General features: G+C 35.2%; 1 protein-coding gene across 12 annotated transcripts; it reads right to left on the reverse strand.

Moving 5' to 3' along the window:
* Nucleotides 1–40,296: 40,296 nt before the first annotated feature.
* Nucleotides 40,297–240,285, reverse strand: KCNC2 (potassium voltage-gated channel subfamily C member 2). Of its 12 annotated transcripts, none has more exons than XM_081060866.1 (6): nucleotides 239,615–240,285; nucleotides 237,740–238,448; nucleotides 50,076–51,000; nucleotides 49,571–49,674; nucleotides 47,852–48,016; nucleotides 40,297–41,390 (listed from the first exon to the last, which is right to left on the reverse strand). In XM_081060866.1, exons 2-5 carry the CDS (start codon nucleotides 238,427–238,429, stop codon nucleotides 47,897–47,899), a joined length of 1,839 nt encoding a protein of 612 aa, XP_080916992.1. In that variant the 5' UTR covers nucleotides 238,430–238,448; nucleotides 239,615–240,285; the 3' UTR covers nucleotides 40,297–41,390; nucleotides 47,852–47,896. The 12 variants fall into 12 exon arrangements, with proteins under 12 accessions (XP_080916992.1, XP_080916990.1, XP_080916984.1 ...); XM_081060864.1 differs by having other exon boundaries at nucleotides 40,297–41,676; XM_081060865.1 differs by lacking the exon at nucleotides 40,297–41,390 and adding an exon at nucleotides 43,354–43,489.
* Nucleotides 240,286–288,358: the final 48,073 nt, after the last annotated feature.

Here is a 288,358-nt window from a genome sequence, read left to right on the forward strand (position 1 = left end):
ATACATCTCTCATTTGAAATTACTTATCTTTCCATCTTAGAAACCTATTAATTGATTTCTTGTTATACACACAAAGGTTGTTTCCAACTACTTACTATCCCAAATAATGTTATGATGGCTATTTGAACACAAATCTTTGAATGCTAGGGATAATTATTAGAAGTAAAATGTATTGGACTAATATTTTGAGGTATTTTTATACAACTTTGGATCAGTATGGGATATTTTTAATTTTGCCATTTTGATATGCAATAAGAATAATTCAATGTTTTTAAATTTATATTTATTTGTTTAAGAGTTTAGATTTAATATGTTTATTTGCCATTTTCATTCCTTTGTTTGAAGATTTATTCTTCCAACCAATATTTATCATTGTCCACTTGTGCCAGAAACATCAGTGTGTCCAAAGAAACACAAAATTGCTGTCCTCTAGGAGCTTAACTTGTGGTTTGTGTGTCTGTCAATTGCTTGGTAAATCTTCTCTGAAGGTCTTCAAAGCACTGAGTATAAAGTAAGGAACATTACAGGAAAGGTCTTAGCCCTGAGAAGAGAATGATATTAAACACAGAGAGTTAATGTTTTTGTTTTTTTTAAATAATTATATGAGGAAATACAGTAATATGGTAGACGACAATCAAGGACAGTGAGGTTTGGAGGGGGACGGCCTCCTTCATTTAGAGGCACCCGACAAGGCAGCATTTAATTTGAGACTTCGGTGAGAAAAGGAAAGTAGTCATGTTAAAATCTTACTGGAGGCTCTTCTAGCTTAATGGAAAAACAATTACAAAAGGTTTTGAGATAGGAATTAATTTTCTGTCCTAAAGGGTTAGAAACACAACCAATGAGACTAGAATATGAAGAACAAGATGGTAGACAGAGGGGAATGAAATAGGAAAGTTGGGAAGTGACTGTATCATGCAGGATCTTCTGGGCCAATATAAGAAATTAGACTTTTGTTCTAAACATAATAGGAAGCTATTGGACAATTTTGAGAAGGGAAGTGATAACATAGGGGGCTGATAAATTGTTAGAAAATGGAGTAAAGTGATTGTGGCTTGATGGAGTAGCAGATCTGGTGAACAGAATAAATACGTAAAATTTAAGATACAAGATTACTTTAAATACTTTGACAGGTCATGTATTTACAGCGTGTCCATGGTATGGTTGCTTAGTAAAGTCAAGGTGGGATTCACTGTTTTTGAGGCAGTCAAGGAACTTCGATGGGACATACAAAATGACATTGAAGTAAGATATGTTATTAGGCTTAGTAGAGGAGAAAGGATAGAGGTAGGTGTGACTCATGTGATAACAGTGGATGGTAATCAAAGGGGGTAATAAAGTGTGTCATAGATAATTATAATAAGGGTTCATTAAATGATGATGGTGAAGATGGGTAAGTGATCAATTGGAAATAGAAAATGTTAGTGAGGAGAATACCACCTTACTTGCCATTTCTTTATTGAGTGGGTGTTAGTAGAGCAAGCAGCCTCGACTTCATATGGCTAGGGGTTATGTACTCTGGGAACCAGCACATTTTATTTATAGCAAGAAGCAGTGGTATGTTCTGTGATGAGACTGAAGTATGAAGAGAACACATTTCACTAGGAACAGAAGTGCCCAGGGCACTTTAAGAGGGTTTGGAATGAATGAGAGTAGAGGAGGAGGTTCAAGAGATGTAAAAGAATGAGTTGATGAAAATGGAATACAATCATCCTTGATCAAGTTCCAAACAGAAGTTATTATGGAACCTTCAGATAAAGCATAAAAACAAATACTATCTTACAATGATCCCAGGACTCTCATGTCATAGTGAAAACAGCCACAGTTCTTAGTACTAAAAGGATTCAGCTTTTCGTCATGTATTATTTATTTATAAAAAAAATATTCTTGAAGCATTTGACAGACACTGCTGGGTACTAGAATTATAAAACAAGTAAGAAATGAACTTTTTCCTCAAGAGGCTTACTGTCTAGTACAAAGAGGCAGAATGTACTTTTTAAAGGTGTATGTAGAGTAACTATAATTACGTTTAAAGTCATAAAATATTAATCACTATTGTTTGCTTTAAGATCAAATTTCTCATTTTTAATAATGTTTCAAGAACTCTATACTGAAATAATTTTTGATAAGTAGTGCAGAATTCTAGGCTGAATTCCACGCTGGCTAAAGCATAGAGAGGCCAATGAAGTATGTATTAATAAAAGGTCATAAGCAAGGGAACTTTGTATAAAGGGAATGCTAAAAAAATCTTAAATATGCCTAGATCAGGGTCCAAGTCTTTCTTGCTCATCTCTGACTCTTACAATGCAATATTCCATTATCTTATTTAAGCATGCTTTGGTCTCTATTCAGAGCAAACTGGGATAGGTTGGTTGCTTAAAATGTATGCTGGACGTGTCAGAAGTAGTCAGATTTTGTCAGGCACTCATTTTATGACAGATCCAGGCCATAGACACAATGCTTAGCAAGTGCCTTATAAATTATAGCTGTGCTAAGCCTACAGTAATGGCTCTTAACTCAGGCCCACCTTCCAAATATTCTTGCAAAAATAAAAACGGTACTATTTCCTAACGCAGGGATGCAAAAAGCAATTCCTCTAAACTAAATTGGACAAAACTAATTGTCAACCAGCAGTAATAGTCTTAGATTTTTTTATGAATCAGTTTTATTTTCTTTCCCAACAAACCTAAAACTGTCACTACTAATAGAAAACCATGCTATATTATGTAATGCTTTTCTTTAAAGCTTAACCAGGCTTAATTCTAAAGTTCTGGTATAATTTTATTCAATAAAATCCCACCCTAAACAGATGTGACAATAATGTCACTTTTTGTTGCACATTGAGTTTTGATTTACTAATCTTAGATTCTAAATGGAAATGCTCTATATTATGTGTATACTATTTTGTGAGAGAGTGGGAAGAAAAAAGCTATCATTACTTGGAAGAACAACCTGTATCTCTTTACTCACTAATTTAGAATCATTGTTCTTTATTAAATGTTTAGACCAAACAAGAGATACTTCTTAGATGTTTGATTATAGTGGCAATAAAGATCCCATTATAAATTCAATATTTCAAACTAGAAAAAAAATCTTTAATAAATCAATGAAGGAATTCAGGTTTCATCTCACTCTGACACAAGAACCTGTGTGTTTAACTAGTAGATTAAACTTCTACCATTAGATAAAAGTTTACATTAACTTATTATGGCATCATTTAAAAGTTCTTTATAATTTGTGCAAGGTGTAAAATAAAAATCCACAAAAAAATAGAAATTTCCGAAAGAATTTTTATTAGATAATTTTGAAATTTACCAACATTTTCTCCACTTTTGTATAATTAATTATTATAGATTTATTATACATTCTAATTGACTTTCACAATTTTTATACCCTTTCTAGGAAATAGATGCCAACACATGATTCCCCTCAGACTACAACAAAAGATGAATTTCTCTTTTCTTCACCTAGTGTTGTGGAATTTTATAGGAAACTTGAAGATTTGTAATCATCCAATTCCAAAATGTTTTAGTAAAGCATGTATCAGTCAAAATAAACCATCTTTAAAAATGGTACTTAAAGTATAGGTATTTAATGTGTCATTGTAATGAATGAAATAATAGAAATAGTTCTGGTATTTTCAGTACTGTTATCCTAGCTTTTTCCATTCTTCAACTCTTAGCTTCAAGATAATGACTTTCATATAGGTAGTATCCTTTGTGAGGGAAATAGTTCCTTACATAAATCCTATCCTTAGTCAGGGGAACAATTTCAAGGGGTACAGCAGTTTTCTCACTAACAGTGTGGAAGAAAGCAAATTACATCTTGATTCCGAAATATTTATACCAAAACAATAGTATGAACTTAGTTCTGATCTGCTTTAAAATTAAGAACTGTCCAAAGATAAATACTTCCATAAAGCTTCACCTTTTTTATCCAACCACATAGATAAAGACACTAATATGGAAAATAAATAAAAAATATAAAACAAGGATATTGCAATTCTGGTCACGATGGGAAAACTGCCCTCACCTGTGATAAAAAAAAGAACCTGGACAAAATATATGAACAACTCTTCAGACATTGGACAAAATGCAGACTTATCCTTGAGATAAGAAAATCAAGTGAGATGACCATGATGGTGACCCTGTCTTTCTGCCCAGAACCACACTCCAGACCACAATGAAGGCAGAAGGCATCCAAACACAGCCTCACTGAATTTAGGAGATAGAGAATCAAGTTTGGGAAGGCTGAGGCAACTGTTATACTAAAAAAGTAATGGAGGAGAGGGAAATACACAGAGAAAGAGCTTCAGAAATTTGAACAAGAGTTGCCAAAGTCTTTGGATGCATACTAAGCTGTGCATTCCCAAGGATGAACTCACCAAAGCTCAGCAAAGAAGGACCATGAAGTTGTAAACTGAACAATTCCCAAAGCTCCCAAAAATAAGAGATACTCAAATTCCAACCAGCCAAAGTAGTAGCCAAGTGTTCATTATAGAACCCAAAAGGCCATGATTTAATGAAAGGCCTAAAGCAGTGGTAGGAGTGTTAGTTATTCTATATGTATACTAACAGAGGTTAAAATCTTCAAGTAACTTAAATTATTGTAAAACAAAACAAAAGAAAATGAAATGCCCAAAATCTTTAAAGAAAAACAATCAAATCCAGACATTGGACAACATAATATTTACAGTATCCAGCATCTAATAGAACCTTACTAGACATGCCCTTAAGCAGGGAAATGATCAATCACCAGGAGAACAACCAATGAATAAAAACAAACTCAGAAGTGACAAAGATGGTAGAAATAACAGAAGAGTACAAAAAATAAAAAATAAAAAAACAATTATAAATATTCTTAAGGACTTAAAGAAAAAATGTGAATATAAGGAGAGGCAGAATATATTAAGAAGAACCAAATGGAACATCTAAAGATAAGAACTGTAATATCTGGAATAAAATTTGCTGGATGAGTTTAATATCAGATTAGACATTGCAGAAAAAACAAAAGACTATCCAAACTTAACCATAGAGAAAAATGCTTAAAAATTTGACAAGCCTAAGTGACATATAGAACAATATTAAGCAGTTTAAAATACATATGGTTGGAATAACAGAAAGGGGCGAATGTGAAAATACTTGAAACAATAATGAAAATTTTATATTCAGAGAAACAAAGATTAGAATGTTATTGACTTATTTTCCGAAACAATGCAAAGCAGAAGAAATGAAATATATTTATACCGCTGAAAGAAAACAACCTGTTAAATTAAAATTTAATATCCAGCAAAAATATACGTAAGAAATGAAAGTGATATAAAGAAATTTTCAGGAAAACAAAAGAGAGAATTCTTTTGCTAGCACATTTACACTACAAAATATGCTAAAGAAGGTCTTCTGGCTGAAGGAAAATAATTCCACATAGAAAATCAGATCTATACAAAAGAATTAAGAGTGCCAAAAACGGTAAATATGCAAGTAGGTAAGAAAATTAAAATTTTGTTTCTTGCTTCATAATTTATTTAAAAGATAATGAAACACTTTACATTTTGCCTATTCACCACAAAAGTTTCTAATTATATGGAAATTCGAAAGAGTGTTTAGGTTGCAATATACAAGCTTCAGTAACCAGAAGCATCAAGCAAATCTGACTTCATGGACTGCATCAGACATTTTTTTTTATTAGTTTCAGGTGTACAAAACAATATAATGGTTAGACATTTATACCTGTCACAAAGTGATAACCCCCCACCCCCAATCTACTACCCCTCTGACATTGTATATAGCTGTTACAGTTCCACTGACTCTATTCCATATGATGTACTCTACATCCTGTGACTATATATATATAGTCACAGATATAGATAGATAGATAGATAGATAGATAGATAGATAGATAGATAGATAGATAGATAGATAGATAGATATAGATATATATGTTAAATTACAGTTGACATTCATTATTATTCAGCTTCAGCTTCAGGTGTACATTACAAGTGGTCAGGCACCTACACTGTCCATGAAATCATCTCCCTAATAAGACAAGTGTCCATCGAATACCCCATAAAATCTTTACATGTTATTGATTATATTCAGGGATATTTCAATTGGAAAAAAGTAAAAGGTAATTAAGACACAAGAATCAATTTGCAAGTTTTGAAAAACAAAATTCAAAATGTTCCACAAAATGACCTCAAACTAACTTTCTAGAGTTATTTCTCACTATTTCCCAACATGTTATAGAAAATTCAACAAAGCTGGACTGCCTTCTGTATTGTTTTGTATTGATTATACATTCTCTTGAACTTCTTGATGCTATCACTACCTAGAATAAAATCTTCACCAAATCAACATCTTTTAATTATCTCTGCTCAGCCCAACCCTACCCATTATTTGAGGTCTGTCTCAAAAGTGACTTCCTCCATGGAGCCTTTCCTAATTGTCTTTGACAAAAATAATAGCTGCTTTCTTTGACTCCCATGATACATTGTAAGAAACTCTACAACACATGATCTATGTTTATATTACTTATGTGCTTAGCTCATCTTCATTGGTTAGCTGAAGCAAAGACTGTACCTTACTTACTATGGTATGACCTATCTCATGCAAAATAAAAGGAAGGGAATTAACATTTACTGAGCACCTATTATATATCTTTACGGAACTAATCATTTCAAAAATGCTGATCCTCACCACAACCCAAGAAACAGGCACTAATATTCCTGTTTAACACATAATGAAATAAAACCTGTGTAACTTGTTCGAGATCACGTACATGCTAAGGACAAAGCTAGAAGAGTAACCCATTATTCTGACAAGAAAGCAAACACTTGTTTCACTAAATATTGTATAAAACTAATTAGTAAAAATAAATATAAATAAATATAAACTGAACAGTTTATACTTGAAAGGAAAGAGAGAGAGAGAGAGAGAGAGAGAGAGAGAGAGAGAGAGAGAGAGAGAGAGAGAGAGAGAGAGAGATTGAGAGAAAGGGAAAGAGGGAGGAAGAAAAATGGTAGAAGTGGGGGAAGATTCTAACAAGTATTTGAAGCAGAAATTCCAAGCATTTTGGTTTAGAAGATTTCAAATAGAACACCCAAGAGAGTACAAAAGCATAAATCAAAGTGACTTTCAGCTCAATACAAGAAGCTATCATTTAGGGCAAAAAGCATAGCTACTACCAAAAATGATTCTCTTAAAGGGACAAAACTGCTATTGATTTGAATTTCTTAGAGTTAACCCGAATAAACCATGCCTGGATTTACTGTCAGCAAATCCAAAAGCAATGTTATGAATGCCTGAACAATGAAATATATTTTTTCAAGTAAATCAAATTTCTTCAACATGTATTTTGTATGTATATAATTAAAGAAGTCTATATCCTAGGAATTAAAATGATGATAAGACAGCTTTTATTTTTCATATCAAAGCCAGGAAACACATTAATTAATGCCTCAGTTATTCCAAAAGTGTCATGAACACTTTTGTGTTATGAAGCCTCAAAGAATACTGGGCAATCTTCCTCAGTGACAATGATTTTTGATATAAAAAGGCCATGACCTCTATCTATCTCATTCTTTAAACATATGGTTTGGAGCAAGTGTCACATTAGTTGTTAAAAATTCACAAGTATCATTTGTGTGTGTGTATATATATATATATATATGTATATATATATATATACATATATATATGTATATATATGTATATATATATATATTTGTTTATATGTATATACACACATACAAATACATATATACATATATAAATGTAGAATAAATCTAATTACAAATATGTGTGTTGTGACAGAACAATAAAAAATATTGGGGATTACCTAAATATATGTTAATATATATGTTATTCTGATGAATACAGCATGGCCAAATAAAGAGTCATATAATTTATTAACGTAATTCAAACAGTAGAATAGGCAGATGTTTCTAACTTCCATTTGGTCACCTTAAGTCACAAATGTATACTGTGACCACCACCCATGCTTTGTGAAAATGATGTGATAAGTGTTGACATGTGTGGAATTAATATCTAAAAGATGTGTACATCTTATGAAAATACACATTTAAATCTATTCCTAAAAGATAGCAACAGAATTTCCCCAATATGCAATTGTAGGATATTGCACCATTTCTAAAGAATGTATTTACTAAGACTCTCTCCTTAACATACATTCAAAAGTTGTTCATAATGACAATAATTACAGTTTAAAATAATGATGATCTTCAATCATCGGAAGCAATTATTGTGGTAATAATCTGTGGAAGAAAACTTCAAACAGCTAATAGCAAAGGCAAAATTATAGGGACTGAGTAATGGTGGTAATCAAATGAACAATTTCCCTAAGAAAAATGCTTATTTCCTAGCAACCTGGTTAATGAATATTGTCAGTTGCAAATCAATTAAAAAACAAACAAATATATTAGCTAAAATAAATAAGCTGAACACCTTTCAATAAAATTGAGAAAAATATTTCTAAGTATCACAAAAGATCCAATCAGGTAACTACATAAAAGATATAGATGCAGTATTGAATTATGAATCATAATGCTAATTGATAGAGTGTGCATCATGTCACAATATAACCTAATGTCTTCCAAGGACATTTTCCAAGGTAGAAGGGCAAAAGGATCACTAAATTGTTAATAAGGTGTATAGAAGATCTTTTTTTTTTTTTTTTTGCATCATTTTATTGAACAACATGTGGCCCAGAGGGAACTGGAAAGCTCAACACATGGGTCAAAATGTTCCTTTTGATGTTTCATTGTCACACTGGACAGTAAAGTTTTATAGGTTCCAGGAAAACAAATAAAAACAGTAATTCAGGCTCTAGTCTAACTATCTCTATAACCTTAATTTTTGTTCTCACTTATAGCATTGCTGTCTTGGGAATTCTTCACAAAATTAAAATTCCTGAATCAACAGAGCAATTCAAAAGCAAAGCTGTTCAACAGATCAAAAAGCTTTGTGTTGCAAAAGGTGGTAGAAGGGCAAAAACCTCTTCCAATTCATTCTTGCAGCCTTTGGAATAGACACTTTCTGACTGGTATCATTAAATCTCTTACACTAGAGCCCACAGAGTTCTTACACTACAACAGTTCCTATCAGTCCGTAGCCCCAGCCCTAGTATATACGCTCAAGGTTTCATGAAAAATTAGTTATCAATGCTACCACCTCCTTGAATATAATAAATAAGCAGAGATGAATATTATCAATGATTATGGAACTAAAAGTATTCTCTATAAAGAGTATACGAAAGGTCTTAGAAAGGAGGACCTTGTCCTAAAAAAAAAAAAAAAGAAAAAGAAAAAAAGAAAGAAACTCAAATTAAGATAAATGAGTGAAGATATTTCATTATTGAGGATGAGAAGTTAAGCTATTGAGGATGAGAAATGACCACAGATGAGGAGGAGAGACTGGAATAAAATTACAAAGGAAACCTTTTGATTTGGTATATTGAAATTAGCTAGCTCTAGCTTATATGTGTAAAAACAATATGGTAAAGCCTGGGATTAATGTGGTCTGTGAAGCTTGGGTGCAAAACTTCAAAATTCTTCAGTATTTTTAATACTTCAATTACATGTGAAAGTACTACAAGTGGTATAAAAGGTGTCAGGATTGCATCAATGAATTAATATTAAAAATACCACCCAGGACACAAAAAGCTACTTGAGATTCCTTTTTCTTTTTAAATCAGTATTCCAGGTCGTGTGAAATAAAACTACTGGGATAGACTTCAGTTGGCATTCTGGTTTTCTGTTCCTGAATTGGAAATGTCAGGGCTACGTGTGGAATTTTGTCTGCTTCTCCCTATGAATACGGGAATAGTATAAAGAACACAGCTTTCATAAACTCACTGGAAAGGAAGAATAATTAAAGAAAGTAACCCAGGAAAGAGCAACCCAGTTTCCTCAGATCTAGCCAGGGAAGAGTTAACAATCAAGGTGTCACTATCTCCAGTTACAGGAAGTGCAGCTTATCGCCAAAGTTTCCAAGATGATTCCAATCCTCTGGGTGATTTAAGTCTTTGCGTAAGAAAATATAACCTTCCCATCAGTCAGACGTTTTCCTTGCTCCATCATTTGAGTTATTTGATACATATAATCCCAGGTACAGAGACATGGTTACAGCAGCCACATAAATAATCCTAGATTTTCTGAGTCAGTGCCAAATTAAAAATTTTCAGTCCTGTTGTTGCTGTGTGTGCCCTAGATTCAGACCCAGGAGATAAAATTCTCTGGAACGTGATATCACTGGGTATTAAAATATCCCTACCTTAACTTAATGGGAGCAAGGGAAGCAAGAGGAGGTTTTCTTAAAGTTTTTCATTTTCACACCGATTTTCAGCTTCTTAAAAGAAAGGATTCTGGCTTTGAAATATCAAAAAGAGCAGGATAATGAAGAGGTTAGCATAAAATATGCATTATTTTTAGATAAAGGATATATGAAGATCATAGATTAAGTTTAGACACATCTGTTAGATTTCTGGGGGGAGAATGGTGTAACTATCCATCTATATTACTAGAATTATTTTATTTATCATCATTGGAGCACTTAGAAAAGACCTGAAAATGACCATAGGAATTGAGGGTAGACATAACTAGGTGTACCTGTTCTTGTCTCTTACATTCACTTGTTATACATTTTGTGCGTGTGTGTGTGTGTGTGTGTGTGTGTGTGCTTTCTCACCATCTCCCCACTATCTTGTGAGCTTCCTTAAGGTAGGGGTGTATTTTTAAATATTTTTTTTGTTATATCTTAAAAAACGCATGTTTGTTGCATCTATGCATGCATACTTGAATGAATCAGTGTTATTCCCAAGACAAGAAAGTAAATAAAGCTGCAGTTACATGAATTTTAGCTAACAGGCTGAAATACCTTGATGAAGAAGATAAGATCTTATCTTTTAAAGTGCAAGGTAATTCATTTCTCTAGCTTGTATTTAGAAAGCAGTAGGGGCATAGACTTGGGATGGTTGCCTAGCAACTGCTTACCACTAATAGGGAAAGGTCTTAGAGACAGACCAGAAGAAAGGATCCTAAACTACTGCAGCACATAATTTATTTTCTAGCTCAAGTGTTAGTTCTTGATTATTTAATTCAATTTCGTAATATGCTTTATGACTAGTATAGACTACTTGATGTTCCTCCTAGGATATTCCCCAGTTGTCATATTCCGTCAAGCCTTTGCATTGCTCTCTGCCACACTCAATGCTGAAGAGATAAAACTCAGTCAGAGTTCCCAAGCAACAGGTGGACAGAAAGACATATGGAAAACATGGAGCCAAAGAATCTGCTTGTCTGGAACCAGGTCAAGCTATGGGAAAAAGCCACATGGTGCTAAGATGGCCATACCCGAAGATGCTCGGAGCTAATTGCACCCATCACAACTAATTGTATCACTCACTTCTCAGCTTAAAATCTGGAGAAGCTTGTCTTTCATACCAATTCATGGTCTTCAGACTGGATATATCTGACTGACATGTTTTCTGAGGTCTATTCACTATCGGCACCCATAGTATTTTAACGGTTGATTTATGAACAATTTCAAGTAGGGATATTTCACAACAAAATATAATTGTATACTTCTTGAAAAATTGGAAATTTTGTCAACACTGGATGATTATAGCTGGGACTTCTTAGTAGCCACTTCCTTTACACAAAGGAACTCATAACTCTTCAGGGATACAAAAAGGGATACAAAAGGTCATGATGGAATTGAGGGATACAAAAGGTCATGATGGAATTGAGGCAGTGCTGTGCTGGAGCCGGTTGGTACTGGCTCAAGAGCAATAGTATGCACACCTCCTCCCAATTTCAAGCTCTGTGATATCACCCTGGTAGCTTGAATTTGGCAATGGTAGGAATATTTACACAACAGAAACCAGCAAATGTTATCAGTCAGATTCTCCAGCCAGCCTCAGAGACCATTGTTAAATACTTACCAGGGCGCCACTGGACTGAGGTGAAATGAAGAGCAGCTGCAATTCACAAAGCCACTTCAGATACCTATGTTACCTACCTCATATCATAAAATCACAGCCCACAATCAAAATACACTGAGACTATCATTGACCCTTCCATTTATTTTTTAAACATAATAGCAAATAGTGCATTTTTTCCCTACTGAACTGTTTGCTATTTCTAAGGTGGGACACTTTTTCTCTTTGTTTCTTGGTAAATATTTTGTTCTCTTTTCCTGGAATAACCTTTCTATCTTGCCCATTTGACCAACGCCTGCCTGTCCTCTAAGGTTCAACTTAGGTATCCTATCTGCTGCTGAGTTATCTCTTTAACAGGCCTCAAGGCATATTTCTGTGCTCCACTTCTTTGCATCTGAACATGAAGCACCTTCCTCTAACAGTTGTCCAGTGTTTGGCAATTGTCTGTTTGATTGTCGTTTTCCCCTACGGGACTTTGTGCTACTTGAGAATATAGCTTTGCTTTTTCCCCCCCTTTTTTTTAATATTCTTCCAGAATGATACATTGCCTGTTACCCAATAAGTAAGTGTTCAATAAAAATTTCTTCATTTTACCGGTAATAAATATTTAGGATCCAGGAACATTAAGTTCTTTGTATCTTGAGACATTTCAAATGTGCTTGTATAGTCATGAATATTTTCTGTCTCTTGATGGAAATGTACCTACCAAGCCTGAAACATCAGAGATAAAATATGGTGATGGAGAGGAAGAGCAGATAAGAGAAACAGCGTGGCTTACCAAGACCACCAGGCTCTGGGTAAGTGATTGAATCAGGACTCTAGTCCAAGGCTACTAACAATACAGTCATCTTTCCACTGGGTCTCAGCTGCTTCCCTTATCGTTTATTCTCTTTATTCCAATTTTCTTCCCTACTGCTAAAAATTCCTTTACAGGTATTACCTTCTTAAAGATACAGGGATTCAGTAAATATCGTAGATATCTACTTTTATTATTTAACACCTTAAATCTCTACTTCCGGTGTGAGTCCATTACTATTTTTTTCCTGGAGTTCCTCAGAGATATCTCCTATCATCACCTGATCATTGAGATTTATAGATCTCATTCCATTTACCAACTGCCCTTTTCATTTTATATCAGAGGCAGATGTTCAATCTGGCACTTCCCCATCTGCAATCAATGTACGTAATGTCACAGCTCTTTGATTGGCTTCAAAACATTTTCCTGTTTACAAATAGGAAAATTGTTTGAGGTTTCTGATGGCACATTTCAAGTGATGCTGCTAAATTCATCCATAATTCCCAATATCATGATTCTTTCATAATGATGTTTAAAAATAGACTCAAGCTAAAAAGCAATCCTAAAGAAAAGATTAAAACCATAATGATGCAATATGGATACCAGACATTCTATTTCACTATAGGTATAAAAATGAATATGTTAAAGGAAAACTTAGATGTGTTTGCCATGAGCAGTTAGATAACCCACACTAGGTGATAAGGTTTACTGTGCTTGTGTTTGCTTTCCTGTTTAGTTTCTTTTTTTTAACTGCTCTTAAGTAGAAAAAATTTTTTTCTTCACAGTATTTACATACAATTTTCATGATCTATAAGAAAATTATCACTTAAAGAAGAATGTTTTCAGAGTAATTCTCATAGAAATCCTCTTATGCTAAATTAATACAAATTGCTCCAAATAAATTTAATATAATAAATGTCATTTATTCAAGGTCTTTATCAACTTCTCAAGTAGTGTTTTTAAATGATTTTTACTTATAACAAAATACACAATATGTCTTCACTAAAATATTTTCCTTAATTTTGTTTTTATATGATTGCTTTCATTGTTGTCCTTTTTATCATTTATTTAGTATCCATTAAACAAATTAATACAACAAAGTTCAGTTTTTTGTCATTCTCCACTGCATTTGGGTCTGCGTTGAGTATTGCTGACTCCCCAACTTCTGAGACATTAAAACCATGACCACCTAAAAACTATAGTTGTACTTGGTGAATTCTAAACATGATGTGACTTTTAAAGGATCTTTCTTACAAAAATCATAATAGGAAACACATACGTGAAATGATTTTAAAAAATCCTCCAGTTTCTAGAGCTGTGTTCACTTTGTTCCTTTGTTATGAATTTGTGTTGTTGTAGGTAGATTTACACAACCTGATATTTGGAAAACCAAATAGAATGGCCTTTAGGTGTATACTATTCCATTTAAAGATATTTTAAAGAATGTTTAGCAGTATTCATACCCCAGGGTGTCCAGGATGTATCAGAAAGGTGGAATGAGGTGTTTTGCAAAGTGACAGTTATAAGTGAGTCAGACATAGGAGATGAATCACTTGGTCATCATACTGATCTGAATTCTTGGAGGACACAGATCATAAATTTGAAAGAGAAAGGCAGTGCATTTCTGCAAATGGATAGTGCATAAGTCCTTAAAATGCTCCTTGAAATAAATGGGGCACAAAAAAGGTTGCTTCACCCTAAAACACTCTTACTTCCATTCTTGACAGACTTCTGAATTCTTGAGACTTTGTGACTCTCCTCTTAGATCAGTGTGTCTTTAAAGAACAAGGCAATGGGGTTTTCACTGCATGTAGCATCGGAAGATTCAGGTTTGAAAATAAGCCGTGTCTCTTGCAAATTTATTGGCCTTAAGCAAATCACTCTAAACAAGCAAGTCACCCTAAATATTAGTTATCTCATCTGTAAAACAGAGTTTGTTGAAAGAAACATTCACAGATCTCAAAAATCACAAGATGTACCCTAGTGCAATGCAGCCTCTAAACAGAAGCCATTCCATTTTCTCTACAGAGCTCTATTTCAGTTTCAGGGGTTGGTAGAAAGTATTCCAGAAAACATCTAGTAATTTCTTAAAATTCTGGTGCTGTATATTACATTACGTTGTTGTATGATAAGGCACTAAATACGTAATTCAAGTTTCACTAAAATCTATAATTGATTATTGCCAGAAGAAATTGACAAGCTACTCTTTGCAGATGACATGATGCTACATATAGAAAACCCTAAAGACTCCACCAAAAAGCTATTAGAAATAATCAACGAATACAGTAAAGTTGCTGGCTACAAAATCAACGTACAAAAGTCCATTGCATTCCTATATACTAACAATGAAATCTCAGAAAAAGAAATTAAAAAAACAATTCCTTTTACAATTGCAGCAAAAAGAATAAAATATCTAGGAATAAATAAACTTAACCAAGGATGTGAAAGACCTATGTGCTGAAAACTATAAGATATTTTAAAAAGAAATCGAAGAAGACATAAAGAAATGGAAAGACATTCTGTGCTCATGGATTGGAAGAATCAACATAGTTAAAATGGTCATATTACCCAAAGCAATATACAGATTTAATGCAATCCCCATCAAAATCTCAATGGCATTTTTAAAAGAAATAGAACAAAAAAATCATCAGATTTGTTTGGAACCACAAAAGGCCCCGAATAGCCAAAGTAATCTTAAGAAAAAAAAACAATACTGGAGGTATCACACTCCCTGACTTTAGCTTGTACTACAGGGCAACAATAATCAAAACAGCCTGGTACTGGCAGAAAAACAGACACGTAAACCAATTAAATAGAATTCAGAACTCAGAAATAAAACCACATAAATATGGACAGATGATTTTTGACAAAGAAGCAAAAAACATACAATGGAGAAAAGACAGCCTCTTCAATAAATGGTGCTGGCAGAATTGGAAAGCCACGTGTGAAAGAATGAAACTGGATTGCTATCTGTCACCATGTACCAAAATTAATTCAAAATGGATCAAAGACTTAAGCATAAGACCTGACACAATAAACTGCATAGAAGAAAACATAGGTAGTAAACTTATGGAGCTTGGGTTCAAAGAACATTTTATGAATTTGACTCCAAAGGCAAGGGAAATAAAAGCTGAAATAAATGAATGGGACTATATCAAACTTAAAAGCAAAAGAAACGATCGACAAAATAAAGAGGACACCAACTGAATGGGAGAAGGTTTTTGCAAACAGCACCTCCAATATGGGGCTAATATCAAAAATATACAAGGAACTCATGCAACTCATGCAACTCAACAACTGAAAAACAACCCAATTGAAAAATGGGCAGAGGACCTGAAGAGACATTTCTCCAAAGAGGACATACAAATGGCAAATAGACATATGAAACAATGTTCAACATCACTAATCATCAGAGAAATGCAAATAAAAACCACAATGAGATGTCACCTCACCCCAGTCAGAATGGCTATCATCAACAAGACAAATAGTGACAAGTGTTGGAGAGGCTGTGGAGAAAAAGGAACCCTCACACACTGTTGGTGGGAATGCAGACTGGTGCAGCCGCTATGCAAGGCAGTGTGGAGGTTCCTCAAAAAATTACGAATAGAATTACCATATAACCCCAGCAATCCCTCTCCTGGGTATCTACCAAAAAAATCTGAAAACATTTACACATAAAGACACGTGTGCTACAATGTTCATTGCAACTTTATTTACGGTGGCCAAAACATGAAAACAACCAAAATGCCCTTTGATAGATGAATGGATAAAGAAGTTGTGATATATATACACCATGGAATACTATTCCGCGGTAAGAAAAGATGAAATAGGACCATTTGTGACAACATGGGTGGATCTTGAGAGAATAATGCTAAGCGAAATAAGTCAGACAGAAAAAGCAGAGAACCATATAATTTTACTGATATGTGGTATATAAACTAAAAACAACAAAAGAACAAGACAAACAAATGAGAAACAAAAACTCATAGACACGGACAATAGTTTAGTGGTTACCAGAGGGTAAGGGGGTGGGGGGTGGGAGATGAGGGTAAAGGGGATCAAATATATGGTGATGGAAGGAGAACTGACTCTGGGTGGTGAACACACAATGGGATTTATAGATGATGTAATACAGAATTGTACACCTGAAATCTATATAACTTTACTAACAATTGTCACCTCAATAAACTTTAATTTTAAAAAAAAGTTGACAATTATACACATAAATACACAGAATTTTGAATTTCATCTTTGCTACTTTATTTTATTTTAATTTATTTATGTGTTAGTTTCAGGTGTACAAGGCAAGGTAATACTTAGACGTTCATCATTTATATCCCTCACACTGTGAACCCCCCTCCCCCATCCACTATCCCTCCGACCTCGCACCAAGCCATCACATTATATATATAAAATTATAGTTGGCATTCATTATTGTTTAGCTTCTGGTGTACGGTGCCATGATCAGGCATCTACATTATCCCTGAGGTGGTCTCCCAAATGGGACACGTGTCCATCAGATACCCTACAAAATCTTTACAACATTATTGATTACATTCCCAAAATTAATTTTCAAAAACCCAGAGTCCCTCTTGTGGTTACCAACTGTTTCCTAATCCCCTCACCTTTCCCCTTATCCCCCCCCTCCGCCCATCTAACACCTCTCAGTTTTTCCTCTTTGTCCCCAAAACTGTTTCTAATTAGTTCATTCACTTATTCTTTTCTTTAGATTCCTCATATAAGTGAGATCATATGGTATTTGTCTTTCTCTGTCTGACTTCTTTCACTTAACATAATGTTCTCTAGATCCATCCATGTTGTTGCAAATGGTAAGATTTCTTTCTTCTTTATGGCTGCGTAATGCTCCATTGTATAAATGTACCACAGTTTCTTAATCTAGTCGTCTATCGATGGGCATTTCGGTTGTTTCCATGTCTTGGCTATTGTGTATAGTGCTGCAATAAACATAGGAGTGCATAAAGATTTTTGAATTGGAGTTTTGGATTTCTCCGGATAGATGCCTAGGATCCAGTAATTTGCTACTTAATTTAAGATTTTCGCCTTAGCAACTGAATAACCTTGGCCATCTCACTTAACTCCTCTGAGCTTCATTTTTTTTTCTATAAAATGGAGAGAATAATCCCAATAATCCCAATTTTTCATAATCATAGGGTTATGAAAAAGTAAATTAAATATGTAAAAATTAGCAATTATGTAACTTGGGAATGCCCTGTGTATATGAGTAAAAGCCAAGAGTCTCTCTGAAGCAATGAATTGCTTTACTGTCATGCTGGGAAGAGAGGCTGAATATTAGGTGAGATTCATTTGTTCTTTCAACCCACACTGATATATTCAAAAATTGTACCAAGGTGGAGGACACTAACATACATAAAATACAGCCCCTAATTTCAAAATATGCATAGTCCAGACAAGCTATAAACTCAGTTCACCGTAGCCCAGAATATATTTTATTTGCTAGCATAGTTTATTTGAAGTTTGAATTAGAAGGCCTTTTATATACTCTCTAGTTAGCCACATGCTCAACCTCTCCCTTTCTTCTTATATGAACCCATTTTAATCATACGTGATATGTGTACATGTCTCCCAAAGTCCATGCAATATAGGTACTCCTTCCCTTATCCAAATGAATACCACAGTATATGTGCCTTACTGATGTTACAGTTTGACTCTAAGGCTATTTTCAATAATGCTTCTTGCCATGCAAACTATTGGAATAACATTCAGAGCATCCATGCATATTTACATATTTGTCCCAAAAGCCTTTTTCTTTTTCATTTTTCCTGTGAACCATGCATGTATCTAAATATTTATTGTATTTGCTGTATTTCATTATAGTTTTGTCAAAATACAGCCCTGCCGTACAGGGTACACTTCTCTTACATCCTTCTGAGGCCTGTGCTTCTCTCAAATTCACAAAATAATTGAGATTTTTACTACTAGACTATTCCAGTCTTCTCTGATTGCTCCCTTTTCTGAACTCCTATAGCTTTCCTAATGTGCATGTCATAAATTTGGGGGTGTGAAAACACTTCCATATTTCATATATTTCTAAACCTGCATTATTTTTTGAGAGCAGGAATTGGGTCTTACATTCTCTTTTTCCTAGGCCTTCTCCCAGTGAAATCTGGGTGAATTAAATGGACAAATAAGCAGTGACAGCTAACACACGTGTCCAGAATTCAGGGAGTCACTCCAAGTAGAAATGGAGCAAGTAATCAGCGAAGAGCTAAGAGGTAATGCAATTGGTAGCATGTAACGCAAACAGATGGACAGCTGGCATTCATAGAACGTCACAGTAAAATTTCAACCTAGTCATTGTAACATGACAATTAGATATCACAATTACAATACAAAAATGTTAAAATAACATTGAGAGTTGACTGAAAATTTCAATTATTAGAATAATTGGTTAATCAATGAAGAAGAAAATAAAAAAGGAGTGGTCTTTGTTTTATTTTGTTTTTTTAAGCAATAAACTGCAGTGGTTAAAGAATATAACCAAAATCTCTATTGGACAAACCATAAGGCAGATTTAATAATTGGTCATGTAGCAATGTCCAAAAGAATCTTTTTACTCCTATCAGCCACACTCTCAAAATTTAGGCTGGTACTTGCATAAGTACATATATTGCAGGATGAGACCAAAGATGGCATTAATAAGCTAACCTACTAGTATTAGTGGGATTTAATTCAACTCCATTATATTTCTTGTTTTTAGTGAGCTTACATGTATTAAGTGAGAAATTAATCTAAGAAGCATACAAGGCTGTAAAAGTAAAACTGTGATAAGCACTGTATCAAAAAGCTGGTGATACTATTATGCTTTTAAATTGGGCATGTACTTACTTGAGTATGTCAGGGAAATTTCCCTGAGAAAGTAATAATTGAATTGAAATATGAGAAAGAAGGAGGTTGAGTAGTAAGGAAGATTAAATAGGAAGAAAGCATTCAGGCAGAGGAAGAGTATAGCCTCATTCAAAGGTTGGTAAGGCTGGAGTACCGAGAGCAAAGGGAAGAATGGGGAAAAATGAAGTTGCAAAGGCAAGGTAAGGTCATAAAGGTCTTGTTTGTAGGTCCTGCCACATATTTTGGCCCTATAAGTAACGGAAACATTAAAGGTGTTGAAGTGAGAGGTCCATGTCTAAATTTACACGTCACAGAACGTGGTAACTTCAGGGTCGAGAAGGAATTCAATGCTACAACATTAGATATGGGGAGAAGAGATGGGGACTATTGCAGTCAAAAGGAAACGATAGTATATAGACTAGGCCAATGGCTATGAAGATGGACAGAAGATCGATTTGAGAAATATTAAGATATAAAATCTACTCATAATGTTCAAGTGTATGTTGGAAAAAGGGAGAGGGCAATGGATACTGATTCTGGGAACACTGGAAACACTGGGCGGGAGACAATAATAAGTTCACAGATGCTGACTTGTAGATGCCTTTCAGACACCCACACAGGGGAATTGGAACCCAAGTTGGGAACATATTTCTGGAGTCTAGAAATTTCAGGACTGTAAATATAAATTTGCAAGTGACTTTCATATGTTTGATAGAATTATAGAAAGGCATTCAGATCTACTTTAATTTGGTGATCGTTTTGCTGTATTGTAAGAATTTTCTCAACAATGCGTGGCTGGTCAAATTCATTCACAGAGCTAGCAAGGGTTTGGACTTATTTACAGTTGGGGCTTTCCTGGATGGATGAGACAAATAGAAAAAGAAGCCAGAGAATTGAGAGTGTTATTGAGAATGGGTTGAAATTGGACTCTGATGAAATTGAAAATATTTGAAGGCAGGAAAGTAGGAAAGGTGATCAGTGGACGTGAGATGTCAATGAAGTTATAGATAAAAGCAGCTGGAATAGGAGAAGTTTCAGATCAGAGTGGGTGTGCTTTAATTCTGATTGAAGAAGAAAGAGTTACAGGGGGTAGCAACATACGCCATCAGAATAAACGGTGTGGGAGAGTAGAAAAGAGACCTGTGCGCAGAGAGAGGTCAAGAAGCTGAAGAACTGCATGTTGAATATCCCATGTGCCCAAAGCAATGATGAAGAGAAAAAGTGAAAGGTTATGGAAGCAAAATCACAAAGGTCCACATATTATTTCCTTGTTTAAGAATATCAAAGAAACACGAACATAATGCTGTTTCAGAAGCTTTAAAGAGGTTATCACAATAAACCCTTTGGGGTCTTTCAGTTTTGGATTTCAGTGCCAAATATTTGTACGTCAGAACCTAGTGCTTTTGGATATTTTATATTCCAGCATCTGATATTACACCCATGTCTCTCATTTTCTCAGAAAGATTTCTCCTTTGACAGTTTTGATCATTAGGAAGCAGTGAAGACAGTCACAAGTTATTTCCTAGTAGGCTCTTGGACAAAGAAAGGAAATGCAATTAAGATGTTGAATAATTTAATGATGTACACTCTCCAGAGCATATAAACTTTTACTGCTATTGCTATTTCCAGATCCTTTTTTCCAGCCAGCATTTTTTTTGTTTTGTTTTCTGAGTTCTGATATTCACTTGGACCCTTAATCGTTCTCAGAGATCCAGCTCTAAAACGGAAACTAGGTCTTTCCCTTCCACCTGAAACTCACTTGAAAGAACTACAGCTGCTCTGTCAACTGCTTTCAAGAATCATGGAGGGCAAGCCAAGGGAAATGCTTAAGAATAATGTAATTGATTTTTTTAAGACACCAGTTACCCAGACTTTTCTTGTGAAAACTTCAAAGCTTAATTTTCAGGTCCCAGATTAAAATATTGGTTAGATGCAAAATATAATCTAGGTAAAAATCTCTAATAAAGACTATGTCACCATAAAATGAACCAGTTGTCACCTTAAATAATGTAACTACAAAACATGTGAGAATCAAAATTTTCATATACAAAACTAATTTGAAAGTTCCATTGATTAACTTTTTCAATTTGCCTTTAGTGGTATTTCAATGAATTTATTTGCCAAAGTTTATCATTTTTACGTAATACTATATATACACTTTTACCCTTGCCTCTAGCTTTAAAACATAATCCTCATTCAATCCCAGATTGTTTGCGTCCTCAGCTTTGTCTCTATTGGTCTCCTGGCTATGTCATCGCCCCCATGCAGTCTTCACCTCCTCATATTCTACAAAGTGCCTCCTCAATTTTGCAAATGTTTATCTTCCCCAAGTGAAGTAAAATACAATGATTGATCTCATCTCACCATTGATTTCCAAGTTTTGGCAGGCAGAATAATGTCCGTCCCAAATATATCTATGTGATAATCCCAAGAACCTATGAATATGTTATGTTACATGGCTAAAGGGAATTAAGGCTGCAAATGGAATTACAAGTACATTGTTTATTAGCTAACCTTAAAATACAGAGAGTATTCTGGATTGTCCCAACATAATTTCAGAAGTCCTTAGAAATGAAAAAAGGATACAGAAGAGGGGCCAGAGTCAGAGATATTTGATGATGCTACACTGCTTGCTTTGAGGATTGAAGAAGGGGCTTTGAGTCAAGGAATGGAAGTGGCTTCTAAAAGCTAAAAAAGGCAAAGAAACAGATTCTCTCCTAGACACCCTGGAAAGAACACAGCCCTGCCAAAACCTTGATTTCAGCCCTGCAAGACTGAATTTCTGACCTAAAGAACTGTAATATAAATTTGTATTGTGTTAAGGCACTACATTTATGAAAATGTATTATGGCACAATAGAAAACTCATACACAGTGTTTTATTTGCGTGTCTGTCAGCAATTTTATGCTCTGAATTCTCATTTTCACCAAGAACTTGCACCGATTCTCTACCCACATCAGTGATTAACACTGTTATCCAATCCACTCCCGTTAGTTTACTGCACTGTAGTTAGGGTTTTCCATTACTCCGTGGAAAAATCATACTTTAAAAGAAATAAAGTGCTCTCATTAAGGAAACATTGGAAAACTCAGCATTAGAGATGATGGAGGCTTGCAGTAACACTGGAGAGAAGGATCATTTTCCTCAGTCTCTATACATGCCATTCACCAGGTTATTTCATTTGTGGGGCTGTTTTTCCTCTATTCCCAAGTTCTCTTCTCTCATTGCTTACCAGGTTCAGAGCCAGATCTATTTGAATGTTCTGTATTTGTGCCCCTAAGTCTGTACCTAGGGTACATCCTAGGATTAGTACTACCCCTTATTGTTGTTGTTTATTAAAACAGCTTGTGAAGTATCTCTTCTTCCACATGCAATTGGAAGAGACATGTTGCTCATTAATTTGTCTACATAAATAATTTTTAAATGCATTAATTTCTAATAATTTCTAATAATAATAATAATATTTGTCATAAAATCTTCCTAATTAGTATTAAGTGATAAAAAGATGGAGAAGACACATCTGAAGAAAAGAAAATAGAAATTATTAGATATAAAGCAAAAAGTTTTAAATTTATATAATTTGACCTACTATAACTTAACAATTGTCAAGCGTTGAGCTATTTTTCTTGAGATAATATGAAGGTTATGAGTAGCCTATCAATGTTTATATGCTTAGAGATGCTTTCAGAGTATGAAAAAATTGCTTGTCCTCCTTTAAAAGGTATAGATCCCTTTAGAATGTTACTCAATTTTCTCATTTTTTGTCCTCCTGAGAAAGGAGAAAACTGTGTTCATATGCCAAGAGATGCTAATTTCTTTGTTAATGAGCAACCAGTTGATTGGGTTATTATTTATGAACCTGGTGTATATTTGTCCACATCTATAGTTTTTACACTAGGTTATAGTATCTACAGGCAGAACTCTTGCATTTGGGAACAGGAATAAATGTTTGATAGATGCATCCTTTTCAAATTAGCAATGATGATGATTCTAGTTATCATTTTTTTTTCATCTTTGAACTCACAAGCCCTAAATTCTCAGGCATAATGTTTCAACTAGAAAGCCAGGATATAATAAACAGATTATCTTGAAGGACTATCATGAAAGCCATTATCCCAATAATTACAAAACTCTAATTGGAAGAATTAACATATTGATGATTCAGTTAAAAAACAGATATTTTTGGAATGTGTTTTCTGTGAAAAAGAAATGTATGCTATAGTTTACAGGAAACATGCAGAATGGAGAAACCAACACCCAAATAATAATAATAATTCATTAATTAACCCCCATTACCAAGTATGGAATATATTTCATAGATTGATATTAATCAGAAAAGCTTAAAAAAAGAAGTCTTCCGAGATAAACACAATATCACTATATTTTAAGGGATATATTCTCTTGAGCTGGTAGCCTTTGAAAGAATCTAACTTGTCGGCAAGTCAGCATGAAATAAACTCAGATCAAACAAAAAGAACAACAAAGCCTAGCAAAAATATTCTGAATCTCCTCTTCTTACCCTTCCTTCTGGAAAGTTCAAACAAATTATTTTAGATCTACTTGTGGAAAACAGCTATTCACTTACAATATTTAGACATTGAAAATATTAAAAAATAAAATGATTTATTTTTTAATTACTTTAAGTAAATATTATGCTAGTGTACTAATAGCCTTAACACCACTATGGACAAACTTGAGAGAGGGAGAAAAAGAGAGAAAGAGAGAGAGAGAGAGAGAGAGAGAGAGAGAGAGAGAGAGAGAGAGAGAGAGAGAAACACATGTAAATTCTGTGACCGAATGGAAGTGGGGTATGACAGAATTTGATGATTAAAGTAAAAATGCCCCAAAGTCAGACATTTTAACCTATATATAGATATCCTCATTGTGCCTTATTAAACTTTTTAACACGAATACTTGATGCCCAATTACCTCATCTGAACTGCCACAGAAAACAAATTTCATTATAATCTGTTTAGAAATATGGAGCTCATTTAAGGCTCACAGTTTTGCAATTGTGAATCATTAAATAATCTATATCACTTGAAATAAAGAGTTTTTGAAAACAAGCATGTTATCTGTCTTTATACCATATTATTTCAGTAGTCAAGATTCCTTAATTTTTTTCATGAGGCTTCCTATATGCCACACAACATAAGTGATGTTTCATTATTATCCAAAGTGTCCTGCTGCAATTTGGATTGTCATAGAAATAAAATTATTTGTATCCACCTTAAAGATAAATGCAACTTTTTACATTTTCATTTACAGAACTAACTGACTCCCAAATCCTTTGAAGTTTAAATAACTTCAATACCTAGAATATTAATTTCATCTTTTAGAACTCATACCCTTGAAGAAAAAGACTACTGGTGCCAAATATAATATATTGCCCACAAGGTATAAAACATATTTGCTTCTGGGTGACATAATCAACTATAAATTTGGGAAATTTTCCTTTTTGTCTAGTAGTATACACTTCCGTAGTCTCCAAACCAGAGAAGGTTTAAGGGGAAAAAAAAAAAAACACAGTAAAAATCTCTTTGCTAAATCATGGAATATAAGAGATCCTATTTTTGTTCTATTATGCTCCCACAATATAAAACTACTTATAGTGAACAACAGCCTAGACTATGATCTTTAAATATTTCATTATAATCTTTGGCTGAACAGGCTAGAATATTAGCTGTTATTTTGATTATTTTGTCAACTAATTGTAAAACAAGAATCAGTGTATAGGAGAGGATCGAGAAGTTGTTGATTTTTGTTGATATTTTAATAGAGCCAATTTGAGAATTTTTAAATTATTTAACAATCAGTAAAGTAAATTACTGAAGGACCCAGTCTCCTGCTTCCTGAGTCTCAATACTTTCCTGGGCACGAGAGAGAGCAGTGTTAACTCTGAGTATAATTAGTAATACAAGTTAGCCACTTTCCTCTTTATTTGCGATGCCCTTATTCTGATTCCTAGCTGCCCAGGGATACCTTTTCAGTACAGCTTCCATGAAAATGACATGTTCACAAACTTGGACATTCACAGTCTTGTGAAACCTCCCTTCTGTCCCATTACCACAGGGTCTTAGTAGGTGACTGCCCAGCCCAATGGATCTGGATTTTGTTTTTGTTTTTATTTATTTTTTTATACTACTAAATCAGATTGAATTTTGACTGCATAAGGGATTTAGCTATTTAAAGGAAATCTGGTGAATTTTTTTGTGTGATGAAAAAAAATCACCTTCTAATTTATCTGTTTAGTAAGTTGAGCTTCTCATGTGTAAGATTTTCTTTTTAAGGGGATTTTTTAATAGACAATGGATTGATTTGTCTCCCTCTCAAAGGGTATTTAGATAATTATTAGCAACCTCCAGTGCCTTGATTTGAGGGAATGAATAATGTGTTAATTTCCAGCCATGCAGCAGTGCTAGTAAGAGAAACGTTTTTGAACCGTGAGGTGTAGGTGTAGCAAGAATTGGGCTTGACATGAGCTGAATCACCATGTGTAGGCAGCTGCACCAACACTACCCACACAACAGGTTAGCACACTCTCTGAGCAGTCAACCTAGTAGTCAAGTGAGCAGTCAACTACTCCCTGAGTAGTCAAGGCTCAAGATTCAGCTTCAAAAGATGAAAAAGTCAACATGTTTAGAATCATTGAAAAACAGGTACATTTCATTATGTGCATGTTATTTATACAGCATATTACTATGAAATTTAATTTTATCCAAGGTATATTATAAAAGCATGCTAACATGTTTTGTTCTATACTATGTGCTCATATCACCTGGAAAGAATTAGGTCAACAAATTCGATGAGTTAAAGTCATAATGCTGAGTTTTTGTTTATGTTTTCAATGAAGTTCTTACCACAGTATACATGCCATTTTGTGCTCTATGCCCCGGCTCAGGCACCACATTTCTTTCACTTGTTCACTCTGTTCTGGCCAGCGTGGCTCCTTGCTGCTCCATGATCACACTAATTAAACTTCTGTATTTCTGTCCTTTCATCCAGATATGGTCTTTTTCCAAATTTCTACCAGGGCCAGGCCTTTCTTGACTACTCTATACATATGGCACCTATAACATCCATTCCCTTTCTCTACATATCATTTATTTTATACCTCTAACCATCATCTGGAATATAATAGATAGCATTCATTTATATATTCGTTGTCTTTCCCTACTAGCATGTAAATTCCATAAGAACGAAGACTTTGCCCATTTTGTTAAACCACTGTGCCTAAGAAAATGATTGGGGACTCAATAATTATTTGTTAGTGAATAAATCAAAAGAGAGTTTAACTGTGTTTATCACAGCATTAATCACAATAGCCAAGCTATGGAAACAACCCAAATGCCCATCAATAGATAAATGAGTAAAAAAGATGTAGTATGTATACGCAATGGAATATTATTCAGTGGGGAAAAAAATGTTCTTTATGCTAAGCAAGATAAGTGAGACAGAGAAAGACAAGTACTATATGATATAACTTATATAGGGAATCTAAAAGACCCAAACCTTAAAAAAAAAGTAGTGGTTACCAGGGGATGGGGGTGAGGGGATAATATTGATGGTATTTAAGGATACAAGCTTGTAATGAGTATTCAATCAGCCTTAGAGATTTACTGCACCATATATTGAATATAGACAGTCACATTGTACTATAAATATGTAACATGATAAATACAATTACAATGGCAACCATATTACAATATGTAACTATATCAAAGTGACACACTGTATATGTTAAATTTATACATGTTGTATATCAAATTTATCCAATTAAAAAAACCTTCAGAGATCCCAGGTACTGCAAAGGTTTGGGGGAGACCTTTATGAGATACAAAATAAAAATAAATTCTAATCTGTAAAATAAAAAATGCAAAAATTATAAAAAAGAGAATTTAATGCATTTGTAATGTATGTTCTAATAGGAATCATATAATTCTGAAGGAATGCCATATCAGTGAAAATGGTATAATGTTATTCCAAATACCTTAAAGTGCATAATAATGTATACAAATAAAAGACATTATTAAAATATTTTCTGGCCTCTGTCACTTCGTATAATTCTTAATTATTGGTTTTAACAGCCAACACTTGTGGAGGACTGAGTTTTTAATCATCTGAATCTTATTTAATTAAAAATATTTGGAAATAAAAGCCTACCAATAAATCAATGAATATCTAAGTACCTATGCACAGGTTTTTAGGTATTTTTAAAATTTCTATACTATCAATTAAAAGATCAATAATTGGTTATGTTTTGTGATTGAGATTTCAGGTTATCAGAGTCAGTATCAGAACTATATCATAAAACTGGAGAGCAGATGTGGTTTTAATTCCTTCATGTAAATTAGGCACAAGAAGCATGACATGACTATATTTTGGCGTCAGATTAAATCTCTCTCTACTCTGTTCTTTGCAACTGTGGCAAGATATTCACTGACCGTCATTATTGGGGCATTTCTCCTCTTTTGTTCCTAAGATTCTATGAAGATCCTAGAATTTTTGTTTTTTTTTGTTGTTGTTGTTCTCATTGATAGCTAAAGCCATGCTTGTATTTCGAGTTGGCATTTTCTCTTGGGGGAGGTAACACGCTATGTGCAACAGAAGCTATAGGCTGCCTGACTCATCTTCCATTTCCCACTTATCCTCTTTTGCCTTCCTTAAACATAAGAAACTATAAACAATAAGGACTCAATTTACCAGGCTCTGTGGCAGGTTGGGTTAGCTATGTGATACAGTCTGGGCAATATGTTAAAAGCAGAAGCTCACTGGTATTGCTTTTGCCAGGCTACTCCCCCATTCTGTTTCCTGGAACAGTGATATGATTCACTACAAATGGGCCTCTAGGCCCCCTAAATTGACATCTCTTTTTAAGGGTGAAATGCAGGAGGAAATGGAGTAGGGAAAGTAGATGTTGATACTAAGAACTTTTTTCCTATTAATTTGCCCAGTTACCCTATTACAACCTATCCTCTCTAAGGGATAAATATGTAGTTTGCTCATTCAAAAGACCAATTTTAAATTCCATAATCTGTCTTAGCTACCGATCAATCAACTGAGTGATAGACACACCTAATACATTATTGGTTAAGACACCAAAGAAATTCCCATATTTCAAATCTTAAGATCTCCTATAAAAGACCATCACAAACTACACCAAAGTTTAATTTTATCACTAGGGATAAAAGTCCTTTCTCATCTCTCTCTCTTAGCCACTTGAAATCACGTTTAATCCAGAGGCCATGTATTATGTACATGTTAAGTACAGTTTAAAAACATTTACTTTGTCTAGAAATAAGGGGAACTTATTTGCAACATAGTTTAAAATATTGCCTCATTTTTTCTGAATAAAGAGAAGTATGCTGTTGTTTCTTCCATCTTAGAAAATAAAAATCACTCAATTCCACTTTTCTCATCTGCAATTGCCCCATTTCTTTGTTCACTTTTGCAACAAATCTCCTCAAAAGAGCTTCTATATTTGTTGTCTTTAGTTCTTTTCCATTCCCTTAAACTTATCTTAATCAGATTTTCACTACCACAGCACCATCAAAGCTGATCTTGTCAAGGTTGCCCATGGTATTCTCATTGCTAAATGCAATGACCAGTTCTCACAATTGATTACCCTCTCCTCCTTCAATTCATTTTATGTCTAAGTTTCCAGTCCCCTACATTATCTTAGTTTTCTGCCTACCTCACTGTTTTCTCGTTCTTGATCTCATTTATTGGTCCTGAGAATCTCTCCTTACCTATCAACATGGAAGTGCCCTAGGAATCAGTCCTCAGATTTCTTCTCTTTCCTGTCTACACATGCCTACTCACCCATTCTAATGGCTTTAAATGCCATCTTATACTATCAACTCCCAAATGCAAATCGCTAGCCCAGACCTCTTCCCTGGTGTCCAGACTCATATACCCTCTACTTATTTGAAATAGGCATTTGGGTGTTCGATGGAAATTTCATTTTTACTAATACAGAACTAAAATAATTTAAAATCCATTTTTCCTAAGAATAAAAAATAAAGAGTTCATCAATTTATTTTCTAAGGAAGAAATCTACAAGCACATAAATATAATATCCACTTTTTGTGCCTAGCCAATTTCAGTAATTGAACCTTTCACAGATTAACATGTAGATTTTAGACAATGATATAGATTTTCTTAAATGTAATTTTTAAATTAGTAAATAATGTGTTTCAGAAGCATTAAAGTTTTCTCTTCTCCCAACTCTACTTTAGTCTAGAGTCTTCTCAATTCCAAGAAAAATATGCCAAGTTATATTCCTAAGAAGAGTTATCCTATCTTTGTTCATTTTAATCTCAGACAAAACTAATCCCAAAGTCTTTTGTTATTGTTTTTTTTTTAAACAACAGAGGCTACTGTTTTCCCCTTCTCAAACTAAATGAAGGCATGCTTTCCATTTTCATAAGATTTTGAGAAATAACAAATAATTTTGTGATCATAACTATCATTTTAACCAGTTCAAAATAGAAACTCCTTCTAATATGAAAGAAACAGACAAGGCACTTTTGTGAATTTGGTAATTTCCTAAAGAATGCTCAATAGACTGGTGATATAACAATGCCACACAGAAGATTATGTTTAATTTTGTGTGATCTTAATGTGATCCTAGGGTAATCTTGAAATCTCTTCAAGATTAAAATAGAATCTCGAATAAAATAAAATAAAATAAAATATAAATTATATAGATTATATTTTTATATTCTTCAAGAATTACACTAAGACTTTTCAATCTTATTGAATTTTAAAATTGCTAAAGATATTTTGCTAATTTCTACTTATTATTATTTAAAAAAGTTGGTTTCTGGAAATCCAGTCTGTAAACTATAAGAAAAGCCTTTGAAAGTGTTTTCATGTTGCTGTTAAGATGAATTTGAAAGAAAGATTTCATTATCTTTAAATTCAATTGGAATTGGGGTTAGAAACTGTTGTCAAAATTTTGTTCAAATTTCCAGTCAAGATTGGCACAGAAGGTAAATGCTGTGTTTATTTTCTCTCATGACTACATCAAAATTACACCTAAACTACAAACAATCATCACTGAGAATTGCCTGAAACCTTGATGAACTGAAGCCCTACAACTAAGGACAGCAGAAGCCACCTCAAGACTGGTAGGAGGGACAGAGACATGGAATGGGCTGGTCCCACACCCACATGTGACCATTAAAAATCAGGAGGGATATCTTGGCTGCAGAGGTCCCACCATCCAGGAGCAAGGGGTCCCAGGCCTTCGCCAGCCCAGGGTTCCATTGCCAGGGAGAGAAGTCCCCATAATTTCTGATTGTGAAAACCATTGGATATTGTGGCTGAGTGAGATGGAGTATGGTTGGAGTCCCAGGAGTTCCTCTTAAATGGACGGTGACAGACTTATTCACCAATGAAATCACTGGCTCTGAGCTCCAGGCAGCAGATGGAGATGGAGACATATGGTAGGGAACTGAGTTGTCTGGCTTCTACGGGGTCAGGGAGGGCAGCTCTCTCCCTGATGGAGAGGCTGGCAGAGGCCATTGTTTCTTTCTTGAGCCGTCCCCCTTCCCAGAATGCAGACACAGCTGCCATGTATGAGTCTCCATCAAGATAGCTAATGCCATTTGCCATGTGCTGGTGACTCTGAGACCCTGCCCAACTTTCAGGCATACCCAAGTCACTCCCAGTGGATTTTTTGTACAAACCGCCTGCATTGGCTCATGCTTCAGTCTTTCCTAGGGTCCCTCAAAGGTTTGCAGAACCCAGACAAGCAGCATCTGGCTTGAGCATGTCTCGTATCTCTGGCTGAGCAGCCCTAAGCCGGCACTAGTGTCAGCCAGCCTTGGCCTCTTGAGGCATTTCTAAGCACTGCACAAGCAGAGGCCATCTGCGAATTGCTTTGTGGCTCCTGCCAGGTGGTCCCAGGTGAAGTATGGGCTGCAGCTGAACTTGAACTGCAGTAGATTCCCCTCCCAGGTGGCCCTGGGGCTGGTGCCCCAAGTGGCCACCTTTGAAATGAGCTGGAGCATCACCCAGTAGCCTCCAAAAACAACATGCCCAAGAGGAAGATTGGGCAGGCACAAGCCCTGCTGAGGCAGACTCTGCTCTGTAGTGACAACCGGTCCTCACAACCAATGAGCCCAAGGGTTAATCCTTCCCAGTGGCATGCAAATAGCAACCAAGTCTCCTCTACAAGAGGAGAGCACACACAACGCACACAAGGGACACACCTGGAATTTGCGACTCAAGGGACCAGGGAGACAGCACCACTGAGTCCCCCAGCATACCTACTACCTAAGGCCACTCTATAACACCGGGAGACAAAGCAGCCCTACCTAATACATAGAAAAAACACAGCGAAGCAGCCAAAATGAGGAGAAAAACATGTCCCAAATAAAAGAACAGAACAAACCTCCAAGAAAAGAACTAAACAAAACGGAGATAAGCAATTTACTGGATGCAGAGTTCCAAACAATGGTTATAAGGATGCACAATGATCTTAGAGAAAATTTCAACAAAAAGATAGGAAAAATAAAAATGGAGATAGAAAACATAAAGAAGAACCAGTCAGAAATAAAGAATACAATAACTGAAATGAAGAATACATTACAGACAATCAACAATAGATTACATGATTTAGAAGATAAGGTAGAAGAAAATACCCAGTCAGAACAGCAAAAAGAAAAAAGAATCCAAAAAAATGAGGAGAGTTTAAGGGGCCTCTGGGACAACATCAAGTGTACCAATATTAGCATCGTAGAGATACCAGAAGAAATAAACAGAGAGCAAGGAATTGAAAACCTGTTTGAAGAAATAATGACAGAAAACTTCCCTAATCTGGTGAGGGAAACAGACATACAAGCCCCAGAAGCACAGAGAGACCCAAATGGGATGAATCCAAAGAGGCCAACACCAGGACACATCATAATAAAAATTCCAAAGGTTAAAGACAAAGAAAGAATTTTAAAAGAAGCAAGAGAAAACCATTAGTTACTAACAAGGAAACTCCCGCAAGACAATCAGCTGATTTCTCAACAGAAACTTTGCAGGCTGGAAGGGATTGGCACAAAATATTCAACGTGATGAAAAGCAAGAACCTACAACTAAGATTACTCTACCCTGCAATTTATAATTGAAGGACAGATAAAGAGCTTCCCAGACAAGAAAAAGCTGAAGTCCATCACCACTAAACAGTGTTACAAGAAATCTTAAACAGACTCCTTTAAGATGAAAACAATAAAAATAAAAATTATGAATAATACAATGGCAATAATTAATACCTATCAACAATTACTTTTGATGGAAATGGATTAAATATTCCAATCAAAAAATAGGGTGGCTGAAAGGATAAGAAAACAGGACCCTTACATATGCTGCCTACAAGAGACTCACAAAAGACACACAGAGACTGAAAGTAAAGAGATGAAAAAAGATATTTCATGAAAATGAAAACAAACTAAAAACATGGGGGTAGCAAAACTTATATCAGAAGAAATAGACTTTAAAACAAAGACTATAACAAGAGACAAAGAAGGACCAAATAATCCCACTTCTGGGTATTTTACCGAAGAAACTCAAAATGCTACTTCAAGGGGACATGTGCATCAATATGTTCATTGTAGCATTTTTTTATATAAGCCAAGATATAATGGCAACCTGGGTGTCCCTGGATAGATGAATGGATAAAGAAGAGGTGGTGCATATATATAATGGAATATTACTCATCCGTAAAAAATAATGAAATCTTGCCAGCTGTGACAACATATATGGACCTAGAGGGTATTGTGCTGAGTGTAGTAAATCAAAGACAAATGTTACATGATTTCACCAATAAGTAAAATGTAAAGAACAAAATAAATGAAACAAAACAAACTCATAAATACAGAGAACATTTTGACGGCTGCCAGATGTGTAGGAGTTTGGGGGTGGATAAAAAAAGGGAAGGGATTAAGAATTACAAATTGGTAGTTACAAAATGGTCATAGGGATATAAAGTATAAGGAATATAGTTAATAACATGGTAGTAAGTGTGCATAGTGTCAGGTGGGTACTAGAGTAATCAGGGTGATCACTTTGTAAATTATATAAATGTCTAACCACTATGCTGTTCACCTGAAACTAATATAAAATAATATGGAATGTCAACTCTAACTTAAAAATTTTAAAAGGAGGGAAAGATAAAAAAGAATAAGAGGTTCAAAGTTCCAGGTATAAAACAAATAAGTCTTCGGGATGTAATAAAAAGCATAGAAATATAATCAATAATATTGTGATAGCATGGTACAGTGTCAGATGGTTGCTGGGTTTAACATGGTGATCACTTCTTTAGCATAGGGAATATAATCAATAAAATGGTAATAACTCTGTATAGTGCCAGGTGGGTACTGTTGAATAACTATGATGTACACCTGAAGCTAATATAATATTGTATGTTAGCTACATTTTAATTAAAATCTTTAAATGTTTTTTGTTCAATATCTACCACAAAGAAAATCAATACTGAAGAAAAAAATAAGTTGCTACACTACAAAAATTCTTCGCAAAAGCATCAATAATGACATAAGTATAATCATAATAGCAGTTTATTTACATTTACTGAGTAGAATCTCTGTACGCAGTACTGTGCTACATATATTACATGTGTCTTTTCATTCATAACTCATGACAAAATTATAATGTAGGTACTATTATTCTCAACAGTTTATAAGTTTCTATAAAATTTATAGTTAAATTAAAACTTGCCAGAAGTCATATAGCTAGTTAAGGATGAGAACAAGATTCCAGCTCAAATTTACTTGACTCTAAATGCCATTTTCCTTATCATAAATTAAGTAGATTTATTTTCAAGGCACAATACTGGGACCTAACTACTTGAGCTAATTGGTGGGGTAGGGGTGGGGAAAAAGGGGTGGCAGCAGAGGAGATCTGTAAAATGAATTCTAGTCCTGGGAGTGAACTCTGGCTTTGCTGAGGGAGTCTGTGGAAAATTGAAGTTTAATTTAGACTGGTCTTACTGGCTGAGAAGTCCATTCCAAGGGGTGAGGCAGAACAACAAAGGACCCAGGGACAGTGATAAACACTGTGTCTACTATATCCCAGACACTTTGTGAAGCCCTAGAGATACTGAACACAAGAACCAAACAAAAAAATGAATAGTAGAAGGAGCAAAATGATAAAGTGTTTTGAATGGCAAGTTTAGACGTTTGTGCTTTATTCTGATGTTGATAAATGAACAACCGGGGAGAACATAGTGAGATGTGACTTTCAGAAAAATCAGTCTAAGTTCAATTTAACAAATGTGGATTCAGATTCATCTCTGAGCTGGGTAGTGTGCCAGGGCAGTGGACATCGAGTGATGAATGCCCGCCTGAAGACTCGAAGGAACAGTGCCCAGAAAAAGAACAAGCCTAACTAAGTCATTTTATCAAGTTCCTTGGCAGTCAAATGAGAAGAGATGAATGACAGCAAATTATCAGTTTACTTACAGCTCCCCATCCGTTTAGTCATCTAAGAAAGAGGAAACTTAACTCTTTCAAAAAAGAAAGCAAACCACTCATTGTTAATAATTTTCAAATAATATTTATAGTAATATTAAAATCTTCTAAAGATCTATTTCAAAATTAAAGTAGCAAAGTGGCTGGAATTCCTCCCCACTCCTACCCAATCATTTTAAGTCCTCAAAATTGTTTTGTTTGTGATGCACCACAAATTATAATATCAGGGAACTGTCAAAGACAGATTGCCAGAAATAGTCAAGGAAGATTTTATTCAAGATTATTGCAATAGGGGTCATTTTTATTACAATGGAAGAGAGAGATTAAACTCAACTCCCAGTGAAATAAAAGCAGGAAATTTTTTAAGTTCTGGGGTGACCCAGTGGAAAAGCACTAGGCATTAGGGAAGAGGTTGGTTTAATGTGATTCGGCTGACTGTGTTTGCTGATTGAAGTTAAGCGCCTACCCTCCCAAGAACGTGGTATCTTTCATGATTTTTACATTTCCAAGGAATGACTCCCAAGCTCTTGAGAAAGACATTCCTGGGTTGTAAAACTGGCAAGAGCTGGAAGAAGACTTATATTTCCAAGGGTGAATAAAAGAAGTTTACAATAGCAAGTTTTCTAAAGGAAATACTCTAAGAAAAGTGAAGTTAGGGGTCTACAGGCAGGAAGAAACGTGTCCAAAATTTAGTCAAGCTGAGGGAAATAGTAAGGCATCGTGGTGATAACTACCAATTGGTTAATTCAATGTTTTTTTAAAATAATATTTAACCTTGTACTTAATATGAGAAGCAGTCTCATATTTAACCTGGTATGGTTAAAGGATTATTTGATGGTGTGAGGCCACAAAATGTCTGCCTGTAACTCTCTGGTGGACTATATATGTCAAAGAATGCCTTTTAAGTATTAATTCTGTGTGTCTTTTTCCTATGTGTCCCAAAAAATGCATCAATACATGGACATTTAGTACCAAGAAAAGCTGCTGTTGATGGTATACATTCTTCTTCTACCTTCCTAATCTGAGACTAAATGTTATGATTATTATGCATAAAACTACCAGTCCTAGAACTATAAGAGATAGATCTCAATCATAAAAAAATGAATTTTGGAAAATAAACCTTGTAATGATATTTGTCCTAGGAATCTCATTTGTGACAGTAAGGAGTTTCACATTTAAAAGGCAGTATGTTCTCAGTAGTACTCTCTCATTAGTTGTGCTCTTATAATAAATAAGAGGCCAAAAACTTATGGAAATACATTTTATACACATCAAAATAAAACCAGTAATATTTTGTATATTGACACTCAGTTGATTCTGAAAGCATGTAACCATACTATTAATGTAAATGTAAAGAAAAGACATTTGTCAAATCTGAAAGAAGAAAATGAAAAAAGAGCATTTAGGATCAGGTTGTCTCAATTCATTCTTCAAATATGGATTAAGATTCTTCTCTGAGCTGAGTAATAGTGTGCCAGGCAGTGATGAATGCTAGGGAATATGGAAATAGGTGGTTTCTTCTCCGGCCCCCACTCCTCCTGTTATGCAATGGAAATCTTTCAAAGTCTCCAGTAAAAAGAATGTCTGGTCCTTTTGTGCAGAAATTATTCTAACCAAGTTTATGAAGCAGTTATAGATTTGACCTTTGACCTTATCTTTTTATTTATTTCATACTAAATTATTTTGCTTCAGGCAATACTCAGTTTTTGCTGCTTCATCTTACACATTTTCTTTGTCTCTGTGCATCCATATGTGTGTATGAGTGTGTTTTTCAGTCATTATTATCTTAGATTCTGAATCTTTCTGCCATCCATCCATCCATAACACTTGTAGCTTTTAAAGCTTATTGCCAGTGTCCAGTGTAATAAGGAACAGCTGCTACAACAGGAGAGAATGCTATGTAGACATTTAAACTACTGCTTTTGTTTTCCAGAGAGACTGAAATACTGATAAAATATGAGTTCTCAAAGGAGAAAAAAAAACAAGAAAAAGAAGGTAATAGACAGTCAATGCTTAGGTACTGACTTCTTGCTTAATCCTGTGCAATAAAGTTACAGGTTTGATTTGGTCTGGTTTTGGTTTGGTTTTCTTTTCTTTTCTTTCTGTTCAGCAAGTTAAGCTTGCCTTCAAAATAGCTTCTCTTGGCCAGTAAGAAAGAATTGGATTTATAAAACCAATTCTTTCAAAAGGATCTCAAAAGGAAATAAAAATACTGAGGCCATTGGTTAAAGAAAGGTTTCAGGAAATGCCACATTCAAATTACATTAAGAATCCTTTTCATATGGTAATATTTTTACCTGTTTCATGTCACTATTCACTACTCCTAAGAGAAATGTAAAATTTTCACTAATGCCAAAGTATTTTAATCATTTTGATGCAATGACATTTCTTTCTGGCTTATAAGAAAAATTCTAAATGTTTACCAGATTTCACAATGATTCAAAAAAAATGTGTTACAGAATTGTACACCTGAAATCTATGTAAATTTACTAACAATTGTCACCCCAATAAATTTAATAAAAAAAATGTGTTTCCCCCCACAATAAGTTACTTGATTTTGAGTTACATGAAATGTCCTTATCTCATTTTTTCTTTTTATTATGAGAAATACAAGTACACTGAAAATTGAAGATATAAACTCTATGGATTTATAATACATTCACACCATTTTACAAATAATGGTACATCAAATTTAATTCCAAATTTGAAATTTGATTCCAAAATAAAAAAAAGAATTTCCTAATAAAGATACTTGACCGGCATACTAGTAAATGACTAGCTGACCTTTGAGGTAAGAGCATGCTATTTATAAAATCTATAATGGTTCAATTCATGCTAATTTCTATATTTTGAAATGAATTAAAGACCATTCATAAATGATCATTGCCAAAATACATGACATTAATGTTTAATCATATGCATAAAATTTGCACATGAATTTTTATACCAACTTTATTCATGATTGCCAAAACTTGGAAGCAACCAAGATGTCTTTCAGTAGGTGACTAGATAAACTGTGGTACATCCAGACAATGGAATATTATTCAGCACCAAAAAGAAATGAGCTATCAGGCCATGAAAAGACATGAAGAAATCTTAAGTGCATATTACTCGGTGAAAGATCAATTTGAAAAGACTACATACTGTATGGTTCTAACTATATAATATTCTGAAAAAGACAAAACTGTGAAAATGGTAGAAAGAAGATTGGCTGCCAAGAATTAAGGGGAAGGGAGGGATGACCAGGTGAAACACAGGGATGTTTTAGGATAGTGAAACTATTGTGTATGATACGGCAGTTGGATACATGTTCTAATACATTTATCAAAATCCATAAAATATACAACAAGAGTGAGCCCTAATGTAAACTATAGACTTCTGGTAATAATGATGTGTCTTTGTAGGTTCATCAATATAAGAAATATATCACTCTGGTGTGGGATGGAGACAGTGGGGGAAGTTTGTGTGTGGATGGTCAGGGCTAGATGGGGACTCTGTACTTGCTGCTCAATTTTTCTGTGAACTTAAACTGCTCTGAAAGTATATTTAAGAAAAAAAAAATGAGTATTATAATAGGTTACCTGGGATTCTAGATAGAGATTGCCACAGTCTTTGAAGACCTTAGTGTTCAAAATGCACATTCAGAGGTCTATCACTTTGACATGACAGTGTGATAAACACAGAACAAAATCATGTAATACTAATGCTATTAAATTATTTAATTTTTAGATGATAATGAAAAATATCATATCCTCAGCACAGTTAGTTTAGGGGAGAACAGGAAATTATAAAATTTAGGATATTAATGACAAGGAGCCCATGTTAGAGAAAGTTACTATATATCTATAGTTTAATAATATTCAGGCATTTAAACAATTAATTGAATTTTGGCAGGGAAAATTGGAAGGAAAAAAGACAACTTTCTCAATAAGAAAAAAATTTAAACCACATTTCAATCTTCATAAGCTCCTAGAGATTTCACTATTTTTAATAGATCGATTTAGCTCTAAATGTCTCCAATCACGTTATAAATTCTTTAGAGTTCCTGCTGTTACATAGCCTTTTAACAAATTCATTGTCTCCTTCCAAGACAAGTTCACTATTACCATTCCATTAGTCTGTCTCGTGATTTATTTCAAAGATAAAATGAATAGCTTCACTTTTCATTCATGACTATGTAATTTTGATTTTCTAACCAAAATTTGATAGCAATTATCATTTATTAAAATGCATTCTTTCCCCTTCCTACATGTTTTTTTTTTCTTTTTACAGTAAATCCTATATAATCCTGACACTGTCATTAAAAACATATTGTAATTTTATTTAGACAGATTAATTTTTCTGAGCTCAGATTCTTAATATTTTGTTAATAAATAACAGTGAGCATTTTTAGACATAGAAAAGATTCTATTGATGCAAGACGGGAAAGTGTTGAATGCACCAACCTTATTTTTCTTTTTCAATTTACATTTTCCCTGATCTTGATGCTTTCAGAGAATGTTACAGGGTAAATTTTTATGTGACCCCAGAATATAAATGGGTTGCCAGCTATGTGTGGTGTGCTGTTGAAACTTTTGGGTCCATTACCCAAAAGTGAGACAGAAGATAAGGCATTTACAGCAAGAGGTTCAGGAAATATTTAAACCATGAGAAATTACGCCAGGAAAGATTTACCTTTGGCAAAAATATAAGCGAACAGTTCTGCCTCTCTGGTCTTTAACTCCACCACCAGTAAAATAAAAAGAAACGTTTACCATCAGAATTGCAGTGATGATTAAGTTGGAAAGTGTAAGTGAAAATTCATAAAATGCCATATATACTGGGGATGACAAAAAAACGTATACATGTGACTTGTATTCATCTTTTGTTATTGGTATATATTGAGTATTACAATTTTAATACAGTATTTTCCTTTCTTAAAATGTGTATACATTTTTTGGCACCCTCTGTATATATCAGACACCATAATAATACTTTTGCCATCTCAATTATAAGAAAATTTAGGCAGACAAAGCACTTAGAAGAGGAAAACACTGGCCACATGCCTGAGAGTTGAATGAAAGTGAGAGCTATGTATATTTATAAATCCTTTCATCCCAAATTCTTTATTATGTATGAGTGGCTGGTTTAACACCATGAAGCATAAAAATAGTAAAGCCTGTTGAAAACTCCAAAACCAAGAGAAAAGACAAGAAAAAAATATGAATAATTTAATCAGATAGGATTCAAGTTTATCCCCAGCTTATTTGCCTTTTATTCTTCATTTCAGTTCGTTACATTTCCATGGTTATCACCAAGGTTGTGCATGCACCTTGAAATGATCACAAAAGGTCCACAATACAGGGGTTCATAATTAGGTTATATGTTATATTCAGAATCCCAGGGGAACTATAGAGTCTAGAAATATTGATTAAGCAAGATGAAGAATACTTACACAGTTTTGACTACAACCGTTTTAAAAGACAAGTACAAGCTTCATTTGCCACAAAACTCACAAAAAAAGTAATTGATCGAAGAATATCTCTTTTATGCAAAATATACATTTTAAGATATAATTTGATTAATAATCTACTATATACTGACATTGCTCCTTGATCATTTAGTAAAAAAATACTCTCATTGCCAGAATTTTATTTTGTGTAATATTTGTAATTGAGGTAACAATGATAAAAGACAAATATGAATAATATTGGTGAGGTGTGTGTTTTTGTTTTCTCACAGCGATTTTTCAGAACTAAACAAACATGTGACTAAAAATAGGTCAGTTTTGATAAATAGGCACTGAAAATTTCACAACATAATGTGACAAGCTGATAACATAAGTGGTTGATAAGAAGATGACACAGTCACTACGCATGGATCCAACCAACAAAGAAGAAATAAGGGAAATTAAGACAGAGCTATACTACACCAGTATCACTGCCTTGTGGGATTCACAGCACAATCTACTGCAGGCCCACGAGGGGTAATTCACAGAGGTATGGGTCGTACTTGAAGCTTCAGACGTGTGGATCATGATTTGGCTTCTTTTGATGTGAGATGGCCCAAACTGTTGACCCATGCACACATGGTGGTATTTACAGTTGTTTCATGGACACTGGCCAGTCCACAGCAGACCACTCATATGGGGAGCACCACATGAGTTCCAGCCACAGTTCTTTGACGAGTTTTAAATGCCTCATGAAGACGTGGGAACTTCTTCCAAGCGCAACCTGGTCCCATCAGGGCACATTCAGCCGCAGAAACCTGTTTCCCGTACAGTCCTTGGTATGGCTAAATTCCACTGTCCCCTTGTCAGCAGTCAAAAAAAAATCTGTGATAAATTCTGTACAACACTGCAGTCAACAACAGCAGCACCAGACAGTATATTACTCCCTTTACTATACAGCTGTGCATAATGATAGCTTTCTATGTGTGGTGTTATAAGAGGATCACTGAATCTCTAAGTATCAGAAGTGCACGTCTGGGTAAACACATTGCTGTACAAGATCTCTGACATGCAGGTCATGCTCTAGGACTTGGGGATATAGAGTGATACAAGTTACGTGGCCAAGAATAAAAGTGACAATTGTCCGCCTAACAAAAAATAAACATGAGAATTAGAAGTTAGTCAACAATCTCAAGGATGCTGAATGCTTTAGAAATATTGTTTCCCCCTCAATATATATCATGGCGTTTTTCTTCCTGTACATGCCCCATATACCAGACACACTATTCCTATTGCATTCATAGGGCTGTGTAAACAGCATTTCTTCCACTTGCACTAAGACTCCCCAGGGGTTTCATTGGAGTGTGGTGATGATGAATGCTGGCTGGTAGGTAGTGGAAACTGACGCTGCAGCAGGCAACCTAATGCAACGGTGATGCCAACGCTGCTTAAATCTTGTTTATCAGAAGGGTTCACAGTACCCATTAACTAAGATAGTCTACAGGACATCTTTAATTTATACACAAAGCTGAGAAGCTGTTCAAAGTAACAAAGAAGGTAAGGGGTGGAGGAGAAGACCTAGTATTAAAATCATGAAAACCTTACCAAGGCATTTCTGTGCTTTATGGAGACACATGGTATATATAGTTAAGACAGGGAGCTAAGACAGACAGACAGACAGACAGAACAACATTCAGGACAAAGCACCTGATTAAACATTGACGGAAAATCTGATTATTCTTTTGAGTCAGATATTTAAGGCTGGTCAAGAAAGCCTCCTGTGAACAACAATGCTCTTTGATGTTGGCATAAAAATAAATAAATAAAAATAAAGGAAGGAGGTGAAAAAGACTCGAGAGCTTTGGGAGATATTTGGCACTCTGCCTCTGAAAATGATGGCAAATCCCAGGAATAATAATAATAGTAATAATAATAATAATAATAATAATAATAACAATAATAATAACTCTAGTACCAAGCAGCAATTCAAGCCCGGCTGGTATTAACCTTTCTCTCATGTTTTGTGCCTTCCCCAAAGCCACTAAGGAAGGGATTTGGCCTCGGCTTGCAACCAGTAGTGACAACCTCTTTGTAGTTTGTGTGCAAATAACCAGAGACATTCAGAACTCCAATACAGCATTTCTTGAAGAAAAGTAAATCAATCGAGAAATTAAACTATTGAGAACAAATACTTCTTTCAAAGAATAAGGGGGAAAAATTGTCAAAGAGAAACTCGCCCATCTTGCCCCACAATTCAACATGCAAAACAGTTGACCAGTGCTTTTCACATCAGAAGGATGGTTCGATGCAAGTACACATACCCGAGCCATCCACAGTGCCCGAATTCTGTGACAGTGCTTTCAGGTGGTGATGGAAACAAGATGGTCCACGCTAATGAGCTGACCAAAGTCATGTCGTGTGCAAGCAAGATAGGATCCCAGACATCTTCAGAATGGTTTAGAGTCACAGAAATGAAGATCCAAGAGAGTAGTTGGCATTTGTGAACACACTGTTTTAAATATGTCTCCCTGAAGATATGTTTATATATCAATATACTGGCCAATATCGGATGCTATCCATTATTTTATTGCGAAAGGACATCAGGGCAATCAATATGGAGAAGTGGTACCACTACTTGAGATAATCTTTAAAGCCAGGATAAGATTCATTAGCTACCCAAATGGCATTTCTGACTTCAAATAATAGTATCATGCAGATTTGTACTGTACTAATGGAGCGTGGAGTAGCTCTACATTTAATTATTTCCATTACGGGGTAAACAGTACTTGAATTAACACAATTTAGCCGGCTGATGAAGTTTGGTTTACAAGATAGATGGAATGGGAGACCGAGAGCGCCTCACAGGACAAGGAGAGTTGTAGGGTGATGTTACTGGAGAGAGCCTCAGGGCATTGCCTGCCAAGCCCGCTATGTTGTTTAAGCTTCGGGACTTTTCATATCCTTTCATGAAAAAAGGCACAGACATCAGGTGAATTCAACCAGAAAATAGACACAGACAAACAATACCATGCAGGATAATCAAAACTGCTATTTTTGAACCCAAAGAAGAAATTGTTTACAAAGAGTTCAATATTGAAACAATTTAGAACTCTTAAAAAAAAAAAAAAAAATGAAGCTGCTGTAGCTGTCATTCCCAAAAGAGTAAACCAGCTATCACAAGTTAGAGTTGCAATATTTCAAAATCTAATCTTTCCCAGATCATACTTTGTGTTGATATAATTTTGGCATCTACCATACCAGAAGTCTTAAGAATTAGGCAAAGCAACTTAAGTAAGATATACAATTGGCTGATATTTTTAAATTTCAGACTATGTCCCTGAGAAATATAAATAAATAAATGGGCTATTATTTTTTCTCTTCTCATTTTTTTTTAGTATTTACTAAGCTAATAAAGCACATTTAACTTTAAGTTGACAACTCTTCTTACAACATAGTTCGTCCTCCAGCTTTATGGAGTAAAAAGGATGATTCTCAAATAATGGCATTTGATGCCATTATCTAGATGATATAAAATGAATGCCCATTTCTAATCCTTTAAATTAAAAAAAGGAAAGAAAAAATATAATGAATGAAATATAAGTTGAGTCATAATGCCAGTGAATTAAAGTCTGAATTTGATTATATTATGTTTTCAGCGTACTCCCTCTGCCAGGAAATAAGAACAATTTAAATGAAATTCACTTTTTCTTCCTATTATTTTGTATTCTAATCTTTTGTTCATGATTGTCATGGACTTAGAGAATAAAACATCCTTCTTACAAGCTTTACCTAACTGGTTTACCTTAGCTGCTCAAGCAACACCCCATGAATGTCACTTTTGGAAGGATTCAAATATCAGAGTATTTTTCATTAGAAAAGATTAGAGGCAGTTAAATGAAGTAGGAAGCACCGAGTATAAAGTTCTAACTAACATATTCTGTTAGTATCCTGAGCTATAAAACATGGGAGGAGGTATATGTTGCATTGTACTCTGGTGGATGATGGAATAGCTAATGAAAGGATACCTTAAATAATTAAAAATAAATTCCAGGTAATTTATCCTTACACAGAGACCTTCACATACCTGGAGAGCTAGTTATTACTGCTCTTTGGTAAAGTGATTGGAAATATAACTGTGAATTGTAGAAAGAGTAATTTATCCTAGTTGACTGTAACCTAAAGATGTAAACTACACCATAAACATTGATTGGGTTTGACTAAAAGCAAACTGTGAATATGCATGAACCAAGGCGTTGTTAATACCTATAAAATCATTCATATAAAAGTTTACACCTGTCCTCCACAATTGTCATGATTCTTACAGCGCCTCCAAAAATATAAAATTCTGTTTGGCAGCTGTATATTAATCACACTATTGTATGTAAATCCTGGCTGCCATTCTAAATATTCAATTATTTTTCTGAATTATAGTTTTTAATATAAATATTATCCACTCTGTTCATAAATCCTTTTATTTTTTAATAACTATAATTTCAGTATTTATTTAAAAAGTCTTCCCTTCTAATTTAGTAACAATATTTAATTAGTAAAATTTTAAGTTATTTATATATATTTTTTTCTTTACTCTGCAGTTCATTTCTGATTAGAAAATTTGATAAAATTTTGCTTAATTAAACTTTTATTGAATGGAGTGGCTGAAAATATAACTCATGAAAATAATATTGAACCTAGTTTGAACCAATATATAAATACATGGTGGGCAATTTATATAATTCTTAAGAATGTGTGTTTATGTGGGGCAATATTAAAACTGTCTATCCTTGTACTATCAATGGGTATGTTTTTGTTTATGCAATGTGATTTCCTAAAAACTACTGCATAAATAAAATCATAAGTTCTAAGTATTGGGAATTTACTATTTTAGGGAATCTATAACTTTTCTTAATGTATGCACAACTATATTCATATTTGTTGATAAAAAAAGAATTCAGTGGGAACCCAGTAATTTTCTTCCATCTATATAGGGGAGAATTTTCCGAACTCTAAAATTAAATCAGTAGAGAGATCAACTTGAAAGATAAAAGAGGGATCATTTAGGAAATAAATGTCTGAGCAGGAGTAATAGGAGAAATCTATAATCTACATAAAAGAAAATCTATAATCCACATAAAAGGGAACAGAAGAAATGAATGAATTCCTGATAAACATGACAAGATAACACAAAGAAAATCAAGTGAAGTTAGCCAGAAATGTTACCAGATCTAGGAGAAAAAACACAAATCTGCAAAAGAAGCAAGCAAAAATGAAAACGGAAGTTGATTATGGTGAGAAATGACAAAGAATAAAAAGCTCATAGATTAATTTTCAAAGATGCTCTCATTGACAAAGAGAATTTATATTTGTGAAATAAGATTGTTTGTATAACTTTCCCATATAAACAAAATATCTTATTAATTGCTTTGCTCATGCAACTTTGCCATTTTACAGAAAAACTATATTTACATAGTGCTTTATAATTTGCAGTCTTTTTTCATATGTGATATTCTTTGAAAGTTTAAATTTCAAAATGTTGAATATGAAAGAAAAAAATTCTAGCTAAGTTCTTAAACATGTAACCTTAGTATAAATATTACATGTGATACTTTATAGAATAATGCTAAAAATGTATGTTATTTAACCACATATTACACATAAACATATATATATATGCTTATATACACATATGTACATACATACATATAATCAGTTAAGATACGTAATTCACTTAAAATATTATGTGTTACATAAAATATTACTAGATAGATATTATAATCATTATTTAATGTATGTACATATATTTTGCTCAAGTGCTATAAAAGGATATTAACTATCTTCATAAAATATTTAACAATTGTTCTGATACAAATTATTTAAATGTAAAATAGCAAACAATCACATAAACCCATTCAGTTAATTGAAATACATTTTGGTGAAAGGAACAGATGCAGAGAATAGAAATACTTGAAATGAAGAAACATTTAAAATATCACATACTGAAGAAACAAAAGAAGAGTCCTTTGTCTTGTGAGAGTCAAAGGTATGGATACAGAAAGGACAATACAAAGTGTTCAGAAAAAATGAAAGTACCACATGGCTAATGAGATATTTCAAAGAGAGAGGGCATCACAAAATAAATATTTGAGGCTTAAAATGATAACGTATTCAATAGGGAGAAACTGCAATGAATAGCAAAAAGCACAATATTTTTAAAAAGCAGTTGCACTAATATGAAAGTTTTGGAATGGCTTTTCATTCGAATTCAGTTCATTACATAAGAAATTATTGTAGATCTTTTTCTATTCTGTCAACAAATTGAAAAAAGTAACCACGGCAATAAAGCAACTGGAACCATCAAAGTAAGAGGTAATCAAAGAGCATACTGGCACTTCGACAAGAGTGGATAGTAAGTGTCACAGAACTATTTCTTAAGGAGGAGAAAACAGACTCAATTGTCCTGAGACCTGTAAAGTTTACTCGAAACAAAAACAAAACAAAAAAACAGCACCTAGGGAATGGTTATAGTGGCACCACCCTGGAGAACTGAACTGCGTTATGGACTGGAGTTTCAATATTCTCTTACATTCCTTAACCAAGGTGCCTGCTCAACAAAATTTATCCACTTAATGAATATTTATTGAGTATCTTGTATGCACCAGGCATAGTTCAGTGTGGGTTGAAAAACAGTAATAAATTTAAAATATTATTATTCATGCTCTGAAGAGAAATTCTATAAGCATATTTTATAAGTACCTAAGTAGCCTAGCAAGTGATTGGCTGTTCTGTACAGCCAAGGGTCTTGGACCTTTTCAATCTTCTGGCACTCAGAAAAAACACAGCCAAAAATGCCCACACACTAGATAAGAGACTTAATTACATTATGTTTAATGTTTTTCTTTGAAAAAAGCCTTATTGTTTTATAATAATCATCAATTACTTATCAAATATATTCAGAGAGCCAACTGGTGGGTTTTACTAGTTGTAGGAAAAAAGATAACTTTTAAAGACTACTGAATACATTATATATTAAAATAATTAAATGAGTGACTTGATACTCCATTACAGTTCTTCCCATAGACACGTGGGAAACCAAGAAGATAAATAAAGAAAGGTGAAATGCCTTTCAGATATGACAACCAACTAGACTGTTAATGATATATATTTCAAATGTTTATAATGAGAAAGATGGGATGAGGAATGGAAAAGAGCACTACGTGTAGTCTTTCCTAGAAAACAATAAAAGAGCATTTTGTATCACTCCATATACGAATTTGCAGCATATAATTTCTAAGTTACCTGTAATGATCTGATTAAATGCATGCCTACCTTTCCTGATCCCTCCATCAGAAGCACACGTGTAATCACTTGTCGTCAGTAGGAAACATGTTTCCCCTCTTCTGTTTTTGTCTCTGGTACTAGAACATCTGATGGGGAGCCTTTCTGGGGGTGATAATGGCGGCTCACTTCCTGTACTGTCGTCACCTGATAACACTGGTCACAGCACATGCCCATTGACAGACAGTGATGGATGAGGAAATGAGACAGTACAAAGAGTTTACACCAAATGTCCATAGTACAGTCACTCCGTATACAAAGCACAATAATCACATCATGATAAGAAAGAGATTTTTCATCACTCACCACAAAAATTTACATGGAGCAAAATGGAAATGTATTGAAAAGGAGAGAAATGTTCTTTGGGAAATTTTAATTCCATTTTGGATTCTATCTAATGGGAAATTGACTTTCACAAAACTAATATGAATTCAAATAAGTGTGATAATAAAGTAGCACACCAATTAATATCTTATAATTTTTAACATGTTATCTAGTTACTGTGAATAGGAATTTTTATTGTATTTTATTTTTTAAATGGAGCCTATTTAAGGAAAAACTCCTAAGTAAATATCATCTGCAGCTCTTTAAGACACATGCTTTCATTATTTTCTGAAAGCAATTTTCCTCAAACATCTTAATAAAAATAATCCCAAAAGCTCACAAACTTTGTGTCCAGGTTCTTCATTATAAAGTGACCAAGTATTTTTGAACATAACAATCGAACAAGGTCAACTTCTCCAAATGCCCTTGAAACGACTGTTCACTTCTATGTTTGCCAAAGACAGTCACAGCCTATCATCCTGGATACTAGCTTGTTATAATAATGTTTATCCAGGCTGAGAGTGTCCTCTTTTTCCATGCCCTTTATATGGGCTCTGCATAGGTACTCTGAGAACAGTCTGATGAGGCCAGCAATACCAGCTAAACTCATCTTTCATAAAGATATTCTTGGCCCAACAGTTTTCAGATATATTGACAGAATTCGCAGAACAATCTACTAAATGAACATAAGCACTGCGATCTTTAAAAAGTAGTTCTGTTCCATCCACAGTTTTTTTCCCCCATTTACTCCATTAAAACTTCTGCAAACTAAGGAGGAAACCTATGAAAATATCACCTGCCTTGCTTATCTGTTTGTTTACAAAATTATTCACATGGGATTAACACAAATCATTTTTATACAGGAAAAAGATTTTATATCTCCAAGTTACCGAAAATGCACATATCTTAAATTTGCATAGTAGGCTAAAAGATAATTAAGTTGTTTAATTTACAAACTATTTTATCTGTATCAGACATAATGATACTGGAAATGATACTACTGTTGGTCACTATAGCAAACTGAAGATCAATTTACAGTCAATCTAGTCAGTCTGTTTCAGATTATGGTAATAGAGAGGAATAGGGGTTCAGCTAATATCAAGCAGTAAATCATACAATATTCAATTCTGGGAGGGAACAGAGCCCAATTCATTTTGAATAAAATAGGAAATCCACAGAGCAATTCAACGTTGCCATTGATTATCCAAAACAGATCATCTATCCCCAAAATAATTGTCAGTTGGTTATGTTACATAGCACCTTGCCCTATCCAAAGGGATTATACGGAATACCTGGACTAATTTCAGAATAATGAAAATTTAATCAATTTTCCAGAATATTACTAGGGAAGACTTTTGTTATCAAAAGTGCTATCTTCCATATCACCTCTTTGATGTTTAAGCCTTTGAAATGTAAACACCCATTCTTCTTAAGTAACTGCTTCTTGTGAATTAGTTTGAGATGCATGGTCCCATGTGGCAGAGATAAAACTAAGACAAACACATCAAGCCAAATGATATGGAGATCAACATTTTGAGGATGAAGGATGGAAAATGGCCGATATTATACCATTACAGCATGCAGGGAAACAAAGAAACATTGGCACAGAAGCAACAAACAGGCAAAAGAAAATATTGGCACCATCAGCAAAGGGCATTGCCACCAAAGCAGGAGAACTCTATAGACCAGCTATGCAAAGTTCTACTTGGAATTCATTTAGAAAAAAACTACAATCTAGCTATCTACACGCCTGACACAAAGACATGTTTTGTGAAGGGGAAGAACTGAAAACTCATGAACATTTGCAGAAAATGAGAATGGTAGCCTTCTACCTAAGGGACATACTGGTCTATAAAGTATTTAATGGCATGCACTTGAAATTGTGCCTTACCTGATCTGTTATGCTCCAGAAGTAGATTATCTTTGCCCAGACATGTGTCACCCTCTGTGCTATTGCAGGCCATATTTAATTCTGTCTTGCAAAAAGTAGGTGAGCTTGCCTGAGGGGCAGGAGGGATGTGCTTCTTTCTTTTTCGTGGAAGTTTCTGCTTCGCCATTGCCAAGGAGTAGTACATTCCAAAATTGTTGACAATGACAGGCACCGGCATGGCTATTGTCAGCACTCCAGCCAGAGCACACAGGGCTCCTACCAGCATCCCTGACCACGTTTGGGGGTACATATCCCCGTAGCCCAATGTGGTCATGGTCACCACAGCCCACCAGAACCCAATCGGAATGTTTTTGAATTGCGTGTGCTCACTAGCGGAAGGGTCGTTAGGTTGAGCTCCTACTCTTTCCGCATAGTAGATCATAGTAGCAAATATCAAAACTCCCAGAGCCAGGAAGATTATCAGCAGCAAGAATTCATTAGTACTAGCTCGAAGAGTGTGTCCCAGCACCCTCAGACCTACAAAATGGCGCGTGAGCTTGAAGATTCTCAGGATCCTCACAAATCTTACCACCCTGAGGAAGCCGAGGACGTCTTTAGCAGCTTTGGATGAGAGCCCACTGAGCCCCACCTCTAAATAGAAGGGTAGGATGGCCACAAAGTCAATAATATTCAAAAGATTTTTGATGAATTCAAGTTTATTGGGAGAAAAAACAATGCGGACTAAAAATTCAAAAGTAAACCACACCACACACACTCCTTCTACATACGTCAAGGCAGGATCCGTTTCAATCTCATATTGTGGAACACTTGTGCCATTGATGACTGGTTCTGTCTTGTTTTTGACAACATTGAAAGCTTCATGTGTCTCCAGGCAAAAGGTTGTGATCGAAACCAGGATGAAGAATAAAGAAGCAAAAGCAATAAACTGTAGGGAAATAAAAAGAAATAAAGAGAAAGAGAGAGTGATCTGAACCATAATATACTTTTATCCAAATCTATCCCTGTAGATGGAAAACAATGAAATCATATTTGGAGATTTCACTTGGGAATTTACTCAAGTGAAAGAAGAGATGTGCAGGTAACATTAATTAGAGTTGCACATGTAATATGTTTCAAGTTCTGTTTTCAGTTCATATAGGTAAAAACTTTTTTGTCTTTTTTTTTTTTTGAAAATAATTGACTTTTTTGTACACCTGTGAAGAAAAGGTAAAAATTACTCCAAAAGAATGTTAAAGGGCAACAGAATGAAAATAATAATGAAGATAGACAATGACTCCAGATATTGTTTATGATCCTAGAAATCTTCATGTATCAGATCAAGGTTCACATCAATAAACACAAGATACAGTCCACTCTAAGGGAAAGTTGGAAGCCACCCACATTTAACTATAGGTTTCCATCTGTAAATTAAGTGTACAGGTTAGCATGCAGTATGAACATGAAAAAAAAATCTTTGAGTTATATTACCAATTTCAACTTAGGGTGGTGACTTATCCAAAAGAGAAAATCTAGAGAAAAGTTGGCAACTAGACTGAAGAAAGAGAATAGAGTTAAGGAACACATGAAAGATAATTTTCTTCCTCTCCTAAAAAAAAAAAAAAAATCCAAATGTTAAGAGTATCATGCTATAAAGTTGCAAGTGTTTTTTTTTTTATTTCTTCAGTCAATAATATATGAAGACGTACATCTACTAATAAAGAATAATAATAAAAGTTCTCACTTATATAGTTCTTAATAGTACCAGACACTCTTAAAAGCAATTTATGTAATTAACTCATATCAATACTTATAACATCACGACTCCTACTGTATTTTACAGTCCTGGATATTATACACAGAGTTTAAGTCACTTTTCCAAAGCCATAGGATATAAAGTGATAAGCCTGAGATACTAACCTGACAAGTTTCCCCCCAGACTCTGTTCTATTAACTACCAAACTTTCAAATGTAGAATAAATATAAGTCAAAGCATTTATTTATCTTGGGATCACATACTTAATATTAAAGATCTGAAAAACTGAAACCCAGTTGGTTGAGTGAACGGCACTGCTGCAGTCAGTACCAAAGGCTTTCAAAGAAGCTGGCAAGTTGCTACTGCAATGTGAGAATGCGCTCAGATTTAACATGCTCAATGAGCACTAAGAGACTGTTCCTTGAATGTCTAAACAAATGAATTACTCAGTTGCAGGAGATCATCTGTCAAGTGGAGGGAAGCCCTTATTCGAAAACAATAGGATATATCCAAAACTCAAAGCTGTCCCCTAACACCTACCCTTCAACCATGCCACCGAGAAGATCTAAGTTTCAAAAAGAGATTGAAACCACCTCCTTTTTTACCTAGTTGACTCTTAATGTATGTAAGAGATATACAAATCTCACTAAATATTTAAGAGATACAAAACGACCGAAAAAACATTCTTAGGACTGTGATTATCTGCCTTAAAGAACTACCCAAATTATGAAATTTTCTCTATGCAGTGCGCCACTTAGTATAGAGTTCACATAGTATTATAAGGCATGTCATTTTCATGGCTTAGACTTATTTTCCCATACACATCTTCCAACTTCCCTTGGTTTTCACATTATGATTTGACTATTATCTTTCCCAGACATATTGTGAGATATTAACATGTTTTTGTGTTTTTTTCTTTACTCAGCTTTCCCTTTGTATTAATGAATACACAGGTTTTTTTTTTGTTGTTGTTTTGTTTTTTGTTTTTTGTTTTTTTTTTTACACAGTTCTTTTTTAATCAACTACTTCTTATGACACTTAGTATCACTAAGACCCCCGGATACCTTAAAAGATGACATCTTTTGGAGGAAGAATCAATTATCTTTGATTTATATAAACACTTCTTAATCAAATCAAAATGTTATTCATAGATTTGAAAGTCATGTTTATTTCTCATTCCCCCTGAAATCTTCTTCTGTCACTAGAACCCTGCCAAGTATGTACAAATCGATGCCCCCACCACCTGCCACTCTCCACAGTCTCCATCATCCCCACCTAGTCTCAAACTTTACGGGCTAAATGTCAGAGTTGTAGTACACTAATTCTATCTATGGGGCAGTTAGAGAATGTAAGGCAGTTAAAGTAAACTGCAATTTTATTTTGTAATCTAGTGTTTCTCAATCAGCATTTTTTTTTTCCATCTAACTTTACAGTCTCAAACTCTCCCCACCTACATTTATGTAGTACATTGAATGGGACTTCCCAACATTGCTCTTTCAAAATCAGTCCTCTTTTGCCAGCCCACCTCCATGCAACAAAGTTTTCTAGTATACATTGATGCTTGGCAATATAAAACACTGGAACCTTTTCCAGTCAGACATTTTCTACTTTTCATTCATTCATTCAACAGAGTATGTATTAGGTGCCTCTCTATGCCAGTCCATAAGGCTAGAGTCTTGATTTAACAGTAGGCAACAAAAACACAATCCCTTCCTTTGAGGGACTTACAATCTACTAGGGATACAGTGTATATTAAATAATTAACCACACAAAAATTACATAATTACAATTGTAATAAATGCGACAAAAAAAGGATCTAAAAAGAAGTATTCATTTAAACTGAGGGGTCCTAGAAATCTCTGATAAAATATCAATAGACTGAAATTTGAAGTATGAGTGAAGGTTAACCTGATGGAAAGAGGAGACTTTTGTATCACACAGTAGGAATCTTTACCAAAAAAGTCTGGACTTTTTCAATGTCACTTTTACAAGAGATGCCTTGACAGGAACATCAGGTTTTCTAAATCTGCCTCTGTTGCACAAATTGTGATGAGTAAGTCCCAACCTAGCACAGAGACCCTGATTTTATAAAGGTTAATCTACTTTTTGTGAAGAGCTTTAAATCAACCAAAAACCAAATTACCTGGGTTTTAAAATGAGGCTGTAAGATGATTTTAGAGCAATCTGATTGCTGGTAGTGCTCTTTTTGACTTGCTGACCTCCTGGGAACACTACAAGATTCACTTGTCTTAAATTACTGTAGCAGCCTCATTATTTGGGATGATGAAAAAAATTATACAGATATACTGATAGATATAGATATACATATAGATATAGATCTACATAAGGTCTGACAATTAAGTTCATGAACTTGTTGCAATGCTGTTGCTAACCTTTTTTTTTGTTTTTGATATCAGAAGGATTATTCATTATGAATTTGTACCAACAGAACAAAGAGTGAACCAAGTTTACTATTTGGAAGTGCTGAAAAGGCTGCATGAAAAAGTTAGACAAACGGAGCTTTACACCAGCAATTCATGGCTCTTGCATCACGACAATGCACCAGCTCACAGGGCACTGTCTGGGAGGGAGTCTTTAGCCAGTAAACAAATCACTGTATTGGAACGCCCTCCCTACTCATCTGATCTGGCCCCCAGTGACTTCTTTCTTTACCTGAAGACAAAGTAAATATTGAAAGAAGACATTTTGATGACATTCAGGACATCAAGGGTAATATGACGACAGCTCTGATGGTCATTCCAGAAAAAAAGTTCAAAAGTTACAAGGATGGACTAAGCACTGGTGTCGGTGCATAGCTTCCCAAGGGAAGTACTTCAAAGGTGACCATAGTGATATTCAGCAATGAGGTGTGTAGCACTTTTTCTAAGATGAATTCACGAACTTAAATGTCTGACCTCATATATAAATCATATATATATTATATATTACACACATATAATATATATGTGTGTGTTTTAATTTAAAGCACTATGTAAATATTATAAATTATGTATATATGTATATATATATATATATATGTATACTTTAAAATATAATTATTACCTCAATAAGAACTACTAGAACCTGATGTTTATGTTTATTAAATGAGTTATGTTGTTAGGAAAAGGTCAACAGACTTGGTGGTTGGAATAACTAACATGAACAATCTTGCACTTGGATAGCATTTAAATTACCCCTATATTCCTAAAAAAGGTGTGAGGCCTTAAGATGAAATTCATTAGAATATACCTGGGGAGTTTACAAAAATGCAAATGCCTTATCTTCATATCAGATGTCAGACCCATATTCTCTGATGTGGGAAGAAGGAATTTGAATTTAACAAGATTTCTAGGTAATTGCCATGCATACTAAAGCTCAGAAAAACACCATTCCACTGTTGTTGTTTTTTTTCAATAGATTGATAACACAAGAATAATAAATCATTATCAAATGAATTGAAACATTTTTTTTAATTATAAGCATTTGTAGAATCTTAAAAGAATTTTCCTAAATCTTAATAAGAATAGTTTACTACCTTCTATGTAATGGGAAATTTGTGCATGCAAGAGTGTGTGTGTGTGTGTGTGTGTGTGTGTGTGTGTGTGTGTGTGTGGTGACATAATTCTGGCTTCAACACAATTACCTGTGAGCAAACAGAGCAACTGAGTAGTCTCTAAATATACACAATTCTGAGACACAAAACTTCACAAACCAAAAGTTATCTGGTTTTATAAATCATTTGAAACTTGCATTTATCAGTATTTTTATTAGCATTATTTAAATTACATAACTACCATTTTGTATTATTCTTCATTGTAATTTTTATAGCTCAGTATGTCTTCATCTTTTAAATACTTTGTAAATCTGCTGGAATATGATAATACTATAATAGGAAAATTAAAGAATATAAAAAGAAAACAACCTTTGTCATTCTGGAGATAATACTCATCTTAAAAGTAGGTGACTGTTTTGCTTTAAAAACCCATCTAGATGGCCATTGTTTTGTATTGTAACAACTAAGGACACTTGGTATGATCTAGAATGAAAGAGCTGTAACAGAATCAAAGTAATAATAACACGGTAGGAAATTGGAAGTTGGCTTTACTCTGGGGAAGTTGGAAAGAAGCTGAACTCCAAAGAGAAGAAAACGGGAAAGGTCTCTAAGGAGGATAAGGAAAGGCCCATAATGTGAACACAAACAATGGAGAAATCCCTCCACATGTACAGCTGCAGAACTTTGGAGGTACCAGTGTAGAGTATTAAATTTTAAGACGATGCTCTTTTATGCCTTCAGCAAAAGGTGGTTGTACAGGACAACTCAGTGTTGATGGTTGATGCTTTGATTAAGGAAGGTATTGGGCCCTAGGAGGACAAAAAGAGGGAAGCAGTCAACCAGGGGTGGCAAGGTACATATGAGGTTTAAAAACATAGGATGGTAACAAATAAGAGTAAAAGGTAACCAGGAGAAAATTAGCCCCATGAAAGTCCTTGGAGATATGGAGAGAGACAGAACTTCCAATGGAATGAAGACTAGGACCTCAGTTTATTAGAAACTTAGTTTGACTATCAAATGAATGGGTGACCCCTCAGAAGCCTTAAAACCTGGAATTATGCAGAAGCAACACTTAACTTACATTAGAAAGGAATTTGTGCACTTCTTCTGAACTTAATTCAAAGTGCCTTGGATGTAGAAAATGTGCTCTTTTGTTTCTGACTCACTGTGTTGATCTGAAATGGGTAAATACAAAGTTAGATTGAATAATATTAAGAAGAAAATTAGAAAGGAAAAGAAATGAGGGAAAACAGAAGGTTTTATTTATTTGTCTTTGTCCTTCACTGGGCTGGGAAATCTTATGGACTAGAATGATGTCATATTCATTTTAGTATCTCTTGCTTCTGGCACAGTAGTTAGTATTTAGTATGAATAGAAGAATTAAAAAAAGAATAAATAAATGAACAAAATAATAAGTTATAGCACATTCTAAGGGGAATAAAAATGATGCAAAAAAAGGAAATAACATACTGAAATAATAAAGCATGAATATTGAAGAAAAAATAGCCAAATTTATAGCAGAAGCAAATTTAACTGGTTTATTGGTCCAAATGTTGCCAAGAGTAGCTTCCATTCATTCTGTTAATGGAACTAGTGTCTGAGCAGGGAGTTGGGGAAGAAAATTGCATTGTCATCTCTCTTCCTTTTCCCTTATGATAAGACCACAAACTCCTACAGGCATTAAATGAAAATAAAAGGAGGCATATTAAATCATCAAAATCTTAGAAAGCTTTCCAGACAAGATATATCACGTTGACTGAATTCAAAGAACTGAGGCATCATTCCAGGCAATTTCAGAATGGAAACATCCAGCTAAAATATTGGTTTGTGGGTCCAGTGAGTAGCTACCTTTTCTCCATAAGCTCAGGGTCCATACTTAGCTGCACAGAGTGACCAATGCCCTTTTTCTTCTTCTGATTAGCAACTATGGGGAGAAAGTTCTGAGTCTAAGTTCTACATAGAAGGTATTGTGTCAATTTAACTCAACGCAAGCATTCAAGTTGATCCCTAGATCTCTAGGTATGCGTAATAGGTTGAGAGGAAGGGGGGAAAGTAGGGTATATTTTTGTTTCATAATTTTTTTCCTGTTAGTATTAAAACAAGTATAACTGGACTTGATAACTAGCAAAATAAGCATAAAGAGGACCAGACCCATTAAGTAATCCTTTTCTGTGCTCTTTGAGCCCAAGGATCACTGATACTGTAGCAATTTTCACACACTTTTGTCACTGATTCCACACATCCAGAAGTTGTTCAAAGAGAACGACTTAAAAATCTATCCCCAAAGTCAAGGACAAGGTCTGACCAAACGGAAGAAGTGTGCTCAGTTCTTGTGGAATTAGTAAAGGAATACTTTTTTAAAATACGCTTATTTGTATATAAAAATTCCTTTGGCCCCCAAAGCATAATTTGTCCTTTGATAGTCATTTTGTCCTCTTAATTCACAATTAGAAACCTCAATATATTTTGCAAACCTTAAAGGCAACTTAAAAAAAAAAAAAACTTGAAGAAAAATTAAACTCAGGTCTATTTTTTTTAATGAAAGTCAGTGAGATTATTTAATATTTGGAAATTAACATTACAGGGAGATTTTTAAGACAAGTTGCCTAAAACATAGGCTAAGGAATTTTAGTTTTTAAAATTCCACATGAGGTACCTCTATTTTTAGTATGTATTCCAAGGACATAATGTTTTCCAAATAGAAATACTCCATTTCTAGTATGCTTATTCTGCTTTTCTTTCTTAAATAATGAAATGAATACATGGAAAGAGCAGGGACTTCCAGTACTGAAGTATCTGAGCTCATGGGGACTCCTGATCTAAAATTGCCACTTTTGAGAAATTTATTCTGGTAAAATATTTGTATAAAAGTAAAAGGATAGATGTAGAAGGATATTCACTGAAGCACTCTTTGTACAAAACAAAACAAAACAAAACATAAATATCCATGAGTTGATTGTGTGTCCGTAATACAACATTTACAAAGCATTAGATAGCTCAAAACACAATGCTTAGGAATGATCTCTAAGGAAACATATTAAGCCAAAAAATAAAAAATGGCTGTGGCACAACAATATGTAGTCAAACCCCATTTCTTTATGTACAACTAATGCATTCAAATAAATAGAAACATTATATTCTTAGTAGTGTTATGTCTGCATGTAAGAGTAGCATTGGGTGAGTATATTGTTAATGGAGAATTCTGACTCTATAAAGGTTTATTTTTTTACAAAAAATTTAATCATGCATTATATGTTTAATTTTAAAACAAAGTTCAAAGACAATGACTCAGAGGATTAAATCTAGATCTTCATTCTCAGTGACCATTAAGCTGATCAAACTAGTCTGGAGAAATTATATGTTGGCAATTTGCCATTTTGCTTCTTTTTTACAGTACCTTAAACTTAGCAGACGCTCTTTACTATGTATGTATTCAAGTCCCATATACTAGCTTAGCCATAATTAACAAGCGTGTGGTGCTGTTCACAGAACTGTGGTCTCTAGAGAAAGAAAAAGACTCTTTCGTTGGTTAAGTCTATCCTCAAGGGGCAGCCAAACAGGGACAACTAGAGCTGGTGTTCCATGCAGAATTGACAACTCGGGTTCTTCTGAGGCTGGTAACATCAATTTTTATTCATCCACATTTTACCATTTTAAAACAGTTCCACAAACTTCACTGCATTTACGCTACTGAATTAGATTGAAGAAGACTCATCTTTCTTCACAGGGAACATCATACACATACATGATTACTGAATTCAGAAATCTGTGAAGAAGATGTAGATTAAGCTTCAGGTATCTCTATATAATTATGTGAGTGTTCATAACATGTTATATGTTTTACATCTATATCTACATATAAAATGCTTATATGTATGAATACATATGTATTATATATGTAGGTATAAATTATATATAGGCATGAATATATTATAATATATACATAGGGATAGAAATACATATTGAAAATATAACATTTAGATTCTTCAAATCAAGGAAACATACACAAATATTTTTTTGGCCACTGAGATATATGTGACCTGTGATAAATACTACGACATATGTTTTTAGATATCCTTATCCAATATAAATACACATCATTCTCTCCATCTTTTTTCTGGGCCACAGACTGATTTCACTGAAATTTTTATTGTTTACAGTCAAGGCCTATCCATTCACACTCAATTGTAATTTTCTGAGATACAGGAGAGGAGGTCTATACAGATATTAGTATTATCACAATGAACTACGGTGGTCAAAGTTAGGTGACTGGAATTAAAAGTCATCAAGTATGAATCTGCAGTACCAATTTGCTTCTCTAAGTCTCACAATAAAAAGTAAAGTGTTTGTGTAATTAATATATTTCATAAATATATTTAATGGTTTCATTAGACAAGATAAATTCAATACTTCTCAGTCATAAAAATAACAGACTACATAGTCATTTTACAATATAAACATGAATTGTAATTCCTAAATTTCAATTACTGAAAACTCTCCCCAAAATGTCCATCTTTAACACATACAAATTTGTTTTAAATTTATTTTTTAAATGATTCAATTTTTCTTGAAATTATATGACGTACACTGCCATGATCTAGGATTACTTAGAGGACCACATTTTTAAGCCCTATCTACCATGAGTCCCAGTCTATTTTTCTTGAGGCTAATGATCACTTCACAATAAGAATTATCCAGGAATCTTTGGTTTTACTTACTTGAAAATGAGGGTGGTGAAAGAAGGGTAAAGTTGAAGGTGAAGGAAGTGACTAGCTTACCAACAACTACTAGATCTGATATAGCTATTTATTTCAACACCATAGCAACTGTGGTTAAAACAAACCACATACAGTGCCATGTATAACCTACAGCACCGCTTTTGCTGGCCCAGGGACACCACAGGTTGTCACAAGCTTCAGTCTCAAATATGATTGTTCCCTTTTTTCATATCTACTTGCTCAGTAATCCTTTTTTTAAAACATGACATTATGCCCTGGTGATCGATCTCTGAGAGTTTTCCAGTCCCAACCACAGCTCCACAGAAGGCGGCCCCACCCCGCCACATCTTTACTTATTTAAGTTTGGCCTTTAGTACTCCCTCTTCCTCAAGATCATTTTGTTTAGCGGATATTTGCTCTTCCTTGCTACGCAGCTTAGGTCAAGACCTGTTGAGTGCACTCTTATCTACTTCAGCAGGCATCCCTGTGTGGACAGAGAACACTAGAGTTTCCCTTCCTCCTCTGTCTGAAGGTCTTGTGCACTCTTGAAAATAGTTGCAAATTCTTCCCAGATGACAGAGACAAAATATCTATATTCCACAAAACAAAAGTCCCTGTGTAACCTATAACTTCATTACAAGAAGTAGAAAAGCTATATGTATAATCTGGAGGGAATTGATTAGCTTTGTAATTGGAAATCTGGAAGGGTCGACATTAGTGTAGCTTGCCTTAGCAATGTAACTGTATTAACAGCTATCCAAGTATGGTCTGGGGACCTGTAATGATCCTGAGACATTTTCTTGGAATCCATAAAATCAAAATTAGTTTTTTAATAATACTATTTTTTTTGCCTTTTCACTCTCATTATCTCAATAATTTAAGTAGTTTTCCAGAGGCTACATCACATGTAACACATAACACATTGAATGTTCAGGCAGATATGAAAACGCAGTCATCCTGCATTAAGACAGACATGAAAGAGATTTACAAAAATGTAAAACAATGCCATTCTTCTCACTTTATTTTTTATTTTTTATAAAAATGTTTTAAATTATTTTTCATTCAATGTATGTTTGCTCATATCACTATGTTATATCTTAATCTGGGAAAATAGGTGTCCCCTAGCCCTCATTTATATAACTAATAGGACCAACCAGTGAGTGTGTACAAGATCACAAGATCTCCAAGGCAACCTTCAACACAATTAGCTGCCTTATTAGAGTATAAAATAAATAAATAGAACCATGCATTTATTATGCTAATAATTTTAAAACTGCCATGAATGAAGTGAGCACTAACCTAAGGAAGTCTCAGTATTCACAGAAATCTGAAATAATCAGAAATATCTGAGTCCACTGCTAAAATAATGGAAGATTTTGAAATCTAATAATCTCATCTACTTCTATGATTCCAATCATCATCAATGCATTAATGATAACTCAAATGTCATTCTTCATGTTATAACTTTCCTTTGTAATTCACAATCATAATTCTCAAAAACCACAAAGTTCTTTACTGTCAAATAACAAATAATATGAAGGCAATCAAAACAATAACTGTATTCGTCAGGGTTCTCCAGAGACACAGAACCAATAGGATATATATAGATGTACAGAAAGATTTATTATGAGGAATTGCGAATACGGAGGTTGAGAAATTCCACAATCTGTTGTCCATCATTTGGAGACCTAGTAGATCCAGTGGTGTAGTCCCAGTCCAACCTGAAAGCCTGAGAACTAGAGAAACCAATGGTGTAAATCCCAGTCTGAGTCAGAATGCCTGAGGACCAGGAATTACTATGTAAGAGACAATGGATTTCCCAGCTCAATCAGAGAGAGTAAATTCACTCTTCCTCCACCTTTGTTCTGTTTGGGCGCTCAGTGGATCAGATGGGGATCTTTGTTATTCAGTCTACCAACTTAAATGCTAATCTCCCCCAGAAACACCCTCACAGACCCACCCAGAAATAGTGTTTTACCAGCAATCTGGGCATCCCTTAGCCCAGTCAAGTTAATACATAAAATTAACCATCACAGTGACTATTATACATTTTATTATTGATGGTTTCAAAGGAACTTCAAACTTTACTTGTCCAATATATCATCAAATCTGATCTTCCTATTCCATTATATATTTCTGTTATTTTGAGCCATCATTTACCAATTAACCAACTTAGTATATAGACTTCTTTTTCTTCCCTAACACTTTCATCTGCTGAATCACTGAATCCTGTAGATTCTCAGACTTGAAATATCGCTAGTATTTTTCTCCCTTCTCTCCATTCCCAGTGCCTGCTGCTTAGCTTTTAATTTGCCTTTAATTAGCTTTTCCTAGAGTACTACAAATAAGCACTCCTCTAAGGGAACAAATGTGATTATGTCACTCATCTACTTAAGACAGTTTAATGGCTCTCAATTACAAAACAGCACACGATGTTCTTAATATGTCTTTCAAGAAATGTCTTTATGTGGACCTCACATACCTTTCTACTGTGACTATCACCGTCTTCTACGATGTGCAGGTACTCTAATCCTCATACTTCTGTACATGCAGTTCTTCCATCTGAAATACACCTCTTTCTTTTGTATGAAAGAACAACTTAGTATTCAAGACTTCAAGACTCAACTCAGAAATCATCTGGTCTTTGAAAAAAAAATTCCCTGAAATCTGAGACAAAATTAAGTGCTTTGTTGTGAATTTCCTATTCATAGCTCATACAGCACTAGCACTTACCTCATTTCTGTAACATTTTATTTTCTGCTCCTTTGGTAGAACACAAGCTTGTGCCAGCAGGAATTTTTCTTGTATTTCATGTCAATGGTGCTGAGATGGTACTTAATAAAAATATTGACAAGAAATAATAGCAAAAACTATGGCCACACCAAACAAAGGGTTGAACTCAATTTTGGTTCACTTATTTACACCCAACTTCTTCCCCCAGATGGACTGTTAAGAAGGTTTATGAAGACAACAAACAGAATAGGAAGAAAAGTATCAACTCTTACAGTAAAAAGTCTAGAGCACAAGATGAGTACAGGACTAATAAGGAAACAGATTGTCAGTTTGAGTGACAGGAGCAGGGCAATGTCAGACATGAAAAGAAAGGAGAATGTGTCAAGGAGGAGAGATTAATAATGTCAATTTCTGCAGCATTCAAAGAGGTAAAAATAAAGGGCTATTGGATGAGATAATTACTAGTTCATCATTAGTTTGATGAATCAGTTTTAGTACAGAAATAAAAGAGAATCCAGATTTCAAGGGATTAACAAGCCAGAAGGTGCTGAGACGTATGAGTTGCACACACACACACACACACACACACACACACACACACACACACATTTACTGCACTTACAAGGTTTTGAGTCAGTTTTTTCCATAGAGATCATTACAAATTTGAAAAAAAAAAATGGCCCTGCTCTAAGAATAAACAAAATGAGCTAATTCTAGAAAATATAAAAAGCTATTCAGCTATTACAGCACCAGGCCATACTTTTTTGATATCCAATATTATTTTATATAAGTTTCAAGTGTACAATGTAGTGGTTAGACATTTACATAATTTATGGAGTGACCCGCCCCCAATGAGTCTAGAACCCACTTGGCACTATACATAGTTATTACAATATTATTGACAATATTTCCTATGTTGTACTTTACATCTCTGTGACTATTTTGTAATTATCAATGTGTACTTCTTAATTTCTTCATGTTTTTTACCCTGCCTCTCAACCTCCCTCTCATTTGATAACCATCAGTTTGTTCTCTGTATCTGTAAGTCTTTCTGGTTTTGTTGTTGTTATTTTGTTTTTTAGATTCCACATATAAGTGAGATCATATGGTATTTGTCATTCGCTGTCTGACTTATTTCACTTATTTCACTTATTGGGTTTTAAGATGATTGTCACAGGGCGTGATATGAAATAGGTTTACCAAATTTTTGTATTTTTTTCCTCTCAAATTTGTTCTTTCCTTTATCTTCTTTACCTCAGTAAATGAACCACTGTTATTCAAGTCGAAACTGAGAGATCACCTTGCATGACTTCCTTTTCCTCCTCACTTCAATGTCTAATCCACTAACTCACCGGGATCCACATGACAATCATCTCTTTGAAAAATTGCCGTGGTTTTCTAATTAATCTCTTTGTCCCCATGATTCAGGACATTGTAGTTATCTCTTGCTCTGTAAATATCATCTCTAAAATATATCAACTTAAAACAACAAATATTTTTTAACTCTATTTCATATCAGTTAGGGCGGGTCTAAGTGGGTCTGGCTCATGAGATTGCAGGCAGGATTTTGACTAGCGGCTGTGGTCATCTGAAGGTTAAACTTGGGCTGGAAGATCTGCTTCCAAGGTTACTCACTCACAGGCTATTGGTAGGAGATCTCAAGTCTTTTCTGTCTATTGAGAGAAGGCCACCGTTTCTTACCATGGGGGCCTCTCTATTGAGTGTCTTCACACAACACCACATCACAACAAGCCAGCTGCCCTCCTCAGAGCGAGGGATCCAGGAGAGAGAGCATGAGGAAGAATTGTGATGCCTTTTCTGACCTAGTCTTGAAGTTACTGTATGCACCATCACTTTCTCCATATTCTATTTATTAGAAAGAAATCACTAAATCCAGCTCACATTCAAAGGTAGAAAATTAAATTCTACCGCTTGAAAGGAGAAATATGAAGAATTAGGAAAATATTTTAAAACCACCACAGCATTCCTTTTTCCGGAATGCAGGGCCTTTACATAAAATAACTCCAAGACCATTGTGACATGTAATAAAGTGGAATAACAACGTTAAGCAAATGGGTAAATTCAAGAATTATGAGCTTGTGTGGCTATTGAGGGAGACAATAGCATCTAAAAGAAGTCAGGTGAAAAAGTCTGATGTTAACAAGAAAGATTAGAGGCGATTCAGAAATTCTGTGGGTAACTTCAATGAGAAGGAATGGCTTAAATGCAAAAAGTACATGGAAAAACTTTACTTCAAATGAGGAAAAGATTCAGACAGTGATATGAACTTGTCATGAGAGAAGAAAGTGAAAAAGTATCTCTTTTCAAGGAATTGCACAAGGAGGAACCACTAATTGAAAGCATCCTCAGGAAAGGTTAGGCTTCACTTAGGCAAGGAGGTAAAAGAATGACAGGAAAGTGACCTGTAAGGTGGATGTGTTAGTCTGCTCAAACCTTGCCATAGCAAAGTACCACAGGCTAAGTAACATAAAGAGAACAACAGAAATGTACTCTCTCATAGTTCTAGAGGCTGGAATGTCAAGTTTAAGGTGCTGGCAGAGTGGGTTTCTGGGAAGACTCTTCCTGACCTGCAGATCGATACGTTTTCCCTGTGTCCTCAGATGGCCTTTCTCCTGTGTGTCTCAGTCCTGGCATCTCTTCCTTTTCTTATCAGGACATCAGTCCTAATGGACTGGGGCCTCTCCCTTATGGCCTCCTGTAACCTTAGTTACCCCCCCTAAAGGCCTTTTCTTCCAATACAGACACGTTGGCAGTTGGGGTAGGGAGTTGGTGGGGATGGGAGGGTGAGGAGGAGAAAGAATTCAGACCACGAATTAGTTCATTTGTAGTAAAAAATGGATTGTGAGTTTCATGGGACAAAGTTAAAGAAGAGAAGAGCATTGTGGCCCAGGTTGTTGTAGGCACCAGAAAGAGATAGAATAGAGCTGAAGAGGGTGGGAATACCTAAAAGGGAGGACACAGACTCAGACTCAGGAGTGAAGTAGCTGACAAACAATGGGGTGCTGGTCTCCAAGCAAGAGAAATTTGCAGGCAGTGCAATGAGATGGAGAAAACTCCATGTTGCATAAGTATTATGAGATGTTGGAAATTAGAAGTCATTAAATGCTCAATTCATATATTAAAAAACTTGATTTGAATTGGTGCCAAATTACTAGCCTTCCCAGAGCATCTGCCTGCCTTGTCTGACTCTGGAAGGCCAATTATTCTCCACACAAAAATTATTTTCAACACTAAGATAGAGAGAAGGCAGACAGTGTGACGGGCATGGGAGGCAACAGGCTGAGTGGGGAAGTGGGACCAGAGCTGAATAGAACGTAGGTTGTCATTTCATGAAACTCATGAACTAAATCACCTCAGATACTTCATTCAGTGAACAACCATTAACAATGTTGATGGTAAATTCAATAAAATGTTTGGGAATCCTTAACTTTCTTACTATATATTTTGGCAGCAGAACATGCATATGGACCAGAGACAGGACAAATCCTTTCACAATTTATGAATTTATGTTTGGGCAGGTGAGAAGCAGATGAGAAAAATAAGATGCAAGGGTAAGACTGGTCAAGTATGCCTACACTTCCTTACCAATGCGTTAATTTTCACAATCAATTACCATTTTTCCCTATAGATGATTCATAACAATTTGGACGAATTTTGAAACTTTACACAAACAATTTCATAATTTTCACTTTCTTGGTGTTAAAAAAATGATTTCTTAACTATAAATGCCTGACATAGGAATAAAAATAACTTTGTATATCTGAAAATTTTATTTTTTGTGTTTCTAAAATTAAATTGATTCCCAGACAGATATATACCGAGAAGCAAAACATTATACATGTCAATCTTATTAAATTGTATTTTGAAATAACCTCTTATTAGCTCCTTTATTCCATTACTACACTGTTTTATGATGCCATGAATTGAAATCTTTAATTAGATTCTAAAAGATTCTAAAGCCAAACCACATTAGATAGACAATATCACCTCCTCATAGTACATTTTATCTTTCATGATGCAGTGCCATGTTTTAAATGTGAATGTTTTAATGAGGTGTCCCAATCTTTCTTGAAATAATTATAACTTTTTACTTCCTGGGAGGGAAAGGTCTTGAATACGCTAAATTCTGCTTACCAAGAAGTATATTAAGTTCCATGTAATTGTAGTAGAAATACTGATTAAATATTTCTTTAAATTATATGGATTATAGAGAAGATACTGAGAAATTTCAGATATAGAGAAATTTCTTCCATTGAATTCTTGCTCTGCTATTGGAAGCAATGGTAACTATTTCAACCAAACGGATGCTTTCAAAAGTGGACTTTGAGATGACAATAGAAATGATGCTCAAAATGGCATTTCCAAGTTTATTTCTTGTAACAGGGTACATCACATTTTAACTTTGAATGTGACTTATCAGAAAATATTATCTGTCTCCTTTTTTTCAATTTTGAAGTTTCATGCTTGAATTTTATGGACTTAACTCTCCATTAAAGTATACCATTTACAAATTTACTCCAGGCAAACTTTTTAGCGTGCATTATTTAGATTGTGAATGTATACACTTCATTACATACATGTGTGTGTAACATAACACCAATAAGTATTATATAAAGACTTTGTAAAACTTATGAAACTGTGAGTGTATTTCCCCCTAACCTAAACAACTAGATAGGTGGAAACGATAAATGCCTATCAGTAAATTCTTTATTATATGAGCATGTAACAATCTTCATTCACTAATTTGATTTTCTTATAAGCTATCATTTATATTACAAAACAAACAGAAATACAAAATTAAATATAATTATCAGTCCTTGAAAAAAATGGATTTCAATGGTAACATAAGACGGAACCACTGGGAGTTAATGAATTCCTAGTGGGGATTTAAACAGGAAGTCAACAATTATTGTCTCAGTTTCTTCAAAAGTCAAAAGACCCCAACAGTAATGAGCATGTAGTAATTCACTGCATTGCGGTGCCTCAGATGAAATCCCAGTTTGATCTAACTCTAACAATACTTTTGAAATTGAGAGACATGATTTTACGTAAAGTTAAAATATTATAATTATAGCATTACATGTATGTATGATATTACCAGCTATTTTTAGTTTTCTCTACAATTTTAATCTTGTAAATGCTCAAAGACAGCATATGATATGATCAGGCTTCCTTTGACTTTTTAAAGTAAAATTACATTCATGTTTTCAATTTGCTACACATCCCTTTTGCACCAGTTAAAACAATGTGAAATATATTATCAAAACCTCATCTTGAAACACTTAATATTAAATATCTGCATGGTAAAAGTAAGATATTATCCTTCTTTTATAAAAATATAAGAATAATTCAAGAATACCTAACTATACGATAATAATATTTTCTTTTCAGTCTTCTTTATTATTTTTCTAATTTGTTCAAAATTTATTCAGCACTCTTTTTTTATGGCTTAAAGTGTCACTATAAAATTTATTCTTTGTATCAGTAAATTTTGCTACAAATGTTGTTGTTATATAATTTCTAATAGAGTTAAGATTAATATTTTCCCACAAAGATAAACCTTGATTTATAATGTGCTATTTACAGCATTGGAAGTAACACTATTTTTTTTTCAATAGAGCAGTTTCACTTACAAATTTGGATTATATGGATGTCATAACCTATGACTAAATTAAAATTGTCTAAGTTAAGCCTTTGGGCTACAATTGCTGCTCAGTTGAAACAATTCATTTGAATATAAAAATGAAAGATTTGGATAATAACTAAATCAAATAACTTACTTAACTTCAATTACTTTTACTGAAATGGATAGCACTTTGTTACTACTGGAATGATATAGTTATAGTACATGGATCTGACTTTAAACCATGTGTCCTTTCTCCTTATGTAATCATTCATAATTTAATAAATGACATTAAAATATTAATTTCAGTAAGTCCAATATATTTGGGACCTGGAATTGATCTATGTATCTTGTTTTTACTAGTTAATTATGAACAAAGATTTTCAAATTTAACAGGATGTGGTTTTAAAAGTGATATTGTTACCTTAAATATACCAAATTAATGTATCTCAATTGTTTTTTATCTATAATAAATAAATAGAAAAGGTAATTTTAAACCTGTAAAGAACTTTTAAATCATTTTATCTAAACTCTTCAATTTATGGATGCCAAAAAAATAGCCTAAGGAGTTAGATCACATATCCAGAGACACCTAGATAGATTGTAGCAAAGTCTCTAATCCACATGGTATTTAGATACAGTTCTAATTAAAATTTTACACATAAGTAAACAGATAAATTACAAAACATTATTCAAGGTATTCATTTTATGTGCATTCAACCAACACTTATTGAACACCTACAATATATAAGACCCATGATAGACCAGCAAATATGACAGATATACACAGAATCCTAAAGAAAAGGAGAGACAGAAAAGATCAATTCTTCCTGGGGGAACATGTAAAGACTTCACTGTGGAGGGGATTCTGTACTCCATCTATTCCTTTAAAAAGACTTTCCTGACTCTCTTCTTCATAGCTGTTGTATTAGAAGAAGAATCATATCCAAAATCTACTAAAGCAACACTGAAAATAGATTCCAACTACCTGTTCTAAGTATAAAGTTCTCAAAACTCATCAATAAGAGAATATGTTCAAGAGCAGTAGCTACTCTCTGTAACTCCCTGTTTGTGATTAGCTGCTCCTTTCTGAGTTCCCATAATATCTTACCAATTTGTCTGCATCTCCCACATCCTACCTGCCCCCACTTCCTATAGACCACGAGCTCTTTGGGAGCAGATAAAATTATTTATTTTTTATGTTCTCAGTCTTACACACATAGAGGGCCCCTAAAGTAAATAGGGTCCAATGGAATGAACATGGGGTTTACCTCTTAAGCAAAGAAGCTGGGGATATAACTTCATGGGGAAGGAAATAAACATAAAAGAGAGTTCTAAAAGACTTTAATGAGTCTAGGGTAGAGGTTAACAAAGTATGCGCACCTGGAGGGGAGGCCATGGTATGGAAAGCAGGGTCACATTGCTTGTAGAGTAAATGATGGGTGATGAGTTGGATCTGAGTTGGGAACAGCCTTAGGTGCCATAGTAACGACTATGCATTTTTATGTTTAACACAGGTTTGCAAAGGATGTTTTAAGCAGGGTAATGACATAATCAGCTTTCATTTTTGTATAAATTTTAATTAATGAGAAGGAAGTATTTGGGGGAGAAAAGAGTAAATAATATCCCAATCATCTGAGTAAGAGAAGATTAGGGCAAGGGTTAAAGCCATGGCAGCAGCCATCAAGATGAAGAGGGGAAACAGGTTCAAGGCATATGAGGTGTGATCAAAAACTAAATGTTTAAATTTAAAAAAATTATTACAGTAAAGACACATTTCTATTAATCCCCCTCAAAATACTCCCCGTCCCCCCCACTTCAAACATACTTATCCCATCATTCTTGCCACTTTCTGAAGCAGTTCTGGAAGTCCTCTTTCGTGAGTGTCTTTAGTTGCACTGTTGTGGCTGCCACTGATTGATTCAAAACATTTACCTTTCGTGGTCATTTTGACTTTGGGAAGAGCCAGAAGTCGCATGGTGCCAGATCTGGTGAGTAAGGTGGATCAGGACACACCATAATGTTTTTATTTGACAGAAATTGCTGTACCAGAAGCAATGTGTGACACAGAGCATTGTCATTATGGAGGATGAAGGAAAGGCAATCACAAAAGAGGACTTCCAGAACTGCTTCAGAAAGTCTCAAGAATAATGGGATAGGTATATTCAAAGTGAGGAGGAGTGCTTTGAGAAGGATTAATGGCAATGTGTTTTTTCACTGTAATAAGTTGTTTTAAATTTAAACATTCACCATATTTTTCTATCATACCTCATATCTCTTAGATAAAACAGGAAAAAAATGTGGATATATTTTGTTAAGAATTTTTTAATGAGGTCAATTATTTGTAGAAAGCAAAAGATAGACATGACAAGAAGTGCAGCTATACAGACACATTAAGGGTGCTTTATTCCTGTAGAAATTGTCTACTGACAAACAGATTATGTTTGCATTGGTAAGAAATTTGATTTACAAAGCCAAAGGAGGAAAGAGATTTGAGAAGTCAAGTATAATTAACTGTTACAAATATCAGGGAAAAATCAAAGTGAATTTAAAACTAGCCATTAGACTTGGATAATGGGAAGTAATCAAGAACCAGAATGAAAATTCTTCCATGGGATTGTTGAGTCCAGAGCAAAACTGTTATGGGTTCAGCAATGACTGGGATAGAGAACAGAAGAGTTCACTATTCTTTACAAAACTCCCCGTAACACGAAATAGATATTCAAGGCCAAGACTCAAAGGAGAGGAACAGTTAAAGGAAGGTCTGTGTTCACTTAGTTGTTGCTCTTCTTTTAGGAGAAGGCATTTTGAATATGTTCATGGGCAACAGAAAAGGAATCAGTGGAAAAGAAGAACTTGAATATATAGGAGTGGACACACTTAGCAGTGAAAATATCATAATAGAGAATCAAAATTAAAGAACTGAAACGTGTCAAAGAAACTAAAACATAGCTTCAATTTTATATAATCTAAAAATCAAAACAATTTCAACCTCAAGCTTAACATATTGTTTCCATTGAATGATACCAATGGGCTAAGATTTCACCATACAATATGGTTGCTGGAGAATGACTTCTGTGGACAAAGCTCAGTGCTTTACAGAGATCTCATTTCATTTCTTCCTATCTAAGCATAACCGGGCTCAATTAACTATTTTTTATTGCCAAACACTTAAAGGAGAAAAGTAAGTCCCTTAACTGAGTATATATCAAGAAAAGGAAAGCATGTGCTACCATACCTTCAGCCTCTGGATAGAGCTTCTTGCAAATCTGAGTGTATAAAACTTTAGGATAAATGAAGTTTCAATCTGATGAGATAAATATCTCCTCTTTGCCTCAGCTACACTTTCTGTATCTTTCCTATCCAGGGAGACCCAGGAGAGTGAGGTTGGGTCTCAGACTGCCAATTATTGAGGCTATAAAACTTCAGTAGCCCCATCTATACAAAACAAAGCAAAACAAAACAAAACATCAACAAACAGGATCTAATTGATTCTTCTGCAACAAATTTCATGAGAAGTGGGAGATTTCTTTCCGTGTCAGCTTTATTCATGCATAAAAATGTGTCTGTTAACAGTCATTAGATAAGCTATTTGAGCTAACTTAAAATGCATTTAATAAAGAATATAAGTAAGAACATTCTTCTGACTAGTACAAAGATATTTTTATGACACATTTTAAAGCAAAACATAGTCACTCTTTAAGTTGAATCATATTAAAAATTGCAAAGGCAAATTTTTTCACAGTTAATTAAATATTTTCAGAGGAAAACTTCCAGAGTCTAATACCTACGTTTCCATTTCATCTCAATCCTTAAGGTGAGATACTCACAAGTAGAACTTAAAAAAAAAATTATATATATATATATATAATTATATATATATATATATATCCTTAATTACAGTACTATAAATGATAATATGTAAATGTGTAAGTGCATTTATAATACATTTAATTTACATGCACCTTTTATAAGATTTATATTTACTAATTTAGGTTAAAAATAAATTCATAAATTGTAAATGTTGATCAAAACAGCATTTATGGGAAATAAATGAAGAGGAGAAATATTTTGCAAAACTTATCTTTCAGACTAAGGTGCTAAAATATACCCATAAGACATATACATGCTGAAACAGAAAATTACATATTAAAAATACATGCCTTAAAATTAATTGTCAATCTTCTTAGCTAAGAACATATTTTTCACATTAATTCTTCTTTAATTTGTTCAAATTTTTAATTTTCATCTTTCTCATGGTTTTCCTACACCTAATTACATTTCATGGTATAGCGGAAAGTAACTTTCATAGGATTGGAGGTGAATCATATCTTCACCATTTGTTATCTGTATAACTCTAGGCAATACACTAAAGTGTCCCACTTTAAGGAGAGAGTTAGTAAACCTCTTTATGTGTTTACTATTCGTTCCTCAAAATTATCTAAGCTGTGTAAAAGGCACTGCATAACATCAGAGTCTCTTATAGCATAAAAGTTGCCTTTATAGAGATCTAAATAAACATTTGCTCTGTGTAGACTAATTTGTAAAAATGCACCCATGCCTCCCCAAGTCTCATGGTTTAAGGAACTGAAAAAGGGGTTTTCAGATCCCCATTTTCACCCCAGGGCAGGAGCTGTTGCAGAGGGCACAACCTGCAAAACCTGTGTATCCTAGCCCTGCATACTGATTGTGGAAATAATAAAAATTATGTTGCATTTCATCTTCCTTTTAGACATATCAGGTTTATGAATAAAAGAGTATTCTAAAAATGCTCTTTTGGTACACATCTTCACAAATTTATAATGTTTATAATTTTCATAAACTTGTTTTTATATAAATAATTCAGATCTCACATTCTTCAGTATCTTAAATTAGATTCATAACTGATTCTTCTTTAGAACTATCCTATGTACCTTATGCATATTATATACATTTTCAAAGAATTAGGAAACAACGAACTATGCTTCCTACTAAAACTACCTAACCCAGTAAACCTCTTTTGTGATTCAGCAAACAATTCAAATACTCTAATTCCTCAGTGCCGTCACTATGAACAATTAGTCCTCCATCCAAGTGAGAGTTAGCTAAGGTTTTGCATAACAGAGCACCAAATACAGAGAATTTGTTTATATATTAAATCTCGCAATATGAAAACTCAAACAGGGGTATTCGTTAATATAACATCAATTTGATATATGTAACATTGCTGATACAGAATTTATACATCATGGAGCTAGTTGTAAAGTTACAAATAGCTCTCTCTGTATTGATTTCTGTCTTGCCTCACTATTTGTCGCTGTTACTAAACATCATGTAATCAGGAGGGAAAAGAATTAAAGTGACCTTGACATTTGTGAGCACTGTGACAAGACAGATATGACATCTAATTTGATTGCATTAAGGTTTTAAATTATGCTAATCACTGTTAAGTAGATCCAACATAGGTGATTCAAACTAATATTAAAGGAAATAAAAATATGTAATGGTAAAAGAAAAGGAATTTATTCTTCTGTAATCACAAAACAACGATAGTTCAGAAACCTGTCTGAGATCTTTCAGGAAGTCCTGTTATTTAAATGTGTGTTACAGAAATATTTAATCTCTCTACATAGCTGACTTCTTAAAAACAAATAATATCTGGGAGACCCCAAAATATGAAATTTAAAAATATTTAAGAGGTAAAACCGATAGAAAAATCAAGTTAAATACTGTATACAAAAGTTCATTTTTATGATTAGCTTTTCAGGAATTCTTCTATAATACTCAAAAATTTCTCTGGAACTTACTGAGTTACTGAGAACAACAACTGTAACTTGAAATTGTTTTCTTTTGTCAGTTTAAATCAGCCCTTTAATATTATTTCAGTAAAGCTTTCTGAACTAAAGATCTTGAAATGGCTTTGATCTGACATGATTTTAAGACACAAATCTGTCAAAATTGCCAAACAGATATAACTTGCAGACTACTATGAAATTTAGTATCTTTCAATAAGACAGTTTCCACTGAAGTGGGCAGAATGGTACCCATTCAAAGAAATAGAAATATATCTCTCATTACAAAAATTTATGTCAAAGAGAATAAATTTATGTCTATTTATGTCAAAGAGAAACAAGCATGATCTATCATAAAAAAGCTACTGCCATATTTTAGCTTATTCTAAGCATATAATGACTGTGTAACTTTAAGCTGCTCTGAAACAAATGCTGCCATACAGAAGTAACAATAATAACAATGTTATTTTTAAAATAAACATGATTCTAAAATAAGCTCTTGGCGGGCTACATTCTGTTGAAAAAATCGTTTGATTCTAAGTAGGAAATACATAAAAAAGCTTTCATAGTCAAAGCAGTATTTCTACACCAGTTTCTGAATCCCATTTGCTTTGTAATTTTGGTCTTCTCACTTCTTCAGATAGGCAAGATTTTCACAAAATTAAACTTAAGACAGAACTCAATGGAGGGGTGTCAACATGTTTAATGAAACTTCCTCCCCATACCTGGCAATATTACACTAGTTTCAGATAGATCCAGACGATCATATATTGAGCATTTTGTTTCCTTGCTGAAATATTCTGCACAATTAGAAAGGCAGCACCTAAATTTAGAAGACTGTGAATTATTCACATAAACGATGTACAATTAAGATATCTCTATAGAGGAAGAAGAATATAAAATTCCAAAAGTACAGACATAGACGAGTTTCAAATGCTTTTGTTGAATAAACCATGGAAATAATTTAAAATTCCAGAGAGCATATAAACTTAGGGGTTATCTAGACCTAGGTAGTAATTATCCTTAAGATATTGCTATGTTTTTTTATATATGTTTTTATGTAATTTTTAACTCAATGAATCCAAATAAAACTGAATATAATTCATGCAATAATAAATGTAATTAAAGTTACTGCTTTGTGCTGAAATTCTTCCTAAATATTCTGGACAAGTGACTTTTCCCTATGCCACTTTCATATATAGGAGCACGTTATCGTCCATTCTCTTTCATAGGTCTTCAATTTGTCTACCTATTGAAGATGTAAACATTTTGAGAAGAAAGATGGTGTTCTAAAAAAGCATTATCAACAGAAAGCAGACTTAGAGTTTTAAATGCTGGTTTTGTTTTAGGATTATCGTAAGAATCTTTTTAAATAAAAACGAAAACATCTGTTACAATAATAGTTATAAGAGAAATTAAGTAGGAAATCAGCAAGCTGAAAAGAGAGTCTAACCAAGGCTTGGCTCATGGATATTTTTTGGCCATTTGGGCAAAATTGCTGTTGAAATTGTCCAAAACTCATCAGTGGCCTGTTTCTAGGGTAGCAAAAGGAGTCCCTTAGCCTGTTCTGAGGTCAACACAGGGAGAGGGGAAGGGAGGGTCAGAGCCTATGTTCTCTCACCACTACGCTCTCTCTGATATCCAAATCTTTATGAAATATCTGCTCCTTGATCAATTCCACTATCCTTACTCTTCTGGAAATGTAGCATCCAATTAAGTCATTTCAAGTCAGGAACGCCATTGACCCTTATAGTTTCAGCCTCATTTAGAATTTTGGTCTCAGTCTGCCACTGAAGTCCAGGCCTTGTGGGTCAAGATTTGGATATGACCTTGGAGGCCACCTTCAAGCTTAAAAGTATAAGCCTGGCCTAAGAACTGAGCTTTGCTCAGCTCTTATTAATTTTACAAATACTAGTTATTCACCTATCATGTTCCTAACATTAGACATGAGATATTGATACCACAAAGATGTATATAATACATTTCCTGCCCTCAAAGAGACTGACGTGTTAAACAGGAGAGACCTGAATTAATACTTACTATAATTGTGTCATATAATAAATATTGTGTTAGAGAAACACAGTAGGCCTATGGAAGCACAAAAAGAGGTATATCTGACTCAGGAGGACAAGGGAGGGCTTACTTGAATCAAGTCCAGATTACTGAAGGAGGGAAAGGAAGGGATAGAAATGTTAAATATCAAGATGTGTTGTGTTGTTGGCGGAACGCTTCATATAAAGGAGCAGAAGAATGTGAGTCTAGAAAGACCGTGTTTCCCCGAAAATAAGACCTAGCCGGACCATCAGTTCTAATGCATCTTCTGGAGCAAAAATTAATATAAGACGCGGTTTTATATTATACTATATAAGACCGGGTCTTATATTAAAATAAGACTTGGCCCTATATAATGTTATATTATATATTACATAATATACATATTATATAATATACATAATATATATAATATTTATTATATTATATTATATTATATAATTATTATATCATATCATATCATATCATATCATATCATATTATATTATATTATATTAAAATAAGACCGATCTTACATTAATTTTTGCTACAAAAGACGCATTAGAGCTGATGGTCTGGCTAGGTCTTATTTTCAGGGAAACATGGGATTAGACAAAAAGAAATCATTTAGGGATATGAGTGTTAATCTACAGACTTTGAACTTCAATCCCAAGACAACATTGGGGGTCTATACAGAAAAGTGATAGAATTAGATCTATATTTTTGAACTCTATTAAAATAGCCATATGTCATGAATTGCATTTTTTTTTAAGTCTTGTTTTACCCATTTATCCCAACCCCCACCGGACCAAACCAATGTGGGTGGTTAAACTTTGCTGTTATTAAGACATGCTCTGATTCTTCATCTCATTATCCCTTCAGAAGAAAACACCTCTTCAGGATCTGAATAATCTCCTTAACTTCTTTGGGGAAAAGTTGAATGTCTTCAAACTTTAATTCTAATACTCAGGAGAGCAAAACACAAAGGTACCTCAGCATGTAAACATAACTTGAAGACTGAAAGGGAATCAGTAGAAGCTTTAGGAAAAAACCACATAGCTCGTCCTGAATTTGTTAGGGTTGGGTGGAGGGTAGACGACAGCTGTGACTGTATTATTAACATCTAAAATGTTAGAGTTTTTGACCTAAATGTTGAAACTTCTGACTTTATAGTTTTAGAAAACAAATGCAGTTATAGCTGTATTCATGCTCCAAATAAAAGAAATTATATACCATTACTCATGGTAGCTCCTCAGTAAGAACACCTGGGAAGAGGCAAAATATAGATCTTTATTTCAATATCCTTTTACAAGCCTCCTTTAGTATGGACCTGAATAAACTGCTTAATTCCTTCCTAGACATGTCTTAAATATATATATAACCTTTCTATACCATTTGTGAGTGACCTAATCTAACTGTAAAAAAAAACAGCGGCAATGTTTCCTTATCATGAAATTACTGGTTAAAAGACTTTTAGATGGACATGCTATATGAAGGTCTGATATACACTTAAACATGTTGACTCCCACTTGAGAATATCAAACTGTATAATAAATGCCAGAATCTGTTCTTCATACAGAGTTCCAAAACAGTGCCAGAATATCTTTATATGCCCAGAGTTTTAATCAACTTATCCTTCTGTATAATAGATGGTAGCATTATTATTAGATAGTATTAAGATTTTTTACTATGATTAACCTCCAGAATAGGAGACCCTTGATATTTATACATTCCAAAAACAGTAATGCATATTATTGTAGTTTCAGCAGGGAAGTTCTTGACTCGCTAAGTGTTTATTTTAGTATTTTGTTTTACAGTTAAATGTATCTATTTTTCTCAACCTATACAAATATATTACACTCATTATTAATTGGATTTTAATAAAGATTTAGAATAACGTTATTATGTGGGTGTGCTTGGAAATATTTTCAAATTTAATCTAGTCAATGGAAAAAAACATGAGCCAGTTGATAAAATTTTAGTGTAACTAACTTTTATTTATAGATTTATTATGTCAGTAATATGCTTTGTTATTGTCAGTTATTGCTACCCCGCTTTGTTATTGCTACTTTACTAGTTTTGCTGGGGGGAAAAGTCACCTTAAGCATCACTATTTAAGTAAAAATGTCACCATTTTTAGATGGCAAACACTATTAAAATGACAATTTTCTAAGAATTAATATATTCCTGTTTTTACGGACCTGAATGACTCATACACTAATTACTTTCCATATATGGTCCTATGTGGTCTGAGCAAATTTATTTGTTTACTATTGGGATATTCCATGGCTTCTAGTAGCTGTAATTGAGAAACTAAGGTAAGGTTTCTGATCAACTTCTTGGCATTACTCATTTTTTATTTTATTTTATTTTACTGTTTAGTCCATGACAATTTTGAAGGACAAAAATTTCCCCTCTTCTAAAGAATTCCAAGATACACCTTAATTTGTAATTATGGATCTGTCAACTATCTTAAACATAGTAAACATTAGAATCTTAGAAGGGAAGCTTAGGCAGCTTAGGTAATGTCCTTTGTTAGAATAGCTAAGTAATGATAGGATAAGACCTCTAAAGTATATTACATGAAGATGCAAGTAAAGGGGCAAATGAATTGAATCTTCACTTTCTCTGGTAATTCTGATAGGAAAGGAGGATGGAGAGTAAAACATTTAGGAGTAGAAATACATAGTATCCAGGCATCCCAATAAGAGACTGGTGTTGGAAAAGACAAAATATCACATGTTCAGTTAGTCTCTGAGTTATAAGAGGAGATCCCTAATTATCATTCTCCTCACATTCCACTTTCTACTGCAGGACTCAATCTCTTTGGCTGCATTATTTTTATAATTAGCTTTCATGTTCTGTGTTGTTACTCTCATACTTCTATTCTTGTGTGAACATGTTTAATAAAAGATAGTGAATTCAGCCCATCTTATTAGATACCATGTATATAATATCCATCAGAGAGAATGGTCAAGAGTAGGAAACCATTCATTTTCAAGATCCAATAATCTTTCAGGGATTAAATCAAGGACCAGTTCTACACTGACGTCTTCTTTGGCCCCTTTAGCACAGAAACTTTATCCTCGAACAGTGTACCAGTCGTGTAGTATATAGTCCTTTCTCTCTTACTCTCTAGCTCTCTCTCTCTCTCTCTCTCTCTCTCTCTCTCTCTCTCTCTCGCTCTCTCTTTCTCTCCCTCCCCTTTCTGTCACAGCACTATGATATGCCTGTTAGAATTAATTCTTAGATAGTTGTTTGACTTGGTATTTGACCACTCCATGACAGAATAAACCTCAGCATATAGAATGGACAGAACATATATTAGAAATAATATATATTAATTGACAGAGATTGATGAATTTAATTATGATTTCTTAATCTCCTCATGACAAATTCCTTCTGGAAATAGTATATGCTAGGGTAAGATTGGCGATTTTCAGAATGCCTTCCTATTTTGTTATTATAACCGATAACCTTTCTGTAACTCTACACACTATTATCCTCAGTATCTGTCCTATTAGAAATGAGTATATCTTTAACAAGGTTTTTCCCAGAAATCTTTAAATTTCTTGAAACAGGATTCAAATGGAACCAAATCCCATCGTAGAGAATTTTTTTTTTTACATCAGTTCACTGGCTTATCAACAGATTTTAATAATTAACATATTTTGTCACATTCAATTCTTGCACAATTTATATTTTGTTTATATCAATATATTCCTATTGGAGTAAAGCAGAAGCACACTCTAGCAATGCTTATGATTTTTTTCTTTTTCCAAACTGCTACTTTTCAAACATTCATTCTGACCTTATAAGCCCCGTTAGCCAAAAACCTGCTTTGTAGAGACAATAAAGTATCATAACAATACCTAAGACTGACTTGACCAACCTCAAAAATACCTTTCTTCTACAGATTTATAGCTCTTTCTTAACATAATAACTTGGTTGCTGGGGATAGTTTGCTAAATATTTTATCTATAAACAGCGTGATTCACTTCTTGTAATAAATTTGTCTAGATATGATGGAAAATGCTAGCAATAAAAAATTCCATTGTAGGTAATGGAGTAATGCTTATATAATAATTTGAAAATATAAGAACTATCTCTGCATCAAAAAAGAGAAGCATAAATGCGCCAGTGGAAACACAGAGAACCAAAAATCATGTACACATCGCTAAGGTAAGGTTTCTGATCAACTTCTTGGCATTACTCATTTTTTATTTTATTTTACTGTTTAGTCCATGACAATTTTGAAGGACAAAAATTTCCCCTCTTCTAAAGAATTCCAAGATACACCTTAATTTGTAATTATGGATCTGTCAACTATCTTAAACATAGTAAACATTAGAATCTTAGAAGAGAAGCTTATGGCTGCGTAATACTCCATTGTATAAATGTACCACAGCGTCTTAATCCAGTCATCTACCGATGGGCATTTCGGTTGTTTCCATATCTTGGCTATTGTGTAAAGTTCTGCAATAAACATAGGAGTGCATACAGAAGAAATCTTATCATTTGCAGCAACATGGATGGATCTAGAGAACATTATGTTAAGTGAAATAAGTCAGAAAGAGAAAGACAAGTACCATATGATCTCACTTATATATGGAATCTAAAGAAAAGACTATGCGAATGAACTAATCAGAGACAGTTTTGGGGACGCGGAGAAAAAACCGAGAGTGGTTAGATGGGTGTGTGGGAGGGGGTTGGGGATAAGGGGAAAGGTGAAGGGATTTGGAGGCAGCTGGTGACCACAAGATGGCCTCGGGGTTTTTTTTTTTTTTTTTTTTTTTTGAAAATTAATTTGGGGAAGGTATTCTATAATGTTGTGGAGATTTTGTTGGGTATCCGATGGGCATGCGTCCTGTTTGGGAGACCACCTCAGGGATGCTGTGGATACCTGATCATGGCATTGGACACCAGAGGCTGGACATTAATGAATGCCAACTATAATTTTATATATATAATGTGATGGTTCGGTGTGGGGTCGGAGGGATGGTGGATGGGGGGAGGGGGGTTCACAGTGTGAGGGATATGGATGATGAACGTCTAAGTATTACCTTGTTTTGTACACCTGAAACTAACAAATAAATAAATTTATGGAAAAAAAAAAAAAGAAGAGAAGCTTACATCTTAAAAGGTACACATCGCTAAATTTAGAAAATAAGCATAACCCATATTTGTAAACACCTTCTGATATAACTGATTGGTTCCTAGAACCCTTCTACTGGTTTCCTTTGCACACTAAGAATCTTTGAAATTATGTTTAGAAAAATCAAAGACGATTCCAGTTTTCTAGATGTATGCATTTTCTTATAAACTCTTGAGAACCACTTAATTTCTTTTCAAGCTGGAACAAATTGTCTTTCTGCTAAGTACCTTTAGAATGTGTAAAAGAGGCACAATACTACTTATTTCTTACTCTTACTTTACAGGGAAGGTGTGAAGATCAATTAAAGTATTATTTGCTGACAACTGTGAAAGGTGTGATAGAAACACAAGATACTGCAATTTTGAGGAATAAGAAATTATCTCAGGGAAGTTTTAAATCCTGGAAATTCAATATGCATCAGAAGTCACTTCAATTATCTATAAAATCCATGAATTAATAATACTAATATAATTATAAGTAATTATAATATTATAAATATGATCCATAATCATAACAATTATTATTTTACTTAAAATTACAGAATGACAATGGAAGTGAAATATCTACACCGGACCCTGCTATCACCACCAATACCAGCATTTTGTGGTAAAAACCAAGTCTTCCATAAATAACAACCACTGAAAAGAATACAATGATTAATAGTACTCTTGACATGCAGACGAAGGAAAGACAGACAGCATTTTTTATTAAGCACTATATTGTAATGCTAGATCATTTTCTGCTGGTTTTACACAATTGTCTCACTTGAGTCTTACAACAATCCTTAAGGTACATAAGTATAGTTTTAATTTTTTCATACTTGATGAAACCGTTTCCACTATGTTCCATAATGTGCTCAACTCAAACAGCTTTTAACTACTAGAGTTAGCATTTCCATCTATGGTAGGTCTTCTCTTTGCACTTCAATATGTCATATTCCTTTTTAATGTTCATTAACCAACATATATAATTAATCTTTCTTCCATTCAATGATAATTTAAACTTCCTAAAATGAGAGAGATTGCTCTATGTAAAAATAGGTACTTCCCTGTGTGGGAGTGGATATCACCTGGTTCGCAGGAAAATACTGCTCTATGTGTACATACATAATTATACTTTAGTTATAACTGCCAGTGTGCAGAAGGACAATTCAGATTGTTAACATCACAAGTAAAATGAGAATGCAATAAACAACCTCAGAAGAAAATGACAGTTGCCACATATGTCAACTTGATTAGTATCATTAATATGTAAAACACTCTATTTTTAAAAAACAATAACAATTATACAATATTTTTAAAAGGTGAGCTATGGATCAAAGAACACAAGCAGTGAATTCACAGAGAAGAAATACAAATGTCCATTATGTGTGACATACTTTAATGTTTAGCTTCACTATTAATAAAAAATATGCAATTGAAAACAATAAGATATTTGCTGTCAGTCAAACGTGTATTTGAACCAGTGTTGATAAAATTCAGGGATGTTTATTCTTCTGGTTGAAGTGTTAACTGGTACAACATTTCAGAAGATTAATTTAGTAGTAGGAACACCAAATCTTGAAAATTTAAATTCTATTTGATTCAGAAATTCTTGTAGAAAATCACCTAATGTAATTAAGCATCAATGCGTTTTTAAAATTAGCTATAAAATGTTCATTGCAGTGCAGTTTTTCATGGTAAAAATATGGAAATAACCCAACACCCATATAATAAAGAATAATTTAAGTAAATTCTGGCACATTTATATATTGAACTACTTTGCAATCAATTAAAATTGTATTCTGGAAAAATATTTAGTGATATGGAAAAATGTTCACAAATTAACTGAAAAAAATCAGGTTACAAAAAATACTAAGGATGATTCTATTTTTATGTAAAGATGACATATATTTCATTTTTTCATTCAGAAATAGAGATATCTATGTAGAGTGATAGAAATGGATCTGTACAGCTGGAGATAGCACTACAGAGAAATTGAGAGAGACAGAGACATATATCTACAGAGATAGACTTGGACATAAAAATAGAGATAGAGATATCTATATAGAGTAATAGAAATATATTTATAAATACAGAGGGTGTCAAAAAAAGTATACAGATTTTAAGGAAGGAAAACTATATTAAAATGGTAATACTCAATATATACAGACAACAAAAGACAAATACAAGTCACGTTTGATTTCTGCAATTACAAGAGGTGCTTAAAGTGGTTACCATCAGCGTCCAGACACTTCTGATTATGGTGAACTACTGCTTGAGCAATGTTGACCAGTGTCCTCTTGTATACATTTTTTTGGCACCTCCGGTATATTGATAGATAGAATTACCAATTCAGACATATAGCAAATGTGTAGAAGCGGTAACCTATAGGTAGTGAGGATTAGAATATTTTATTATGTTTATCTGTCTTATTGTGTTTAGAAATTTAGAAACTTTAGAAATTTTCTAAAACAAATATGCAATACTTAGTAAAAAAAAAAAATTAATTTGTAATGACAAATGCTAGCAGCATCTTACCAAGAATGGTAACACTGCTGTTTTCTGTTAGCTGATTTAATTCACAGCAAAAAGAAAAATTCAAGACCCTTTTAGTCTTCTCCAATCACAATTTATTTTGTTTATTAATTGTATTGGTACTTAACTGACACCACATTTGAAATTGTCTAGGTTTAAAGAAAAATCAGTAAAGATGAGACCCTAGGTGCATATTACTGGTCAGTGGGTGAAGATCGTATTTAGTAGTTAATTTGATAAAATCAATGATGGTACATGTTAAAGACTAAAGAAAATAATAAATTAGACATCATGAAAATGAGAGCTCCAATCTTAGTTTTGCTATTTACAAAGCATGAAGCTTCAAAATGTTTCCTAAAAATTTCCACATCTCATTTCCTTCATTTGTAAAATTGGGCTACAAATAACTGCCCTTCTACCTTAACAGAGATATGTGAATACAGACTCTGGTAATATGCATAAAATCTGTTAAGGCTTATGTAAGCATTACAAGTAGTGTGATTATTATTACTTACAAATAAATCAGGAAATAGACAACGAGTTAATTATCACATTTTTAAATCAGTACAAATATTTAACACAATATTTTCAAGTCTGTAGGAAGATACTTTACTATAACAAATACATGGTTTTCTAATATTTTTACTCCCTTTTTATAGACTAGAAACACACTGCACTATAATCAGTAAAAATTCAGAAATATCAAGATATGTAAAATGACATTAGTTAAACTCAAAGAATAAATATATTCATTTTTATACTTTCCCTAATATATTCTTCAACCAAGTGGAATATGTGTAATCACTGATGCTTCTAAGTAAGATGCATTCTTTTAATTAGAATCTTGTCTAATTTTTGATACCCTAGGTCTATCCTCATATTAAAGGTGTTGGATATATAGCACAATTTTTGTAAAACCTATGAGTTCATTGAAAGCAGAATTGAGACTTCTGTAATCATTCACCTTAACATTAATACATGCCACCTCTTCCAATTAGTTAAGATAATATTCTGAAGGTTTTGATTTATAAACCCATTGGCTTTATTTTACGTGAGCAGGGTTGTTTGTCTTAGCACCATCTTAGAAATAATTGTTTCTGTGATTGGTCATTTCAACAATGTTTAAACTTCTAATAAGTGTGTAAAGACATGATACATTTCTTGATTAATTAATCTTCCATAGTGCTTTCATTATTTTGGCTCATAACATTACCATGCAAACAAATCATCATTTGGTGTTTCTTTTCAATGCCCATGACTTTCATTCTACTTGTTCACATTAAATTCTTTCAAACTAAATCTTGGGGAAACTCAGGCCAGCACTGCTAGTTAATTTGTAGATCCCCATCTGTGGGTGGATGTTACTGTGTAGCCTGAAAAAACAAAACCTGGGTAAAGAAGAAAACCGGCTTCCTCCCCCAATAATCTGGAACCTGATTCAAAGAATCTCTCCAAAAATCATCTTCAGAGAGAAAGATATTCCTGTAACATAGACTAATGTGTTTCAAATGAAACCCTTTGGCCACCAGTACCATCTATTTCCTTTTCCCTTAAGCTCTTGATTGTCCTAAGTCACATAATCATAAATTTTATGATGACAGAAATTAGTTTGGAAAGAAACATGCCTATTAATTAATTGAAGAATAGACTTTTTGTCAGACAGACCTGGGTTAATATCCATGTAGGACATTTATCAGCTATATAACATTGGGCAACATATTTATCCTTCATTTGTGAAATGGAGATTAAAAAGTTATTGATCCAATAGGGTAATTATGAGGATCACATGAGGCAATGAACATAAATATTTAACACACGGTCGGACATATAGTGAAAACAAAGGGATTTGCTAATTTGTACAATGATGAAGTTCTAAGTTTCAGTTTCCACATCTGTGAAATGGAAATAAAAATAATCTCTCCCATAAACTTTGAGAATTTAATGAGACAATGCATGTAATGATTTAGCTTGCTGTAAAGGTGAACTCTTAGTGTGTGTGCAAGCATAAAGTTACAGTGGAAGCTATCTTAACTTCCAATTAATTGATTACCCAGATGAACCAAAAATTCTATTCTTTGTGTAAAACATATGAACTAATGTCCAAAGTATCCAAACATCCTGGCTAATAATATACCCTTTAGCTAGGATAACCATAGGCCTCAGTTGGTTCAGGACAATTTGTGTCCTCTTAGAAGCTTCTCAACTTGGCTGATAAATTACATGTTCACTCAGTGAGTACACCCATGGCCTCCATCCCTGCCAGAAAATGTATATGCTTACCAAATACACCCTGTATCAGTTCCCAATGCTGTTTCTGCAAATTGTACTCATTATAGTAACTTCATAACCCAATTAAAATCTACATGAATTCATGAAAAATTTGACACTATTGGACATGAGAGAGAAAACTAAAAGATCAGGAGCTGGGGCTGGAGAGATTTTGAAAATGTAGAAGTTTCTCTACTCATTACTTCCCAAGTTTCTTTAACTTCTTTCTCCAACTCAGACAAACTCAAAGTAAAACCTATAGAGTATGAAAAAAAAAGTGAAATTTATCAGTAGATGCATACTAGCATACATATATTACCATTAAGTCTCAAAATAAACCTGCAAGGAAATAATTTGTCCAATTCCACTCATCTAATGAACAAGGGCTGAATCGCAAACCCAAATATGTCTGGGAAAAAAAAAGTCCTTGCTTTCAGTTGCTAGATAATAAATAGCCTCCCCTGCCCCCATAATGAAGAGATAATATGTAAAGTCTGGAGAGAGCAAGAAAATCATTAGAATCTAAGCCTAATGTGACAAAGGGCTTATTTGTTAATTTTGGAGGCCTAATTTATAACAAAAGAACATCACAAATTAAAGACAAATCATTGTACTTCATGTCATTATATATATGTATGTATATATATATATATATATATATGTATATATATGTATATATATTTAAACATATATATATGTATATATATTTAAATACAAAAAAAATGAACGGAGATTGAGTACATGTGGGTAATTTATTTTCTCTGTTAATATTATACTGAATATTAAGTGCCTATAATTTTGCTGTAACACACTAAAGGGACATATTTAATCTACAGTTAATGCATAAGCTTAATGTAAAATAAGAAATTGTGATTGCATCCTCAGCATTCACCATGTAATACTCCTAAATTGAAAATTTAGGAGTGTCTGTTAGAACACTGTATAATATAACTATAAAATAGACTCCAGTTTCATCAGTAATTGAGTTGGGCTCTGCTTTGAAATATTATCTTAATTACAGTGAAACCATGAAAGTAAAAATGCCATCTAGTTAGATTTAAAATATGATTTATGAATTTTTAAATACGGAACAATTGTTTTACCTACATGTTTCATTAACATCAATGGGAGATGTACAAAATATAACAATGTTACACTTAATTGGCACTTATTTTTCCTATTTTCTTTATCTGTGATAAATTTGGTGGAATTATTACAAATAAAGCTGTAATCTCCAAAATGTTAACAATGTGTTCTGTTTCAGATTAAAATGTCTAGACCTGTGCTACCCACCTTGGTAGTTGCTAGCCTTCTCTGACTGTTTAATTTTAAAGTAATCAAAATTCAGTAAAATTTGAAATTCAGTTGCTCAGTTTCACTGACCACGTTTGAAGTGCTTAATAAACACATGCGTTAGTGACTACCTACCATGCGGGGCAGTGCAAATACAGAACAGTTCCATCTGTCAGGGAGTTCTACTGGACAGCCCTGAAGGAAGTTTTAGTAGCGATTATTTTTAGCTTTGATTTATTTCCATGCCTAAAGGTCCAGTTGAAGACTTTCTAATAAGCTGGAGTGGGCTATATTTGAAGTAATATATTGTTATTGTTATTAATAAGCAAGTTGAGTTTCGTACGCTACCTTAGAAGGAGCTCCAAATCCTCATTTCAATAGCCTAAGTGACGTCTCTGCCAGAACTTTGTACATACCCTTCAACTCATTACTTTTGGAAACTCTACTCATCTTTCCAAAGGTTCTGTTTTCCTGCTTCCTCTATTTATGCTTATAGTACTACCATCTCCACAGCCACCTAAATATATAAGGTGTGATGAAAAATTATGGTGAGTTCTGCTGCTCATAACATCTAGGTAATGTTAATGGTGTTTGCTGAACTTGACAGAATTGTGTGAGCTGAGTTCATAATAGTATCAGGGCTTACTACAGCATTTAAGAAAAGATGTGACTAGAAAATGGCCTGAGAAATGGGCAAATGGTTTCATCCTCCATCCTGACAATGCTCCATGTCACACATCACTTCTGGTATATGGCAATTTCTGTCAAATAAAAACATTGCAGTGTATCCTCATCCACCTTATTCACCAGATCTGGCACCATGCGACTTCTGGCTCTTCCCCAAAGTCAAAATGACTACCAAAAATAAACATTTTGAATTGATTCAGGACATTGAGGCAGCCACGACAGCACAACCTAAAGACACTCACAAAAGAGGACTTCCAGAACTGCTTCAGAAAGTGGTAAGAACAATGGGATAAGTGTTTGAAGTGAGGGAGAGTATTTTGTGGGGGATTAATGACAATGTTTCTTTTACTGCAATACATTTTTTTTCTGGCTTGGTGATAATTAATTCCTTTAGCTTTTTCTTGTCTGAAAGTATCTCTCCTTACATTTTATTTTTATTTATTCATTTATTTATTTATTTATTTATTTATTTATTTATTAAATTTATTGGGTGACAATTGTTAATGAAATTACATAATTTCAGGTGTACGATTCTGTATTACATCATCTATAAATTCCATTGTGTGTTCACTACCCAGAGTCAGTTCTCCTTCCATCACCATATATTTGAACCCCCTTACCCTCATCTCCCTCCCCCCACCCCCCTTACCCTCTGGTAACCACTAAACTATTGTCTGTGTCTATGAGTTTTTGTTTCTCATTTGTCTTGTTCTTTTTTTTAAATTTAAATATTCACCATATTTTTCAATCACACCTCGTTCATATCTCTTCAAAATCATGTCTTTGATTTTTTTTCTCTTCCTCTCCTCATACCTCTAAATTGGCCACCATGCCTTGTTTCTTCCACTATGTATTTTTTTTTTGTCTTTTCCTCATCTCCACCATCACTGCCACTCTCACTGATTTTTCTCTCACTTTAACCCAACTTCCAAACAAAAGCAATCTTCCTAGAACACAGACTAGATGACAGGTCCAACCACAAAATGAAGCACAAACTACTTAGTATAGCATTTAAGAGGTTTCATAAACCCTTACACATGCTACCAACTCACCTCACAATGTCTTGGTAACTACTGTTGATGTTTTTTAAGCCTTTTCCGAATACCTGAAAATAACTTCAAGGTCTTTAATCTTTGTGACCCTCAGTTTCTCCATCATAAAGTGGAGGAAAGACTATCAACTTTTAGGGATAATTTAAAGGTTAAAATTCAAGCATGTAACAAATTATTGCTGTTCATATCATCATCATCATCATCATCATCATCATCATCATGTTCATCATCATCATTAATTTGGTTCTAGCCTCCAAGTCTCTAGTAGCATTTTTAAAGAAGTCTGCATGGCTAAATTGGTAAAGACCACTATGTTTCATTTCATCGGTGAAGGAAAATGGGTCAGACAAGGCACAATCCACTTGCCATGACTAATCAGATCACCGAGGAGTAGCTTCAGGATACCAGTGACCTTCTCGTTATCACTAAAATTTACTCAAAGGCTTTTGAACCCCAATGCTATAAATGACCTTAAATTGTTTTTAGAAGATTTCTAAATATAGTGCAAAGATTTTCATTGTACTTCCACCTCCTGATGCAGAGCGCATCTGTTGTCCAAGTGCTTTATGGTCCACATTCATTATAATGCCAACCCCATCCAGTTGGAAATGTTATTCCATTACCATTAAATAAGAATTATTGGAATATTGTTACTATAAGGCTTATATCAATTTTCATTCTTTCATTCTTACAATTTTTACTAGAGCATTTTAAGTCTTCAAGTTTATTTTTTCAGCTGTTCATATAGCAACAATTTAGGAACAGTCCTTCATGAAAGTAGTTGCCTTTTGATTCAACAAAGGCAACTTATTAGCAAAACCATAGAATTTGCTGAATGACCATAAATCTGTACAAAGCTGTTTTAGTGAGTTAATCTTCTTGAATCTCAGCTTTCCTCACACACAGTCCTGTTTTGAGTAATAGTAAAATGATGTTTGAAAAGCAATTGATAAAATGAGAGGTCTTTTAAAAATAGTACTTTTATCTTCATGGAAAAGGCGGGGAAGTTAAGTTTTAAGGTGCTCTAAATAGGAGGTCTTCAGTTTCCAAGATACCAATTGTTTTCCTTTTGTTTTATTTTGTTTTTTTAAACAGAATTCATAAGTTGCTAGCGTATGTGGAGACCTCTCAGTGATGGTAAAAATATTTATGTTTCCCAAAAATAACCAACAAGTGAGTGGTTGCCTATGGAGTTCTCAAGTATAAAAAAATACATTGTATATAGAAAACAGAATACCATAAAGTTTGCAGAGAGATATAAAATTGTTTCCTTTAAGATTTGTATGCAAATACTATCCATTTTGGTTGTAAGACAGAACTTAGAAGATCTCAATGATTTTATCATTTATGGTAAATGTTCAGCAACTCAATTATTATAATTAGTTGAAAGAAAATAATAATATACATGTTGCATTTCTATATGATATCCCTCAAATTCCAGCATCATTCTCTTATAACCATAGATCTCGAAATGTGTTCCCTGGAACAACAGTATCAGATCCACCTAAAATTATTATTTGAAATGCAAAATCCTGGAGGAATATGAATATTGGAGGTGGGGGTTGATCTGCATTTTAATAATCTCCCCAGATAACTCCTAGGTATTCAAAATTTACAAACAATGCACTGAATTGATTAGAATGAAATCATGTGAATGACAAAGACAAAGACAGATGAAAGTCCACATGGAACTTTTCCATCTGTCTCCTCAAAATCATACTGACAATTGAAGTCCTTACTTCAGATATAGGGAATAGTCAGCCAGTATGATCATCCTTTAGCATAACAGATCTGGATTTGAAATCTTCTTGGCAAAGTTTTAATAATTTAAATAAATAGACTAATGCTTATATAGCCAACATAAATTTATTTGTAAAAATATTTTAATCAGTGGAACACTTCTTTGAGGAAACAAACTTATTTTCATTGCCTTGCAAACATATTCAAATACATTTTACTCAAGTCTGTATTAAAATTCATTGATGACAACTTGTATAAATATCTTCAAGGCAAATTAAAGAAAGACATCTATTCCCGAAGAAGGAGATTTTTCCCTTGGGTAGTGATGATTATGATACTCAGTTGTACAAAATTCTAAACAATAATAAAAATAAAATTTTATAGTTAAGGAAAATGAATAAATAAATGTCAATCTTACCTTCCTCCACTTCTTCATATTTCTCTCAAAATGTATAAAGAAAACACATATCAAGTACTACATTTTAGTCCTGAAGACATTCTTTGAATAAATGACAGAAGCTAATAGATTTGTTGAGAATTAAACCTAATTATGTGGGATCAAGTTATCATATTCCAGTAGAAGTTATGGTTGTGTATACTGTTCAATCAGTTCATCACAAATTTTTATCACAAAAACGACTATGACATACTAGATCATGAGTCTAGTATGTGTTTGTAATTTGACCTTCAGATTTTTTAAATTGGTTGCATAGCTATCTGTTCCTTCCCCTATATTAAATGCCTCTCAAGGATATAAAGGTGGAAAGTAGAGAAAAACCAATGCAGCAGTTGAAAGTATTCTTTTTTATCATTTCAAGAATTCGTAGAATCAAAGTACTCTGACAACCATAACCTCGGAAAAAAAATAATGGGCATATTCAGATGGAATAGCAGCAACTCACAAATTAAATGAAATTCAGGAAAGTCTTCTTTTAAAATCTGTTCTCTTTTTTTCACATCAGTGGTCTCAGTAGGGTCAACTCTACATATGTTATAATATCAGTTTGTGCCCATAAAAAGAAAAAAAAACTATTAAAACGTATTTCTTTCCTCCTGCGATTGTGGAAAATCAATCTCTGTAAGAAGTTAATAGCCTCACAAGACTGATTTCTCCAGAAGCAACATTCATTCTTGTTGAAAATCAGATCTATTCCACTGACTGGGGACCCCATAGATCACTGGGATGTTAAAAGACTTAAAGCTCTTTTTTTAGTTCTCTCAGGGATGGAAGCACTAATTTCATTTAGAAATGTTGACAACAACATACTAAAAATTAAATTATTCTTAAATTGAAAGGGTTAATAAAGTTGTCAAAGGTGCTTACTTTGCAGCTGGGCTTGTATTTAAACATGGAGATCCTCGTACAACCTGACATTGACTAGCGAGCATGGCACTAATTTTGGTTCATTTTAAATGGCCAATAGCAACTGAGACCCCAGGTTACCCGTAAAAGATTCAAGATTTTCAGAAAAATTAAGTCTAGAATCCTTATTATTTCCAATTAGTAAACATATATCTATGGACCAGCAATAGAACGGAGGTACTATGAGATTGCTTTACGAGAAGGTTCCACTTAAAGAGTTCAGTTTAATACATGTTGAATTATAACAATGCACAGGCTCAGTGTAGTGCTTTACCAGGTCTTCCTTTCAAATTTTTGCTTATTATTCTGTTAGCTAAAAAGGCAACTCTCCCCTCTCTTTTGGGCTGAGGTTCAGAATATCAATGTTGCACATTTAGTTACTGGTTCATCCTTTGGGTGGGTACAACTTTCTGCTTTTGAAAAGTCAAGTTAAATATGATGTTTAAAATTGTCTTTCAATGTTTCAATTGCATAAAATTTAAATATACACAAAGTACATATTAAAAATAAAAAGTTACCTGTTCCTCCTACACTAACATCAAATATTCCCTCAGCTAATACTTACAAATGGACCACCATAAAACATTGCTCTATTAAGATGATACATAGTTTAATGAGTTGTCATTCTTCAGTTGAGAAAAGTAATGGCCTGATTTGTAAAAGGTAATATAGCAACATAGCAAAATTATTCTGTTCTGATATGCTTATAAGTAAATGCACCTTGTCTCATATTCTCCCAGCTTAAAAGCTGAACCTAAAGAACAAAATTCTCCTTCACCCCCTCAAAATTATGTTCAATAATGTTTTGCCCTTCCATTTAAATCAATTGGTAAATATAACCTCTCCCCATCCAGGGAAATGTCTGACTTGTAAAGTCCTCGTGTCTATTTAACAAGAACTTTCACCTTTCTAATAATAGCAAGGCTTTCAGAGGGCAACTCAAGCAGACAGGAGAAGTTTCCAGGAATTTTTTAATTGAATCAGAACTGATAAGGATTAATTAGCTACATCTGTCCTCCTGATACTCCTGATGTGGGAACATAATCAAATGAAGTCTCTGTCAACAGAAATTGGCAATGATAAATACTTAATGCATCTCTTTCAAGAGCAAACCCCACTGCAAAGTCATTACAGAAGGTGATGTTACAATAAGACAGAGATACATGACCCACTGTACTTGGAGACAAACCAATGCAATCTAGGAACATCTAACTCTTTTGAAAGTAACAATAGGTAAAAACAGAAATTCACAACACCCAGTGTCCCTTTGATAGAAAAAAGTCTAAGGCATCATGCTTCACATAGAATGGACTATACACTATCAGCATATTCAGGTACTAAAGGGACATCTGTGTTTACTCATCTTTGATTTACAGATAACAGAAGAAGGATGGAAAATGTTTTACAGCTGATCATTAAGAAAGAAAATTACATAACCATACTGACTTCTCCCAAATCCAGTTTATGATCTTAATCTTTAAGTGTGGCCTGTCAGTGCTGGAAGAAATGTCACTATATTCTCTTAGGTTAAGATGGCATGGGTGTAGTTGTACAAGACTCATATAAGAAGGACCTATGTTTAGTTTAATGCCTTGCTCTCACTCTTTTGAATTTTTAATAATTTATCAATAGAACTCTGATATTTCCCCCCCTGGCCCTGCAAATTACATTGCCTTGCTATTCCTATTCAAACCACTTATACTCTTCAACTCTCCCAAATGACTATTTCACATATTGTTTTATTTCTTCAGTGTCCTCCTTCTCTTTCTTGCTCTCCGTTTGATGGTTTGGGTAGGTTATTTGAAGACAGAGAAAATAAAACAATCAAAAGAGAATGTCTACCTCCTCCTATAACCATATTCAACAACCAACCAACATTTGAACCCATATAATCTTGGGTCTTTGCCTGTTGAATTGGGTAAATGTTTTTTTTTGTTGTTTTTTTTCATTTTAGCTAAAGCCACCTAACCCACAGGGAGTATGAGCTCTATTCAAGATTCTGGTCTATTCAATCCCATGGCATGCCAATAAATCTAATTTTGGAATACAGTATTAGGAAATCCATTTTGCCCTTGCACCTGAGCCACAGTCCCCATTTCTACCTTCAATAGTATCAGAAGTAATAATTCCGGATCTCTATCTGTTCGTTCTTTGTTTTAGTTTTCAGGAAAAAAAAATGCTACTTATAAGAGTACCTCAAAGGCCTCAACAGCCATCACTTAATAAATATTTGTTGAGAGAATGAATAAATGAGGCTCAAATATTTGTTTAGTTAATCTGCCGAGTAACCTTAAGTTTTTGAAATTTCCTAATCTTGACTCTCGTACCATAATTATGATATTTTATTATTATTCCATTAGAGAATAATGTAGACAGGCACTTTGTGATTTCACCAGCTATAGAAACCTATTTCAAATAAGATGGTAGAGGTCAAAGACTCAGTTTACTTGGAAAAGTAATTTAGAATGTCTGGGTAAAACGGTAAAGTTATATAATACTCTATAGAATTCAGGCTTCGCCCTCTCTCTACTACAGGCCATCCACAACTTGGCTGAAGTCCTTAATTTTCTTTGTATATCACAATGGACAAATCCCACAATTTCCACTTCTATTAACACCACTTCCAACTAAGTCAAGTGCAAACAGCTCAATTCAATCTTATTTCCCTTTAAAAATAAAGATACAGTTCAATTTCCTAGTTTATAGGAAATTTGATTTACACATGAAAACTGAGAAGTATGAATGTTTCTAATCATAGTGGTTTCATAAAAATATTTTAGGAAAAGTTGTGGGAAAGTGAGAAATGTAGGAAGGAATCCCAGTGGATACTCCACTTTCTACCAGAGCAAATCTTGAGTTTTCTCAAAACATATTCTTATCCATTGAGATTTCATTGAGTTTTTTTCATCATATTTAAGATATTCTTCTGCTAAAAATTGTCTAAGTCACCTTCCAGTTCTAAATGCTTAAATAAAATATTTTTATTGAGTATTGGAAAATCATACAGTTAATCTGTTACTCAAAAGATCTATATTAAATAAAGACAGGGTATGTTTCCTCAGAAGAACGACTGAGTAACAATAAAAGTGAAATGATTAACAGGCAGTTACAGGAGAAAAAGGAGTAATATATGACAGAAGAATAAGAAAAAATGAAAAAGCACATACTCATCACTATTACCGTTATTCTACTACCCTTAAGTACTTAGGAAATGAGCTTATCCTGATTTAAGAATTTGAAAAAAAATTGCAATTCTATAGATTAAAGAATTAACTTAAAATCAAGTGTAACTCAAGATTTTGGGTGCATAAATAACATCCTCATTATTTTCAGGCCCTTAAGGAATTTCCAGTTTAAAATCATGGGGAAAAATTTAATTTATAGAAATGCAATTACAAAAAAGCAATGAGATATGTCAATTCAAAAAACTACATGAATGCATACAGCAGCTTTCATTTTATTGTCAAACTTTGGAAGAGATCAAGATGTACTTCAATAAGTGAATCGATAAATAAATTGTAGTATATCCAATGTAGTACATGCAATGGGATATTATTCAGTGATAAAAAGAAATGAGCTATCAAATCATGAAAAGACGTAAAGAACCTTAAATGCATATTGCTAAAAGACAAAACTATGGAGAGAGTGAGAATATGAATGGTTAATAGAAGCTTGACAGAGAGAGAGAAGGATGAATATGTGATTCATAGGGGACAATTTTTAGCACAGAAAAATTACTCTATATAATACTATAATGGTGGATATATCTCATCATATGTTTGCCAAAACATGGAATGTACAAAACAAAGAGCAAAACCTAATGTTAATTAAGGATTTTAATTAATTATATGTATCAATATTGGCCCATCAATTGTGACAAACATACCACACTAATGTAAGACGTGATAATTAATAATAGAAAAAATGGGAGGAGGGGTGGAAAGGCATATATGGGAACTGTATTTTCTGCTCAAATTTTGTAAACCTAAATTGCTCAAAAAGAAATCTATTTTTAAAGACCCATAAAAAATAAGAGAACAAAAGTATACTAGTAAAGTAATTCTACCTTCTAAAAAAGCATTAGAGACCATATAGCATGGTTTTTAAAAAGGACTTTGAACACAAAGAGTCCAACATTTCAATTTAGGCTTTGCTGTTTACCACCTGTTTGACCTTAAAAAAATTTAACCTCTCAAAATCTAAGTCACATCATTTACAAAATCGAGACAACATTTGTACTGATGTCTCTGTGTTTGTTTTTCTCAATATAAAATATTCAAAAAACTAATAAAGTCTTATTTGTTCTTAATAGAAATAAGAATAGTTCTTATGGTTCAGTTGGAACCATTGGTGTAAATTTAGTACCTTCTACTTACTAGAATTTTGTAATAAGAAATTTTATTATTTACATTATTATGAATATGTATAATTAAGAAACCATGCTCAATTTTATGCCTGAAAAAGGTGAGAAACTGACAGCAGTAACACTCCAATCTGAACTTCATAAGTAGATACTGTTCTCCTCTAGATAAGAGCAACTGAAGGACACGATTATCTTGCTAAATATTTTATGTTAAAACACATTATCAACATTTAATAGAAGAGAAGTTTGCTGCTGTTCTTCCTGATAAGAAGAATGAGCAGCCCTTTAAGTAATCAAGCACATGTCTTACTGGGCACTAATATCACTGCGCAATCTGTTGCTATTTGTAAAATATTTATTTCACATTACTCTGGTTGGTTGATTCAGGTTTTATTTCCATAGAGAACAGCAGAGAAGCTTTTCAAACATTCTAAACCTATCTTAACTCCCTTTTCTCTGTGGAATTCTTAAATTGCGTTGGTCTGGTATGAGGAATTATTTCTCAGAAATCATACTGGAAGAATTCTGAAGCCATACAAAGTTATAAGCCAAGTGCGGTCTGAGAAAGGTTCAGAGAGTTGCTGATACAGAGTGGGGCTTTGCCCTCAGAGAACTTGGAAAGATTCTCTTCCCCATGTGATATATTGTTTGACCTTGCTCAAGGTCTCTTTCTCACTGAATGTAGCAAATGAGCAAAAGTGTCAATATCTTCTGCATTCTTTAATGACAGCTCATGAATAACCTTACCTTAAGATACAAATCAAAAAGACATACTGCTAAGAAATGCAAAGCATCACTATTATTTATGCACAATATAATGGAAACACCAGAATATATTAATTTGAAAAAATTACAAGTAATGTCTAGAGGGCTGGCACAAATGCAAGGCACCATTTGTTCTGAGATAAATTTAGTTTCTATTTCTAAGATTCAAATGAAAGCAAGAAATAGAATATTGAACACAGAAACCCACAATTGCACAATACATTCAGGGATTTTAGAGTTGAATTTAGTTGACATTCAAATAAAGTTCAGCTTTCACACATTTTTACTTTGTTTTGTGCATGAAAGGGCCAGCTGCTTGCCCAGATGTCTATCAGTCATACTTGATCATAGTTTTATTAGTGGGATTCTGTACTTCTGCAATTTTCATTGAACTAAAAATGGTAGACATATATTTTCTTTGTCTGAAGGTCATACAAAAAAGCTTCTGACTCTATGAACATGAAGATTACAAAGAGGCATTACTTAGAGATTCTTACACAAACATATGGCATTTATAAGAATTCAACCCTGATTGAGTTATTATGGCTTCATTATATAGCTGTTGAATGGTCCATCATCTCAACATAAAGAACTCAGCTTTTTCCCAAATACTAGATTTCTATTATTCCCATTTCAATCTCAAGTCTCTATTGAATAACTTCAAATTAATATACAAACAAAATATTCACGGAAAAGAATGCCACATTTCTAAGATATAACATTTGCCAGAACAAACTAACTGAGCTGTGGACGAGTGGAGCACTACACTACAGTCAGAAGGGCTTTCTGTAATATCAACTGATGGTGTGACCCTGGGAAAATATTTGGGCTTCCATTTACACATAAAACTTGAGGGGAATGGACTAAATTAATGATTTTCAAATTGTTCGAGAATCTCTGAGTTCTATGAAAGTATTTTAGGAAAGGCTAAGGTGGAAGGAAAGAGAAAGAAGAGAAGTTCGGATGGGTAAGGTTTCTACTTCCTTTTCCATTAGAACAACTTTGCAGTTATCTTTCTCATTCTTGAAGTTCATCATAAGATTTACTTTAATAAAAATGTTTCCTCTTCTATACTTTAAGTAATTGGGTGATTTCTATAGTCCATAATTGCTAAGAGGAAGTAGGGACCTAAGTCCTTATCACCTTTGCAAATCTGATCAAATCAATTAACCACAATTAACTACTTTCTTTTAGAAGTCTCTAAGTGTTAAAATATCTAATTCTCTTGGATGACAAATGAAAAGGAAGGAAATATAATTTTCCAAGCTCCTTATATCAAATTTAAATTATATTACAAATAAAAACTTAAAATTTAAAAATGTTTTAACTTTACAAAGTGACGTCACATATGAAGTATGACAATTAAGTTCACGAACTCATCATAGAAAAAGTGCTACATACCTCATTGCTGAATAGCACTACAGTTACCTTCGAAGTACTCCCCTTGGGAAGCTATGCACTGATGCCAGCGCCTAGTCCGCCCTTCAAGGCAATTTTGAAACTCTTTTTCTGGAATGATCATCAGATCTATCGTCGTATTACCCTTGATGTCCTGAATGCCATCAAAATGTCTTCCTTTCAATGTTTCCTTTATCTTTGGGTAAGGAAAGAAGTCATTGGGGGCCAGATCAGGTGAGTAGGGAGGATGTTCCAATATAGTTATTTGTTTACTGGTTATAAACTCCCTCACAGACAGTGCCATGTGAGCTGGTGCGTTGTCGTGATGCAAGAGCCATGGATTGTTGGCAAAAAGTTCTGATCATCTACTTTTCATGCAGCCTTTTCAGCACTTCCAGATAGTGAACTCGGTTAACTGTTTGTCCAGTTGGTACAAATTCATAATGAATAATCCCTCTGATATCGAAAAAAGTTATTAGCAACATCGTTGCAACAATTATGTGAACATAATTGTGAGACCTCATACATCACTTCATTTTTAGTTTACAAAGTTGATATATATATATATATATATATATATATATCTTATATATACATAAAAGTTGACATATATATATACATATATATACATATTTAAATTGTTTCTGATTTCTATATTTACAAACGTAGCTTTGAGAACTACCATGTTTCCCCGAAAATAAGACCTAGCCGGACCATCAGCTCTAATGCGTCTTTTGGAGCAAAAATTAATATAAGACCTGGTCTTATTTTAATATAAGACCTGGTCTTTAATATAAGACCAGGCATTATATTATATTATTATATTATATTATATTATATTATATTATATTATATTATATTATATTATATTATATTATATTATATTATACACCAGGTCTTATATTAATTTTTGCTCCAAAAGTCACAGTAGAGCTGATAGTCCAGCTAGGTCTTATTTTGGGGGAAACACAGTAATAATATTTATATATTACTTTACATTTATCACATATGTGTAGATATATCAAAATATATTTTTAACTGTAACTTGTGAAAACTTACTAGTTAATAGGTTAAAGAAGAGTAAACAAATATATCCTGTATGTTGTGAATATATTATAATTTACAACAATTTCTGGTTTTTCTGGGCAACTATAGCTGTATTGAAAAAATAGCCAGATTCACCTACGTATATGCTAAACAATTTTCTATTATATTGGAAAAGGAAATTAGCCTCCAGAGTATAGCTGGTTGAGAGATATCTTCAATCACATTCTGATATATGAGTAAGTTATAACACTTAACTATGCAAGATAATTTGTTTTTAGGAAAAGAAAATACATTTAAGAGGAAGGTGTTTCCTCTTCTCTGTTACAAGTATATTTATAATTATCAATTGATAATATAAATTGATAATTATAAATTAACTGTAAATTCTTATTTTAATGGCAGATTCATTTGTCATTTTGGACATGAGGCTTTTCACAAATGTACTTTTAGGCTCCTTGTGTTGGAATCGCAAAGCCCACTTATACACAAAATTGATAAGACTAGCTTTCACATTAAAGAGATTTATAATCCATGCTCCACATACCTATTCAGAAACTCAATCCAGTACAGTATAAGAAGGCATTTTTATCAAGTTTTACTTGATAAAAATATGACTATTACAATTAATCTTTTTTTTCACTTTGATGAGAATGGTTAAATTCCAGGTCACGTAGTGTTCAGAGACATGCTAATTCATTCTGGGGCAATTTCACAGGTTGGAACTATCCTGGGAATATGTAAAGGAAGTTTTGATATGATTGGCAAAGAAGTCACACTGTTTCAGAGTTGGCCATTTTGTCTATTACACCCATTGAGCGTGCACTCTAAATCAAACATGGCAACAACAAAAATTATTTGATTCAGTGTGTGAGCATAAAGAAACCTTGATTTCCACAGAAAGAACATTTCTAAAAGAGAGAAAACTTGACTAGTCCCTAAGATTACCTTTTCACCCTAATAGCTAAGTAATGTAAATATACTTTTTCCTTAGAAAATTAAAAGGACCAAAAAATAAGGGCCCCATACTGTGCACTTTAATGTAGATTTTTCAAAGTGTTAGGATTAGTACTAGAAATTCTGTGGAGTTCATCCTTATCCTCAGCACCAGGGAAAATGATGAGAGTGAGAACAGGAAAGGAAAATAAAAATTGCATATATATCCATCTGTGGCCTAATTTAACAAGCCTTGAAATTGCTAGAAAATGAGATTTCATTTAAGAGGAAGAGACAGCACTTAAAACACCAAATCATCAAATTCAAATTGCTTATCCTAGCAATGCAAACTGACAGCATATGCACACACATAATCAAATGGGAAATAATAATAGTACATCTCGATGGACTGCTCAGCACAAGAAAGTCAACGGCCCAAGGGATATGTCAAGAATAATTTCTTCGCATGCATTGCTCTCATGCTGTGCTTTGTCACAGGGTGATTTCATCAAGCTAGAGTGTATGAAGCTCTCAGGCAACAAGACTGCATCTTTATTCTCACCCAAATTCTTTACATGAAAAGAAGGAATCAGGTTATCTTCCTGAAACAAGCAGCTCTTCTCTCAGAGCAGTGGTGGAAGCTTTTTCTAAACAGCCATAGTTCTGTGTATGCATAGAAATTGAGAGAGAAGGAAAAAGAGATATTTTCCAAAAGTGAGTAGAAACAAAAGAGAGAATTATGTAGTGAGGCTGACTCAACTCTTCTTTTCCAGACGAAAGTTCCATCACTTAGATTGTTTTTTCAAATATGATCTTTAGATGCAAATTAGATGACTAAGGTGACATCTGTACTGCTCACGTACCTCTAATTTGGGAGAGGCCCAGTAGCTAGCCCAGAAACAAAACATACCAGTGGCCAAAATGGCCCTTCATAAAAAGCTATGGAATGCAATTGTTGTCTGGAAGTTTCTTCAAGGCCTGTATTTTTTAGAACTCCTTCCATAATATTTATTACCAACAGCTAAAGAAAAGTTGGATTTCTAATTACATGTATGCATGTGTATATGCACCCACATTTCTAATTATATATGTATACTTTAAATTATATATACATATATATTTCTAATTATGTTATATATTTCTATATAAATATTTATACATATATATTTCTGTCTATATATTTTCTTGTCCATAACTTATATACATTTAAATTTCTTATTATATACGTTTGTTTTTAAGATCAATGATTTGTTTCTTAATAGAGCTACTTAGGAGCAGTGCAGAAAAAAATGGGTTCTCACTAACATGGTGAGCTTTTAGAAGGTTTCAGGAAGTGCCACTGCCCATGGAATACATCCTCTCCTATACATGTTTACATAACATGTCTTTTAACAGAGAACAATGCCTTCAGTTTTATAAGACAATTTGTTTGCAATAGCAGTATATGGATTAGAATGTTATGATTTGAACCTCTCCTATGATATACATGTAGCTAATATTTTCCTCCTTCATGGTTGGAGGAAGAATGCTGGGACATGAGATGTCTCAATGAGTGCAGGCAGGACAAGCAGAACCACGATGCCAGGAGGGGAGGTTGACACCATTGAAGACACATTCCAGCTTTTCCTAAAAGGGTACTGAATTGCTTGAAAATAATCTCCAAGGACAAATCATAGGCTCTCTAAATGAAGATCATTGAAAAGGTTAAAGCTAACTCCATGGAAAACAAACAAGCCAATGAATGCAGTTGGAAATTTCCAACCATGAGTCACACTAGATGTATGGGTTCTATATATGAATGTGCTAATATAGTTCCCAAATGCTTGGATTTTTTTCTTTCCTGATTGTTGTTAAGTAGTATTGTTAAGGAAGGCCTGAAAAGCTTCTCTTTATCCATTGTCTTGAAAACTGAAAATATAGCCATTCATAAAATTGGACCAGTCACTTTCTTTTTTTTTTTTTTTTTTTTTTTTTTTTTTTTAAGGAGGGCGCAGCTCACAATGGCTCATGTGGGGATCGAACCGGCAACATTGGTGTCATTCGCACCATGCTCTAACCAACTGAGCTAACTGACCACCTCAACTTTCTATAAGATACTGAAGCAAAGGCAATAGTTGTATGCCTTGGGGATTGATCCTTAACCTTCATTGTCAGAGTTACTGAGTTATTGGTTTATTTAGTATCAACCATTCTGCAAGGTACTCTATATTTGTCCCCTCATTTGCTTATTATACCAGATCTTTATGGTGCATAAACTCCCCATTTTAAAATCAGGTGAATCAAGCTTAATATTAGTAATCTAAAGCTACACATCTAGTGGGAGAACAGAGAGGGCAATCTGATTTCCAAACCCACACTCATTATACAATGTGATATTCATATATAGGGACTGGCACAGCATGTTCCCTCCCAAAACAAGACCTGAGAGAAAGAATATTAATGATTAGGTATAATCAAACCGCAACCTATATACGATATAACCTGCATATTGAGTATAATCAAACTGTAGTCCTATAACCACCAATGTATCAATATATTTTACTTCTGAGCATAGTTTTGAAATAAGTCTAGTTCAGATGTAAATGTAATAAAAAGTAAACTTTAATCTAGGATTTATATGTGTCAGGTCCTGTTCTAAATGCTTTCCAAATATAGGTTTATTTATCTTCACAAATAAAGCAAACTGACACACAGAATAGTTAAGTAACTCACCAAAGGTCACATAAAATAAATGATAGAGCCAGAATTTAAACGTAGGCAGAATCTTACCACTACGGTGTACTTTCTTTAAGTAATAGAGACATATTCTCAATATTAATGGTAATTACTATAATCCATTTATTCAACAAATATTTTTTTGAGTGCCTACCTTATGTCAGGCCCTGATCTATCAAAACATATCAAAGCCCCTGCCCTCAGGGAGATTGTATTCTAGTGAAGAAGTCAAAATATGGCATTATCAACAAGTAAAATCTGTAGCACGTCATTTCTATGGAGAAAAATAAAGCAAATAAGTGGAATAAGAAAGTCTAGGTATACAGGGAGTGAATATTTATTATTCTAAATCTCCTTATAGTAGAGATGACATTTAAGGAGAAGGCTAGAGAAGGCGAGTATGTGAAACATGTAGACATCTGGGGAAAGAGCATTGTAGCAAAGGGAACAGCAAGTACAAAGGCCCTGAGGCCAAAGAATGCTTAACTTTTTTAGGGAACAACAAGAAAATGGCAGGAGCAGTATGAACAAAGGGATAGACTCATAGAATTGAAGTTGGAGATGAATGGGGGCCTAGGTCCACAGATCTTTGGAAGGACTTTGGTTTTCACTTTGAGAGTAATGAGATGCCATTGTTGGATTTTGAGCTGAAGGGTGTTTTGGTCAAGAATAGATTAAGAGGAAAAAGGTCAAGGCAGGGAGGCTGGTTAAAAGGCTATTGTACAAATGCAGGTGACATGATATTGGGTTGGACTTGGGTAGAGGTGGTGGAGATGGAGAGAAGTATCAAATTCTAGACATATTTTGAAGGCAGAGCAAATAGAATTTCCTAAGGAATAGAATAGAGGGAGTAAAAAAAAAAAAAAGTTAAACTTAATCCAGTGTTTTTGGCCACAAATCACAGGATAAAGTTGCCATATCTTGAGAGGGAGAACTTTCAGAGGAGCTGGTTTAGAGATTATCATAATTTAATTCATGGGCATGTTAAATCTTCAATAGTGGTTATAAGGCAACTAGGAAGATATGTCGATTAGAACAGTTGAATGCAAGAATCCAGAGTTTGGCTAATAGAAGTGTATGCGTCCTCATAAAAATAGAATTTAAATTTTTAGACTGGAAGAGATCACCTAAGAAATAAAGTGTTGAGAATGAAAGATTGAGAGAACTCAATCCTTAGGATTTAGGCAGAGGGGGAATCATCAAGAGGCTAAGAAGGAGCAGACAGAAGGTAAAAGGGAAACCAGATGATCTGCAAAACAAATGTTTCCAGCAGGACAGAACGATCAATCATTCCAAAAGCTGTTGATAAATGTTAGGTTGTCAGGATCAACGATTTCACCTTAGTTTTAGCAACTAGAGGTCACTGTGACTCTGAAAAGAATAGTCTCCAAAACTGAGGGTTGAAAACCTGAGAGTGGTAGGTTAAAGACTGGTAGGACAGGGAACATAGAGAGGAAATATGAACAACTCTTTGGAGAAATTTTTTCTCAAAAGAGAACAAAGAAATAAGGTGGTGGCTGAAATAAATTACAGTGTGTTTCTATGCTGATGAGAATTGTTATAGTGATAAGAGAAAGCAGTGTTATCCGAGAAGGAAGAAGGAATTGCTGAAGAGGTGTCATTGAGGAGATGACATGAGTGGGATTTACTAAATAAGTAGAGATTATTATCAGATAGGAGGAAGAAAACTACAATTATAGAAATAGGAGAAAAAGCAAAAGATAAGGATACGGGTAATAGATAAAAATAAGTAGGTAAAGGCACACATAGGTTTCTTTCAGATTGGTACAATTTTCTCAATGAAATATAAAGTAAATTTAAAAAATACCACCATCACCACTAATACTGATTGAATATCAACTCTGCAGCAGGCACAGGGCTAGGTCCTTTAATTATGTCATTTAATACTTCTTATAATTTAGATACAATCCTTATATTACTATGAAGAAAGCTGATAGCAACAAAATAATTCATACATTGGATTTCAATAACACATTTTTAATTCAACACACGTTAATAGTTAGGGAAAGCCAAAACTAAGCAAATATCTATAAGTACTAATGAATAATAGTTTTTAGACTCGTCTATTTTTATCAGAAACTTTAATGTTAATTCTTACTTTTGCTTTTATATTAAGAAGATAAACCACAAAAGTAATATGACACAAGGATATAAATAGATTTGAAAGAGTAGGGATAATCACTCATTATAAGAGTTATTATGAAGCTTATAAACTCAAAATACACAAAAACTAAAATAATATTTTCCATCTTCTATGTATTGTCTGAAATGTTCAGTCTATTTTACTAACCCTCTGTCAAAGAAAGAAACAGTTCTCTAAGGTTAATCTGACTAATGACATGGCTAGTAAATCTTTGGTAGATTTATGATTTCAGGTGAAGAGCAGAAGGAAAACATGAAATGCACCCATTTACTTGAATGTGATTTTTGTAAATATTTTTCACATGACACAGCTATAATTTTTCAGTTTAAAAATCAAGAAAGAAGGAATATGATGATGGCAACCACAAAGAATGTGAATTTTAGAGTTATCTGTGAGAGCATACAAAAAAATAAGGCCGAAGTCAATGATTTTTACCTTTCCTAAAATATTCAGGAAAATAAGCAAGAGAATCACTTTTACCTTATACGTATTAAATTAAAACAAAGCTCTCCAGACACTCTTATTTTCTGAAAGCAGTCAGTAAAATCCTGCATATAAACCTAATTTATTTTAAAATTCTGCATTCACACCACAAAAGTTGAAAAGAATAGAAAAAAACAGGGAAGAAAAAGAAAACAATTGCAGAGTAGAAAATAAAGTACTAGAATTGTCCTTAGGCCTATAACCTCTGGGAGCTGACACATTACTTCAATCGATATTAAAAAAGAATGTTTGCTGAATAAATCAATGAATAAATATCAAGCATATTATTTGGTACAATATTTTGAGTTATTTTCCACCTACCACTTTATAAAATGACCTCTCAGAAGCTAACTGAATACATCCAAGAAAAATTAATTAACAGTTTGGATTTTGACGCATAATGACTAGTGTTTTAAAAAGCAGATATGCAATGGACTCATGCGACCTTGGGCAAGCTATTTAATCTCTCTGATCTTTAGTTTCTACATCCACCAAACAGAAAAAAAGTTTTTAAGTTAATGAGTTATTATAGGATAAAAAGATAATACAAATAAAACATTTAGGAAGGGGTCTGGAACAACATAAAATGAGGTATCTGCTCTCATGATTATACCCTTACCTGGCATAGCCTTTCCTAACTTCACTGTGATGATGTATTTCTCCCTCCTGCTTCATAATTTTTAATAGTTTCGGAAACATTCATATCCATTCTTTAGCCATTCCACCTCACCAACTACTTAGTGCCTTATATTATGTTATGATAGTCACTGTGAGAGCAAATTTAATTAAAAATTAGAGGAGGAAAGAATAGAACGACTAAAATTTGGTCCTAATTATAGCTATATAAAATAATTATATTTGCATAATTGTGTTTATCTTGTCTTTTCCATGTTTATTGAACTGAAGACTGTTTAGGAGCGGGAGAGGGAGAAATCCATGCCATCTTTCTTTTAATCCTCCACAGTCTCTAGAACAGTTTTTCTAATATTGTTGTTTAACCACCTTAGAAGCAATTATTTTAAAAATAAGTTCAGAATTGGGACTACTTTTTACCATGACTAAGCCTTTAACTTATCCATTGTAAAACTGCTGTTGAATTTCATTAACCCAGCAATTACCACTTGCCCGCCCAAGCCTCACAGCTTTTTGTAAATGGATTTTTTTTTTTTTTTTTTGCTTAAATCCATTCTAAACCAAATAGGAAATGGTGTTTTCACAAATCCAAAGTGATAGTGTCAAGGTTGAGATAGTTTTGTTGGGCGTGGATACTTAAGCACTTTTCTGTAAGCAGTTCAGCTGAAATTCAAACGGTCAGATATAGCCATTTAACTTTACGGTAACTATCATTCCAAAGTATTTTCATATATGTGCTAGAAGGAAAAGGGAATATCATAGCAACTTTCACAATTTCTCAGACAAACTTTTCACTCTCCTCTGTGTCTGCATGAGAGTCCAGAAACCAGAGTCTTGGGGTGATTCATTGAGCCTTGGAACATCCAGAGATAATCTCATCATCAGAGATCTGTGAGTTATTTTAGGGAGCTCATGCTGATGTGGGGTCTGATAATCTATAGGAGAGCCATAATTGGAGCCATACTGTTACCCTCTTTGAAGTTAAGTGAGTATTAAGGTTGGAGTTGCACCCCAGCAGGTGTGGGAAGACCCGAGAAGCTCCTTCGTGATGCCTCATCAGATTTGAAACCCCCTGTCTATTCACCATAGGCCCAAAGGAACAAAAAGCTACTGGGTTTATACCCTTCCCTGGTTGGCCAGCACTTAATGAGACCCTAATAACCTGAATTGATGGCTACCAGTAGGCAATGGAACCCAGAAAACTGTAAGAGGACTTTAAAGCAGAAGATCCCAAACGGTAGGTTTTTATTTTAAATAGTGCACTAGGAAGAGTCTGATGATAACTTGACACTAATAAAAGGCAATAAGATCGTATCCTTTAAGTCTTAAAAAATAATCTGGAACTTAAAAAAAAAATCAGTAAAGGAAGTGAAAGAGAGGGTGACAACGTTATAAATTGGGAAAGATCAATGAACAGGAACATCTCAAAACAGAGAAAAGAATACAAGAATATAAAAAAAATCATGGGAAGAAAGTCAAGAGTCTGAAGGAAAAGTACAGGAGGCTTGGTATGCAAATAATAAGAATTTCAGCTGAAGGAAAAGGAACAGATGGCGGAGAGAAAATAATCAAGCCAACAATAGACAAAACATTTTCTAAAGAACCATTTGAGCTGCAGATTGAAGACATTCAGCACATCCCAGAAAGGACTAATGAAATAAACACACCTTGTTTTTATATGTATTCTGATAAATTATTCTGAATTTCCGAGATGGGGTTAACTCTTCTAAGCTTCCATACAAACTAAGTAACTTTTGCAATGAAACGAATCAGATTGACATTCAAACTTACCTGAAATCCCAAAAGGTAGAAGAAGCTAATATTCACAGACCACTGAGAGAAAAGGATTGTAATCAAGAACCTGTACCCACCCAAGTACTAACCAGGCCTGACCCTACTTAGCTTACAAGATCAGACGAAATCGGGTGCCTTCAGGAGGGGTGGTAGATGAGGGTAAATGGGATCAAATACATGGTGCTGGAAGGAGAACTGACTCTGGGTGGTGACCATACAATATGATATATAGATGATGTTTTACAGAATTGTACACCTTAAACCTATGTAACTTTACTAACCATTGACCCCAATAAACTTTAATTTATAAATAAATAAATAAATAAATAAATAAATAAATAAATAAATAAATAAATAAATGCCTATACCCAGATGAGATACCTGTTACATAGGAAAATACAAAAAGTATATCTCTGGATATGCAGAGATTCTGAGAATATGTCACCCACGTAGTCCCATCTGAATAAATATGTGAGAAATTACCAAATATCAACTGACAAGACCAGAAACCTTTGAATAGGAAAAGATGAAGAGAGAAAAAGAGTGGTGAGCTATGAGCCTTGTAAAGCAAATAGATAAATCTACAGGGATGACCTCCATGAAGAGGCTGACAATTGATATGCTATGTTATAAATAAACATTCTTTTTTGGAAATCATTTTAATGTAACGTTTTTATTTATATGTCACATATATAAAAGTTATAAAGCACTATAAGAAAATTAATATCCCTGAACTGACCACTTGACTGTCCTAACACTTTGCCTCCAGGCTACAATATCTCTTCCTCACTGTAGTGACCACTATCATTTTCTTGCTTTTTCTGAATTGATGTTCTATAAAAACATGGGTGTATATCTCTATATCTTATTTGCTTTTCTTGTATTTAAGATTTATAAAAACTGGTATTAGACTGTATGCAATTTTCTGAAACTTACTTTTTATGCAGTAATAGACCCCTTACATTTATGCATGTTTTCAATGCAGAATCATAATCCGTTGTATGAACCCATTGCCCAATTTGTCCATTTTCCTGTTAGAAAACCCTGGTATTTAGTAGTTACAGTGTTGCTATGAACAATTGTATTTCTATTTCCTGATGCAATAGTATCTCCAGAGAATACACAAAGGTAAATATATCAATTTATTGTATTTTAATAAATATCCATTCTACCAGGTAATGCCAGTTTTTACTGTCACCAGTAGTATATGAGTTTTCATTGAGATTTGTCAAAATCTGACATTGTCACTAAGTAAATTTTAAAATATAAAGTGATACATTAAAAGAGAAAGCTTAATAAGTTTAGAATTAAGAATATTAAGCTATCTCCTAAAAATCTAGAGACTAGAAGTGAGTTAGGGAAAAGTGGGAAATATATTTATTCTATAAGTTATCTTCCTGTGGACAGAAGAGCATTATAAACATATATAAATAGTTCTGAAAACTAATGATGCAAATACAAAGGTAAGCATCAGCAAAATAGAAAGATATGCTAAAAGCTCTAAATTTATCAGTTTAGAGGAAAGAAATCCCTTATCACTCTATACGAGAAAAAAATAAGAATGAAAAATAACTAGAAAATTCAGAAAGCAGAAATAAAAGTAATGCAATAAAGCTAGTATTATTTATACTAAATGTGAGTGATTTGGCTGACTTCCCCTATTACAGAAGGAAAAAAAATCATCAAAACAAAACCCTGCTCTATTTGGTTTCTTTTCTTTAATAGCACACATAAAGCAAATAATTAAAAAATAAAATGATGTTCAGCTACTAGACAAATTAAACAAGCAAATCAAAAGTGGCAACATTAGTACAGTAGAATTTAAAGTTAAAGCATTCGATAGGACAAGAGGCACATGATCTAATATAAGAGACACAATTTACAAAGATCTATAAACTTCGCAGTTAAATATAAAAAATCAACTAAAAGTACATAGTGACTTTGATAAAGATACAATTATAGTATGAGATGGTAATTTATATCTTTTAGAATACAACAGAGTACAGAACAAAATCATTTTTTAAGGACTGAGTGTTCTGAAAATAAAACTTAAAAGCTTAGTTTTGTCATCCATGTTTTCCATCTATTTTTGTATCTATCTAATTATGTTTTATACTATAAGTACTGAATTTCTAATCATTCCATGTGACCAAGAAATATTTATAAAAATGCATCATGTAGTTAGCAATCAAAAATTTTCAATGTATTTTAAACAGAAGAAATTTTACAGGTGACCAATAAAAATAGAAATGATAAAAAAAATAAGTGAAATGCTTGCTACAATGGCATTTTCTAAATGTTTTTCTTAACACCTGGGTCAAAGAAGTAATCAAAACTAAATTTACAAACGTATTTTTAAAAATAAAAAATATTTCTTTAAAAATAGCTAAAGATTTACTCAGAGAAAATCTTATAGACTTGAGTAGCATCATTAATAAATAAAAACAAAAAAAGTAACTTCCTAGTCATCTTTAACTGATAGAAGATAAAGAAAATAAAAGTAAGAAGATGAAGTTAATACAGATAAAAATATAAAATATAAAATTAAAAAGGTACTCTTTACAAATTATCTTTTAATATTTCGTCTAGTTACCTTTATCATCAAAGTGTCCACTAATTACATTTTATAATTAACTACCACAATGCATTCATAACACTAAAGGGTTTTGCATTTTTAGAAAGAAAGATGGTCATAATAACTTCATCATTTTAGTTTAGTTCCTTAAAATGGGTCACAAACTCAAATGTTTAAAGAGACCAGGTAAGTGGCATAATTAAGTGCAGCAGACAGGTGAGTGTACAGTAAGGAAGGATGTTCACTAAACTGGAACACACAGGCTGATTTAAAGGGGTTGCCATCAGCTTCAGGCAAACACTGAGCCCTGTGTAGCCACATATTCCAATTTTTCAAAAGATGCCAATTAACTCAGGTTTGTTTTGTTTTGCTTTGCTTTTAAGTGAAACTACTACTTGGCAACTAATGGAAAAATTTTAAAAATACAGTTGGAATTTATATGAGCTATATGAATTAAAAGTTGTGGGCCAGATCTACAGGAACTTGATCCATGAGCCACTTCTATTCACTCTCTGCCTTAAACCTCAAATCTAATGCTCCAACAAATATTACAGCAAACATATAAGCAGCAAACACAGTGATTTCGTTTTTAAAATTCCCTCAACAAGTCATCCTATCAGTGTTGTGTGGGAAATTAGACAATCTTTAAACACTCTTGTTTAAAAAAATAGACATCCTATAGACAAGATAACGAAAATCATGAAAAATTTAAATATCCGTTCAATTCACACTAAATTTTATATCTTTTAAAAATTTTTAGAAACTTTCCTATTAAAATGTAAAACGTCTGTTATAATTTCTTTACAATTAAGTTTATCACTTTATGTAATATGAAAAAAATAAACTACCAAAAAAATATTAATATCTTAAAGAGCAGTATCCAATTCTACTCTATGCTTATAAAATATCATTCATAATTCACAATGATTCTCCAACTATCAAATATTAAGAAAATATTTCAATTGAACTAAAGTTCTCTGAATTGAATATAAAGATAATTCCTCCTTGATAGCAACAACTGCTGAAAATTACATTTAATTTAATAAGACTTCAAAAAACCAGAAGATTTTTTTTAAATATTCAAATATTGTTGTGCTTTGTTAACCCTTCCTACAATTGCCTTGTCTCTGTGTTTTATTACTATCTCAAGTTCGGACATTCTATGTTAATTCTATCTCATCTAAAAATTCTACTCTATGTTTTATATTTCCCCCCATTTTTTCCTTATGCTTATTTATCTTTGATCCAGTATTTCCTTTCTTTACTCCTCAACTGCAAGTTCCTATCTATTTTTTCCACTTACTTGTGTAATCAAAATGTACCTGATTTTTTTTTTGGAACTGTTAACAGGTGAGAATGCTCAGAAATAGGCATAACACGAGTACCACAAAATGTAAGAAGCCATTAAAATACATAACAATCATATAATTGATCATAAAGAGACCAACAGTCTGATAGAAATCTTAAGTACATTACTTTTGAATTAATTGTAACTATGCAAAGGATGGTTACTGATAAAAAGTCACCGTACCAAAACTAAAAACTTGAAGATGCGGGCAGTATTGCTAACAACTACCTATAGCATAAAAATATTCAGTCTTTTCTTGACAATTAGCGTTGCATTGATACTCAAGTAACAGGAAATTAAAACACCATAGAAAATTCTCAAATCTACACAAAGCAGAATCAATGTAGTTTAAGCAGGAAACTTGAGTTCAACTTATTATTTATTTTGAAAAACAAAAAATAAATGATATATCACTTATTAGAATGGCTTTTATCAACAAGACAAGTAATAACAAGTATTGGAGACATTGTGAAGAAAAAGGAACCCTTATAACACTGTTGGCGGGAATGTAAATTGGTGCAGCTGCTGTGAAAAACAGTATGGAGTTTCCTCAAAAAATTAAGAGTAGAATTACCACATAACCCAGCAGTCTCTCATCTGGGTATCTACCCAAAAAATCTGAAAATATTTATCCGTAAAGATATATGTACTCCTATGTTCATTGCAGCATTATTCACAGTAGCCAAGACATGCAAACAACCAAAGTATCCCTTGATAGATGATCGGATAAAGATGTGGTACATATATACAATGGAATATTACTTGGCCATAAGAAAAGATGAAATACTGCTATTTGAGACAGCGTGGATGGATCATAAGATTATTATGCTAAGCAAAATAAATCAGACCGAAAAGGTCAAGAACAATATGATTTCACTCATATGTGGAATATAAAGCTAAAAGCAACAAATAGACACAACAAACAAACAAAACAGTTTAGTGGTCACTAGAAGGTAAAAGAGGACGGGGAGTGGTAAAAGAAGGTAAAGAGGGTCAAGTATATGGTGATGAAAGGAGAATTGACTTTGGGTGCTGAACACACAACGCAATATATAGATGATGTATTACAGAATTGCACAGTTGAAACCTATATAGTTTCACTAACCAATGTCACCCTAATAAATTTAATAAAAAATTTAAAAAATAAGTAATGAGAGGACAACTAAGATGGTACAACAGGTAAATGCTGTGTTTACCTTCTCTCACAACCACATCAAAATTACAGCTAATCTACAAAACCACCATTATTGAGAATTGCCTAAAATCAAGTTGAACTTAAGCCTTTCAACTAAGGACTTGCAGAAGAAGCCACCTCCAGACTGGTAGAAAGGTCAGAGACTCGGAACGGGCTGGTCCCACACCCGCGTGTGGGTTTAAAGATCAGGAGGGCTATTTCAGCTGTGAGGATCCCTTCACCCCCCACCTTCTAAAGAAGCAAGAGATACCAGCCCAGCCCAGCCCAGGGTTCCAGTGCTGGGGAGAGAATTCCCCATACTTTTTGGTTGGGAAAACCAGCAGAGATTGTGACTGAATGAGATAGTGCAGCTGCACTCCCAGGTGCTCCTCTCAAAGGGACTGTGTATCACTGAAATCACTCACTCTGAGCTCCAGCGCTGGGGCAGCAACTGGAAAGGTGGCAGGGACATATGCTGGGGAATTGAGTTGTCTGGCTTGAGACGGCGGCTGGAAAGGTGGTTTCTCCTGGTGGAGGCCATTGTTTCTTTGTTGAGCCTTCCCCCTTCCCAGCATGCAAACACAGGCGGCCACAATTTCTCAGTCTCCACCATTCATTCGCTCAGCCCTGGCAATTTGAGACCTGGCCCCACTCAACTTTTGGGCACACCCAAGCTGCTTTCAGAGGCTTTTTCATGCAGCTCACCTGTCTTGGCTAAAGCTGCAGACTTTCCTAGATTCTGAAAGGTTCATGGAACCCAGACAAGCAGCACCTGACTTGAGCGTGTCCTGTACCTCTGGCTGAGCAGCCCTAAGCCAGCACTAGTGGCAGCCGGCCTTGGTTCACAGCTTGGCCTCTCAAGGTGCTTCCAAGAACAGAATGGGCAGCAGACATCTGCAGATTTCTTTCTGGCTCCCACTAGGTGGCCCCAGGTAAGGCACAAGCTATGGCTGAAGTAGACCTACAGCAGATCCCCTCCAAGGTGGTCCTGCGACTGGCACCCCCCAGTGGCCAGCTTCAAAATGAGCTGGAGCATCGCCTACCCATCTCCAAGTACAACACACCCAAGGGGCAGATTGGGCAGGCACCAGAGTCCTGCTGAGGTAGATCCTGTTCCATAGGATCATCTCCCTCCTTGCACAACTTTCCCACGGTAGTCAATGCCAGTCCTCACAACCAGTGAGCCCATGGGTCACCCCTCAGACTGATGTGCAATTATCAACCAATGCTCAACTACAAGAGGACACACATAACCCACACAAGGGACACACCTGCAGCACTTGGCTCATGTGACCTGGGAGACTGCACCACTGAACCCCACAGCATACCTACTACATAAGGCCACCTTACTAAGACCGGAAGACATAGCAGCCCTACCTAATACATAGAAGCAAACACAGGGAGGCAGCCAAAATGAAGAGACAAAGAAACATGCCCCAAATGAAAGAAAAGAACAAAGCTCCAGAAAAAGAACTGAGTGAAGCGGATATAAGCAATCTGTCTGTTGTGGAGTTCCAAACACTGGTTATAAGAATGCTCAATGATCTCATAAAAATGGAGATGGAAACAATGAAAAAGAACCAGTCAGAAATAAAGGATACAATAATGGAAATGAAGACTATATTACAGGGAATCAACAGTAGATTAGATGAAGCAGAGGATCCAACCAGCAATGTAAAAGATAAGGTAGCAGAAAACACCCAACCAGAACAGCAAAAAGAAAAAAAGGATCCAAAAAATTGAGGAGAGTTTAAGGGGCCTCCAGGAAAATATCAAGCACACCAACATCCGCATTATGGGGGTACCAGAAGGAGAAGAGAGAGAGCAAGGAATTGAAAACGTATCTGAAGAAATAATGACAAAAACCTCCCTCACCTGGTGAAGGAAATGGACATACAAGTCAAGGAAGCACAGAGAGTCCCAGACAAGATAAACCCAAAGAAGCCCACACCAAGACACATCATTAAAATGCCAAAGGTTAAATACAAAGAAAGAATCTTAAAAGCAGCAAGAGAAAAGCAGTTAGTTACCTACAAGGGAACCCCCATAAACTGTCAGCTGATTTCTCAAAAGAAACTTTGCAGGCAAGAAGGAAGTGGCAGGAAATATTCCAAGTAATGAAAAGCAACAACATACAACCAAGATTGCTCTACCCAGCAAGGCTGTCATTTAGAATTGAAGGACAGATAAGGAGCTTCCCAGACAAGCTGAAGGAGTTCATCACCACCAAACCAGTATTACAAGGAATCTTAGAGGGACTTCTTTAGATAGGGGGTGGGGGTTAAGGATGGGTGAAAGGGGAAGGGATTAAGAACAAATTGGGTGTTATACAGCAGTAGTGGGAATGAAGGTTATAGAATAAGGAATATAGTCAATGATATTGTAATAACTGGGTATGGTGCCAGATAGGTACTAGATCTATCAGCATGATAGATAGCGATGGGGTTGGGGTCAGGGTGAAAAAGGTTAAGGCATTAAGAAATACAAATTAATAGTTAATGTAGTATGGGGAATATAATCAACAATGTTGTAAAGATCATGTAAGTTGCCAGAGGGTCACTGGATTTATCAGGGGGATCACATCATAGACTTTGTAGACACCTAACCAATGTGCTATATACCTAAAAAGCTGAAGTAGAATAATGTTGAATGTCAACTATAACTAAATATATAGATATATATAGTCATGGGGTGTGGAGTATAACATAGGGAAGATAGTTGTTGGTATTGTAACAGCTATTTAAGATGTCAGAGGGGTAATAGCTTGGGGGGTGAGTTATCACTTTATGAGGGGTTTAAATGCTAACTATTACATTGTTTTGTACACCTGAATCTAAAAAAAAAAAATTAAAAATAAGTAATGAAATGTAGTTCAGAAGACACCCAAAATAAGAAGCACATGGTATGACAGAAAATGATGCTTATAATTATATATCTACCAATATTTGAAGAGCTGATTTATTCAAAGTGAATGTACACACTTGATGGTGTCTATCATTTGACAAATTCCAGTGTTTAAAATTAATGTACTGTCATTAATCACAATTTTCATAGCAAGGGATTTGGGCCAGTAAGTTGAATGTATTTAATTTTCATAAGAAAAGATCTTAGCATTATCTCTTGGACACTGAATTCCCAACCTTGATCCAAATGTATTAGCCATTTAGATATGCAGCCTCTGACCATGTGATCATTAAAACCACTATTTTACCTACAATTTTCCAAAGAAAGGAAATATATCCACATTATAGGTGTAATCTTCCAAAATATTCTTGCATTTAGGGTTTGTATTTATAAAGGAATCACACCTATTTAATTCCCCACACTGCAACCCCACCTCCCCACTTCCCGCTCCAAATATCATATCTAGCCTCCCTTCCAATGGAGTTTAGAGTGGCTAGGAATACATGGGTTGTCCATTATTAATGAAAAACTGTCACCTAAATTTCAGAAACTCATTTTTACAAATTCAACTATGATAAAGAGATGAGAGAAAAAAGAACTCTCTAATTCACTTGTATTTTGATTCTGAAGTTTAGTCTTGTCCATGACCATCACAGGGCACTACTCCATTCTCCTGCACTGGATCGTAAAAGCATAAAAGAACTGTGGTGATGCAAAGACATGGAACACTCGGTCATTTAAAATCTTCTCTAGGAAAAAGATTTCTTCATCAACAGAATCCAACTGAATTATGACTTCTTTATTTATAAATCTATTTTCCCTTACCCAAAGTAAGCCCCCCCACAAATATACATATTGTTTATGAAAGTTTAATTTCATAGACCATAGCTTAAGGTAAACTGAAAGAAAAATCAGCTAATTTAATAAATCTAACTTACATTTGAACTTCACCGAACTAAAATTTTAATTAGAAGCAGAATGACTTTCAAAATCTGATGGAATAATATGTACAATATTCAACCAAAAGGAGAATTCGTTTGACATTTTGGCTTAGAAACTCAAAACCACCTATGGATAGATACATTTTAATAAAAGATTACTAAACAAACAAATGAAAAACCAAACTTAGAAGATAAAATTGTGGACCGTCGGCAACTTTGACCCTTGCCTCTTTCATACTCTAGCCAATCTATCAGTAAATATGGTGGGTTCTTGTTCCTGAATATCTTTCAGGCATTATTCATTTATTCAATGACTATATTGATAATATTTAATAAATACCAGGCACTGTTCTAGCAGCAAGGATACAGCAGTGTGCAAAACAGACTAAGTATTTCCCTCTTGAGCCTTTGTTCTATAACGGGCTGCTGCTGTGTTAATGAGAAAAACAAATCAGGACAAGGAAATATTAGAGAATAATATTTCAGATAAGGGATTACAACCCAAAGAGGTAACATTTGATCAAAGCCTAAGTGGTGTGAAGAACTGAGCCTTCCTCCAAGCCTATGCAAAGCACCTGGGGTCTTCTTTGTTCCTGGAGTTACTCACATCATACTATTTCCTTTATCTATACCTTTGCTTTATTGTTCTCCTCCTAAAATGCCCATCAACTTTTCTGCTGCTTTTTGAAATCCAATCAGTTCTTTGCATGCGTCTATGATCTTTTCTCCAAAAAGTCCAGTCAACAGTCAACTTCTATCTTTCATCACTAGTTATCCCACATATTATGAGCTGTACCAGATGTCAGTGCACTTGGAATCTAAAAGAGAAGAGAAATTATACATACAGAACTTTTATCATGAACAAGTAAGTCTGCCAGTAGCTTTTTACATATTATCTTATTTAATATTCATGCTACTTCTATGACACAGGTATTACTATTCAATTTTACAGGTAAGGCAACTGACTTTCTGAAGAGAGTTTGACCACACACCTAGTAAATGGCAAAGCCAAAACCCATACTCAGGTTTGTATAGCTTCATATATTTCATTTTATTTATTTATTGATCTTCCTATATCAAAAACACAGTTTGTCCCATGTCTTGTTTCCAAATTAAGGAGGTAGATGACTTTCAAAACTTTTGTTTGGAATTCTGTTTAGCTTCTCCTCTGCATATCAAATTCTCCAGGGCCCCACCTGCTACAATGCTTTTCTGCATTTGTTCAGGCCACACTGATGTTTCTTCTTCGAATTCCTGGTCCATCTGGAATCAGAATTACACAGATTGCTATCTATTTATTTCTCTACTTGTGTGATTCTTAATCCTTTTTTAAACAAAGTTATTTTAGAATCTAATGAGAGCTTGAGGTGAACTCCCTAGGGGGGGGGGGATGGGGGGAGAATTAGTGTGGTTACAATAATGTGCATGCCTGAAACTCATCCCTGGACTCCCGGTTTTGAAAGCATTTATTTAAACTACCCAAGTAAATGACATGTTTTTCGAGAACAGCAACTGTAATTTACTTTCTCTTGAGCTCCCTGCAGTGCCTGGCACAGTGCAGAACAAATACTAAGTGACTAGCCTGTCAAAAAAAAAAAAAAAACTTGTGCTTCACACAATGCAAAGCAATAGGTTTTTAGCATAAACTCATCTAACTCCATTTTGCTAAAAAGAAAAAGAAAAAAGAAAACGTTGGATACATTTTCCAGAACCTAAAGGTCAGGGGATTGTAACTTTAAAAAGGGAACACAGTATAGTTCAACTGTACCGTCTCAAGGTCACTGAGCTGTGAATGTTGAAGCCAGCTGCAGAATCTGGATTTATATGCTAAAAGGAGTGTCTGAAGGGAACTGGAGGGACAGCTGAGTTCAACTGAGACTTCATAGTCCCTGCCTCAAAGAAAGTATCAGAAGAATATTTCCTACTAGTGATATTGTTGGAAATGCTCATTATAAAAAAAATAATAATAAAGTGAAGGAAAATGTTATTAAATTTTGAAAAGAAGACTCTAAAAGCAGCTACTAAAACTCATTGTTATGAATTCTTCCAATTCACATAATATCATTTTCTAATTCAGATTCAAATAAAATGAACATTACAAGGGAACTGGGATATGTATGTGAATATTCCAACAGAGGAAAATACTGTAAGAGCAAAATAACATTTAAAAATAACCAAATAGGAACAGTAGGAATAAAAGCCAAAACATGATATTTTATCTTGAAATTTAGATCACTAAATAAGAAAAGGACCTTTAAAAGTGGGAAAAAAATGGGAATGTAGGAAAGACTGGGCTGCAAGATGATGGCCCCAGTCCTGACATTCTCTGTCCTGGCAATCTCAGCCCATACCCTGGCCCTACCTTCCTTAGCAAACCCCACATGTCATGGGCTGACCCCCACTTCCACATCTCCAACTCATGGTTGATACAACTTATTCCCTGCCACCCAGGCACCTGCAAAGAAAACAGCCTTGCCTTAATCATGTAACTTTAAAGGGTGGCATTGTAGTCCCTCTAGCTGTAATTTCTAGCCTCACCCAAGGAAGCTTCCCTTTACAATTGTTCTCCCTAAAATTCCATTCACATAGCAACACATTTTTCTTCTGTATTTCTTCTGTTTTGGGCACTGTTTCTCCCTGACTCTCATTAGCACCGATAATTGGGCGTGTTTTTTTTTTGCATTGCAGTTCCAAAAAATAATAATAAAAAAAAAGAAAGAAGAAGAAGAGGAAGAAAGAGAAGACAAAAAGAAAAAAATAACTTCCAAATTTAATTACATATTTGTCTCTATACGTTGAGAAGTTTCTGGGTTTAAAGGCCTTAATGTGTTTTGTGCTTTCTGATGCTCTGAGAAGGTTTGGTTTTGAATTCATTTTGCCTACTCCTTTCAAAACAGACAAAGGAGAAAATCTGGGGACGACACAAGCTGCACTGTCAACAGGCTGGCCCCGCTTTGCTTTGACTACAGCTACCAATAGGACAGCAGACAATTTACACAAATTGCCCATCACAGCTGTCCCAGAAAAAGACTGTAATGCTGACTTTATTTTGTGGCAATTGTTAGGACCATGTGTAGTTTTGGAATGTCCAAATGACTTTCATGGTCAAATGCCCTTTTTCTACATCCCCAAGCACTTCACTATAGTTTTCATTGGTACTCTTTAACAAAAGTAATGCTAAAGAATATTCGGAGGGTGGGGAGGTGGAAAGGCGGTGGCCAGGTAGCTTGGGTGTTTGGAGCGCCATGCTCCTAACTCCGAAGGCTGCTTGCCGGGTCAACTCCTCGAGTCCCGCAAGGACGCGTCCCTCTCAACCACAAGCTTGCCAGTTGGACTCCCGCATGGGATGGTGGGTTGTGCCCCCTGCAACTAGCAATGGCAACTGGACCTGGAGCTGAGCTGCGCACTCCACAACTAAGACTGAAAGGACAACAACTTGACATGGAAAAAAAGTCCTGGAAGTACACACTGTTCCCCAATAAAGTCCTGTTCCCCTTCCCCAATAAATTTTTTTTTAAAAAAAGCATATAAAAAAAGAATATTCAGGGAATTTCTTTTTTTAAAAAAGGAAACAGTCAGCAATATTTTAGAACAAACTAAGTTTTAGAGCTCCTACTTTTGAAAGAATAAGGCTGAAAAGGCAATGATTAAAGTTTAAATTCATACAATATATAAATAATAATAGCACATGTAATATAAAATAATAGCATATGAGTGTACATATAACCTTTCATATTATAATAAACTGTAAATATAAAAGTTAAAATACCCTCCTTATCAGTTTTTTTAGGAATATCATTTGAGTTAATACTTTAAAAGCGTTAAAACAATACATGATATAATTTACGGCAGTGAGACTGAAAACTACATATCACAAATTAAATGGCACCTCCAGAGTTTTGCAACTCAGCGATCCTGCATCTTAATCATCATATGTCAAAGTTATTTGTCTATGCACTCGCCTACCTCACTGGACTGTGTGTGCTCTCCTGAAAACAGGTCTCATTCTTCGTCTTTATACCTCAGTCCTAACGCAAGGCCTTAGAAAGTACATGCTAACATTTCCAGAGAGCGTCACAAAATCCCTAGGAATTAGAAAAAGCAGTTATTATTAATTATCCCCTTTAGACAAATAAAGAAACCCAATCACAGAAACTAAATACATAATCATTACTGTGGATTAGCTAACATTCTAATGGGAGAAACAGATAATGAGTATGGAAGCAAATAAATAACAGCAGATACCACTGATGAGAAAAAGGAGAATAAAAAGGTAGGGTCTCGAGTGGCTTGGGTGGCAGGTGTATATAATATACTTGGGGAAGGCTTCTCCAAAAGGTGACCTTTGAGTTTTCACCCGCAATGCTGAGAATGCTGCCATGTGAAAATCAGGAGACGGAGCACAACACGAGGACATACAAGGATCAATACCAATAACAAGCTGGCAAAGGGCAGAAAGAACCCCAGAGGAGCTGAAATGCGGTGAGGGAGCAGACAGTTGTAGGAAGTCAGAAGGAAAGGCTAGGTGTTCCAAGTCGTGGTCAGGAGGATAGATTTTATTCTGGTGACACTGGAAATTCACTACATGGCTTTAAGCAGGAAGCAGTGACATTTGATTTAAACTTTAGGAATGTATCCCAGCTAACATATAGAAAATAAGGGAAGAAAGCGGTAGAAAGGTCAGGTAAGGGCCCAGTGCAGTAATCCAGGGAAGAGATTATGTTTTGCATTCCATCCCTTTCTCCCAACTGTTAGAGAAAGAACATCTATCGGGACAGAATGCAGTACAGACTGACTATGTGATCCTGAATTGTATGCTTTATAATTTATAGGCACAAGCAAAGAGAATTTGTTTACAAGCCAAATGTGGTGCTTGAATCTTTGTTTTGATCAACATCAATGTAATTTATCAGGCCTAACTGGTAGTGAGACTGATGTTACAACAAATAAAACAATGCACCAATTACCTTGAAGTGTTACATGTAATGTATCAGCTAGACAACCCCTCCCATCGGATCCTTTCATTTTAGGCATTTCCTTCTCACTCAATGGCTCTGTTAAATGGATTAATATTAAATGCATAATTTGGTAACTGCAAGACTGGGATCAGAGGCTGCTCACAGATGTTTTCAGGAATACAACCAAAACCCCCTGGAGAGACTGCCACATGAACCATTTCACACGTAACTTCACAATTTTGGTTTTCTTTTCAGTGTGGCTTTGACCGAACCTAACCATGGCAAAGAAGATGGATACTCTCTGTCTCTAATGGAGATAATGAGAAAGATTTGGTTAAAAGTAATTAATATTATACATCACTTTACAATTTATAAAGTACTTTTCCATACAATTTCTCACAGATCCTCAAACTAGTGCTATGATATAGGATAATAATAATTATCATGTCCAACATAGAACATGTTTATTTAAACATATTCAGGAAAGTCAATGACTTAACCAAGAAAACTCAGTCAGTAACTGGCCAACTGGGTCAGAACGTGAAGCCAGTTCAAAGTCATGCTAGTTCCATCACTCTATACTGCTTACATGTAATGAAGGCTCTTGCCCCAGAAAGCTGTATGGTGCCAAGGTTAAGAGCACGAGCTTTGAGGTCCCATCTCACTCCATCAATCTATCCACCAGCTGCTACTTTATTGGCAATTCCTCTGCATCTGTAAGTTCTTGGTTTTCGTATGTGTAAGATGGGGATCATACACTCCACCTCAAAGACTTTTGTTTTTTGAGGATTAAGACAACGTATATAGAGAGTTTAGCACAATGTGTTAAGCAAAACAATAGTTCAATAAATGACAGTTTAAGAAATTAATGACCCTCACAATTAAATGAAGACTATAACTTAATTGTCTTCAGGACACAATTGTGGAACCAAATCAGGGATAACGTAACTCAAGATAACGCTTTCAAGGAAGATTACTAGCCCATCCTCTACACCTCACTTATAATTAATAGAAGCCTGGGGATTTAAATATAATAAATAAAACAGAAAGTTAAGTCTCTTATGAGCTTCAGTCTAATATTTCTAGTCATCTGTATTTAAGGGATGTTCAAAGCATCTTACTTCTTATTAACCCCAAATAAACTATCATTTTAATGATGGTAGAGATTTGACAGCAGGGTCTCATCAACATCTAGGATTGATTTATGTTGGATCACAGACCACAGGCACCTGGGCACCCTGGCAATGAGGCTTGGCAGACACATCATCCTGCCCTGGCTTTCCAGCAGGAACTATAGCCTCCCGCTGCTGGCCTCCTTTGACTCCACGTTCTAAATCAAACACGATGTACAGCTGGGATGGCATGTCACAGCACTTCTTTATAATGCCATTCCTTGAGCCTGGCCAGTTCTTTTCATAACTGGAATAAATCTACTCTATGCTATCTCCTAAGTCCTAGGAAATGGCATCCTTTTGAGATTCTGAAGCTTCATGGACTGAGGCCAGTAATGAGGCCAACGCCATCAAAGGAATGTGGTGACCCTGACACAAAAGTGCTGCATTTGATAAAAGACTCTAACAACAAGGAGAATCTCTTACAAAACATTCCTTAGCACATAGCTATAAATTACTGTGCCAGAAAAGACTGTTGCTGGTCCTCACAAAGCACCTCTTTAACAGAATATGTGGGAATTACTTGAAAGGGGCTCCATGTGTGACTTTTTCAGAAGGCATTGAGATTATGTTCTCATTTCTTAGTAGCACACATCTTCTCATTTCCTTTAAATCATTGCAATATTATTTTCCTTGAACACGAGTTTCGAGTATAAGTCGACAAAGGACTTGCTCTACACATTTTATTAACACTAGGTGATGCTGTATTACCCCCCCTTCTTTCAGCTTATAGGAGTTAATATGGACAACTCCCCAAAAGCTGGCTTTTGTACAGTGTCTCCCTTCTGTGTACTCTAGTCATCCATTACACCTCTCTCTGAGCCATATAATCCATCATGCTAAGAATGGACTTGAAAAAAAAAAAAGAGTGTGGACTTGACACCGTCTGTCTTTCCACTCCTAGTACTTACAATGTGTCCAGTTCTTAATTCATGTCACTGTAATACTACAGACCTCTATGACCAGTGCTATTGCCTTCACTATTTGACTCTAAAATATACTACTGATTTCAATAGATTTCCTATTCATTACACGTGACTTGTTTCCAAAATTCTCCCTTTTGGGACTCATCAGAGAAGCTAAGCATTCTGTCTACCAAGTCAGTTGCTTTAGGATAACGTGCTAACAAGTCTTTTTCATCCTACGGTTAGTTACCAAGCACAGGGCCAGGAATAGGGTGAGCCGCTAAGGACATGGCAGTGAAAAAATGGACACGGTTCCTGTCCTCAGGAAGGAGTGGGTGCTGAGCAAGTAAACACCCATCTAACTAAAAAGTGAAAGTTGCAATATGTACTTTGAAAACACATAGGGAGGAGGAGGGAGTCAGCTAAGGTCCCTGAGGAAGTGATTGCCTTTGTCATTGGACTATAATAACTTCTTTGTTTAATTGTGTTTTATTAGCAATTGAAAGCAGAATGTTCTATTAGTTTGATTAATGCTCGATGTGTGAGTCAAATACTCTCTGAAGCTATGCGTGGAGAGGTTGGTCCTATTTCTTTTAGAATTCCCCATGGAACAAAAGCATTCATTTCCCATGGCTATATTTGATGAATTAAAATAACTGCTACTCATTTGTCAGCTCAGTTATAAAATTCTCCATTCCACTTCTGTATTCACCATGATCCTTGGCTCCCTCCACTTTATAGAGCAGAAAAGTTAGGTCCTTTGTGCTTAAGTGATCTCATCCAAAGGCCTCTGCAAGTTCATGATAGAGAAAAAGGTCAGAACGCACTCTGCGTTACTAGCTTCTAGATACCGACTCGGTGTCTAGAGTGAGTGAATGGAATCCTTGTATGGACGCTGCTACCGATACTGCTCAAGGGTTACACCCGCAGACCCAGCTAGAGTGCATAGAAAGATGGTGCACTAAAAAAGAAAGACCATTTGGAGAAATCAAAAGCCATGTTCCACAACCACCATGGCAAGAACGTTAGTCTTCTTACCCAAAGGATGGAGCCATTTCTGCCCTCCTGTAGACTCACGTACAATAGAGTTCATGTGTTAGTGTGAATGCAGAAGGGAAATGGGAGCTGTTTTATACAGTCATCATGAGGGGCACCCTACAAAACCTGTCATCCAAACGTTACAATTCTACAAGGCGAATGTAGGATCTTGTTTTACAGATGCAGAAATTGAGTCCCGAAGCCATTTCCACAGGTGGAAAGAAACAACTCATTTTAGAATCCACAGAAGTGGGAATCCAAAGCTGCCAAACTTCCCATTACACCTACCAATGTTGAAAAAAATAGGGTATGAATTAAGAATTAAGTCTGTTCTATGTAATAATTTCCCTTAAATCTTCTTGAGAAGAGTGCCCTTTTTCATACATTGATTTATCAACAGAAAGTCAGAAGATCAGGGAATAGCAGTTCAAAGCTGAAGGCTCTGAAATCGACATACTTGGATTTTTATCACAACCGTACTGTTCGCTCACTTTACTATCCCCTTGACTTGTTTTCACCAGTAAAACTGGGTCAAGTACAGTAACTCCCTACAGGAATTTTTCAAATACTGTATTGAATAATGCAGTCTTATTGCTTAATTCAATGACTGGCACATACTCAGGAAATGGTAGCTATCTTTTTATAATCTATATTCACTTGAATGAAATTACTTCTTGAAGTTGTGTTGAGTGACTTTGAAAAAGCTAAGCTGAAGGAACACACAATACATTTTTAATAAAAGCTCATCTCTACAGTGTATATGCTAAGGCTGATTAAACTTTACATTCCATTGTTTAAATTTCAACATTCAAGGCGGACACATCCTTGAAACAAAATGTAAGACAAGCCATATAACAAAGAGACCACAGAATTCAGTATCCAAAGATGAAGGTTCAAGTCCCAATTCTTCCAATCTGTGGTTGTATGATCTTAGACATTCATTTAATCCTATGAACTGATTTGTCATCCCATAGGTAAGGAAAATAGGATTCACCTCCTCCACATGCTTTCACTATCAAAGTAAATCATGTTAAAACATTAAAATCTATTAAGTATGGTTTTTAGTAAGTAAAATAGAAAAATTCAAGGATAGAATATCTGTTAGGGCAAAGAAGCACTAATATAATTAAAAGGCATCAAATTAAATCGGTAAGTACAAACATTTTTTGCTCATCCTTTGGAATATCATTCTAACATTTTCTAAGGTTGTATACTCGAAACATCAGCTACTAGTTAAAACCAGAAAGCTGGAAAAATATCAGGTGTTATCAGGTAGATCATGGCTTTATGAAAATTAATTTATTCTTTGGAACTCAGATCTTTTTTAAAATTCACATCTTAGGCCAATCTGCCTTGATAACAAGATACTTTCATCAAGTATTATATTTTTTAATTGAGTGGATGAAATAAAATCCATATCTAACCAGATCAAATAAATATATTCCTTTAAAAGTGAGATACATTTTGTAGAAAAAAAATTGAGGATAGGTATGTAGGCCTTGCTCATTTTTAAAGTATGAATGTTTCTCTAACTTCATTATGTAAATTTAAGGTGCCACATTAAAACAAAAATGAAAGCAGTTTTATAAGTTTTCAGCTTCAAATTTAGGTATGGATGAGACATGCATGACAAAACATTTGGTTTTTCAGGGCAATTTTTACTGCATAGTTTAAGCCTATACACTAAATGTATTTTAATTGGCTTAGAATCAATGATACGTAAATTTTAGTAGAGTATTGCTGGAAACCAATTCTATTCTTGATAGTACAAAACTAGATACAATGAAATACTTCTCTTCTAATTAAATGTTTTAAAAATACACTTAAGGAGAAGAGCAAAACAAACAGCTTGTTATCCACCCACCATCCTAAGTAACTACCTTTCCCAAATGCCTCTTTAAGGACTAAGTTTATAATCCTCACTTCTGCCAGAGTTTCTATTCCCTAATCATTCATTCTGCAAAGGAAACCAATATAGCAACATCCCATACTCCTTTTCATGTGGGAACTTCACGATTGTATCTGAGGAAAAGCTTTAAGGTCTTGATTCTAGACCAATGGCATCCAGAGTGAAAAGGTATCAGAGTGAAAAGGTATCACAGTCTGAATATAATTCTGCCTCTGGGTATGCACCGCTCCACTCTTCTTCCTTCTTGATTCTTTCCTACCATGATGGAAGACTTAGGGACCTGATTCTCTTAGGGACCAGGAAACAGTGAGTGTTTCTCAGCATCACATATAAAGCCAGAGAAATTTCAAAATCAACCAGCATTCTGCACATTGGTTACAGAGGAAGTTAACCTGAGGAGGTTCCAAAGGTTATTTGTCAAAAAACAAAATTGAACACCACTTTTGCAACATATTGGAGCCATCCTTCAATAAATACCACATTTTCTAAAGTGTTATATTTTCTCCATTCATCTAGTCAAGGGGATGAAATTTCACCTAAGATTGCTAAAGGAAGATAATAGAAAATTCCATAAAAGAGCCCAAATCTTTCAAATCTTGCTACATGAGATTTTATTATATTCTGTACACAGGGTTTGGTTCTGTATGAACTGAAATTATCCTCATTCCTCCAAATCAATTCTCTCATTGTACATAACTCCAGAGGAAAAAACAATCTAGCCTCTACTGATCAATTTATATGCTTCAAAAAAAAACAGAGATATGATTATTCCCACTTCACAAAACATATCTAGTTGATTTATACACCCTAAAATGCCTTTACATTATTTTTTTTTAAGTTAAAAGGCTTCAGGTTAACTTGATCATAATTTTTAGCTCTATGAAGATTTACTACATAGAGAGAAATCAGATGTGTTTATACCTTCAGTGAGGCCAGAACAAGAGTGTAGATTGCAATGAGAGGGATTTTATGAGATGTAAATATGAATTGTTGGTAGAGGGGGCTTTAAGATGCCTCAACATGTTATTAAGGATTAAGTGTCTGAGCTGGTTTAAATATTTAATCATATACAGGGACAAACAATGCTCTGGGGACCCCTTGCAAACCCATGATCCTGTAAAAATCAGCCATGACACAGGTGAATCTTTAAAGATAAAGATGTTTTCTGTGTTGAAGAAGGATTAAAGATGTAGAATTTGCATATATTGTGATTAAATCTCTACTTTCTACAAGGCTCATAAAACTTTCAAAATGAAAAATATTTTGCTTTCTCATTAGTGACTACAACATTGTTTTAAAAAGTTTATAATCATCTCACTGAAATTTACCATTCTTGATATCTTTATTATTATTCTTACTGAGTAGACCTTAATCAAAATGCATCAAAGGTGGTGGGAAAAAATGATAACCAAGCTAGTAAAGAACATCAAAGAGGTTCATGTGATTGGTGCATCTTCCACAATGATGGGGAAAAACTACACTGATTGGCAGACTCATGAGGTTACCAATCTTCTGAGGCAATTTGTTCACAGGCGGTGATAAATGGACAAACAAAGCATATGGAAGTACACATCCCAATTGAGTATTTTAGAAAATAATCTCTATGTCTTAGACTTGAGCCAAAACCAGACCAACTTATCTTAGCCAATTGACCAAAAGTTCAGGGTCACGTACTTATATGGTTATTTTTCTTAATAGAAACTTTTCAATATACTTACAATAAAAAGTAATCAACTGTTTTTTCTCAACATAAAATCCAAACCAAGCGAAAACAAAAACCAAGGAGCAAATGGGTTTCTTTACTATTTATACATGTTTATGAAATGGTAGAATCTTTCATGTTGGATCTTTCTGTTTCAGATATCATGTTTCCCCGAAAATAAGACCTAGCCGGACAATCAGCTGTAATGCGTCTTTTGAAGCAAAAATTAATATAAGACCTGGTCTTCTTTTATATCATATTATATAAGACCCGGTCATATTATCGTATAATATGACCGGGTCTTATATTAATTTTTGCTCCGAAAGACGCATTACAGCTGATTGTCCGGCTAGGTCTTATTTTCGAAGAAACATGGTAGTAATCATTCTGAACATCAGCCATAGTTTTATGACTGCTGTTTTAATAGTACCTTTTGTAAAGCATTTAGCAAGACTTTTAGAATGTGTAGGGTCAGTCATGGGAAGAACTGTGAAGTAGGTAAGTTTTATGTCATTGCCTTTTATGTGCCAAACACTCTTTTTGTACTCTTTTTACCCTTTTACATGCACTACTACCAAACTCACACATACTCACACTACTAGTCAGGACCTTCAAACTAAATTCATCTCTTTCTCATTCCTTATCAGAAATTTGAGCTCTCCCTTTCCTATACTCAACCATTGGGAAATCAAGTATTCAAATATATATTTCCACTTGAATATTAACCCTCGGATTTAGAAAACATGCACATACAAGCCTATATATCTTATTTTGCTCCTTATAATAACTCCAGGGCATGAATATTATTTTCTTCCTTTTTAAGTGATAAGGGAACAAAGGCCGGAATGCATAGCTGGTGAGCTATGGAGCTGACACTAAAAACCAAGTCCGTCTTCTCTCAATCTCATGATCTTACTACACAAGATAAAGAAATTCATCTTTATAGCCCAACTCCACGCTACATGAACTAGTTCTAAATGAGTATTTGTTGCATTGAAGGGTTGCAGGGAGTTAAACTAATAGTGAGCTAATGTATTACCTCATTTATGTTTGGTTTTAAAAAGAGAATAACTTGGTAAATTAGGTCTTTAAAACAAGAAAATAAATTTCCAATGTTGAAATATCAGACATTAATTTATTCATGTATACCTTCACTCAACAAACCTTTATTGAACACCTACAATGTGCCAGTACCATATAAGTTGCTAAGAATACAACATGAACGAGGCATTTTTACATCTTTAATGTCAGAGAAGATAGGCAATAAAATGTCACTAATTACAGTATAGTGATAAATAATACAAGAGAGGTTTACACAGGATGCTAGGAATAGTCCAAAAGGAGTTTGGGGAAAACATCGGGGAAGGCTTCATGTGTCATGTGAAAAGTGAGCTGAGTTTTGTAGAACGGGAAAGCTGGTGATAAGTGAGGGAGGATGTTTTTGACACTTAGGACTACATGAAGAAAGCACAGGTGTGAAACAGCCCGAAAGGAGGAAGGGACACCGAGTCATTCAGAATGGCTCAGGACACTGTATTAGACACAAAGAGGAGGCTGAAAATGAAGGATCACGGGCTAAGCTTAAGATTCTGAACTTTATCTTGAATCCTAAGCAGAGCCATCGAAAGATTATAAACAAGAAAATTCAAGATCAAACTTTTGTTACAGAAAGATTACTCTAGCAGTAAGGAGAATTAGAAACACACATTTGGAAAAATATTTGGGGCAGGAAAGGTTTCCTAATATTTTTAAATCACATGGTACAGAGTCAATTCTCCCCAATGACCCTGACATGTAGTAAGAAACAAACACAAACAAAAAAACCTCATGTATAATAACCAAACATTTCAAAAAAAACTTTCCATCATGCCCACTAAAACACTGTTGTGTTAAACATTTCCTATTCTAGTCAAGGTACTGCATGTTGTTAAAGATTTGCTTTCTGATTTGTCTGAGTTAATGTTTTGGCTTGGCATTTTTTCTCAAAGATTTATGAATGAGAACTCACTGTGGAAATTATAGAAGACAGGTAGTAACAATTTCTGTGTTCTGGAGAAAGCCACATTTTAACAAAGTGGGAATTAGTAGTTACATGACTATGCTAGTTTAAAATGTAATTCAAATTAAATTCAAGCAATATTGAAAATTATAGGATCTCTCACTTGCTTTTAGAGAAAAAGGTCAGTTCTCCAACTGTCGACAAGAAGAGAAAAAGGAACTTGATATTTAAGGAAAATTGCCTATGACTTTATGGAACTATGGAGAAAACTAGCAGTCTCAGTGGTCTGTTTTATTTAATGCTATTGAGGATTTGAATAATATAAAGAAAAATGATGGGAAAGACAGGTGTCCTTTGTTGGGTAATCAAAACACATAGGCTCTCATTCCCACACTGGAAAGCTTCAAAGAGACAAACACAGTGCCCTTAAGAATGAAAATAATAATGACTAGAAATGATGGAAAAGTTAAAAAGGGGCAGCAAATAGTCTTTCTCTAAAAAGAGTAGGCAAGTGAAAAACGAGAGTATAACATTTTTAAAAATATGTAGATTTGAGCATGTTTGGAAGACAAGTGTAATGAGAAGAGGATTGAGCCCATTCTAATAAATCACAAGGGAATATTTCTATCTCACAGCTCAATGTACATTTTCAAATAAGTTATGAATTATGAAATTGTTAATGGAATTGAATTCTCATCTTTAAGTAAAATATTTTAAAATTTTCATGATTTTTTTATAGAAAAACAGACTATAATTATCTAAAAATATATGGCTATAACTTTTATCTAAACTAAGAAAGAAATATATCAAGCCAAAACAATTAACACTCATAGCGATTAACATATTTTTAATATTAAAATGGTATAGCAATAAAAATATCTAATAATGTAACAGATGTCCCAGATTCAAACACATTGCCGTGGAAAACTATTATTACAGACTACGCTCTGCAATCTACTTTCTATTACCTTCTCTCTTAGCTAATTGTCATACAGGGTGGCATGCGGGGTCTCTGGTCTCGCTCCCCACATAAGAATGCAGGATATGGTGAGGCCAAAATGGAACATCAACGGAGCCATAGACAGGGGAGTCATACCACTATATTCTCGCTGGTGGCTGGGTTGGAGACACAGGAAGCAGGAGCCACACGATCCACAAACTGTTGTCCACTTCTCTCTGCCAACCAACCTCACTAGCCAATTGCAATCCGCCCTTGCTAGCTGAGACACCATGGTCTTGCTAGCCCCCCATTTTTTGCTAGCATAGCCACAGCAGTTATATTAGTGACCAATGGCTCACTGGTTACAGCTGACGGCCAACTAGCCACAGCTGATGGCCATCCAATCACAGTTGATGGCCATTTACTACCTGAGCCAGCACCTTTCCACGCAAGGCCGAGAGCCTGGAAACTGCACTCCTGGCTCTGTCCCCACATTAATCTTCTTCCTTTATTATAGTATCTTTAGCGTAGAAATATTTACAATATAGCTTTTAAATAAAGGAAAATCTGCCATATAATAATCATGCAATTAACCAATGAAGAATAACTCAAATTATGTTTAATTCTCCATGATCCACAATGGAAATCTATTCTCTGTATTATACTCATTCAGAAGGAGAAATGTATTCAACCTAAAAATATATGCACATGCATATCTAAATAAGCTTTATTGATGCAGAAAAGTATCAATGATCAAAGCAGTGTGAGGACTGGAAATTGTCAAACCAGCTTCATCCCTATTGTGCTTTAAGACATGCCAGGGGAGAGCAAGATTAGATTAGTCCACGTGGACCTCCCAAAGTCCTCATAATTCCATTATTCCAACACCTAAATTACAAAATGAGTTAAAATCATGAGTCAACAAACTCCACCATTATAGCTGTTGTTTAAAACAACTGAATACTTAGAAAATGAAAGTCACTTCCAGTTTTAAGTGTAAGCAGTACTCTGCATTTAGAGACTCAAAAAAAAATTATTTGTTACAAAAAAGAGTAGTTCATATTTACACATCAGAAATTTTAGATGTTTACATTTATGCATACCCAATACCAATCTCCTATGTCCATAAAAAGGAAAGAAAATCATATCTAAGGATTTGTCCTTCAAATCCTACAAAAGAAATAAACAGTAGATATTCGAGCCTTAAAAAGGTTTTTGTACCTGGTTATATTATTCAAAAAGAAGGTTAAGCTTTAAACTTACTTATTTTGTATAGGAGGCATAGGGAAATGCACACAGAAAATCACCAGTAGTGAGCCCCATTATCTACTGATTCATGCTCTATTTCCATGTTTTCTCTAGAGAAGGTGCAATTAGCCTCTCACTTACTAATTAGTGCCATGGCTTCACGCCTCTCAGAATTTCAATTGATACTGATTCGTGACATTAAGGTGAGAGTGCCACCAAATGTGAAAATCTTCTTCACTGACTTTTACAAACCACGTTATTTTCAGATAAGAGAAGCAGGCTGGATAGCCATTTGAAGTGTGGATTATACTGAGGTTGCCAAGGAGCCAACCTGAAATCCTCGAAGCTAGGCATACTTGTGCTCTCCCATGGTTATAGGCTTCACCCCTATCTCCTGCCCAACTATTGTCTTACAAAGGCAGGCCACGGGTCTCAAAGGGAAGTGCACAAATGGTGGCAGATCAGCACAAACAAGCACATCGACATGGGCTGAGTAGCTCAGCACGGGTTCCAGACAGAGAGTCAACGCTAACATTCCATGAAATAGGCCCGACTTCCCCACGACATCTCTGCCGTCGTTGCCAGGTAGCCTGGGTAATAAGTCAAGACAAGTATCCAGTGCTATTTTTCATGGATAAAGGGCTTATATTGAGCTCACTTTTCCCTACCACTCAGTTTACCATTGCTTAGTATACAACAGTGGAGAGCATTGTGCTTTCACTGACCTATATACATCTTGAAAGAGAGGGCAGTCAGAAGAGAAAGCAGAAAAAGGACCCGCAAAAGAAATAAAAGAGCTTTCTAAAATCTGTACCATGATGTGAAAATCGTGCAGAAAAATGGGGATGGGAAATGTTTGCTCAAGACGGAACAATCTGCATGGTCATGGTGATCAGTACACTAACAAGGTGTCTATAGAACAGTATGATGCCTAAGAGATACTTGAATACACTTTAGAAGTCTAAAAAGTTTATAGCAGAATGACAATTTGATTATGTATTTGCATGACAGGGTAAATAACTAATCTAAAGACATAGGCAGAAATAAATCTCATACATAGTTTCCTAAAATCATTAAGTCTATAAAACACTATTTAAGTTCTGTATCATATCCATGATATGCCAGTGGCCTTAATATTTAATAGTATAGGAAATTCCCTAATCATTTCTAAGGTGTTACTCCAAATCCGTTTCTGAGGTGCTAGTCCAAATCAGATTCTGCACACCACTCTAAAATATGTCATATGTATATGTAAATATATGACAAGTAGAAATCTAATTGCTTATAACATATTTTAAGTCTTAGTTGATAAAACTGTATGAAGGTACACACACATACAGAAGTATTTATATCTTTCAAGTGTTTAGCCTCACTTAGATCTGTCTCCTCTATTTTCTTTTAATACTCTTAATGATAGCACTCATTACTATAGGATAATAATTGGTTAATGTCGTTCTTTTCCACTAGTCCACACATTTTTGAAAATCTGTTTCCTATTTATCTCTCTCGTCCCAGGATTTAGCCATGACTAAGATAACATAGGCCCACAATAGCCCTTTGCAAAATGAATGAATAAAGGACAGGACAAATTCAGTAATAAAAAAAAAAAGTGCTTGTTTTGTGCTAGATTCTGTATTAGGAAATATTAGGGCTACAAAGATGAAACACATGTAAGTCATGACATGAATGAGGTTACAGAAATTGTTCTAACATAAAAAGTGATAAAATCATTAATAAGAAATTATTGTAAGGGAGTGGTTGAGAGCTAATTCATCTGCATCAGTGTAGATGTTAAAAGCATGTGCTATCGATATTTGTGAGGGCAAGGATTTTCATTTGAGTTGGATACCTCTACTCTTAAAATCATATAGGGGTTTTTAAATTTTATAAAAATTTCCTAGTAATATGAAAAAAATGCATATTCAAGGCATGGTAAAGGGAGGCAGGAAAACCAAACAGGGAAGCTCAGATTTAGTTCATGCTCAAATCCGTATCGGTTCATTGGCTATTGTGAATGAATGACCAATATCTACCATACACAGATAAAATCAATCCATCTGTTGTGTGCTCTTAATTATTGCCATTTGGATACACCAACAGCAATGATGTGTAGAATACCATTCAGAATATAGCTAAAACAAACATATGTTGAGAAAAAAACCTAAGGCTTGAGAGCAGTTGTGCTACTTTGTATATTCTCCACTGAAATAAACAAGGTTAGATGATTATAAATTTTCAGACACATGATGGAAAAAGTCAGCTAGATTGTCTCAAACAAACAAAAAATGACTCAAAGCATAAAGAAGGGACTATTTCCCCGAAAAGATGACCACAATTTTCATTATCTCAATACATTTGGCTTTCAACATCTACCAGAAATCAAAAGATAACTACGAACTTTATAATAATTTCTTATAGATCTTATCCTCAAATATTAAGTACATTCTTTATACTTTTCTCTTAGTAAAAAGTATGCCTTTAAAAATTGTTGGATGATCAGGAACGCTTTTTTAAAATAGGGAACTACTGAGAGCAGTGGCATTGCATTGTGATTGTAGAAGGCAGAATGACCCCCACCCCCAACCCCCCATCCCTCAAAATCTCTTTAGATTTGTGAATATGTTAAGTTCCATGGCTACAGGAACTTTGCAAATATAATTAAGGTTATGGACCTTAAAATAGGGCAATTATCCTGTGTTATTCTGAGTGGGTCCAGTCTAATCACATGAGCATTTGAAAGCACAGGGCTCCCTTTCTGGAACCCGTGCTGAGCTGCTCAGCCATATCAATGTGCTTGTTTGTGCTGATCTGCCACCATTTGTGCACTTCCCTTTGAGACCCGTGGCCTGCCTTTGCAAGACAATAGTTGGGCAGGAGATAGGGGTGAAGCCTATAACCATGGGAAAGCACAAGTATACCTAGCTTCGAGGATTTCAGGTTGGCTCCTTGGCAACCTCAGTATAATCCACACTTCAAATGGCTATCCAGCCTGCTTCTCTTATCTGAAAATAACGTGGCTTGTAAAAGTCAGTGAAGATTTTCACATTTGGTGGCACTCTCACCTTAATGTCACGAATCAATATCAATTGAAATACTGAGAGGTGTGAAGCCATGGCACTAATTAGCAAGTGAGAGGCTAATTGCACCTTCTCTAGAGAAAACATGGAAATAAAGCATGAATCAATAGATAATGGGGCTCACTACTGGTGATTTTCTGTGTGCATTTCCCTTTTTCTTTGGCTGAAGGTAGAAAGATAAAGCTGAAAGAAAAGGTAGAGAGATTCACAGTGTGAGAGGAACATGGCAGGAGCTACATGGCAGGCCGAGAAGAAAATCAGGCAGCCCCTGGAAGCAAAGACAGTCTCCTGACAGCCAGGTAAGCAAGGGGGACCTCTATTTAACGACTATGGGGAACTGAATTTGTCCAACACCTGAATGAGGGAGAATCCTCTCCAGAGCCTTTGTTAGGTGCCCAGTCCATGTGACACTTGGACTTTGGCCTTTTGAGATCTCGAGTAAAGGACCCAGCGGAGCCATGCTCTGTATGGACCTCTGACCCATGAAACTGCAAGATAATAAACGGTTTTAAGCCACCAAGATTGCTGTCATTTGTTACAGGAGCAACAGAAAATTAATACAGAAGCCCTAGAGCTGGAATCAGATTTTCTAGGTTCAAATCCCGGCCCTACAACAAAGACATAATCTCAGTAAGTTTACTAATCAACTCGTACAAGTTTACTGATCAACCTTCCAGCATATCAACCTCTGCAGGTAAGCATGGTCTTGGTAAAGTTATGTCTTCATTCTAAGGCTCTGAATTTTCACTTTTGATTTAATAAACACTATGCCTTCCTCATAACTTTGTTGGGGGTATCCATGAGATATAGCAAGTGACATATTTAGCCTAGAGCTTGATATATAGTATATGCTGAACAAATATTAGTTATTTCTACTTAAAATCAAATACAGTAGTTGGATGTGTATTTGTCTGTAATTTACCTTGAAACGTCTAAAAAGTAAGTGCATTGATGAATAGACAGAGGGTTGGATAAATGGATAAACACTTAACAGAACAAGTATAATGTAGTGTTAATAATGGTAGACTAGAGGTGGTAGTATATGGCTGCTCACTGTGAAATTCTTTCAACGTTTGGTATACTTAAAATTTTCATTATAAAAATACTAGAATAGAACAAAATCCATGCCAGAGGCCTTTGAGAAAGAAAACACCTTACGTTAGGGTGAAACACATTGTTATTACTAGCAAAACTACAAATTTTGACAAGAAACCTTGGTTTTAGCCCTTGCTTTTTCTCTCTGCCCTGTCTGTCTCTGAAATGTTAAAGGAATCAAATTACCAAAAGGATGCAAGTTCTCAATGCAAAATAAAAGTGCTACATGGTATATTTTTATTATATAATTAACAGTTCTTCACAAAGTGATACATGTGTACGTTTGAAAACAGGCTCATTAAATCAAATTGAATGATTCCACAACACCATTTAAGAAATGTAACAAAAACTAAATGACATCTTCCCGGCTAATTCATGTTCCCTATCTGTCACTGCCTTATCACTGCTGCTTGTCATTGCTTCCATTGATTCCTCTCTGATTCCCTCTCACACTGACATCCACATTCTCTGGTTGATTAATTAGCAGGTGAGGTGTCTTTGAACCTTGTATCAGTATAAAGTCTGAATTATTAAAGAAAAATAAATAATGCTACTACAAAGATTGACTATAGCCTTTATCAAATGTAGTATACACTTCATTTTTATCCAGACACCAAAAAGTTTAACATAATAATTCTTTTAATAATTAGCTACTTATATCCAAGAATTTTAATTTACATTTATTATAAATGGTTGAGTTAAGCATTATGAAACTATAAATGTCTGATAGAGAGGCTTAAGCCTAGACTTATATATAATATGTCCCGTACCCCTTAAGCCTAGACTATATATAAAATGTCTACATTTAGCAGTTGCATTTCATACGAGTAATCTTACATAAAATGATAGAAGTTTACTTCCAAAATTTACTAAATCTTATGTAATTTTGAAATTTAGTACCTCAAAATATAGAGTCTAGGACTCACATGCAGGTTCAATGTATACTAAAAATGGAAAGTTAGGGAAAAGCTTATAGGCTTTAAGAATCAAGTGATAATTTCAAATTTCAAACTGCATGATGCATGTTCTGAAGGCTATAAGAATTGATAAATAAATGAGTAGAACATTGAGACTGCAAAAGCAAATCAAAATGAAGAGATGTAAGCACTCGATTTGATTTGTATCTGGTTCCCTTCAATAACCCTCAGAATAATACTCAACAACCTAGTTCTAATGTAACCAAGTTTAAAAATATTATGTCTACTCCTTTCTAGACACATGTGGAGAAAACTAATTTAAATTGACATTTTTCTAACTCAACTATAATAAATTGCTTGCTCTTTCAGATGAGTGGGAGAAATGATATTTCTGGTGCTTACATTACAGTGATTATGATTGATTATTTACTAGATTTTATTTAAAATATGCATTCCCACAGTCAGCTAAAATATAAAGAAAAAATATTTTTTGACTTTGCTATACCTTTATTTATTTGTAACAAAACCACTAAATTCTGTAAATGTGGTATTACTCTTTCTTTCTTTTTTTTCTTTTTTTTAATTTTATTTTTTTTAATTTAATTTTTTTCCAGTTTATTTGGGTGACAATTGTTAGTGAATTTACATCGATTTCAGGTGTACAATTCTGTATTACATCATCTATAAATCCCATTGTGTGTTCACCACCCAGAGTCAGTTCTCCTTCCATCACCATATATTTGATCCCCCTTACCATCATCTCCCTCCCCCCACCCTCCCTTACCCTCTGGTAACCATTAAACTATTGTCTGTGTCTATGAGTTTTTGTTTCTCATTTGTTTGTCTTGTTCTAAAGAAAAATTTTAACCCCAATGACAACATATCATCGTCACTATTAAGTGTTGAGAAAACCCATTGAGTCCACAAAGTTCAACTTGATCATAATGAGTAGAAATAGCCGAACTACTAAAAACTGAATGCAGATGCTATAATTTTTTTTCAAATATATGCCTAATCACAACTACATTTCATTTGTAAAGGGACCATCGAGACCCAGTCAGTAATCATTCTGTATGTAGAAAGGTAACACATAGAAGATAAATGTATCAGCTTTACTCCTGGCTCAAAAGCACTAATTGTGTGACTAGTAAATAGGTAGGGTGGACAGAGGGCAAAGTAGAGCCTTAAGAGAGCCCTGACCCCAAAATGCCTTTAGCCAGTGAGCTGGGAGAAGGCTCATAGCATAAACAAGTCAGTGATATCTCGGTGTCTCTAGTCACATCTTCACATGAACAATAACAAAGCCAACATTAGTGTATTTGAACTTTATTGAATCCCTCTGCATTTGAAGTAGGTGATATCCTAATTTCTCTTGGTATCAGTAAGATGGCCCATTCAAAACCAGATAAAAGAAGATCATTTAATGAAGGAATGAGGGTCTATTTATCAAGGTGTGAGAAAAATTAAGGAAATTCATGAGGGATGGTCAATTACCATGGAGTTGGCAAACAGCAGAAAGTGGTTACCATCCCTGGGCCTCAAGAGACAAATGAAGGAACAGTATCAGGAAGAGCTGCAGCTTTAGAGGAGAAGTATTTGGTTGGTCAAGGAATGCAGCTATTGACAATTTAAGATCCAGCAGGGAGAGAGATGGAGGAATAAATACTTCTAGTCTCCTCTGATCTCTTGCCAATTCCTCCTTACTGGCCCTACTGGGACACTGAGGGCAAGGAATGTAGCTTCGTGAAGACATCTCTAGAGCACCAAGGAGAGAAAATGGGAAGAGGCTCTAGAGAGGCAAGCAAAAAAAATTTTGCATGTTTCCTATCACCCAACACAATTCATTCTTTTAAACTGTGAAGAAAGGAGAGGAATGAACAAAAATACTGAGAAGAAATCAAAATGTGCCAGTGGACCTCTCTATTGCTCTCCACCAGAGGCTGAGACAGTGGCTCAATAATTCCACTATGTGAACTATGCCAATTCGCCCCTTCCCAAAATGGTAAAAGTGGTAAACTATTAAATTGAAATGGTGAAAGGGAACTATTCCTCATCTGAGAGGAAAGAATTCAGGTTTTTACCACTGAGGGTGATATTTACATGCACTTTAACTGATTGGGGACATTCCCTTTTATTCTTAAATTTTTGTCATGGTCAGTCATCGCTTTTTTTTTTTTTTTTTTTTGCATCTATTGAAAAATTATATCATTATCCTCTGTTAATTTGTTAATATGGTGAATTTTATTGTTTTGTTTCCAAATGATAAACCTCACATTCCTGGGATAAATCCCAGTTGTTCAGGATATCTATTTTATATGTTGTTAAATTCCATTTACCAATATATGATAATGATTTTTGTGTCTATGTTCATGAGAGATAGTAATCAATAGTTTTCCTATATTACAGTGTCTTTTGTTTTGCATCTGGATAAAACTGGCCTCATACAATGAGTTGGAGAACGTTCCCCCCTTTTCTGTTTTCCAGAAAGTTTTAATTGATTTTATTTCTTCCTAAAATGTTTTATTGGATATACTAGTAAAGGTGTCTAGAATTTTCTCATAGAAGGATTTTTAAGTATAAACTCAATTTCTTTAACAAATTTGGGCTATTCATATTATCAATTTATTTTAATAATTTTGAGATAATTTACATATCACACAAGTCACCATTTTAAAATGTACAATTCAGTAATTTTTAGTGTATTTATAAACTGTGCAACCATTACCACTATCTAATTTTGGGACACTTCTATCATTCCAAAAAGAAATTCCATGTCCATTAGCAGTCACTTCCTCACCTCAGTCCACGGCAACTACTAATTTACTTTTTGTGTCTATGGGTTTACTATCCTGGACATTTTGTATAAATGGAACCACACAATATATGAACTTTTGTGTTTGACTTCTTTCACTTAGCAGACTGTATCCCTGTTTCAACCATGTTATAGCATATGTCAGTTATTCATTCATTTTTATGACCAAATCACATATTGTTGTATGAATATGTCACATTTTATTTATCTGTTAATCAGGAGATGGGCATTTAGGTTGTTTTCACTTTTTGTTTATTATGAGTAATGCTTCTATGAATAGTCATGTACAATTTTTGTATGGATATACGAGGTCGGACAACTAAGTTCACGAACTCATCCGAGAAAAAGTGCTACACACCTCATTGCTGAATATCACTATGGTCACTTTCAAAGTACTCCCCTTGGGAAGCTATGCACCAATGCCAGCACCTAGTCCACCCTTCAAAGCAATTTGGGAACTCTTTTTCTGGAATGGCCATCAGAGCTCTAGTCCTACTATTACCCTTGATGTCCTGAACGTCATCAAAATGTCTTCCTTTCAATGTTTCCTTTATCTTTCGGTAAAGAAAGACGTCATTGGAGGGGGGGCAGATCAGGTGACTGGGAGGGTGTTCCAATACAGTTATTTGTTTACTGGCTAAAAACTCCCTCACAGACAGTGCCGTGTGAGCTGGTGCATTGTCATGATGCAAGAACCATGGATTGTTGGCGAAAAGTTCAGGTCGTCTAAGGTTTTCATGCAGCCTTTTTAGCACTTTCAAAGAGTAAACATCATTAACTGTTTGTCCAGTTGGTACAAATTCATAATGAATAATCCCTCTGATACAAAAAAAAAGGTTAGCACCATCATTGCAACAAGTTCACAAACTTAATTGTCACACCTCCTGTATTTTCAATTCTCTTGGGTATTTAGCTAGGAATGGAATTGCTAGGTGTATAGGAACTCTATGTTTAACAAGTTGAGGAAGTATCAAACTCTGTTCCAAAGTGGCTATATTTTACATTCTCTCCAACAATGTTTAAGGATTATAATTTTTCCACATTCTCACCGATACTTGTTATTGTCCATCTTTTTAATTATAGCCATCTTATTAGATGGAGAGTGGTATCTTATTGTAGTTTTAATTTGTATTTCCTTAATAACTAATGATGCTGAGCACCTTTTGATTTGCCTATTGCCCATTTGTATATCTTCGTTGAAAAAGTATCTGTTGAGATCCGGTTCCCATTACAACTCAATAATAAAAAGACAAATAACTCAATTTGTCTTTTTACTATTGAGTTGTAAGACTTTATTATGTGTCATGGATACCAGTTCCTTATCAGATGTACAAATTTGCAAATATTTTATTTCAGTATGTGGGTGTCCTTTCACTTTCTTATTAATGTTATGACTTAGTTTTCACTATATTTATATTATTTGTGTTTCATTGATTTTTCTCCCAATTGTTGGGCTGCATGTTTCTGTTTCTTTGCATGACTTTTGATGATTTTACTGAGTTCCCTGTGTGTTAAGTCTTTCTATATTTCTTTGTTGGAGCTTGAGCTAGCCTGAGTCCTACATGGCCTCTGGCATTGTTCCACCTTTCACTTTCCAGTAATTCTTTCCCTACATATGCAGATAGGCATTCAACAAAAAACTGAAAGGGACTCCTTTGCATATATCTGAACCAATCTTTGCAGTTCCATCCTGTTTCATATTTTGCTCTGTAAATTACAGCAGCCCTGACCTCCCGACACACTGAGTCCTCTACTGAAAGTTTATTGAGTTCTTTTTGGATTCTCTCCCTGCCCTGTGTCTGGAAACTATCTCCAGGGAGTCATCTGGGGAAGTGGTAGAACTCATCTCATTTGTTTTCCATCTCTCAGGGATCACTACCTCATGTCCTGGATATATGCTATAAAATTTATCTCTACTATTTTTTATTGTTTTATCCAAAAAGGGACATAGTCATGTAATTAGAAAATTCACCAAGTAGCAGTGAGAAAGATGTATTACAAGGCAAAACTTACGATGGGGGCCTGATATGAGGTGGAAATTGTTGAAATGGTGAATGACTGCATTTAAAAATCACTCTATAAATAAATTTACTATGATGGGTATACCATTGAATCTAGAGAATAACACAAATGAAGAAATCCATGGTGATGCCAAGTTTTGTAGCTTAAGGAAATTGGTGATAATCACTCTAGGGGGAAAAAAAACTAAGAAATGCAAAAGAAGGAGGAGTATTTTTTATGGGAAAGGAAGCTAAATAGATAAATATCCAGATATATGCTAAGTGAGGCATTCTACATGATACACAGCAAAATACATTACGACCTAAAAAATTTCTCTTTGACATTTATAGGCACTATATTTTAGTTGCTGATCTCATATTTAGTGGAAAGAAGTTGGAATTTGGTTAACCAGTGATTTTTCATCCTGGATAAGCTTTATGTAAATCCTCATTCATTAGTAATTCCCTTGCCATAATAATTGCCCAATTGTTCATCTCCTGTTTTTACTGCAGCACAACTCAAGTTTGGAAAACCAAAAGTCTGCCTTGAAACCAGTGCAGATCAACTTCTTTCATCTCCCTTGAGTCCATATGTGAGGTTTTGGCAGAAGAATCAGGATGCCTGAGGAGAGTGTTGAAATATTTGAACTAACTAAATTAAAGGATGACTCTTACTTAAACATATACTTAGAGCAAAGTTGAGACTCAATTTTAAATTAAAATCTTTTCTTTACTGCCAACAAAAAAAAGACTTTTTAAAGACATTGGGGGCAAAAACAAAATAAGGAAAGAGTACGTGCTAGGGGATGGATAATTACCCAATCTGCAATATTTTCTTTTCCAAATGCAACAGGTACTGCAACTCTGCTCCTGTTTCAGATGAGGACTATAATTTATCAAAATTGCCCTAATCCAAATTTTTGTCCTTTATTAAAGGAAAATGAGTTCAACTTACATTAAGGCTACACTATCAAAAGCTTTTCCTGATTAATTAACGGTTCATATCTGCTGCAGGGCTTCTATAGATATTTGCAACCTATCTAAAGCCCACGGAGGCATGCATCTACAGATTATGATCTTTTAAACATATGATGAGAAATTCAGCAACACTGCATTACAGACTTCCACCAGTGAATTTTTTCTGTTTCTATTTGATTGGCTTTTGTTCCCCAAGGAACGCCTGCTAGCTAGAGAAGTTTGAAAATTTGTTCAAAAAGTTGTGAGTGACTTGACTTCATCCATCACTGAAGAAATATCAATTTGAATTTGCCTTGAATAATAACAATTATTAAATTAATATTTTCATGTTTAAAGGCTGCGCAAGACTCAGTAACTTCAAGTCAAACAAACCATACAAGTTTATAGAGGAGGAAAATATTTTTGCCTAGTAATTATATTTTATGTTCAAGTAAATCTTCAAGATCTGGCTCCCAGGTATTACACAAATTAAGAAATATGTAACAGAATGAGTTGTAAAGTAAATATTTGATATTGATTGAGTGTTGTTTATGTAGGGGAATTTGTAGCTAAGCTCAGAGGCTCAATGACAATACTTTCCATCATTTAAGGCAGAGGAGGATCTATTGCATTTGCTATAATTTTCACAAAATGAAAGTTTACAAGAATCTACTCAAACCAATTCCAAAGTTGAGATGACTAATATTATCATTTTCTATGTGCGAGTACTTCAACAGTTGAATATCAATCACTAAGCTTCACATGTAAGTTTGATTACCCTCCTGGGCACTCTGATAGTCTAAACAGTATGGAAATGACCCCATGGGAAGCAGGGATAAGACCCAGAATTAAAAAAAAAATAGATTTTGATTCTGCTTTTAGTTAGACTTCAGCACACATTCAATTTCTCTGTCATTCGTTCTCTGATTAATGGAAACTCACTCATCTAACAGGTATTATAGAGGATATGCCCTGTGCAAAAAAAATGAGCTAGATGGTAGTGACAGACTAATGAATCTACCAGACATGGTTCTTGCCTTAAACAAAATAGTGGGATGAACAACTAAAAATAATAGCAATAATAAATTTTTAAAAACAGTAAGAACAGAAAAAGAAAAAAAGATGACATGTGAAACGATATAAGAGTACTGCAAGAGTATAAAACAGTGTGTATTGATTAATATTGATCCTATTTTCCTCAGAAGTGTGTTGTGATACGCATATCTATGAAAGCTTGAAACAAATAAAACTTGTCTTACAAATGAAAAGCAGTCTATTACTATCTCCAATAGTGATTAAAATGTGTCGGGCAGTTGTCAGTCACTTGACAGGTTAGTTTTTATCCACTTAAATTGTTAAAATTAAACATAAGTTAAAGTTAAAACATAACCAACTGCCTATTATAGACATTAAGTGATTACTTGCTGAATAAAGTATTGTGATACTCCAAAGATATAACTATATTGTATTTTTAACTCATATAGAAAAGCACATGATTAATATAGACACACGTTATTCTTTATAATACAGAACATGATATCTATGTTCTCTGAAACAAGAATAATATAGTTATATTGAACATAAATTATTTTTAACATGATGTTGGAATTGCAGAAAAACAAGACATGGTTACCTTTGTGATGATTTAAAAGTGATTAAATGTCTAAGTTCCGTGTTGGAAGATGTATCACTGTACATATTTAAAATAACGTTGCCAGTCCAAAGCTACCCATAGACCTACCAAGGAACAGAGAGCATTATTGTTATCTTTTCACAGATCAATCAAATATACTGGGTTACACTCACAATAGTTTCTTCAGGACATTAAGATTATAAACTCTTTTAAAGCAGTAACATTCTTTCTAGAAAAATCTTTTGATAGATAATTGATATAATCATCTAATAATGTTTCTTAAAGCTTACTCTTTGAAAACACTTTCAGTGTAATATTAAATGCAATGTGTTTTTATAAGTAACAAAATCATATTTGCTTTAAATGTTCTAAAATTGAGATTCAAACTAGAGTTCTCCCCAATTAAACTGATTAACCAGGTTTTGTATAATTATAATTACACTCACAAAAAAAAGAATGGCGTTTAGTGAACTCATAACCAATACCAGATCGTTTTCCTCTAAATAAACACAAAACATTTTCCTATTTGCACTCCCAAATATTACATAGCCCAAGTAACTAAGCAAATATTTTACTGGTTCTTATGACCTAGGGATACAAATAACAGTTCTCCTTAGAATCCCTATTCACAGTAACATAGCAAATGGGAATAAGTCCAGGATGAAACAGACGGAGAACAGCTGGCTTCATTAGGCAACATTCCAGGTGTTTGTTTCTGGCAAAAAACGTAAGGAAAAAAATGCCACTGAATTCCTGACCATTACACACTCACAGCTCTGTGTGAATGTGATAATGATGGTAGTTAAATTAAGGTGTCCCTCTTTGCTATAAGTCAGGTCTGTGTTACTTCAATCATACATTTAAACTTTTATGGCATGTAGACTCAGTCTCCAACTTTCCTAATAGCAATATCCTTAAACTATTTTTATAAAAAGTAAGAGAGATAAATAAATAGCTAACTAAATGGATAAAATATAACCAAACTTCAGGTGCTGTTCTAAAAATAAATATTTTTAATCTAAAAGGAAATTCAGAAACTAGAAGACAATACTGATGTTACAGTGATAGTCCTATATTTGCAGAACTTTTAATGAGAGCTTTACATAGAAAATCAAAGGGAAAAAAATGTAAGGATATTCCACATTGATTCTGTGACAAATGGCTTCTCCTCTCCACACATCACAGAATTGTGGTTAGCACAATAAATGTGATCTCTTCCCACTCATTTCCTCAAATTAATGACCTATTTTAGCTCTTTAGAGTAATATAGGTTCATTATAAGTCTCCATTTTTTATCATTAATTGTGTACTATGGATAATAACACTCCACATGCTCTCTGAGCACGATGATATTCTAATTTAACATGGTTGCTTCCTTTGACAAATTTGTAATAAATTGAGAAAGCTAAGCATTTTTCATTATATACATCAAATTCACCTTCAACTTCTTTCATCTCAGCGGTAAGGTGCCCCTTCGGTTAAGACTAATCTGTCAATTTAAACACGCAAGTCTTTCCACGTCATTTAGGACTTAGTTCTACCTAGAATACTTTCTCTCCTTTATATATTTAACTGTTCTCACTACCACCTCTTTTCAGCCTACAATAAACTCAAGTCCCTCCCAGTCTTCAAAATAAAACCTTTCCTTTACTAGGTGTGTGCCCCCTACATTCCTAATTCAAGGCAACTTTCTCCTCTTCTTAGTCAAACTTGCAATAATAGCCTACTCTAGCTGTCCTCCTCCTTTTCTTCCAACTCACTAGTTTCTCTCGAAAATGCCTTTGCCAAAGTCACCAGTGACCACCTACTTGTCAAATCTAATGGACACATTTAGGGCTTTCCTCCTCTCTTCTCTTTGGCTCTCACTATGCTTTCTCACCCAGCTTTCTCCTACCTCATTGGCCATCCCTTTAAGTCTCCAATGATAGTTATTTTGTTTTGTTTTCTTCCCTTTCTTGTCTTATAAACAATTCCTCAAGGATCCCATCCTCAACTTTTTTCACACTCTACTCCCACCCACTTAGAAAATCTCATATAATCTACTGGTTGTATCTACCACCTATATAATAAAGACTTTTTGCAACTGCATCTATGTTCCTGGGTTCTTCCCAAACCAAAGGAACCAATTTCTTCATCAAACGAAAGAAACAATTTATATTTCTGAAAAAAATAAGATGAATAAAAGAAATAGTGACACAACTGTATCCATTAAAATAGGATTATCATTAATATTTTGTCCCAATGCACTATTTTCACAAGCTGAGACATTTCTGTACAGATCGTTTCTATTTCTGAATAAAGAAAGTCAATGTGACCTATAAAACAAACAAAATAAAGGATATAAATAAGACATAAAATCAGCACAAATTCTCTTTCTCAGTTCATATTCCATTAACAAATATTAATCAGCCTCAAATATTCTCAACTCTTAGCCTATTAAGGAGCAGAAAATCGATACCTCTGATTTAACCTTGATACACAAGAGTGTGCCTCTCAGCAGTTCACATTAATTTTAATAGGTACCAAAATGAAAATAAAGTGTTGAGTTAATTTCCTAAAGAAAAAAATCTACTTCATCAAGATTACAAGCATTATTGAAAGGCCATTGTGGGAATGCAGAGGCTGATTAGAACAGGTTGTCATTAATTAACAGTTACCCACGCTGTACCCTTACATGCACTAACTCACTGATATTGACCTAAACAGAATCCTGCCAATTCCATTGTAAAAGTAATGCTTATTTTAGGAGGATTGCATATACGGGATATTTCTTGACATGAAAGCACCCCAACCATCTGAATCTTTTACTGTTGCATTTTGTTTTTGCCAAGGAAAACAATACATTTTTTAGCCATTTGTGTGTTTTATATCCCCTACAACAACCTCTACCACTGACTGTTCTAACTCTCTTTATCACAGGTCTTAAAATATATTTTTATACATATGTGTGAATTATCCATTGGAAGAAGGGAACAACATTAGTATACCTGAGGTTATGAAATTAGATTTTAAGGCCAACTGTTAAAGAATCACTTAGGTGCTATTTAAAAACAAAGCAAAACATATTGATGATGTATTACAGAATTGTACACTTGAAATCTATGTAACTTCACTAACAACTGTCACCCCAATAAACTTTAATTTAAAAAAAGCAAGACAAAAAATAGACTCCTGAAGCCCCCAGAAAATCCATTAAGTCAAAATATTTTCAGTGAAGCTATGGTCTATGTTTTAATAGATACCCTGGTGAGCCCACACACACTAAAGTTGAGAACAAGACACATTTTTATTGCTTTTAGTGACTTTACTTTGAATAAGAAATTACAAAGAGAGATTGAAAGCAAAGGAGGTTGTCAAAATGTTTTACGTAAAAAAAAAAAAAAATTCTCATTAAGAAAAAGTTCAAGGAGATGAGTGCCAGTCTTGCTACTCAACCGAGAAAATGCCAAAGCTATGAAGTCATTCTACCATGACATCCTAGAAACCTTGGGAACCTAATAAATCACATTATTTATCCTCCACATCTTTAAGATCAGCTTGACTGCCTTTGCTCTCTTTAGAGCTATAATAAAATAACCAATTCACTTCACTTCATTCTGCTACACAAAAAGCAGCCGCTTCAAGCATTCAAGATGGCCCAGATATAATAATAGGGCCATGCTTTAAAAAGAAAATTAAAAAGAATAAAACATGAACCAAAATTTTACCTTGTCCTCAAAGGAAGCTGTGAATTATGGTTAGAAATCAGCTGGTAACATTGTAAGTTATGCTCTACTTTAAAAAGAGCAGCAAGTGACAACCAGGAGAAAAACACAAAATTCTCTTTAAAAAGAGATCACAATTGAGGGTCAAGTTTATTTATGTGAACAAGAATTTTTTTTGTGAATTTAGTTCAACTCTAACTGCTTTTTCACAGCCATAGTTACTACCTTCATTCAGGCTTTCTCTCTTTTTCTCTAAGTGCATATTCTGGTGGTGGCTAATATAACTTTTCTCCAGCACTGACGAGGAGATATCTTAGCAGAAATATGTCAAAAATATCTTTTTAATGTAAAATAAAATAATTTTGACTTTGTAAATGTGATTCCTATTTTGTCTTAAAGTTATTTTAAATGTCTGAAAAATCTTATGGCATCATAATTACTAGACTTTTTTTTTTCTTCTAAACCTGGTAATGGAATTAATAAAGTATCACAGTAGCAGAAATTCTAATAGTAATTCCATATTTGAGCCATAGATTCCTCGTATGTAAAACTGAGACAACAATATCTTCCCCCACTGCTTCACAAGGTTGATATCCCCATGTGTTTTAAATAGCAATATGTGTATCAGCTACCTATTGCTGTGTAACAAATTACCCTCCAGCTTAGGAGTCTAAGTAAAAACCATATATTAACTTAGTCTTCTGCTTTGGGATGGGTTCAGCTAAAGGCTCTTCTAAAGGTCTCCCCTATGGTCACTCATAAGAGGGATCTGTTGGGCTTAGAGTGTCCACAATGGTCTCACTCATATGTCTGGTGGTTCTCTGGAACTTTGGTTCTGGGCACTTCTGTCCTCCACATAAGTTCTTCAGCATGTTCCAGAAAAACAAATCACAATGGGCAAACATCTGTTAAGCCCCTGCTTACATCACATTTACTAATATCCAGCCAACTAAAGCAAGTTACATGGCTAAACCTAGCGTCATCCTAACAGGAGGGGATTGTATAGATATAAAAACCCCGGGGTGTGATTCATCAGGGGCCATTATTATCACAGTTTACCAAAAAATGTATTATAATTATCTAGTAAATTGTAACAAATCATACAATTATAAGAATTATAATATTAAAAGCAGTCAAATAGTAAAAGTAATAATAAAAATTGTAAAAAATTATAAAAGTAAATTTGGACTAACTCTATGTCTTTCCCCTTGACCATTGACCTAGTTTGCTACCATGTAGTAAATTTGATTGATTTAAAGTTCATCACTTTTTAAAAATGTCCTTTGAAGTACATGTCAATGGAGACACATTTGAGATACATGTCTGCTCAAAAATAAATGGAAGGACCAAAAGAGGCAGACAGAAAAGAATATCTGATATTTAGTAGTCCAAAAAAGTAAGACAAATGAATAATCACAAACTTAGTGAAATAAAGGTTAGAAGTAGAGATATATAATTTATCATTGTTTAAAAATGGAATCATTAATGTTGTATAACCAGAAAGATGAAAAAACTTGAGGATTGTTTATCTCCTCCAGAACACCACTTAATGCCATTTCAAAATAATAATAATAATCTTATTCTTTAAAAGAAGTTGAAGGGGGAAAATTTCATCCATCTCTTCTATTAGCTTCACTCTATAGTTAATAACTCTCAGGGAGGGAAAGACATTTCTTGTGTCTAACCTATGCTATTCTTGCTAAAACTTGAGCTTATTATCTTTGTCCTGTCCTTGGGCAATTACATGAAACTGGATACCACCTGCACACAATCACATAACCCTCCATACAGTTGAGAGCTGTTCTGATGGCATCTCTGATGTTTCTCTTCTTTGACTAAACTGTAGTTTTCTAAACTGTTCCTGAAAATGTATTATTTTCAAACCCTTGAATCATTTTCACTGCACTCTTCTAAATCCTTTCAAAAAGTTCAACACTCATGCCTAGAGATTGAGGATACTTCATCCTATGTTGAGATTCATCAGAGACAACTGTAATGCAGTTAACGTCTCCAACATTAGATTGTCATAAGGATTAAATAAATTAATCAATTTCCTTAGAATTAGATTAAAATAGTAACTAGTATAAAATATGGTTAGCAAGTAGTTGTTATCATAGCAGTTGTAGTAGTTATTTGGCACATTAATTTTAAACCTTCTGATGTACTGGCATTTTCACTTCACAGTGCTGTATTCTTGATGAATGTGTGGCTTCTCAGCCACTTGGGCTACTAGCTCTTCACCTTTATTCACACAGAATCAATGATTTCCCATTTCAGCAGTCCATGTTTTAAAATTTGTTCAACAAAGTCATTCAGAATTTGAATCTGTCTTCTCACTTTCAAAGCAATTTTCCCTGTTTACGTAAGGTTGTAACAAATATAAATGTAGTATAGTCAACTGAGTGAGGTCCAGAGAATGAGTTGGGAGAAAGGGCAGTACTCTTTAGTGGTATTACTATGTACCACAGGAGGAAATAATTTTATGCTTTGAAGGATCATCTGACTTAATTCCAATAATAATAATAATAATAATAATAATAATAATAATAAATAATAGTTAACATATATTGCGCATTTACTAAGTACCATGCTGTGCTACACAATTTACATGAATTACTTGTTTTGCCCTCACACAATTATAATGCTGCATGTAGTAAGTCATCATATGATTCTCATTTTACAAATGAGGCAGGTCAGTCTTAGAGAGGTTGAGTGACTTAATGCTATACACCTGATAAGTGTCAATGTCTGCATTAAAATCCAGGTCAGACTCTAGAAGCTGAGTGCCTAATTCTTGAATAAACTTCCTTACAATTACCACACACAAAAAATCTTGTAATAGAGTTATTGGATCTATTTCATAAGTGAGGAAATTAAGGCAGGGAAAGAATAAATAACTTGTCCAAGATCCCACCGTAAATAGCAGATCTAAGAGTTGAACCCAAGGTAGTCTGGATAAAACAAATTGTAAGATGACTGGTCCCAGAAAGCACAAATCTGCAAATCTGTGAATTTTTTGTTAAACAGTCTTGTCCTTCACAAGTCCAAAATTAATTTAAAAAAAAAATAATAATAGAAACAATAAAGCACTAGGCTAAATAGCTTTTTTTCTACATTTATTTCTTTTTTTTTTAACTAAAGTTTACTGTGGTGACAGTTGTTATTAAAATTACATAGGTTTCAAGTGTACAATTCTGTAATACATTATCTATATATCATACTGTCTGTTCACTGCCCAGAGTCAGTTCTCCTTCCACCACCATATATTTGCTGCCTTTTACCCTCATCTACCGCCCCTTTCCCCCTTACCCTTTGGTAACCACTAAACTATTGTCTGTGGCCAAGACATGGAAACAACCAAAGTGTTCTTTGATAGATGATTAGATAAAGAAGATGTGGTAAATATACACAATGAAATAGTATTCTGCCATAAGAAAAGATGAAATAGTGCCATTTGCAACAACATGGATGGATCTTGAGATTATTATGGTAAACTAAATAGATCAGACAGAAAAAGTCGAGAACCATATGATTTCACTGATATGTGGTACATAAACTTGAAAACAACAAAAGAACAAAACAAACACATGAAGAAACAAAAAGCTAAATAGTTTTTAAAATCCTTCTGAGTACATGGTCTCACTGATAGCTGTCACTAAGTAAGCAGGCACACTGCATCTGACATGACAAACCACCCTCAAACCTTCCTGGATTATAACAACAGTCACTGATTTTGCTCATGTTACTGCAGTTTTGAGATGAACAGGCCACATCTAATCCATGTGGTATCAGTTATTGGAGGTTTGAATGGGGGACTAGAGAGTCCATTTTTATGATGCTTCTGTGATTGAAAATAGGTGCAGACTGTCAGTTGGGACATCAGCCAAGGATACTGAGCCCTTTCAAAGCCCGCTTGGGCTTTCTCATAGCATGGTGGCTGGATTCCAAAAGTGAGCATCCTAGAAGCGGTATTATGTTTTATGACCCAGTATGGGAACTCGTATAGTGAAACTTTGTTGTAGTGACAAGTCACGTGCCCGTATTCAAAGACAAAGAACATAGACACCCACCTCTTGGTGGGAGGAGTGTCGGAGAGATGGGTAATTATATCTTTGCACTCCTTTTACTTTAAAAGCTTTAAAGTCCTTTAATGCAGGTTACTAATAACTTTAGTCCCATTCCCAATTTTCAGATCAACTCTGTCATATCAGCAGCTTTGTAATGAGTCAGTCCTACAGGCCTATAGAAATTATGATGCTGTTCAAAGAACACCCATCCTGGAAGTTAAGAGATCCAAGATCTAATTCCAGAAGGTCCCATAACTTATGTGATTAAGGCCTCTACAGTCCTCAGTTCTCTCATCTATAAAAGGAAGCCCTTGGTCTACATGACCCCCAAGGCCTCTGAGATTTCTGATCAAAGTACCTCTTTACCTATCTATTCTCCCTTATTTATATCTCAGACCTCACATTCTAGTGCCCATCCAGTTATAACATTTCTCTGCCTCTGAAAACCTACCTCTGTGACTAGGCACCTTGTACCTGTTCCAACAACCCTCTCAGAGGACAACCTACCTTCCCGGATTTCTATCGCATGTATTTCTGTCACTCAGCTGCCCTGCCTAACTAGGATGGAAGATGCTACTTTTGGTAACTTATCCAGATGAGGGTCTAACTTCCTGCCCCTTCTATAGATTGACATGTTAGAGACTTATCTTCAGACTCACACCCTGCATTCCTTTCCCTAGAATAGGAGACCCTGTGTTCAATTCCCTGCTTTCTTTGACTTTCACCTAACCAAGAAGATTCTAGTAGAAATCTCTGATTTTCGAGCTTAGAATTCCCCACTGCCATCTGATCCAGGGTTCTTACATTTAGTTTGCATGTCTCTCTCTTTCCATAACTACCTCTAACAAAAATACCCAGTGGGTTGTTGTATTTTTCATCTTGATTTTTTGCTTCTTTTTGCAAAAATAGTAGAGAAACCGTTTTACAAAATCTTCCATAAGTCAGCTTGAAAACTGCTATTACATATGATATGTTTATATGGGAGTTTTAGACATATAAAACCAATTTTAAGTGCCAGCAATATTTTTGTAAAATGCATGTAGACATACTGTTAATCTGATAATAAAAATGGTAAGTAGATAAAGAATTATTGTGTGAGTGTAAAGATTGCCTAAGAAAACATTCCCATTCATGGTGAACACCCATTTTTATATGACTGACATTAATAAATACAATAGTTTTATTTGTCACTAAAAAGGAAAAAAAGAATAATAGCTTTATTGTACAAAGATAGATTCAACAAACATAATGTCTGATGAGTATAATAATTGTTTATTTTCTAAATGATCATCTTTTTAAAAATTAGTATATCATAAGTATGCACAGGGCACTAAATATTCTGAATACAAGTTGTTGAAAAACATGGGTATTATCTCTAAATATCCTTAACATGCAACATGATAGGCTCATCATGCATTCACATGGGATAGAACAGATATAATCATTGAATTGATACTGTGTTTTTCCACTATTATCGTAATGTTTTCTTCATTGATTTATTAAACAGTTGACTACTGTACTAAGTTTAGGCTACTAGAACTGCAAAATAGGCTTATACAACACACTGAGAATACATTCCAGGATTTCCTCACTGTTTTAATTTGTCCTTATTTATAGCCTAATCTTGTAAATACTTTATAGACATCACTGGACCCCCAAAATTCTACTTGCTTTTCAAAATGTGAGTTGTGTCTGGTGAATGTCTCTTCCTTTTGACGTAGTCATTGCATTGCCAACATTCAGAAAGCAGAGAACTCCTCTATAATCAAAATACTCAGAGTTCCTCACCAGCTCCAACTCCCAGTAAGCTTGTACTAAAGTGAATGGGAAAGGCAAGTAAGAGGATATTGTTTACAGTATTCAGCAACATGATACTCACAAATACACTGAAGAGACTTTAGACTTCCTCTGATGTTCTATGGTGTTTTCACCAGAAAAAAAAAAAAGAAAAGAAAAAACTGAACCTGAAGGCTAGTTATAAATCTAGCTGTGCGCTAGTTATAAATCCATAACCAAGTCATTTACCTGCCCAACTCTATTTTCTCATTCCCAGGTTGCAAAAGTTGATCTGTGTGTTAAATTAGTAGAAACTTTGGATCCTCTCCACAGAAAAATGTACCTGAAACCATTTATGGATGAAATTTCACAATATGCAACTCTTTCTTAGAACTTTCACATTTTCTCTTGAGGATATCCAAAAATTCCAGTTTAAAATGCCTGGCCCAATGATATCTAACATGCTATGTTAGAGTCTATAAATTTATCTTTGCTGCTGTTTATTTACATAATGGGTCCAAGCCAGTTCCATTAAGTTTATATCTTACTTTCCTTTCTCTTGTAGAAAAACAAAATAACAAGTTTCATCCTTCTAAGAATTGTGTAAGATGACCATATCCTAAGTATTTTATAAATCATTAATCATATTTCATATGGCCAAATTAATATACACTTTTGATATTTCCTTGATGATCACCTGTTTCAATCCATGAAATATGAGACTAAAACTGAGCGTAATGATTTAAAGGATTTAATCAGTGTCACGGATAGTAGAAAGATAATTTTCAGGGTCTGCTTGCTTTATATTCTGGTAAATAGTGCAATATATGTGTTCTAAGTTTCTTTCCATAATCGTGAAATATTTCAAAAGTACTTAAAAAAATACTGAACATAGTATAATGAACACTTATGTGCCCATCCAGAATTAATGCATATTAATGTTGTGGCGTAGATTTTTTTAGGTCTTTTGTTGTTGTTGCTTATTTTGTTTAAGAAATAAAATGTTATAGCTACAGTTAAAGTCACACAATTTCATTCATTTTTCCTTTCTCACAAGAAATAATCACTTTCCTGTAGATGATGGATATCATTCCCATGCAAGAATTTTTACCATATAGATATTCCCACAAAAAAAGAGATACAATATATACTATAAGTTTGTGTGATTTTAAGAATTTATATAAATGGCATCTATACTGTTTGTTTGAATCTTTCATTTTATGCAACATTTTATTTTTAAGATTTACATGTTATTAAAAGTGGGTCTTGTTTATTAATTCTAATTGTTATGTAATTGTCCATTTTATGGATAAACCATAGTTCATTTATTAAAATATATTAGTTTTACATTTGTACTATTCAAAATACTGCAATAATCACCATACTTGCACAGGTATGTGAGTTTCTCCAGGATAAATACTTAGAAATAGAGCTGTTAAGTCATGACGTATGGCAGAGCTAGAACCCTGGGCTGATTTCACCACATTTATACATTCCAGTTTCCAAACACTACCCTGGAAAAGACCAAAGTAACTTGGCTTTGAGAGCACCAAGGTACACAGCAATTTGTGGTGTGAAAAGTATTTCTGGGGCAAACATCTAAAGTTTAGGGTCCGAGAGATTGAAAGTAAATATTTCATATGAACTATGAAGGCCCTTCAATATCAGGATTAGAATTTTGGATTCAAGCAAAAAATAGTAAAATTTAACTGTTGCAGCATAAAAACTTGGTAAAGAATATACTTTACTAATTAAGAATCTATAGCATCCTAATTGTAAATGAAAGACTGCACAATATCACCCAAAAGATACAAATCTATGATTCATTGTCACAGGTAAATTTAGCAAAGTTCCAATTTTATCCTTTATGTGACTAGGAAAAATCTAAATGAGATAACCCTCATCCAAATTGACAGAACTGTATCACTTTTCTATGGCTGACATCCAAACTGAAACAACTATTCATTTAAAATGAGCTGTCAAGAGATACTTTTCTCCCTTGATTTGCTTTTAAACTTTGCATGCTTAGGTCAGGAGGTCCACCTGATCATAAATGTATAAAAAAATACACAGTAAGTCTTTTATTTTGTCTGTGTTTTTCTTTTCTGTATATATCTTTCTAATGCTAAAAATAATTAGTCATTTGAATCAAAAACTAACTTGATGACTATGACTTCAATATTTTCATTTGGCAGGTTAAAAGAAAAAGATTTCTTCAGTGTTTTATGTCACATTTTATAGGTAAAATAAAATTGCATTATTTAATTGTTTCTACTTAAAACATAATGTAAACTCATTGGCAAGCATGCTGTAGTGTAATAGTTTATCATCAAACTTTGGCCCAATTTCTTCAAAGAATAGTGAATCCTTTTGTGGCTTAATTCTCCTTAATATCTATAGAGGGAAGAAAGAATGCGTCAGCATTCTCAATTCATTTTTTTTGCCTCAATTCCAACTCAACAGTTTGAAAATTTCCTGTCTGCCAATGCAAACACTTTTTAAGATGGCATTATTTCTTACAACACTTCTTATATCACATTACATTTTGTGGTGGAAATAAGTGTGAAAATCTTTCTGATGACAGATGTACTAAAAAAAGGGGGGGATTCTTGGGGGAAATTGAAAATTGATATCATCTTATTACTGTCTACCAGAATATTAGAATGTGAAGCTACAAGTGATGAATGGCCAATTCCCAGTAACTGAATGAATCAAGAATGCAATTTAAGGAAACCTTTATCCAGTCACTTAAAATGGTAATAGAAATTTCCAAAAAAGATCCAAGAAGGCAGAGCACATAAACAGTATGCCTGCTTCCTTCCATGCACACATTAATATTACAACTAAATTATAGAACAATCAACCTGGAGAAGTCCAACTGAACAGAAGTTTTATAACTAAGGATATAAAGAAGAAGTCATGTCGAAACTGGTAGGAGGGGCAAAGATGCAAAACTGGCTAGCCCAAAACCTCTGCGAGGTAGTTGAGAACCGGGAGGGATAACTCGGCCACAGAGATTCCCCCCAGAGAAGCAAGGGACCCCAAGTGCAAACAAATTTCCCCAGCCTGGAGTACTGGTGCTAGGAAGAAGAGCCCTCACAATATCTGGCTGTGAGAAACAGTGGGGATTCTGACTATCCACGTGGGATGGAAAGCTGCGGGAAACACAGGCATCCTCTTAAATGACCAGCGCACAGACTCTCTCACTCCCATTCACTCACCTTGGGAGGCACTCACCAACTCACCTTGGGCTCCAGCAGAGGGCCAATAACTCAGTGGGTATTGGACACATACAGGCAGACTGAGGTGAGTGGCTTTTGAGGCGACAGCTGGAGGACAGTTGCCATTTTCTCTGTGGGGCTTCTCTTCCCATGCAGCAAGCAGATGGACTCCATCTTTCCTGTGTTGAGCCCACCCCCCACAGGCCAAATCTGAATCTGATTCGCCTGGTGAACTCTGCTGTTCCACCCAGCTGACTCACGGGATCCCACCTCTCCCAGCTCGTCCAACATCAGAGATACTTTCTCGGTAAACAGTCAGACCCACCCACATTGCTCTCTTTCTTTAAAAACTGTGGGAGTCCACAGGCCCCAGGTGAGCAGCGACTAGCTTCTTCAGTATGCTCTGAGACTCAGGCTCAGCACTGGCACCAAATCAGAGTCTACATTAACCTGTTGACCACAACTCTTCCCACTCTAGTGACTTCCTGAGACCCTACCTTACCCAAATTTTGTACTACATCAGGCTTTATTGGGCAGCTGAGTCTTAAGGAAGCCATCAGGTGGCAGCAGGTTGTGGAGTATCCTGGCATTTTTTGAAGCTACCCTAGGCATGGTACTGGTGACAGACATTGTCAGTTTGCAGCATGGTCTCTCCTACATGCATGCAGGGTTAACATAAGCAGTGAACAACTGCAAATCACATTATAGCTCCTACCAGGTAGTCCCTGGCCAGTCACAGATAGTGGGTGACATGGGCCTGTACTGGAGCCCCTTGCAAGAGTCTCCAGAACTAACACACCTGGAGATCAGCTTCAGACCACAGCAGAGTACCACCCAATTAGCCCCACAAGTGGCACACCCAAAGGTCAGTCTCAACAGGCACCAGAATCCCCTGGAGCACATTCTATTCAATGGAGTAAGACCACCCCCCTCACACACACACACACACACACACACACACACAGAGCAGGCTATAAGCTGTGGACGTGGCCAAACCCCACTGCCAATCAGCCTGAGGGTCAATCCTACCCACTGACATGTCAATAGCAATCAAAGCTCAACTACAATCAGAGGCACACACAAACACACAGGAGACACACCTGGAGCAGCCATAGCAGGTGATCAATGAGACTACCAGGGCCCCACAGGGAACATATTACATAAGGCCACCCAGCCAAGACTGGGAGACATGGAAGATTTACCGAACACATAGAAACAAACAGAGAGGCAGCCAAACTGAGGAAACAAAAAAAGAAATATGTACCAAATGAAAGTACAGAAGAAAACTTCAGAAAAAGAACTGAATGAAATGGAGTCAAGCAACTTACCCGAGACAGAGTTCAAAACAATGGTTACAAGGACATTCAAGAAACTTAGTGACAACTTTAACAGAGAGATATCAAGTATAAAAAGGACATAAAAACCATTAAAAAAGAACCAGAGTCAAGAATAAAGTAACAGAAATGAAGAATGCACTAGAAAGAAACACCAACAGACTAGATGAAGCAGAGAATCAAATCAGTAATTTGGAAGACAAGGTAAGCAGAAAACACCAATTGGCACAGGAAAGACAAAAAAAGAATTTTGAAAAAATGAGGGTAGTTTAAGAGATCTCTAAGACAACATATTTGCATCATAGGGGTACCAGAAGAAAAACAGAGAAAGCAAGGGATTGAGAACATATATGAAGAAATAATGACTGAAGACAGTGCTAACCTGGCAAAGGAAATAGACACACAAATACAAGAATTGCGGAGTCCCAAAAAAAATTAACCCAAACAGGCCCATACCAAAATACATTATAATTAAAATGGCAAAGGTTAAAGACAAAGAGAGAATCCTAAAAGAAGAAGCAAGAGAAAGGCAACTAGTAACTTATAAGGGAGCTCCCATGAGATTGTCAGCTGATTTCGCAACAGAAACTTTGCAGGCCAGAAGCAATTAGCACAAAACATTCAACCTGATGAAAAGCAAGGACCTACAACCAAGATTATTCTACCCAGCAAAGCTATCATTTAAAATCAAAGGACAGAAAAAGAGCTTTTCAGACAAGAAAAGGCTAAAGTTCTTCACCACCAAACCAGTATTACAAGGAACGTTAGAAAAACTTTAAGATGGGGGAAAAAATGATCAAAATTATGAATAATAAAATGTCACTAGGTACATATATACTAACAATTACTTTCAATATAAATGGATTAAATGCTCCATTCAAAAGACATGAATGGATAAGAAAACAAAACCCTTACTTATGCTGCCTACAAGAGAATCATTTCAGATTGAAAGACACACACAGACTGAAAGTAACAGGGGAGAAAGATATTTCATGAAAATCGAAATGAACAAAACAAAAAAAGCTTGGGTGTCAATACTTATATGAAACAAAATAGACTTTAAAATAAATGCTATAACAAGAGACAAAGAAGTACCCAATAATCCCACTTCTGGGTATTTATACAAAGAAACCAAAAACACTACTTCAAGCGGACACGTGCATCTATATGTTCATTACAGCATTGTTTACAATGGCCAAGATGTGGAGGCAGCCTGGGTGTCTGTCAGTGGAAGAATGGATAAAGAGGAGGTGGTACATATAGACAAAGGAATATTGCTCTGCCTTGGAAGAGAATGGTCCTTGCCATCTGCAGCGGCACGGATGGACCTGGAGGGTATTGTGTTGAGTGAAGTGTCAGACAAAGGACACGTGCAGTGTGATTTTGCTTATACGTGGAATCTAAAGAACAGAATAAAAAAACAAAACAGAAACAAAATCATATATACAGACAACATATTAATGGTTGCCAGATGGGAAAGGGGGTAGGGCTGAGTGAAAAAGGGGGAGGGATTAAGAAGTACAAATTGCTTGTTACACAGTAATCATAGGATTGTAGGGTATAGCATAAGGAATATAGTCAATAATATTGTAATAACTATGTATGGTGTAATAAAGGTACCAGATTTATTGGGGTGATGAATGAGGGGATTAGGCGGAAGGGTGAAAAAAGGTGAAGAGATTAAGAAGTACAAACTGGTAGTTACAAAATCGTCATGAGAATGCACAGTAAAGCACAGGGAATATAATCAACAATATGGTAATATAGTGTCAGGTGGGTACTAGACTAGTCAGGGGGATCATTTCTTAAGTAATGCAAAGTCTAACCACTTTGTCATCTGAAATTAATATAAAATAATATTGAATGTCAACTGTAATTGGAAAAATTAAAAAAGCGGGAGGGGGGGAAGGGGAATAAAAGGTTGAAATTTCTGGGTATAAAACAAGTAAGTCATGGGATGTAATTTACAGCAGAGGGAATATAGTCAATAATATTATGATAGTATGGTACAGTGTCAGATGGTTGCTGGACTTATGGTATTCACTTCTTTAGGTCTGTAAATGTTGAAAAACTATGATGTATACCTGAAACTAATATAATATTGTATGTTAGCTATATTTTAATAAAAAATAATTTTAAAAAGTAAGGATAATAGGAAGAAAGAACTAATGGAAAAGTAGCATGGAAATTTGTACCATAAACCTTCTAATTGTACATTAAACCTTTCATATAAAAATTTAAAAAATAAAAAGGTAGTAGTGTTAGAGGAACTCTGCATGTGTGTGTTTCTAGTATGCAATTTATTTTATAGTGTTCCCACTTACTCTACTCCTTGTATTAGTGATATTAATGTGCAAAAATAAGTAAATATTGTGTCCACAAATTTTCGTTCACAAACTGAGACTGGGTATTTTCTACTTCTCACTACCTTTTAGTCTTCCAAAGATCACTTGTTTGCCTCTCCTCCAGAAACTATTCAGTAATATGAAGAAAGCCAAGAAAATGTAGACCACTGTAAATTTGAATAAAGTGTCTGGTTCAGTCGGAACCTCATTTGTGGAAGATAATTTTCTTTATGAGTCTTCTAAGAAGTCATACAAATGAAAAAAGTCACTAAATGTGGCATGTCTTTCCATAGATATTCTAGTTCAAATCTGATATTGATCATCTTCAATCCTCATTAGTGCTTCACATTTATAAATCAAAAAGCCAATGTTTGTTTTATGTTTTGACTTGTGTCCCAGAATTTATTCTTTGGAAGGTATTTTACCTATCTGCTAAGGAACAAAGTCTAATATAATTACCTATAATAAAAAAAAGCGGGAAAATAAGTCAAAACACACACACACACACACATATGTGTGTGTGTGTGTGTGTGTGTGTGTGTGTATATACATGGTTATTAAACTTGGACAGAAAAACTCAACATCTTTTTATCAAAATCTTAGGCATCTTAACTAAGAACTGCAACCAAGGACTATTGTGACAAATTCAGTAAGAATTCCTGTTTTATTCAATCAGCAGATTCAGTGTTTTTAAAAAGCTAAGTTTGAACATCTTTAGATTGGACAAGTATTTTTAATAGACCACAGTGCCCAACACTCCCTGGTATCTTACTATAAGCCACAGCCTGTTACCTGCCTGACCCCTGAGGGCATTTGATTGTACAACCTCAAATATAAAACAACATTCTGCACTATCTACTAGAGCTCATTTCTGCTAAATATATATTCGTATATAGGCTTTGTGCTATTACCTATGTTACTTTTTAAAACTCAAAAAACTATTCAGTATCAATAACTTGGATCATTCAGAAAAAGAAAATAACTTCAATGACCTCTGTTTAACAGAGAATTCCACTTTCACTACACACTACCATACTTTATACTATCTAGGAATAGTAAGTTTATAGTGCAATGAAATATATCATAGTGCTATGCATATAATGTTATCTTTGTAAACCATCATCACCACCATCTCTAATTTATTCATTTGATAGATGCTTATTAATGTACAAATATCAAAGCCATTCTTAAGAGTTCCTTGACTCTCACAGGCAGACTGAGTTGATCCTTCGTGTAAGCACCATTAATACGTACATAAATAGTGTTTTGGGGTTATATTGTAGCTATTTGATTGCATGGCTATCGATTTACTGAGCTGTGAGCTTCATCAAACCAGGAACATCCCAAGTGCTTTGGGCAATACTTGGGACATAGGAAGTATTCAATAAATATTTTTCAAAGGAAGGGATAAATTGTTGCATGATACCTTCAATTTTCCAACTCAGAATTAGCATAACAATGCATTTAAGAAAACTGGACTCTAAAACCAGACTGCTTGGCTGCTAATTCTGACTTGGTCACAATTAGATGTGTAAATATGGGTAAGTTACTTAGCCATTCTGATCTCAGCTTTCTCATATGTAAAACAGGTATAAAAAGTACCTTTCAAAGGTCTATGATGAGGACTAACTATTATAAATATATTTTACAAACTTAGAACAGTCCCTAGCACAAATGATCAACGCAAATTAGTTATTTTTATTACTGAATCTAAGCATAGAAATGATGCCTTTTGTGGGCATCATAAACATATTGTTCATAAAGGTAAACACATAAAACTGTGTAATCCTCACAATCCTTTGATTTTTTTAACAGAAGTTATAAAAAGCCTGGAAAGTCTCAGTGGCCAAGCATATTTTTGCATGTACATATGAAATATGCAGTCTTCAGAAAGACAATATTATATGACCACATTGGTCTAATCCAGATGTTATATGTGTTTAATATAAATATCAACATTTTATACATTCACTTTCAATAAATAATGCCCTTCTAAATATTAACAGTGCTTCATTCACTAAATTTGTATTTATATGGTTACAAGAATAAAATGTATGTTATAATAAAAAGTCAGCTATGTAAACCATAACATTTAAAACTGTAAAGTAAAATTTAGAGGTTGAATCAATCTTCTATGCATTTGCAGATCTTAAATTAATACTCAGGATATCTATTTCCATCAGTATGGCATATTATATACCCTGCATGATCCTTCTCACTAAAGAATTAAAATTGTGTGTGTGTGTATGTGTGTGTGTGTGTTATACATATTATTTTGAACATATCACTGAGCTTATGTGAGATAGGAAGAAAGAACTCTGAGAGGTGAGCAAATACCAAAGGTGATTTTTCACCTTGAAAGTTTTTTCCTGAAAGCAAAGACTTTGAGCTTTCGTTTCGATAACCTGACAGAGGGAGAAGACTGGTAAAGCCCAATGACCTCACAATGCAAAGAGATTAATTCTATGCAGGGAAAACCTTGCATAGAATATTAAGTTTAAAAGAGATAAACCCTGCCATTTGGAAAGACACATCAAACAACATGACTGTGTAGACCCTCGATGTGGGTGAAGAGAAAAATAAGTTTTCCCTGAGAATCTGTAACCCCAGATTAGCTCCACCCAGGTTTTCGGTTGGAATTCACACTATCTGTTCAATCCCAAAACTCCCAGGTGGAGATTGTAAAGGTGTCCTGGGTTGGTGCCCTGCCAGATGACTGGTAGAAATAAATATAAATCCTCTCAGGAGTACTCAATTTCAACTAGACCGCAAAGAATTTCCACAGATAAACATTCCAAGAGAAATGAATAGCCCACAGTCAAAATTCAAAATCTGCAGAAAAAACAAGTCACAATTAATAAGAATCAGCAAAACGTAATATGTAGAAAGACAGATCAGGGAAGGAGGGCGGGAGGGAGGGAGGGAGGGAGGGAGGGAGGGAGGGAGGGAGGGAGGGAGAGAGAGAGAGAGAGAGAGAGAGCGCGAGAGAGAAAGAGAGAGAGAGAATAGATAGATAGATAGATAGATAGATAGATAGATAGATAGATAGATAGATAGACAGACAGACAGATAGATACAAAAATTAAAACAGTTTCTGGAATTATCATATACTTATTTAACACATTTAAAGCAATTGTATCCCTAAGTAAACAATGTTTGATAATATGACCAGGAATCAAGCAGATTTGAAAAAGAATATAATTAAATTAAAAATATAATAATTACATTAAAAACGTATTTGACAGATCAACTAAAAACATTAGTTTAAGAGAAATTAGTGATCTGGAATGAACATCTGAGATATTATTCAGAATATAGTGTAAAGGCTCAGAGACAAGAGAAATATGAAAAAAAGCATATGAGACATGGAGGTAGTGGAAGAAAGTCTAATGCATGTATAATTGTAGGTCAAAAAAAGTAGCTAATAAAGAGAAAGGGGAGCAAATAGTATTCAAAAAGATAATGCTGAAGACATTTCCAAGGCAATGTTAAAGGCTCAGTCTTCAGATCCAAGAAGCTCAATGAATCCTAAGCAAAAAAATAAATAAATAAAAAGAAATACACACAAACACATCACAGTAAAATAAAAATTATCAAAATGAATGTAAAGATCTTAATATCAACCAGAGAGGAAAACACAGACAATATGAAAGAATGGTTATTAAAATTATTGCTGGTTTTTGAACACTAGAAGCCAGAAAAGAATGGATCTCTTGGTTTACTGAAAGCAAATAATTGTCAAAACAGTTCTATTTGCAGTACTGTATATTTCAAGTCATTTTCAAACAAAAAGAAATAATTGAGACAGTATATAACCAAAAGACCCTCACTAAAAGAAATTTTCAATTGTATCCTTTAGGCCAGAGGAAAGTTATGTCAGATGTAAGATTTGAGATATAAAAAAGGATGGTAAGATAACATATCAGTATACATGTGAGCAAATCTAAACAAACATACATTGTAAGCATCAGCAATAAAAATTGCATGTTTGTATAGGGTAGGGGGTAAACAGGCTACGATTAAAATAATAATAATAATACAAGTTAAGGAATTCTAAGGTATTTGATTTGTTGCAGAGAAGAGACATGGCCTAATACTTTAGAGGCCTCACGTTAAGTATTCGTATGTGCTAACTGGAAAAACAGTCATAGACTATATAACTCCAAAATTAGAAGAGAAATATGTAATGAAAAAAATACATTTAAAAACTCAATATGTCCCAAAAAATTGGGGCAGGGACAAGGCTGGGGGTGGGGGCAAGGGAAGAGTGGGTGGGTAAAAATATCAAAAATAAACATGAATGAATTTCAAATTATGTTAAATTAAAGTAAAAAAAACACTGTTATGATTTCATATAATTCAAGTTCACAAAAGGTCAACACCAAACCATATACTTCATTTAAAGGAAATGTTACTTGGAATAATAGATATTTGAAGGGAGAGATGGTGGTGATGGGAGAGGAAAACATGCAATAGCGTACAAGTTACTAATGTACAAATAGTGTTCCATTTCTTAGTCTCAGTAATTTAGCAATGTTTATTTTATCACTTTTACTTAAACTGTGCATATAATTTTATGCAGTCTTATTATATAGTACATCTCACAATAAAAACATTTTACTATCGGGATTCTTTATAAAGGAAACTTACTTTAATTCCCTTGAGTAGTTACATGGTAAGACTGGGGCATCCTGAAGTAGAGGACTCTTTGGGTCCCTCGTGTGCCTGATACTGAATTACTTCACAAAATATACAACTATTACATTTGCTGCATCAGGAGAAATAATTGTGGAAGATTTCGATGGGAACACCTGAAAGACTGGCATCTCAAACAACCCCCTATTCTTTAGACAAAACTGGCTGTTACAGAAGGAGCAACTGAGATTTGCGAAGGCTTAGTTGAAATCTCCTTTCCAGGGATCATCACGTCTGGCTTCCCCGTTGCCGGTTTCCAGACTCCCAACCTGATGCTCTCATGGAGGTTTAGTGGCTCTCATTTGATGCAGCTGTTACCCCTTGGCAAATGTCAGGCATGTAGGACTCATCTCTGGCATTTGTGGCATGTGGAAGATAAGCTACGATCAATCAGACTGACGAAATTCCCCAATACCATCTGGTGCTCCTGCTGCATAGATAGATACCATTACGTTTTCAAAAAGAAATCTGACTGGCAATGGTATGTCTTGAGTCAGGAAATGTGTGAGCTGGTCACCCGAATAAGTAGAAGAAAAAGCATAAAAGTCTTTTATGATTCGGAGCTATTTTCATTTGATGTTGCTTCATAAATCATATGGTACGGGTGCTGTAGAAGTACGTACACAGTGTATGAATAGATAATGGGGAAAACCTATGGCTTTCTTCAATAGTTAAACACTAGGCAGCTGCTGTGTGAATTTTCTTTTACATTTTAAGCATTTTAAAAAAACTAAAATTTGAAAAACTAAAATGGTTCCATCCATTTTCCTGTCTTTATGGACTCTACTGACAAGTACCTTCCTAGTATTAACACATTTTTTTTCACTGATGCTGTGCTCTGTGCTATGGATGAAGAGTTTTCCTAACTACTATCAGTCTGGAGCTCACACGAGTTCAGGGAACTTGAAAGATACGAGATTCAATCCTGGCTTCCAACTCCTTCTCCCAAGAAAATTGCCCCTCTTTATCATGTCTGTACAAACTTCCGGCCCAAAGATTGCAGTAACAACTACCAGGGCACAACTTAGCTTAGAAGCTGATTATATAAACTGAGGAAATTGCATTCTGTGGTGCCTGTAATGAAGTCAGTTTGTCTCATGAACTCTACTATTGAACAGCCGATTTGAAGGCAAGAGAACAAAGTAGAAACAAAGAAAAACTAAGAACAACAATATTTTTTTCCCCAAAAGCTAGTCTCAAATCCAGTTTTAAACAAATGCCAGGGACAAGTAAGACAAAGAAAACTCACAATCATTCAAGAGGATGAATTCAGTACCAGCATGATTGCATAAAGATGGGGTCCCAACAAATTAATGTTGATGTCCTTCAAAGTCAAAGTTTGTGACTGAGAAATTAGGGCAAAATGAAGATAATTTGTCTTTATATTGGCAAGGCTTTATATTTAACCCTGATGTGTGAGTTCATGTGTAGTGTTTACCCACTGATTACAGAAAATGACCCTAACTTGAGAGCAAGGGAGAGGACGGAGTAGAATTAATGAGTTAGACATTTCCGGAGCAGTTGAAGAGAAGAAGAAAGCAGTTTCATAATGACGAGGTTAAAAAGGTTCAAGTCACTGGGCTAAGTCATTTGAACATAGTTTATCATTTTCCCTCATAATAAGGCTTTGAGGTAGGTATCATTTACACATGAGGACAACGTAAAATCCCAAAGAAATGGGATCACTTATATCTGAAAAAGGAGAAGACGTCATCATGGAGCACAAATGAAAACAAGTACATACGATGCAGCACTATTTAATTAAAGAAGGTAGAATTGGGCTTCAATATTTAGAAAGACTTTCTTATGGTCTAATTTCAGGTCAACAAGGGAGAAGGCTGTATATTTCTTCCTTGTAGTTTTTGAAGATGGAGGTTTCATGGAAAGTTCAGACATCTAGGAAATGCCAGCTTGATACATGTATGGTAGCTACATGCAGCACAAAGTAGATATAGCACAGAGTAGCTATAGTATACAAATTCTGACAAGTAAGTTCTCGAATTCATCATTGAAAAAGTGCTACACACCTCGTTGCTGAATATCACTATGGTCACCTTCAAAATACTCCCCTTGGGAAGTTATGCACCAACATTAACACCTAGTTCACCCTTCAAAGTATTTTGAAACTCTTTTTCTGGAATGACCATCAGAGCTTTCATCGCATTACCCTTGATGTCCTGAATGCTATCAAAATGTCTTTCTTTCAATATTTCCTTTCTCTTCAGGTAAAGAAAAAAGTCACTGGGGGCCAGATCAGGTGACTAGGAAGGGTGTTCCAATACAGTTATTTGTTTACTGGCTAAAAACTCCCTCACAGACAGTGCCCTGTGAGTTGGTGCATTGTCGTGATGCAAGAGCCACAGATTGTTGGTGAAAAGTTCAGGTCGTATAACTTTTTCATGCAGCATTTTCGGCACTTCCAGATAGTGAACTTGGTTAACTGCTTGTCCAGTTGGTACAAATTCATAATGAATAATCTCTCTGATATCAAAATAGGTTAGCAACATCGCTGCAACAAGTTCACGAACTTAATTGTCCAACTTCATATAGTAGATATAGCATTAAGGTCAAATATACAGGATTGAAAGAAATAGTCAGCAAACTATGACCCATGGGCCAAATCTGACCCCCTGCCCATTGTTTATGCAATCCACAAGCTAAGAATGGTTTAGACATTTTAAGCATCTGAAAGTTTGCCAACCTTGCTCTAGAGTCATTGGGTCATGAATTTAAATCTTGATTAGTGGCTAGCTATATGATCTTAAGAAAGTCAATTTCTTTTCATCTCAGTGTCCTCATCTTTAAATGATACCTGCCTTGAAGTTTATTGTGAGAAAAAATGATAAACTATCTAAACAACTTAACCTAGGGTCTTACACATAATAAACACTCAAAAAATTCTAGCCTCCACTCACATACCTCTTCCTATGTAACTTTACCTTTTTTATAATATGTCATGGGTTCCATAAGCCCATTTAGAAGTTTTCAGTATCATTATCATACCCAAATAAGTTCATTATATGATCATTTTCCATTGAAGTGGCTAAAGTGTTTATGAGCCAGAGGATGGCTTACCCAAAATTAAGCTCTGTAAGATAATCATATAAATCAAATTAATTCAAGAAATATTTATTGAGAGTCCACTATGGTCTAGGGAAGAGGCTAGTTAGTGCCTGGTTCCTCCCTGTGCAGAACCTTATGGTTGTAATCTTCCTTATGCTGTGCCCATAAGGAGCAGCACTGTGCCCAGCTAAAACAAATCAGTACATTTTCTTACTTACCTTGAAGGTAGGGATGACCATGATAATGAGAAGGAAGTGGGAGTCACTGCGTGAGAGGCTTCCATTTTGGGCTGGATTGTCCCTTCTGCTTTATGTCCGTTGTCCTTGCCCTTCCTCCTCCCTGAACTGTGAGCTCTAACCAGGCTCCATCATGCCTGAAGCTCTAGCAGTCATTTTGTGGTTATGAGGGAAAGGCTTAAAAATTTTCAGAAACCTAGGCTTTGACACCCTTGAGTTGATGAACCATCAACTATCTACCTCAAGACTTCTTCATAAATCAGAAAAATAAAGCCTTTGTCTTTTGGTTTCTCTGTTTCTTGTAGTTAAATCCAATCTTAACTAATATACCTACTTTCAAAAAGTTATTTGATCCATATATTTTTGGGGCCCAAGTACCCAAACATCAAGACGATAGTTTAGTAATTTTAATTAGCTTCTTACCAGGTAACTGAGTAACATTAATCAGCCAGCATCAATCCTCAAAAGTGATGGAAAAAGATAAAGAAATAAGGAAGGTGTGTCATTCCTTTGAGAAAAGGAATTTGAAAAGCTGAACTTTGAATAAGACTTCTTGTCAGCTGCCTACTGACATCGGCAAACTTAAAGGACAGAATCTCTCATATGGGAGCTTGAATTCTGTGCTGCAAATCAGCATAAAATCACAAACCAGCACTACAATTACATTATCACTCAAAGATATTTTAAATGGAAACCAAACTTCATAAACTTTTGGTTCACCCACTCCTCTGGAAACTTCCTCTCTTGCAAAGAACAGATTAAATGGAAGGGAGGCTTTTTTGATATCAAGAACATTTAAGTCATAACTCCCTCAGGCAGGTCACTGATTCAAGTTTCATTTGTATTTGACTAACCTTTGTCATTAATCAAATCCTATGGATCTTATGTACACAACTTACATTTGAAGTCAATAGAAGTCAGTAGGAGACATATTTATGTTTTCTTGCCATGTTCAGTAATGGATACATAAATTTTATCAATCTTTTAGTTTATTAATTTATCTGAATAAATCTGTCATCCACGAAAACTCAAGCTGTGAAATAGAGCAGTAATAAAATAGTCTTGCTTTGTAATCCAAAAAATGTAATTTTAACTTACTGAACTAATGGAATACAGCTCCTAACCTTAATTGAGAGTGGGGAAAAACTTATCTGCACAACTTATCTGTATAACTTTGCTGACCACCTTTAATAAGAATGAAATCATATATACATATCATTACATCACTGAAGATTGTATATATATATACACATACATATATGTGTGCACACATGCACGTGTGTGTATGTATATGTGTATACACAGAGAGAGAGAGAGAGAAAGAGAGAGAGAGAGAGAGAGAGAGAGAGAGAGAGAGGGGTGCTTCAAAGAGAAGGAAAGAGCAACACATTTTTAGTTAATAGCAAAAACAAAAGTCTGTATCCTATTACCTTTTCATTGTGTGTAACCTTGGTTATTCTTTACCAAGAGGGCCTGGTGCTTTGAAATCCAAAACAAGGTTTTTTTCATTGTTATGACATTTCCCATGAAATTTACTCAAAAAAAAAAAAATCTGGCTTTTGAAGCACTGGAAGCCCTGGTGAAATGAGGAAACCATAACAAGGTTTCAGCCAACAAAGTTACTTTGATATTTTTGAACCAAAAACCTTCTCAGAAGTTTTATCTGAAAATGGATCTAGTAAACTTCTAAGGCCATCTAAAGAGGCCTTTTATTAATACCAGGGTTATCTTCTTCTACAGATATAATTTTAGTCCTCTGAGACTTTGAATATAATCAAGTTATAGAGTCAACATTGAGCAAAATTTAGTTTGGTCTTCTCCAATAGGACCCAAGAGATGCAACAGAAAAGACAAAAATTCTTGTTTAAAAGGCTTGGAGGCATGGGGTCAAAATGTGACCTTGGTGAGGGCAGAAGGAGGAGCTAATTATCTGTGCAACACCCATAAAAAAATTTCTGGACTCTAAGTTGCAAAACAATATGGGTCTTCTTTTTGTTTTTCTCCCAATAACACTTTCTTAAGTTCCAGTAAAAATTAAGAAATATTCCACTGATGGTTTTTGAATAATAGTATGACTGGCAGTTGCATACAGACCTCTTAAATAGAACATTAATGGATCTAATGGTTTAAGATTATCTCATGAACTAATTCAAGATTTATTTGTGTTGAGGAAATGCATATGAAGGTTCAGTCCAACCTCTCACTCAAACCAAATTTGCAATCTTGGGCAAAACACCTGAGGTTTTCTTTTTTACTAAATTTATTGAGGTGACATTGGTTACTAAACTTATGTAGCTTTCAAGTGTACAATTCTGCAAAACATTGTCTATATATTGCATTGTGTGTTCACCACCCACAGTTCTTTTTCCACCACCATATATTTGATCTCCTTTACCTTCTTTTACCATCCCCCTTACCCGCTTGAGATTTTCTTAAACTCAATTTCTAACCTCACTGGACTATGATTAGGAACAGAAGACATAATGATCACAAAAAGGCTCAACCATCTACAAACAGCTTATATATATAGTTACCATTTTCCATTTTATTGCCAAACTAAATATAATAGCCAAACCCCCGTTTATTTCCCAGAGTGTTTTTAATAACTACATATTCAATGGGTCCACTCCGGCCCATTGTGGGCTCTCCCGGCCCCACTCCGGGAGAGCCCCACCTACTCAGAAGTCCATATACTTTAAAGTTCTTCAGGTCATGCTGTTGTGCAGCCAAGTTTGCAAACCAGTGAAAATTTATTACGAGTTACTTGAGGGCACGAACAGTGTTTAGCCATCTTTGAATCCCCTGCACCTGTCACAGGTGTCTGCCCAGAATAGGTTCTTTCTAACTGAGTGCTAAATGAAAAATAGATAAATGAATGAACAGATGGTTCAAACATTCTTAGTTACTGTTATGGGCTTAATCATGCCTCTTCCAAATTCATATGAGGAATCCCTAACCTCCCTGTACCTCAGAATGTGACTGTATTTGGAGATAGAGCCTTTAAAGAGGTAACTAAGTTAATATAAAATTGTTAGAGTGTGCTCTAGTTCAATACGACTGGTGTCCTTATGAGAAGAGGAAATGTGGACACACACAGCGACATACCAGGAATGTGCCCACATACAAGAAAAAACACAGCAAGAAGGCGGCTGTCTGGAAGCCAAGAAGAGAAAAAACAGAGAAGGCGGCTGTCTGGAGGCCTCTGAAGAAATCAGACCTGCTGACACTTTGATCTTGGAACCCAGAACTGTGAGAAAATACATTTCTGTTGTTAAGCCATGCAGTCTGTGGTGTTTTGTTATGGGAACCACAACAAAACAATATTTACCAAGAAAAAAATCAAAGCAGTATTAGAATTTGCTAAACTGAGAAAAGATATTTTACATTTATTAATTACAGTAATTATGTCAAATGCGCTATAGAATTTAATACCTTACTCAAAATCACACAGCCAGCAGCCCAAGTCAGTTCCAAGGCAGGGTTTGAATTCAGGTGTAGCAGGTTATGAAATTATAACTCAAATAATTGACCTACTATACCACAGCACTGGAAAGAGCTCCTCCTAGAAGTAAATCTAGAATTATAACTGCCTTCTAATACAGGATCCAATTGTAAAAAGATGAAGGTTATTTGTTTAGAAACAGCATGCTTTTCTAATAATGTTGTCAAATGCACATTGATATTGTCATGTGGGGAGTCATGCAGGAGACCCTGCTTGCTGCACCATGTGTCATGCAGGGTGTCATGTGGAGCCTCTTCTGGGGTCTCTAGTCCTGCTCCCCAATAAGAACGCAGGACATGGTAAGGCCAAAAAGGAACACCCACGGAGCCATAGATAGGGGAGTCATACTACAATAGTCCCATTAATGGCTGGGTTGGAGACACAAGAAGCAGGAGCCACACTGTTCGAAACCCTCACTGCGCCACGTGCAGGCTCAGCCACCATCTTCTTGCTAGCCCCCACTTTCTGCTAGCGTAACCACAGCAGTTATATTAGTGGCCAATGGCTCACTGGTTACAGCTGACGGCCAACTAGCCACAGGGGATGGCCATCCAATCACAGTTGATGGCCATTTACTACCCGAGCCAGCATCTTTCCACATGAGGTCGAGAGCCTGGAAACTGCACTCCTGGCTCTGTCCCCACAGATATCTTCTGTATTCAAAGCCTATTTGCTAATCATAAGATAAATATACTAACAGCATCATTAAGATCTAAAACATACAGTTAACATCTCAGTTAAATGCACTTCCACAGCCTCACAAGTGACATGTGTGGTGGTCCATCATAACTAAAAGAAGCAGTTTTAAAACATGTAACATAATTTTCAAGTATATTATCAACCCGAAAATTTTGCATCTACCATGAAAAGCAAATGAGATAGAAAATAAATTTAATGGACTATGTGTTTTTGTTTATTTTTAAATAGAAATCACAATAAAAATAAACAAAAACAGAATAAGTTTCTTTGCCATTTATTAGCAGGTTATGTGGCAAATCTACATATTTGGGTATTAATGACCCCTATCATTGAAGATAGTAGAGACTTCCATAAATTAGGTCTCCTGTTACAGGGATTAGTGGACATTTAGATGCCCTAAAGCAGGGGTGTCCAAAATTTTTTCAATGTTTTTCACCAAGGGCCATATGCAGTAAAATACACAAACAGCTGGGCCACTCACTCGAGGTGAAGTACGTATTGCCTCACCTGGTTTATTTAAGTAAACTAAAAATATTTTCGGAATTTGCTGCAGGCCAATTAAAAATGGATTGAGGGCTGCAGTTGGCCCGCAGCCCATGGGCCGCAGTTTGGACACCCCTGCCCTAGAGTATAAACTCAGAATTGCCTTTGCTTTCAAAAAGAGCCACAATGGCAATAATAATAAATATTATGTAGAACTTTATATTTCAGAATGGAATCAAAGTATGAAATCAAAAATACTTTTGTAACTATCTATGGATTTATTTCTACAAATACACATTCAAAATGTAAATGACATCTAACTCAAGTAGAAACTAATTTTACCCAAAGGCAAATGAAAAGCTGCTTTCAAGTAGTAGCCTAAAAATGAAGAGATCAAAGACATGAAAATAGTCTGTCAAATAGAGCATTCTGATATCTTTTAAATGAAAATCCACTTTATCCAACATCATGGTTTTTTACAGAATAAACTTCTGTGAAGTTTAACAGCATGAAGTTGGGATGTCCCAATTTCTACTTAGTGAAGAACTTTATTACCACATTGTCCTCCAGCAATGTAAAGAAAGAACAATTATTACTTCTAATCAACTTGGTGAAATTGATGGTATGGAAAATTTTATAATCTAGAACTGCCAAACACAGTTACTCAGATCGGCCACTGTCCAATGCTGGAGAATGTCGTTCATATGCACTTGAATGTGAATTGCACCCCCCTGGGGTCATGCAATGATGTTTCAATCTAGGGAATACATTTTTACTGTAAATTTTCTTACTAGGAACAGCCATAGTCTCCTATCCAGTTTATATTACTATGGGACCTTAAAGTGTGTGGGGAAGGAGGAAGGCACTGGCAATCAGGAAACAATATGCAGTCAGAAATATGAAAATATACTAAAGAAGAGAAGTAATACCATTCATAAAACTGAAAAGCTTACAGTAACTTAAATTCCTTGTGAATTCTGTGCTTATCGGTTCCCCAACATATACACTGTCAATTTATCAACCAGTGATTGGACCCATTACAAGCACAGTGTCACGTGAAGTTCTATTTGGGATTATAAAAAAGAAAGACATTCCAGGAAGGTTCTAATTCTCTGTTACAGACTGAATGTCTGTGTCCCTGCAAATTTCATATGTTGAAACCTACTCCCCAATGTGATGGTATTTGTAAATGAGGACTTTTTGAGGTGATCAGTTCATGAGGACAGAGCCCTCATGAATGGGACTAGCGGCCTTTATAAGGAGACTCCAGCAAGCTCCTTTGTCCCTTCTGTCATGTGAGGTCACAGTGAGAAAACAGCTGTCTAGAAACTGGGAAGCAGGCTCTCACCAGACACTGAACGTGCCACCACCTTAATCTTGGACTTGTTAGCCTCTAGAACTATGAGAAATAAATTTCTGTCATTTATAAGCCACCAAATCTATGATATTTTTGTTACAGTAGTGTGAACAGACTATCTCTCTCTCTCTCTCTCTCTCTCTCTCTCTCTCTCTCTCTCTCTCTCTCTCTCTCTCTCCATGCTGATGAGTTTTTCTGTATGGTCACATTTTCCACTGAGCAAGTTTACCCTGTCTCCAAAATAAGATTTTGTTAAAAAAAAATTTAATGTCATATAAACATCTTTCAAAAATTTATTAAATACCTTTCCCAGTTCTTTAGACAGAATGCTTGATCTCAGTTTCCTCATTTATAAAAGATTTGGGCAATGAAAATTCCAAGGTCTGCTTTTGGAAATTTTCTAAATGATCAGCGTTGATGCTTTCAATCTAAATAATAACTTTTCCATAACATATTGAAGCCATTCACTCAGGGTTGACTCAGGGTTTATGGGATTTTTTGCTAGTTCACAAAATGGCACCTGATGGCTATGTCTTTGGAATTATTAGACTACTTCTACATTTTTCTTATTCTCTTGCTGTCAGACTATCAGAGGCTATGTCTTGCTAGACTGAACATCATTACAGCACTTTGCCCCAACTGATTTCCCACCTTAAATCACATGCAGATTCAAAATCAGACAACCAAGCCTGCTAAAATTCTATAAAAAGCAACTTGCCCTGTAAAATGCTAGATTTTAAGGACAGAGAATAGTCTTAATGATATCTGTGTTGCCTGTTCGTCATTAGAAAACCTCTCTTTCTCCCTTTGTTTTGGCTTTATTTTTCAGAGGAAGTAACTTCACCCTCTCTCCCTACTAGTGGAAGGAAATACCTCCAGCTCCTTAAGCAGTCCCCGTCTGGTACATTCACATGGGAGGTGTACTTTACTAGAAATTTAAAAGGCAAGACTTACTTTGACTTTATTTCCTGTACTTAAGAATAGGAAGATCTCTCCTCTTATAATTTGTCCTCACAAATCAGACCTGTTTGAGTGGTGGTCAAAGTAGATCTCTATGTCCAGATCTGATTCTCTCTCCCGGTACAGGCAAGCCTGAGTTTGCAAGTCAGTATACAGCTAAAGGAAAATGGCATGCTCTGTTTGCCTCAAAGCCTAAAGCTGGTACTATAGCTTCCCCATAAGCCCAGCAAGGAGAGAGGAAGGGGATAAATAGGGGAAGAGGTAAGAAAAGTGGGTGTGCACTTTTCCATTAATTAATAAAGTTGATGTTTTATTTCCTTTCTGTTTGTTGTTCCATATATATATATAAGCGTATATATATATATATATATATATATATATATATATATCTCCCCTGACCAAGAATCCCAAAGGGAAAAGAATTGATAGGCCATCTCCAGGTAGAAAAGATATTGCTATGAAATCATTATGGAGAATAAACAAGAGTTCTTGAAAAAAATGTGGGATTCTTACTTTTTCAAATGGAATTCCAAAGCTGAAAGTCAATCAGATGGTGAAAAAGAAGACTTCTCATTTGGAACAAATACATTTAAGATTTGCACATTAATAATTTGTTTTAATAGCAGCCACTTACCTTTGAAGAATCCTGGCAGTAAATATAACATTAAAAGAACATCTTCAAAACGGAGGCGTGAGGTGAGCCTCTGTAAATCTCCCCTAGAATTTACAACTAATCGAACAACTATGACTCCAGAAAGGAATCCCTGCACAGCAAACAGGCAAGACGAAGAGGCCCACTACTGAATTCACCTAAAGGTGGGCGAAATACTCAACCGGGAGAGGAGGGAAAGGAGAAGTGCTAGGACTCTGTTTATGGCCCACAGGGTTGAAGGGACAGCATATAACATGGCTGATGTAAAATTGTAGCAGAGGGTGATATAAGGAAAGGATGGTTTTACTCTGGCTGCCACCCTGATTACCTTCATTTTCCTTTGAGAATCTCATTTGTCAAAAAGGCACAATTCACCCATTCACACAGCAATCACTAGTTAGGTTGATTAATTAATTAAATTAAATTTTATTAAATTTATTGGGGTGACATTGGTTAGCAAAATTATGTAGGTTTCAATTGTACATTTCTATAATACATCATTTTTATATTGCATTGTGTGTTCACCAAACAGAGTCAGTTCTTTCATCACCATATATTTTAGTTAATTAATTTAAATCTAGAGTTTGCGTTTCCTCATTTTCAAGAACTGAGTTCCTTGCTTGGAGTCAAAGAGTGTTTAAAGCAAGGCTGCATGCATGAGAAAAAACAAGCAGAAGGAACCTAGATTTGCCAGGGTCTCAGCTCAAATACCCTGCATTGGACCTTCACAGAACAGGGTAGCAGTTGAGAAACCCCTTACTGTGGGAGACAGGGGAAGGAGTTGGCACTGATGACTACGAAAACAGATAAATAAACACTGTGCAGTTCTCTCTGCTTTTCCTAATACAGTGAGTGGTACAATGTTTTGAAACCGGGGGAGGGGAGGAAATTCTTCAAGTAAGTAAGAGTGATTAAGTATGGCAAATAATGTTTCTCATCTAGTTTTCTTAACTTGTATACATACTACATACTTTATATACATACTACAGTGGGGGAGGAATACATATAATAAATATCACCTGGTGTCTTCCTGCATCACCTATAATTTTGCTTTCCTTTCCCAACTCCCTTTGTCTTCCTGCTTTAATGTCAGTGTTGCTTAGGGTTCCATCCTTTGTTCACCGCTCTCCTCCCTCTAGCTCCTCTTCCTGGGTAATCCTGCCTATTAACCATTTTAGTTGTTACCTAAATGGTGATGACAGCCCAGTCTCTCTCTCCACACTTCACCTCTCTGATCACTAGACTAGTAATACTTCACTTGTACATCATATGGCACCTCAAATACCTTAGGTATGGAAATAAACTAACCAACTTTGAGCTACAAATTTGCTCATGCTTTTTAGTCTCCGTTTCATTTTTAGTCCCCATCTCCCAAGCCAGACACTCAAGTCAGTTTTGATTGATTCCTTTTCATCACCAATCAACCCCTGATATTGACAATTTTATGTCCCAATAATTTAGGTTTTTCCTCTTCATTCCTATAGCTCTACCCTAGTATAGAATCTTATCTCATCTCCCTTCCTCTCCCAACTCCTTCTATCCTCCACACTTCTGCTGGAGAGTTCCTTGAAAATGCAAATCTTATGAAGTTAATATCCTGCTTTGATCATTTCCCATAATTGGTTTCCTTGAGGATCAGGCCTTTTGTCAAGCTTTATATTGCTATACAGTACAATCCTCATTTTTGGAAAGAAACTCAACAAGTGTATTAAAATGACAGAACCATAGAGTCCCAAGATTGAAGGATTCTTTAGGGTCACCAGTGAAACATCAGTCTCCTTCTGGAGGTATCCAAGCAGAAGGTATGTGTCAAATGAGAAGGACTAAGAAATGAAGAGAATTTAAGTCTCAGGTATCATCCCAACTAGATGAACTCCCAGCCGCCTTTCAGACCAACATAAATACAACCAAATTAAGTACAATTTCTCTCATGGAGTCTTCCCTTTTCTTTAGCTAGAAGTGTGTTTTATTTTGTTTGTTACATTTTACTTTGTTTTCTCCTTGAGGACAGAACCTGTCTTTTCACTTTTGACACAGGGAATGTACTCAATAAGTGCTGAATGAATATGTGGTTATGAAGTAGTGTAGAATTTTTTAATTTTTAGATTGTATTATTATTGTGGGTATAAGGTCAAGAACTCAAACTTTACTTTCAAGGAGACTTTAATTCAAACCCTGGCTCTACTAGTTTTGTGATATTAGAAGAGGTGGTTGATTAATGACTGTAAAGCTTGGTTTAATCACCTGTAAATTGGAAATACTAATTTCTGCTCTTAGGGTTTTAGTAAGGATTTTTTTTTTAAGTAAACTTAAGAAAGCTTGAGAAATTTTTATCACATTTTTATGAATTTAGTTTTAATTTATTGAGCATTTATATAGAGCAGCTTTCTGCTCTAATTCATCTAATATTTACAAGCAACCTTCCAGCTGGTGCTATTACCAGCACTATTTTGTAGGTGAGGATGAGAGGCAGATAGAGATTAAGCACAGTTCCCAATGTCTCACAAATAATAAACAGTAGATCCCAGATTTGAATCCAGCTAGTCTGTGTGAAGATGCCAGGCTCTCAACCTCTGTTTGTCTAGCTCAGCAAATTGTTCCTATTGATCAGTCATCTGCCTAAAGAAGACGGCAGCCAGCCACATGGAAATCCAGCAGATCTGGTCCAAAGGAACAGTGTGACCGTAGTGGACCAATTCCTTTATGTTTCACTGATAAATTTACAAATGAGCAGATGGCTCCTTGCAGGAATGGAGGGGCAACATCCCAACGATTTAAAATTATTAATTCTGTTCAGATCTTTAGAAGAATTAACTGGATCAGGAAGGCTCATTAACAGTATATTACGTTTTGAAGCAGAAAGGGTTTAACACCGTGGGTAGAAATAAGGCCCAAAGAACAACAAACATAGACTCAGTGAAGGGTACATTTTTACCTGTCCCTTGCTAACATGATGAAGTAAGTGCTTGCAAACGGTTGACAGTTTGGTCATAACCAAATCCCACTAATTATAGGGTACTAGAGAACATTTAAACACCAGGGGGAAAAAAGAGAGAAAGACAGAGAATTACATGATCTAATCAGGTTTTCCTATCTCTAATATCTGTGAAACATATTACTTAGTAATACTTCAGAGAAGCATATGTCATTTGAAGTAAATTAATATAACCAGAAGTGTCTGGTTTTTGACCCAAATGCAAATGCATATTTGTCCTCATGTGCCTGCCCCGTTACCAGGAGAAGGTCTCCCCTGGGTTCTGTTATGCAGGAGACAGTGCTTTGTCTCAGCCTGTCGGAGGCTTACGTTACTGAGTGACTGAGGGGCCCCCAGTGGATTGTAGCTCCTCTCAGACTCTCCCACTCACATCCTTATTGTCTACTCATTCATTCATTCATAGTAGCTATTCCATAAATATTTGTCAAATGAACGAAAAAATAATCACTTAGGGAAAAAAGGCAGTCACTCAACCCCACTTTAAGGAGGTTGGGAGAGAAGAGCAGCAGTGTTGGGATAAAGAACTAGATACCCCTGGGAGAGTATTTTTGAAAGCAACTTGATCAAATTCAGCACTGATGCTGGTTAGGGGACTGGAATGTATCCCATGTGAAGCAGAGGCAACATATTTCTGGGTTTGAAACAGCTATCTAGGAACAGAGTCCTGGACACACATGATATAGCCTCAAGAATCACTTGTTTGACAATATGATGTATGAATTGGGCTTTTCTAGGCAGAGAGACATCTGTTCAGAGAAAATCATTACTAGGTCCCAAGTCTTTATAAAAACTATGCAGTGTTCAACGAGGAGAGTGAGGAGAGCATGGAAGTTCCACTAACTCAAGAGAAGAACATGGCATTTATTGCCCATGACACAGCTGTGCATTTAAGGGTTCAGCTTTGTGGGTCTTCTCAGGGTGACAAAGGCTAGGCCCTGGGGAATGGGAAGCTAGCTCATGAGGAATAGAAGCTTTCTTAGGACAATACAATTTTGTGTCTTTGGCACTGTAGGAATATTGCCTAGGGACCACCCAACGCTCACGGCAGAGACCTCGGAGAAAAGACTGAGGGAAGAAGGCTGAAAACGGTGGTTTAAGCCCTCACTGCTGAACAGAGAATAGAAGCCTTAGGCACTGAGACTAGCCGCCCCCTCCCTACCCTCCCAGAGGTCGATCTACCCCCACCTTCCCAGAGCTAGAAGCAGAACAGTACCAGTGCCAGACCAAAAGAACAGAATATTTGCTGTTCTGAGAACTGTGGACCACAGAAACAGATTTGCAGCCCAACTAGTTCTGGCAAAGGGAGGGAGTTGTGGAAGGAGGACCAGCTGTGGTGGTGGTCGCCTCCATTGCTCTGGGTCACCTCTCACAACTCACCCCACCCCTGGCTCCACCTATCTGGGTGGATCCCTGCAGGAGTCAACAGAACTGCAGAAACATATGGGCTCTGAATCTGGTGCAGGAAGAGCTTTGGAACTTCAAAAGCTCTCCACATACCGACATTGACACTGCACCCTGTGACCCAAGTGAACTATTAACAAAGGAGAAGGCCATCTCCCAGAGAATCCCCCCATTGTGTGAGAAGCTGAAATAGTGCAGAGAAAACACAGCACTACCGTGTGAGGGAGAAAAAAAGGCTGCAGTCAGAGGAAAAATAAAACATTCTACCAACAAGTATTGGAAAACAAAAGAAAGACCTCTTCCTATCAACCTGTTGCAGAAGCCACTCCTGTAGATGTCTGGGAAGAAATAATAAATCAGTAATTGCCATGAATAACCAAGGCAACAAGAGAGCACAGAAAGAAAGTGAAAAGTCTCCAGAAAAGGAGTTTAAAGATATGGAAATACATGACTTAAATGACAGAGAATTCAAGATTGCAGTTCTGAAAAAACTCAACGAGATGCAAGAAAACACAGAAAGGCAATTTAATGAACTCAGAACACAATCAAAGAACAACATGAGCATTTTACAAAAGAGATTGAAATTTTAAAAAAGAACCAAATAGAATTTCTGGAGATTAACAACTCAATAGAAGAAATTAAGAATGAAATACACAGCTTAGGTAGCAGAGTTGACCAGATGGAGGAAAGAATCAGTGACATTGAAGATGGAAACCTGGAAATGACATGGATGGAAGAAGACAATTGAGACTTAAAAGAAATGAAAGAACTCTAAAAGAAATTTCTGACTCTATCAGAAAGAGCAATATAAGAATAATGGGCATACCAGAAGGAAAATAAAGAGAGAAGGGAACAGAGAATATATTCAAACAAATTGTTGATGAGAACTTCCCAAACTTGTGGACAGAGTTGGATCATCGAATCCAAGAAGCAAATACAACACCTAATTACCTCAATCCCAACAGGCCTTCTCCAAGGCACATTGTATTGAACCTGTCTAAAATCAATGACAAAGAAAGAATCCTCTAGGCAGCCAGGGAAAAGAAGACGGTAACCTACAAAGGAAAGCCCATTAGATTATAATCAGGTTTTTCAGCAGAAACTCTACAAGCCAGGAGGTAATGGAACCAAATATTCAAACTATTGAAAGAGAGAAATTATGAGCCAAGAATAACATATCCAACAAAGATATCCTTTAGATATGAAGGAGGAATAAAGACCTTTCCAGACATGCAGAAGCTTACGGAATTTTCTAATACACGACCTGCACTACAAGAAATACTAAAGGAGGCTATTCGACCACCATCAACAGGGACAATTTGCGGCAACCGAAACATAAAAAGGGGGAGCGTAAAGGCCTGAACCGGAATATGGGAATGAAGAAAGTAAGCGTGCTGAAGAAAATGGAATACTCTAAATATCAAACTTTCTTTTACATAAACTTAAGGGTAACCACTCAAAAAAAAATCCAGAACTGAAATATATACTGCAATAAAAGAAGAAACAGAGGGAAACATCATAGAATACCACCACACAGAAATAATAGACAACAACAAAAAGGCAAAGAAAGAATGGAGACACAGCCTTACCAGAAAACTAAAGATAGAATGACAGGAAATCCTCATGTATCAATAATCACCTGAAATGTAAATGGACTGAACTCACCAATAAAAAGTCACAGAGCAGCAGATTGGATCAAAAAACTGAATCCAATCATATGCTGTCTCCAAGAGATACATCTCAGCTACAAGGACAAGCATAGACTCAAAGTGAAAGGGTGGAAATTGACACTCCAAGCAAATGGTATCCAGAGAAAATCAGGTGTAGCCATACTGATATCAGATGAAACAGACTTCAGGGTGAAAAAGGTAACAAGAGACAAAGATGGACATTTCATAATGGTAAAGGGGAGTATACAACAAGAAGACATAACAGTCATCAATATTTATGCCCCCAATCAGGGAGCACCGAAATATACCAAGGAACTACTAACAGAACTAAAGGGAGAAATTGACCAAAACACAATTATACTAGGGGATTTAAATACATCGTTGACAGCTATGGATAGATCATCCAAACAGAAAATAAATAACGAAATAGCAGTCCTAAATGACACACAAGATGAAATGGACGTAATTTACATATATAGAGCACCTGATCCTAAAACATCAGACTATACATTCTTTTCAAGTATACATGGAACATTCTCAAGGATAGACCATATATTGGGACACAAAATCAGCCTCAGCAAATATAAGAAGATTGAAATCATACCAAGCATATTCTCTGATCACAAGGCGTTGAAATTGGATATCAACTGCAAAAAGAAATCAGGAAAAAAAAAAACACATGGAGATTAAACAACATACTTTTAAAGAACAATCGGGTAAAAGAAGATTACAGGAGAAATCAAAAGATACATAGAAACAAATGACAATGAAAATACATCCTACCAAAATTTTTGGGATGCAGTAAAAGCAGTTTTAAGAGTGAAATTTATATCATTACAGGCCTATCTCAAGAAACAAGAAAAATCCCAAATATATTACCTCATATTACAACTTAAAGAACTAGAAAAAGAAGAACAAGTGAAACCCAAGGTCAGCAGAAGAAAGGAAATAACAAAAATCAGAGCAGAGCTTAATGAAATAGAGAACAAAAAGACAATATAAAAAATAAATGTGACAAAGAGCTGGTTCTTTGAAAAGATTAACAAAATTGACAAACCCTTGCCTAGACTCACTAAGATAAAAAGAGAGAAGACACTAACAAAATCAGAAAGAAAAAATGGGAAGTTATCACAGACACCACAGAAATACAAAGGATCATCCAAAAATACTATAAAGGACTATATGCCACCAAATTCAATAACCTGGAAGATATGGACAAGTTCTTAGAAACATGTAGCCTTCCTAGGCTAAACCATGAAGAACTGGAAAATCTAAAGAGACTGATCACCATTAACGAAATTGTATCAGTCATCCAATACCTTCCCAAAAGCACAAGTCCGGGACCAGATGGCTTCACTAGTGAATTCTACCAAACCTTCAAAGAGGATCTAATACCAATCCTGCTCAAACTCTTCCAAAAAATTGAACAAGAGACAGTACTCCCTAACTCATTTTATGAGGCCAACATTACCCTGATACCAAAACCTGGTAAGGACAACATAAAAAAAGAAAACTACAGACCAATATCTCTGATGAATACTGATGCAAAAATCTTAAACAAAATTCTAGCAAATCAAATACAACAATGCATTAAAAAGATTATTCACCACGACCAAGTGGGGTTCATCCCCGGGGCACAAGGATGGTTCAACATTCGCAAATCCATCAATGTGATACATCACATAAACAAAACAAAGGACAAAAATCATATGATTATATCAATTGATGCAGAAAAAGCATTTGAAAAGATACAACATCCATTTATGATTAAAACACTTAATAAAATGGGTATAGAAGGAAAATACCTTAATATAATAAAAGCCATATATGACAAACCCTCAGCTAATCTCATAATTAATGGTGAAAACCTGAAGCCCTTTGCTCTATGTTCAGGAACACGACAGTGCTGTCCCCTATCACCTCTGCTTTTCAACATAATGTTGGAAGTCCTTGCCAGAGCAATCAGGCCAAAGAAAGAATAAAAGGCATCCAAATTGGGAACGAAGAAGTTAAATTGTCACTGGGCAGATGACGTGATGCTATATATAGAAAACCCTAAAGACTCTACCAAAAAGCTATTAGAAACAATCAACGAATACAGTAACATTGCCAGCTACAAAATCAACGTACAAAAGCCCATTGCATTCTTATATACTAACAATGAAATCTCAGAAAAAAATATACAAAAAACAATTCCTTTTGCAATTGCAGCAAAAAGAGTAAAATACCTAGGAATAAACTTAACCAAGGCTGTGAAAGACCTATGTGCTGAAAATATAGGACATTTTTAAAAGAAATTGAAGAAAACACAAAGAAATGGAAAGACTCATTGATTGGAAGAATCAACATAGTTAAAATGGCCATATTACCCGAAGCCATATACAGATTTAATGCAATCCCCATCAAAATCCCAATGGCATTTTTTAAAGAAATAGAACAAAAAATCATCAGATTTGTTTGGAACCACAAAAGACCCCGAATAGCCAAAGCAATATTAAAAAAAAGAACAATACTGGAGGTATCACACTCCCTGATTTTTCCTTGTACTACAGGGCTACAATAATCAAAACAGCTTGGTATTGGCAGAAAAACAGACACATAGACCAATGGAATAGAATTGAGAACCCAGAAATAAAACCACATAAATTTGGACAGATAATTTTTGACAAAGAAGCTAAAAACATACAATGGAGGAAAGACAGCCTCTTCAATAAATGGTGCTGGCAGAATTGGATAGCTACGTGCAAAAGAATGAAACTGGACTGCTATCTGTCACCATGTACCAAAATTAATTCAAAATGGATCAAAGACTTAAGCATAAGACCTGACACAATAAACTGCATAGAAGAAAACATAGGTACTAAACTTATGGACCTTGGGTTCAAAGAGCATTTTATGAATTTGACTCCAAAGGCAATGGAAGTAAAAGCTAAACGAATAAACGAATGGGACTATATGAAACTTAAAAGCTTCTGGACAGCAAAAGAAACCATCGACAAAATAAAGAGGCAACCGACTGAATGAAAAAAGATTTTTGCAAACAGTGCCTCCAATAAGGGGCTAATATCCCAAATATACAAGGAACTTATGAAACTCAACAACAAAAAAACAAACAACCCAATTAAAAAATAGGCAGATGACCTGAAGAGACATTTCTCCAAAGTGGACATACAAATGGCAAATAGACAAATGAAGAAATGCTCAACATCGCTAATCATCAGAGAAATGCAAATCAAAACCACAATGAGATATCACCTCACCCCAGTCAGAATGGCTATCATCAACAAGACAAATAGTAACAAGTGTTGGAGAGGCTGTGGAGAAAAAGGAACCCTCATACACTGTTGGTGGGAATGCAGACTGGTAGAGCCATTATGGAAGGCAGTGTGGAGGTTCCTCAAAAAATTACGAATAGAATTGCCATGTGACCCCGCAATCCCTCTCCTGGGTATCTACCCCAAGAAATCTGAAAACATTTATACGTTAGGACACGTGTGCTCCAATGTTTATTGCATCTTTGTTTATGGTGGCTAAGACAGGGAAACAACCAAAATGTCCTTCAATAGATGAATGGATAAAGAAGTTGTGGTATATATACACAGTGGAATACTATTTGGCAGTAAGAAAAGATGATATAGGACCATTTGTGACAACATGGATGGATCTTGAGAGTATAATACTAAGTGAAATAAGTCAGACAGAAAAAGCAGAGAACCATATGATTTCACTGATATGTGGTATATAAACCAAAAACAACAAAAGAACAAGACAAACAAATGAGAAACAAAAACTCATAGACACAGACAATAATTTAGTGGTTATCAGAGGGTAAGGGGGGTGGGGGTTGGGGATGAGGGTAGGGGGGATCAAATATATGGTGATGGAAGGAGAACTCACTCTGGGTGACGAACACACAATGGGATTTATAGCTGATGTAATACAGAATTGTACACCTGAAATTTATGTAATTTTACTAACAATTGTCACCCCAATAAATTAAAATATACATATATATATAAAACATTAAACACACGTATTTCTATGGATTGTTAAACTTCAAAAATTATATGTGTATATATATATGTGTATACACACACACACACACACACATACACACACACACACACGTATATCCTATGTAAAAAACATCTATTGCTACTTACTCATTCCAACCATTTTTGGTTTTTTATTTTATTTTAATTTATTAGTTTCAGGTGTACAAGACAAGGTAATACTTAGACGTTCATCATTTATATCCCTCACACTGTGAACCCCCCTCCCCCCATCCACTATCCCTCCGACCTCACACTGAGCCATCACATTATATATATAAAATTATAGTTGGCATTCATTAATGTTTAGCTTCTGCTGTACAATGCCATGATCAGGCATCCACAGTATCCCTGAGGTGGTCTCCCAAATAGGACACATGTCCATCGGATACCCAACAAAATCTTTACATGTTTTGTTTTGTTTTTTTAAAGAAGCTGCTGATATAATCATGAATGCAATTCAGAAAATCTCATAACCATGTTTGAGACTAACTTCCATGATTTCAAAAATATATATTAAACTATGTAAAAGGAAAAAGATGAGTTATTTTCCTGAAATCTAAAAATCTGAATGCTAAGTGTTAATGTGAAAATACAGGTTTGCTAGATTTTTTGTTAGGAGGGTTCTCCTAATTGTGACCCCATTTCAAAACTGCCATGAGACTTACTGCAAAGATTGCTGCTGCTACTGTGAAACAAACCCCAGTTGTTCTAAAACTACCTTGGTGAAAATCCCGCACTCTCCTTTTCTGGAATTTGCAAAAACAACATGAAAGAAAGAAGAAAGACTGGTACCAGAACAATATCCTTTATGAACTCGCAAAACTCTCTTTAAAAAATGACCTTTAATGTATGACCTAAATTCCCCATTATGTGACTAATTTTTCTTTGATGATTTGAGGAAAATATAGACCCAGCATCTGAAAACCATTTCCCTCATGTTTATATTTTCATTGTATTTTTTCCTATATATTTTCAGTGGGAAATGGTTTGGACTTTATGAAATTCTCAGGTGTATGTGAGCCATGTTCACTCAGCCCAGCCCAACATTCCACCATCTAAAACCAAATTTAATTCGCTTCATTTTGAGCATCCATGACCACTGGTTATATTGTCATATAAATATCCTTAGGTGTCACAGATCAAATTGTACCCTCAGCCCCACACATATTCTGACACATTTCACAATGTGCACTAACTAGAAAATACCAGTTCACAGAAACCATTTGGGTTTCTGATTCTTCGCCATTAGCCACTATTTCTGCAGGTTTTCACCTAATGCATTTCGGCATAACTATTTATCCTTAAATGGAATGCATTCCTCTGGACTATAAAGTACTGCCAGGTAGAATTGCCCACCAGGCATCTGTAAAAAAGACATGAATGTTCTCTGGGTAAGTAAATTACAGTTCTTTTAACACTGACCTGTAACAATTGCTGTGTTGTTGTTTTTTTCATTTCCCCTCCTAAATCTACTCTTTATCCATGAGAATAGCCAATGGTATGATGCCTCAATCTCTATATCATTTATAGATCAAAAATGGTTGAAATAAAAGTATCTTCATCTGCATGAATTATTCAAAAGAGAACTATTATTTGCTGGATACTCACTAACAGTTTAAAAGCTCACTCAACAAAATCTGTCAATTTTTTAATTACATGCTTCCATAACTTCATCATCAAGGGATCCACCGACTTACTGCAATTATAACCATGTTCTTAGGCCAAGCCATGGCTGCTACATATACTTAAAGTCTATTTCATTTATTAGTTAGTCTAACTTGTTGAGGTGAATATTGTGATTTTATACAGTTCCGTAGTAATGTCTTACAAACGCATGAGACCTGTTTATGAAAAATTCTAAGTGAAACTGATAGAAGGAAGTCTGTATTGTTATCTTTGAGTCTGATTCAATGTGTTTAGAATATCTACCTTTTAATTATTCTTTTCCTGCATGTTATCAGGGGTCTAAATAGAAAATAACAAGTAAAGAGATTTCCTATTATCAATTTTTAAAACTATCCCCCCAATGAAAACCCACCCACATATTTTCACTACTGAATTCTGCCAAAATTTTGAAGAATTAATACCAATCTTTCACAACCTATTTCAAAAAAATAGAAGAGGAGGAAACACTTTCCAATCATTCTGTAACCATATTACCTTGATACCAAAGCCATAAAAAGCTATCACAAAATAAACTACAGGAAAATATTCCATAAGAATATAGATCACCAAAAAAATCCTCAACAAAATACTAGTAAATTGAATTGAGAAAAATATAAAAAGTATTATATTCATGACAAGTGGATTTTTCCCAGCAATACAAGGTTATATTAATCAATGTAATATATTATATTAACATAATATAGGACAAAAACTATATGGTCATCTTAACTAATGAGGGAAAGGCATTTGACAAAATTCAACCTCTTTTACGATAAAAACACTCAAAATATCTAGGACTAGATGAGAATTTCCTAATCCTGATAAAGGGCATGTACAAAAAACAAACAAAACAGAACAAGAAAACTCCACAGCTAGCATCATACTTAATGGGAAAAGCCTAAAATCAGGAACAAAGTTTAATACCAGGAACAACAAGGAGGTCCACTCCTGTCATTTCTGTTCAACATTGTACTGGAAGTTCTAACCAGAAAAATTGTTCAGTAAACAAAATAAATAAAAGGCATCCAAATTAGGACAGAAGAAGTATTTTTATTGCCGATGTCATGATCATGATGATAAGGAATCCACCAAAAAAAAAAGAAAAGAAAAACAAGTTATAACTCATAAACAATTTTAACAAGTTTAACACGATTATAGTAGGGGACCTAAATACATCATTGACCGCTATGGATAGATCATCCAAACAGAAAATAAGTAATGAAATAGCAGCCCTGAATGACACATTAGATAAAATGGACACAATCAACATTTATATAGAGCACTTTATCCTAGAACATCAGACTATACTCTTTTAGTGTACATGGAACATTCTCAAAGGTAGAACATATATTGGGACATAAACTTAGCCTCAGCAAATTTAAGAAGACTGAAATCATACCAAGCATGTTCTCTGATTACAATGCTTTGAAACTGGATATCAACTGCAAAAAAAAAAAAAAAAAAAAGTAAAACAGGAAAAACCACAAATATGTGGAGATCAAACAATATACTTTTAAAGAAAGACTGGGTCAAAGAAGAGATAAGATATCAAAAGAGACATAGAAACAAATGAGAATGAAAATACATCCTAACAAAATTTTTGGAATGCAGTTAAAGCAGTTTTAAGAGGGAAATATATATAATTACAGGCCTATCTCAAGAAACAAGAAAAATCCCAGATAAATAACCTCACGTTACACCTTAAAGAACTGGAAAAAGAGGAACAAATGAAACCCAAAGTGAGCAGAAGGAAGGAAATAATAAAAATCAGAGCAGAACTCAATGAAACAGAGACCAAAAAGACAATAGAAAAAAATAATGCAACAAAGAGCGGATTCTTTGAAAAGATTAATAAAATCGACAAACCATTGGCTAAACTCACTAAGATAAAAAGGGAAAAGACACAAATAAACAAAATCAGCAATGAAAGAGGGGAAGTTACCACGGACGCCACAGAAATACGATGGATCATCCAAGAATACTATGAAGGACTATATGCCACCAAATTCAATAACCTAGAAGAAATGGACATGTTCTTAGAAACATATAGCCTTTCTAGGTAGAATCACGAAGAATTGGAAAATCTAAATAGACCAGTAAGGAAATTGAATCAGTCATCTGAAAACTTCCCAAAAGCAAAAGTTCAGGAGCAGATGGTTTCACTACCAAACATTCTACCAAACATTTAAAGAGGATCTAATACCTGTCCTAGCCAAACTCTTCCAAAATTTGAAGAAGAGTCAGTACTACCTAACTCATTTTATGAGGCCAACATTACCCTGATACCAAAACCTGGTAAGGATAACACAAAACAATAAAATTACAGACCAATGTCTCTGATGAATACAGATGCAAAACTCCTAAACAAATGTCTAACAAATCAAATGCAACAATGAATTAAAAATATCATACATCATACCAACAGGGGTTCTTCTCAGGGGCACAAGGATGATTCAACATATGTAAATCCATCAATGTGATACATCACATAAACAAAATAAAGGACAAAAATCATATGATTATATCAGTAGATGCAGAAAAACCATTTGACAAGATACAACATCCATTTGTGATTAAAACACTTAATAAAATGGGTATAGAAAGAAAATACTTCAACCTAATACAGGTCATATATGACAAACCCTCAGAAAGAAATAAAAGGCATCCAACTGGGAATGAAGAAGTTAAATTGTCACTTTATTGCAGATGACATGATGCTATGTATAGAAAACCCTAAAGACCCACCAAAAAGTTATTAGAAACAATAAACGAATACAGTAAAGTTGCCAGCTACAAAATCAATGTACAAAAGTCCATTGCATTCCTATATACTAACAATGAAATCCCAAAAAAGGAAATAAAAAAACAATTCCTTTTGCGATTGCAACAAAAAGAATAAAACACTTAGGAATAAACTTAACCAAGGATGTGAAAGACTTATATACTGAAAACTTCAAGACATTCTTGAAAGAAATTGAAGAAGACACACAGAAATTGAAGAACATTCTGTGCTCATGGATTGGAAGAATCAACATAGTTAAAAAATCATAAATGCTGAATGATGGAATAAGGAAACTGCACAAAGAAAATAACCTCAAAGTTAACATATGTAAAGATGCATACATTTTAAAATAAATAACAAAGGTTTATACCGGTGACTAGACTTGCCTTAGCAGAGTGGTCTGTCTTCCACCGATCTGAGTTGTAACTAATGTGTTGTATTTAAACAGCTTCATGCTTTTGGCTATTGTATTTTCCCAAAAGTGCAGATGAGAAAGATTAAGTTATTAAATCATTTATTCCACCAAATAAATTTTTTATTATTTTCATTTTTTAAGATCCTCTTATCATATATCTCCAATTTTATAATAGAATTTAATCATGATTGTATCTATGACAGTATCTCAAGAATTTCTGACTCCCTGATGGTCTTTAATCTATAATGCATAAAAAAGTTATGTTAAATCTTCAATTATCATTTCTAATTCCACTTTAATCTTTGCATTTTATCTTCCATATTAGAATGACAACTTTTTGTTAAAAATGTATAATATGAGATGGCCAAAACCAAAATGAGCTCCATATTCAAGTAATTTGGAATTACTCTCTCCAAAACTCTAATCTCTTCTTGCAGTTTATATATTTTATAAGAATATAATAATGGGTGATTTATTAAGCACTTGTCTACTTGCTAAGTATTGTGTTTAGTCCTTTACTAAAGCACAATAAAAGCAAACATGTATAACCAGCCCTGTTTTGCAAAATAGAAAACGAAGTCAGAGAAGCTGATTGGCCAACGTCATAAAGAAACTGGAAAGTGGTGATGCCAGGCCGCAGACGCACAGATTTGGCCTAATTGTTTTGTCATATTAACTATCAATTTCACGGTTTCCATACACCAATAAGTTTCACATAAACTTATTATAAACAACATAATTAAGTAAAAATCAAATAAAACAATTGTTTTTGGATTTGCAAATAATAAATATAATTCTTTTGATTTTCTTTTATTTTGACAACTGCATTTTTCTGTTTCTGATGAAAACCATATTGGCAGAAGGAAGATAATTGTTCAAATATTTTTAAAACTGTATTCCCTCTACTGACTTACCCCAAATAATTTTGTAATCAGTAGGGGTTGAAAGTAAAATATCAGTCTATGATTGGTTAGGAACTGAAATCTGTTCAAATGTATTTAATTCAGCCAAAATAAATATTAAAAATTTATTTCAATATTTTGGAAGTAAAGTTTATACAATCTTTACTTAAAGATCCTCTTACATGGTTTAGGCAATAGCTATAACTATTTGTAAAGATTTGCTCAAAAATATAAACCAAGACAAACAGAAAAACTTCCGTTCGCAAAAGTCAGGTAGATGGTATTTTTAGCCATCAATCTTCTCTTGAGATAGATGCCAAAAATGAAAGAGCAAATATTTGTTTGGTCAAAGTTATCTATCCACCAGGCAATTAATATACTACATGTAGTCTCCCATTCTGAAAACCAGAAACCAATGCAATAATAAATAAATCATAGTAATTAAAAATCTCTTTCAATCACAAAACTAGTTGCCTTTGTCTGAGATCTTGATAGTCTTTCCCAGGTAAATCTCTATCCTAGCACCTAGCACAGTGCCTGGTAAGTACTGAACAAAAATATTTTTTAATAAATTAATGAATCATTGACTATCACAAAATAGATATAAACTGCAACAACTCTGACAAACTAGTTGAATAATAATCAATTAAATAGCAGAACTTACTCAAAATTTATAGCAAGGCTGTTAATGACGTTCCATTACTAGTGATAAGATAATGTCATTTAGGGCGCAGAATAAAAATCTCCCTTTTAAAATTTATGAAATCAAAAGATATATATATATATATAATTTTCTTAATCAACCAAATCACATTTGTACTTTCTCTTTACTGAGTATCACGACAAAAAAAAGTTTGGAAAAAATTTTAACCAATACAACTGGTTTCAGGGTACTTTATTTCCTCATCTTCTGAGTTTAATTTTTTAATCTTTAGTATGTACTTAATATTTCCCCATGAAAAATCATTTTAAAGAGTAATTTCTTTAATAAATATTTTGATTGAGTTTGCGTTAAATACTATTCTTCCTCATATTTCTAACCTTTTTCCAAATTAATTTAATCAGGTTATCAAAATGATAGAAACTTGAATATTCTAGATAGTTACTGAAACTTGTTTAGAATTCTTAAATATTATTATATAGATGGCTAAATTATCATAAAATGGGTGTTGATATATAAAACTAATTTTTATATAAATTTATATAAAACTATATGCTCTTGAATATAATAATTGGGTGACCATGTTAAATACACATGATGCTCTATATGACACGTGGATTCCCTGAGTAAATATAATCTAGAAAGCATAGAAAACCTATCTTCTCTTGCCTAATTCTCACCACAAAAGATATGGAAATTTTGCAGCACTGTCATATAGTCTGAAAATGTTTCCTATTGAGACACAATGAATTTTCCTTGATATAGTACACATGTTGGCTCTTACTCACCTCTTCTCAGATATGAAAGTAGTCACTTAAATCAAGCCTTCACTTGGAGTTTGAATCCCTCAAATTTCTTCCTATCCCCCAATTCTCGATATTTATTGGAATGTGTCTTCTCAGAAGTCTATTACAGGCAGAAACCCACCAAAATATGGTTATGTTTTACAAATGGATTAAAAAAGAAGTCTCTCATTTGAGTCATCAATGTATTTCCCTACCTGTGTTTTATTGAATTAACTGTGGTTTTTGTATACATATGCTGATCTGAGTGAATGTCTATTTATCTGAAGTGGTTGCAAGGACAGCAGAGAAGAAAAAGATTAAGAAAAAGAAATTGATATCAAATTAATTCCTCCAAGCTGAAAATAGCTATAATAAAGAGGTTCAAAGAACAGAGAAGCTGTAGTATTCAGGTACCGAGGAATCTGCTTCCTGCCTGCCATAGAGAATCTCCAGGAAAATAGCAAGAGGGGACAGCCAGGCAAATGAGAAGCAGAGGAGAGCCTGTATCTGAGGTCAATGAAGACCACAACACTGGACCTCTCAACAGGAGATGAAATCACACCTGAAATGAAATAACACTTTTACACAGGGCTGGGCCTAAAGTGAGGTGAGTAAGGCACTCGCCTCCACAAAATGTAAAATCAATTCAAAATACATGTATTGAAGGTCTATTTTCTGTCCATAGAATTCTGGGATCTGCCTCTAAAAAACATTTGTTATCCCAAATGGACTAAATAAGTAAACTAAGTTAAAATAAGATCAATATCATTAGGGAATTATAAATAAATTCTTATGGGTCTCAAGAAAGAGAAGATTCCACCTCTGGGAAATTGTATCTAGGGATTACATCATTGGTGCTATACTTTACATAGTTCCAGTCTTTCCCAGGACACAGTAGGATTGAATATCCGTTTCTTCTTTGGTTGATGGGCCCAAGGGACTATTTCTGGCCAAGGAATTACAACTGGCAGTGATGTTTGTTACTTCCAATCCAGAGCACTTAATTACTAATATGAGACTCTTTATCGCTCTCTTTCTTACCCTCTGGCATAGTAAGGGACAACTTTGAAATGGCAGTCTCTGAAGAGCTACAATTAATAGGGCTTCTCTGATACCTACAAAGTACATGTAGGGTATGAGCAGGAAATACAATTTTGTTGTTTCAAGTCTCTAAGACTTTGGGATTTCACTTTACTACGGCATAACATAACCAATCCTGACTGAAATGACATCTGACTTAAATGTTCAAGAATAGGGTTGCCAGATAAAATTCATAACTCCCAGCTGAGCTTGAATTTCAATAAACAATGAGAAACATTAGTACAACTATATCCAATGCAGTGTTTGGGACATACTTATTCTAAAAAAAATTCATTGTTTATCTGAAATCAAATTTAATTGGACCTCCTATGTTTTCACTTCCTAAATTTGACAACCTTATTTATGAAGGCAGTGGTACCTGAGATGGATTATAAATCATTAAGAGAATTTCAACTTGTAGAAAAAATATAAGGAAATGCTAATGCTCAGGCTAGGCAAAGGTCCAAAGATCAAAAAGTACAGAAGACTGTTCAAAGATTAGGAAGTCTACCTTAACTAAAATACCATGTACTTGGAGTGGCAGGTACACTTACATTTCGCTATTTCCTAGGGTTTCATACACCATACTACTCTCATTAATCCACATGCTTGCCCTAAGCAATATCACCATGCCAGCACTTCCTCTAATCCGCAGTGAAATGAGACTAGAAAGGTAGGTTGGGCTATAACTCACTTCTATAATCTCCCCCCTGTTGAGAGCACCATCTCTTGCCTATATTCTTACAATAGGCTCCTAACCTTGATTCAACCCTTGCTCCCATTCTTATGTGTTTCAATACAGTAAACACAATAACTATTTTAAAACGGAGCCAGGTAATGTCACTCTTCTGCACAAAATGTTTCAATGGCTTCTATCTGACTCAGCGTAAAAGTTGAAAGCCTTACAATGGCCTACAGACCTTACATTTCATTCTCTGCACACTCTGACTTTATTTTCTACTGCTCTCTTCTCTCCCTACACCAGCCAAATCACCTCCTTGATGTTCCTGAAATGCAGCAGGCACATTCCCAGCATGGAACCTTTGCACATGCCCTTGGTTCTACCTGAAAACACTTTTTCCCTATTTTCTTGCAGAGTATGCGACCTTACTTCCTTCAGGTTTCTGCTCAAATATTACCTTTCCAATGAATCTTTTCCTGATGATTATGACATTGCAACCCTCATCTCTTATCAAGTATTTTTTCCATACTTTTAACACCCTGTATATACAATATATTCATGTATTCATTTATTTATTGCCAGCTCTCCTAGTAAAATTTATATTAAAATTAACTCTGCTACATCTCCAATGGTCAAAACAGCAACTTGCACAAAGAAGGTATTCAATGAATATTTTTAAATAAATGAATGCACAAATGTTGTGAAAGACAACAATACCTTTGTTGGTTTGAAGTTGGTAAGCATAACATCTGAGTTGTGCTTTAGTAAAACTACTAAACAGAGTATACGAGAAATTAGGGTAGCCTAATAAATTATTTTTAAGACTAAGTCATGTAATAAGTGTAGGGAAGTTCTATAAAGTTAGGTTTTTTTTTTTCTAAACTGCCTCTTTCATTGTATTTTTAAAATATCTAATACCAATTTTGTTAAGAAAAATACATTCTCCTACTTTGCCAGTGCCATAATCTTCCCATGAATAATCCACGCAGGGAGATAGATTTATTCATCCATCTCCTTTCCAGGGAAAGGAAGTTCATTGTGGAAGCTATTTTTATGATAATAAAAGGGCAGCAGCTATGGGAATGGGAAAAATATGTACATCAAAGATAATAGTAAGACATAATTTTTAGAATTTAACAACCAATTCGATAAGGACAAAAGTGTAGAAAAAAATTAAGATAACTCTGAGGATTGAGACCCACGTGATTGTGATGCAAATAACAATACAACATTTTACTGAGAGTCGTAATTTTTAATCCTTATAGGCTATTTTTAAATTACTTTACTTACCTTTTAAATTTCCCTGTCTACTATCTGTTAGCAGACCGTGTTTCAATCAGCTTTATTCATCCCTAATCCATATGAATGTTTAGCAAATGACACTATCTCAAAAATACAAGAGCAGTTTTATTGTACCCTTATTCTCAGTAACTAGAAACGTTCTTTCATGAGATATGTTACTTTCATATTTTGAATAGTTTAATTCAAAATAAACTATTAATAATAAGATACCTACTTACTATAGATTCATTTTAGGCACTGTATTTTTTTATTCACAAAATTTAAAAAGCAATCCTTGTGAAGATTCATCATTAAGAAGAAAATATTGGAGAAATGCTTCATGATGTTGATCTGGCAATGATTTCTTCGATATGACACCAAAGGCACAGGAAACAAAAGAAAAATAGATAAGTTGGTCTTCACCAAAATTAAAAACTTTTGTGCATCAAAGGCACTATCAACAGATTGAAAAAGCAACACACGAAATGAAGGAAAATATTTTCAATCATATATCTGATATGGGAGTGATATCTAGACTATCCAACAAACTCGTACAAGTTGGCAACAACAAACTAACAACCTGAAAAAAAAAATCAGCAAAGAACTTGAATAGACATTTCTCCAAAAAAGGAAATACAAATGGCCAATAATCACATGAAAAGATGCTCAACATCACCAGTCATTAGAGAAGTGCAGATCAGATTCTCAGAAGCAGTTCTGAGAATCCTCTTTTATGGGTGTCTTTAGTTGTGCTGTTGTGGCTGATCAATGTCCTGAATTGATTCAAAATGTTTACCTTTCATGGTCATTTTGACTTTGGAGAAGAACCAGAAGTCACATGGTGCCAGATCCAGGGAATAAGGTGGATGAGGACACAAAGTAGTGTTTTTATTTGACAGAAATTGCTGTACCAGAAGCGACGTGTGACATGGAGCATTGTTATGATGGAGGATGAAGTAAAGACACTCATGAAAGAGGACATCCAGAACTGCTTCAGAAAGTGGCAAGAATGATGGGATAAGTGTGTTCAAAGAGAGGGGTAGTATTTTGAGGGGAAGTAATGGCAATGTGTCTTTTACTGTAATAATTTTTTATTTATTTAAAACATTCACCATATCTTTTGATCACACCTCATAGAATTACCATATAATCCTGGGATTCTCTTTTGGGTGTAAATCCAAAAGAAATGAAAGCAAGATCTTGAATGGTTTGTTGTACACCCATGTTCATAGCAGCATTATTCGCAAAAGCCAAATATGGAAGCAACCCAAGTGCTCATCAATAGATGAACGGATAAACAAAATGTGGTACATACATACAATGAATATTATTCAACCTAAAAAGGGAAGGCAATTTTGAAATATGCTGTAACATGAATGAAACTTCAGAATTTTATGCTAAGTAAAACAAACCAGTCACAAAAGGACAAATATTGTGTTATTCCTCTTATATGAGATTCCTAGAGTAGCCAAATTCATAGAAACAGAAAGTACAATGGTGGTTAACAGGAGCTGTGGGAAGAAGGAAATAAGATGTTAGTGTTTAATAGGTACAAACTTTCAGTTGGGGAAGATGAAAATATTCTGGAGATGGATGATAGTAATGGCTGCACAACAATGTGACTGTATTTAATGCCATAAAACTATACACTTAAAAATATTAAAATTGTAAATTTTACCTTATGTATACTTTACCACAGTAAAAAAGATAAACTGATTCACACTCTTTGCAGTTTCCAATTAAAATACCTTCATTTAAAAATTTTGGTAACAGCTATATATACTGAAGAAAAAGAATAAAACATACCACATCCCATAGCAATGTCCCTTAACTGTCATCTTGGTGAGAAAGGTAAGAGTCAAGAGATTTGCCCTACTCACTCCCTCCATCCCTGTCCACACTCATCTTTCTTCATTGAGAAAACTCTCCAAGCCCAGACAATGTTATAATAACTGTGTAGCAACTTTTCTCCTGGTAAGTTTTCTTTTTCTCAGTAATTTTATGTTACAAGTCCTTAATAACCTCTCAAATGTCCTATTCAACTTCTCACCTCCTACTTCATCATAAAAAACAAGGCCTCAGATATGAAATGGCTCATCTCCTGGCCCATTTAGAATTTTATCTAACATTTAAACCTAATCCTACCCAATTATCTTCATTCTCAGAGGATGTGTGATTCTTGTGCTATTCATTAATCGTTTCACCTATATTCATTCATTCATTTAGGAACTATTATTTGAAAGTCTAATATGAAGCATTTCATTTTCTGCCATTTCCTTGACCCATTTCAAAAACTACTTTCTTTTTTTTATTTTCAATTTCTTGCTCTCCCCTGGCTCTGAATCTGGTCAAGTCATATCCAAACTCAAACAATATCCTCCCTAGAATCCAAATCCATAATTGTCTGAATCTGCAACTCCTTCTTACTATAACCCTACCATTCACTTTCCCTTCTTAGGCAATTTTCTTGAAAGAATATTTCATACTAGACCTTTCTGTTTCCTCTTGTCCCACTGACATGTCAGCTCACTGGAATATGGAATCTCCCCACATAGAAACCACTTATCCAAAAGTTATCAAAACCAAAATGTTGACAAATTGGACAGAGACTTTTGAGGCCTTATATTATTGGACTACAAGACAGTACATGGCATGGCATGTAGGCCTCTATTTGGATCCTTTACAAATGTTTCACCCGCAGAGTTTGAGAGTTTCCATATTTTCTATGACCATATCTTACCTCCATGGCCTTTATTTCTCAAGAGACCTTGTGACTCCTCCTCTGCCCACTCTTTACATTGTGCTATCTTCCAGAGTTCTACACTTGAGGTACAATTCTTGTTACTCTACATGCTTCCCTTAGGCCATGTAAACTACTCCAGCTCTTCCTATTGTCTGAGCTTCAGGCATATATTCAAATGCCTGATGGACACATGCAGCTGCATGTCCCACAAACATCTAAAATTCAACTTGTCTAAACTGTATTTATCACCTTTCTCTTATAATCCCAATCTCAATTAACAACTGTCCTTCACACCAAAACCTGGCATTCATGTGACTTATTCTCTTTCACCCTCTATATATAATTACTTAGACATCGAGTTAAGATTACGTCCTAAACACATTTTAAATCTAAATCCCTTTTTCCATTTTTAGTAGCATTCCCTTAATTGAAATAATCATCGTAGCCCCATAAATCACTGGTGGAGCTTCCTAACTCCTTACGGTCATTCTTGCCCTAATTTCTACAAATCTATACTCCTCACTAAAGTAAAAGTGATCTATTGATCTGATTGGACTGTGTATTTCCCCTGGTTTAGTCAGCAATAAATCACTACCACTTTAACTTCAGAAACAGACGGAATGATTCATTTCAAAGGATATTGTAAATTTATATAATCTCCTCGGAGACGAATTTAACAATTCTTTTAAAGGCCATTAAAATATTTGTGACCTCTGAAACAGAATCCAAGTCCCAAGAGTTTATCCCACAAAAAAATTCAAAAGGAAAGAATATTTGTATTTTCAAATATGTCCTTATCACTAATGCCTTAATAATGTTGCCAATAGTTTAATTTATAATAGTAAAAAAGCATATTCATGGAATACTGTATCTCATTAAAAACTGTAAAGAGGAAAACTGTACTAAGAAAGTGTTAAGAGATTTAGTAAAATAATGATCCAAATTATTATACACTGTGCTTCAACATTGCTTTAGAGTGTCTTAGTTTGCTAGGGCTTCCATAAAAATATATCACAGATTGAATGAGTTAACAGAGAGTTAACAGAAATTCATTGTCTCACAATTCTTGAGGTTAGAAGTCTAAGCTAAAGGTGTCAGCAGATTTGGTTTTTCCTGAAACCTATCTCGTTGGTTTGTGCTGGCTGTCTTCTCCCTGTGTGTTCACATGGTCGCCCCTCAGTCTGCAGTGTCTATGTCCAATCTCCTCTTCTTCTAAGGACACCAGTCATATTGGATGAAGGGCCAACCTAAGGACCCATTTTAATTTAATTATGTCCTTAAACGCTCTAATTCCCATACAGTCACATTCTGAGGTCCTGGGGGTTAAGGCTTCAACATGAGAATTTAGAGAGAATAAAATTCAGCCATAACATAGGGTAATAGAATTATAGGTGAAATGTTCTTTTTATCTTTTTAAGTCTCGTTAATATGAAACCATAAAAAACAAAAACTGCTTTCCAAGAAAAGCTGCTATGGAATGAAGTGAGAATTAAAGGGAAGATTTAATAAACTTACATCAGGGGATTTAATAAAATCTGATCTATTCCCTACTTCATGGAAAAAAGAACAGCAAAGAAACACCAGGAAGAGGTAATGCTATTCCATGAATAGACACATGGTCTAGGAAATGTGCCTACAATTCTACAGGCTTACTGTGGAATCTCAACAATTATTATATACGTATATAATATAATTTTATATGTATTACATATTTTTAAGAATTGTTAAATTGGAAGGAAATTTGGGGTTTGTATACAGTAAGATGCTTCAACTACAATCATCAAGGAATCACACTGGCTTAAAATATAGGGAAATTTATCTTAAATTTTATGAAAACCATAAAGGAAGGAGATGTTTTAAGGTTGGTTGTCTCATTAACTCAGCAACACTGTCAAGCAGCCAGGTTCATTCAAGTGTTCTTATCTGCCATCTTTTGTGTTTATTACATCCTTCATCAAACCACAGTTTCAATCATTACATCTAGATATAATGTCAAACAAAGAAGGAAAATTAAGTTCTCGTCTTGAGGTGCACTCTTTGGAAGGAGGATGTTTTCTCCAAAAGTTCCATTGGAGGCTTGACCTAAAATGTCATTGTTTTACTGGACAATTCACTGACAAGAGAAATGGGATTGTTGTTGGACCTGTCGGGCCAGGCACTCTATCTGGGCGGGGGTCAGCGTCATCTGAAACATATAGCCGTATAGAGAGAAGGGTGGCTACCTGAACAAAACTGCGGTTCTCATATAAAGGAGCAAAGGGAGGAACAGAGGTAAACAACAATGCTCCTTGTCTTGCATATTAGTACACTAAAGGTGATGTCCAGACAATTTAAATACCTTGTCCAAGAATCAAGGGATGAGGCCTACCATTGATGATCATTTCTTATTGAATGTGAAATACCAAATGAGAATACTTGTTAATCCTCTCAATTCTCATAATACAACTTATCCCCATCAACATACTTAAGGCATGGCCCAGACATTACATACTAATTATTTAGTATTTAAGAGGTCAAGAGACTTCCACGTTCTTCACAATCTTCATCTATGCTGAATGATCCGGTATGCGGTACCACACAAATCTATATAGAAGCCTGGGCCTACTCACTCTCACTAGAAACTAGGCCTTTTCAAAAAAAAATCAGCTGGAATGTTGACCTATAGAAATGGCAAAATTATTCTTAAAACTCTTGGTGTAACCAACAATTTTTTTAGCACAGTCACTTGGTTAAGGCAGTGTGGAAAGTTTATTAGGTGAAACTCTTTCGTGTTGACTATTAAAAAGCTTTTCAAAGACCGCATTGCAGAGTAAAATGTATCCTAAATTTGGAGTCAAAATCCCAAGTTTGGAAACTGACTTTGCAGCTTAAAAACTCTGCAAACATGGAACTATTCAGAGCCCTGTAACCCCTACGTAGGAATTCAATCAAACAAAACAATAGCAATAATAAAAATAAACCACCCTCAAAAAAGTCACAGAACTTCACTGAAATAAAATGAAATGATAATATACATGAAAGCATTTAGGACACAACTTAGCACAAAGAAGACGCTTCTGCCTTTAATACAAAAGGATCCAAACTGCCAGTGTAAAGTAAGTAATTCAGAGTTAAGACTTCCATTTCATAATGGTGCAAGCATTTCAGCCCACCTTATGCAGACAGAGGGAAAATATCAGGTAGAGAAAAGTTGTGGGATTGAATAGATCAGGAAATAGTCACCCTGTGTATAACTATTCTATATTTGGACTTAAATGTTCCATCTCTGTAGGAAAAAAAGAAAAAAACAAAAAAACAAAAGGAACTCTCACTTCAATATTAGGTATGAAAAATGGAAATACATTCAAGAAAGAAGATAATGAAGGAATAAGAATTAAATCCCATCATTCTAAAAAGATTTGCCCACACGGCCCAACAATATTTGATACATCTACTACTACATAATTAAACAGTTCAATTCTAAGGTTGAAACTGAGTACCAGTATAAATTAAGCTTTATGCAGGAAATGATACAGTATTTTACTTGTTTATAAACATTCACAGAGTAAAACATTTTCAAAACATGAAAATGAATTGCACCTTGGAAAAGGACCATTTATCATTTTTATCAATCTCATTTTTTATCATTTTGGTTAAAATATATGAGGAGTGAAACTGACAGTTTTTTTTTTAATGTTCTGTAAATCAGAGAATAAGAAAAAATACAAAATCTTTTCAAAAAATCCCACATGAGTGTATATCAGTTCTAATTGTATGGGAAAAAAAGATTTAAAGTCAAGATTATTTTTCCCCTAGACCTACTCATGTATTTCAGCTAACTTATGCATATAAGTCTACACATTTTCATGGAAAAAGTTATAGACTAAAGGCATCCATATGTATTTTATGAATGATAGTTTTTATTACTATTGTCACTGAAAAACATATGAATTGTCGATTTTTCAAAGGATATTTCTGTTACTATTTCACTAACACACACAGTCTCTTTATTGCATTGTACCTCAATCATCATCAACAAAAAGCATTTATTGAATATTATCTATTTGCAGATTCTATGCTAATCACCAAAAATAGAAAATAGTAATAAGACATTAAATTGAAAACTCCAAAATTTTACCTTTTATTTTTCTCATTTTTCTCTAATACTGAAGGAATAATACCTGCTCAATTCATAATTTTAAAATATAGATGTATAAAAATGTTAAACATTCAAAATTGTGTTTGTTAATATTTTGGCACATATCTATCCTATTTTTATCAATAATTACATTATATAGCTAGTATTAAGCTCATTTTCTGATTCTAATATTATAAGTTCCAGAGAAAACCATATCTGTTTTGTTAATTAATGTATAAATCAAATTCTTATCACATACTATGACCTCAAAAATGTTTGTTGGGTGGGTGCTATTAATTTCTAACAATGAAGCATCCTTCATTATACATTAGGTTTGTATATAAACTAGTTCTGTTTCATCACAAGTTATTCCTGATATAAGAAAAAGTAATGAATTTGGTATGTGCAGTTTATTGTTAAATACTCTCAGTTCCAATTGAGTTTAATTGTTCTTTTCTTTTGATTTTGAGGCTTCAGTTTATTATTTTTTTATTTTATATATTGATGTGATTTGTTTTAATAGATTTCCTAATATTAAACCACCCCTCTAATGCCTGGAATAAATCCTACTTGACTGTGGTAGATCAATATTTTAATATATATTTGACTTCAATTTGCAACTTGCAAATTTAGTAATTTTTCATTCTATATTTGTGAGTTTGCTGTATAATTTTTACTCTGTCAGGTTCAAAACAAGTACAGTTTAATAAAATTAACTTCACAACAATTTTTAAAAACTCTTTTCCTATTCTCTGAAATAAATTATGTAGTGTGAAAATTATCACTCTTTGAAAGTTTAAAAGAACTCACTATAAAACTCTATAAAACAGGTTCAAAGCCTTCTTCGTGTAATTTTTGATAATTTTAATGTCTTCCATAGTGCTTTTTGATAATTTATGCCTTTCCAAAAACATCAATTTCTTCACAATTTTCTGATTTACTCACACAAAGTTGTAAGCAGAGTTGTTCTCATACTTTCTGTTCTTCTTCTAAAATGTTGAAGTACAATGCTTCAAATAAAATACTTGAAGAAAAAGATTTAGTGAACAGTCATCAAAACCTGATGATAAGGATGTTCAAGGTAAAGTAAGGAATTTGACAAATTAGTTTCTAGGATTCTCATGGAAATGGAAGACAAAACTCAAAAGTCAATTCATTTAAAATGTAACTGAGTTATGATCCCAGGTAAAAGAATTGAGGACTTCATTGAAAATTTTTAAAATACCAATGATTTATCATCTTAAGTTTAAGAATAATTGTCTCTGATCTCAAAGTGAACTGCTTCCCTGCAATATTATTTTTTCTAACAATATTATTTTTTTAATGCTTAAGTCATCCTTTCTCTAGTCTTTTTCTGCCTGTATGAGATATATCTGCATATTTTCAACAGTGTAGACATGACCAATGGTAAACAACATTGTAGAGTAGCAATAGTTATATTTAACCCTTTTAACTCAGCCTTTGATTCCTTCCTGCTCCCACTAAGTATTCGCATCCTCTCTTTCATGGTTGCTGAGGGCTCCCCACCAAAGTGCTTCCACCTTACCTTCCCCAAGCATCCTCTCATCCTCTCAACCTTTTCATTCCAATCAATTTATTAAAACTCCTCTTTTTGCAGAGAAGCAATAGAGTATAATAGTGAAAAGTGCACACTTGGTGACCTCACAGATAAGAATTCAAATCCTTCTCAGAATCACTTGTGAACATGGGCAAATTATATAACCTCATCAGATCTCAATTTCTCCATCTATAAAATGAGGATCACTGTGCCAATATCACAGGTTTATCAAAATGATTAACGATAATAATTCGGTGAAGGCATAGTTCTAAGCGCTTTGCATCTCTTAAATCATTTAACCTCCTCTATTACAAGTCTATTAGGAAAATGTTATTATATCTGTTGTCAGATGAGAACATGGAGGTTAAAGGGAGGAAAAGGACTGTAGCCAGAGGCACACAGATTGTTAAGTGATGGAGCTGGAATTCCAAGCCAGGTAGTCTCCCTTTCAAATCCCTCCTCCTTCCACTCTGCAACAGCTGCCTCTCACCTGTGCTTTAACAAAGTGATGTGTGTTAAGTGCAAGGTGCCCAGCGTGACTCATGGGAAGCGTTAAATACGTGATACTTTCTAAGATCTTCAGTCTCTTACTTAAAATCCCTGGTGCCATAAGTATTTCAGAATTCTGAATTTTTTAGATTTTTCGATTTACAGTCGAAAATGGGTTTTATGTAACACCTCCAGCAGTTTCTGGGGCAGCACCCCATAATCAAGCACATTAATATTTCTGCAGCAATCAAAACATTCACACTAAGTGGGATAAATAGAGAAGACTATAAATAGCCTCACCTCACTTCAGGACAAGCTTTACTGCAAATCAGTTATTAGAAAATGTTCTATTTCCAGAGCTTTTTAGGTTTGGGAATTGAGGACAAGCGATTGTGGGCTCTTTGGTGCCAGGCACTCTACCGGGTGCTAGGGACATGGGATGTCTAACAGCAGAGCAACAGAGACAGAATAGATACAGCATCATCCCAACCTTCTATCCCAAAACAGATTGTTCCCTGTTTGTTACATCTTCCATGCCCTCTTGCTCAGCGCATTGAGCAATCGGATCCTTAATTCATGGTAGTGTGTGGCTCAGAAAAACCCAATGGGTTGGTTACCCCTTTCAGGAAACATATTTACATGTCAACAGAGACATGTCACAATGCATTCATTCATTGAAAGGAATGACTCTGCTACCAGAAGGTTTTTCGGTTTGGCTTTGTTGGTTGGTTTTTCTTTTGTTTGTTTGTTTGTTTGTTTGTGTTAATTCTAGCAAAGCAACATGATTCTAGCAAAGTAACATGTTGCAGAGATTCTGGTGCTTCTCAGCTCACATATTCTCCACAGTCTACCCATACAGAGTCCTCAAATCTGAATTTGACAAATCCTTTGTGCTAAGCAAGTAGGAGCTCTATAACCATCATGATTTCTAAAACAAATTATAGTCTATTATAGATATCCACCATATTAAAACTATTAAACTTTCTTTTCACTGCCCAATCCAAAAAATAAAAAAATACAAAAACAACTGCTTACTAGACCAAAATTATCAGTCCTATTCAGGAATGAAATAACTGGAAAAACAAGTCCCTAGATAAAAACATATTACAAGTCCTGAAATAAAAGCATATTACATTTGATATTTCTTTAAGACTTTAATGTGTCTTTGAAATATTATCTACATGTTAGAAATGTTAACATAATCATTACAATTCTTTTCAAGTCCAACTGAATGATATCTCCATTTTCTCACTATAAAAGGGATGTAAGAATATGAAATGTCAGCTGCCCTGAGATGGTCTCACAAGTTTAATAACAAAAATCTCTTCTATCCTAGAATTTGAAAGTAAATTGAATAATATTGTTGTCATAAAATACGTTATTGATATTTAAAAGTGAAGCTGTTACTGTTTTTCCCAGTTTAAAAAACAAAACAAAACAGATTATACCGTGAAAAGTGGTTTTAAGAAACCTATAATTGTTCAAGCATTCTATTCACTGTGTTCACTTATATATAGGTATGTGAAAACGGTGTGACCATTAGGCATGAAGGGAGGTATCTAAGATGTTCAAACAGAGAAATCTTGCCTAGATTAGTGTCATGCCTTTTTAACAGGTCGTTCTCTTTCATTCTTGCTCTTCTGTCCATTCTCCACCTGTAGCAATGATATTTCTAAAACGTAAAACGGATTTTGTCACTCACTTGCTGCAAATCCTTCACTAACTTCTCATTGCTCTTAAGATAAGCCCAAAGTCTCTTACCTAGCTCATGAGGCTCCCCACAGTCTCACCACCCTCTCTACCCATTCTCCCCCTCAGATTATCAGAGTTTCAGCTTTACTCAACTTCATTCTCTTCCTCAAGAATATCACACTGACCACTCATGCACCTGATACACCTTCATCTCACAGCTCACACACATCCTCGTTCATACCCACTTCTCCTAAACCACACTCTTTCCTCAAGAATCCATATAAACTTCAAGTCCTCTAGGTTGTTTCTGATCACCTCGGCTTTGTTAGATCCACCCTCTATATGTTCACTGTACACCCTCTTTCATAACACTTATCGTATTTGATTATAATAATTGGTTCAGTTTTTTAGATGGAAATTTTATAAGAATTTGTGTATTTTCTATAGCCCCATTAACTAACACAGAGTCTTCAATTTTGTAGAAACACAAAGAATGAATAATTTTAAAATTATACATGCCTTTGCAAGAGCTAGACATTCTTTGGACCTTAAGAGTAGATGCTTGTAAGTGCCAACTGAATTATCTAGTTGAGGGTCTCCATAGGTGTCAATTGGTTAGGCTAAGAAAACTTGGGTTAATGGCACTGGATTTAATCATTAATAAGAATATCAACCATTAGATGAGTACCTTCTATGTGAAGGCAATTTACGAGTGCATATTTTTGTCATTTAACCCTTATTATAGCTCCCTTGTCAGCAAGGAAATGGAGGTAATTTCCTGGAAGTCAATTACTTAATTGGTAGAGCTGGTATGTTAACCCTGGTCTAATTCTATCAGGTACTTCTTCCTTTCACTACCTTACATTGCCTAATAGAATGTGCTGCCACACAGGATTTCTTTCCTGAATAAGAAAATGTATTGGTCACCAGGCACAGCGATCTCTTTTAGTTATCTCATAGCACCTGAGAAAGATTATGCTAAAAATATTCATTCAGTCCTGCATGATGTGTTGATTAAAGAGCTGTTCACATACCTAAGTGCCTGCTTGTGAAATGATGTGCGAATCCACAGAGACAGAGCAGAGTTTAAATGCTTGTGGTGGTTATATGCCAAATCCTCACTATTCTGAACCAGGGCTGAGCATGGCTGTGACAGGCAATATTCTCATGAGTAGTGTTTAGTACGTAAATATTCATTAACGGGCATGTAAACGCAGGCTCTATCTGAAGGCAGCAGAGGTATGTACAGCTGGGCGGATACAAAGAACAAATCTGAAATGGGAAGAGTAGATTCGACATCTGAAATGATTTAAGATCCACTGAGTTTTCTCATAGAAGAAATAGAATAATCAAAGAAGACTATGTGTCACTCTTTCTAGGAATAGTAACAGATGCAATATTGAATTGGATAACAAACAATAGAGTGATGAAAGACATCTTTGGACTGGCACAATGGTAACACATGCCACTAAGTTATGTGACTTATTAGTTTGCAACTTATTCAATGTCTACATATTTCTGGAAACAGAATACTATAAAATTTGCAGTCTATTAAATAAATGTACTATCATTGTCTTCTATAAATGTTACTTTATTTATTAATTCCAATTTCATTGTAATGCCAAAGAAAATAGAGGCATATGTTCAGGAGAGTCCCACAGTACTAAAGAGTTGACAAATCCAGTGTTTTTGGAAAATTTCTGTAGGCTTCCTTGAGAACACTTCTTAGAATTCCGGAACCACCAAGTGCGTTTTTAAGAAAAACACTGGGCTCTCCCTCACCACTCCTTCCATACTTCTGCACACTACTCAAGCCAAATGACTGACTTGTGTGTGCCCCCAAACTTGAGGCATTTCCAGGGAAGATTCCTGTACAGGAACATCTTTCTTCTTACTTTTGTCCTGCCTATATTGAATCTATCATTTAAGACTCGACTCAGGTATTGCCTCTTCAAGGAAATATCTCTTGATTCCTAAGTCTGGGTTAGATGCTCACTCCACGGGTTCTTAATACATTCTGTGTATTTCTCTCATGAATTCATCAAACTATGAAATTGTCTGTTTACTGTCTGCTGCACCCCAAACCCCAGTTAGACTGTATGATTCTTCAGGCTAAAAATAATCTCCACACCCTTGGCACGTAATAGGCCTGAAGCTCAATAAATATCTGATCACTGAATAAATGAAAATTGATTTGGCTACTTAATTTTTCTCACTGATATTTTCTCTCTGTGGTGTGCATTAGAGTTATACATTAGAGGTGAGGTTTTTTTTTCCCTAATAATTTAACTAATTCCTTTAAAGCAAAAAAATGCTTATGAAATTCCCAACCTGCTACATCTGCAGTGCTAGGAGCTTCATTTGTCATGCTGCTTCACCTTAAGATTATGCTTTTTAAAGCTGTTATATTTATGTTTTTTATAAAGTTAATAAATGATCACTAAACAAAATTTAGAAATACATAATTTTTAGGATGAAAAGTAAACGATCTCAAATCTCTGTAATTCAATTACATAAATTATAACTTTATTAGTTGTCAGCATTTATTCACCTCACATATTTAAATTATTAATAATGTACTAAATAAGTAAAATTTAACCTGCTGTGATAACATTTTAGGATATGTGTTTTTCCATGTTACTAAGATGTTTTCACAAAAATGTTTTTCACAGTAGAATAATACTTCATATTGTGGATTATCATAATTTACATATACCTCTTATCTCCCTTTGTTGGAAACTAAAGTTATTTCAATTTTTTCACTACTATAAAACAATTATCCAAGGAATACTTTTGTGCAAAAATTAGTTTCCTCATACCTAAACACTTTCTTATAATAGTTCCTAAAAGTAAGATAACTAAATTGAAAAACAATTTTGCCTATTTACAAAGCTAACAGCATTTCACCCGTTTTTCCTATGATTGAATGGTCTGCTATTAACTTGCATGAAAACATTCTTATTTTCATGTTACTTTCTCTTTAGTTCTTGATTCTTCACTCTATCACGGAATCACATGATCAAAACCCTCAAATATTGTGTTGAATGGTGGCCAAACTCAAAGGCACATGGAGTTGAGCTAAATCCTTGTTTCACAAATTGGCGCCTTCCCATCCAGTCCTGTAGTTTTACTTAGATACGTGTATCACAGGTGTCATTTTCCTTTCATGAGCCATTTAAACACATTTACTATAATGTGCAATTCAACAACAACTTTAAAAACAACAAATCAAAACTCAGACAGACAATGATATGATCTCTCCTTTTTTAAAAAGTGCCCTAAGGACAGTATTTTACAGTGAAACAGATATTCCGTGAAACTGGATGTTTTGGGGAGAGGGGTAAGGGAAGATTGGGAAGTTTCCTTTTTGTTTTAAATGGCATTTCTCAGAGGTTTAATACACCGTGTGCACTGTGAGTAACACTTGGAGGTAGAGTGTGACTCATTTCTCAAACAGAAAGTGTTTTTTTATGATGCAGCATCTCCAAGGACTTGTGCAGTAAAGAACACACTTTTGCTTGGGGAGATTATGCCCTTAGTATGACATTGCCATTGTTTTAAACATTTTTTAGAAGTTTGCTGTTGGAACTGACTTCAAAGGACCATTTACCAAACACTAGAAAATCAGTCTTATGGAATTATAGTTAGAGGACATGCTCTTTCGTTCCAACCTCTTTCTTTGTCCTAATTTTCTCAGCTGCATTCCTTCATGTGCTTGTTTCTCACTTACTGAATCATGGGAAATTCACTGTGAGGCATGCTGGCACTGCTTAGGAGGAGAGTTATTTGCAGAAGAGGCACAGCAAAGGCCAAAGGGAATGACTGTGGAACCAAATTGAAAGCAGAGGCAAAAAAGCAACCTTGCCAAGAGTATATCATAAAGCAGACTGCTTAATTTAAGTTTAATTTCCCCTGACTATTCTCTGTCTGAAAACACCACAATTAATAATATAAATATAATAACCTGAGGACTATAAATAAAAATTATGAGAAATCAAATTGTCAGAAGTTAAGAAGGCATATACCTACATATTTAAAAACACATGTGTAAAAAAAAGATGAGTGTCTATACAGTAGTTACTGAGTTTTCCTCAAATAACATAGCCTTTGAGTGCAATTATTAAGTAAAAATATGAAGCCCTTTTTTGCAATAGTTATCCCATTATTTTTATGAAAATATTCTAAGAAGAGGCTATCAACATGCAGATAGAAGTTGTATAATAGTCAACAATAAGAGAAAAATAATACAGAGTCATTTAAAGTATGTTGGACCAATAATATTTGAATGAAAATTATATTAGATTTTACCCTTTCTGCAGCCCTGGGACCACGGAAGTCACCTCTGGCAAGGACCCACTCACCTTTGCTGATGTTCTGGCAGTAGTGTCACTGGAAACTGGGAGGAGTTACCTATCTCTGAGCACTACCTGCTTCAAATCCTAGAGCTGGAGCTACAGTAGCAACTGTACAGCACCATGAATATGTTCAATCAGAAAATTTGGATAGAAACTAATGTGAAAACAGGGAGAAAGATTGCAAAATGAGAGCACCAAAAATATCTTCCTGAGTTCTCTGTAAAACGCAATGTAAAGTTGCCAGATTTAGCAAATACCAATACAGGATACCTATTTAATTTTGAATGTCAGATAAGAAACATTTTTTTTTAGTATAAGTATGACCCATAATTTAGTACACATATTTATACTAAAAACATTTATTTGTTGTTTATCTGTAACTCAAAGTGAAGTAGGTGTCATATTTTATCTGGCAACCCTACAGCCATAACAACATATAATATAATAACACATTACAATAGAAAATTAAGGACAAAAATTAACAGCATGCCAGGATCCAGGAAGAGTTTATACTAATTAAAATATGTGTTGGTGAGAATAGTTAAGAATCGTGTTCATAGCAACTTGTGTTCAAACTCTTAAAAAGGGGTTGGGAGGGGGAATGAATATTGACCAGGATTACAGAAATCTGAAAAGTCCATTTTGCTTAACCATTGTAGTTAGTGAAGGTTTTAGCTCCTACTGGGAAAACCACATTAGCCAAGACTCGGTTCACCAACAAATACTCTTTCAAGGAATGGGAACTACCTAATAAGAGAAGTCTATTTCTGCAACAATATTTTTCTTAGTTGTAACTCTTTTAATTCAGGAAGTGAAGAGAGGTGCCAGTGTGGTCGTTTTCTGCAATATTAGTAGTGTAACAATGGCCAGAGGTACTCCTGCGCCTTGCTCCTTATTATCCAACAACCATTCCAGGGAGCCACCGAGCTTAGAGAAGAAAAGAGGCTTATGGATGCTTCCCGCAAAAAATGCATTTGTAGGTGGAAGCAGTAGAAGCCTTCAGAGTATTGCATGCTGGGAAATACACCTCTACACTTACAAAATAATCAGTTGGCTAGTCTGTCAGGAAACACCTACTCTGTACCAATCTGCCCTAGGCATTGGTAATTCATTAAACAAATGATCTCGGTCTCCCCTGCGTCTTTTAGTCATTCACTCCTTTCAAATCACTTAGAGAAGTAGACAACGGTATCAGAAATGTTATCTTACTCCATTTCAATACACAGTCCAAACATAGTGCAATTATGGTAAAGGCAAGATGGAAAGTTGTCAGCTGTTGTCCACAATCTATTGACAAAAATACAAAGCTTCAAAACTCTCTACCACAACCTCCTGGATTTTCTATCTCTGATCCCTTGAAGAGACTCTTCAATCTCCAAACCTACATATACAACAAGTATTTAATAGATGTCACCAATTATTAGACTAAAGAAGTTGCACACCAGCCTGCCCTTAAGCTTAATATAATAATAATTTATATAATAATAACATAATAATTTGTAGAAGGTTTACTTTATATTAGGAATTCTGCTGCGCACATTAAATGCACTATCTCATTTAGTTCTCAAATCATTTAGTCCTCATAATATCCATCTTATTAGGAGGTTCTTTTACAAATAATGAAACAAAAACTTTAAAAAGTTAATTACATCATCGCAGGTCATGCAATTAACATGTCATAGGGCCATATCCAAATCTAAATCTGTCTGACGCCAAGACATCTTCTAGCCATCACAATATGCTGCCTCTGAAATGAAGATTATGCTAGAACATAAATGGATCATGAGGAAATTCAGGACAATCCTGAGTCTTGGTTGCATTCCAACACTAAGTATAGATCAATCTCAGTTGGTGGGATCGGGAAACTGAAGGGGAGGGAAGAATACCAAGAGAATTGTAGGATAAAGGTGAAAGTAGAAGCGGAATCTGTGGCAAGAGATAAGTTAAAAGGCATTCTGAGAGTAAAGTGCTTCCTGTAAAACTACATGCTTCAAGTTCGCCATAAGACATAGATACTGATTCAACAAAACAAGTAATTGGAAAATTTAATTTAAAAAGCATAAAAAATGAAAACTGATCTAAATGAGACAAGAGCCAAGCAATCTGAGAAAAGAATGTACAAGAACCAGAAACATGGTAGAAAATTAAAATATATTAAAATATGTAAACTATATTAAAATCAAAATATATTCTGTTGAATATTGTAAAGAACAAATTTGACACTGCAAAAAAATTGAGATAATTGTAAATATAGAAGTCTACTTAGGAATTTTTACAGGAATGCAAAGAAGAAAAAAACACAAAGGTGTTAAAAGATGACAAATAAAATGGAAAAAAAAGAGAGTGAAACTATAAATATAGGTACATTTGTTACACACACAAAAAAAAAAGATGTGAAAACGAAGAGGTTTCATATGGCTTGTGAGTTCCTCCTTGATTGCTCCCTACCTTTCTAGGCCTTCTTTTATAGCTCCGCACTGGTCCTCCATCTCCTAATCACACCTATCTTCTTTCAGTTCTTCCAATCCACTTTGTACCCTTATCTCTAGGCCTTCCATTGCACTAGTTCCCATTTTTAAACACTTCTTTCTCTCCTTTAGCTAAATCCTCCTCTTTCTTTATATTTTTAGCTCATGTTCTTCTTGGGGCCAAGATTTGTTTAGGGCTCTTGCCTGTGCTTATAACACATAGGAATTTCCCTCTCTTCTTTTTCTTCTATACTTTATCATTTCTAAATATTAGGCATAAACTGCAGATTTTAGTAAACAACATCGTGTATCCAAAAATCTTTATTAAGCCAATTTAACTTTCATATGTGAATGCAACAGAAAGATATTCTCAGATATATGAAGACTCACAAAAAATATGTGACATTCAAGTCATTGCTGAAAAACAAATTTGAACATATATGCCATATCACAAAGAAGTGTTTCCATATTGGCTAAAAAATGAGAAAATAATAAAAGGAAAGCAATAATGGTAATTTGTTAAACAGGTACAAATATGTCTGAAAATTATGACTATAAACATAGTTATAGTCACAAAAACATAACAAAAATAAAAAGAGATAGATATATATTAGTTATAACTACTAGAAATTATAAAATGAATTATCACTTACATATATGGCTTATCCACAAAACCTAGAACAATAAACTAAAATACTATTTCCATCAATAAAGATTCAGTGAGATAACCATACATATGATTAATATAATAAAACCAGTAGTTTACTCATATGCCATCAGCAACTAGTTAAAATGTATACAGAGCAATATCCTATCCACAATACCAACTTAACATAAAACATATAGTAATAACATTTGAAATAAACATGTAGAACATATATGAGAAATAAACAATGAAATTCTTTTTTGAGATCTAGAACCAGATTTGAATAAAATAGAAAGATACAGTGTTTGGATTACAAAGATTAAATATTGGTGGGGGTAACCCACTCTATACCCCATGGTTAGAATTCTCTTAGAGAAAATCTAAAAATAATTATACTAAATTTCTAATAGTCTTTGGGGAATAAAAGGGGTATTTTCTTCTTCAGCATAGTGTACACTTACCCAACTTTCCATAATAAGAACATTTACTTTTATGATTAAAGAACACTTTTTATTTTAAAAATAAACTACAGTGATCCTTTATTTTTAAAATATAAACTTGTTCTAATATTATTCTGTTTTCAATATTATAATATATTTTATAATTTTTAATTTATTTACTCTCTCTGATGATTTTTTCTAAAAGCAACATGGTTTTACCTGATCTCTATAATATGTATAGTATTTTTGTATTAATGAAGGCTTTTCTCATTCCTTTTATTTGTGTGAACACTATAATGTATACATGTTTTATTAAATGTCTTTCTCAGTCCTTCTATTTGTCACATCTCAGAGCGAATATCTGAACACAATTGGGTTTTGGGTGTGCTGGTCTTCATTACTGCATTGGTTTGATAAAGTGTATTGTAGATAGCATAAGGGAAATCTTACCTTTGGATATTTCTATTTTATTAAATGAAATAACAATACTGTGATAAACAGTAATATTTTTTTTCTGCTCTTCTTGTCTAATTTCCTTGCGGCTGCAACATCAATGCTTCAGCATCTTTTCTTAGGACACAGCATCCTTCAGTGAAAACCTTGTTTCCATGTAATTAACAGGACAGTAAGTACCATCTATTATTGTCAGTCAGATGCTTCTCTGCATAATAGGGACTAGGCATTTGGTCCCACTAGCAATGTTTCTGTGTAAAAAATTAAAGCACGCTAATATGTAAACATTACTTCAAGTTAATGCTGTTACTTTATTTGGGGACTTTAAGTACTACAAACATCTGTTAAACCATCAAAGTTCATGTTCTTACAAATGTATTCTCAGTGGGGAGATGACAAAGTGTAACCGTTCTCTAAGTGATCATTTTCTAGGATTCTTGTGTTAATGTTAGTCTAATAAGCTTCTTATGATAATGGTAAAATCACACACTACAGATAGACTCTGAATTTCTTCTCTAGAATTATATATTTGGAAACCAGAATAGATTAAATAGATAAAGAAGGTGGGCTCAAAATAGGTTAAAAAAAAAGTATTGACTTTGTAAGGAAAAATCATAGAGGAATATATTCTTGTAGATAAGGCAACTCATGAAATTATTCAGGTAATGATAAAAACCCACCAAGAAAACAATCAGACACTGTTCATATCTCTGGAGAACAATAAGAAGAATGAAATGGTGTCCCTATGCACAAGTTCATAACTAGTCTGGATAAGAAGCCTATAGATATATAATCAAATTTTAATGGAAGATAGGAAATGTCATCTCCTTAGCCAAGTCTCATTAAAAATTATAAAGATTTCCAGTCAAAATGGCAGAGTAGGTAAACACCGTGCTCACCTCCTCTCAGGACCACATCAATTATAACTAAATTACAGAACAACCATATTGAGAATCACCTGAAGTCTAGCTGAACCAAAGCCGTACAACTACGGACATACAGAAGAAGCTACCTAAAGACTGGTAGGAGGGGCAGAGACACAGAATAGGCTTGTCCCACACCCTCGTGTGACCATTAAAAATTGGGAGGGATATCTTGGCTGCAGAAGTCCCCCTGGAGGAGCGAGAGTTCCCAGACCCACACCAGACTTCCTAGCCCAGGGTTCCAGTGCTAGAGAAATAAGTGCACATAACTCTGACTGTGCAAACCAGCAGAGATTTGGCTGAGTGAGACGAGAGTGGCTGCACTCCCAGGCATTCCTCTTAAAGGGCCCATACACAGACTTACTCACTGATGGGCTCACTCTCTCTGAGCTCCATTGCTGGGGCAGCAGCTCAAAAGGTGCCAGTGACATACGGGGAGGAACTGAATTGTCTGGCTCAGGGTGAGGGCTGAAGGGGCAGGTTGCTCCCAGATGGAGGAGCTGGCAGAAGCCATTGTTTCTCTGTTCAGCTTTCCTCTCCCTTCATGCAGATTCTCACAGATGCCATATCTGAGTCTCCCACAAACTGGCTATCACGTTTCATTTGCCCCACCCTAGTGACTCCTAGAGATCCCGCCCCACCCAACTTTTGGGCACATGCTTAAAGATTCACAAAACTCAAATAAGCAGCATCTGGCTTCTGGATATCCCATGCCTCTAGTTGAGCAGCCTTAAGCCTGGCATTAGTGACAGCCAGCCTCAGTTTGCAGATAGACCTCTCCAGGCATCTCTAAGCTGAGTGCAGGCAGCAGCCATCTGTGGACTGCTTTGCAGCTCATACCGGTGGCCCTGGGCAGAGCACAGTCTATCATTAAACTTGACATGCAGTGGGTTCCCACCCAGGAGGCCCCAAGGCTGGCACACCTGGTGGTCAGCTTAAGACCAACCTGGAGCATCACCTGGCCACCTCCAAAGACAACATACCAAAAAGGCATACTGGGCAACCACCAGAGCCCCATTAAAGTAAATCTTGCTCTGTAGGGTCAGCCCTTGTACCACAGCTCCTCCACTCTAGTCATAGCCAGTCCTCACAACCAATCAGCCTAAGGGTCAATCCTTCCCATTGACGAAGAAACAGCACCAAGGTTCAACTACAACAGGAGGCACACACAGCACCTACAAGAGACACACATAGAGCACCCGGCTCTAGTGACCAGGGAGACTGCACCACTGGGTTCCACAGAACACCTACTACCTAAAGCCAGTCTACTAAGACAGGGAGGCATAGCAGCCCTACTTAATACATAGAAACAAACACAGTGAGACACCCAAAATGGGGAGACAAAGAAACATGTCCCAAATAAAAGAATAGAATAAAGCTCCAGAAAAAGAACTAAACAAAATGGAGACAAGCAATCTACCAGATGCACAGTTCAAAACCTTGGTTATTAGGATACTTGGTGATCTCAGCAAGAACTTCAACAAAGAGCTAGGAAACATACAAACAGAGATAGAAAACATTTTTTTAAAAAGTCATAAATGAAGAACACAATAACTGAAATAAAGAATATATTAGAGGGAATCAACAGTAGATTAGATGAAGCAGAGATCGAATCAGCAATTTAGATGATAAGGTAGCAGAAAACACCCAAACAGAACAGCAAAAAGAAAAAGAATCCTAAAAACTGAGGCAAGTTTAAGGGGCCTCTGGGACAATCTCAAATATACAACATTTGCATCATAGAGGTACCAGAAGGTGAAGAGAAAGAGGAGGAATTTTAAAAATTCCTATTTGAATAAATAACTATGGAAAACTTCCCTAACCTGGCAAAGAAAATTGATATACAAGCCCAGAAAGTTCAGAGAGTACCAAACAAAATGAACCAAAGAGTCTCACACCAAGATACATCATAATTAAAACGCCAAAGTTAAAGACAAAGATTTTTAAAAGCAGCAACAGAAAGGCCGTTAGTTACCTAAAAGGGACCTCCCATGAGACTATCAGTTGATTTCTCAACAGAAACTTTGCAGGCCAGAAGGGATTGGCAGGAAATATTCAACGTGATGAAAAGCAAGGACCTGCAACCAAGATTACACTACCCAGCAAAGCTATCATTAGGATCAAAGAACAGATAAAGAACTTCCCAGACAAGAAAAAGCTAGGAGTGTTACAAACCAGTATTACACCAAACCAGTATTATAAGGAGTCTTAGAGGGACTTAATATAAATATATATATATATATATGACCAACAAAATTGCATTAGCTACATACCTATCAACAATTACTTTCAATGAAAATGGATTAAATGTTCCAATCAAAAGAATGGATAAGAAAACAAGACCCTTGTATATACTGCCTACAAGAGACTCACTTTGGATCAAAAGGCATCCACAGATTGAAAGTAAAGGGATGGAAAAAGATATTTCATGAAAATGGAAACAAAACAAAACAAACAAACAAACAAAAAGCTGAGGTAGCAATACTTACACCAGACAAAATAGACTTTAAAACACAAGCTATAATAAGAGACAAAGAAGGAATAAGAAGGGTATTTATTCGAAGAAACCCAAAATGTGACTTCAAGGAGACATGTGCATCTATATGTTCATTACAGCATTGTTTACAATGGCCAACATGTGGAGTGACTGTCAACTGATGAACGGAGAAAGGGAAGGTAGTCATATATGCAATGGAATATTGCTCAGGTATGAATCGGAATGAGTTCTTGCCATCTGTTGAGGCATGCATGGATCTGGAGGGTATTGTGCTGAGTGGAGTATATCAGACAGAGAAAGACAAATGCAATGTGATTTGCTTATATGGGCAATCTAAAGTACAAAATAAACAAACAAATAAAATAGAAACAAACTCATAGATATAGATATAGAGAACATTTTGATGGTTGCCAGATGGGAGGGGGGTTGGGTGATAGGTGAAAAAAGAGAAGGGATTTAGAAGTACAAATTGGTTGTTATAAAGTAGTCATGGGAATATAGGGTATAGCATAAGAAATATAGTCAATCATATTGTAATAATTACACATGGTGGCAGATGGATACTAGATTTATTGGGGTGTGAGATGGGAGGGGTGTGGAGGCATGGTGAAATGATTAACAAGTTATAAAATAGTCATGGGGATGTAAAGTAAAGCACAGAGAATATAGTTAATAATGACAATATGGTAATAACTATGTATAGTGCCAGGTGGGTACCAAACTACTCAGGGGGATCACTTCTGAAATTATATAAATATCTACTACTATGCTGTACATCTGAAATTAATATAATTAATATAACTAATATAATTAATATAATAAAATAATATTGAATGTCAAAATAAATAAAGAATAAAAAATTATTTTAAAAAATCACAAGGATGTAGAAGAGGAAACATGGCTATTACTGTGCCAGAAATACTAAGATATAAAGCCAATAGAATTGTACTAATGGAGATGCAGGTTGAAAGGAGGAGAATAATGGAATTCAATATAGATGCAGGACAGAGCATTTTGGGGGGTTGGTCCAACTGTTCCCAAGAGATTCAGAATCCAGAAGAACCTCAAACTCAATGGCAACAAGCAGTAAGACAAGGAGCTGGCTGTGAGATAACTCTTTGGAGTTCCCCCACTTCCTACAGAATTTGCCCTCAGGACACAGCCAACAAGAACAGCTTTCTAAAAATTTTTTTAAATTTATTGATTGGGGTGACAATTGTTAATGAAATTACATAATTTCAGGTGTACACTTCTGTATTACATCATCTATAAACCCCATTGTGTGTTCACCACCCACAGTCAGTTCTCCTTCCATCACCATATATTTGATCCCCCTTACCCTCATCTCCCTCCCCCAACCCCCCTTACCCTCTGGTAACCACTAAACTATTGTCTGTGTCTATGAGTTTTTGTTTCTCATTTGTTTGTCTTGTTCTTTTTTGTTTTTGGTTTATATACCACATATCAGTGAAATCATAGGGTTCTCTGCTTTTTCTGTCTGACTTATTTCACTTAGCATTATACTCTCAAGATCCATCCATGTTGTCACAAATATTCCTATTTCATCTTTTCTTACCACCGAAGAGTATTCCATGTGTATATATACCACAACTTCTTTATCCATTCATCTATTGAAGGACATTTTGGTTGTTTCCATGTCTTGGCCACAGTAAACAGCTTTCTAAATTAGGTAGAGAATTTAAAGAAGAAAATACAGTTCCTAATCAGATATGTTGGTGTGATAGAGGAAAGTGAAACAAGAAAATATTTAAAGAAAATCAACAGTATAAAAAAGAACAAAGGTGAAAGAATAGAAAAAATATCCACAGAGGGACCAGAGTTAATACCAATAATGAAATATATTTTGAAAAATTGACAGAGAGATCCATGAAGACACTGCATCCATTAAACAAGAGCACACTGATATAAAAAAAGAAGAAATCAGAAAGTAAAAGTTGTGTTGGATATTATAAACATGTTGCCGAAGAGAAAAGTCAGTGCACTGGATTGAATATATCTGCCCAAAATTCATGTCCACCTCAAACCTCAGTGTGACCTTATTTTGAATTAGCGTCTTTTCAGAAGTAATTAACTAAATTAAGACGTGTTCATAGTGGATTACCATGGGCTATAATCCAACAATTGGTGTCTTTATAAGAGAAACCTGAGACATAAATACACACAAGGAAGATTCGCATATGAAAACAGGGGCAGAGACTAGAGCAATGCATCTGCAAGCCAAAGAGCAACAAAGATGGCCAGCAACCACCAGAAGCTAAGAGAGATCCATAAAACAGATTTTCCCTCAGAACCTCCAGAAGAAACCAATCCTTCTGACACGTGCCTATTAGACTTCTAGCCTCCAGGACTGTAAGAGAATCAATTTTTGTTTTTTCAAGACATCAAGTTTGTGGTAATTTGCTACAGCAGCTCTGGGAAACTCACAGTTAAGTGCTATAATACTGTATCTACAAAGTGATATGGAAACTCAGAGGAAGAAAAGAACAGTTTTTGAGAGAGTGTAGAAGGTGTCAAGTAAGACTTGATAATTATATATGATACTGAAAGATGATTGAATCAGCCTGTTAAATCCAGAAGAAAGTGTTCCAGGCTTTGACAACAGGGTATGCAAATGCACAACAATGTGAACACATCTCATATCGAGGAATGGCAAAACAGGTAGTCTGACTGCAGCAGTATTTTTACTAGTGGAGTCGTGAGAGGTATTATTAGGATCATAGGTGGTGGATAGATTCTGAGGAGCCAGCCTAAGGAAAGTATCTTAATACGTAGCCAAAGGAAAGAGATAAAGGGGTTTTAAGCCAGAAAATGACATGATGCTTTTATGTTTTAGAAAAAATTACTCTGCCTTGGATCTGAAGTTACCATCTTCTTCCCAGTTTAATTCCCATAGTGCCTGTTTTCATTTTTGGTTTCCTACCTCACTACTTTTGCTCCTTTCCGGATTTTTATCTAAAGAAAATGCATATTTATTTAAAACAATTTTCCGAAGAGTATTGAGAGCCATAGAAATTTATTAGTATTTTTTTAGTCTCCAAACGTCTCTAGTTTTGGAGTCTACATGAGCTACTACATTGCATAGTCCACTCCATTTCACATAAATTATTTATAAATTAATATTATTTTCTTGGGCTTTAAACCAAAATAATGGCAATGTAAAGCTGAAATTTCTTGTAAAGAAAAGACTTCTTATTCCTCACCACCTTTTTATGGTGGTGAATTACTGTCACAAAAAATTTAAGGGGCATACTCTACGTCTAATTTTACAATCATAAAATCTATGAAATAACTGTCTATAAAGCAGTAATTGGTTCTGAAATATAAAAAAAGTCACAACACACAATACAAAATACTATAGTGTTAAATCCCATAAAAGAATAATTACTAATAAACTAGACTTTCAAATCATATACCACTAAATCTTGAATTAGAAGAGTCATAAAGGCTTTCCTGTCCATTGTGCAAACAGAAACTAGGGGGATATTCATTCATGACTTCTCTCTCTACTTCATTACTGCACCTAATCAATCAACAATTCCATTGTAACTACGTAACTATGTCCATTTTACTTCATCCCTCTGGCCATTACCGTAATTCAGGGCACCAGTATCTCTAACATGTGTGAAAATTAATAAAGGAAAACCTCACTAAAATGGAGGGTGGGGGGCAGAAGGAGGAGCTCTCACACTCGGTGTCAATTATAGAAGGAATTGTCAATTACAGACCACAGCAGGATAATCAGCCCTCAACAGGAGGAAAGAATCATCTATTATAGGTCCCAACAGGAAAAGATGTACATTGCATCTCCTACAAGAAATAGAATACCCAGCAACTCAACCAATGAGAAACCATCATCTCTCCCATATCCGAAATCTTGCTTTTCTCTCCCAATGTCCTTCTTTTTCTCCATAAAATAATGATCCTCTTCTTTGTTTGTTGGACTTGCCCATGGCTTCTGCTATAGCTTGCTAGTCCTGAATTGCAATTCTTTGCTGTTCCCACATAAATCCATTTTTGCTGGTAAAATAACTGAATTTCATTTTTAAGGTCAACATATGATAAACTGTAATCCTCCTGACAAACTTGCACTCATCCTTCCCAGCCCAGTCCCCTGTGTAGGTAAAGAAGATTCAGAATGATATTCCCAATTACAAATCTGCGTGTCATTTTTCTGTTCAAAATCCTTCAGAAGTTCCACATTACCACCAGACAAAGACCAGACCTTCTCAACAGAGCTTACCAAGCCTTTATTTCAATCTCAGCTTCTGCCTCCTGCCATGTCCCCCTATTCCTTACACAGTGCTGGAGCTATACTGAATTACTCGCAGTATCTTGCACAGGCCGTGCTTTCTTTCCCTTTTAGGACTTTGTTTAGGCTTTTCCCTCTATCTAAAAAATCTGGCTATCTCATCTTCATCTTCTAGTACCAGAAATGATATATGTCCCCCAGGAAGTTTGTGTCAACCTTGGAAAGACTATGTTAACCTCCAAAGCACTCTATTCTTACTTCTACTGGAGATTTCATGACATTGCACTATCATTTCCCTTTTATCGTTCTCTTCCAGGAGACTACAAACTTCTTAAAGAGAGGAAATATGCCTTCACCTTGCCACTTGCAAAATGCCTAGCATATATAATACATGCATACTACATATTGTTCTAATTAATTACTATTTGTTCATGAGAGGTAGAATTACTTTTACAATTTTACAGTTATCCAGTATCCACATAAAAAAATCTCAGGGACAGATAACTTATTTTTTCATGAACAGTCTAAATGTCAGAAAGCTTCCTTAAGGTGGCCTATTGCAACTACACCGTCTTCCAAAGTAACTAACACTTGACCTAAGGGATGATGATGATGACAATGATGATGACGACGACGACGATGATACAATTGATACTATAGACGCAGACACTATGCTGGATTCTTCACATGAATATGCTCAGTCCACCCTCATAACAATTTTTAAGTCAGATACTATTATTATCTCCCCAGTACAAATGAAAAGAAAGAGGGTTAGAGAAGCAACTTGGTGTAAGTTATACGGCAAACAAGTGATGGAATCAGGATTCAATCTCAGCCAACTGAGTCCAGCTCTTATCATTAATTCACTCCCACCTCCAAACTATCAAGCAGTCAGGCAGTCTTTCAACTCTGACCCTAAAAATATTTGTAGCTAAAAAAATAATGATAAATAAATTTTAAAAATAAAACAACATAGTTAACTTTGTTTTACACTCATTTCCAAATTCATTGGCCTCAGGAACTCTTTTAAGGAGCCATACCTATATTAACACCCTGAAGAACTGCAGACTTATAAAACGCACTTTGGGAAATACTGGTCTAAACATGATTAGTCTCCTAATTCATTGTTAAAATTGTATTTGCTTTTGGAGCTGCCACATGACGGTACTAGCATATACTGGGACAGTAGCCAACTACAATCCCAAAGATGTTCACCCGATCTTAACCCTATCCAAATCCTACTGAATTAGAATCTCTGGAGTGAGACCTGGGAATTAAAAATTTTTGTCATCATCTTAAGTTATTCCTAGGCACATTTAAGTTTCAGAATCACTATTTTAGAATAAACTGAAATAATAGTGTCCAGTCCTGCCTTGCACTGAGCATCTTACATCTCGTCAGGAAATCTCATTTATAACCCAGAGGTGCCTTCATTACCAGTTTCGACCCTCCCTACCTCTCAAGCATGTTCTCCCGCCTTCTGATCCTTTTATTACCCCATAATATATGGCACAGTATTTTCTGTCAAGCCTCCATCTTTGCACACCACTCTGTTGACTTTCCGCGTGGTTGCTGAAAAGCACTTACTTATCTTTTGGGAGTTAACTCACATACCATCTCTGTATGGGAGAGTGGGTCCCTCCCGAGTGTGTGTGTTCACATTATTCCAGTATGTCTACTATAGAGTTGAATGCATTATATTGTAACTAAGGACATACGGTTCTTCTTTTCCAAAAAAATACAAGTGTCTTTAAGATAAATGCCAAATTTTAGTACAAATCTAGTCCTGGTCAATGGTTAAAGTTCAATAATTGTCAACTGAGGGACTCAAAAGCATTTAAAAGCTTTTATCTTTGATGCTTGATTCTCTTCCAATTTGTTTAGCTAAGAGAAACAACACACATCAACCAATCAATGCAAACTGTGGTGGACGTAACACAAAAGGTTGTTGATAAACCTAGCACTGAAGCACAAAGTCAGGTGCTCCAACTACATTTACTTCTTGAAAACAACTGTTAGTAAGACGCCACCTAAGATAGAAAAATCAGAAATGAATTAAATCAATGATTGATACATAAACAAAAAATGGACAGATTTTGAAAACAATCATTAAGTTAAAAAACAAAAAACTAAAGAGCTGATAGCATGCACATGTCACAACTAAAAACTGAGCAGTTGACTCATAGTAGAAATCGAGGCACTTGAAGAACCCTATTTTGCTCTATTGGTGCATTAAAATGTTTGATTTCATTGATTTGCTTTCATTCTGTATTCTAACATTGTACTCTAAATATCAAAGCATAGTCAACACCATTCTGAACCTGGGAATTAAGCAGAAGCTCACAAATGTTTATCCATTGTGATACAAATATGATAATTGTTCAACTTGATGTACCCACAAATCATTTTATGTGACTGTGAGAGGTCCATTCAGGCCTGATAATAAATTCTAATAGCTTTAAAAAAATAAAAATAAAAGGTTACCTGCTACTTTAGATTCTGTTTGCACAGAAACCGGCTAGCTAAGGCTCTATTCTGTCCATTTTCTACTCAATTTACCTGAAAGACAGGTGTCATTAAGAATATTTTCATAATTTTCATAATTGTCTCCTCATTGTCCACCCCAAGAGAGAAGCAGGACAATTTAATTGATAAATCAAACTGTAATAACGGTATTGTTCTGTTTTTCTAAATATCAGTTTTATTCATTTTATCCAAATTAATACCGCAAAATAGTGAGGACGCTTATTCTATGAATACTTTGTCATTGCTCCAATACAATTATTATACAATATTCACTTTTGGCAAACAGTATTTTATCCAAAATCAGTAAACATAAAAATACCAAAATAAGCAACCACATATCTGAATTCCTATTGTACAACTTTCAAACACAGACACAACTTTTACCTAAGTTCTGAACAACATTTGGCCCTGTCATCGAACCCAATCTAATAAACTACGCAACAAATAACTTTATATTGATCCAAATACTTTTGCTTAAGCAAAATTCACAATCATGTCTAAAATTTAGAATTAACAATATTGTTTGGATATATTGATAATATTATTTAAAATCACCTAATTTCAAAAGAAATGTATTTGCATTTTATCATTTAGTTAATGTGGGGACAGAGCCAGGAGTGCAGTTTTCAGGCTCTCGGCCTCGTGTGGAAAGGTGCTGGCTCAGGTAGTAAATGGTCATCAACTGTGATTGAATGACCATCAGCTGTGGCTAGTTGGCCGTCAGTTATAACCAGTGAGCCATTGGCCACTAATATAACTGCTGTGGCTATGCTAGCAAAAAATGGGGGGGGCTAGCAAGAACATGGTGGCTCAGCTAGCAAGGGCGGATTGCAGTTAGCAAGTGAGGTTGGTTGGCAGAGAGAAGTGGACAGCAGTTTGCGGATCGTGTGGCTCCTGCCTCCTGTGTCTCCAACCCAGCTGCCAGAGAGAATATAGTGGTATGACTCCCCTACCTATGGCTCCGTGGGTGTTCCTTTTTGGCCTCACCATGTCCTGCATTCTTATGGGGAGAGCGGGACCAGAGATCCCGCATGAGTCCCTGCATGACAGTTCACACCTTTAAAATTATGGGCAAAGTGTAAGAGAATTTGTAGCAAAAAGATGGCATATTTTCATCTCTAGGACTCCCTCCGTAGAGACAACTCAAAGGAAAACACCTGTCATTGATGAGACTAAATCAGAGAACACCTGCCAAGAATTATTGTCTTGACCTTAGCTCCAATTTTTAAAGATGTCAACAGTGTTGTCAGATACATAAAGAATGGCAAAGTGCTAAGATTTGACAGCAAACCCACCAAGGTCTTCAAACACAAAATGAAAAAGACACTATTGGGTTGTCTGCACAGAATGTTCTTAATACATGGAAAACTGAGGAAATGTCAGACTACACAGATGTCCTTCACATTATCAACTTTCAGAAGAAAAGATCAGTCAAGTGTCTTCTGCAAATATGGAGTATTTTTTCTCGGATATTACCAGCCACATTTTGGTCCAAGTTCTTTTTGATTCCTGTAAAGTGTATTCTCTCAAGCACTCCCAAAATTATAACGTTGCTTTACATCTCATCACAGTACAGTAAACACCAACGTTAGCTAACTATACATTAAAGAAAAATTCAAGGAAAATTCTTTTGCCCTGTTATTTACTGATCTCACAACAACATCCAAACTCATTTGCAGATCTTGACAACTCCAAACATGTTTCATTCCTCTAATTTCACCAGTAATCCCTGTGTAAACCCACCCTGATCAGGTTAATTACATGTGAGAAAACAATGCTCTATAAAACACATCAACCATCACCAATAGGTTGGCCCAGGGTTGCCTTAAAAAATCCAGAAGACAATAAATCAAACAAGAGTAGAAAAACATATTATAAAACATACACAAATGCTTGCATGCACACACACACACACACACACACACAGGGATAGAGGGGAATATAGATATTATTTGTTAATTACCTAATCTCTCCTGAAGCCTATTATACATGGTTCAGGTTAGGAGCTAAGGCTTCTGTAGATCTTCTCATGGAGTTTCTGAGCCACAGAAAAAAATAGGAGGTAAGTGCGTAGGTGGGTTAGTTTTGAAGTTTTAAACGTAGTAGAACAGTAAGATGTGGAACTGGTAGAGAAGGCAGCAATGGATGGCTGCATTTGGAGAAGGATCTGGAAATAAAGTAACAGTTTCCTGCTATTGTTAAAGAGTGGACCTGGAAGAGAGCAGACCTTACCCTAACTATTCCTAACATGATTGCTGCTTCCCAAGAGCTAAAATTTGTGCGTCTAACGTTAAACACAGTCCATACAAGGCAAACAAGATAGAACGGGAAAAGTGCCAAAAATCAGATCTAAATTCTAGTCCTGCTGCTGTCACGAACTAGCCATATGAACAATGCAGCTGCTTTCTCTGTGAAATGAGGCAATTGTGCCAGATGATGACCAGTTTCCTTCCAATTCTAAGTCTCATGAACACCAGAAGTCTGTCCTACATATTAGTCATCATTCCTATTCAAAGAGTATATTTTAGATGTATATAACACATGTGCATGTGTGTGTGCGTATACACACACTGTTCTCAGTCAAAACTCTAAGCCGTATTCCTACATGTCTCTTCTATTTCTTATCCACATAAAATTTTACAAACATATTCCCTGAGTATGTATCTATGTTATGACAGTGAATGTATCCTCTTTTTATGTAAATGTGTATATCCTGAAATAGAAAATCTATTTTCTCAAAAGAGAAATGTGGAATACTATATAATACCTATATATATTTATCTTGAAATATTCGTTAATGAGTACATTAAAACAAAAACTTATGAACTGTGCTAGACATCATACTTTTCTCTCTGCTTATTCTGATAGAATGGTTTATGAAAGAGATTAGAACTGAATAATTTGACACCATTTGGTAAACACTTAAATGTGTCAGGCATATCTGTAAATCCTCAAGTGAATAAGATCTTCCCTTCTGTGTAAGATACAGGAAGGGGGAAAGGATGGTGTCTTAGACAGGCACTTTTCAAATGGAAATAAAACTGAGATTATCTAATCAGTTATCCTTGTGGGTGGATGGATTTACACCTGCACTGAATCTTAGACTTAGGAAATGACAGAGGTGATCATCTTTATGGTTTTCATGACAGAGCCAAAGCAAAAGATTTCCTGAGATCAATATGTGGTTGAGAGAAAGCTGTTTTCAAGGGAAACAGGAAGCTAGGAGCTAATTTGTTTCTATGGTAACTACAGCAGTAGCTACCCAACAGCTGTAGGGGGAAAAAGGGCAGAAAGTTATAAATGCAAAAAACAAACAAACACAAAAATTAATGCTAGTTTACCTTATTAGTGTGATGGTCCTTCGAGTACAATCAAAATGGGTTCACACATGTCCCTGCAGCACCCCAACCCCAGGGACCTTTAGCAATAAGTATCCTTGTTTTTCTTCCAAACCTCAAAGTGGTAGAACTGCAAAGAAGTTTGGATACTATCTACATGTGTCATCCTCCCCCCTCCCTTTTTTTTTCAAAATAAGACAAATGAAATCAAGACTCATAAAGATGAAATGAATTCTCCAAAGTCAGAGTCAGCAGTGAAATCAGGGATCGTGCATAGGTCTCATAGACCCCAATCCAGGCATTTTTCCAATGCCTTTTCCATGTAGTCTCTACTCCTGATCTCTTCTCTCCCAGTACCCACATTTTAGTCATTTTCTGTGAAAATACTGACTACACAGTATTAAAATTAATCATCACCTTTCAACCTCTAAGAGAAGCAAACAGCCGTGCTATTCTGTCAAAAAAAAAACAAAAACCTTGACTGCTCTTCTAAAAGAAAAGCCCTTCATACTTCAAGCAGAATTGAATTAAGTTTATATTATATATTAATGGTTATTGTTTAGACTATGTTGCCACTATATATTTCCTTCGAGAGATTTGTGTTTATCTTTTATCAGTCCTTTAGTACCCTTTATTAATTTACTTAGACATATTTTTAAAAGTTGCCATAATAAAAAGGATGTATGATCGTAAGTTCAAAAAATATGAGACCTAAATACCACATTTATTGTATTTGTAGTCGTAAAAAATAAATGGCAATGATATACATTTTCAAATGGGAAAGGCTAGCCTGCATTTTTATATAAACCTACACATTTCCTTGTTTTCAGTTGCTTTGAAAATGTGCTTCTTGATAGAAGAGAAACATTTCCTTGACTCTCATTTAGTTTTTGTCAATTCAAGTCTACAAATGAGCTCTTAGCAAAATATTAGAGAGAAAAAAAAAGTCATACCTAATCTGTCCAACCTTTGGCATGCCTGATACTCAGCAATGGGTCAGGTCATCTAGTTTGTGATCAAATATACTCCTGAAAATGCAATTCATTATTGGATTTATTTGGTTCTTTTAATGATATATTACATTTGGTAGTCTCTGGTCCTATCCAATGCTCAGAATATAAGCATAAAATTAAATATATTAGTGAACCATAAAATTAGTGGCCTGGAAAGGTCACTGGAAAAGGTCAAGAGACATTTAGATGCTTATATGGCAAAGGAAACACTCCAGACTACTACAGAAGTGTTTTCATGGGTCTGAAGGTTAGGTTACATTGTTATATGGTTAGCCATGACTTTTAATTAATATGAAAAGGATGAAGACACTTAAGCATGCCCCCCAAAATCCAGTTGTTTCATACAAGTACAGCCTTCATCACATTCTCCAATAATAAAGCAGAGACAGCCTATAAGTCACTTTGAAAGCAGAACAATCAAGATTAAAACAGCCTAACACTTTCATAATAGAATAAAGACTAATGATACTTTGACACCATCATTTCTAAATGGAATATACTCTTGCATGCAGAAGGAAATAGTTCCATGTGAGCTTTTTTTAAGGAAAACTTATTTTTACTGTGACTAGAATTGTATTTGTTATTTTGTTGCATTTTTTTGATTTAATAGATAATGTCTTTAAGAAATGTTTTATTCTAAATAGAGTATTGAGCTTATTGAGGGCAAAAGACTATATCTTCTCCATGTATTCCCAGTACCTTTCATAGTTTCTGATCTAGAATGACCATGTAATCAGTACTCATTGAACAAAAATTTTAATAATTGACAACACAATACCTTATGAACAAGATATGTTTAACCATTAATTATTTTAACTGATGTAATACTTACAAAACAAGAACACATTTTCTTTATTTAATCTTAATATAACTCAAATTGTCCTTACCTTATTATATTTTTTAATTAAATACTACATTAAGAGCTAGCAAGTAGTTATTTAGTTCATTTACTTTCTGTGTTATTTTGTGGTTTAAGGAAGAAGGAAAAAATGGCCCATAAAAAAGTAAATTAAATATGTGCAATTCTGAATCCAAATCTAGATATTGAAATTTATATTTTAGTAGTCTTAAGGTCTAAAACTGTGGAAACAGCACAACTTAAAGTGAACATTTTCATGATTTTAAAAAATGATGCATTCACTATCAGAATCCACGTCTAATTCAGGATGATGTGCACATGATGGTATAATAGATAAAGGGCTGGAGAACATACATGAAATGATATAGACCCACACCCAAAAAAGACAACATCTTAAATGTGAGTCCATGGAAGTTCTTCTTTTGGTTTTCTTTTTAAAAATGTCCTTTTAAAGTAAAAAACAAAAAGTCTATCAGTAATCAAAGATCATGTTCCCAAGGAAGAGCCACTCTAAAATAGAACCTAATTCAATCCCTTTCTTCCTCTTCCCAAAAAGTAAGTGAAAAGAGGAAGAAGGGGAAACTTAAAACTGTTCTCAGCTCTTTAATATTGGGGACAAATTATTTTAAATATTTTGATTATAGTATTTTGCCTTTATACTATTTTTTAAACTTCTAACAAATCCAGAAATTCTACTAAAGAATTTCTTCTTGGCTCCTGTCCACTCACCTATAATATAATGTCTTCAGAGAAAAACACAATGAAGTTTCATTTCTTTCTAAAACTTAGATGTTAAATTGAAAATAAACAATGCATAACATTTTCACAAGTACATCTACTTGTGAATGTACTTGCATCCTTACTTTTTACTATTTGTAAATATCACTCAATAGCATCAAGAGAATAATTTTACCTCTTCTTTCCTGATCTCATTTTCTCCACAGCAGTTTTCCATGACAACTTATTTTTGAATTTTTATAAATTTCTATTTTGGGGTACTATTCAAAAACAATAATTAATAAGTATAAAATACAAACTTATTTACCAAATTATCTTAAACAATTTAGACCTCTTAAATATGTATTTACATCATAAATTAAAAGCAGTACAGAAAATATGTCTCTTGCCTAAGTCTGCACACTGGAAGAAGAGAGGGCTCAACAAAGGAATAATGGCCTCTGCCAGCACTTTTGTCTGGAAGAAAGCCACCCCTCCAGCCCTTAAGCTGAAGCCAGACAACTTAGTTCCTCCTCCTCGTATTTCCCTGGCACCTTTCAAGCTGCTGCCCAACACTGGAGCTCAGAGTAAGTCCCTGTGAGAATGTGATTTTTCAGGAATTTCAGAAAAACATCCTTTCACCTGAGTTTTACTGTCATCATCCACAGTGACCAAAACATGGAACAACCAAAGTGTCCTTTGATAGGTTATTAGATAAAGAAAATGTGGGACATATATATGATGGAATACTACTCAGCCATAAGAAAAGATGAAATACTGCCATTTGTGACAACATGAATGAATCTTGAGAATATCACGCTAAGTGAAATAAGTCAAAGGAAAAACCCGAGAACCATGATTTCACTTATGTGTGGGATCCAAAACTGAAAGCAACAAATGAACAAACAAGACAGACAAGCAAACAAAAACTCATTGACACAGATAGGAGTACAGTTACCAGAGGCGGAGTTGGATGGGGGAGAGTAGAAGAGGATAGAGGGTATCGAATATATGGTGATGTGATGGAAGGAAACTTGACTTTGGGTGATGAACACATAAATCCAGTATACAGATGATGTATTGTATTGTATAACACTGGAAACCTATATAACTTTATTAACCAATGCCAGTCCAATAAGTTTAATAAAATTTTTTAAAAAGAACGAAAAAAGCAATAGAGGAGGGGAAAATGGCAACCGAAACAAAAGGCAAAAATACAATGCTGTAAAATTCAATTAATTATCCAGTTCCTATCTTTATTGTTTCAGTCTGCCAGTTCATATCATAAAAGTTGGAAATAAAACCATCTATTATATCACTGAACCAATCTCCTCAATATTGGAAATGATGAAAAAGGTATAACAAATTGAAAAAGGAATTCAGACCGTTAAATTGTTCATGTCAAGTATATCAATAAAAGATGAGCTAGTTTAAAAAAAAGAAGAGTGTTTATTTATAAAAGTTAAATACTTAACTTGTATTAAGAATAAGACTTGTGGCAGTAAGGCAACAGCTGAAGCAAACCACTTGATAATTGATTTATTCCTCCTAGAATCGTGTCCATACAAAATAAAATTTCATTCAGCAATCTTCCAATATAATTCTATTTATCAACCTAGTCAGATAACATTAAGTCAGGCTATCATTGAACAAAAAGTGTTCATATAAAAATACTAAATCACATTTAAATAGAATGGTGACTTCTGATTATTCTTTTTAGGCAAACCTAGTAATTTGAAAAGACATTTCCCCCAAAACAAGTCCTACAAATGTTACCCAATCTGAAAGAAAGCACAGCATTACCTATCAACTAGTTGATAAAAATGGAAAGTTCAAACAGGGCTCGTTTAAAGAAGTTAATTTCAATCCCATATTTTTCACTCTAATGTTGGGTGGTGCAGGGTAAAAATTCTACCAGCCAAAGTCTTGGAATACATATATTTTAAAAAGTCACAGATGACCTTTCAAAATTAGAACGCTAGTGAATATCTTATGTTGCATTAACTCTCAGAAGCAACATGATCTGCAGAGATTTCACAAGCCAGACAGTCAGTTATAATCAGTGGTTGTGGTGGAAAGGACCTGAGGAGGATGTTATGAGACCTCCAGTATAATTTTGGCTCTGCTATTAACTTGCTGTATGACCTTGGCCATCATTTAACCCCTACAGTCTTCATTTACTTCATGTACAGAATAAAGGGTCTTCACAAGGTGAACTCAAAGAAATTTTCCACGTCTATGACTCTCACTGATTCTGCTTCTAATGGTTCTTTGACCTTGTGTTAATCTCTAATCTTTCTGTGTCCTTTCTTCACCTAAAATGGATGCAGGCAAATACATAATATTATTATAATGAAATCTTAGTAAGATATTTTAAAAACTAGTTTCAAGTTAATCATCTGCCCTTTGACCAATAATCAATTGAATCAATTTCCATAGCAATAATAAAAATTGAAGACCTTCTTATTAAAGTTTTTGCTATGCAATCTGTCTTACAATAAAATGTATTCTATTATCATGAGGAAAGATAATAAAACACTCTATCTTTTTTATAGCACAGTATTGGGGGGGGGCAAAAATCACAAGATGAGTCTGAAAACAAATTCAGATTATCTTTTTAGCCACCCAGTTGACAGAGCACTGTGGCACTCAGATGGAATCCATAAAAAACTGAAAAACAAAACAAAAAAAAATCACAGTTGTAATGGTCATGAACCTGTGATCTAATTTAAATAAATATGCACTTGTTTGTTTTTTGTTTATATGTTCTGAATGCCAACTTTTTGTGATTTTATAGAATGGTCTTAAAAGGAAGAATTCAGAGTTGATGTTATTAATTCTATATTCAAATATGAGAATGTGGACATACTAGAACTTATGTATGCATTTAAATACTAGGTCCTAGAGTAGCAATGCTTTAAATTATCTTTTTCACATTCTATTTCACACTGAAAACAAAACATACCCTCAGACGTCTAATGTGGTATCAGAAGCACATCTCTGACAAGTTAGTAGATAGACAACTGCATAATATCTCAGATGGAAAGACTTCTGACATGCAAAGACAATAGTGAGAATGGAGCCAAAGTGAAGCTGGGAAAATTTCCATTCTTCCCAGGGGGTATCTTTTTTGGGTGTCAGAAGCAAACCAGGCACATGCAGTCGTAAAGATTTAACTAAATACAGTACGCTGTTCTGTAATTAAAAATCATTCACATACTATATAATTTGGGGTTATTTATATCTTTTGTTTCCTTTAAACTGGAGAAACGATTATTGGCTACTTTTATAGTCCCTTCATGTAATTTTGAAGAACTAATTGAGAATGTCAAGGACTAAATTTAAGCTGTCACTCAAGCTAGACACTGAAAAGAAAAATTGAGGATGGAATCACAATCTAAAAAGTAAAATAAAGTTTGCTACAATTTAAATAACCCAGATTTAGAGAATTGCTTGAAATTTAGATCACCGAAGTGACTAATTCACATTCAACCTGTAAAAAATATAGATGGAGCCCAAGAGGAAAGACACCAGCCTCCAAAATTCAGTGTGCAGGTGAACTCTCTGGTCAACTCACTAGGACAAGCCATTCCAGCACTCTTCTTCCTTGGAAGGAGACAGGACCAAACAGAATGCAGGAGATTCTCCACAAAATGAACCTCCCGGCACACCCTCTCCCACAGGCCAGTCACATACATAGATTCCATTTCCCCTTCCTCTGTCTTCACATTAGATCCCTAATGAGAGCCAATGTTCTGGGCGAAACAGATGTGAAGCAGTGTCAGGCCTCGCTGAAAATGTCAAAGAGTGATGATCGCAAGGCCCAAAGAGACATCAGAGCTAAAGAAAAAGTTGGGATAAACGAGCCAAGGGGGGAAAGAAAAATTAAAAAAAAAACAAAAAACTTCAAGATGAAGCTAGATACCGTTTCAGGACAAGGTTCCAAACAGACTTGCTCAGAGAAGTCGACATTTGCCCTTTAGGTCCCATCTGCTCAAGTAAACCTGCGTTTGAGTTGAGGAGAAGAGGGGGAAACAGGGAAGGAAAGGATGTGGGCCAGGGTCCCTGAGTTTACCTTGCATTAGATGAGCCTCTAATCTCATCTTTAGGGAGCCCTGTTCTCCTCTCCCCTTCCCTTTTCCCCCTCCCCAGAGGCCTTGGGTGGAAAAGTACAGCAAGTTGGGGAAGGAGTTGGGAGAAGTCGGAGCAGCAGGAAAGGGGGCGACTCTGGCCTTACCCGGGCTGCTCTGGACGAGTAGGGGTCCTCGAAGAGGGCCCACATGCGGGGCTGCAGCCTCCTCCAGCGGCCAGACTTGCCGTCGGGGCCCCCCAGGCCCGCGGCGTCCTCGATGCCCAACCTCTTGGCCGCCAGGTCCTCTTCGTCTCCAGGGTCGCCACCGATGAGGTCGGGGGTCTCGAAGATGTCTAGCGCCTCTTCGGCGTCGCGGTGCTGCCTGTAGGTCATCCAGCAGCAGGGCTCCACGTCGGTCTCGTCGATGCCCCAGAAGGCCAGCTCCTCCTCGAAGAGCGGCCCGCACACGTCGGCGGGGCAGTGCAGCTTGCCCGTGCGGTAGTAGTTGAGCACATAGGCAAAGACGCCCGGGTGCCGGTCGAAGAAGAACTCACGGCCACCCCCGGGGGGGTCACTGCCGCTGCCGCAGCCGCGGGAACTGCAGTTGCTGGCGCCTCCTTCGAAGCAGCCGCCTGGCCCAGGGGACAGTGGGGGTGGTCGCGGCGGCGGCGACAGTGAAGGGGGCGACGCCTGCCGCTTGTCACCTGCCGTCGTCAGGCAGTCGCCCTGGGGTTCAGAGGCTGCGAGGAGGGCCAGGCGCGTCCCAGGCAGGGTCTTGAGGGTGCTTCGGTAGGTTTCGTGCCGGGTGCCCCCGACATTGAGGATCACCCTCTCGTTGTTCTCGATCTTGCCCATCTCTGTGGCTCAGACATGACTGGGAAAAGGCGAACAGGGCGCCAAGTTAAAGATCCCGACAGTCAGAGCTGCACTGTGACCCCTGCCCCCACTCCCAGCCCAACGTCCCAACGTGCAGGGTTGGCAGATAAGCAACGGGCAAACGACCCTCCCAGGGCGACAACGGAGCCCAGCCCGTCCTCCCCTCAAGCCTCACACCTTTCCCAGGTTTCCCGTTCCTTGACCTTCCATGACACCTTTTTCCCTGCCTCACACCTTTCTCCCGTTGTTCTGATCGCCCCTCCTTCATCTTTTCACCCTCATTCTCCCTCCCCTCTGTTCTTTCTCAAGTCTCACCTGCTCCCAACCCTTACTCCTTTCCCCGCCACCATCCCCACTACCAAGCCCTGATCTCTCCCTCCTAAACCGTCTTTCTCCCCCTCCCTTGTCCCTTTCTCTCCCCCTGCCCTGGTTCTTTTCTTCTACTCTCCTAGACTCTCCTCCTACCCTAGCCTGGGGGCAATCCCTTTAGGCAGGGAGTTCTCTCCTATGTGCAACTTGGTAGTACTGGGTGACAGACCCCCCCAGCCCCTGCCCCCTGACTCAGCCGAGAGCCCCCCATTGCACGCGTACCCTGGGTCAACTCTGGACTGCCTGCTGCTCCCGGGCTCTCAGGGCGTGCCCTTTGAGCGACCTGTTCTCGGTTCACCTCTACTCTTCCTCACAGACCAAGCAAACAGACTGAACGCAGAAGTCAAAGCAAAAACATCTCCCTGCTGTTGCCTTTCACCAAGGAGAGCTCTGACCAATTTCCCGATACAATTGCCTTTTCACATTATTGTTGTTGCTGCTATTATTATTATTACTTGGAACAGGAAAAGACTAGGATCCATTTTTGAGAATAGAAGTGATCCATGCATCCCACCCCATCCCCCTTTCCCAAGAAAAACAAATGCCTCAGGGATAGGGGGTGGGGGGTGATTTCTAGGAGGGGCGAGCGCCGGAGAAGCTGCGGGAGGCACACCCCCTGGGTCCGCGAGCTGGAAGTCCTGGTTGACAGTGTCCCCGTCTCCATTCTCCCAGCCACCTCTCCCCAGGGTTTCACCTCCACATTCCTATTGTGGAACGGAGGAAGGGGATGCCTGTCTGCAGGGTCGGCGTGCCCTTCCCAGCAAATCACCCCCTTTCCCTCCCGCCTCCAGATACCTTAACAAGACCGAGAGAAAAGTGGTTCTGCTTTGGTTTCCGTGCGGACGAGGTTCTCCCGGCAGCGGGACTGAGTCCTGACACCCAGCCGCGCCGCCCTTCTCCAACGTGAAACTACTTGTTGGTGTTTTCCGGGTACAGGCTGTTGGGAGGCTCCTCTGGGCGCTGGGGTCGCGGAGACAGCCCCCTCCGGCCGCCGGCCGTTCTCCCCGCCTTCATTCTGCGAGCGGCGGGCTCGCCTCGCGCCAACCTCCGCGCCCAGAGTCACCATCGCGCAGGGCTGGGCAAACCATGGAGCTCAGGGCGGGTCCAACCGGCGCTCGGTGACCGCGCCGCGAGCGGGCAGATCGGCTGGCGGTGACTGGAGCGGAGCTAGCCGGAGAGGTCAAGAGAGCTCACCCACTTGAAGGGGAAGTCACCCAGCTCGGATTTCGACCTGCAGATTATGTTTCTGCCCCCAAAGCAACCGCTGCTGGAGCTGCCCCTTCCGCACCACTCGCCATCAACCTCCGCTGTCAAAGCACAGAGCTCAGGAGAAGGTGGTGGGGGGGTGGGGGGTCTGGAGAAGAAGCTATGTTGTGCCAACCAGATTCATCTATTTTTCTTCCATGAAGCTCTATCTTCATGCTCTTTGGAGCTTCTGCCTGCCTTATTTACACCCCACTCTCCACACCCTTTCTCTCCCTGCTGCCCCACCCCTCCCAACAAGTGAGAGAGAATCTCAGACCAACTGCATTTTTTTTTTTAAGGACAGCTGATGAGAGAGAGAGGTCTACTTACATACAGGTGACAAGTAAGTGTTGTTTCTTGTGGCTCTGGCTTTCTCTTTTCACTCAAATGTAGGTCTCCAGGCTCTACATCATGGTTATATAAAACAAAACAAGTTTAAAAAGTTTATTCCAGGAACACAATGCTCTCGCAAGAAAAAAATTCAGGTTTCTTTATAAAAGTGAAAAAGACAAGCTGCAGATAGCCAAGTACCAAAGTGATTATCTATAATAATTAGCCAATTTATTCCTTTCTTAAATTTGAATTGGGCTTTGTGTTTGTTTGCTAGGGCTGCCATTACAAAGTACCACAAACTATATTGTTTACAGCAACATATATTATCTCACAGTTCTGGAGGCTAGAAATTTGAAATCAAGATGTTGTCAGGGTTGATTCCTTTCAAGGGCTGTGAGCAGCCTACCCATTCCAGGCCTCTTTCCTTGGCTTGCAGATGCCCATCTTCTCCCTGTGTCTCTTCACATCATTTTCTCTTTATGTAGACTGTCTCTGTATCCAAATTTTCCTTTTTATAAAAACACTAGATGTAATGATTAGGGCCCACCTTACTGACTTCATTTTAACTTGATCACCTGTGTAAAGACCCTATTTCCAAATAAGGTTACATTCTGAGTTACTGGAGTTTAGGACTTCAATATCTCCCTTTGTGTGTGAGTGTGTATGTGTGTGAGTGTGTGTGTGTTTGTGTGTGTGTGTGTGTGTAGGTGTGTGTGTGTGTTGTAAAGTTGGAATGCTGGGAGACAATTCAACCCATATCAGACCTCACCACCAAATACAGTGTGTGTTTGTATGTATATTTCAAGGAAGGAAGAAAGAAAGGAAGGGAGGTGGAAGGGAGGAAGGGAAGAAGGAAGGAAGGAAGGAAGGAAGGAAGGAAGGAAGGAAGGAAGGAAGGAAGGAAGGAAGGGGAGGGAGGAAAGAACAAGAGAGTAGGCACCTATTTCACAGGTATGTTTTGATAGGATTGAAGCCCCAGAGTACGTGAAACAACAGGTTGTATGTAGGAGGAAATCTCTTTGAAAAACAGTTACTGATATTGATACTATGATCTGAAAAGAGCAAGAGTTTTGAGATACTAATAAGAAAGTGTCAGCAATATAAAGGACTGCAAGGTGGGCAGTTAAATATAAGCAACTCACTAAAGAAAACACCTGTTATGACAGTAAATAAACAAAATGAAGAATTAAAACATCTTTAAAAGGTCATTGATATCTAGGAAACTAATGCAAGAAAATATGGCATGTATACATGCATAAGAAATTTACTAACAATATGTTAGTAAATGTTTAACAATAACTTAAGGACAATATAAATTTGCTTTGCTAGCATGCAAAAAAGTGTAAAGCTTAAATATTATGGTAGTGATTCTAGTTTTGTACTATTATCACTGAGGCATTTCTAAATATCAATAATAGTTAATTTGAATTGCCAGAAAATTTACAAAAAAATTATATTCAAATTTTAACATGCATCCTCATATTGTCTACACGGTTCCTTATATAGCTTAATGGTGTAAATTCAGTTGGGAGAAAAAGGCAGATGGTTTGCTTTAAAATAAACTAACAATAATAAGTGTAATAACAGAAGCATTTATATTAATAGATAATATTTACTGAGATCTTACTATATGCAAAATGCCACATAAATTACTTTTTTATTTTAAATGGAAGAAATATTCACATTAAATTGTAAGACTTCTAGAAAGATAACTCACACAGATGGCAGGAACCAATAATGAAAACCTTCAGTTTGATAATGTTTGATAATCTATAAAGAAACCAAAAAGAAGGGGGAAAAGATGCAAAGGACTCATGGGGGGGGGCAATGCGAAAAGATGTAATGAATCAATTTAAGGCTAAGTTTATATAAGCTATCTAGAAATAATCACATTGACAAAAGGATCATCTTTTAGAAGAATTCAGACTTTTCTTGTGATTCATAAAGGATTAAATGTGAAATTAGAGAACATGTCAGATAAGTTTGAAAATAAGAATGTGAGATAAAAAGATGAGGTTGCATATCACTGGAGAAGTGAGAAAGCAATGAATGAAATAGTCTCTCTCTCTCTCTCTCTCTCTTTTTTTTCTGGTCAATATAAGAAGGGGAGATCCTAAGACAAATATCCATCCTGAATTATGTAAGACAGGAAAGAACAGAAAACCCTTCCAGCTATCTCCACTGATCCTGCTATAAAAGCCAAAAGTGAAAAGAAAAAGAAAGCAAATCTTTGAAAGATAGCAATGGAAAATTGAGAAGAGAAAAAAAAAAAAAAAAAAAACATTTGCACTTTTTTGTTGGTCTCTGTGGAGCAAGGATTTAAAAGACCGTATGGACATTACCCCTTGCAGGGAAGCAGCTTAAATGCTGCTTCTTTTATATCCTTGAGGCAGCATCACAGAAGGCTACAAAAACCTAGCGCTACATCACCAAAAATCTGGATTGATCTCATGAAGCCACACTGTGAATGTCAGAATGACATACTTGTAAGTTTAACATTTGAACAAATTAACTCTTTTAAAGTCCAACGTAAGGATTTAAATAAAATCACCTTCAAAAGTGATATATTTATAGATAAAATTCCTCTGCAGTAGATTAAAAAATGGCCACAATTTCCTATCCCTCCCTCTTGGCATGACCCTTTATAAGGTGACTTCTCATCTTCTCCCAGCAAGTCTGTTTCTCCAGCCCTAGACGCTGTACTGGCAGTGTGTCATGTGGGACAGCCTGCGGGTTTTCTAGTCGTGCGCCCCACATAAGAACTCAGGACATGGTGAGGCCAAAAAGGAACTCCAACGGAGCCATAGATAGGGGAGTCATACCACTATATTCTTGCTGGCGGCTGGGTTGGAGACACAGGAAATAGTATCCACACGATCTGCAACCTTCTGTACCCTTCTCTGCCAACCAACCAACCCCACTTGCTAACTACAATCCATGCTTGCTAGTTCAGCCACCATCTTCTTGCTAGCCCCCATTTTCTGCTAGTGTAGCCATGGCAGCTATATTAGTGGCCAATGGCTCACTGGTTACAGCTGATGGCCGACTAGCCACAGCTGATGGCCATCCAATCACAGTTAATGGCCATTTACTACCCTAGTGAGCACCTTTCCACGTGAGGCCGAGAGTCTGAAAACTGCACTCCTGGCTCTGTCCCCACACTGTGTAACCTGCTTTTGCCAATAGAATGAAGAGAATGTAGTACCAGTTCAAACCCTGGACTTTAAAATGTCTTGAGTGCTTCTGCTCTCTCTTTCTTGGAACCCTACCCCGGGACTATGAGAACAAGCCTTAACTGGCCTGCTTGATGATGAGATAGATACCTCTCTCTCTCTCTCTGTCTCTCTCTCTGTCTCTCTGTCTCTCTGTCTCTCTCTCTGTCTCTCTCTCTCTCTCTGTCTCTCTCTCTCTCTCTCTCTCTCTCTCTCTCTCTCTCTCTCACACACACACACACACACACACATACACACCTTTTTGGTACAATGAGAAATAGTATTAGGAAACAAGTCAGGGGACATAATAGATTAAGGATTTTTAAAAAGTGCTTCTCAATAGCTAAAACATCTCTGTCCCTAAATGACAGCTGGTTTACCCTCCAAAGCAGCACTGTCTTGCTCTCTCTCATGCGCGTGTTCAGAAAAACTGTCCAGCTAAACCGAGCCCAAAGACATTCACCCACAGAATCATGAACTAAATAAAAGACTATATTTAGGATATCATGCTTTGGAATTTTTTGTTATACAAGCCGATTCATCCTCTACATTCCCTTCATCTGATACGTAAAAAATCTGCACCTACTTACCTGCTCTCTTAACAATAACTTAGCACTTTATATCATGTATTGTGAATTCGAAAAGAAAATCAATATATGATATATATTTTCCTCATTTCATGAATTTTTGAGAGGGAATATTTTACAGTGGTTAATTTCAAATTCCACAGGCCTTAGTGGCAGGTAAACTGGAGTTCATCTTCTAAATGTCACTCACGAGATGCCTGACCTAGAAAAAAACTTGCACAACTCCCTGAACCTCAGTCGCCTCTTCTATAGAATAGGGATGATGACAGTATAGTTACTATGGAGATTAAATGACACATGATCGATAAAACACTTAAGGACACTTCTGGCATATTTTAGGCATCTACTAATAGTAACTTTTATTGTCAAATGAAGAAAAACTCTCACCCCCAAATACCGCTAATATTGGACAAAAGCAGGATCATAACCCATATCCTTTGATGGCAATCCTGACTCTTATCTGTTATTCCATACTGTCTTGTACAGAGGTCAAAACTAGCTCAAATTTGGATATTCCATACAGATGTAATGAAACCAAATTTCTAGAATCCTTACAATAAGTCTGCATTCTTCTTAAATTATTTTAACTTAAAAATATGTATATTAACCAACTTTTAATGACCTATTTTATTCAATATACTTTTTATACTACCCAATGTAGTTACTTGAGACAATAATGTAAGACAGAGATACATATGAAGAATTCATGGATTGCTAATTTTACAACTTGGTCATTTGATTTGTAAGAAATGCATATTTGCATTGGTTGTCGAAAGTCAGACTCTAAAATCAAACATAATAACATAGACATTTAGCCAACTTGAGTTTACTATATATTTAGAAAATTAATGTGCATAAATACTGAGAAAAGGCATTTTAAGTTGAAGGAAGAGAACAATTCTCAGTGAGTGTAGGATGATTTTGACTGATGAGCATAAAAAGCAAGAATTGAAAATGGTCCTCTCGATATGAAATATTCTGAATCATAGCCCTCTGCACCAGTTATTCATTTAAATAGATGATGACAGATGATAGATAATAGATAGATAGATGATAGATAGATAGACAGACAGACAGATAGATGATAGATAGATAGATAGATAGATAGATAGATAGATAGATAGATAGATAGATAGATAGACAGATAGATAGAATGGAGCAGCCCATTATTCACACTACACTACTTGAAGTCATTATAACTTACAAAGTGGGCAATATACAAGGGTTTTTCCTAGGTTTTGCTCTATCTCTAAGGGTTAAATTGTTAGATATCAATTACATGTACATTATTTTCTATTGTTCGTGTTCCTTAATAAGTTACAGATGCTACATAAGACATTTCATTAAAACTTTGTAACCTGTATTTTGAGTACTTTCCTGCCTTCTAGTACTCATTATTTCATACATGTGTGACTTAACTCAACTACATTTTATATGTTTACAGATTCCCTCTCTTTATATTGTCTTTGAGGCCTCTCAATCATAGTAGAGTTCTATGCTTTGAAGCGCATCAGATTCCCCTCAGAAGCTTTTTTCCTGTTTTTAATCCCTCCTTTTTCATGTTTCCCTTTCATCAAATCCATTAGTTAACATTTTTCAGGTCAGCCTATAGAACATCTCTTATTTGTCCACTTTAATTCAGGCCCTTCTTTTCTCCTCCTTGCTCGGTCTATTGCATCAGTGTAACTTACTGCCTCTAGGCTTCCTTTTCTAGCGTGACATTCCCATGCTGCAACCTCAGTGAACTTCTCAGTTCATTTGGCTCACATCTTTTCCAAAGTTTGTCAGTAAAATCATGACTTCGTAGTCTGGCATTTGGACCCTTACAAGCATACTTTTCCAGCCTCGCTTTTTCCCTCTACTCTTCAACACAGAATCATCTGCTTGAGCAGCTTTTTAAAATGCAAAAGGATCCACCCTGAGTTTCTGATTCAGTTGGTTTGGTCTGCACCAATTTCTGCAATTGGAAATCTGTGTTTTTAAAAAACATCCTATATTTTATGACACATCCATAGGAAGCTGTATTGAAGTTAATGTTTATAAAAATATGACAAGAAATTAGCTGAACTTTGCATCTGCAGAATATATATTAGGGAGGAGTGGAACAAGAAGAGAACTAACATTTATTAAGGACAAGCTATAGACACCATATTTACATATTTTATTATTCATGACAAGAAGTTTAACAATCAAGAATTGACATATTCATTTTCTCCATACAAGGCAAGGGATTTTCAGAGCAATTACGGAAAAAAAAAAAAATGATAGTAATTGCAGTAGTCAAAACCTTTTTAAATACGTAAGTATAAAATAAAATGCCAAGAACTTTAGATTTAACTCATTTGGTGCTCAACCCATGATTTCACCAGTATTTTATTGATGAGGAGACTGAGACTCTGAAATTTTAAAATAATTTTCCCAGTATCATACAGCTAGTAAGAGACAGCTTGCAACATTCACACCCACAGATGTTTATTTCCAATGCCTGTATCCCAATCAGAGTAAATGGGAGAGCCATGATTTGAATACACGAGTATGTAGAACAGTGATTTGAATAAGAAATAGAAGATAAAAGACATGACAAAAATTAAATACCAAACAAAGTGTACCAATTGTTTAGTGAATAGAAAACACTTTGTCAAAATATCTCAGAGCTGTATCTCCTTCTGTTTAATAAACAGCATATGATAAAAGCACTAATCAAACTAGGTAAATAGAGCAGTTTTTAAAAGGACCGTGTTTAGATTTGTTTAATACAGAAGAAGAAGAATGGAAACCATCAGTCACAAATATTGTTCTGCAAATGGTTGAAAATAATCAGGTTGTTTTCCCCAGGAAATGAAAGTAAGATCTCAAGGAATGAGAAAGCTGAAAGAAACTTGTAATAAAACTAAAGCAAATATAAGTGCACCAGTTTAGCTTTATTCTTTAGAAAGACATCTAGACAGGTGGAAAAGTAGGCTTTTGAAAAGCTACTGTGTGCAGGTTTCCAACAGAATAGAGGAAAGTAAAAATAACATCAGGACAACGAGCAGCTCTAAAGAGGAACAAGACAGAGACAAACATTATTGAAATTCGTCTCCTTTAACCAGACCATGGAAACCTGCTTTTCAATTTATTTTCCACAGAAATCCAACTATGGGATAGCATAGACTATCATGCAATTTTGGGGACAGAAATGAAAAATAATTTAAAACTCCAGTATAAATTAGCATGACAAAACAACCTCTCAGCGAACATGTTAAGCCACATGCCAAAACACATAGTTAATTGTTTCCAAGAGATGTAAAACACTTTTGAATTTGTGTCAGGAAAAAAAAATCAATTTTAATTCCATATTTAGGTACATAATCTTAAAAAGTCCAGTATTCTCAGGCTGTCCTGAATCTTTTTATTGCCATAATTAAACTTTTACATTTAATTAAATAGATTTAAGAGCATCTTTGGTTGGTTTTATTTCATTACTGTGATGGCTCACACAATTTTTGAATGAAATATAAACCAAGAGAATACTTACAATACACACTCCTCTCTAATCCTAAAGATAATACTTCATGCTTTTACTAATAAAAATTTAAATTACTCTGTTCCCTTATAGGCGATGACCAAAAATAAAGTAATTGACAGAAAACCAAGTTAAAAAGCATAATCAAAGACTATAATTCAGAGAAATAAATTGTCCCAAAGGCATAGCAAACAGAATACCTGGAACTAAACTCATCATCTATTATCTTCAATCCCCTATTCAGCCTTTCTAACAACCTTCTAAAATGTATGAGTGGCATCTATATGCACAAGCCAAAAATTTGAAAAACATTTACGACTCAATCCTTTTTCTATCTCATCCAAGATCAACTCTGTTACCAAGTTCAGAAAATTCTTTCTCTTAAGTATCTCTCAAGTCTGTTGAATTCCTTCCATTCTTAACTGTCCAAACAGTCAACATCTTTTACCTTCCTGATATCCACAGCTCTCTAACAGGGCTCTCTGCCTTCAACATTGATAGAAAAATCTATTCTGCGTACTGCTGTCAAAATGGTCTTTCAGAGAATAAAGATACTCAAAGTGCCCTGACCTTTTTATTGCCTTTCAGTAACTATCTCTTGCACTTAGGATAAATTAATATGTCTCTGTCCACCACACCTGGTTCATTTCTTTCCGATATCTGTGGCCTCAGATGGGCAAACTGAAATTGGTGTGGGCTGGATCAACTGAGTTCAACAGAGTTTGCCATCAACATAGTCTCAGGATCTTTCTATGTAGGGTGCCTCCATGTAGTTTCTACAGTATGGCAGTCAAAGGGAGTTGGACACTTTATATTGAAGTTTGGGGCTTCAAAAGAAATAGACCCAATAGATCGTGGTGGAAACTACAAGGGTTCCTATAATGTTGCAACCTAAATTTAAGCTACTGCCTGAGTGATCTTATTTCTATCTACTGATATACTAAACTAGTTCTTACCTTCGAAACATTTCATTTACTGTTTCCCTTACCAGAATTACTAATCTCATGGATATTTTTCCCGGATTGCCCTTGATGTCATTCAAGTCTCTGCTCGGATTCATTGTTGCATGGTGACTGTCTTGACATGGTTATACCCTGCATCAGTCATCCAGAATACTAGAAGGCATGATGTCACTTTTTAATGAGATAGAGGATGTGCAGTGGAGAGGTCAAAAGAGAAAAGAAAACCCTCTTTTGCAAATGGTGAGATACTGAAGATCCTTATGACTTTGTTTTTTTTTCCTTCCTTGAAAATTTGTGGTTTCAAAAAAAGCAAAGTTATCCATAATCTACTCTTTTTTTCTTGTACTTCACCGAGTAATCTGGGGAAAGTATAATTATAAATTAAAGAAATAAGCTAAAATCCTGGCTCTCTAGTTCTAAAACTTCTCTACCTTCCTCCCATTAATTATATCAATCACCATCTTGCCTTATGTTTTACTCTCATACCTTGAGCAATGGCAACAATAGATGGAGACCAGAGAAAAGGTCCATTATAAAACAAATGTTTATGCATTTTTATTCATTAAAAATATCTCATAAATTCACACTATTTCTCATCTGAACAATAAATAGAACACCGAATGAAACCACAAATTTAGGGATTTATGTTAGACATAGGGAGAAGGTTCTGACTTCAATGGTTACAAGAGAATGAAAAGTGCTGTGTTGTCATTGCAGACAATAAAGAAATTATTAGAAAGCAATGCCTGGATCGGCTTAGATGAACTCTCCCTCTAGGCAATAGGGGAACCTAGAAATTTAATTGTAGGCTTTTCCTAGTCTTAGAAATGAGGACTCCAAATCACAAGGGAACATCATTAGATATTGAGTTTCAACACTTCCACCAGGATTTAGAAGCAAGTTAATTCCACATGCATTTTTTTTCTTACTAAGGAAATGTTTCCACAGAATCTAACTCATGGGAATCATACTAGAATCTATTACACAGTGAAAGAAAAGCAATACAGAAATATCTTCATGCCATTGCTGAACTAAAAAAGCATAGGCAAGGCTGTTAACTTGCAAAACCTACTAAGAGTACCTGAAAGCCCCATTCTCAGGCTAGCAAAATAAAAGTCTTGAATCTCTTCTTATGAAGACATAATTACTTTATTGGAGCAAAAATGTTTGCAATAAAAATGGAATGAAAGAATTCTGACCATAAAGGACAACTGGAAGTATAATTTGCTAAATGATACCATAACATGTCCACTACACATATGAAACCCTGGAAGAGACAAGAGACTCCATGGGTTGGACATTTTACTTGCAGAAAAAAGTAGCAGCTGTCACTTAACATGAAAACATTAAGATTTCATCTCTAATATGTAAGATAGCTGGTAAATGTTCTGGTTGTTCATTTTCAAGATATGTAGCAATTATTCCCTTAGATTCAAACATTTATTTCTCAATATTATAAGAAAAGATACGTAGAATGATTTCCACATTTTCTGCCCTAGTAAATGGTGTGTAAGAAGCATAATTTATCCTCTTTATTTAGATAGGAGGAAGATTCTTTATTATGGTTTTATTACTTTACGTTCATTTGGTTATTGAACTTAGCTCATTAAATATATGTATTTAATTACATTTACATGTATGCATATTAACATTATATATGTATATATATATACACACGTGTGTGTTCTGCTGATTCAATTAAAAATAAGCTGTAGATGACTTAACACTTCATCTCTGAATAAGTCAGTATTTATTTCCTATGAATGAAGACACTTTTTTATATGTCCATAATAGCTAAGAAAATGAACAATGATTCAATAATGTCTAATAAATATTCCATATTGAATTTTTCCCTATCCAGGATCTAATCAAGATTCACACATTTGGGTGTGTTCATTATGCCTCTTTTATCTCTTTTTATCTCTTTAAACTCTTTTCATCTTGAACTTAATGCCATTCGTTTGTTTCTCATGATGTTTTCAAAGAGGCCAGGCCATTTGTATTGCAGGGTGTCCCACATTCTGAATTTGTCTGATTATTCCCTCATTATTAGATTCAACTAAACATTTTTGGAAAGAATACTACATAGAAGATATAATGTACTTTTTAATTGCATCATATCTGAAGACATGTAAAAGCCAGCTGTACTATAACTGATAATGCTAAGTTGGTCATTTGGTAATCAAATGACAACCAAATCTCTTCATGTAAATGTACATTTTGACTATTATAATTAGTAAGCAATCTGTGGATGATTCTTTTTTATTATTATTAGTTTCAGATATACAAGACAATGTAATACTTAGACATTCATCATTTATATCCCTCACACTGTGAACCCCCCTCCCCCCATCCATTATCCCTCCGACCTCACACCGAGCCATCACATTATATATATATAAAATTATAGTTGGCATTCATTAATGTTTAGCTTCTGGTGTACAATGTCATGATCAGGCATCCACATTATCTCTGAGGTGGTCTCCCAAATAGGACGCATGTCTGGATGATTCTTTAAGATTACATGAAAATTATTTTCCCCAACATTTCATTTGTTTTACCATTCATTGATAAACTTTGTCTGAATTATTTCATATTAGTTGCTGCAACATGAGGAATTTTAGAAAGGAAACATATAATTACTGAAATTAAGAAATTATTACATTAGTGTAACAGGACATTAGGCACAGCTGATGAATCATTAGTGAAGTTGAACATTAGCCAGTTAGTAGAAATATCAAGACTGAAAGACATATAGGGAAAAGGAATTAAAAAATGACAAACACAAGAGATATACAGGACACTATAAAAGGTATAATATGAATGTTAAAATCCCTAAAGGAAAATAGAGAAATAATTGGGCAGAAGCAATATTTAAATATGTAGTAGTCAACAATATTCCAAAACTGAAAAAACACTAAACCACTCCTATATCCCAAGAAGGATTAATAAAATAAGCATATCTCGGCATGTCAGGGTAAAACTACTAAAGAGCAGAGGCAAAGAAAATATTTACATGTAGCCAAAAATAAATAAATAAAGTCCCTTCGAATGAGTCATAAAGCCAAAACCTGAATCATAAACAGAAACAATGGATGCTATAAAAATAAAATATATCAAATTCCATTATTAAAAGAAAATAACTGCAAACCTAGAATTATATTTATAACAAAAATATCCTCTAAAAATGAAGCTGAAACAAATATATTTTCATACACACACCCCCAAGAGAATTTGTCAATAGCAGATCCACCTAAAAGAAATAAAAGAAGTTATTTGGGCATAAGCAAATTAATCCCAGATGGAAAGATGGGAAGAGAGAAATAAATATAGAGCAACGAGAAGGGTAAATATGTTAACTAAATCCAAATGAATGTTGACTTTATAAATTAATAATAATTAATAATAATAATAGTTATCTAAAATGTACATAGAATTAAAAACAAATAAAAATACCATAAAATATAGGTGATATATAGAATTTACATGTTCTGCTGTCTTTTGGACATTTGATATATGATAAAATGTACTAATTTATATTATATTTAAATAAATAGAAGTTGCATATTGTAATCTGCTAAGTAATGTCTAAATAATAGTAAAGTGATTTTTAACTAAAAGGAAATAGAAGGAAAAATTTAAAAAAAAACGTGATTAATGAAAACAAGTGTGATAGAAAAGAAACAAACAATAGGTGGAAAAATAAAAACATTTTTAAATGTATTAAAGAAAATGCAGCCTAGTGATTGAAATATGTTCTTGATTCACATACACTATACTTGTTTCAACCCATCTCTTTCATTCTTTAATTGTATAGCCTTGGGAAAGTTGACCTCTCTAGTTATTAACCTCTACATCTATCAAGTTATGTTAATATTAGTACTTGCTCATGGTGTTTTTGTAAGCAATAAAAGAAATGAAATATGGGCATAGAGATTGTTACTATATTGGAGGAGGTCATTGATAGGACATTACCCATGGCTGACCAGAGAGTTGGACCCAGACAACAGGAGGATCCTCTCCCGCTTCCTCTGTACTTGAAATGTACATTCTACCCACCATTCCTACAGTGGGAACTATTTTCAAGAACATAGCCTTGAAAGAGCAATGTGTTGGTGAGAAGCTCTGAGCTGTGTATGGATCCGAACCCAGGGAACTTTTATTTTTAAGTTTCTAGGGAGCAGAACGAAGAGGAGATCTACTCCTCTGCAGTTACCCAAGATAAGCCTGCTTTGTAAGTTTCCTTGCTTAGTAAGTCTGCTTCTTTCTTTGGTCTTTCCTTGCCCTCCATTTGAAGACGTCAGTTTCTGTTTTCACCCAGGGAAGTTCCCAATGTTGCAAACCAACACACCAATAAGTATTTATTATTAATATGTAATAAAAATCAGGGTTTACATTTTTTAAACCTTGTCTTTTAGCTGAATTCCTGATATCCAGAAATTATGAAAATTATAAAATTATAAGATTGAAAGTCCAATGGAACACCCACACACCAGGTTGTTATGTTCTGTCTTGGATAACATCCAGATTGCTTGAAGGGCTTTTCTACTTCTGGTTCAACCTTATTCTAGGGTGTAGTTTTTCAAATTGGAACGTACAGGTGAAAGATTTGCCAATGATATTCCATCTTAATAAATCCTACATATCAATTTTTCCCTATTGTCCCAGAAGGCTGTTTCAAACTTGTTTGCTCATATCCTCAGAGACCTCTTTCTCAGAATTGGCCAATATCCCCAGTGAAGGGGATATCTAATGTCAAATTCACCTCTGAGTTTCTCTCTATTCCTGACTCATTGCTTCATAATTCTTCACTATCTTGTTAATTTTTTGTGCTTTCAAGCAACTTTGTTTTTATATTTTGTCCATTTTCTAGGTGTTCTAGATGACCTGCATTTTTTTGCTTGCTATTACTAGAATCACTTATCTATGACCTTTGCTAAGGTATGAAGTGGCTATTCTGATTTGCTACTTATGTACAACAAAGAACTGCTCAACAATTTTTTAAAAAATTTTCTCTCCTTTAATTGATTTTTAATGAATTAATTTATTTTTGCAACTAACTTAATATTTCAGGTTACCTTTTATTCACCTATTTAAAAATTGTTTATTGAGGATTGACTATACATGACTATACAATAATAAAAAGACACAAAAGTGTTTTTTTCACTACTTAGCATTTACTTTCTTATTGGTGTACAATAAACAAACACATAAGTATAATAACTTTAGATTATAATAAGTGATATGTAGGAAATAAACAACAGGTTTTTATAGAAAACTAAATGTTAAGCACAAACTTAAAGATTAATTGGGAATTGTTTGTGCAGAGTGTTGGGAAAACAGTCTCCAGCTAGAGAGAGATAAATAAATAAATGCCCTTAGGAAGCAAAAAGGATACTGTGTTAGCAGATCATAACTAAAAAAAGGATACCTACTACATAAGGCCACTCTACTAATACATAGAAAAAAACACAGGGTGGCAGCCAAAACAGGGAGACAAAGAAACATATTCTAAATGTGAGAACAGAACAAAGCTCCAGAAAAAGAACTAAACAAAATGGAGACAAACAATCTACCAGATGCAGAGTTCAAAACATTGGTTATAAAGATGCTAAGTGATCTCAGGGAGAACTTCAACAAAGAGATAAGAAATTACAAATGGAGATAGACAACATAAAAAAGAACCAGTCAGAAATAAATACAATACCTGAAATGGAGAATACACTACAGGGAATCAACAGATTAGGTGACGCAGAGGATTGAATCAGTGATTTAGGAGACAAAGTGGCATAAAACATCCAATCAAAACAGAAAAAAAAAAAATCCAAAAAAACTGAGGATAGTTTTAGGGGCCTCTAGGACAACACCAACATTTGCATTATAGGGGCACCAGAAGAAGAGAGAGAGCAAGGGATTGAAAACCTATTTGAAGAAATAATAATGGAAAACTTCCCTAACCTGGCAAATGAAATTGGCATACAAACCCAGGAAGCACAGAGCGTCCCAAATAAAATGAACCTGAAAAGGCCCACAGCAAGACACATCATAGTTATAATGCCAAAGTTTACAGCCAAAGAGAGAATCTTTAAAGCAGTACGAGAAAAGCAGTTAGTTACCTACCAGTGAGCCCCCATAAGAATGTCAGCTGATTTCTCAACAGAAACTTTGCATGCCAGAAGGAACTGGCAGGAAATATTCAAAGTATGAAAAGAAAGGACCTACAACCATGATTGCTCTTAACGAGCAAAGCTATCATTTAGAATCAAAGGACAAATAAAGAGCTTCACAGACAAGAAAAAGCTGAAGGAGTTCATCACCACCAAACCAGTATTATAAGGAATGTTAGAGGGACTTCTCTAAGCTGAAAATAAAAAAATAAATAAAAAATATGAATAATAAAATGGCAACAACTACGTATCTTGTCAATAATTACTTTCAATGCAAATAGATTACATTCTCCAATCCAAAGATAGGGTGGTTAAATGGATAAGAAAACAAGACCTTCACACATGCTGCCTACAATAGACTCACCAGATTGAAAGACACACACAGACTGAAAGCAAAGGGGTGGAAAAAGATACTTCATAAAAATGGATATAAAAAAAGAAAACTGGGATAGCAATACTTATAGCAGACAAAATTGACTTTAAAACAAAGTCTATAACAAGAGAAAAATAAGGACCCAGTAATCCCACTTCTGGATATTTATCTGAAGAAACCCGAAACATTACTTCCAGGGGACATGTGCATCCATATGTTCATTGCAGCACTGTTTACAATGGCCAAGATGTGGAGGCAGCCTGGGTGTCTGTCAACGGATAAATGGATAAAGAGGAGGTGGTACATATATACACAATAGAATATTGCTTGGCCAGTGTAGGAAATGATTCTTGCCATCTGCAGTGGTATGGATGAACCTAGAGGATATTTTGCTGAGTGGAATATGTCAGACAGAGAAAAACAGATGCAATGTGATTTCACTTATGTGTGAAATCTAAAGAATGAAATAAACAAAACAGAAACAAACTCATAGATACAGAGAACATATTGATGATTGCCAGATGGGAGGATGGTTGGGGGCAGGGTGAAAACGGTGAAGGGATTAAAAAATACAAATTGATAGTTACAAAAAGCCATGGGGATGTAACATAAGTAGAGGGAATATAGTCAATAATACGGTAATGACTGTGTATAGTGCCAGGTGGGTACTAGACTAGTCAGAGGGATCACTTCTTAAATTATATAAATATCTAACTATTAAACTGTTCACCTGAAATTAATATAAAATAATATTGAATGTCAATTTTAACTGAAAATATTTAAAAGCAGGGAAACAGTAAAGGGGAATAAGAGGTTCAAATTTCCAGGTATAAAACAAATAAGTCACGAAGGTGTAATGTACAACATGGGGAATATAGTCAAAAATATTGTGATAGCGTGGTACAGTGTCAGATGGTTGCTAGACTTTTGATGAACACTTCTTTTGGCATATAAATGTTGAATAACTACGGTGTACACCTGAAACTAATTTAATATTGTATGTTACCTATGTTTTAATAGAAAGCTTTAAAAATTAAAGTACGTGAGCAGATTAATATGAGGTGAAGTTGGAGAGTCCAGATCATGTAGGACCTTGCAGGCTCTAGTAAGAACAACTTATCTTTGTTCTATAACTTTTAAAATAGAATACAATAGAAGTTATAGTGTTATACTATAGGTAAGTTAACTGTCATAATATTTCTACTCATAATATTTCTACTCATCATACCCATATTTCTACTATAAAAATATGCTCTTAGGCCACTAACCTGGTAGGAGTGCACTGGACTATCAAAGTAATAGATTGTTTCTACTGACAATTTTACTTCTTAGAGGGCAGTGGAAGCGACTTGGAAAATTGCTACTCTGAACTTAATAAAGACAAAGAAGGAAAAATTGGTTGGTAAAGCAGAAGTGACAAGAACCTTGGGGACAGGAAACAATACTACCTTAGAGTTTTAAAATAAAAACAAAAGAAAACCTTGGGCCCATTCAGACAACATTCTTTAATTTTTCGAGGGAAAGATATCTTATTGGTTTGTTTAACAACCAAGTGAAAAATGGAATCAGGCTATCAGAACCTAAGACGGAAGACCTCAAGAATTTCAAAATACTCTACAAAGTATAATTGTGCTTACATCATTATGGAAGAGATACTGATGAGAAAGAATATGGGGGGGAGTGAGGCGACAGAAACAATAAGACCGATGTTTCCACCAAAAAAAAAAAGGAAACATGTGACAGTGAAAAAAGAAAACTAGTGACAGTGATAAAATACTGGCACTTCAGAATGTTTTCAGGATGTTTTTTTCCACAATTACAAAACTATTTAAGACAAATAAAACAACTTTTTTTTTCTCATTTTTGGACTGAAGAGACAACCACGGAGCTTGAGGAAATGCTGATGTATTATAAGAAAATGAACTACATTTTGCACTGGTATTCTTCTGCAAGGTCAATGACTATATTTAAAGAGTAGAATAAACACACCAAAAATAAGAAGTCAAAAAACAAAACGTAAGATATTTGAAGAGACATAGTAACATCTTAAAAATGAGGCCAATTCTCTTAAACCAGGTGAATTATCTCGAGAACATATATAATAACTTGCAAAAGAGTTTCCTGAAGGATGTATGATGGGCATAAATCTTCATGAGAAATTCTGGTGGATACATGAGCTAATAGAACCTTGGAGAGAATCTAATGCCTCTTTTATACTCAAAAGGGCAGAAAACAAAGTGAAAAATCCTGAAGACTCTTTTATCTGACGAACACTTCTAGAACAGTTTATAATGGTATAATTTATGAGCTTTATGAAAAGAAGCAGTAATTGTTAGGAAATAGTAAGTTTACTAATGACAAATGATTTAATACTAACATATTTTTCCTTGTCTCCTTGTTCTCTATGCTCAAACCATAGAGGGCTCCCTCTCATCCAAAAACCTGGTACTTACAAGAAACCCAATTAATTTTTGTTGAATGGATAACTCAATTTTCAATTTTTGGTTTCTTTAACATAATATCCTCCAATGGGTTTTCCCACACTGGGCTTCTGCCCATGCTGTTCCCTCTGCCTAAAAACTTCTCACTCTCTGGAAGGCAGTGTGGAGGTTTCTCAAGAAATTACGAATAGAATTACCATATGATCCAGCAATCGCTCTCCTGGGTATCTACCCAAAAAATCTGAAAGCATTCCTCTATAGAGACACGAGTACTCCAATGTTCATTGCAGCTTTGTTTACGGTGGCCAAGACATGGAAACAACCAAAATGTCCTTCAATAGATGAATGGATAAAGAAGTTGTGGTATATATACACAATGGAATACTATTCCGCGTTAAGGAAAGATGATATAGGAGCATTTGTGACAACATGGATGGATCTTGAGAGTATAATGCTAAGTGAAATAAGTCAGACAGACAAAGCAGAGAACCCTATGATTTCACTGATATGTGGTATATAAACCAAAAAGAACAAGACAAACAAATGAGAAAGAAAAAGTCATAGACACAGACAATAATTTAGTGGTTACCAGAGGGTAAGGGGGTGGGGAGTGGGTGATGAGGGTAAAGGGGATCAAATATATGGTGATGGAAGGAGAACTGACTCTGGGTGGTGAACACACAATGGGATTTATAGACGATGTAATACAGAATTGTACACCTGAAATCTATGTAAATTTACTAACAATTGTCACCCCAATAAATTTAATTTAAAAAAAAAGAATAGCACAAAATATTGACGAATAGTCTTCCAGCATTTAAATTATTGTCTGATACACTGCCTCTTCCTTCTCCCTCTTTCTTTCAATATAGAGACTAAGCATTATCCAACAGTAATGATTAAATAGTTGCATTGATGAGAAAAAAAAAAAAAAAAAAAAAACTTCTCACTCTCTTCATTGACACTCCCTTACACCTCAGGGTTTTAATCTAGCTAACTTAGTTCATCCTTCATGCCTCAAATTCAACATTGTTTCATTATGCACTCTTTCCCTAACACCCCCCCACTCCTAACACCCCCCCACTCTGACACACACACAGAAACACAAACATTGGGCAGATGCCCTTTTATACTCTTATTTCTTCTTTCATAGTACTTATCACCTTTCCAATTGATTACTTGTCTGGATAATTGCTTGTTTAATATTTGTCTTCCTCAACATACTGTAACCTCTATCAGAATAAGAAGCATGTCTGTCTTGTTTATCTCTACACTACAAGCACAAGCATCCAAATCAGGGAAATTTACTGGTCATAAGTTTTTGTAGGGCAGTTTGTAGGTATAGGCAAGGTCTTTTAAAGAAACTTCTAAGAAAAGATGGGAAGTAGGATTTGGTCATGGTTCAGTTAGATTCTATAGAAACCTTAAATCAAATGACTATATCTGAGTGATAAAGACAAAAGAGAGTCTAGAGACAGTATATATTTATTACATTTCCAATGCCAAATCACATGATAAAGCAGTGATTTGTTATCTTTAGTGTGAATAAGAATCACCTTTGTATTTGCCAAAAAGGTAAACTCAGGGCTTCAACCCCACTGTTCCGCTTCATGAATTTCTCTGTGCTCTCTCTATAGAGTAACTGTCCAAGGATTTTGTGATTTTCTGCAAGGTCTCTGGCTGTAACATCACAAGGACATTCTTTCTCCCACTGACCTTTTCCTCTCAGGCATATTCAGGTATAAACTACATTAGTAAAAGTCCATCTTGGTGGCTTTTCTATTTTAGGCTACTATAGAAATGACATGAGGATAGAGTTACAAATCAAAGAAAACATTTTACTGTGGAGAGGAAACAGAAAAAACATTCAGTCCCACAACAGATTTTTGAAATAAACATTTTAGTTCAGAATAATTTTAGATAGACAGAAAAATTAAGAAGCAGTAAAGAGAGTTTTTATATACTCACACCTAATTTTCACTATTAATAACATCCTACATTATTATGGCATACTTGTCACAGTTAATGAACCAATATTTATCATTACTATTAACTAAAGTCTACATTTTATTCATATTTTCTTAGTTTTTAACTTAATTTCATTTTTCTGTTGCAGGATTCCATCCAGAATACCACAATATATTTAGTTGTCATGTCCACTTAGGTTCCTCTTGACTGGGACATTTCCAGGCTTTCCTTAAATTTTTTATGACCTTGACAGTTCTGAGAAGGACTGATCATATAGTTTGTAAAATGTCCCTCAATTTACATGTTTCTGATTTTTTTCCTAATTATTAGGCTAAGGTTATGGGTTTGGAGGAAAAAGACCACTAAGATAAAGTCCCAGTCTCGTTTCATCACATCAATGGTATCCAGTCAACATGTCTTTTCTCTGTCCATATTAAGCTTAATCACTTGGCAGAAGCAGTAGTTGTCAGATTTTTCCACTGTAAAGTTACACTGCCCCCTGCCATTTCCATGTTGTATTATTTGGAAATCACCATGTGCAGCTCACTTGGGGAATTATGTCCCAACTCTCTGAGGGAAGAGTATCTACATAAGTTACTTGGAATTCTTCTCCTTGGAAAATTTGCCTTTTCTTCCCATTTCTTTATTTATTCAATCCATCTGTATGGACTCATGGATTGTTCTTCCATAATCTGAGTTGTTATCTAATAACTATGTATTTATTTTGCTGCTCAAATTATTCTGGCTTTTACCATTGGGAGCTATTCCGTCATTGTGGGGGTTTGGTTTTGTTTGGAGCATTTCTTAAGTTTTTACTTTTTGTATACCTTCTGTAGCTACGAAGTACTCCAGACTCATCGTGATATTTTCTGCTCTAGTCCTGGAATCATTTATTTCCCCCAAGGAGGCCTGGTTTCTTTTATTGGAGAATGGTATTCGAAATCAAGGTGTGCTCATTGCTCCTTGGGTGTCATTTCTTCTAGGCTCCCTCAGATGACAAAATAAGGAACTATATAAAAAATATTATATATAATGCTTTCTATACTAATCCATGTATATGCACAAATCTAGAAACAGTTCTATATGTAGACAGCTGAACTACATTAAGTTAAATATGAGTTCTACTGAGTTCTCCATTTCTAATTCATTACTAGTACATGGACTATTCTAGCCTCCTTTCCTTGATTACCTGTAACCGCCCAATCCATCAGTGAGAAAACTGGCTGTCATTATTCACTATTTATTTATTAATTTTTTAACCCAGTATAACCCAGTACAATGGTTTCAGAAATGTTAACTCATACATATGGGAAACAACTTTACCACTGAAACAGAGCAAAATGCTTATGTAAAGTTCTCTTTGCCTCTAGACCTATAGACTCCACTCATTTTTAAAGTTACATAGGTCAACAGGATTTTCCCCCATGCTCTTCAGTGAGAATATTACATAAACTGGTAACACAGGTAGGTTCTTTCATCATATTCTGCATATCATTTTGTGATCACTTGATCTCTTGGCCTGCAAGGTTTGGGCAGAGAAATCACTGATAGCTTCCTGGGGGTTTCCTTGTATGTGATGACTTGTGTTTCCGTTGTTCTTTCAAAATCCTCCACTTGTCTTTGACTTTGAATATTTTGATTATAATGTGTCTCAGAGTAACCTTCCTTGGGTTGATCTTTCTTGAGTTCCTTCGAGCTTTCTGTATCCGGATGTCCATATCTCTCCGTAGTTTGGGGGACTTTTCTGCTATTATTTCTTTTTTTTTCTGTTAATTTCCTTTTTTAAAATTGAAGTTTATTGGTGTGACAATTGTTAGTAAAGTTATGTAGGTTTCAGGTGTACAATTCTATAATACATCTACATATTACATTGTGTGTTCACCACCCAGAATTAATATCATCAATCGTCAGAGAAATGCAAATAAAAACCTCCATGAGGTATCACCTCACCCCAGTTAGAATGGCTATCATCAACAAGACAAATAATAGCAAGTATTGGAGAGGCTGTGAAGAAAAAGGAACCCTCATACACTGTTGGTGAGAATGCAGATTGGTGCAGCCGATATGGAAGGCAGTGTGGAGATTCCTCAAAAAATTAAAAATAGAATTACCATATGACCCAGCAATCCCTCTCCTGGCTATCTACCCAAAATATCTGAAAACATTCATCCATAAAGATATATGTGCTCTGATGTTCACTGCAGCTTTATTTACACTGGCCAAGACATGGAAACAAACAAAATATCCTTCGATAGATGAATGGATAAAAAAGATGTTGTATATATACACAATGGAATACTATTCAGCAGTAAGAAAATATAAAATAGTCCTATTTGCGACAACATGGATGGATCTTGAGATTATTATGCTAAGCGAAATAAGTCAGAAAAAGTTGAGAACCATATGACTTAACTGATATGTGGTATATAAACCTGAAAACAACAAAAGAACAAAACAAACAAATGAAGAAACAAAAACTCATAGACACAGACAATAGTTTAGTGGTTACCAGAAGATAGTAGTAGAATGGGGTAGTAGATGAGAGTAAAAGGTATCAGATACATGGTGATGGAAGCAGCTATTATTTCCTTAAATAATCGTTCTACTCCTTTCTCTTTTCTCCCTTTGAGACTCCCATGTTGAAAAGATTCATTCAGTAGTTTCCCATAATTCATGCAGGTACATTTCACTCTTTTCTATTCTTTTTGTTTTTTGTTCCTCTAACTGGCTAATTTCAAATGATCTATCTGAGAGATCACTGACTCTTCTGCATGATCAGGTCTGTTAATGAAGTTCTTCACTGAATTTTTCAGTTCTATCATTGCATACTTCACCTGTAGGATTTCTGTTTAGTTCTTTTTTACAGTCTCTGCTTCATTATTAAAACTCTCATTTTGTTAATGCAATGTTTTCCTCATTTCTTTTGTTATTGTTGTTTATCTGTGTTCTCTTGCATTTCTTTAAGATGATTTTTTAGAATTTTTGTCAAAAAAATCATAGATCTCCTGGGAGTTTCTCCTCCCTGGTCCCTTTGCCAGTAGGCCTGCACCTGATTGTGGCTGGGAGGGGCCTAGAGTAAAATCTAGGGCCTTGCCGGATCTCAGGGGAAGAAGGGTACAGGTAGGACTGTCTCCCACGGAGATCCTAGACTCTGAGACTGCAGGTAGACTGCGGCTGTGAGAAAGCTAGAGCCCCACATATACAGCTTCCTTTCAGGATATGTAGGGTACAGACACATATCCTGCTGGGTGCCTGTGCCAGCAGGACTGTTCGTGTACTGTGGTTATAAAGGCCAAAGCCCAAGTACAGGACAATTTCAAATCTGCAATCTGAACAAATTTGACAGGCTTACTTCTAGGGGCTCCTGGACTGCAGCTGAGAGGGGCTGAGCTGGTTTACAGGCCGCTTCAGGGTCCACAGACAGGACTGAGTTCTGTGTGGTTATTACCCAACACACAGGTAAGTGTGGCTCCTCCCAGGTCCCTCGGTACATGGTGCTGGTGACAGAACCAAAGCCACACTGGGCTGTAGCCAAGTTCTCAGGGTGTATGGAGCTATTTCTGGGTCTGTAGCTGGGGGGCCATGGTTAGCAATTCAGCTGCGTTGTTGTGAGCATACTCAAAACAGCTCTTCCTGGTCTTGGACTGCATCAAGGTTTCACAGTACCTTACCTGAATACCAAAGCTAGCACAAAGGCACTGTTTTCCATGGATGGATGGATGGATGGATGGATGGATGGATGGATGGATGGATGGATGCCAAATTCTTATTGGGGGGGTTGAGGGGAATGAGTGAGGGGTGTCTTATTCAGCCATCTTGCAGACATCACTGTTGCCTGCATGGTTTCTGATAAGAAGTCAGTCATAATTCTTATACTTATTGCTCTATAGTAATCCCCCACCCATCCCCTCTGGCTATTCTCAAGATTTTCTCTGTCTTGGTTTTCTGCAGTTTGATTATGCTATGCCTAAGTATGTTTTTCTGATATTTATCCTGCTTTGTATTCTATGAACTTCCTGGATCTGTGGTATTTGTCATTAATTTGGCAAAGTTCTCAGAGATTATTACTTCAAATATTTCTTCTGTTCAATCTTCTTTCTTCTCTTTCTGGTATTCCAATTACATATATATTCTATCTTTTGAAATTGTCCCACAATCTTGAATGTTCTGGTCTTTTATTTTTTTCATTCTTTTTCTCTGTGCATTTCAGTTTCAGAAGTTTCTATGTACTTATCATCACTGACATAATGAAACATTGAGACTTTATCTTAAGATATCTGGCTGCAACAAACACATAGAAAAGAATCGTCAGTATTAGTCATCTGTGTTCTCATGTAATCTCTTTGCTGCATTTATAACTAAATTATTTTCTGTTTAATTTGGGAGGATAAAAATACTAATTCATTTGTCAGTATTCTTATTGTCTAATATACATTTCTTTTTATCCTTTATTGCATTTTCAAAATCCAGCAAATGTATTTTTAACCTCAAAATATCTTTCTTGAATCTTTAAAGATTCTCTAGTTTTCTTGAACTTTAATACATTTACAAATTATAGACTTTTTTAAAGTTTCTCTACTTTTCACAGTTAGTGTGTTTTATAAGTGGGCTCTTGTTTTACTTCCTCAGATTAGTCTCCTTTAAAAGTGTACAGTTTTCAATACATTGGTCCACTTTTGGAATTACTTAACCTTAAGAGGGGAAATTCTTTTTTTGAGGGGGTTTATCTGATTTTATCTTATTTTTTTGTTTTTATTTTTCAATTACTGTTGACATTCATATTATTTTATATTAGTTTCAAGCATAGAGAATAGTGGTTATATATTTATATAATTTGGAAAGTGATCCCCCCAATAAATCTAGTACCCACCTGGCACTATATTTAATTATTATAGTACTATAGACTATATTCTCGATATTGTACCCTATATTCCCATGACTGTTTTGTAGTGACCAATTTGTTCTTCTTAATTCCTTCATTTTTTTCACCCAGACTCCTAACCCCTCTTTCATCTGGCAACCATCAGTTGTTCTCTGTATCTATGAGTCTGTTTCTGTTCTGTTTGTTCATTTATTTTGTTCTTTAGATTACATATAAATTAAATTATATGGTATTTGTCTTTCTCTATCTGACTTATTTCACTTAGCATAATACCACCCAGGGCTATCCATGTTGTCACAAATGGTACGATTTCATTTTTTATGGCCAAGTAATATTCTATCTATATATGTACCACAACTTCTTTATCCAATCATCTATTGATGGGCACTTAGCTTGCTTCCATGTCTTGGCCATTATAAATAATGCTGCAGTGAACATAAAGATTCATGTCTCTTTTTGAATTAGTGTTTTGAATTTCTTCAGATACATACTCAGAAGTAGAATTGCTGTCATAAGGTAGTTCTGTTTTTAATCTTTGAGGAATCTTCATACTGTTTTCCATAGTGGCTGCACCAATTTGCAATCCCACCAAGAGTGCACAAGGGTTCCCTTTTCTCCACATTTTTGCCAACACTTGCTTGTTGATTTACTGATGATAGCCATTCTGACAGGCATGAGATGATATCTCACTGTGGTTTTGATTTACATTTTTCTGATGTTTAGTGACATTGAGCATCTTTTCATATGTCTGTTGGGCATCTATATGCCCTCTTTGGTATCAAAAGGGAAACATATGTTAGAACAATATTGGGGGTAAGATGAGCTGTAAGAAATTAAATGAGTCCCTGTGTCAATTATAAAAGCACGAAGAGAAAACTTAAGTTTATTGTAATTTTACTTTGGATGATTAGTGGTCAAGGACATTACACTTAGATGCAATCAGAGCATGATTTTCTCTTCTTAGCTGAAGAGGTTCTCCTCTATAATTATGGAGTAGTCTGAACGCTCTCTATAAAGTTATTCTCACTGGTTTGACAGATCTCACTTGGAACTAGCCTCAGCTGTCTCCCTGATTTAGTTAAAAGTGGAACAGGAGAATAATCTGTAGAGCAGGCTCCCTCCACTGCAAATCCTTTGGCATCCAGGAAACTTCTGGTGGTAGACTTAATTAGGATTAATTAATAGGTTTATGCTTCTTACCAACACCCCTGCAATCCACACTTTTACCTAGCTCTTGCCATTCAAAATTAGGTAGTGCTAAAAGTTTGCTCAATTATTTATGAAATAGACTACAGTTTTATATGCAGAGTTATGGAATGACATGGCTTCCAAATATATTTTCACATCTTCTATAGCCTGTACACTCCTCAGATCTTTGAAACAGGAACTACAATCTTTTCAAATTTCCATCGTTGATATATATTTTATACTATTATATTCCCTTGGCAATTTAATGAAGATTTTATGACAGATTAATGATATAGGGCTTTAAAAGTACAAATTAATATTTTATACTTTTATTATAATCTACATTTAAATCATTAAGTCAATTAAATACAACCAATTACAAATACTGTGTTTATCTAAATTTTACCACAGTGAAGTAATCTGTATTTACTTCCTCCAGCTGCTTTAAAGACATTCTTGTTACCACTAGTTTGATTAAGATATACTGTAATGTAGTTTTCATAAGTTTTATTCTCCTTGGAATTTGTTGAGATTCTTGGATCTGTAGGTTTATAGTTTTCCTTAAACTTGGAAAATTGTCAGCTATCGTTTCTTCAAATGTTTTTTTTTTTTTTTTCCCTCTCATTCCCCTTCCTGTCTTGTCTCCTTCTGAGACCACAATTGCATGTAGGTTAAACTGCTTGATATTATCCCATAGGTCACTGATACTCTTTTCATTTTTCTTCCATCTTTTTTGTGGCTGCATAATTTTCTACAATTTCTAGAGCTGTCCAAGTTCACTTATCTTTATTTCTACTGTGTCTAATTTAATATGAATGTTATTTGTCTTAGTGTGTTACAGTAATAATATTATAGACTGATTGGCTTAAACACCTAGTATTTGTTTCTCACAGTTCTAGAACCCAGGAAGTCCATAATCAACACACTGGATGATTCAATTTGAAATCTAGTGAGGATCCTCTTCTGGGTTCATAGATGACCATTTTCTCACTGTGTTTTCACATGGCAGAAGGGTTGAAGAAGTTTTCTGGGGTCCTTTCATGACGGTGTTAATTCCATTCATGAGGGCTCCACCCTCATGATCTAATCACCTCCAAAGCCCCACCTCCAAGTACCATTACAATGGGGACTGGGTTTCAACAAATGAATTTGGGGGGTGAGAGCACCGACATTCAGACTGCAGTATGGCGTATGTTATTTTTCATCTTAGATATTGTATTTTTTTTATCTCATAAAGTTCAATTTGTATTTTTTATATCTTCTAATTCTTTCCTTTACATAATCCTGATTTTTTTTTCTACCTTCTTGTCCATGTGGATCACAATTAAAACAGCTTTTGTAATGCCTTTGTTCACTCATTCCTTCATCTCTACAATTTTTGAGTTGGTTCTGTTGGTTAAAATTCTCTTTACACTTAATATAATTTCTAGTTCTATCCATGTCATTGGAAATGGTAATATTTAATTCTTCTTTACGGCCAAGTAATACTCCATTGTATAAATGTACCACAGTTTCTATATCCAATCATGTGCCGATGGGCATTTCCGTTATTTCCATGTCTGGGCTATTGTGAATAGCACTGCAATAAACATAGGGGTGCATATTTGTTTTTTTTCAAATTAGTGTTTTGGATTTCTCTGGATTGCTACTGAAGAGTGGAATTGCTAAGACATGAGGTAGTTCCATTCTCAATTTTCTGAGATACCTCCATACTATTTCCCATAGTGGCTGCACCAATCTGTGATGGAGAAAGACAAATACCATATAATCTCACTTGTATGTGAAATCTAAACAACAGAATAAATGAGCAAACTAAACAGAAACAGACTCAGATATAGAGAAAAAGCTGATGGTTGCTAGAGATGAGGGGGTAGGGATAGGGGAGAGGGTAAAAGGATTAAAAAGTACAAATTAGTCATCACAATATTGCCACGGGGATATGAAAGACAGTTTGGGGAATATAATCAATGAAGATTCTAAAGATTTCGTAGAGTGTCAGATGAGCTCTTGTCTTATTAAGGAGACCACCGCATGGACGATGTGTAGATGCCTGACCACTGCACGGTACACCTGAATAATATTGAGTGTCAACTATAATCAAATATATATGACATGGAGTATAGCATAGAAAATAGACTCGATGGAATTGTAATAGCTAGATATGGTGTTGGAGGGGTAGTAAATTGGGGGAGGGGAGCTATCACTTTGTGAGGGATGTTAAATGTCTAACTATCACATTGTTTTATACAACCAAAACTAAAAAATATATACGCTTTCCATTTTAAAAAAATCAGTTACAGTATGTCCCCTAAAAATGTTATCAGAGCCCATCATTCTTATTAGCCCAAAACTGGAAAACGATTGAAATGAAAAATAAAACTTTGGCATATTTATACAACAAAATACCATTCAAGTAATAAAAGGGAACAAACTACTGACACACACAAAAACAAGGAAGAATTTCACAGATCCCATGCAGAGTACATGTAGTCAGAAACAATTCCGAGTAGATCCTGTATACTCAGAGTAGGTATAATCAGAGTAGATACAGTACGACTTTATACGGATTTCTAGAACTTAGAAAACTAAACTATGGTGAAGGAATCATAGCAATGATTATTATGGAAGCAGGGAGAGGTGAGCAACTGGAATTCAGGAGAAAGTAACTTTCTCTGGTGATGGAACTATACAATGATTGGGATATTGGTCACATAGGTTTATATATTTGACAATTCATCAGATAGTACTCTTAAGATCTGTGCATTTCACTGCAGGTAAATTATAGCTCAATTTAAAACATTTTGGAAACTGTCTGCCCTAAAAAGAAACAGTTTGAAAACAAAAAAATAAAATTGCAACCCATAAAACAGAGTCAAAATATTAACCGTTTAATAATATTTTGGGAATCAATATAGGAAAGATGCTACCCTAGTGAACTGTTAAGGGAAAAACTCAGTTTTCCAAATAATGAATGAAAAAGGGTAAACTCCTTCAGTAATCAGAGAAATGTAATTTTAAATCACAGTGGCACATTTTTTCACCTTCCTAATGTGTTCATTTATTATAAATGTCATGTAACTTTATATGTCAGTACTTTTCATATAATAGACCCTCAAATAACCAGTAAATGAATAAATATAGTTAATTTAAATAACACATGTTTTAAATTTAAAATATTAAAATACCAAGTTAGACATTTATAAATAAATACCAAATTATACATTTAGAAGAATAATTTTAAAATTTAAGAATACACTTTAAAGATTTAACAATAAAACATATCAAATTATGTAGCAATCAAAGCTGTAACAGAAGTATGAATTTCATAGTTTTCATTACTTTAAAATACATGATAAAGTAAATGTAAACCATATTTATCTCCTGTTTTAAAATCACTATAAAATAAATGTGAATGAATAATAATAAAAAGTAAACACAAAACCATAAATATGTTAATTTAATACAAAAGGAAAGATAATAGAATCAATTAAAATCAGGAGCTAATTCTTTTTTAATTATTTATTTACTTTTTTCAGTTACAGTTGACATTTAATATAATTTTATATTAGTATCAGATATACAGCAGAATGGTTAGACATTTATATAATTTATGCAGTGATCCCCCTGATTTATCTAGTACCTATCTGATACTATACATAATTGTTACAAAATTACTGACTATATTCTCTATGCTGTACTTTAAATCCCCATGACTATTTCATAACTACCAATTTATATTTATTAATCCCTTCACCTTTTTCACCCAGCTTCCTAATCCCCCTGCCCTCTGGCAACCATCAGTTTGTTCTCTACAAGTGTGATTCTGTTTTATTTGTTCACTTATCCTGTTCTTTAGATTCCATATATAAGTGAAATCATGTGGTATTTTTCTTTCTCAGTCTAATTTATTTAATTTAGCATAATACCCTCTAGGTCCATCCATGTTGTCTCATATCAGGAGCTAATTCTTTCAAGCAATAACAGTAAAATAAAAAATGCAATGATAAATCTTATCAAGAAAGGTAAACAAATACAATATGACAGAAAATAAATAACACACTGAGGAGATTATAAAGTATAAGAAATACACTGTACACATTTTATACTAATAAAATAAAAAGTAAAAGGATATTGTTTTAGTTATTAGGTGTTTCTGAAGAAGAGGCAGAAATTTAAAAAATACAAATAATCAAGGATGATAATAAAAACTAAATCCAAAAGAGTGGAGAACAAATATAAACTGTTAAAAAATTACTAACAGACCTAAAAGAAGAGCTGGAAAATGAAGATATATCATGAACTATAGAGGGACAATTAAATAAATCTATGTTTAATTATCACCTCAATCAATGACAACAGAAATTAACAAAAACTATTTCTAAAGTGTATTGAAAAACCAAACTAAGAATGCTATGAAAAGTATAGCTATAATGTTTTTAAAGTAAAAGTAATGAAGAAAGACATGAATAACAGAACTTAAAAGATGTTACAAAGAGCATTCATAAACAGATCCTTAAATAGATCTGTACATATATTTTAATATAGTTTGTGGTGAAGAGAGCATTGAAAGTAAAAACTAAAATAGAGACTATTCAATTAATCGTATTTAAACAATTGGATTACACTTTGAAGAAAAATAGAATAGATGTGTGTGTGTGTGTGTGTGTGTGTGTGTGTGTGTGTAAAACCCAGGTTAATTAATACTACAAAAGTAGTAGTAGGAAAAATAAGTTAATGTTGTTTTTGATATTTTCTAAGTAAAACATAGAAGCCAAAAGGAAAGACTGACAGATTTTATTTAACACAACCTAAAGCCTTCCTAAAGCAAAATAAATCATAAATGAAATTAAAATTTCAGCAAAGTTCTGGAAAAAATTTTGGATGATATATTACTAACAAAGATTACTATCCAGACTATGTATAGAGTTTCTAAAGTCAATTTAAAGTATATATATATACAAAAATAACAGCCAGGATATAAGCAAGCAAATCACAAAGGATAGTCACAAATGTCTACATAAATATGTATAAAAAGATGTTCACTCTAACTACTTACTTATAAGAAAAATGCAAATTAAATAAAACTATTTTTCACAAGTTTGACAAGAATTAGAGTGATAATATTAAGCCTTGGCAAGTACACAAGGAATAGTAGTTTTGAACACTCACAGTGGGAGTATAAATTGAAGAAACCATTCTGGCAAACCGCTTGACAGTTTATCAAAATAAAATTGTGCTACTCCATTGACTCAGCAATTCTACTTCTAACAAACAATCCTAAAGAAATATTCACAGATGAGCACCAAAATGTACATAGTAGAATGATTTCCTCATTATGGTAGTAAAAAATTGAAAAATTAAATGTCCATCAATAAATGATTTCTTATCATATTGTAACATATTACATGTCTATTTAAATGAATGAGATATACTTTTATGTACTTGTGCAAACACTAACCTTAACTCTACAAAAATGGCAGCTAAGAAATGCAAAGAATAAAGGTCAAATTATTAAATTCCACCTGAAGAAAACTCAGAGAGAGAAAAATGAATAAGAATATGGAGGAGAGGAAAGTAATGAAGATATAACAGTCACAATTTTTTCATAATTAAAGAAAGATACATGCCTTCAGTTGAAAAGCCTCTAGAGTACAGAACAGGGCATAGCATAAAACAATACATATGCATATTAGGTGGGTGCAAAAGTAATCGTGGTTTTTGCAAACATTTTAAACCTCTTAAACGGCAATTACTTTTGCACCAACTTAATAGTACAGAAATATTTTAAAATATTGAACACAAAGAGAAATTCTCAATGTTTCTAGGTTGAAAAGAGTAGAAACTTGAATTTGAATCATTGACCTGAAGTTGCCAAACAGCAACATTAGATGTAAAAAGATAAAAGACTAACATGGCATATGGTAAATAAAGGATAGATTATTAAATAATGCTGAAGTAATTTGTTCTGTATATCGAAAACAAACTGAAATTAAGACCCCATATCATAGAAATAAGCTCCATGTATTGAAGACATATCACAAAAAGAAAAACAACGGAATTAGTACAAAGTGTATTCCGATATCTTTTATCTCTCTATGGAGAATGATTTTTGAATAAGAACAGAATGCATTAATGAAGTAAAGGAAAACTGTGTATAGTACTTCAACAAAAATAAAGATTTCCTCAAACAAGGACCATTCCGATTAAATTGGTGCAAAAGTAATTGCGCTTTAAAAGGTTAAAAATAATTGCAAAAACCGCAATTACTTTTGCACCAATCTAATAGCAGTAAGAAGGTATTTGCAACATCCGAAACTGAATAAGGATTAAGATTTTGATTATACAAGGAACTGCTACAAATTATCAAGAAATAAGGATGGAATTTGTGCTCAAGATGGTGGAATAGATAAATGCTGTGCTCACCTCCTCTCAGGACCAATTACAACTAAACCACAGAACAACAATTACTGAGAATCTCCTGAAGTCTAGCTGAACCAAAGCCCTACTATGGACATACAGAAGAAGCCACTTCATAACTGGTAAAAGGGGCAGAGACACAGAACAGATTGGTGCAATACCTGTGTGTGGCCATTACAAATCAGGAGAGATAACTCAGCCGTTAAGGTTCCCGTTAAGGTTCCCCCTTGAGGAGTAAGGGGTCCCAACCCCTCCACAGTGCAGGGTTTCAGTGCTACGGAGAGAAGGCCCCATAATTTTGGCTGTGAAAACCAGTGAAGATTGTGGCTGAGTGAGACAGAGGTTAGCTGCTGTCTCAGATAATCCTCTTAAAGGACCTGCGCGTGGACTTTCCCACTGACAGACTCACTCGCTCTGAGTTCCAGCAGTGGGGTAACAGTTTGAAGGGCACCAGGACATATGGAGAGAAACTGAATTGTGTGCTGCAGGGAGAGGGCTGGAGGGGCAGCTTTCTCCCAGATGGAGGAACTGGCAGAAGCCATTGTTTCTTTGTTGAGCCCTCCCCATCCCTGTGTGCAGATGCCATATCTGAGTCTCCATCAAACTGTCTATCACCATTCATCTCCTCTACCCTAGTGATTTCCTAAGACCATGCCCCAACCAAATTTTGGGCACATTCACGCCACTTCCAGTAGCTTTTTTGTATAAACTGCTTGCTTGGGCTCATGCTGTGGACTTCCCTAACTTCTCTCAAAGGCTCACAAAACCCAAACAAGTAGCGTCTGGTTTTGGCATGTCGCATTCCTCTGGCTGAGCAGCCTGGCACTAGTGGCAGCTGGCCTTGGTTCATGCCTTGACCTTTCAAGTCACCTCTAAACACAGCTCAGGTAGCAGCCATCTCTGGATTGCTTTGTGGCTCATGCCAGCTGGCCTCAGACAGGGCACAGACTGCAGCTGAACTGGCCTGCAGTGGGTCCCCTCTCAGGAGGCCCTGGGGCTGGCAGTCCCAGTGACCAGCTTCAGAGTGGGCCAGAGCATCACCTGACCACCTTCAAGGATGATACCCCCAAAGGGCACACTGGCAGGCACCAGAGATTTGCTAAAGCAAATACTGCTCTGCAGGGTCAGCCCTTGTACCACAGCTCCTCCACTGTAGTCACAGCCAGTCCTCACAACCAATCAGCCTGATGGTTAATCACTCCCATACATGTGCAAACACAATCAATTCACAACTACAGCAGGAGAACACACACATCCCACACAAGGGACACACCTGGAGCACCCAGCTCTGGTGGCCAGGGAGACTGCAACACTGTGTCCTACAGGACACTTACTACATAGGCCACTCTACTGAGACCAGGAGGCATAGCAGCCACACATAAAACTAAACAGAGAGAGAGAGAGACAGCCAGAATGGGGAGACAAAAAGCTTCCCAAATAAAGGAATAGAACAAAGGTCCAGAAAAAGAACAAAACAAAATGGAGACAATCCACCAGATGCAGAGTTTGAAACACTGGTTATAAGAATGTTCACTGATCTCAAGGAGAATTTTAACAAAGAGATAGGAAACACAAAAATGGAGATAGAAAACATAAAAAAAACCAATCAGAAATAGAGACTACAATAACTGAAATGAAGAGTACATTGGAGGGAATCAACCGTAGATTAGGTGAAGCAGAGGATCAGATCAGTAATTTAGAAGATAAGGTAGCAGAAAACATGCAATAAAAATAGCAAAAAGAAAAAAGAATCCAAAAACATGAGTATAGTTTAAGTTGTTTCTGGGACAACATCAAGCATACAGTGTCAGATGGTAGCTGGACTTATCATGGTAATCATTTCTTTAGCCTAGGGAATATAATCAATAATATGGCAATAATGATACATAGTACCAGGTGGGTACTGTGGAATAACTATGATGTACACCTGAAACTAATATAATATGTTAACTATGTTTTACTAAAAATCTTAAAAAGAAAGAAAAAAGGAAACAAGAAAAAACTGGGAAAAGATATGAATGGGGGGACATCATAAAAACGGCGCAGCGTCAGGTGAGCTTCTTGAAATCTACCCTGGAATTTACAACAGATTGAACAACTATAACTCCACAAAGGACTCCCTGTGCAGCAGAAAGGCAAGACTAAGAGGCAAACTACTGAAATCACCTAAAGGTAGGCAAATTGCACAAGCAGGGAAGAAGGGAAGGGAGAAATGCGGAGATGGGGCGGCGTGGTCATAGGATTCAGACCTAGCTCAGTGCTCCAAGCTCACTGCATTCTGGAGCTGCCATAGCTGGGAGAGGGAAGAACTCAAACTTCTAGGGCTCCGCTTATGGCCCACAGGTCTGAGCGGGCAACATATAACACGGCTGAACCCAACTCTCACGGCAGAGACCTCGGAAAAAAGACTGAGGGAAGAGGCTGCAAACTGGTTTAAGCCCTCACTGCCGAGCAGAGAACGGAAGCCTTAGGCACTGAGACTAGCCTCCCCCATCCCTACCCTCTCAGAGTTCACCCCGTCCTCACCTGCCCGGTGCCAGAAGTGGAACAGTAGCAGTGTCAGATCAAAAAAACAGAATATTTGCAGTTCAAAGAACTGTGGTCTGCAGACACGGATACACAGCACAACTAGTTCCTGCAAAGTGGAGGGAGCTGTGGAAGCAGGACCGGCTGTGGTGATGGTCGCTGTCATTGCTCTGGGCCACCTCTTACAATACACCTTGCCCGTGTCCCCACCTATCTGGGCAGATCCCTGTAAGAGTAAACAAAGCTGCTGAAACACACAGGCTCTGAATCTGGTGCAGGAAATGATTTGGAAGTTCAGAAGCTCTCCACATCCCCCCACAAAGGCAGCACCTTATGATTCAGGTGAACTGTTCACAGAGGAGAAGCCTGCCTTCCAGGGAATTCCTCCATTGTGTGAGAAGCCAGAATAGTGCAGAGAAAACATAAGACTAGAGTATGAGAGAGAATAAAAGGCTGCAGTTGGAGAAAAAAATAAAACATTCTACCAACACCAAATGGAAAACAAAAGACCTCTTTCTCTCAACTTGTTGCAGAACCCACTCTTGTAGATGTCTAGGAAGAGGAATAATAAATCCTCTAGGAAGAGGAATAATAATTGCCATGAATAACAAAGGCAACAAGACAGTTCAGAAAGAAAATGAAAAGTCTCCAGAAAATGAACTTAAAGATATGGAAATATGTGACTTAAATGACAGAGGATTCAAGACTGTAGTTCTTAAAATACTCAACGAGATGCAAGAACACACAGACAGGAAGTTTAATGAACTCAGAAACACAATCAAAGAACAAAATGAATATTTTACCAAAGAGATTGAAATTTTTAAAAAGAACCAAATAGAATTTCTGGAGAACTCAATAAAAGAAATGAAGAATGAAATAGCCAGCTTAGTCAGTAGAGTTGACCAGCAGTAAATTGATCAGATGGAGGAAAGAATTAGTGACATCAAAGATAGAAATCTGGAAATGACATGGATGGAAGAAGAAAGAGACTTGAGACTTAAAAGAAATGGAAGAGCTCTACAAGAACTTTCTGACTCCATCAGAAAGAGCAATATCAGAATAATGAGCACACCAGAAAGAGAAGAAAGAGAGAAGGGAACAGAGAATATATTCAAACAAATAGTCAATAAGAACTTCCCAAACTTGTGGAAAAAACTGGATCCTTGAATCCAAGAAGCAAATAGGACACCTAATTACCTCAACCGCAACAGGCCTTTTCCAAGGCACATTGTATTGAAGCTGTCAAAAATCAACGACAAAGAAAGAATCCTCAAGGCAGCCAGGGAAAAGAAGACGGTAACCTACAAAGGAAAGCCCATTAGAATATCATCAGATTTCTCAGCAGAAACTCTACAAACCAAAAGGGAGTGGAACCAAATACTCAAACTATTGAAAGAGAGAAATTATGAGCCAAGAATAATATATCCAGCAAATATATCCTTTATATATGAAGAAGGAATAAAGACCTTTCCAGACATATAGAAGCTGAGGGAATTTTCTAATACACAACCTGCACTACAAGAAATACTAAAGGAGGCTATTCGACCACCATCAACAGGGACAATTTATGGCAACCAAAACATAAAAGGGGAGAGAGTAAAGGCCTGAACCGGAATATGGGAATGGAGAAAGTAAGCATGCTGAAGAAAATGGAATATTCTAAATATCAAACTTTCTTTTACATAAACTTAATGGTAACCACTCAAAAGAAAAAAAGATAATCCAGTACTGAAATATATAATGTAACAAAAAAAGAAACAAAGAGGAAAATCATAGAATACCACCACACAGAAATAATGGACAATAACAAAAAGGCAAAAAAACAATGGAGACACAGACTTACCAGAAAACTAAGGATAGAATGACAGGAACTCCTCACATATCAACAATCACCCTAAACGTAAATGGACTGAACTCACCAATAAAAAAGGCACAGAGTAGCAGATTGGATCAAAAACTAAAACCAACCATATGCTGCCTCCAAGAGGCACATCTCAGCTACAAGGACAAAGATAGACTCAAAGTGAAAGAGTGGAAATTGACACTCCAAGCAAATGGTATCCAGAGAAAATCAGGTGTAGTCATACTAATATCAGAAGAAACAGACTTCAGGACAAAAGCGATAATGAGAGACAAAGATGGTCATTTCATAATAATAAAGGGGACTATACAACAAGAAGACATAACAGTCATCAATATTTATGCCCCCAATCAGGGGGCACCAAAATATACCAGGCAACTACTGACAGAACTAAAGGGAGAAATTAACCAAATCACAATTTGGTCCTAGGGGACCAAAATACATCATTGACAGCTATGGATAGATCATCCAAACAGAAAATAAATACAGAAATAGCAGCCCTAAATGACACATTAGAGGAAACGGACATAATTGACATTTATAGAGCACTTCATCCTAAAACATTAGATAATACATTTTTTTCTACGTACATGGAATATTCTCAAAGATAGACTATATATTGGGACATAAAACTAGTCTCAGCAAATTTAAGAAGATTGAAATTATACCAAGCATATTCTCTGATCACAGGCTTTGAAAATGGATATCAACTGCAAAAAGAAAGCAGGAAAAATCACAAATGTGTAGAGATTACACAACATAATTTTAAAGAACGACTGGGTCAAAGAAGAAATAAGTGTAGAGAACAAAAGATACATAGAAGCAAATGAGAATGAAAATACATCCCACCAAAATTTTGAGGACGCAGTGAAAGCAGTTTTAAGAGGAAAATTTATATAATTCCAGGCCTATCTCAAGAAAGACGAAAAATCCCAGATAAATAACCTCATGTTACACCTTAAAGAACTGGAAAAGAGGAACAAATGAAACCCAAAGTGAGCAGAAGGAAGGAAATAATAAAAATTAGAGCAGAATTAAATGAAATACAGAACAAAAAGACAATAGAAAAAAATTAATGTGACAAAGAGCTGGTTCTTTGAAAAGATTAACAAAATTGACAAACCCTTGGCTAGACTCCCCAAGATAAAAAGAGAAAAATACTAATAAACAAAATCAGAAATGGAAGAGGGGAAGTTATCACGGATGCCACAGAAATACAAAAGATCATCCAAGAATACTATGAAGGACTATATGCCACCAAATTCAATAACCTAGAAGAAATGGACAAGTTCTTAGAAACATGTAGCCTTCCTAGGCTGAACCATGAAGAACTGGAAAATCTAAACAGACAGATCTCCAGTAACAAAATTGTATCAGTCATCCAAAACCTTCCCAAAAGCACAAGTCCGGGACAGATTGCTTCACTAGTGAATTCTACCAAACCTTCAAAGAGGATCTAATACCAATCCTGCTCAAACTCTTCCAAAAAATTGAAGAAGAGACAGTACTCCCTAACTCATTTTATGAGGCCAACATTACCCTGATACCAAAACCTGGTAAGGACAACACACACACAAAAAAGGAAACTACAGACCAATATTTCTGATGAATACAGAGGCAAAAATCCTAAACAAAATGCTAGCAAATCGAATACAACAATGCATTAAAAAGATTATTCATCACGACCAAGTGGGGTTCATCCCAGTGGCACCAGGATGGTTCAACATCCGCAAATCCATCAATGTGATACATCACATAAACAAAATAAAGGACAAAAATCGTGTGATTATATCAAATGATGCAGAAAAAGCATTTGAAAAGATACATCATCCATTTCTGATTAAAACTCAATAAAATAGGTATAGAAGGAAAACACCTTAACATAATAAAAGCCATACATGACAAACTCTCCGCTAATATCATTATTAATGGTGAAAAATTGAAGCCCTTTGCTTTACATTCAGGAACATGTCAGGGCTGTCCCCTACCACCTCTGCTTTTCAACATAATGTTGGAATTCTTCCCTAGAGCAATCAGGCAAGAGAAATAAATAAAAGGCATCAAAATTGGGAGTGAAGAAGTTAAATTGTCACTCTTTGCAGATGACATGATGCTATATATAGAAAACCCTAAAGACTCCACCAAAAAGCTATTAAAAACAATAAACAAATACAGTAAAGTTGCCGGCTACAAAATTAATGTACAAAAGTTCATTGCATTCCTATATACTAACAATGAAATCTCAGAAAAAGAAATAAAAAGAAAATTCTTTTTGCAATTGCAACAAAAAGAATAAAATACCTAGGAATAAACTTAACCAAGGATGTGGAAGACTTATAAACTGAAAACTATTTAAGACATTTTTTAAAAGAAATTGAAGAAGACAAAAAGAAATGGAAAGACATTCCGTGCTCATGGATTGGAAGAATCAACATAATTAAAATGGCTGTATTACCCAAAGCAATATAAGGATTTTATGCAATCCCCATCAAAATCCCAATGGCATTTTTTAAAGCAATACAACAAAAAAATCAGATTTGTATGGAACCACAAAAGGCCCCAAATAGCCAAAGCAATTTTAAGAAAAACGAACAATGCTGGAGGTATCACGCTCCCTGACTTTAGCCTGTATTCCAGAGGAACAATAACCAAAACAGCATGGAATTGGAATAAAAAGACAGACCAATGGAATAAAAATGAGAACCCAGAAATAAAACCACATAAATATGGACAGATAATTTTTGACAAAGAAGCAAAAAACATCGAATGGAGAAAAGACAGCCTCTTCAATAAATGGTGATGACAGAATTGGAAAGCCACATGCAAAAGAATGAAACTGGACTGCTATCTGTCACCATGTACCAAAATTCATTCAAAATGGATTTATGCATAAAGACTTAAGCATAAGACCTGAAACAATAAACTGCATGGAAGAAAACATAGGTACTAAACTTATAGACCTTGGATTCAAAGAGCATTTTATGAATTTGATCCAAAGACAAGGGAAGTAAAAGCTAAAATAAACAAATGGGACTATATCAAACTTAAAAGCTTCTGCACAATAAAGAAACCATCGACAAAATAAAGAGGCAACAAATTGTATGGGAGAAGATTTTTGCAAACAGTGCCTCCAATAAGGTGCTAATATCCAAAATATAGAAGGAACACATACAACTCAACAACAAAGAAAATCAAACAACCCAATTGAAAAATGGGCAGAGGACGGACCTAAAGAGACATTTCTCCAAAGAGGACATACAAATGGCCAATAGACATATGAAAAAATGCTCAACATCACTCATCATCAGAGAAATGCAAATAAAAACCACAGTGAGATATCACCTCACTCCAGTTAGGAATGGCCATCATCAACAATACAAATAGCAACAAGTGTTGGAGAGGCTGTGGAAAAAAAGGAACCCTCATACACTGTTGGTGGGAATGCAGATCGGTGCGGCCGCTATAGAAGGCAGTGTGAAGGTTCCTCAAAAAATTATGAATAGAATTACCATACGACCCAGCAATCCCTCTCCTGGGTATCTACCCAAAAAATCTGAAAACATTTATCCATAAAGACAAGTGTACTTCAATGTTCACTGCAGCTTTATTTATGGTGGCCAAGACATGGAAACCACCAAATGTCCTTCAATAGATGAATGGATAAAGAAGTTGTGGTATATATACACAATGGAATACTATTCGATGGTAAGAAAGGATGAAATAGTACCATTTGCTACAACTTGGATAGACCTTGAGATTATTATGCTAAGCAAAATAAGTCAGACAGGAAAAATAGAGAAACATGATTTCACTGATACGTGGTATATAAACTGAAAACAACAAAAGAATAAGACAAACAACTGAAAGAACAAAAGCTCATAGACATAGACAATAGTTTAGGGGCTACCAGAGGGTAAGGGGGAAGGGGAGCAGGACTCTAGCAGGGTAAATAGGGTATAATACATGATGATGGAAAGAAAACTGACTGAGTGGTGAACACACAATGTGAGATATAGATAACATATTACAGAATTGTACAACTGAAATCTATGTAACTTTACTAACAATTGTTGCCCCAATAAACTTTAATTTAAATAAAAAAAGATACAAATAGGCAATTTATAGACACAGACACCATAAAATTATAAAGAGAAAACTAACTTTAGTAGTAATCATAGAATTGCAAATAAAAATAACAGTGTCACATATTGAATGTTCATAATATTGGCAAAACTTCAAGTCCCAGAAGCATCAAATCTTCAAATTGGAGGAAAATGCTTCTTTCCACTTCTGTGTTATATTTTACTAAGTGATAACACAACAGTCATTTGTTCCCACCTTAGAGACTTACAGTAAAACTTGCGGGACCAGGGCGGCCAGATGGCTCAGTTGGTTAGAGCATGAGCTCTGAGCAGCAGGGTTGTTCGTTCGATTCCCACATGGGCCAGTGAGCTGGGCCCTCCACAACTAGATTGAAGACAACAAGCTGTTGCTGAGCTTCTGGAGGGGTGGCCCAACAGCTCAGATGGCTCTGTTGGTTACAGCGCGAGCTCTTAACAACAAGGTTGCTGGTTCAATTCCCGCACGGAATGGTGGGCAGTGCCCCCTGCAACTAAGATTGAAAACTACGACTGGACTTGGAGCTGAGCTGCGCCCTCCACAACTGAATTGAAAGAAAACAACTTGGAACTGAAGGGCCCGGGAGAAACACACTGTTCCCCAATATTCCCCAATAAAATTTAAAAAAACAACTTACAACATCAGACAACCAAGATGGCACAGTCGGCAACCAAGATGGCACAGTAGGTAAGCGCTGTTTGCCTTCTGTCGTTTGCCTTCTGTCATGCAGGAGACCCTGCTCGCTGAGCCATTTGTCATGCGAGGCGGCCTGCGGGGTCTCTGCTCCCGCTCCCCACATAAGAATGCAGGATATGGTGAGGCCAAAAAGGAACACCCACACAACCATAGATAGGGGAGTCATACAACTATAGTGTCGCTGGTGGCTGGATTGGAGACACAGGAGGCAGGAGCCACACGATCTGCAACCCGCACTTCGCTGTGCTAACTGCAATCCGCGCTTGCTAGCTCAGCCACCATCTTCTTGCTAGCCCCCATTTTCTGCTAGCATAGCCACAGCAGTTATTTTAGTGGGCAATGGCTCACTGGTTACAGCTGACGGCCTAGCTATCCTAGATTGGATAGCTGATGGCCATCCAATCACAGTTGATGGCCATTTACTACCCGAGCCAGCATCTTTCCACATGAGGCCGAGAGCTTGGAAACTGAACTCCTGGCTCTGTCCCCACACCTTCTCTCACAACTACATCAAAATTATAACTAATCTACAAAACAATCTACAAAACAACCATTATTGAGAATCACCTAAAATCAAGCTGAACTGATGAAGCCTTTCAACTAAAGACTTGCAGAAGAAGCCGAGCGAGAGATACCAGCCCCACCACAGCCCAGAGTTCCAGTGCTGGGGAGAGAAGTCCCCATAATTTCTGGCTGTGAAAACCAGCGGAGATTGTGACCGAATGAGACAGTGCAGCTGCACTCCCAGGTGCTTCTCTTAAAGGGACTGCGTGCGGGCTTACCCACTAGTGGAATCACTCACACTGAGCTCCACCACTGGGACAGTAGCTGAAAAGACAGCAGGGAAAAATGGTAGGGAATTAAGTTGTCTCGCTTGGGATTGGGGCTGGAGAGGCGGCTTTCTCCTGGATGGGGGAGCTGACAGAGGCCATTGTTTCTTTGTTAAGCCCACCCCCTTCCTTGCGTGCAAACACAGACAGCTTACATTTCAGAGTCTCTGCCGTTCGTTTGCCCCACTCTGGAGATTTGAGACCTGGCCCTGCCCAACTTTCAGGCACACCCAGGCTGCTTCCAGGGCTTTCTCATGCAGACCACCTGCTTTGGCTCAAGCTGCAGACTTTCCTTAGACTCTTAAAGGTTCATGGAACCCAGACAAGCAGCACCTGGCTTGAGGGTTTGAGTGGCCATAAGCCAACACTAGTGGTAGCTAGCTTTGGTTCACAGGTTGGCCTCTCAAGGTGCTTCCAAGCACAGCATGGCAGCTGACACCTGAGGATTTCTTTCTGGCTCCTACTAGGTGGCCCCAGGTGGGGCACAGGCTATGGCTGAAGTAGACCTACAGTGGATACCGTCCAATGTGGTCCCAGGGCTGGTGCCCATGGTGGCCAGCTTCAAAACAAGCTAGAGCATCACCTAGCTGGCTTCAAGTATGACACACCCAAAGGGCAGATTGGGCAGGCATCAGAGTCCTGCTGAGGCAGATCCTGCTCCATAGGATCAGCCTCTGCACCACAACTCTTCCACTGTACTCAACGCCAGTCCTTACAACCAGTGAGCCCAAGGGTCAGTCCCTCACATTGATGTGCAATTATCAACCAAGTCTCAACTACAAGAGGAGGACGCACACAACCCACCCAAGGGACACACCTGGAGCACGTGGCTCAGATGACCAGGGAGACTGCACCACTGAACCCCAGAGCACACCTACTACATAAGGCCACCTTACGAAGACAGGAAGACATAGCAGCCCTACCTAATACATAGAAACAAACACAAGGAGGCAGCCAAAATGGGGAGACAAAGAAACATGTCCCAAATGAAAGAACAGAACAAAGCTCCAGAAAAAGAACTGAGCAAAACGGAGATAAGCAATCTATCAAACACAGAGTTCCAAGCACTGGTTATAAAATGCTCAATGATCTCATAAAAATTGAGATGGAAACCATGAACAAGAACCAGTCAGAACTAAAGGACGCAATAATGGAAATGAAGTATATGTTACAGGGAATAAACAGTAGATTAGATGAAGCAGAGGATCCAACCAGCAATGTAGAAGATAAGGTAGCAGAAAACACCCAATCAGAACACCAAAACGAAAAAAGGATCCAAAAAATTGAGGAGAGTTTAAGGGGCCTCCAGGACAATATCAAGCGTATGAATATTCACATTATAGGGGTACCAGAAGGAGAAGAGAGAGAGCAAGGAATTGAAAATCTATTTGAAAAAATGACAGAAAAGTTCCCTAATCTGGTGAAGGAAATGTACATACAAGCCCTGGAAGCACAGAGATCCCAAACAAGATAAACCCAAGGAGGCTAACACCAAAGCATATCATAATTAAAATGCCAAAGGTTAAATAGAAAGAGAGAATCTTAAAAGCAGCAAGAAAAATGCAGTTAGTTACCTACAAGAGAGCCCCCATAAGACTGCCAGCTGATTTCTCAGCAGAAACTTTGCAGGCAAGAAGGCAGTGGCAGGAAATATTCCAAGTGATGAAAAGCAATGACATACGACCAAGATTGCTCTACCCAGTAAGGCTGTCATTTAGAATTGAAAGACAGAAAGGAGCTTCCCAGACAATAAAAGAAGCTTAAAGAGTTCATCACCACCAAACCAGTATTATAAGGACTTTTAGAGGGACTTCTTTAAGATGGGAGGGGGGTTAAGGATGGGTGAAAGGGGAAGGGATTAAGAAGAACAAATTGGGTGATATACAGTAGTCATGGGGATGGAGGTTATAGCATAAGAAATATAGTTAACAATATTGTAATAACTAGGTATGATGCCAGATAGGTACTAGATCTATCAGGGTGATAGATGGGAATGGGGTTGGGATCTGGGTGAAAAAGGTGAAGGCATTAAGAAATATAAATTAATAGTTAATGCAGTATGGGGAATATAATCAACAATGTTGTGAAAATCATGTAAGGTGCCAAGTGGGCACTGGACTTATCAGGGGGATCACGTCATAGACTGCGTAGATGCCTGACCAATGCGCTGTTCACCTGAAGAGCCGAATATAGTTGAATGTCCACTATAACTATCACAATACCATCGACTATCATGGGATGTGGTATTGTAACAGCTATATAAGATGTCTGAGGGGTAATAGCTTGGTGGGTGGGTTATCACTTTATGAGGGGTTTAAATGTCTAACTATTATGTTGCTTTGTACGCCTGAAACTAATAAAAAAAAAAGATTAAATACGTACCAATACAAAAAAAAAACTTACTTATTACTTTAAAATATAGGTTCATAGAGGAGACAAATTTAACTGGCAAAAATGATGTGTACTTAGCATCACTATTCCCCAGGGATGACAAATGCTTGGTATTGGGTCCAATATCTGCAGATTGAGTCTATTGAGTCCTTCTTCTCTTAGGTCACGTTTTCATCCAGAAGTCTCCTCAGTTAGACTTGGCAGACTCTGGTAGACCTAATCACCATGAAATATACAAGACTTACCTGCATCCAAAGGTGACTTAAATGCAATCAATTGCAACCACAGTCTCTTATACCTATTCCTTTTTTACTTCTCCATAATCACAACATTTGCCCTGCAGGGGAGGTTCACTTCATATTTGGATAATTTCAGTAGCAGCCACAGCACCATTGTCCAACTAATCGCCAATCCAACATGACATCATTAAGTAAGACTCCTAAGTCAGTGCTACTTTTTTATTTGAGCATATATAGTATTCTGTGAACTTTCAGATAAAGTCTCACCTATAAATCTATCACTCAAATATCTTCCTAATATTTATGACTTCCATTGTTCTCTGTGTTTAGTTCTTGTGTTTTTTTTCATGTTAGTCTTAATGTCACAAATGTTCTCCTTTTTCAAACTAAGTCACATCATCTTTAAGTGTCCACCACAAATCTTCACCTATTCTCAAAACTGTTGTGAAACTTTCTAATGCAATTTTAAGATGTCTTATTAAAAATTCAGTAAGTTATTTGGTGCTAACATGATTGAATAAATTTTGATTTTGTTTAATACATGTCAGTGGCTGCTTTATTGCACCTAGATGAGAACAGTATCTCTTAAAAGTGAAAATTAACCATTTCATCCTAGAGTTACCATCACTTTGTTATTACCCCCTCAGGCTAGCCAACTACTGATAACATCCGCAGGTGTTACTCTGTCCTTTCTTGATAGACTTAAACTCAACAATTCTGGGTTAAACAGCATCCAATGCCCTCAAAAACAAATTTGGCCATTTTATTATTTCCTGCCTTACTCAGTACCTCTAGCAAGTCTCCTTTTCTGAGGCTACTGACTGCCTTTTTAGAAAAATTCTGCTTTGTTAATTGCTCCAAACTCCCAATCTTTTTCAACTAGCTTGCCTTCAGTTCCTTCTGGAAATGACTACAGCAATTTCAGGCTAGACTGAAAATATAATTCTTTCAATTCCAGAATTTCACATAAAAATTTTTCTTTATTTCACCATTCACAGCCTTATCAGGTTAAGTTACTGCCATAAGATCATTAATAAATCATGAAATTAGTTTATCTGAAAATAATGTGACCACTTTTTCACTGACAGGGAAACAGGAACTGCAATTCAATATTCAATGACATTTGAAGAAGGAAATGAGTCTTTACAAAACTTTCTAGAGTGCTACATCATTTAAAAATAACAGATAGTCTAGTTTCATTCTTTTGCATGTGGCTTTCCAATTCTCCCAGCACCATTCACCAAAGAGGCTTTCTTTTCTCCCTTGTATGTTGTTGACTCCTTTGTTGAAAATCATCTGCATATATATATATATATATATATATATATATATACACACACACACACATATATATACATATATATGTATATATATGTATATATATATACACATATATGTATATATATGGGTTTATTTCTGGGTTTTCAATTCTATTCCATTGGTCTATGTGTCTATTTTTCTGCCAATACCATGCTGTTTTGATTATTGTCACATTGTAGTATAGATTGAAGTCATGGAGTGTGATACCTGCAGCATTGTTCTTGTTTCTGAGGATTGCTTTGGCTATTCGGGGTCTTTTGTTATTCCATACAAAATAGATGAAATACTGCCATTTGCAACAACATGGATGGATCTTCAGATTATCATGCTAAGTAAAATATGTCAGACAGAAAATCTCGAGAACCATATGACTTCACTCATATGTGGGATATAAAACTGAAAGCAACAGATGACTGAAATAAACAAAGAAACAAAAACTCATAGATGCAGACAACAGATTAGTGGTTACCAGAGGGTAAGGATGTAGGGGGTGGTAGAAGTAAGAAAAGGGTGTCACATATATGATAATGGAAGGAGTCCTGACTCTGAATGGTGAATATATAATGCAATATATAGATGATGTATTATAGAGATATCCACTTGAAACCTATATAATTTTACTAACAAATTCACCCAAATAAATTTAATAAAAAATAATAACAGAATCATTTTTGCAACAGAGGAAAAGAGCCTCAAGGGTTCTGAATTATGTCTTTAATCTGATGTATTTTTACAGATCTCTCACGAGGAAAAAAATAGCATTTATGGGAGGAAAAACAGTGTTGCTGTAATTGTTGATAAACGAAAATATTTCCAACAAAAGAACCACGATGTAAGACACTGAGTGGAAGACCAAATGATCTGCTATTTGGGACTTAAAAGTTAAGTTTGCTGAGGAACTCAATGTTATTCATCAGTTTGCAGATACTTAACTATTGCAAAAGAGGTTGAAGGGACAAACATCATAAAAACTAAATAGAAAAAAGGTAACATCCTCTTTGGTGGATCTTCATTGGTTGCCTCTTACCGGGCATGAAAGAGTTACTGAGCTAAACTAAGTTATCTTGTCACCAGTTGAATTAATTATAAGACACATGGAGGGTTACGATGAAGGGACTTAAAGTAATGACTCACACTGCTTCTAACACCAGGAAAAAGACCTGGATTTATCAGAACTCTTGATACTTGCTGAAAATCTCCTCACACATAGCCCTTACCACCTCTCCAAGACAGGTGAGGTATAGTTTGTCCTGCACAAAAATGACCTGCGCAAAATTTAGAATGGGAATATCTGAGGGCAAGCACCTGTGAACAATTGTCATTCCTGTTTTTCTTAATCACTGAAAAATTTCAGCATCAGGCTTTCTCTCCTCTTTTCTTTTTTCAGGGTACCTGTACCATTACTGCTTTCAGACTTCTCTTTCTGACCTTTCTCTCTCTGGAGTATCGCAAACCCTCCACCCTACCCATCCCCCTCGCACACACACCTTATCCATTGCCAGGCTAGTCCCTTTTCTGTGGATAATAAACTGCCCTATAACCTAACCTTTCCCAGGACCTCTTCACCTCCCCTTACTTCTTAGATCATTTTAAAGTTTCTTCATACCAAGAACAGTGGAAAGTCAGTCTTCTAGAGGAACCAGAGAATTAGCCCGAAGCAGGATTTCATGACTGCAAATTTTCTTTGACATTTGCTGTTGTATCATTAACATGTACATAAATTTTTCATCCTACTTCAAAAGATGTCTGAGTTTGTATTCATCTAAGATGTATGAAATTGTTTAGCATGCATGGAAATTGATGCTACAGGAAGATCCACCTTGATTAATTATGGCTTTCAGTTGTACTGAAAGCTATTCTTTTTCCCATATCTATCGGAAAATGTGTATATTGCGAGATGGTGGAGGTGACATTTCTCTGCTCCCCCAATTCTGTTTGCAGACCTTGATTCTTTCATCTGCCTATAAAAGTCTATCCTCATTTAAGGCTATGTATCTTGTATCATCTTTGTTAAGCTCACTTCCTTCAATGTAGACTTCCAGTCCTGGCTCACGGTTTTTTGTACCACGTTCTAGGAGATTTCACTATTCATGTAGACGAAAGATCCCATCCTAATTTCCCTACACCTATTTCACTTTACCCTTTTCTCCTTTACACTACAGCTTTCCTCCAAGGCAGACACCCTTAACAGGTCATTGAGAAATTTCTAAGTTCCATACTCAAAACATTGTAAGCAAATTCTTGTTTTTTCACCTCTCATATTATCCTTCTCATCAA

This window comes from Rhinolophus hipposideros, assembly GCF_964194185.1.
Source record: "Rhinolophus hipposideros genome assembly, chromosome: 9".
In the NCBI taxonomy this organism is placed as follows: Eukaryota; Metazoa; Chordata; class Mammalia; order Chiroptera; family Rhinolophidae; genus Rhinolophus; species Rhinolophus hipposideros.

What these genes read in the sequence shown, in the direction of transcription:
- KCNC2 (XM_081060857.1), bottom strand. Translation starts at nt 238,429, where the DNA reads ATGGGCAAGATCGAGAACAACGAGAGGGTGATCCTCAATGTCGGGGGC. An exon ending in ACTCGTCCAGAGCAGCCCGG is followed by an intron (nt 51,001 to 237,739) that starts GTAAGGCCAGAG and finishes ATTTCCCTACAG; the next exon opens with TTTATTGCTTTTGCTTCTTT. An exon ending in TCTGGAGCATAACAGATCAG is followed by an intron (nt 48,017 to 50,075) that starts GTAAGGCACAAT and finishes TGCTGTGACCAG; the next exon opens with TGTTATCAGGTGACGACAGT.